This window comes from Camelus bactrianus, chromosome 15 (assembly GCF_048773025.1).
Source record: "Camelus bactrianus isolate YW-2024 breed Bactrian camel chromosome 15, ASM4877302v1, whole genome shotgun sequence".
In the NCBI taxonomy this organism is placed as follows: Eukaryota; Metazoa; Chordata; class Mammalia; order Artiodactyla; family Camelidae; genus Camelus; species Camelus bactrianus.
This window is the reverse complement of record NC_133553.1, coordinates 15,170,782-15,457,967: the sequence shown is the minus strand read 5'-3', so window position 1 is coordinate 15,457,967 and position 287,186 is coordinate 15,170,782. Positions and strand designations below refer to the sequence as shown.

General features: G+C 51.0%; 3 protein-coding genes and 3 long non-coding RNA genes across 8 annotated transcripts; 1 reads left to right on the top strand and 5 right to left on the bottom strand.

The window, feature by feature from the left end:
- Positions 1-13,020: 13,020 nt before the first annotated feature.
- On the bottom strand, positions 13,021-38,935 carry LOC141573452 (uncharacterized). The gene is made up of 3 exons (XR_012499168.1): positions 29,919-38,935; positions 29,323-29,726; positions 13,021-13,540 (listed from the first exon to the last, which is right to left on the bottom strand). It is a non-coding gene; the product is annotated as an uncharacterized LOC141573452 (long non-coding RNA).
- Positions 38,936-64,028: 25,093 nt separating this feature from the next.
- On the bottom strand, positions 64,029-137,004 carry LOC141573451 (uncharacterized). The gene is made up of 5 exons (XR_012499167.1): positions 136,595-137,004; positions 129,593-129,824; positions 82,307-82,439; positions 66,724-77,461; positions 64,029-64,789 (listed from the first exon to the last, which is right to left on the bottom strand). It is a non-coding gene; the product is annotated as an uncharacterized LOC141573451 (long non-coding RNA).
- Positions 137,005-143,029: 6,025 nt separating this feature from the next.
- Positions 143,030-224,708, bottom strand: DCDC2C (doublecortin domain containing 2C). The gene is made up of 11 exons (XM_074341496.1): positions 224,353-224,708; positions 213,246-213,297; positions 202,743-202,819; positions 199,400-199,528; positions 194,916-195,053; positions 192,149-192,191; positions 184,127-184,253; positions 181,812-181,912; positions 178,071-178,139; positions 148,990-149,037; positions 143,030-145,506 (listed from the first exon to the last, which is right to left on the bottom strand). The coding sequence occupies exons 1-11, from the start codon at positions 224,637-224,639 to the stop codon at positions 145,483-145,485; spliced, it is 1,095 nt and encodes a 364-aa protein (XP_074197597.1). The 5' UTR covers positions 224,640-224,708; the 3' UTR covers positions 143,030-145,482.
- Positions 224,709-225,435: 727 nt separating this feature from the next.
- On the bottom strand, positions 225,436-247,685 carry ALLC (allantoicase). The gene is made up of 11 exons (XM_010956934.3): positions 246,292-247,685; positions 245,022-245,072; positions 243,326-243,413; positions 242,692-242,817; positions 241,461-241,540; positions 240,440-240,572; positions 231,251-231,406; positions 230,770-230,843; positions 229,664-229,772; positions 226,450-226,574; positions 225,436-225,775 (listed from the first exon to the last, which is right to left on the bottom strand). Exons 1-11 carry the CDS (start codon positions 246,379-246,381, stop codon positions 225,569-225,571), a joined length of 1,239 nt encoding a protein of 412 aa, XP_010955236.2. The 5' UTR covers positions 246,382-247,685; the 3' UTR covers positions 225,436-225,568.
- On the top strand, positions 243,307-246,346 carry LOC123617399 (uncharacterized). Its single transcript, XR_006725523.2, has 3 exons — positions 243,307-245,221; positions 245,359-245,503; positions 246,212-246,346. It is a non-coding gene; the product is annotated as an uncharacterized LOC123617399 (long non-coding RNA).
- Positions 247,686-258,565: 10,880 nt separating the features above from the next.
- COLEC11 (collectin subfamily member 11) lies at positions 258,566-285,858 on the bottom strand. Of its 3 annotated transcripts, none has more exons than XM_045518027.2 (8): positions 285,703-285,858; positions 283,407-283,688; positions 281,545-281,687; positions 275,951-276,022; positions 263,978-264,049; positions 261,542-261,595; positions 259,591-259,686; positions 258,566-259,488 (listed from the first exon to the last, which is right to left on the bottom strand). In XM_045518027.2, the coding sequence occupies exons 3-8, from the start codon at positions 281,660-281,662 to the stop codon at positions 259,097-259,099; spliced, it is 804 nt and encodes a 267-aa protein (XP_045373983.2). In that variant the 5' UTR covers positions 281,663-281,687; positions 283,407-283,688; positions 285,703-285,858; the 3' UTR covers positions 258,566-259,096. The 3 variants fall into 3 exon arrangements, with proteins under 3 accessions (XP_045373983.2, XP_074197714.1, XP_010955237.2); XM_074341613.1 differs by having other exon boundaries at positions 283,407-283,714; positions 285,703-285,855; XM_010956935.3 differs by lacking the exon at positions 283,407-283,688.
- Positions 285,859-287,186: the final 1,328 nt, after the last annotated feature.

Below are 287,186 nucleotides of genomic sequence, written 5' to 3'. Positions count from 1 at the left end.
TGCAGAGGGAGCCTGTGCTCAGGACTGAGCGCAGGGAGATGGCAGGGTGGGCGCAGGGGCGGGAGGCAGCCTGGTAGGCCACCTGCTGTCGGCCGGCTGCGGGACTGTGTCTTCGCTGCATGACGGGGGTGGGGGGGTGGGGGTTCGCAGCTTCGCCCTGAAGCAACACGGCTGTTTTCTCACCGCTTCAAAAGGTCAGAGGTCTGGGGGACAGAGCTGAGCTCTCCGCGGGGCCTACCAGGCGGGGACCATTTTACAAGAAAAAGGAAGCACCGTCTATGTTTGCCTGCGAAGGCGGGAGGCAGAGAGGGCCACCCACCAGGGGGCCTGAGGAGTGGTCCTGAGACAGGCGTCGTCCCCCTCCCCGGCCTCGTCCTCACTCCAGCCCTGCGGCCTCCACCCCCACGCAGCCAGCGCCAGCGACACACCTTTGATCGTGCGGCTCCTCCGTGGTGCTGGGAAAGCGTCAGCATCCCTGCAGACGGCCGCCGCTCGGGCCCCCTTCCCGGCTCAGCCCCAGCCTCCCCTCAGAGGGCAGCCTCCTGTGCCCCACGTCCCGCTGCCCCCACCGCCTCCCACCTGCACCACGGCCCCCACCACCTGCTGCTGCCGTGACCTCTGCCACGTCTGGTCTCCAGGCGGCCCCGGGGACCAGCCTCCAAACCTGAGCTGCACCACACACTCCCAGGCTCGCCAGCTTCCCGCCTGCAGCCGCGCAGGCCTTTCTGCTCCCAGCCTGAGGACCCAGCGCTCGCTGATGCCCCCCGATCTCCACCAGGACCGCAGGCCCCCCTCCCTCGGGTCTGTGCTCACAAGGCAGCTTCTTGACGGGGTCTAACCAGACGCCCCCTTTGACAACTGCCACAATCCCCGCACCCGGCTCCACTTTCCACTCACGACCCTAGAAAGCACACTTACTCAGGGTATGTATATCCACTGTGTACGGTCCTCTCCTTCCCGTCCCCTTTCTCCGGAAAACACAGATTTGGGGAAGGCGGGAGGGAGCTGTCTCTGCTTCCCCGGTGAATCCCAGGTGCCCTGGACTGCATCAGGCCTGCAGCCGGCACACAGTAAATGTTTGCTGAGTAAGTCAGGAAAAGTGCTTTGCATGAATGAACCCGTTTGAGTCTCACAGGAGCCTAGTGAATTAGGTGCTGGCAGAGCGCACATTTCACAGTGCAAGTAACAGACACACCAACCTAGACACGTTTAGTGTGTCCCCACCAGGAGCACACGGCTACGGAGAGACGACGCAGGAATTCGGAACCGAGCCCTGGGCCCCAGCGCTCAGAAGGACTTCCGCACGGTCAGGCTCTCTGAGGCCTTGTCAACGGCGCAGAAGTTCACAGCAGGCCGGGATGCAGGCGCCCCCTGACTCCCTCCTTTCTAACTTCAGTGATGCACACATAGCAAAGCATCAGGCTCTTGGTACCAGTCAGCACTCACTGAACCACGCCAGTGAACTAGCACGTGGGACGGACACAGAAGCTGGCCGTGGAGCGGTGCCAGCCAGCCGCCGCCCTGCCCTGTGAGACAGCCAGCCATGCGCCTCCTTCACGCGTTAGCAGGTTCACAGCCAACCAGACAACCGGCCAGACGCAGAGGGACTGAGATCACAGCAGCACAGGATACCTGGTTATGGCTTTAAAAAAAAATAAGAGAACTATCGAGATGGACCTAATAAATGAGCCAAAACACATAGCACCATGCTGTTGAATGGAACATAAACAAGCAAAAAAGACAATTCTCCTCTTTCTGAATTACCCTGGCTGTGTCCTGTGTAAACCATTTTACAAGAAAAAGGAAGCACCGTCTATGTTTGAAGTGCTCACAGCAATTTAATTGGAAGACGGTGAGGCACCGGGGTCAACATCCTTCCGCGGATCCCACAGCACAGATAGGAAACATGAAACACGCTCAAGCTGGAGGCACTTTCCAGAGCTCCCTGGGAACATGCACGTTGTTTCTGTTAAAAAGAGGAAGTTTTATTATTATCTGAATAAAGTTAATTTATGGAAAACAGATGAAGTATCCGGTGTGGGTTTGTAAAGCTCGTATTTAATCAGGGCATTGTAAGTTCAGGTGTGTGCAACTCAAGCCATTGCAAAGACATCGTTCACTTTCCCGCAGATGATAGGACGGCCAATTGTTACGCACAAACATTAAGCCATCCTTTAACAAGGAATTGTGAAACATTAATATTTACTAATTTCAACATTTCATCTCTTTAAAGCGAGAAAAGGGGGGTTGCATAAACTCCCAAACGCAGTGGATCATGAACCTGCTTCCAGCAATAAAAGCATTCTGAGCTCACCAGCGAGAGCATGCGGCTAGAAATCGCTCTCTCAAGCTCTTTTGCCAATGAGACAAAACAGCTCCTGCCTGACGCACAGGGCTGGTGATCTTCAGAGACCCTGGGTGACCCTTCTTCTCATCCAGCAAAGCCAGCTGGAATCCAGCAGTGATCCTGGAGCCACACCCCAGGCTCCCTGCAAGTTCTCAGCGCTCTGACTTCTGGACCCCACGTTCCCAGCTTTCTCAAGCATCGGGGTACCTTCGAAGCATCAAAAATTGTCACACGCTCCACATAATAATGCCTACATTACCAGCATCTATTGATTGAGAAAATAAATGACGGCAAATAGTTGTTAAGAATCAAGTACTAAATTTGCATGGTTTTATGGTTTTTAATCACAATGATAACCATGTACATTAAAAAAAAATAGAAAGGCAGCATTGCAAGACTGTGTTCCTCCTATAGGCAGCATCTACTGCACAAGCAGATCCCTCAGATTCCCACAGGAGCTCACTGCTCGCCGGCACCCCACCCAGAGGAACCCCAAGTCTGTGGGGGGACTTGCATCGCAGGAAGGAAATTGGAGACTGGAGAACCTTGGGACGTCAGGAGACCTTTCTTCCCTCACATCTGTCGGCATTTTCTAGCAGCATCTCCACTGTATGAACAGGGCTAAATGTCTCCTGTATCTGGGAAGCAAACTGCAGACACATCTACACCAGCAGAATTTCCTTGTCCCCTTTGTGGACACGTCTGAGCCAAAAGGAAGGATTAACAGTGAGAGGTCTGGCCGTGTTGGAAGGCTCACAGGAGACCTTCAGTCACCGCGGGCACTAGCTTCTCCCACACAGAGAAGAGCGGTCTCCCATCGGTGTTCTTCCCCTCAAGCCCACTACTTGTAGGAAAGGGGACAAGTGAGGCACAGGGGCCACTGAGGCCTTATTTCCTCACGACCTCACGAAAGGGCAAGGGAGCTGTTGGCGATCAGTAGCAGGCCTTTCTTAGGTTAAAAAAAAAAAAAAAGACTCTTAGAAATAAAGTGTAGGGGGAAAAATATTTTAAACATTTAATTCTATAGTCAAATGTAAAAAAACAAGCTATTTTCCAGGGATTCCCTTAACTGCATTTCCTCATGAGAGGCAACTCTGAGTAGTGACCACCGTGACGGTCATTATGGATCTAAAACCACAGATGTGAACCCAGTGTCTTCATCAGTCACCACCCAGAGCTATTCCTGAGCTTAGGGCATACATGCCAGTATCAAAAAAGAGGAGGGAAAAACGGAAAACCTATTGCAGGCTTCCTAAGGCAGCTTCACTCGAAAGACCGTAACTACAATAATTCGATGTTGATTTGTGGGCAGAAAAACTGTAGATCTTGGCTATGTGATTTGTTGCCGTGAAACTAAAGACAGCGTAAGCGTATCAAATAGAAACAGGTAACATACGATTCCACAAAATTTGTCTAGTAAACTTTTACACTATCCATGCCTTTCCTTTTCTTTGCCTCTCCATTACTTTCCCTCAAGTCAGCTGTTTTTAGAACAAAAGACACTCAAAACCATTGTTTACAGTGTTCTGAAACACAGTGGGAAGAAAGGGTTTGCATGTGTAAGTGTGTGTGTGAGAGAGAGAGGGGGAAAGAGAGAGAGGAGGGGGAGAGAAGAAGGGAGGAAGGGAGGGAACGAGGGAGAGCTTCCGAGTGGAGAAAATCAAAATCAAGACAGCGTCCTTCCCGAAGCTCTTTCTAAACCTTCTTGGCTGCGCTCACAGCAGTTCTGAGCTGTCTCCAGACAAGGGGGCAATTAGGCTAACGCCATCATTCTGTTGTCCCTTTTGTTCCTGAAGCCTGTTCTTTAACACGTGTCTAAATAATTTAATTTATGGATGGGATGCTGAGCAGGTTCAGTGAAATGGGGGCAGGAATCCTATGAATCTTAATGCCTGTCACTTTCCTGTAAGTCCTTCCACGTTAATAAGAGGGATTTGCCGGTCCCTTTTTAAAAGATCCACAGAAGTCAGTAGCCTACAGCCACTGATGATGATAGCTGGATTCGTTTGCATTAAATGCGTCCACAAATGATGTGCAAAAGAGCTATTATTCCTGAGTATCTGCAAGACAATTCTGAATAGCGTTAACTCAGCTAAAATAAAAAGGAACAGACATTTTAATTTACATCGTAATTTCACAGTGAATAAAGTTGAACCAGCTAGAAGCAATGAAAAGACCCAAAAACTCCCATAATGGTTAAACGTGGTTTTCATCATTAGAATTTCTTCTTTAAGAGAACTGACGTTTTATAAGGCCAGCGTCCTCATCCATGCCGTAGGAAAAGCACTGGAAATAGAACATGATTTTTATTTCTAGTAAAATGTATTGAACACTTATGTGAGCAAGTCATTGTGCCAGCCAGGGTAGGGGTGGGGATGGGGGCTGTGGGAAGGTTTCAACAAGGAAGGAGCTGAGAGGAGTCCAGTAAAGAGGGGAAGTTGTAAATGATAGAAAAGTGAAGTTTAAATTCAGCCACACATTAAATGTGTGGAATATCTGCCTGCTGTCAGCAAATACATATACAGTAAAATCTCAGTCAGTGCATTTACAGAATGCTTTCTAATTATATAAAGATGGATCTTAAAATGCTCAGCTCACACTAATGAAGGAAAGATATGCATTGATCAGCTTTCCTGACCAAATCTAATTAACAAATTCATTTATATGTAATCATTGAAGACCACTGTCTTAAACAGCAAATGTTTTTATTTCCGAATATAGAAAGTGTTCGAGATTGGCTATGTCTAGGACGGAACCTATAAGGAGTGTGTTGGAAAAAAATCCATTTTGTCAATTGATTATGTGAGGATTTGTTGCTCTGATTTTTAAGTGTTGTGTTTTTTAAGGGAAAAAGAACTGAAATGGAAGAAAGAAAATGAAACAAGAAAAGAAGAAAAAGAAAAAATCAAAAGCTGAATTAAGGATTCTAGGAAGATGGCAGTGGGAGAATAGTTCTGAATCTCCCCCAAAGCACCACGTAAAAGCAGACAAGGGCCAGGACAATATACTGAAAATCCACAGAGAGCATTTACACTAAAATTAGGTGACAAGGCACACCTGGGAAACCCTAACTAGCAGCAGAGGCGGGTGGGGGGAGTCACCGTGGTTACCTGAGCTGAGTGGTCAGAGCTGCAGCAGAAAGCAGAGGAAGGCAAGCGGGCGGGGCACGCACGCTGCGCCAAGTGCCGGCGGGTGCGCACAGGAGATCAGCAGAACAGACGGGGTGGCGGGAGGGACCCGCGCTGGGCTTGCAGACTCAGTCCATGGGACAAGACCCTCCTCTGTGAAGACACTGGTGGGTGGGAGTAGAGCCCAAACTGAACAGGACAACACAAAGGGAAGAGGCAGCAGATTAAAAGGAGACTGAAATCAGAGGAGGCAGATCTCAGAATGTTTGCCATCGTATTTTTTTTTTATTTCTGAAAGTTGTAGTAAAATATACATAAAATTTACCATTTTCACCCCTTTTAAGCATGCAGTTCAGTGGTATTAGGTACATTCACCTTGTTGTACAACCATCACTATCATCCATCCACAGAACATTTTTCATCCTGCAAAACTAAACTCTGGACCCATTAAACAATAACTCCCTATTCCCGTCTCCTCTCAGCCCCTGGCAACCACCTTTCTACTTTCTGTCTCTATGAATTGGGCTACTTTAAACACCTCACAAGAATGGAATCATACAATGTTTGTCCCTTTGTGACTGCCTGTTTTACTGAGCATAACATCCTCCAGGTTTGTCTGTGTTGGGGCATGTGTCAGATTTCCTTCTTTTTTAAGGCTGAATAATATTCCTTTTATGTATATAACACATTTTCGTTTACTCATTCAACTGAACCATATGATCCAGCAATTCCATTTCTGGAGTTGTCACCAAAAGAATTGAAAACAAGGCCTCAGAAAACACCCTAAGAACACCCTTGTTCATAGCAGCATTGTTCACAGGATCCAAAGGTGGAAGAAACCCAACTGGTCACCATATTTTTTATCACTTTATTAAAACAGAAAAAGAGGGAACTCCAGCACTGTGAATCTAGACAAGGCATCTTCAATGACACCTCCTTCCTAAAAGGACTGGAAAACTCATTTCCAATGATTATATAAAAATATCCCAAAAAGTAGGAAAAAAATCACTACAATGAAAACACACCATAAAGACATGCCCACAAAACCAAGGAAAATACTAACCTAACATTTCTAAGTGAACTAAATGAGTTTTTTTTAATAGAAACTGTGAAAATGACATAACAAATATTTAGCAAAAAGCAAAAATGAGATGGTTAGAGAAACAGAAGATTTGAAAAGAAAGGTAAAAGTACTAAGGAAAGAATTAAAAATAAATGAGTCTTTTTTTCCAAAAATGAAGGGCAAAGTAGAAGTTGCACAAGAATAAATAAACACAATTGATACGCATTAAAATTTAGAAGATGAGAGAAAAAATTATGGTCTTAAGACGTTAAAGAAGGTACAACATGCTTATAGGAGTCAATGAAGAAGAAACTGAAGCAATGGGACAGAAGAAATACAGTGAAGTTTTTCTGAAGTCTTGTATTTTTTAAGAGAAAAACACATACGGAAAGGGAATTCCCATGTGCCCAGAAAAAAGGGGATGTCACTAAGAGCTATTCCAGTAAATCTACTGCACGTTAATGAAAAAGAAATCCTCAGGGCACCAAAGCAAAGGACCAAGTAATTTATAAAGAGGAAAACAAAAGTGGTAATCAGACTTTTCAGCAGAAACACTGAATGACAGAAGGCAGTGGAGTAAGACAGTTATCATACTCAAGGAAACAAAATAGGAGTCAAACAGTCTTTATATACAAAGGAGATAAACTATCATTACAACATACAGAAACTCAGAAAATAATACTGCCATGAACTCCTTGTGTGTAATGTACTGGAGAATGAGCTTCCAACAGCCGGGGAAAAGGACTTATGACGGCATGAGGACTGGGAGTCAGTGGTGACCGCGTAGTGACTTGCAGCACAAAGATTACGTGACGATCACGCGTGGCATGGTGCAGTATGGGAAAGACAGATGCAGGGCAACCATCAAAAACTGGAAGAGTGAGAATATATAAAAAGCAACTGCTCACAGGAGGTGTTACAGAAATTAATGGGGTGGCAGAGACAGGTGTTAAATTAGATATTTAGGAAGGAAAGAGATGTTAGCGGATGTTAGATGGCAGAAAAGAGGACAGAGAGAGAAGAAATTAATAGATAATTTTATTATTGTTCACAGTAGGAAATAGATAGAAAATAGACAAATAAAGGGACCTGGAGTTTTATTATAAAGATAACCATTTTCTAAAACCACAAGCCTATCTCAATGGCAAATGGGCAGGAGAAGAAAGGGAGAGAAAAAGCCACCAGATGAACATACAGTGATATGAATAAAAGCATACTCTGTACACATTCAACATAAAACCACGAGAGGACTAAAACAAACATAGCAAGCATATGCATATGTGTGAGTGGGTCTAATTCATTTCCTGAAAATGTAACGGAAAAGTTGTTGTGTCAGATCACAAAAGGCTAATTTTGGTGGCACTTTGGGGCCAAAAATCATCTCTAATATCCTTTTTAGTTAAACAAAATGATGATTTTTTTTTAAATCCAACAGATAATATTAAAAACCATATATCACACAATGGTGTTATAGTTGAATTATTGTTATAGAAAGAAGTTCATGGATACAGGCGTTTTTCTTTAAATATCAGATTAAGAGAGTGCATACAAAACATCCTGCTCCGCCGGCCCTGGGCTCCTCCATATCTGGGCCCAGGCGCTGATTTGCCTTTCCCTTTAGCCTCTTTTCCGACTTGAGCTGACTTTCTGCTGAGCTCTGGGACCTTCTAACTGTGAATATCTCTCAGCCACTAAGGCTTTTGCCATCATGTCACCCACCCCTTCTGTCTGATCCCTCCCAAGGTCCAGATGGATAAGCCCAGATTTCATTAAAAATCCACAACCCTCTGGACTATTGACTCTCTGAGGTGACATCTGGCTTGTAAGGAAAGTGTGTCTGTGTGTGAGTCTTATCTGTGAGTATTATGCACATATAGTGCACCCTTTAGGGATAAACCTTTCTCTAATACTATGACGATACTAGCCCTAGAATATGAGAGACATTTCTATATTCCTTATGGCTAAAGTCACCATAATGTTTGAATAAGAAGATATTTTTATTACAGTTAGAATTTATAAGATTATGGTAGAAAACTATATTAAGAAATTTCTATAACCTTTACTGGTTAGAAATTTAGTCAAAATTAAGAGAGTATAAGTCAAGAATATCTCCTTCTTACTTACGCCTTTGCCCCAAAATTTGATTCTTAATAAGACTCAATTACTTTCAAAAGATATACTTTTATGCCATTATGAATCACTTAGTAATACAGATGTTTAATTATATAATTAGATTTTTAACTCAAGTGCCACTGAAGATTAACTTAATTGCAAAATAAAATTATACAAAGAAAAAATCAATTTTCTAAGGGTTAACTTGGGCTTATAAAAGACATTTTTCACACAATGTGGAGAAAGATATTGAGCATTTCAAATAGAATTAAATACAAAATAGAAAAATTGCTTTAAAATACATACACAGATTAAATTTATAGATGATTTAGTTTGTTTAATATGAAACACTAATTAAGTGGAATTATATTACTGTCTAGAATAGGCCATTTAAAAAGAAGAACATAACGTTGTAAAATATTAAAGTAAGCTAAACCAAAAAGGGGCGAAACTCAAATGGGTGAAACAGTGGTAACTACATGCAGCATCCTGGCGTGACCCCTACAGTGAGACTTTGCGTGAAGATTGAACTCCTGTACCTTCATCTGGCAACCTCAATACAAACCCAAATCTAAGTTTACATCAAAGTTATATTCAAACCTAGACGGTGCAAAATTAATTACAGTCTCCAAGGTAAACATTCTTTCCAGAACTTCACACTTCCTTATCTTCATGTGGACATTCTTCTTAATGTGCTAAGAAATATACGAAATCAATATGAGAATTCAGGAACACATCTGTAACTTGGAAATTACAAGCTCTACATCCCAAAAACCAAAAGCAACGAAAACTAAAAACTAGAGAAGCACAAAATTTGGTAAAATGGTCATTTACTCAGCAAGTATATGTTTTTCTCTTTATTTCAGCTATAAACCAACGGGAATTATTATTAGAATTACTGCCATTTGTGCTGTTTATTAATACATGCATGTGTGTACACACATGCGTACATAAGAAGTACATTTGTATAAAGAGAGATACATAAACAGTTATGTATATTAGAATAAATTATATATAGATGTATATACTTATAAAGGAATGAATATATATACATATATGTACAAATTCATATATGTATACACACATGCACATATAAAAATAACCTTAAAGAAAAGTGTGTGAGCTTCTATAAAACTTCATAAGCTAATAAGTAGATTTAAAATTAGATATAAAGATTGAAAGCTATGACATATTTTTCAATAAAATTGGCTTATGTAAAATCATGTTCATTTTTCCAAATTAAATGATATATATTATTGATGAGGTTCCCACCAAAATTTTTTCACGTCTTCTGTTTCAGAGGGGATTAAAATAATAATTCTAAAATACAGAGAGAAATGAAAAGTGGAAGAGTTTTAAATGTTGTAAATGAATTGTAGCTATGACCTTTTTGCTTCACCCCATATGACACTAAATTCAACAACAAATAAATTGTTTATCTCACGTCTATCACATGTTAGACATCTTTGCTATATGGTTACTAATTCTAACGTGGCTACACGCACACGCATGCACGCATGAACACATAATGAATACGTGGGTCGCTCAGTTGTTCAGAACAAGGATCAGCATAACCAACAGCCTCTGGACAGCATCACTCATACGCCCAGCAAACCAGAGGAGAGAGACATTTCTTAGTTTCAAATCCACTGAAAATGGTAAAAGGTAAACACTGGTGTCTGCACAAAAAGACAAAGTAACAGCGAAACTCTGGCAGGAACCGAAGTCAAATAAAAGGAAGATTTATGTATGTGACGCGTTTCTGGAGAGCTCGTTCACGTTCACAAGGAAAGTATTTTTTTAAAAACCCAACAGATAAAATAGCCACAGGGAGAGGACAGTTGAGGCCATAAGAAAATTCAGCGGAGACACCAGCACAACTGCAAGTCCCACACCTAAAGTCTCCAGTTCACCCTGATGACCTAGCAACAGCAGAGGCGCGCGCCCGCCCCTCCCGCGCTGGCGGAGGCCGGGACCCGGCGGCCCTTCCGTCGGCCTTGCCGCCTGCACCGGCTTAGCGTCGGTCGGTAGGAAGTCAGCTGCTTACGCTCTCGGCCTCTGTGCGGCTGCGTTCTTTATCCTCGTTAGGTAATTGGTAAAAGGAGCACCCAAACCGGAGAGCTAGGCCCGCGCGGAGGCATCTATGAGAAGGACGTGCTGAGTGCTGTGCAAAGCCTCAACTTGAAAAGCAAGTGAAAGAACAAATCGCTGTGAAGTGGGAGGTGCAAAGGAAAACCTGAGATTTCTCCCCAGAGCCCTGTGATCTCATTCCACGGTGAAGCAAAGCCACTGGACTTTGCTGGCAATGGATACGAGTGTAGTAAAAGGGAGAAAATGAACAAAATGGTCAGTTGTCCGAGCCACACCCAGAAAGCCAGCTCTGGCTGTGCACCGGGACTGGCTAGTGGTCTGTTTTAATACGATTTAAAATGGAGTGAGATGTTCAGTAGATTTATTGGGTATCTTTCTCATGAATTCCCATGAGTCATGACTTTCTTAGATCATCCATTTTTTGGTTTTAATAGCAGTGGTGATATTTTCTGTTTTTTGTTTCCTATGCTGTGGTTTTTTAAAAGTTGAGTTTATGCCACGCGCTGGGCCCTGTTAGGCAGGCTCCGTAAGGGCACACTAATGTGCTAGGCCGCTGGAGCAAAGCCCCACCCCTGGGGCTTCAACAGCAGAAGTCTGTCCTCTCCCCGTTCTGGAGGCTGGACAGCCAAGATGCGGGTGTCTCGGGTTTGCTTCTTTCTGAGGGCTCTGGGGAGCATCTTTCGGGCCCCTCTCGTTGGCTCATAGTCGGTGGTCTTCCCCCTGTGTCCTCGCACCACTTCCCCTCTGTGCCTGTCTGCCTCTGCTTCCAAATTTCCTCTGTTTATAAGGGAACTAGTCATCGGATTCAGATCCCACCCCAGTGATCCCCGTTTCATCTTGATCACTTCTTTTAAGGCCCTATCTCCAAATAACGTCACATTTTGAGGTCCTGGGGGTCAGGACTTTGACCTTTCCTCGAGGACACAATTCAACCCATAATAAATGTCTTTTAATTCACAGATCCATCTTGAGGAACAAGCATTATTATCCACCAAATGAAGGAACTGATTGAAGTATCAGAGCGTTTCACGCACAGCAGGTGGAGAAGCAAATTCCAGGGGTAAATTGGGAACTCGAGATTTGCAGACACAGCCACTGGACATCAAGCAGATAAACAAGCTCCTCCTGTACAGCACAGGGAACTACAGTGTCTCGTAGTGACCTACCGTGACAAGGAGTATGAAAAGGAACGTGTGTGTGTCCATGTGTGACTGGAGCACTGTGCTGTACACCAGAAATTGACACAACACTGAAAACTGACTAGACTTCAATTAAAAGTAAATATATAAATAATTATGTTTAGATGCCAAATAAAGACCAAGTTTTTAATCCTGATAATGCACAGCACAACCTTCAACTGGAAAAGCCTTCTTTACTAGAGAAACACACCCCCCCTCTAGAACACACCCCCACCCCCTCTAGAACTGTAAACAGAGACCTTGCGTGGACTTTCTGTGTTAGAGGACGCTGGAGTGGGAGACACTTCCTGAAACACGGCGTTTCCGTTATTCTTTGATCCAGTGATCCTCACCTCTAGCTGCTCATGAGAATGATCCACGGAGCATTTGACATTCACCAATGCCCAGAACCCCTGGCCAACCACATGGTTTCTTAAACTCACGTGTTTCTAATATTCCACCAGGGTTGAGACCACCATATTATTAATGATTGTGAGATTCTTTTTCTTTCCAGATTGAATATAAAGAATTATTTGGGGAAAAAAAAGACCGAATTCATGTCAGTTATGAATAAAAAATCAAAATCTATTATCCACTGAGCAGGAAAAATGTAATTACTGAGCACATCTCACACGTCAGGTTCCGTGCCGAGGACACGACTCTTTCTTTTTTCATAAGGGAAAAATATCTGTTGGCAACAGAAGAGCATTTCTAACACTGTGACAAATCAGCCATGTGACCTGGGGTCTTTCCACAAACACTGATTTTTTTAATTTCTCATCAGTGGAAGGAAATTATAAAATCAACGATTTCTACCTCCCAGGAATATGTGAAAAATGATTAAGAAGAGGAAGAGGACAGCACTGTGCAGGCACAGAGCACTCTGCCAAAGCCGTTATTAACAGCAGAACCATCCGCGGCGTCGGCCCGTGCGCTGCCGTGTCATTCCGCGCCGCGCGAGCTTCTTCATGCTGCTCATCTCTGCAAACGAGCAGCACCGAAAAAGTGGAAAAGGAAGGTCATTATTCACACAAAGGGACCCGCAGCATTCACATTTCTTAAATGAAGCTGGTAAATACGCTGGCTTTTTTCCTGTGATATATAGAATTGGTCAAAACACGTTATATCCTTACACGCTTCAAAATCTACTGGCTAAAGGTGAAAGAATTTAGGTCCTGATGAAAAAAAAAAAATGCAGAATCCAGAGAAAAAGAGGTGAGGTATCATTTTAGACCTAAAGACAGTCATTTGCACAATTTAATAGCTTTTATTTTTAAAATTGCCATCGTGAGGATGCTGGTGGTGGCAATGATGTTTGGGGACCACAGGTCCTATAATTAGACTATGAGACAGAAAAACATGTGGCGGCAAGTTCGAGGTCTCGCCTGGCGGCTTGGATGGGTGTTTTAGAGACAGTCGTCCAGGGAGGCCTGCGCGGTTTCTGAGTGGGGTTGTGTGCTTCCAGACAGTCTGTCGGGGCGAAGCAGGATGGCCTGGAGTGAGCGGGGCCAGAGCCGGCCGGACCGGACGCAGGACAGCCCGGTCCACGGTGACGCCACAGAAGAGATCGGGGACAACGCCACGTGAAGTATCGCAGACGTGGGGTTAGAGGTCTTTGTCCCTGCACGTGGGACAGAAACAAGAGAGAGGGCTGAGGGTGGCTGTCTGTGGCCTCAGGCCGGGGTGACTGTGAGAGATAAGGTGGTTTTAGCAGAAACTCAAATTTGCAGGGAGTTAGAGTTAGGTTTGTGCCTGCATCACTACCTCTGCTTGCAACTGACCTTCACCCACCTAGAAATACGCTGAAAGCAGAGTGAGGAATAAATCCTCTGTTGGTCCCCGGGATACCCAGAAAGAATCAATGGTTTAGAACTCTCTCTTCAAACACAGTGATTGTTGATTTCTTATCTCCTGTCCACTGTCAACAACATCCCCATGTTTGGACAAAAGCATTTGCTTCAGAGGCATCTCCAAGAAGCAATGCAAACTGAGACATTTTTGTCAACCTTCCGAATGACCTCCTGTGCACCTGTCTGGAGGCCAGGTGGCTTCAGAGGTAATAAAGACCCTCCCTGGTCCCCATCTCTGCTCCATCTCTAAGCCTCTGTAAGGAAAAGGCTCCCCCAGTCACTAATTAGCAGCAAGTGCTGGGACCACCGTTCAGGGCTGAGACGCCCAGGAGTGGAGATGGAGCGGCGGGGCCTGAGGGAAAGAAAGCCGGCCTGGGACACACATTTTCTTTCAAACTTTCTAATTAACTTGCAGTGTGACCTTGGACAAATCTCTTAATCTCTCCCCACTTGCCGTCCTCCCACTGTCCGAAGGAGAGACACCGGTATTTATCGACTCCCTGCCTCTCTGGAGTTTCGCAAAGATTAACAAGATACAATTTATAAAGCGCCTTGAGCCCTACCGCGTTGCCACAGAAATCAAGGATTGCCTGTTTAAATCCACGGGCACCCAGAATGCGTTTCCTGTTGTGCGGTGTGTACAGCAGTGCCTGCGTCCCTGACTTTCTGTAAAATGCTCTTGCGCATGCATGAGTGGTTCATCCAGTAAGTCCTTTCTGTCCCCACCAACTGTGATTCCTCTGCCCTGATTAATTAGCTAAACCTGCAGGAAAGCCTCACCCTCCAGCTCCTTCCTTCTGTATTACCCATGCAAAAGTGAACAGTTTCCCTACAAGTTAAAAAAAAAAAAGCTGTTTAAATGTGGGGGGAAAAATAGAGACTGGAATAAAAGCTGTTTGAAATACAATGCTCGTGTCTCCCCATTGCTCAGTATTTTATGTGTCTGAAACGTGCACGTGACTCTGAGTAATTGCCCAGCACTTGCCCCGTCCTCGGGGCTTAGGCAAATCCCTAGCTTCCTGCTGGCCACGGCTCTTTTCTTTTCCTTCTCTTTTTTATCTTTAATGCACTGTGCTACGAAGATTTGTATAGCAGAAAGGAGCCTCTCTTCCCTCAACTTTTCTCAATGAGGGAATTAAACATGTCACCCAAAGGCAAGAATAAAACCTTACAGAAGACAGTCTGCAGCTGAGATCTTCAAAAGCTAAATTGTTCATAATGAAGTGTTCAAAACTAAATGCTCAAATTTGAAACAAAGAACGGAGAAAGGAAAGAAGGAAGAAGGGAACAAACCATAAAATTGGGTACCCAGGATGGATTCTGACAAGAAGTTGATAGATGGACCTGGCCAGTTTCAATGACCCCCCCTTTCATCTGGGAATTGGGCTACCATAGAAGATGAACATCGTGCAGATGACTGTTGAACGAGCCCACTTCGCTTGTGAGATGCCATTCATTTTGTGTGTGTGCGTCTGGTCCCACTGCATACCCTGTGGTCCAACAGCGTGAACACCTATCATTGGCTGAGTGAGGACAGAAGGAAGAGAGAGGGGAAAAAACTGTCTTAGGCATCTCAGCCTGATACGTCTCCTGAACACTTGGAGATGGTTTGCTCCCAAGCGCTCGCTGCAGCTGTGCAAACTAGGGTTAAAGCTGAAGGAAAAGACATTTGTAGCTTCAGCTTTGCAATCCGAATTCAAATGAGATTGGAGTGGAAAATGTAATAAGGATGATTTTGTCACAAATTCCTGGTGGCTTCTTTTTCACGCCTGACGGGGTTAGGATTGAGTCATGCCAATGGGATGCAGGGCTCCTATCTGCTCCTGGACTCAGGGCGCTCAGAAGAAAAGGCATCCGCACAGGAGCAGCCCCTCTGTAAAAGGAAAACTGCGGAGTGAAGGCAGAGAGAGTCGGAAGGCACCAGGGAAGCGCGCCGCAGCATTCTTGCAGCCCTCCTTCCTCCACAGGCACTTCCTCACTTTGCCTTTTCCCTAACTGTAATTTCTATGCTAATATATTTTGTAAAAATAGGTAAAATTAGGGACTTGAAGTTTTGTCAGAGTGAAGAGGTCAGCAGATCCTCTTCCCCTAAAACACAGATACTAAACTGGACAAAAATATCAAAACAACCATTTTAAGGGTTCTCAATACTAACCTAAAGCAGACAGCGAATGGAGGAGTGTTTACTCATGGAAAGCTACTGAACTTTGGGTCACGTTGGGGGGAGCCTGCAGTGGTCGTGCCCAGGGCCGCCTGCACCCTCCTGCCAGGCCAGTGATGGTAGTGGGGCTGCCAGGGCAGGGGCGGGAGGGCCTGGCACAAGGAGGAAGCCCTGGCATACTTTGAAATCGCCTCTCCCTACGTACAGATCCATCAGCAGAGGGAAGAAACTCTATTGTCACAAAGAGCTCAAGCACAAACTTCAGTCACCACTGAAAACTGAACTGTGCACACCTGGGAGTGCCTTCTGAGAATCCAGAGCACAACATAAAACTAAGAATTAAAAACAAAACGAGCAAAGATCCCACCAGCTCCAAATCACAGGGGAGATCAAATCTAGGCAAGTTATTATAAATACAACAAAACAAAAAATAGAAGCAACAATAACCCTCAGGGAAAAAATTCAGAGTTGCAAGAACTCGTTATCTGAAATGTCTCGTCTTCAACCAAAAATTATGAGGCTTGCAAAAACAGGGAAGTGTGACTTGTATACAGGAAAAAGTGGGGAAGCAGTCAATAGAAACTGACTGTGAGTGGGTCCAGACGCTGAATTTAGCAGATAAAAAACTTCAGAGCGTCTAAAAATACTCAAATTATGGAAACTATATTTAAAGAGTTAAATAAAATATGATGAAAATGACTGCACAAATAGGGAATCTCAATAAAAATCTGTAGCTACCAAAAAAAGCGATGGAAATTTTGAAGTCATAAAGGACAGCGACTGAAGTGGAAACTTCGCGGGGTGGGCTTGACAAGCAATGGATGTGAGACAGCAGAAGAGAGAAACTGCGAAAGTGAACAAGAATCAATGGAAATAATTCAACCTAACAACAGAGTAAAACACGGGAAAAAATTAAGAACAATTAGCTGCAGAAAGTACCTACAGGACATCAGGGAAGCGAGCACATGTAACAGGAGCTCCAGAAGGAGTGATAAAGGGGAAGAAAAGCAATGAAGTAATGGCTGGAATCATCCCCAATTCTGTGAAAAACACTAACCTACAGATCCAAGTGGTTCACTGAAATCCACGTAGAAAACCCAAAGACATCCACGTCTACCTACATCGCAGTCAAGCCGTGCAGAGCCAAAGAGAAGAGAAAATCTTGAGAGCACTAAACAGAAGCACGCCTCATCGCATACACACAGAAGTGTTGGCTGAACATGACCGACTGGTCAGCTGAAGCCGTGGAGGCCAGAAAGCAACGGAATGATGCTTCCGAAGTGCTTAGGGAAGGATGCTCAGCAGGAAGTCCGTGTATCAGTGAAGCTGCCCTTCGAAACTGAAAGTGAAATAAAGACGTTCGCCCACAAAGAAAGGCTGGGAGAATGTGAGTAGCAGACGTGCCTTATAAGAACTGTTAAAGGCAGCCTTGCAAGCCGAGAAGGATGTAAGATGGTAACTTGAATTCACAGGGCAAAAATGAAGAGAATTGGAAATTATAAATAGGGGAGACTTCATATAAAAGACTCTATAAATATGTTGCTTCTCTTACCTTCCTTAAAAGACATAAGAGGTGGGAGGAGGGACAGGCTTGGGGGAGGGAGGGCAGGATGCAGAGGGACAGGTGTGACCGCATCTTGAAGGAGGAGAAGGGAGGGGGGCACTGCCTGGGCCCTGTGTCAGCCCAGGATGTCCAGCCACCGCGGCACTGGGAGCCGCGAGGAGGGGAGGAAGGGGGGTGAGGACCTGAGGTGAGGAAGACCGGAGGGGAGGTGGGAGGCAGGGCCCACAGGCCTCCCCAGCCATTCACCTCTTAGAAACCGTTTGCTCTTCATTCTGGCTGCAACGGAAAACAAGACTTCCTGGTGTCAAACATGCCAACGACGCATGCACTCGCATGAAACAAGCGTAGGTCATCTCCATCACGCATGCAGACCGCTTAGAACCGCAGAGACAGAAAAGACACAATGGAACAGCGCAGACAAGTCACGGCCCCGCGCGGAGGCAGAGCGTCGGGCGTGTGGTGTCCACAGACGCCGGCCTCGGACCCGGAGCTCTTTGTGCAGAAACAGCTGACTCGGCGCTTTCCTCTTTTGATCTCAGATAACATTGCAGGGATTAAATTCTTGCAATGACCAACTTCATTTTTAATACAATTATTCATTTATTTAATAAATATTTATTGAGAGTGAATGTGCCGGTCTCTGTGCTTAATAAATTATTAAATTTTAATCACAGTGTGTGTGGACAAGCACCCTGATCTGAGGGTGGATAATGCTCTCATTTATGCTCCCATTTACTACTCGAATTGATATTAGACAGTCATCATAAAATTACTTATCATGGCCCAGTTTTTCCAATTACCACAATGCCATTGAAGGATCTACAAAAGAAAAATATCTTATAAAACCCAGGCTTAAAAAATATGTAAAGATCTTTTGTAAAAGGATTGACCCGCCCCCAGTTTCTGAAAGGAATATTTTCTCACCATAAAAAATCATTTAAAAATACAAAAATATAAAGCCTGAAAAACACACTCTCCATCCCGCCACACAAAGGCAGGCACTCATAAATCTATTAGCATGTTCTTCTAGATTTTTGTCCCCAGTGTGTAGGTTTTCTCAGGTGAGACCTTGAGATTTGTCTTTCTTAAATTTAATAGTCTTACCTTAGCTGTTCCCAGCGTTATTGCTTATCGAAGTAGAGTCAGTTTACAACGTTGTGTTAGTTTCCGGTGTTCAGCACAGCGACTCAGTCAGACATACACACACATATATTCCTTTCCATACTCTTTTCCATCATAGGCCATTGCAAGGAGCTGAGTGTAGCTCCCTGTGCTGCACAGCAGAGCCTGCTGTTTATCTGTTTGATGTGTAGTCGCTAGTTTCTCCCCAGTGTTAATAAACACTCATTGTAAACATCATTTCACGTTCCAAACAGCAACCAGATGAAATGGCCAGCTTTCTCCAGATTTTTTAATTTTTTGCCAGCAGAAATAGCACACGGTGAGGACTTTGTTCAGAAGTTTTTGCCCAAATGGAGTCGACAGCAGCATTTATCGTGTTTACTGTGCGCCTCACACCGTGCTTTCCAAGCATGATCTCATTTAAAGGCCACAATAATCTTATTGGGTAAAAATTATTATTGTTCATATTCCCTAGATAAGAAGCTGAAGCTGAGAGCGACGACCAAGAGGCACAGTGACGTCTGCTGAGCGCCCGTCATGTGCCGTCTCTGCGGTGCTCGCCGGCTGTCACCTGCCCCGTGGGGAGGATGTCACTGCTGTCCTCCCCACTTCACAGGTGAGGACACGGAGGCAGTGGCTCTGGGAGGAGCTTCCCCGGGCTGCACGCCCCAGCTGAGCGGGAGCGGAGACCTGAGCTGCTGGCTTCGGAGACGGGCTCGTCACCACCCCGGAGCGCGGGCAGCTGGCGGAGCGGAGGAACTGACACTGTGCCCTCAGGACACGTTCCCAGAGGCCATCACCGCCCAGGAGGCACTAGACCCTCCACAGTAGCCACCAGGTCACATTCCGATCCGGAAAGCGTGACTCTGCCCATTTGCGTGAGGGCCTGGTGTCTGTTTCCATCTTGCAGAAGCAGAAGAAGCACATGCTTACACGCTGAGTCTTCTGCTCCGTGGGCTTCCTAACCGATGCGCCTTCGTTTAGATATTGCCCACGTGGTACCAACCTCAACACCCTGCCACTGGGCATGGCCTCTCCCCTCCACCTCTGTGGCTCCTGGTGGCTTTCACATGTCCCACCAGCAGACCTAGGGGCATCCGTGCCTGAGTGACCTCCTGCAGGGACGGGAAACAGAGAAGGAGTTGAGGGAAAGGGAAGGGAGAAGAGACAGGAGGAGGCAAGGTCGCTCCCTTCAGCAGGAGGAAAACCTGGCGGCTGGAGATGCGGAGCAGAGGTTCTAAACCATGTCTAGGAGCGGGGTCTGGGGAGACCTGGGGTCTGGGGAGGATCACCTGTCCACGCGGCTGGGAGCAGCGGGCACCTGACCGCGGGTGAGCTCACCGGCCAGGACTGAATTTATCCCTAATCAGAACGCAGGACTCTGAAAATTCCTGTGAACACCCCCAGCTCTCAGGATGCATTTCATTTGCCTCCAGAAAACCGTGACACTGTTTATAGGAAGGAGAAAGAGGATTTTTATAGACAAACTCACGACAGGCTTTAAGGACATCAGGGGGAACTCACTACGAAACACTAATAATTTCAGTGTAAATGAATCTAAAATGCATAGATAAAATTGCTCCTAGATTGCATATGCATTTTTTTAAAAATCAAAACAAAAAAAATGCCTTGGGCATAACATATTCTACTTTCATTTTGAATTTTTTTAAGTGTCTATCACAGCAGCCTCTGAGGAGAGACACAAAACCATAAATGTAGTTAGTGACCAAATCAGCACCAGGACCTGTGAGCCCCAAACCTCAGGCCCCCCATTCTTGTCCCTTAATTTGTTGAAATATCAATTTCCAGTTCAGGATGGAACAGCCGGAACCCCCGCTCCCTCACTGGAAGGAGCACCGCCCTTCCTGGCAGGCGCTGAAAGCGGGCTGGTGTTTACAGAGCGCCTGGGGGACGTCCCGGGCAGCTCCGATGGCGGGTGTAACCGCAGACCTTCTCAGATGATGTCAGCCGGGGTGGCACCCTGCCGAGGCCCGAGAACGCAATACGTCACTTAGAGAAAACAAAGCAAGTTGAAGGTGGTGAGCGAGGAAGCCGGTTAGCTAATCACAACTGGGTCAGTTAGGCAGCGGCTTTGCTCTCGGCACCGCGCAAAGGTGGCTGCAATCCACACGGACACGGACCTGCATCTCAGGGGGTTTGGACAAAAGACAAGTGGGGTCAACATCGGTGGACACAGAGACCAGTTCCACTCCCGCTTTATAAGCCGTCTGGACGGCTGAGCCCCTCTAGAACGCAGCACTTAGAGAGCCCGCGGGGACACCGCCGGGATGCAGGACAGACAGGCGGCATTAGGCAGACAGGGGGCACGTGCCTGAGCCTGGTCCCCCTTCCCGGCTCCGCGGGCAGCGCTGTGTGTCTGGGAGGGTTACCTGTCTGACGCCCCTACTTACCGCTTTCTCACGCGGTTAGCCGTACGTCGCTTTGTCCTTATTGCTCCCCCAAAGCAGAGATTACCACTCGGTTTTGCAGACGTGATGTGTGAGTTCCAGGCCGCTTCACGTTTACGCAGTTCACCGAGCTGGGACTTGGGCCTGAAACCGAGTCAGCCTGACCTCGGGTTCTCCGCCCAGGAGCCCTGGCAGCGGCCCCGCCGCCGTTCAGGCTGGCGTGTTTGTCTGCTGCCCCTGATGCAGAGACGCTCGTGGGGAGGCTTCTCCCCCTGTGCCTCTAGCTCCTTGCTCCTAAGAGGAGCCCGTTCACTCAGGAAGGCCTTCTGACGGAACAGGATGCGGAGAGACTGGCCTGTCACTACCGGGGGAAAGACTGACACGTAAGGGACTCACAGGTCGTGTCCAAAGACAAAAGTGCTCCGAGCAGCTGTTGAGCAGGGGGAGAGGGGACTTGAGTGAATGAAGGAACGAGAGAATGAATGAGCGGTTTCTCATTCCTAGAGAGTATGTTCTCCGAGCAGGGCGCCCCCGCACGGCCGCGGACGCGGCGAGGGCACGCTCAGGGCGCGTCGCGCCCCCCCCTGCCCCCAGGGGGGCACGGCTCGAGGGTGCTCTCGTGCCGCCGTCGTCAGCTCCTTTCTCACTTTCTGTTCTGCTCTCTCTGTCTCACTTTGCCTCAGTTTTGTTATGTACCAGTTTTAAAGAACTTTTCCCCTCACACTAGCTCCCTCGTTTATGGGGCCAGCATTTCTCCAAACACGCCCTTTTCTCCTTGTCCCCTCAAAGCTCCTTTGGTCTGAAAGCACCTTGCTGTGCCTCCTAGGGTGCCTGAGATGCGGAGATCTCGGCGAAATCGGCCGCGTCAGCAACCGCCTCCAACTTCAGACTCGCCCCTTAGCCGGCTGCCCTCAGAAGGGCGATCTGAGTGTCGGCCGCCCGCCCGGGGAAAGTGCGCGCCGGAGCTCGGGGCCCGGGCGGCAGCCCTCCCCGCGCGACCTGTGCTCCCGCGACCCGCTGCTCCGCCAGTCTGGCGCGGAAGAGTCTAAAACTTCCCCGGGGAAGATCCTGTGCTCTGACAAATGCCCCGGGAGGTGAACACACATCAGAAAGAATATTTTTAAATGTGCAAAGTTGTTTACAAATAAGAAACTCAAACTCATGTTTTTAAAGCACCAAGAAACAAAGCAGCAGGAGACAGCTCGGCGCTCCCCGCGGCTGCTCCAGCAGGGGGTGCCGAGCGCCCACAGGGCCGCCGGCCGGCAAAGGCCTCTCGGTCACCAGGCACGAGACCCGAGACACGCCTTTGACTTGTCCCCCCCCACCCTCCCCCCGCTCATCCTCCTCCTCCAAACTCCGCGTGTTCTAACCCCAAAGCCTCTCTCTCATCGGCATCTTCCTCCGCGTTCTCGTCCTCCGAGGCCACGCTCCGCTCCCGTGCACGCTGCTCTCAGCCCTCCTCCCCCACCCCCCGGGGGTCCTGGGCAGACACTCCGGCTCCGAGCCGCGCGGCTCCGATGGTTCCCCAGGAAGTCAGTGTTCGGTGACCGCCTCTGTCCTTGCTGGGGCGGCAGACAGGCGCCGCGTCTCTGTCCAGACTCCTCGTGCTGCCCTTCCTTCATGCTCTTCTTCCTGCTGTTCAGGAAACTAGCTTAACTGTGCAGCCTGGAGGGACGGCGCTGACGTGGACTCTATACAGACCGAGGGTGTGAGTCTCAAATCGTTGTCCTCAAAATGGGCTGGCCTTGGCGTGGCCGCCCCGGTCATCGTGAAGCAGGGACTGTGTGTGTGTGTGTGTGTGTGTGTGTGCGCGAGAGTGTGTGTGTGAGTGTATTGCACCAGTGGGAATGTGGCATTTTATTGCTCTTAAACTCCATCCACCTGTAAAGTGCACAGTGTGGTAGGTGAGGGGGAAATGCTATGGAACAAACAGCAGTTTTCTAGAAAATAATAATGATCTTAAACAGGTTTGTTCTGAAGCAAATCATGTGGTTTTTACAAATCCCATCATTTACCAAGAGGTGGACCTGACTGTCCTCCTTAGAGTCAGCGTGGAGGGGACCCCCGGGGGACAGGCTCACGGCCCCACGGGGAGGAGGCTGTCGTGGGGGCCTGACTTGTGCTCGCGGTGGCCAGTCGGCGTGGAGCCACAGCATGAGGACGCTGCGTCCCAACCAGAGAGCACCTGGGGGCGTGGGAGCGGAGGGGACTCTGTGAGTAGCATCTTTGTCCTCCTTTTCCACAAAGTCATTTATTTCGCTAATGGGCTGAAATCCCTTGAATACGGCTCGGATAATAAGTGGGCTCCTGGACTGTGAAAATTGTTTTCCAGAGGGCTGTGAACTCCAAGGGCTCTGAATTAAGAATAAAATCCAACTGCAGAGAAGAGAGGTTTTCCCAATGAGGCGGGAGCTGGATGGCCAGCGACAGGTCAGCCGGAGACAAGACTGCAGGAAGGGCAGACGGGGGGGCGGCCGGCTTCCCGAGCCCCCAACACGATGATGCCTATTAAGGACGCACTTCTGCACAGGAGACTCTTTACAGAACAGAAATAAGACGTGATAACCACCCAGAGCCTGCTGTGGAACAGCGGGGAGGCGATCAAGGAGGCCTGGCGCCCAGGAAAGCGGCCGCTGGAGTGTTGCGTGTCCTCTGACAACGGCGGCCGAGGGGAACCAGACTGCGACAAGGGAGGAGGCAGCTCTGTGCGCAGCACGAGAGCACACACACCTGAGCGTCTAAGGGGGAACAGGGCCAGGTCTGCCCGCAGAAATCCACGGGGCCTCGTTCACGGGCCACGGGGCCCCTGGAGGACTGAGGACGGCCACACGCTTTGTCCATCAGAGGAAAGACGCAAGCTTGATCCACAGCCTTCATCACTATTTAACAAGTGGCCGCCAGCTGTCGCGGCTTCCAGGGACTGGGGAGTTACTCGGCGATTGCTGAACACTGGGCTAGTGCACGCGACAAAAGCCCTAGAGACCCCCTGTGCTGCTGTTTACTTCCCGTGTCCCTCCGTAAAAAGAGGACACTGAACCAGATCACTAGGGCAGCCCCTGGTGCTGAAGCTTCAAGGACGGAGTGCTGCAGTGACGACGGCGGACCGTGACGCCTGGCCCGGCTTCGGAGCGCAGTCCCACCAGCTCTGCTGTCAGCTCGGGTAAATCCGTTACCTTGTTCGAGCCTTGGGCTCCTGCCAAAGTACTTGCCTCGTAGGGACGCTACAGGGAAATGAAGAATGGGTGCTGAGTGCCCAGCCTGTGGGGCCCCCGTTCACCATCAAGCTACCGTTGGGATTCTCTGAAACCAGCTTTTCTGACCTAATCTGGTGATTGCGTCACCTGCAGGTGAATGTGTCGGCGGCTCTAAGTCCCAGGTGTCAGCAGCGTAACACGGTGACAGTTCCCTTTCGCTGTGGGAAGCGCAGTGCGGCCGTTCCTGGCAGCCTTTGCGGCCAGGAGGGAGGCAGGGACCCAGGTCCCCCCGCCTTCGACACCCGCTCCGAGCCTGTGGTTTGCGAGGTCACCACAAATGGGAGACACAGACACGGCCCCTCGGCCTGGAGCTGACCTCTTCCTTCCTCACGTTGCACTGGCCGAAACTCGTCACCCACTGTCACCCAGACACACGAAACTGAGGAGGGCAGACGGCCCTTCTGCCAATTAGACACTAAAAAAACGCTAACACTGGCTTTATGACAAATAGTTTACAAGGTGAACGGAAACTCAGGAGAAACAGCATAAAGAAATATTAAGTGGTTTATAAGCTTCCACTTGTGTTATCATGAAGGTCAAGTCACAGACCCCATCTGAAGAAATGAGAAATACACTGCCTGCCGCTACGGAGCGTGTGGGCACCCGAGGACCACGCAACACGGCGTCTGAAGGCACGTCCTTCGCCGTCAGCGAAGCTTCTCAAAACACTGATCTCATCCTTTATTACCTTTGACTTAAGCCTAAGCTCACAATGCGGTAGTTTTTAGTGAGAAAGTGATGTGAACACACAGGAAACAGCAGCGTTAGTGCCCGTCCCCGAGGGGCTTTCAGGCACTGGGACCACGAGCAGGTCTACACAGCGCGCTGCTCTCTCACGCGATGAGAGTTATGGATATCACGCATGAGGTCGTCTTGGTGGGTGTGCTACTTGGCTATGTGCCGTGAAAAACTGCCACCAGCCCAGTGGCTCAAAGCCCGCAGGTTTACTGTCTTGCATTCGTGGAGACCAGAGGCCGCCGTGGGTCTCCCCGGCTCCCGTGGACGTGTCGGCGGCGCGGCTGCCGTCTGCCCGGGAGGACTGCTCCCTCGTCTCCTCCTTCTTCCCCGGGCACCTGTCCTCCACGGCTCCCGGCCCTTCCTCCACCTTCAGAGTCAGGAAGAGCGCCTTCTGTTCTGCTCCCCTCTGCGGCCTGGTCACATGGCCTTTCCACTCGGACCTGCCTGCCTTCCTCTCAGAAGGACCCTCGTGACTGTGCTGGGACCACCTCACAGTCATCGTCATCTCCCACCTTAACTGCAGCTGGGCAGCGCCTTCACCACGCGGGGCACGGTCACAGCTTCTGGGGATCTGGACACGGGCCTCCTCGGGGGGCCTTGTGGAACTGACCGCAGCCGGTCAAGAAGGGACGCACGACTGCTGTGGCTCTAACACTTCACAGACTTGATAGACTTGTGTTAAGTGTGGCGACATAACACAGCCCTGCCGGAGCCTGAGGAGCAGCGAATGCTGCTGCTGCTGCGCGGGTTGTGACAGCTGTTCCCACAGGACAGGGCAACGCGAGTGGAGTGATGCAAAGCCAAGGAGTTAGTCTTCAGCCCAGGAGGAGGGACAGCTGGCAGGCAGCCGTGGAGGGCAGGCTGGCTGGACCACCCCCTGAAAGCAATGATAAACCTTAGGCAAAATATCTCAAAAGCAGGAGGAGATGCCACATTGAAAACACAGGAAGGCAACAGTGAGATTTGTGAGTTTGCACCTTTTTCCTGCAGGGCCTCCTCCCACCCACGTGTGGCCCAGAGCAGAGCATCTGGAAGATGAGGGTGAAATGCTGAGTGCGGGGGAGCCACTGAGAGCGAGCACCAAGACCTGCCATAAACTCCGCCCAAACCACTGGTGGACGCCTGAAATGTGCAGGGGGGGCCCCGGGGACCACACACACACACACACACACCCGCGCAGCAACTGCAGATGGAAAGAACTGAGTGTGAACTTCAGCTGCTGCCAACGGAGGGAAAGACCGAGGTGAGTGTCTGCGCGCAGACAAGTTCGCTGCCGCTGATTCAACGTGCTTCAGCGAAACAGAAATGAAGTCTCTACAATGTGTCCTTCGTAAAGTTCAGGTTCCAGTTTTAACAACCCCTAGTCATGAAAAGAAACAGGGAACCGCGACCTAAGTCAAGGCCAGAAAGAAATAAGAAAGTCAACAGAGACTAAACGCAAGATGCCCCAACGCTGACGTGAGCCGGCAAGCGCCTCGGAGCCGCTCCTGTAAACAAGGCCGAGGGCTCGGAGGACGCGCACTCACGGAACGCGACCGAGCGGGGAGGCCACGCGGACGCTCTCAGGGCAAGACACGCAGCATCGGAGACGAGACGCTGCCGGGGGGCCTAATGGCAAACTGGGGGCAACAGGGGGGAAACAGGAGTAGCGCAGTCTGAAGAAGAGAGAAATAAATAAAGTAAGAGTGAGCGCAGGTGTAGGAAACCGCGGAGAAGACCGTGCAGCCGGACACGGGCGCGTTCATTCCCAGGGTGAGGAGGGGGACGGAGCAGGACAGAAAACGTCTGAGGAAATGATGGCTGCAATTTTTGACATGTAGTGACAGACATCGCCTCACAGACCCAGGAAGCTCAACACAACATGAGCAAAGTAAATAAGAAGGAGACTACACTTAGGCCCCATCATAAATCCTGCTAAACCACGCATTTGCCAGACCCCAAGGTTAAAGGTAAAATCTTCCAGACTTTGCACCTAGAGAGCAGCAACGCATTTCACACGGGGAAGAAATGGCAGAAACGACGCTGACTTTCTCATGAGACATGATGGAGCCAGAAGACAATGAAACTGCGTTTTTTAAGTGCTAAAAAAAAAATTAATCCAGAAATCTATGCCCAATGGGAAACGTCCTTGAAAAATGAGGATTAAAAAAAGACATACCAGATGAAAAAGAAAACTAAATTTTTCTCTGAAAGACCTGAGCTATAAGAAACGCCGAGGGAGCTTCTCTGGGCCTAAGGTCGATGGTGACGTAGGTTCACACGAGCGAATAAAGAGCTGTAGGTCCGGCAGGTGTGTCAGTAAATATGAAAGCCTGTAAATAGGTTTTCTTTTTCTCGTGATTTATTTAGATTGCACATTACCGTTTAAAGCAAAAATTAAAAGACTATGCAGGGAACAACGTTTGTACACGTACTACGTGTTGTAACACAGAAGTTGTGCTGGGGACCCCGGCCAGTGAAGTAAGGCGAGAAAAACCAGCGGCACCTGGGCAGACAGAAAGCAGACAGCCTTTCCCACCACTGCCACGCCTGTCTGTGTAGGACAAGGACTTTCAGAACAACCCCAAGAACGAATAAGGCCACAGATACGAGGCCACTGTGCAAAGAGAAATGTTATTTCTCATTCCAACAACAAAAGAAGGAAAATAAGATTTTTAAAAATTCCTTTACAGCAGACTTAAAATAAGAAAATACTTAGATGTAAACGTGACAAAAAGGAGCAAGTTTTCTATATTTAAAAAAAGTAATATATTAATTCTAAGTCAACAGTGATAAAAAATATATATATATACTGTAATCCATAAAGCAAACTCCTAAAATGTTTTTTTTAAAAAAAGATAAATTTAAATGAATTTGAAGTGGTAGGTAAAACATACGTGATTAACTCAAAAATGGTAGGAAAAAAACTAAAACTGGAACAAAAACCAGAAGAGACCCCGCTCTGCAAAAAAAAAAAGTAATGATATGAGAGACTTAAATCAAATCATATCGAAGGTCACATTGGATGTAAATGGGCAACACCCCAAATGGAGTCAAAGGAAGCAGAAGTGGGCAGAACCGAGTTTATAATTAACCCAGGGCCCGAAATTAACCTGCTTTGTAAAAATGGAGTCGATACAGAATCGTGTGTGTTGAAACTGTTGCGTGGCATCAGCGCGGCCAAGTGAGTTTCATTCAATAACGCACCAAACAAATAACACAGGAACCTGCAAACCCCAGACAAACACTCGGACTCGCTGAGCCTTTATCGAGGGTTCAGTCTATGGTTTAACTGACAGCGGAGCGTCAGGGAAGAGTTTATCTTCCCCCATTTCTGTCCACACCGTTCAGCCCGTGGGGGACCTGACACGGTGTGGGGGCACCGGCAGGGCGCCGGCCCCCGGGAAGCCCTGGCCCCTCGGAGCCGCAGGGCGCGCGGGCCCAGCCCCACCACTGCCTCGGAGCCCTGGCCTCCCGTCAAAGCGAAAGCCAGCATCCACCTCTGGGAAAGAAAATGGCCCAGAAAGGGGCAGGAGCGCCCTCAGACGACAGGTCTGTCACAGGATTTTTAAAAATAACCAACGCACAGAAGACACATTTTGGGGCCCCGATAATAAGCAGCAGACGCTCACAGAAGAAGGAAAGCTAACCAGCGACTCTCTCTTTCTCTGACATTTTGAAAAGTTCAGTAGATTCATGAGGGACTGAAGAGAGGAAAACACAACTTCATTATTTTAAAAAGGGCAAAGCCTGCGTCCGAGGACCTGCAGGCACCGCGAGCCCCCGGGAGGCTGGGAGGCGGTGCGGGCAGAGCCCTTGGCAAAGCGGAGCGGGACGCAGGCGACTGGGCGGGAGGTGCCGGGAGCGAGAGCTTGGAGAAGCCTTTGCAAGCCACTGTTCCTGCAAAGAACAAAATGCTGCCTTTTCCGAGGAGCGTTTGACAGTGTCCTCCTTCACTGACGCAGAAGCCTGCAGTCCAAGACAACGACCGGGTTTAGAGGTCTAAGGAGGAAGCACAGGGAACCGTGCTTCAGCTGCCGTGGTCTGACTCAGGGAAACGTGGGTGATTCTGAGGCTTATTGTGAAGACAGAAGCACAGCTGGGGGCCAGAAGCATTTCCTGGTGACCTCATATTAATTGCTCAAGGTAAGTATCACTCAATGAAAGGGACACCAGCTCAGCCAAGCGCACCTGCATCAGAGTGAAAACCTAGTCATTCAGAGGCTGTGAACCCTGCAAAGCTACGGAGCCACCTCCGGGCTTGGGGGTAGAGAGTGCGGAACAGTCACATCCCACCTCCACCGCCACATGCACACGCCCAGCTCACCTGTCCTCCACTCTCTGCCGTACGCCACACTTCTGAAAAATCTTTCCCCTCGCCACCAGCACCGCAAGCCTTAATCCGATAGGAAGCGAGATTAGGTATCATGTGTGAGCTTTTCCGCAGCAGTCTAATTTTTCATTGTCTCTAAGAAGAAACATTTCACCCGGTGCTGAGCTCACTGGTCAGCGAACACGTGCTCTTGGCCGCCCGCCTAAAATGCCCTTCAGCTGCAGCATCGCTGTGTCAGGCACTGCAGCATCCGGAACCAGCTCCTCTCGCTTGGAGTGGAACAGGGTGTAATTGCGGTCCGGCTCTTCACTTGGCTCATGATGACCGTGTTAATGGAGTGTTTCCAAGGTGTGAGGACTTCACGAAGTTGTGCAATCCCGTGGCCATGGTGTTATCACCTTAGAAAATGAGAAAATTCAGCCACAGAGTGATACAAACTTTTGCACAAGGTATTCTGATATTTTTCTCTAGTTTATTCAACAATAATTACACCTGTAAGGGTCCCTGTGTTCACTTCTGGGTCTACCAAAACAAACAGCTTAAATACGGTCCCCAAGCTCCTGAAACTTACAACCTAGAGAGGCGCATACCAGGCAGGCTGACAGCAGCTGTAGGACCCGGGCCGGCGTTTGAACTCCTCTGAGCTTCCTCTCTTCATCTGTGGAAAGAGAAGCAAATGTTAATGACTGCATCTTAAATCTGAAAAGGAATTGAAAAGTCTACAATAATAGATGCTGGAGAGGGTGTGGAGAAAAGGGACCCCTCCTACACTGCTGGTGGGAATGCAGACTGGTGCAGCCACTGTGGAGGACAGTATGGAGTTTCCTTCAAAAACTGAAAATAGACTTACCACATGATCCAGCAATCCCACTCCTGGGCATACATCCAGAGAAAAATAAAATTCAAAAAGACTCACACACCCCAGCTTTCACAGCAGCACTATATACAGCAACCAAGGAAACAACCCAAATGTCCATCAACAGGTGACTGGATAAAGAAGATGTGGTATATCTATACAGTGGAACACTATTCAGCCATAAAAAAGAATCAAATAATGCCAATTGCAGCAATATGGATGGACCTGAAGACTGTCATTCAAAGTGAAGTGGGCCAGAAAGAGAAAGAAAAATGCCATATGATATCATTTATATGAGGAATCTAAAAAAATAATAAAATAAAAATAAGGACACAAATGAACTAATTATTATTTTGACTTCTTGAATATCTGTAAGCACATCTGACTGTCCTTTATGATTGGATTACCGCATTCTGTTGATTCTTATTTTGTAGTTGGCATTACTCCTTTGATAACTATGTAAGTTTACAAAGCTAAAGATCTGATCTGTTCTTAGGGGAAAAAAAGAAAAGAAAAGGAATTAAATAGGCCAACATGTAAAGTATAAAGTAGCACCTGTTGATTCGTGCTCAGTAAATACTAGGAGGTACTAGGACTAGCAGTGGTGACAGTAAGCGTAGGTGTGGCTGAAGCAGGCGCAGTGGCGGTAACAGAGCACCAGCGACAGTGGCAGGAGGAGCAGCCGTGACAGTTGTAAGAGTAGTAACAGTGGTGGGAGCAGTGACAGTGGCAGCCGTGGTGACAGTGGTGGACGTAGCACCAGCAGCACCAGCAGGAGGAGCAGCCGCAGCACGTGGGTTGGCGCTGCCCTCTGCTAGCTTCAGCGAGAGTTGCTGAGCACCAGAGCTGGACGGCGGGTCGGGGGGCGTCTGCAGGGCCTCCTCCGTCTCTATCTGCTCCTCCCCACTTTCTTCTTCCCCCCGACCCTCCCAGGGAACTCAGGGCTGCTTCTCTTTGGCAGGGATGATTCCACTCACACCTGCTGCAGTACACGTGGTGGTCGTGCTGGTGCTGGTGGCAGCAGGTGGTGGTGGTGGCAGGTGGGGGGATGCAGCCCAGCAGCGGGAAGAGGGGCACATGCAGCAGCAGCTGAAGCCCTTGGAGGGGACGCACAGAACCCAGGTCTTGGATGGCCAGGGGTGATGTCCTAGGTCAGGTGATGCTGAAGCTGATCTGACAGTTTGGGCTGGACTGGCCAGGCAGTTGTGGGTGTTGGTGGGAGGCGGGGGGACGTGCAGGACACAGGCTCGGACCTGAGGTGTGTCCAGGTCGGGGGCTGCTCAAGGGAGGGAGGGTTCGGGAGTCAAGGTGCAGGGAGAAGTGGGCAGAGGCCAAGGGCTCCAGCCAAGCCAAGGGTCGGGCCTTTCCAAGGGTGGCTGCCATGCTGAGGAAGGTTCCTGAGGTGAAGAAGGGCAAGGCCTCAGAACCCACGGAGCCCCTCCCTGACCCCAGGCTGTTCTCGGCCCCTCGTGTTGTCTCTCTAATCATCCCGCTACCACGTTGCCTCTACAGTGTCTCATCTCGAGGGGATGTCTTCACACCTACAAGGGTTGAGCCTTTAGAACATTCTCTGAAGGATGCAGCCCACCTGGATTCATCCACCTTCCCCCACGACCCCCTAACAGCAGAAGCGAGAACTGGTGTGGCTGATGGTGCTAAGATGGCCCTGGAGATGCCCGTCCGGGCACTCCCAGCCTCTTGTGATCCCCTCCCCACGGACACCTGCTGCTCCGGACCCAACACAGCAACCACAACGCCAGGGTGGCTCGGTGGTGAGGTTACGGAGGGTCGTGCCTCCCGTCCTGCCAGCACTCTCTCTCTCTCTCCCCCTCCCTCTCTGTCTCTCCCTCTCTCTCTCTCTGGCTTTAATGAGGCACCTGCCATGTTAGAAAGTCATATCACAAAGAACAGAGGGTGGCCTCTGTCCAACAGCCCTCAGTAAAGTAAGGCCTTAGAATGGAGCTTAATCAAAGACCTTTCCCTAATGGAGCGTTCAGACGAGACCACGGCTCTGGCCAGCAGCCGGCCTGCAGCCTCGGGGAGCAGTGCACGCAGAGGACCCAGACTTCTGAGCCACAGACATGGAGGCAAAATGTGTGCGGGTTCCAGCTGCTCAGTCCCAGGGTCACTTGTTACACAGCAAAGATAACTGACGCTACCGTGTTCCGCACCTTGAGATGGTACCTAAATCAGGGTCTCACGAAGACAGTAAAGGGACTGAAAACTCCTGGACCCGCAAGTCTGGCATAAACATACATTCTGCTCGTTTCAACGTAACTACAGCCGCAGATGGCACAGTGTGCAGTAGGGTTTGAATATTAACTTTTGATCCCACCCCCAATAGGCCATTGCTTTTTTAAAAATGAGCCAGGTGTGGTTATGGTCACAGGCTCAGTCCTGGTCCTCTCTGAACCCCGTCTGCCCGGGCTGCTTGGATTCCACGTGGCCATCGCCACCAGGCTTTTGTTGGTTTCATTTCCTGTGTCTGGACCTATTTCCACTTCCAGAAAAAGAATCTTATTTTAAGTGCTGAGTCTCTGCCAGTGGAATTCCTGAGGAAAGTTTGCTCCTCTCCTGTAAAACACCTGCCACCTCACATCCCTGCAGCGGGGTCCTCCCACTGTGCCCCACGCGCCCCCACAGACGCTCAGAGCTTCACGCCACCGGCCGTCGCGCCTCTGTGTCCTGAGCTGCCCGGACCCCGCGAGCAACAGGGGATGGGCAGGTGGACTTTTCACCTGCTCACTCCTCGGAGACAGACTTGAGGCTGAAATACAGAGGAGCCCCTCGCTCCGCTCTGCGTCTTGGTCATCCTCCAGCACCGCCTCACCTGTTCACTCCCCCTGCTCACACACGCGCACATGTACACGCGCGTGCGCGGACCTACCTGTGAGCCATCATGAACCACCTGTAGGGACGTAACAGCCCAAGAGTGGGGTTTCTTAGCCCAGGCTGGCTGGTATCGCAGTGTTCAGCTAGAAGCTCACAGACCGCTGAGACCAGACGTCTTACCCGAAACATTAGTGAGCAACACAGAAGCACACGCCTGGGAGTTAACTGGGTGATGCCGTCTCTGAGTAGTAAGACCATCATGTTATCTGGGGAAGAATCCTATCTTATTCCCCTTGGAGCTTGTCAACTTTCTCGACGTGCCTTTCTCGAAGCGCATAGTTGTTATTAAATAAAACACAGTCTGGTCTTAAACAGGAGCGACAAAGCAGATATCAAGGGCTCTATCCTGGTCTTGAAAAGTCAGTCCCCGGACCAGGTTATGGCCAAGAACGTCCAACCATTTTGACAGTCACTTTGTGCTCCTATCTAACATTCATCACTATTTTCAACTCTCGAGCAGGTGACAGGTTAGTATATTTCTAATTTGAAGCAAAGGAAAACAGCCAAGTGAATTCTCAGCAAATTTCAAAATTTATGATGGACACTTGCATGCTGTCTGTCCTTGGATGGATCTGGAAATGTTATCTGTTAAGCCCCATAATGTATTGAGCGCCAATCCCTGCGGTCCTCTGTAAAACTGCAGTGAACATGGCGAACGTGTCCCCAGCACCTACCACGTGTCAGGTGCTGCTCTAGGTTTAATTCTCTCAACCCCAGAACTGACGCTATGAGACGAAGGGCTGTTAGTAACATTCCCGGGTTACAGGGGAGGAAATGCGGGCAGAGATGCTGAGTCACTTGCCCAGGGTCGCACAGCTGATAATTTAGGGCTGCGCTTTGAGCCTAAGCAGGGTGGAAAGGACGTTGGTGTTTAACCACTGCACTACAGTGCCTGTTTGGTCCGACTGAGTCTTTTAACTGTATTGTTCATGTGAGAGAGAGAGAGAACAGGAATTATAAATAATGAAGAGATGGGCCTGATTCCATCTCTTGGCTCCACTGCTGGACCCCACGAGGACATCCTTGCGAAAGGGCCAGAGGAAGTATAGAAACCCAAGCACGGACTGACATCACTGTGCTGCCGGATGCAGAGGGCACTGCGTCCTTTGAGCGAATGCGGGACTGAAAGGGAAGGAGCACAAAGGGACAGAGAATGACAGAAGGACCCCCGGAGGCTTCAATTACAGTCTAGGCAGAAAACAATGCCCCACACCCGTCGCTCAGCAAATAACGTGGTTTTACAACACTCAGTGAAACATCTTACGAGAAATTAGATCCACTTGGCTTTGGCTCAGTTCAGAAGAAGGTGCTTAGAGAAACTTACCCTCATACCCAGAAGAGTCCACCAAGAAAAGTATTATTTCAACTGACTCGGCCAAAAGAACTTTCACTTTTATGAGAAACTGATGACTCTCTCATGGGCTGTGAAATGAATACTCTTCATACGGCTGTAAGGGATATTTTTCTTGGTATCTCTCAATGTGTTCCCACCTGTTTTATCTTATTTTATGGTTCAACACTTCACGAAGCAAGAAAGATGAGAATCAGCCTTACCGTCAATAAAACGTAAACAGCGTCCTCTCTCACGGAACAGTTGTAAAACAGAAACAGAGTGACGTTCGTGGAGGGGCTGGATTTGCGTACCTGGTGCCCGTTAACCGGTCATCTCCTCGTTCGTTCGTCCGCTCTCTCCCAGGTTACAGGTAAACAACCGCGGCCCAGGCAGACCAAATGACTTGCCAAGGTTTTCACGCCCATCTTTCGATTCACGTGTCACTTTTCTCCTAGTGCCCATTTGGACCTGAAATGCCTATCTCACATTTGAGTGAAACAGACTATATTCTCCCTCAGATGGGCTGCTGCTAATTATGTGGGGCAAACATTTCCAACACAAAAACTTTTCCACAATAAAAATGATTACACAAAGGGCAGTTTTATTCGATGCACTTTGGAAGCTTTGAAAGGCACCTCCAATCAGCAAGCAGCTGGATAATAATTTAAGCCAATCTCTGTGGTTGTTTAAAGAAAATTAAAACATGTGACATTGTTTAATTCTGTGGAGCAGTGCTCAGTCTCCAGCTCAGTGCAGGACAAAGGCTGTAAAAGCCACCGCACTTTGTAGCTAGGAGCCCCGTACGAGGTTTTATCTTGCACAGATGGCATGATATAAAGCTGTTAGGAGCATTATTTATTTCAAAATGTTTGCGTTGAAAACATGGAGAGACAACCCATCTCCAATTTAAGAACATCCGAGGGCAGAGAAAGCAGAGCAACGTCGAAGATCTGCGATTTCAAATAAAACTTCTGATGAAGGACATTTTAGAAATAATTATAAACCCATCAGTTACTAAGACAATGAAATTTCTAAGTCTTCACAGTAAATGGCCCGGGGCCCTATTGACATAAGAAACAGTGCTTCCATCCAGAATGTTCCGCACACAGCTTAGGACGCACTCGTGCATCGGATCCGAGCGCAGCAAACATCAGTTTGTATCCAGCTCTTGAATTTAAAAATACACGTGCTCTATCGACATACTTCTCCTGTAACGTCTGGAATCAGTGCTCCCACGGGGTGGAGGTTCTGTTTAAAATCAGGTGAGTTTACTCTTTCGTTTAAAACCCTCTTTGGCGGCACAGTCTTGGCGCCAGGGTTGGCCGACTGCAGCCTGACAGCCAAATCTGGCAGCTGCCCGGGTTTATACGGTCCTTGAGCTGAAAATGGTTTTACATTTTTATAGGATGGTAAAAAAAAAAAGTAAATAAAGAAAATGCAACAGAGACTGGATATGGCCCACAAAGCTTAAAATATTTACTATAGGTCCTGTATAGGAAAAGTGTGCCAACCCCCGGTCTACAAAACAAAATCCAAATTCCTGGTCTTGGCGTCCAAGAGCCTTCCTTAGTGAGCCCAGAACATTTCTCTAGCTTAATCCTTTGCCTCCTCCCCCATCTAAGCCATCGAGTTACTATTACTGCACAACAGGTTACCCCAAAATGTAGTAGCTTAAAACAACCACTTTGTTGTAACCCTGGATGCAGTCGGTGAAGAGCCGAGGACGTGGGAGAAGGGCTGCTTCTGCGCCATGATGCCCGCTCGGGCTGGGCGTTCTGCAGCCGGGGGCTGTGATCGCCCAGCGGCAGCTTCTCTCCCGTCTAACTCCACGGCAGTGACCGAGCTTCCTCACAGCAGGGTGACCCTGGGGTAGCCAAAATTTGGACATGGTGACATAGGGCACCAAACACCAGTGAGTGTTCCAGAGACAAGGCAGGAACCGCGTCACCTTCTCAGATGCCCACGGGGAAGCTATGCGGATAAACTCCGCCACATTCTAACGCTTCTGAGCAAGAACAAAGGGAGGGATTGTGGGCCCTGCCGGGTAATGGGAGGGACGGCGCGGCCCGAGGATGGGAGTGCAACCCCAGGGGGCTTCTCGGAGGAGTCTCCCTTCCCTAAGCTGGTCACACGCTCTGTAATTCAGAGTCGTGCACACGTCTGCCTTCTGCATGAGCGTCCCTGCCTCCCTCCCCAGCGCACTCCTAGACATGCGTCAGGGCCCCACAGGGTCGCCCACGAGGAGCTTCTCCCCTGGCATCTGCCCGCAGAGAGCTCACTGGCTGCGAGGGGGGAGAACGCACATGTGGAGGGGTGACTAACAATTGAAGGCAACAGATGATAAATAAAAAGATCGATCGATGTTTCTGAAAAAGTTTGTTCCGCAGAAAAGTTGCCCATTTGAAAACTGGCTCGTGGCAATGGAGAAATTGAACAGCTGGAACACGTGTGCTGGTGACCTGAAACAGTGGTCACCTCGCTGGCCAGAAGCAGGGCCCACTGCGGTTGGGATTGGCCCTAAAGACCCTGTTAGGTCCCAGAGCCCGTCCCCAAGTCCACACCAGAGAGCTGAGGACACGCTGGGGCTTGATTCTGTCTTGGCTGCTTCTGACGGGAGGCTCCTCTTCACCGTCCATCTGGCTTCCGTGTCTCAGTGAAGGGCGGCCCCGCCGCCCGCGCACCTGCAGGTCTGTGTCCTTCGTGATGAAACCCAAAGACGCGGCCGTGCTGGCCGAGCAGGTCCCTTCTCGCAGGGACAGACTGCGGGCTACTGAATGGAGCTGCTCCCACAGGGCCCACCCGGGAGCAGGTCACGTTGAACACAGCGTGCAGGAGGGGACTCCGTCCTGTAAACTGGGTTGAAACGCCCCTCCTGTCTCCACGGCAAGCATAGTGCTCACGGCACCAACGGCCAGCCAGCCCGGCGGTCCCCACCTGGAAAGACGGCAGACAACAGGCCTCACCGTCCAGCCAGCCTCCCGCTCGCCTGGGCGCGTCCCACAGCCCCAGCAGAGCACACGTGCACATTTCTCATTACGTAGGAATGACACAGAAAAAGAGTCACCCAAAGGTTCCACCTTTTCCTAAATCAAAGAACTTAGCAATAAATGGCTTGACATAAACAGATATTACTTTACCCACAATCCAGTCCCTAACCCCACAGCTAAGGAGGGCCGGGGGGTCTGTGATCAGAGGAAACAAAGTGAAAGCAGGGGCGCCCGCACAGTCCAGGGGGACGTGAGGACGAGGCGACTGCATTTGACGGGCTCCGTTTTTAAAAGACAAGCAAATTTTATTCTGCCCAGATTTCTGACCCCAATGTCTGGCAGGAACCGTGTGAACAGTAGGCCACCAGCATCTACCTGCCTGAACTGGGTGTGCGTTAACAATCTTGCCTAGAGAAACAGGGCGACACTGTCCATTGCAGACCAGAGGGAAAGCAGCCCCCGTGCAGGTGGAAGCAGGCCCTGCAGATGGCCTGGGGGAGTGGGCAGGAGGGCTTCACCCAAGCCTGCGTCCCTGCCTTTCCCCGCGACGCCAGGGCTCCAAGCTGAAGGGAACACGCGTGCATGCGGACTGCCCTGCCTGCTGAGAGGAAGCTGGCTTAGCCACGACCGGAAAGCCAGCGGACGGAAGCCAGCATTCCTAGTGCTGTTTCCACAGTGGCCCAGGTTCTCGGGGAGACTGAAGTGGGCCCACAAGTCCCTGGGCTGCGGAAGCCACATTCTTCCTAACTTGGCCTTAACTAAGTCAGCAGGTCAGCGAGGTTGTCCTCTCCCGCACGTACAAATCCTCGAGGTCACTTGGCATTGATTTCAGCAGCCCCCAGCTCTGATGCTCATGGTGGTGGGCCTGGGAGCGCGAGCCGCCCCATTGAGCAGCCAAATACCTGGTGTAACAGGTGCTGCTGAAGGGGGTTCTTTCTGGTTTAGTTTTCCCTCCTCCCCGTCTTGTCCGGTGTGTCTTGTCCTCTGCAGCCAGAATTCTAGACTCCAGCACGCACGCCTCTCGTCACGTTTCTGCGCCAGCTGGGGAGCACACGTGAACCTAGCAGGCACATGCATGTGTGTGTCCGCACACGCACACCCTGCCCTGCACCTCTCCGATGTTCACTAGTAGCAGCAGTGTTGTCATCATAACCTCTGAGAAGTCAGGAACAGCGGGGCCCGAAAGCAGGTCCTCGGAACTCCGGGTCCTGCGTGCCCCTCCATCACAGCCGAGCCCCGCGGTCTTCCGCTCAGGAACTCACCGTGGCCCCCTGACGCCTGGGCACAAACGCACCTGCCTGTTTGCAGCTCACACGCCAACGTGGATGCCCCCAAGTCCCAGCAGCACGATTTCCACTCCACCTGCATCCATGCGCTCCGCTCACCGTGAACATGCTCCCCGCACACGCTGGCGTGTTATTCTCAACTCTGCGTTCCTCGGCCAGGAAGCCCTTGGAGCACCCCCGCGGGGTAAGCCCTTTCCACGGCGAGGGGACCCGAGCGTGCCTGCCGAGAACTCTCAGGTGTGCAATGCCGTCTTCGAAGCCTTCCCGCCCGCCCGGCCCCTGCGAACTCCTCCGCCCCGCGCTCCCTTTAGACTTGGTGCCGGGGCAGAGCCACTCTGGATTGCTCTTCCATTGTGCCTTTTGTGGTTTGTATCTGTTCCCCAGGCTCAGATGGCAAACTCCTTACTGGATCGTATACTATTCAGTAAGGAATCTGCCTGGCGTTTGGGGGAAGGACGTATGTCCCCCAGCAGTGGGACGTCCAAATCATGCGCGCATGCCCCCTCAAGAACGAAGGCTTTAAGAAAAATTAACCGTGTGGGACAGAAATCTTTCAAAAATGTGATTGCCTTCCTTAAAAGCACGTTTGGAATATATCTACTGATGCGTTTTCTCCTGGCTCGCGGTCACGTTTACGGACCCAGTGCTTTCTCGGGCACAGTGGCCTCCTCGAGGGCCGGTGAGACGGCGCGGGCAGTGGGGGCAGCAGCCGTGGACTCGGGCTGTGGCATTTCTGAGCTCCCACGAGTTTTTGGATCCCTGGGGCTACGCTGTCTGCCCGGCCATTGGCAGGTCACAGCCAGGGTTCCTTTGTCCGCACCCTGTCACTTCCAGTTTGCGTTCAGCTGTTGTCACCTAGGAAATCAAATAACCAAGCTTGTCTGAGATTTAAAAGGCTTCAAATTAGAGCAAATAGGCCAAAGGCAGCGTCCCGGGGAGTCGAGCGCGTGAATGTCAGTGCGTGGGCTTGGCGGTGACGCCGCCTGCCTGATAGGCTTTGCGCTTTTTGTCCCAATTATTTATTTAACCAATATTGACAGACCAGGCCCCACTGCAGGAATGAAGCTGTGAAGAAAACAGACGAAGACCCCTGACTTGGGGAGAAACAAAAGTCCGTGGGTTAGCAAGAGACAAGGTACCCGAGGCAGTAAGTGCAACGGGGAAGCTGAAGCAGGGGCCAAAGCTCGGGACTGAGAGCCTAGGAGACGGGCCGGGCCGTCTGAGCAGGGACCTGACTGGAGGAGGGAGGAGCCGCACGGAGGCTGGCGGGGGACGTCCCAGGTGAAGGGGACAGCCAGGCGGCGCCTCGGAGCGTGGAGACACCCTCACGGGGTCCTGCGGGCTCCCCGGCGCCCGGGCCCTGACTTGGGAGATGGGGAGGTAACGAAGGGCTCTGAGCCGAGAGCGATGTGATGTCACGTTGTGAAAGCACCCCTCCAGCTGCAGGTTGCAAACAGGGACGGAAGGGAAAGCAGAAGTGGGGAGCCAGCGAGGGCCACTGCAGCCACCCGGCGGGGACAGACGGTGGCCCGGGCCTCTGTGGGCGCAGTAATGGGGGGTGGGGGGCGCAGATCCTGTACATGATGACAGGATAAGCCCAGGAGGGTTTGTTGGCATTTCAATGTGGGATGTGAGAAAAGGGGGCAAGGCTCCGAGGTTCCCGTCGTGAACACCGGGAAGAGGTGAGCTGGTACTGACCGAGAGGTGGGTGGATGTGTTCAGGATGCCCGTTCGGGGTCTAAGTGGAGAGACCAGTAAACCGTGGGATGTGTGATTTGGGAAACGTCTGGGCTGGAGAAGCAAACAGGGCAGTTATGAGCAGAAACGGGGCAGAAAGTGACGATTCTGAGGAGTCACAGAGGCTGACGTCACCTGGGGTTGGGTCCTGAGTCATCGGAACACTTAGGGCTCAGAAACGAGAACCAGCCGGGAGGGCTACGAAGGACGGGTGGGCGGAAGGAAGGCGGGGGCAGGGGCCCCCCACACCAAGTGAACAAATCACCCAGTATGAGGGGCCGGGGGGGGGGGTGCTGCCCCGAGCATCAGCTACGTGAGGGTTGTTCACCCAGCCACAGCGGTGCGGGGTCCGAGACAGCGTTCAAGGAGGGACCCTGGAGGCAGTGAGTGTGGCACCTCGGTCCTGTGCGCTTTATAGACGGAAGGTGGCGGGGGGATGGCAGGAAAGGAGAGGGGGTCAGGGATAGGCTCCAAAGACAGGGAGATAACACCACTTTGTAGGCTGCACGGGAAGATCCTATAAAAAGGGGAACATCAATGATGCAAAGGAAAGAAAAAGTGCTGACCAAGGTCGGAAAACCGACAAGGAGGGCTGGGCCCCGTGCCCCAGGGAGAAGGTGCGTCTCAGCTGTGAGCGGAGCTCACCCGAGGGACGGCCGGGACGCAGCTCTGATGCTGGCGGGGGCTGAGCTCCAGCTCAGAGGCCCGCTCGGCCCACTGGGGGAAGGACAGAGACCCCGTCCCCTCCCCGCACATGCTGTCCGTGCTCCCCACAGGGAGGACTGCGTTAAGCACCTGGTGTCTGGCCGGGCTCAGCTTTCCCTGCTTCAGCGTGATCTGTATTTATCACGTATTAATGCCACTCACCCATTTAGAGCCACTAATGAAAACAGTTTATGTAAGAAATGAAAACGATTTGTGTAACCAATGGCTAATCCTAACACTTGGAGAAGAATTAAACATTCAGAACATGAAATTCAATAAGGCGCACGTTGGTTGTTCAATTTACCGCAAGACGTGGGGACCCGGGACAGATTCTAATTCCAGCTGACCTGGTTGGATGCCGCCAGAAGGAGCGAGAGCTAGTCCTTGTCTGCCAGCCGGTCCTGGGTCCCCCGGGAGCAGCACGGGGGCTCCTGGACAGAACGCAGACTCTGGGGTGACTCAGAGCTGGGTTCCGATGGCCACTCCCCGCCTTCCTGCGTGTGCCCCCGGGGAAGGCGCTTAACTCTCCTGAGTCCCTGTTCCTGATCTTACATCGGCTTCTAAAGTTAACTGTCAGGATTCCATGGGGTCCCGTCCAGAAAGTACAGTGTCCGGTCCCCGGGAGGCACGTGGGAAATCCCAGTGCTTTCCTCCCCAGGACTGCGCTTCATTCTCCGTGAAGAACACACGCACAGAGATAGGAAGGGAAGCTGGGATTCGGGTCAAACCACAGAAGACGCTACATCAGAGGCGGGAGAGGAAAGGGCGGCACAAAGGGCAGCTTGCACGCAGGACCCCTTGTGGGGCGAGGGCCGGCAGACACTCAGGCCGCCTGAGTGTCACCTGGGTGCTGTGAATTCTTGCTTTTCTCCTGTGGGGCACAAAGCAGGCTTTGCAGCTTAGAGGCAGGTGGGGAGGGGGCTGACGTCCCCATGGGGAGGGGTGACAGGCGGTTGATCGACCCTGAGTTTGTCCCGCACGCTGTCCCAGAGGACCCAGGGCAGGTTACTCCTGTCCCCGCAGCAGTGGCCTGCTCATCCACCAGCCTTCTGTTGACTGTCCTCCCTGCCTCACGTCCCCACCCCTTCATCGTGCTTCCTGGAATCCCCATCCCCATCCCAAATAGACTTACGGGCGCCCTCATCCTCAGGGCAAGGGAGGCAGGTCAGAGCTGGATGGATGTGCGTTGAGCTGAGCAGGGTCCGGGCGGTGTCAGCCATCGCATCATCCAGACCGGAGGCCCTGAGGCAAACACACTGCGGCCTGTTCGGAAAGAAACACCTCTTGTGGGGAGAAGGGTAGTCCTGAGGCCAGCGAGAGACGCCTCACCAGGGGGTGCACCGGGAGCCTGCCTCCCAGAAGGCCAGCTGGCCGAGAGGGGACCTGAGCACAGAGAGACACACGCAGACATTCTGCCAAAAAGGAGGAAGAAAAGGAAGGTCAGAGCCATGCGGAGGGTCTTACAGAGAAAGTGCAGGGCTGAGCGAGCCGGCAGGTCCCCTCCCGGCGGTGATGGGCGGCCCCCAGCCACAGGGACCAGATGTGGCCTCCATCACTTCCCCCTATGCACACACGCCTCGCAGGCCTGGCCTCGCCACGGGCTTGACGCCCTCGCAGGCCTCGGTGGCCCTGTCATGACTGCCGAGTTCTGTGACGGAGAACACTCCGGGCACCACGCTGGGTCCTACCGCAGAGGGAACTGAGACTCCGCCAGCCTCAGGCACTGGACCAAAGCTCTCACTGGAGTAAATAAACCTGCCACTGATTCTGTGAACTTCAAACATCCCCAAGGGGGACAAACCCTGGCACGCCATTGCTTTGGTGCTGGAAGGAGACTCCGTGGCCCCTGGGGAGTGAGTTCCATCACTGGTGACAACTCTGTCCCCCCACCAGTGTTTCCTGCACCGTTGAAAACAAACACACTAAGTGCTGTGTTCTGAATGTGTCCCTCTAAACACGTGTGTTAAAACCCGCCCCGCAACATGACAGTATCAGGAGGTGGGGCCTCCTGGAGGTGATCAGGTCACGAGGGCAGACCCCCAATGGGATTCGTGCTTTTACAGAAGGGACCCCGGAGAGCCCCCTGCGTCCGCGACCCGGGGAGCTGGCCTTCCCCAACACTGAGCCGCCTGCTCTTGGACGCCCAGCCCCCAGAATGGCGGGAAAAGCCCAGCCCCCCCCTGTCTGTGGTGGTGTCACAGCCGCCTGAACTGGGACAGTCAGCAGGTAGATACTCCTTGCGGTTACTAAGGATTTAAAGCTAAATGTAAACTAGGTTTACGGCAAATCAGACCCCGAAACACCTACTGCTTACAGTGTCAGCTGGAGACGTTTCTCTGCCCCGGCTTCTCCCTCCCCCCATCTCACCAGACGAGAGTGCCTGCTGCACGCCCGCTGCCTCGGCGCGTGTCATCCCCGAGCCTGCGGATGACTTACAGCGCAGCCTGCAGTGAAGGTGGTACGCTCCGCTCCTTTCTGTTACTTTATTTTCTATTTAGCTATGGAATGGTTGGCTTTAATAAATGGTCATTTTGTCTTTCATTAACGTGTGGTAATAGTTCTCAGTTTTCCGAGGTAGAAAAGGAAACTGTCATTTGTGTGGCTTAGAGAATTCTAAAGGCAGATCCAGATTTGAAATTTGCTCAATGGAGCAAAAATCCACAAAGCGTGGGCTCTGGGTCAGATCTCAGTGGTGGTCAATCACGGGAGCCTTTGTGGTTGAATCACTGAAATCCAGGGGAAATCCCAGACTGGAAACATCATTACTCGTCTGTCTCTGCCCACACAGTTGTCACCACTCCATGTTGCATGGTGGCATCACGAAGCCATCCTACGAGCAAGGAGAAAGGGCCGAAGACCCAAGCTAGTGCTGTGAGAAATGCCTAAAATTCTTTTACTTAGAAACATGAATAAAACTTGATGTGCTCCTAGAAACACAATGCCATAATAAAGTTTAGCCTTTTTTTGCCTTACACTTTCCAGTCATTGGGTTAAACTTCACGGAAGAACACACACCCTTCTTTTCTTTTAAAGACTGCACTTTTAAAGCAGTTTTGGGTTCACAGCAAACCTGTGAGGAAGGTACAGAGATCTCCCATTAACCCTTCATTAAGCGTACGCACACCCCACCGGATGGTACACTGTTACGTCCTGAACCTACACTGACACATCGGTCACCCCTGGTTTACAGTAAAGCCCACCCTCAGTGTGGCACATCCTATGGGTTTGGATGATGACGTGTCATCCAGAACACTTCCACTGCCCTCAAAATCTGCATAGACCCCATTCCACACCACCCTACCACCCCCAAACCCTGGAATCGCTGATCTTTTTACAGAATCCACAGTTTTACCCTTTCCAGAATGTCATACAGTTGGAATCTTAGAGTCTGTAGCCTTCTCAGATTGGCTTCTGTCAGGTGGTCAGATGCATTTGTCTCCTCGACGTCTTTTCATGACTTGACAGCTCACTTCTTTTTAGTGCTGAGTAACATTTTACTGTCTGGATGCACCACAGTGTGTTTATCCGTTCACCTCCTGAAGGGCATCTTGGCTGCTTCCAAGTTTTGGCAATTATGAATAAAGCTGCTATGAACACCCACACGCAGGTTTTATGTGGACACCCATGTTGAACTCCTCTTGGTAACAACCAGAGTCTAGTTGCTGGATCATGTGGTTAGAATATGCTTAGTTTTGTAGGAAATCACCAAATGTCTTCCAAAGTGGCTGCACCATATTGCATTCCCTTGAACAATGAGTGAGGGCTCCTGCTCCACACCCTCACCAGAACCTGCTGCTGTCGGTGTCTGGGTTCTGGCCATTCTAACAGATGGGCAGGGGTATCTCTGCATTGTCCTGATGGCATATAATGAGCAGCATCTTTTGTACGCTTAAATTCCACCTCTTCTTTGGTGAGATATCTGTAAAGGTTTTTGGCCCGTTTTTCAAATGGGTTGATCTCCTACTGTTGAGTTTCGGGTGTTCGTCGTATATTTTGGACGACAGTCCTTCATCAGATGCGTCCTTTTCTAACAGTTTCTCCCAGCCTGTTGCTTGTCTGTTTATTCTCTTGACGTTGCTTTTGCAGGGCGGATGTTTTAGCTTTGATGAAGTCCAGCTTATTGATTATTTCTCACGATGGTGCCTCAGTGTTATATCTAAAAACTCATCACCATACCCAAGAGCTTGGATTTCTTGATGTTATCTTCAAAGCGTTTTATAGTTGTTTTTTTATTTTGCATTTAGGACAATAATCTATTTTGAGTTCATTTTTGTGAAAGATAGAAGGTCAGCATCTCAATATGTTTTTTGCCTGTGGATGTCCAGTTGTTCCAACACCGTTTCTTGAAAAGATTATTTTTGCTCCACTGTATTACCTTTGATCTGTTGCCAAAGATTAATCGCCTATATTTGTGTGGGTGCCTTTCTGGGCTCTCTGTTCTGTTCCATGGATCTGTTTGTCTGTTCTTCCACTAACACCATGATGTCTTGACCGTCGTAGCTTTTATAGTAAGTCTTGAGGTTGGGTAGTCCACTCCTCCAACTTGTGGTATCGCACAGATGCTGAGTAGACACGAGAAGCTAAAGATAAATATAAAATTTCTTACAGCATCACTAAAATACAACAGAAGCAGTTACAGCTTAAAGGCAATAGTGGGATGGTCATGGAATGCAAAAACTAAATAAATAATCCAAGAAAAGGGAGAGAAAATGAGCAGAGAAGCCAAGCAAAACACACACACACACACAAAAGACATTTGGGGAAAAAATATAGCAAGTAGCAAAATGGTAGATTTATTTAAAACAACTATATAAATAATTAGCTATAATATAAATATGTTAAATTCCAGTGAAAAGGCGTAAGTTGTCAGACAGCATGAAAAGGTAAGAAGAACAACACGCAGCAGTGGCATCTGCTAAATATGAAGACACAGACTGAAAGTAAAAGGTTAGAAGACAGCGAATTTCAATTGTGTGCACAAGGGAGCTCACGGAGGTGTATTAATATTAGACAGAATAGACCTCAAGGCGAGGAGACACAGAGAGAGAAGGAAAAGCCACAGTGAATAAAAGGAGACACATGTCCCCAAAGGTGACTGCTTCTAACAACAGAGCTTCAAAATACCTGAAGCAAACGTGCCTGAACTAAATAGGAAAACAGAAAATCAACGTCAGAGTTGACGTTTACCGACTTCTCTGTTACACGACGTTCGAGAACTGACATAACAGGTCTGTGATCGCAACGTCACGGCTGGGCGTCTGTGGGCTGGTGGCGGATTGGAACGGGCAGGAGGGAACCTCCCGCAGTAGTAGAAACAGCCTAAAACTATGTCTGATTATGTGGATACATGTACGTAAGTATATATTTGTCAAAACTCATCAAAGTGGACATTTGATTTTTACGAAAGGAAAAGAACAGACGTTATTATGTGCAAAGTGTGACAGAGTGTGTATTAGTCTGTGACAGCTACGGTAACAAATACCACAAGCCGGGGCCTTAAACAGTGGGAGTTTATTTTCTCAGTTCTGGAAGCCAGGGGGCCAAGCTCGGCACACAGGTAGGGCCGGTCCGTCCTGGCTGGACGCAGCCGCCGGCACACAGCCGTCTTCTCCCCGCGCCCATCCTTATCCCCTTGTCTTAACAGGACACTCGACACAGCGTAGGACCCACGTTAATGCCTTCCTTTCACCTTAACTGCCCGTTAAAGGACCTGTTTCCACACTCGGAGGCACTGGAGATTGTTTCACGTTTCACGGCCGTCATTCCAAGCCAGTAAACAGGTTTGCATGAAAGCACGTAATTCATTTAAATCAAGACACAGATCACCTTAAAAATGTTATCCCTTAAGAAATCCTTCCATTGAGAGTATTTCAGAAAACTCTGCCATCCCCAATTCTGTTCTCCCCAGCACGACCCTTAAAACAAGCACCTCGTCCTCACAGACAGCACGTCGGGAAGACCAGCCCGTATCGCACGGGTCTCACTTGCTAAAAGGGTTGGGGGTCGGGAAAGTCGCACAATGACATACGAGGTGTGCCTGCATTTAGAAAATCTAATGATCCTGGGGCGCAGCCATTAACCTTCAGAGAAGGAAAGCTGGGCTGGGCGCTTTCAGAATTACTGAGGCCAATATTTCACCATGACACGCATTAGTAATGAATAATTAAATGTTTAATATAATGTTGCTTTGGTGAAAAATGATAATTTTACAGGCGATGGACCTTAAACCTCTTCTATGTTGCTACGTGGCATTAAGATGAAGGGGTGGGTGCTGATGAAATAAATGCATTTCTGATGGCTGAGCTGCAGCAATTCTGACGGTGAAAATCTTTTCAGAACCCTCCAGTGACCCTGCCGGGAGAATTCCATGAAAAATTTAAGAGGGAAATTTCAACCTGGAACGAGCTTGCGTCCCACACCAGCTTGCCTGAGGTCAAACAGTGCTTTTTCGATAATGCTGAGTTAATGTCACAGACATAACTCATTCAGCAAATGCAGACGGTACCACAGCCTGAAATGGAACTTTCGCTTTCCTTCAAATCCTGCTTTTATTAGGTGCTGGAGTTATTTAAAACAATTTAACAAATGCCTCTCTGCATAACTTCCTATTAAAAAATGTTTATTGTAAGAATGTTCCTTTCCTCCCAGTAAACACAGCTACCGCTCGGAGGGGTCCCTCCATCACTCAGACTGTCACCGAGCAAGTCAGCCTGCGGACGTGTCTCGTTCGCAGCAATGCCCTTGCCAAGAATGACCACTACTTTCTGAAAAGAAAAATTACGTTTCAAAGATCATTTATTTCTTCCCAGTAACATTTCCTCCAGTAGGGGGAAGAGTAATTCCTTTAATATGCAGGAAGCGCTAATTAGAATCTGTACTTTTATTCATTTGTTCTAATTTTGCTGAAAAGTGCAAAAGTTCTGGAGAAAAGTTTAACTAGGGCAAGATGTAGAACAGAGACATGAAAAGTTAACCCCCAGGAGTCACACCAGAGCTTTCTACCTACGGTCAATAAAAGCGTGCTAACTGTTTTCTTGGCATTTGTGGAACCAGGATTCCCAAGCCAGTGGACCTGAGCGCTATGCCTTCCACCTGAGAAGTGGGCAACTTAACTTGTCAGAACCTGATCTTCAGGGAATCAACCCTCAGTGCCCAAATAGAGACAACGTCACTGTCTCAGGGCATGAGTCCACAGGATGTGTCCCCCGCAGCCTCCACTGTCACTTCCTCCCCGACCTCTTTCCCCAGATTTCACCCTGAGCAGATCAGCATGCAGATGCCTGGCTGTGCCTGTCCAGCCAGATACACTCAGGGAGCCTCGGGTCCCAGGTTCAGACTCAAAGACGCATTTGACTACACACTGAGCATTAACGTGCCCCGACCACAGGGCTGCGTGTGGCGCAGGACTTTTCTGTGCTGTAACCCTCACCACAACCCCATGAAATACGTATAAATACGTACCTCTTACAGATCATGAAACGAGGCTCAAAGAAATGAGGGCATTTCCCCCAGAAGAGCCACACAGAGCTAGGGTCTCAGCCGGACGCGTCCGCCTCCACGCCTCGTACTCCACACCCAGCACCGCAGACCCCTCTACACAAATGCCGCCCGCAGGCCCAGCCAGACTGCTGACGCCGATGGCAATCAGCCCCCAGACGGAGGGCCTCATCCTTACTAGGAGCAGCAGAATTCAGCAGCAAAGACGATGGTCTAGAAAGCAGCTCTGCTGGACTCGGTTCTAGATCCACGTGGACGAACCCGTGTTAACTTGGCCAAATCCAGGGAACCCTTCTGAGCTCCCAGCCCTTAGTCCCTAGAACAGTGATGGTTCTGCTTATCCTGCCATCTCCTGAAACAGTGAGATTCAAGCGAGATCAGGCCTGGGAACAGTCTTTGAAAAGCCAGTGCTGTCAGAGGACCAGAATGACGATGACTGCCCTGCCCGAGAGAGCACACACAGGTGCCTCCCTGGGGCGAGAGGACGCAGGTTCCCCGCAGGAATCTAGAGAGGGAGACAGTAACGTGAACTGAGAGGGGAAAACGAAACAAGCCCAACGGACCCTCTCAGGTAACGAGAGCATATTCTACACGCTCCATACCGGCACCCAGACCCTGCTCTCCCAGGGTCCCCCGCAGAGTCTGCAGCATCTTTCCCTGCACATCCTGTGCCTGTCAGTGCCCAGAACTGGCCCTGCCCCGCTCGTGCCTCGCCCAGCACGCAGGGGGCATTCCGAGCTGGGCTTCCAGCTCGTCTGCTTGCTATCTGGATTCTAAAAGAGCTAAAATATCAACTTTATTTTTAAATTGAAACCGAACATAAAATATTTACTCCCAGCAAGTAACTGTTGGAGCCACTGGAGAAAACACTCTGCTTTTAGAATCCAGACTGTGTTAGCCACCTGGTTTCCATGAGTGCTTTTTCTTGGTCCTCATGACTAAACACAAAAAGCCATTCTTTGCGTCTTAAGCATCAGCCAGCAGCTCTGGTCGTAACGGCCACGTTAATATTCCAGGCTCCACCAGAACCCTTTGAAAGGGAGCTCGCACCGAAGCGCTGCGCTCTCCCCTGCAGAACACGTGGCCTGAGCGGTGCCCGTCCCAGGACTCTCCGCAGCCGGTAGGATTCCAGTGGCCAGCACCTCTCGGTGAGCACAGGTGTCCCCAGCTCGGGGCAGTTCATCTGGGTTCGTGGTTCCGCTCTGTTCTCCTGGACCACAGAGAAATAAATGTGGCCTTCTGGCCACCTCCCCTGGTGGATCTACTTGGCTGATATGAAGGAGACAGTATTCGCTGCGCAGCTCATAGTGAGGATGATTCCAGGAGCTAAACGATGTTTGCGGTCATCGTGAAGTAATGCTGACTCAGCGGTATGGAAGGGGACCCGAGTTCGCACACTGGAGGCCTGTGAGCAGGCGAAGCAGCGGCCCTCCTGGACAGCCTTTCTAAGCCGTCGTGAAGCCCACCAGAGGGGCTAGGTTTTCTGTGCTTATTGCTCATAATTCTGGAGGACAGAAGCCTGAGATCAAGGTCCTAGCATATTTGGCCCCTGGGGAGGGCCCCCTCTTGGCTGGCAGACAGCAGCCTTCCCGCTGCGGCCTCACTTTCGGCGAGAACGGTCTCTCTCTCACCTTTTCCTATGAGGACACCAGTCCCCTCCTGGGGGCCCCACCCACGCGGCGTCTTCTAACCCAAACCACCTCCCAGAGGCCCCACTCCCAGTACCACCGCACTGGAGGTTGGAGTGTCAGCATGCGAATTTGGGGGAGACACATTCGGTCCACAGCACCCCGCCTGTGAAATGGAAACACGGTACCTTCCTCGTGTTGTGCTAAAAAATGAAGCGTAAGGTGCAGAGCAAAGCCCCAGATGTGCTGACTGTGTCATTATCGGTTTTCACTTGGGCCCCAAGTGGGATTTGACACTGATTTTGCATGAACATTTCTTACTGAAAACTGAGACTTCTCACCACCTGCAGCTGAACCCAGCAGCAGCCCTATGACAAGTTTATGCTAACTCACCTCAACTGGGGAAAGTCAGGTAATGTTAAAAAAAAAAAAAAAAAAAAAAAAAAAAACCTCAAAATAAGCCCTGGTCTTTATTTTAAGTGAAATGGGGGAAAAGTCTGTCTTCAGTCTTTGCTGCTGTTCCCTTACAGTTCTACTCACTTCTTTTAACATTTTGGTGGCATCGTTAGAACCGCAGAGCAGAAGCTGCGTCCTCGAAGGCAGGGAAAGTGCTGGGAGCTGGGGGCGTGCGGCTGGGACGTCGGGACCTGGGGGCAGAGTCCAGGCGAGAAACCGGCTCTCTGCCAGCTGCCCCACGAGCTCTCCTTTCGTTCTGTTTTTATCACCCAAGCTCAGTCTCTCCTGAACTTGAGTGCATTTTCCCCTTTGTCTTGTGTTTGCATGAAATGACCTCGATCCAAATCCATTCAAGAGACAGACTTCAAAATATTATTTAGAAACACAAGGCTGGGGGCTTCATTAATCCAGATGATCGTAGAGCCCTTCCTCTGATGACCTGGAGGTTAAATATTTTGTTCCCAGTTTAAAATTATTTCTGCAAGAAGCACCCCTTTTGAGGATACCCACATTGAACGTAAACTAGTGGCTACAGATCCCTGTAGGAAGTACTTTGTCTACACGTGGATTTAAAAAAGAAAAACCTCTAAAACCCCTTTTGCCGGCTAATCTGCTTTTGAGTTGATAATTTTGTGCCTTTGAGGGCGAGATGGGATGGTGGCCACACCTTAACGGCTCAAGGTGAAGGTCATTACGTTCATGCCTTTATCCCCTTACTGCTTCCCGAACCTTCCACCTGGTCCTGCTCTCACGTGGCCAGGCCTGTCGCAGGCTCCCACGGCCTGACCCGGGTGTCTGAGTGGCCCCCAGGCCTCCGAGGAAGAGCTCGGTAACACTGGGGCCACGTGTGCACAGAAGTTCTTCTGCTCTCGGGGTCGCAGATCATGGGTCGGCTTAGTTTCAACTCAACAAAATACTCTTACCTTCGCCCAGGCCCCTTCCGAGCCTGAAATCTGGGGGTGAATGGATACCTCAAGGTGTCGCCATGACAGCAGGAGAGCCCAGCAGCCGCAGCACAAACGGCACTGGTGCTTTGGTTCAGTCCCTGCAGCGCCGTGAGTGAGGGTCAGAATGAGCCCCTCCTCCCGACGCGGGCTGCTGCACCTCCCAAGTGAACGTCCCCTCTGTGAAGACCTATTTGCATGGATGTCGCTGGGAAAGTGTGGCCTCCCCTACGTAAAATGCATGATGCGGGCTGGTCGTACAGTCTCACAGGTTAACAACCCGTGACTACAGCAGGGGGTTCTCGGTGTGGCTTCCGGGCTCCCCGCGCCCCGTCACCCACCCGCCCCCCCCACTGACCCCCCTGCAGGGCCTGGCCTGGCCTCTGCTCGCTGGGCCCTGCGCAGGCGGCAGACCCCTCGAGGCCACACGCGGCTCGGGGAGGTTCTACGACGACAAGAAGCCTTGCTCACACGCAGCGCCAGCCTTGGAAGGACTGACGGGCGCAAAGAGCTCTCCCGGCCCACAGCCTCCAGCCCCGTAAGTGAGGCCATTCAGGGCCACGTGTTTCCTCCCGCTCTCCTGACGCTAGAAAGGGGGGGAGGGGGGTCCAGGTCGCCGTGGCCCAGCTGAGCTGGGCGCATACAATCAAATTAACAACAAGGCAGACCAGCTCTGCCCTTCCCTCCCCAGGAAAGCAAGTCGTCCAGACGCACAGCCACGGTGCCCAGCCACCTGTCCCCTCGTGAGCCGCTGCAGCCTGGGGTCCGCACACCCTCAGTCCCCGGCGATGACCAGTCCTGTAGCGATGACCAGCTCGTAGCGGTGACCCGTCCTGTGGAGGACAAGGGAAGCGCCTGTGTGAGTACAGGTCCTCCGACACCAACTGAGACCTGAGCACACAGAGAGAACTCAGTGAGCACTTGTTTTTATGAAGAAAACATGAATGAAAATCACCCTGGGACCCTCGATTATCATCTGAACTGTGTCTCCTTTAACTCTGGGACCTACTAGCATCTAAGCACTGGGGACCCTTTACATAACGGCTTTCGCTGAGGACCTCTCCCTGCACGTCACAACCCTGAGAAGGTGCTACTTGTCCCACTTTGCTGATGAGGAAACTCCAGGTGGAAGAGGTCAGGCAACCAGCCCAGAGTGATCCAAACACAAAGCACAGACCAGGAGGCAAACCAGAGGAAGGAAACCCAGGCGGTGATGCTAAGGTTTGGCTCTAAACAACTACGCTTCTATTTACAATAGCCAAGACGTGGGGACGACCTAACTGTCCGTCGACAGACAGTACCCAGGGTCAAATAAAAATGTGCGTGACATTGAACAGCTCAGAGACAAAGCACACTTCAGTGAGGGCCGTCTCGGGGGCTGTTTCCACCCGCCGGAAGGCGGCTTGCCACCCCCTCTGCCACAACCCTTCACCTTCTTGAAGACTTAGCAGAAGGGCTAGACAACCTGATCTCCAGGGACCTCGTCTATGCCTGTGTTTTCACGTTGGCAGAGACCGAAGCCATACAGTTCACTCATACTTTCAACAACAATCAGCCATTTGTCTTTGAAACTAACTCTTGACAACAGAATCGTGCCTTCTGGGAGGGCCCACGATTCCTGCCCCCACCTAACACGAGTGACCGTGTAGGAAGACAGCCCACTGCACAGTCTCGTCTCTGATCCCACAGAGTGACGTGGGAGTGCCATCCATCTAGGACCCCGATAACCTCAGCAGAGGCGTCGCATCTCGGGGGCCAAGCCCCTCCTCAAACCCGTGGTGAGACGCCACGATGAAGACCCCAGACAGAGCTTCTGACAGGTGTGGGGGCCGCCGCGTCCCAGTGGGCGGGATGCTGCCCTCAGCTCAGGGGTCACCCAGGGCCCTCAGCCACGGCAGACCTTCTGGTTACACTGACGTGCCTTGAAAATCGACAGCATCGTTTACCGTATTTGCCAGGACAGGAAGAGAGCACTTAAAAGCTGACGTGTTTAGAAGACAAAGGAAAACGGGCTTCCACACAGCTGTCAGCCTCAGCCACAGCAACGCCTCTTTCCCTGTCAACAAAAACGCGTCCCAAGAACGTGATGTGGCGACACACGTGGAGAAGGCCACTTGTCCCTGTGAGAGGCTCAGACAGAACCCGGAGTGCACAGAGGAGCCAGGAGGCTGGCGGGGAGGAACGCCCCGCTTCACGCTGCCTCTCCTGCCTGCTCCCCGCGGAGGGCGCGGAGGGCCGCACCAGGGCCGCCAGGAGCAGCGCAGGGCCTGCAGGCGGCGCGGCCCAGGCCAACGGGCAGTGGACCCGTGACAGCGTCACCGCCCTTGGGCAAATGTCTTCAATGTGTACTTGTGTCTGATGCGCTTTTTCGTCAGTGCAACATAAATTATGAAACGACAGGGGTGAGAACTCAGCAGTTACCGAGCGCTCACTGCGCTCCAGGGGCAGCGCTGCACGCGTCACAGACGCAGCGAGTGACTCTAACCCTGAGGTGTGACAGCCGTCGAAGTGCCTGACTTTTCACAAAATTAAATACCTTCTCCCTTTTGTAGGAAAGTGAATAAAAATGTTCCGAAGAGACGTACTCACCACCACACCGGTTAATGGCTTAACTATTTTTTTTCCTTCATGGCCTTCGGGGCCCTGAATGGGCTGGCCTTCACAGTGAATGATGTTGAAATGGCAGCTCCAAATAGAGACGTTTTGTGAAAAAATGCTGGGCTTCGGCAAGCCTGGGTTCAGCCCCAGATCCCTCTCTTACCCGCTGCTGACATCAGGGTGTGTCCTTCAGGACCCCCGCTCCCTCGGCTGCTAGGAGAGAAGGGCGACCCCCACGCCCTGGGCCTGCCTCTGCTGCCGACGGGCGGCGCCGGCCAGCTCCCAGGGCGGCTGCCCGCTGCCCCGGCGGCTGTCTGCCGTGCCGTCTGTGGCCTCGCTGTGCTCCCACAACCCCGGGCACACAGCAGACCCTGTCCCCGCCTCCCTGCGTGCCAGGCAGGCCGCGTGCCTGGCTTCCCGCCACAAGGTGCGCATGGAGGAGACGTGTGCCTCTCCCAGACCCGGCCCCGAGGACAGAGCGGCACAGCCCCACCTCGTGCCCTGCTCCTTCGCGCTCCGGGGAAGGAGGAAGGAAGACGACCCAGGGAAGACTGGAACGCACATGTTGAAGCCGGCAGGACACCCAGCAGCTGGGCTCCTGGAGGAGCCCCCCGAGGAGGCGAGTGAGCAAGAAATGAACGTCCATTGTGTCTGAGCCGTGGTATGTTGGCTTGTGGATGGCTTTCCCTCCCTGGGCTAAACGAGATCAACTTTGTAAGACTTGCAGCAAATAGCTTGTGCTTAATACAGACCAGACAGCATGGTACCCTGTCTTCCCCTGAGGACGCAGGCAGGCCCAGCCATTGAGATCAGAAAGGAGTGTGCATGGAAGAGGACAGAACACGGAGGGTCTAGGAGCCCATCCTTTCAGAGTGAAGCCCAGCTCCCATCCTGGGCTTGGAGCGCCACGGGGCCCAGGCAGGGGGCTCCAGGCAAGGAGTGCGCATACGTTGCCTGGAGCTGCGTGGAGGGCCTCCTACTGGAAAAGGGCTGCAGCTGGGAAGACATGCCTGCTTGAAAGCCTAACCAGGAAGACAGTGGGAGAAGGGAACAGGTCACTGGAGCCGACCCCGGGGAGAGAGAGCCTGGCCACCCGGAACGCTTGTCAGGACCAAAGCCTGGGGACGAAGAGGGGACTAGACCTCAGCCTGACTGCTCTGGTGCCACTGCCATGCACCCAGCGCTGTCACCTGGCATTAACACGTGAGCACAGTTTCCTCCTCTGTGACTACAGCCCGACGTAAGAACAAACAACCCTGACACCCGGGTTGGGAGCCCCGACCCGTCCACGCCACCCCTCCTCACTGGCTCATTCGCATGCCCTCCTGGTGCTCACATCCCCCTCTGGTTCACACTTTATAACTCCGCTATAAATATATTTCTTAAAGTGCCCTTAGGCCCTTTGTGGATAAGAATGGAAAACTAATAAAATAAAAACAAATTAAGTATTTCTGTGATTTGCTAAGAAGAGTGTATCTTGCTCAGCCCTCGGACTGCAGACCCACGTGTGCACGTCAGGCTGGGGCTCTGTGCAGAGTCACAGAAGCGCCCAGTAACTGCCTGTTTGGGTACCTTCCCAAGTCGCGTGTTTCCATCCCCGAGCACCTGGACTCTGTGCAGATACCACCTTGAACGTCAGAAAGTGCGTGGGGATGTGGGTTGAAGACGTGTGAGAACCAGCGGTTTTGAGAACGAGAGCTACAAAGTTCTGGGAATGGAAGAGCCGAAAGTAAATTCTCCACGTCCCAGATGGCAAGTCGCTTTCCTAGGACCAACATGGGAAAACTTAAACCGACCTACAGACTCCCCTCCTCACCCCTCTAGCCGCCACCTCAGCAATGGACCTGGGGAGACAGAATCCGGCACAGCCGCGATTGCCTCAGAAAATGGTCAAGTCCTGTGACTGTGCAAAGTCACTTGTCAGCGCACACAGGGGCTATCTAAGTCCTTCCTCTGATCCAAGTTGCCTTAAATCCATAAAAATACTCAGAAGCGAGATCTATTCTGAGCTTTTATTGACACTGACACTGGCTTTTTATCTCGAGGTCATGACCTCAGGTTTATCTTGGCAGCTCTCACGGTGGGCTGCTTTGCAAGTAAATCATAATTACTGCAGACAACAACGTAGCTAAAAAAAACACAAACCGCTAAGCATTGCAGGAAAACAGGTACTTTGTCTGGTCAATGAAGAGGTGATCCACACAGAAATATCTAATTTTCAGACAGCAGATTTCATTAGGAGTTGAAGCTGATCGGATGGCTGCGTTTTGGAGAAAGGGCGGCTTTCCTGGGGAAATGGTGGCCGATTCCAAGCTACAGCTTAGCTGACAAGCAAAGCTCTTGCTCTGTTCGATGAGTACAAGCAGGCGAGGCTGGCCGAGCACTCACGCTGTGTGGGACACAGGTGGCTCGGGCTCCTGAAAGGATAGGGTTGGCCCAGGGGGAGTTGCTCCCCAATGCTTTTGTGAAGCAGTAATAATTTCCTTTTCTTATTTAGGAGTGTTTTCAAAAGTTATTAAAAGTGTATTAGTCACAGAGAAAAGATGGAACGTCCCAGGCAGGTGTCCTGGAGAAGTCCTCATGGAACTCGGAAATAATCAGACCTGGCATTTACCGCAGCACCTCTCTGCCTCTCACCACGTCAGGACACTGCTGTCACCAACAAGGAGCTGAGTGTGCAGAGGACCCGGAGGCCTCCCTTCTCTCCCGGGCGGCTCGGCGCTCACATGGAGCCTCTCGAGATTTTTCAGCGCCAGAAGTGACATCCTCCCGCCTTCCCAAGGGATTGCAGACCCTGTCTCTCCTCCCAGAGGTTCTCAAATGAGACTGCCACGGGGACCGAGCTGAGTTCTCTCATCAAAGCCTAAGGAGTAAATAAATACAGGAATCGGGAAGTGTTAAGTAAGAGCAATACACACTCCCAAAAGCCGATACGACGATTATGAAGGTTTCTATCAATAAGAAATTTGCCATTGAAATTATGTGATTTGCCATTGAAATTATGAAATTAAAAAATCCAACCCAGTCTGCAGACCCAGCTGGCACGGCTGTGCTGACACACTGAGGCAGCCTTGCCTCGCTGGGTCCGGCAGCCCCCGGGAAGAGCCCCTGCTCTAGCTGAGAACACTTAGAAAACAGATTCTGAAGTCTTCAGTTCTCGCCTGAACTCTGAGATGCTTAATCAGTTTACCGTAGTTCCTTGATAATAAAGTAAGAGCCAGCAGGTTTTGAGAACTCGGGTTATAGAGTCCTAAGAGTCGGGAAGCTGACACTTAAATTTCTTGTACTATCTCTGGTAGTGCGTCTCCTTCTTTTCCTACAAGTGACGTGGGAGGGCATAGCTGTAGGTGGTAAAACAGGGTTGCTGTTCGAGGTAAACTGGAAAGCAAACATTGACTGTGCTTAACACGCACACTTCTCGTCCGCACAGCTACAGATATTTACTGTGGGCAGAATGGAGTCAAATAGTTACGTTTTAAGAGGAAAGATAGAATAGCATTTTCTGTGCTCTACAAAATTTTTTTCCGATATGATATCACTTATATGTGGAATCCAAAAAAAGAAAAAAGACACTAATGAACGCATCTACAAAACAGAAACAGACTCACAGACATGGTAAACAATCTCACAGTTACCCGGGGAAAGCAGTGGGAAGGGATAAATTTGGAAGTTGAAGGTCTGCCAATACTACCTACCATGTATAAAAATAGATAAAAAAATGAATGTTTTCTGTACAGCACTGGAAACTATATTCAATACCTTGTAATAACCTTTAATGAAAAGAATATGAAAACGAATGTATGTATGTACATGTATGACTGGGACGTTACACTGTACACCAGAAATGAACACATTGTCACTGACTATACTTACATTTTTTTTTATTTTAATAAATAATAGAATTTTTTTCTGAACGCAGTATTATGTGTGTGCTTTCATCAGCATCATAGAAAGAAATGGTCCCCTGACACTGGGCTCTTGACTGGATCTTAACAACCGACTTGTCTCCAACCCTCTTAGTCTGGTCCTCAGTGTCACTTAGACCATGAGATCGGGGAATCGGATAAACAGGAAGATGAAAGATAAGGCTTTGCAGGTTCGTGGGCTATTTCATTTTCTTACTGAAGTACAGTTGATGTACAATGTGTTGGTTTCTGGTACAGCACAGTGACTCAATATAAATATTTACTCTTTTTTCATATTCTTTTTATTATGGGTTGTTACAAGTTATTGAGTATAGTTCCCTGTGCTGTACAGCAAGTCCTTGTTTATCTTTCTAAGGATAGTAGTCTGTACCTGCTAATCCCATTTATCCCTCCCCCCCTTCCCTCTTCAGTAACCGTAAGTGTATTTTCTGTCTGTGAGTTTGTAAATAAGTTCATTTGTGTCATGTTTTTAGATTCCACATAGAAGTGACATCATATGATATTTGTCTTTCTCTGACTTCACTTAGTGATAATCTCTAGGTCTATCCACGTTGCTGCAAATGCATTTTTCTTTTTATGGCTGAATAGTATTCCACATCTTCTTTATCCAGTCATCTGTTGATGGACAGTTAGGTTGCTTCTACATCTTGGCTGTTGTAAACAGTGCTGCTATGGACACTGGGATGGATGTATCTTTTCCAATTGGAGTTTTCTCCAGATCTATGTCCAGGAGTGGGATTGCTGGATCATATGCTAAGTCTATTTTTAGTTTTATAAGGAACCTCCATACTGTCTTCCGTAGTCAAGGCACCAAATTACATTCCCACCAACAGTGGTGGGTTCCCTTTTCTGGCTATTTCATTTTTTAAATGAAGAATTCTGAGTAGAGTGTAGTTTCTCTTAAGGTGTCAGACAGGGGAGACTGGCTGATTGCATCTAAGAAGGTGAGAAATAGAGAGAGGGGAGAGCCAGGCGTTCGGCTGGACCTGAAGGAAACCCAGGTGGTGAGGGGTGCTCTCTGTGGCCCCCGATGTCTGTAAAGTCACAGCCTGTGCTTGGCTGCTCTCCATTCACTTAACCTGCCATTCAGTCACAAGTAACGGTCCTACTGAGCTTTGTAAAGTCAGTACTTCCTACACTCCTTAATTCAGGCAAAGCTCCAGGAGAAAGTGTTCTGTGTGTTAAATGTTTTCAAATTCTGTTCAGTTAAATCGGATTCACAAGGGCCTCTCACTCCCACGGCACTGCAGATCGCCCTCGCATCTCGGATTCCCTCATCACTGAGGGAGTCTGCCTGTCAACCTAACCAGCATTTCTTCAAGGAATAAAAACTGAATTTGGTCTACTGAGTGCCACTCAGACCTCCTAGGGGTTAGGATTACAGCATCGACATCACAGGGCCACGCAGTTACCAGGCCACAAGCTACATTGTATAATACGTGCAGAATCAAGAAATGTTAAGAAAACAGCATTTTAAGGTACCTCCCAGCCTAAAACAACAAACAGGACATAAACTCTGGTAGCCAGACTGTAAGTGGGCTAACATCCCCTTGTACTGGCGGCTTAAGACCCAGAAAAAAATGGTTAAAGGTGAGAGGAGATCACACATTTATAACTCCTTTTCTGATTACAAAAACAATACATTTTTGTTGTAAGAAAAATAGAGGCAAGTAAAAAGAAAGGTAAAAAACACACCACCAGACACAGTCACTGTTGCCGTCCAGTATTCATCCAGGTTGTTACGGCACGTATTCCTACAAGAACAGGAATGTAGCACACCTGATATTTTACAACCCAGATTGCCTCTTTTATTTAACGTCCAATTTCATGAGCAACTTTCTACGGCAATAAATGTTCATCTGTAAGATTTTAAATGGCTGGATAGTATTTCAGTGTAGAGGTGGACCATATTTATTTAATCAATTTCATATCATTAGTCACTTAGAAAACCTCTAATTTCAAATATAATAAACCGTTTATTTGGTAAAATTCTGTTCTTTAAGTCTCGGTTACTTCCTCAAGATGGTGCCGAGTCACAGACTCTGCACATACACGACCAGCACTTCTGACAGCCAGACTGTCCTCCAAGAACCTGCGCCCCCACCCTGGCTAACGGGGGTGTTCACGCTCCTGTGCTGGAGGTGACTACTTCGTACCTACCAATGTTATAAGTAGAAGCTGCTGGCAGCACTGGCTTCATTTTCATTTGTTTACTGAGCAGCGAAGTTGAACAGTCTCTCCCCGTCTCCACTGGCTGTGGGAGTGCATCGGGGCACAGCGTTTCTCAGAGAGCAGGTCCACGGCACAAAGCAGGAAGGCTGCCTCTGGTGCCCACACTATGTATGAGTCCAGAATCATTAAAAAGTAAGAACCACGAAACGTACCAGACCTTCTGGGAATTCAGTGGGTTCTCGTAAGCACAGACATGTTAGAGTTTGATGGGGTCTCACTTGTCTGTTCTCACTTATATTGCTTGTGCTGTTGGTGTCATATCCATCAAAGTAAAAGGCTTCTTTCGGGGTTTGGGATTAACAGATACACACTACTACGTATAAAAAATAGGTAAACAACAAGGACTGCTGTATAGCACCAGGAACCATATTCAAGTTCTGTAATGAACTGTAATGAAAAAGAATCTTAAAATACATATATGCAAAGGAGACATTCAACAGAGAGAAAAGGCAACCTGTGGAATGAGAGAAATACTTGCAAACCACATATATGTGTCTGATAATGAGTTAACTTCCAAAGTATATAAGGAACTCCTACAATTCATTAGCAAAAAAAACCTAATAACCTGATTTTTTTAATGGGCTAAAGACTTGAATAGACTTTTCTTCAAAGAAGACACACAGATGACCAACAGATACATGAAAAATGCTCAGTATCACTAATCATCAGGGAAATGTAGGTAGAAACTACAATGAGATCCCCTCACACCTGTTAGAATGGTGGTCATTGCGGGGGGCAGCAGGTGTGGGTGAGGATGTGGAGAAACTGGAACTCTTGTTCGCTGTTGGTAGGAATCCAAAATGGTGCAGCCACTATGGAAAACAGTACTGAGGGTCCTCGAAAAAACTGAAAATAGAGCTACCATGTGATCCAGCAGTCCCACTCTTGGGTATTTATCCAAAAGAATCGAAATTAGGATCTCGAAGAAATACAAGCACTCCTGTGTTCACTGCAGTGCGACTCACAACAGCCAGGATGTGGAAACAAACTAACAGACAGGCGGACACAGGATAAGAAAATGTAGTATATACACAGGGTGGAATGTTGAAAAAGAAGGGAATCTGACAATCCGTGACCAAATGGATGAGTCCTGGGGACATTATGCTGAGTGGAATAAGCCCTCACAGAAGGACAAACACTGCCTGAGAGTTACTAGACTTGTGCACTCACAGGAGCACAGAGCAAAACGGTGGTGCAGGGGGAGAAAGGTGTGGGACGTCGTTCACAGGTACAGAGCCTCACTCACACAAGGCGAATCAGTTCTGGAGACCTGCTGTACGACGTGGCGCCCATAGTTAACAACACTGTTTTCTGCAACTAAAAATCACGTGAAGTGTTCTTACCACAATAAAATACAATTTTAAACAATAACAAAAGAAAAGAGGTTACCTATTTTGTTAAATATATATGGATATTTGAAAGACTGAAAAGCCATCCTTAACCAGCTCTGAGGTGAGAACCGTTTAATAAGACTTCATCACGTGAGTGTTAGAGCAGGCAGGTAGCTAGGTATGAGCAGAGGAACGGGCCACAGGCCAAATGGAAGGGGGCCGTGCATCTTGGATCTCGTGAGCAACGGGGATCCCTGGGCAGACAGAGAAAAGCAGGAACCTCTGGACTGATAGGAAATCACACCTTTTGGGGTGACAAGTGTCCTGGAGGCCGACAAAGAAAGCTGGGAAAAGGCAGGAATCTCCAGGGTCTGAATGTAACCTTTTGCTCGTTACACCCTCATTACAATAAATTAGCCTTGCAGATTAGAAGTTCCCATCATGCACCGAGGTCATGACACTTCTGATCCAGACTAAATAAGGACAAAAATCCCTCCTCCACTCAGGAAGGAGGAGCTGGGATGGAAATCAGGGTTATGATCCCAAACTGCTCCCCCCCCCCCAATGAATATCCTGCCCATTCACTGTCACACCCTATGTAACCAGCCTGCCAAAGAACTCAGGGCAGCTGCTCACCTCAGGCTGCCCGCTCTCCCCCGAGAGTGTCCTATCACTTAACAAATCCTCACTTTGTTTTCTTGCCCTCCATGTTTCCTCTCTGAATTCTTTCTGCAATGAGACAAGAACTTAATCGCCAGCAACACTGAACAACACACCCTCCAGAAGTTGCTATATTAAAGCCTCAACCCCAGCATCCCTGGTTCCTGCATGGGGACGGCTGTAGGAGACAGAGACACACTACAGCGCAGGGCCTTCCTAAAACCAGCTTCCTGAAGGCATGAACGTGCTGTGAGAGAAGACACCGAGGGCTGGGAAGTACCTGCATCTTAGCTCTGGGCCTGAAGGGGCAGGATCTGGCCCATGAATCAGGTTTCCTAGCTCCTTGTTAGTCTCCCTCCTGACTCGGCCCGTCTGCGCGCTGGCTGACGCTTGCTTGGTCATTGCTTTCTTCCTGTGTGTCTGACGGCTTCAGATGGAAGATCGGAAAACCAGGTCCACCGACACCAACACAAGTGGAATCTCAGGATCGACGAAACAGGTGTCACATGCCCAACACTGGCATTTTCCCTATTTGATTGAATCACCTGTCACTTCACCCAGTAGATGTCATTATTTTAATAAACTGAGATTTATGGTATTCATAATCTTTTTCTTGAATTCATAGAAAATTATTGAAAAGTAACACAGCATAGCTCATCCTTTTCTTTAAAATATAAATATTCAATGTTTATATCCTTCAAACGAAGGGGAATGCTCTCAGAGCTTACAATGAATGTTGCTACTTCCCACATCGTATTATGTATACACGGGCTGAGGAACTGAGAGACTTCTCTACAATAAAGACCGTGGCCGACTGCAGAGACTGAGTCACGAGTTTCCATAACCATCGTTTCAAATATTTGCATATTTAACCTGTTCAGAAGTTACTGACGTGTTTGCCTTTTATTCTTATGGAAAACTGATCTGGAAGCGTGGCAGCAAGGCTGCACTTCTCCACTGAGATTATCTCAGGCTGAGGTGGAAGGACGGGGAGCTTAGAGGCAGGGAGGCCGGCAGTCGCCGCCGGGAATGTTCTGGGCTGACGCCGGGCCCCTGACGCCAGCCTCCCTGCAGCCCCCGGATGCCCGAGTCAGATGCCTGGAGACTCACGCTGGACTTCCACGAGAACCCCAGGCCCCGATCACCCACCCGGTTCACGCTGGCAGTGAAATCACCCTGGACCTGGTCCTCCCTCCAGCCTCACTGCCGGCCCGGCCAGTGGCATCTCCCCCCACCGTGTAGTGGCCTGCTGGGTCTTCTCGCTTTCACTCCTCCCGGGTTGGTCCAGCCGCCCACACAGACCCGGGTCTCTAGAGTCAAATTCACAGATAAATGTGGTCATGCTGCATCCCACCTGGAAGACACCCAGTGACGCTCTGCGGTCCCACCCAGCCAGACTCACGCTCTGCAGGCCCCCCGATCCTCCGTCGGCCAGCCCCAGCCCCGCCTGCTTAGCTCCAGCTTCCCACCCCGCTAGCACCACGAGAGGCCCCTTGCAGGCAGGCTACTCTTTCTTTAATGGGCTCATATTTGGTAACTTTTTAAGTAATTTGAATTTTCCACAAAGAGTTACACAACGGGAATGCCTTTCCCTATTCAAAGGATTACACTGACTGAACTCTGCAGGCACAGGGGACAGACGTAGGACACAGAGGTTTCACTTGACACACAGACGGTCATCTACACACATGGATTCAGGGGCCGGTGATTTATTAAAATCTCATGAAACTTCAACACGTTTTCAGATTATGTGATAACTGGGTCATTAACAGATGAACATACGTTTTAATGCTCACCTGCCACATGGTCTGCACAACTTGCTTTGGACAGAAACCCACTTTCTACCCAATAGGGCTCCTTTCGTTCTCCTCCAGGGTGGGGAACCGTCCCAGATACGCTGGATCTTTGGACACCTGGGAAGTAAGATTGCTGTGTTTTCCTTTAAAAATTCCGATGTGCGTTCTCTATTCAGTCAGCACCAGCGCTTCATTTGTTCCCTCTGCCTGTAGCAATCACGGAGTAATAATTAAAATACTTCGTACAGTGGAAAGGAGAGGCCCTCGGCGCGGTGAGACGTAATCCGTTGTTGATAAATGGTTCCGCCAGCCTCTCTCCATGCGGGTGGAGAGCCAGCACATAAAACTGAATGACAATTGTTTTATTAAAACCGAGAATCATTTTGATGGAAGACGGAAGCCACACTCGCAGATTTAGACCACGCATCTAAAGTTTTCACGTGAGGAGTGACCCAGTAACTGTCCAGAAGCCACCAGGGGGCAGCTGCACTCTGAGGTCTGGGCTGCCATCTGGGGGTCACACGGCCACCGCGGGGGCTGCTTGTTTCCCGGGTCTGAATGGATGTCTCAGTGGGTGTTCAGTGGTCAGCGCGGTGCCTGGAACCATTCACTAAACGTTAGCAACTGTATACCCAACTTCTCTTCCTATTTCATGTGGAAGGAAAACACACTTTCACAAATCACAGAGCCTCCGGCTGCTCAGTCTGCGAGTTGGCCAGGGGGATTGAGGGCCGTTCTCTTCTCTCGAATATGTGAGCTATGACCTCGCTTTTGCCACAGCTATTTCTATGTGAAGCGGCTTTTGGCCTGAAAGTACTTAAATAATCATTTCATCTGCCATATGTAGATAAAGATGTTGGATCCACCCAAAATTTTTAATCCTGTGATTGTTTCCAGACACACTTTGAGTGACATTTATTATTCCACATAATAAGCAAAGCAGACCCCATTTAGGGCCAGAGATGCCTCCTGAGAGGTTTCTGATGCTGTCAGAGCCGCAGCCTCTGAGCTGCCCCATGTGGATTTACAGTTATAAATGGACCCTGGGGACTGGGGCAGCCAGTTGGTGCTGAGGAAGCTACATAGACTTGACAGAGCAATTTTAAAATATGAATTAATTCCTATGAGAAGCAGCTTGGATGTGGGGAAAATAATAGGCATTATTTTTGTTAGGGAAAAAAAGAGAGCTGTCAGGGTTAAACAAAAAGGAGGCATTTTCTCCTGTGCTTCCTGAGTTCCTGAATACAGTGACCAGTGACAACCCTCGTGCGACGCCCACGTGTGCCCATTTCCCTGGTGTGCATGAAGCACCACCACAGGTAACGTCAGTGCACAGCCCTGGTGACACCTGGTCCCTAAAACCCTCCTGGAAGTGAGTACGGCTTGAAGGCATCGAAGGTCCCGCAGCAGGAAAGCATGAAGCCAGGACTGGAATCCTGAATGCTGGATCCTGGGTCCTTGCTCCTCTGTCACCCACCTCACCAAATAGAGACAGCCAACAAAAACATGTGCAGATCTTTCCACTAAATCGAATTATACTTTTATATTGATTTTTTATATCAAAGACAATTTATCTGAGTCAGTGGTTGATCTGCAATCAGCACTGAGGCCGCTGTTTCAGCCGTCACCCCTTCTGTCTCCCAGCCCCGTCTGTAAGCACTTGGGGTCTGTGAGTAAAGGGAACAATAAAAAGATAGAGTTTAAAGAACCATCTCAAGTCCAGCTTGTCTCTTTCATTCATCTTTATCAGGGTTTCTTAAATAAGGACATACCTATAATTAATATGATCGATAAGATAATTAATTATAATGTGCAGCAATTAATAATTAAATATAATTAATTACATGTTAATATGACATACATTAACACAGTCGAAATTAGGCTGTATAATATTGTATATTAAAGGCATGTATAGTACCAAGACATATAACATACTGTATATTCATACACAATTATTAATTATGTAATACATACGGGATATTAATGCCTTATGCAACGTGAATACAGAGCTTGCAGTAGGATACTATCAATATTATATTAAATAATGAATAGTTACTTACAATAATACATTAGGGCTTAAAATAAATATTAATATGTATTTAATATTTAATTTATTTAATAATAATACGGACAACCATCAGTGCGGCACTTTCTTTTATAAGTCAGGGGGAACGTCCCCATTTATTTCACACAGTCTCTCAGCATCCTTGCGCGTTACTGGCCGGGGATGGGAATAATTACGGGGGTGAAACTGAAGTGCAGACGTTTCTCGAACAACGAGGCAGAGAGTTCCGCGCGGGGAGCCCGGGGCGGGGCTGGCGGACAAAGCCGACCTCGCACCCGGGCCGCGCGCGGAGCAGGACGGCCCGTGCGCATGCGCGGAGCGGCCCGGCCCGCCTGCCGGGAGTGGGGCGACCCCGCCGTCCGCCCCCGAGCCCCGATTGCTAGGCCTCGCCAGCCCTGAACGCCTTGCTTTTTATAATCCACCGGAGCGTCTCAGTAGCGCCCTCTCCCCGCCCCGCCACAGGCACCTGAGACTGAGTAGCTTTTCGTTTGCTTTCCCAGTGCAAGTGCCCGCAGCGGCTGCCTCCACGGTTCCTGTGGACGAAGAGAGCTTGCACAGGAGCTATTTTTCCCTCTGGCTGGTTAAAATCTGCTGCAATAGTGCAAATCAGATGTCAACGATGTCTTTAAACAGCAGCATTCAACGAACACCAAAACAAATCAATAAAACCAGGGAAAACAGGACTTTACTGGCAGGCTCACCTCGAACCTGCTAGAAGGAAAGCCTCATTTCTCATCGTGAACAGCTGGAACACTTTAGAAGGGGAAGTACTCACTTTCGTGCGGCTCCTGGCGTCACTGAGATACTAGGTGCCGGGGCTTGGGGGGAAGCAGAATGAAGTACCTGCTTGTCGCGTCAAAGTCTGCGTGTGGGGGCAGGTCTGATCCCACGGTGACACGTATGCCCAACACACTTGTTTAGAATCGCTTTTTATAATTTCAGATTGATGGGTTTAGTTATTCAGAAGAAAAAAATCTATATGTAGAAACTAAGAAGAGCAGAAAACCCAAGTAGTTTAAACCTAGAAACAGATTTTCAGATGAATCGACACTCCAGGTGATAATGAGATGTGTATCCTTAGAAATATACATAGGAGTATGTTTTTTAAATATATATCAAATGAATTCACATGAATTCAGGTGTATATATTTATGTATGTACACAACGTACAGTTATAAAATCAGCTCCCAGAGCTTATGTTTGAGCCATTCCCTATTAAACACGTCCAAAAGCCCTTTTAGACATCTCTTACCTGAATATCTGTTTTATCTTCTTAAAAATCCTTAAAAGGTATTTATTAATAAAAATCAACAAATGTTTCCTTTATTTTCTCACCCTCTTGGGAGATTAGGGACGAGTATTAACGTGCTGCAGCTCTGATGAATGGCCAAGGACCACAGCCCACGTCTTGGAATCACAGGGACCTGGGGTCGATGGCAACCTGTCTTCGCCAGTTACTTCTTCTGTGGGTTTAGACACATAAGACCACTTTCCTGAACCCCAATTTTTCCACCAGGAACCCTGTGAGCATAACCTGTCTGTCTCCAAATTTCACCTTTTTATAAGGACACCAATCATATTGGATTAGGATCAACTTTAATGGTCTCAGTTTGACTTGATTTTTCTATAAAGACCTTATCTCTAAAGAGAGTCACATTCTGAGGTCCTGGCAGTTAGGTCTCCAACATGTGGATTTGGGGGGACACAGCACAACCCATAACATATGCATACATAATAAAATTATTTAAAAATCGTGACTGGATGATAAACACAGTGAAGAGGTGGCTCCTGGGTCAGCAGGAGAATGGGACAGGGTAGAGGACAGAGAACAAGGCAACCCCTGGACCTCAGACAAGGTGACGGGTTCACAGGCATTCATCACAGTGCAGTGTCTTGTAACTTACACGTGACAGGTTTATTCGTTTGTGTACACACATCAGGTATATATTTTAAAAGATGACAGAGAGAATACAGGAGAGAGTAAGAGAGTGATTTGCACTCTTTCAGCAAACAAGGGAATTAGAGTCCTGCCAGCATGAGCAGAACCGCCCTCCAGTCCAAACCCTGCAGGACAGGCACCAGCCCTTTATAAAAGCTGACAACTCAAGGTCAGCAGCCTTAGCGTCTCCTCTGTGCAACACCTCCCTTCCTCTAACTGTCTCTTCATAACTGCGGTGGTCTCTGCTCCCCTAAGGCGCATACCCTGTCCCTGACGTAAAGGTCCACAAGGGCACCGCCCACCACGCTTCTCCAGCAGTTCCCTCCTGAAAAGGAAGCAGATACCAGCGGTGGAACCTGCTTTCTTGACCAAAAGTCTCGTGGCTGCTTCTAACACTCAGCTTCCCTGTCCGTTACCATAGGAAACCCCGGGAGTCCGGAGGGCGCAGCTCCCCTCTGTGAAGCCTTGACTCCAGACTGGAGACCCTGAGGACCAGTGAAAGCTCCCCAACCTAAAACCCTCTCCAGATTACCATCTACTTCTCTGGGACAATACACAGAAAGGTAAAATAATTGCTTAAATTTTACTCAGCCTCTAAGGCAAATATTTTACCCATACTTTAAAATTTTTATAGTCAAGACCTAACCATATAACAAGTATTTTTCCCCAAAAATGGCAAAGATGTGACATAAGTGTCTTAAGAGCAGAAATCTCCTGTTTCATCTTACTCGTTGGACATCGCATTCTTTCAGTCAATAATAATCACTGAAGAAGAATATGCTTATATAGTCCCCAGGCTTTTGAGGAAATGAATCTGCCCCTCTGCCTAAGAGCGGTTTTATTGTATTGCTTAAAATAGGGAACCTCAGCGCAGAACGACAGGGTTAAAAGCAAGCCAAGCCACTTGCCTTGAGGACGCCAGCTATCAGAGGCCACACGCACAGCGTCAGGCAGAGTAACCAGCAAGGAACCACGCCCCTGGCCTTCACAGAAGAGGAGGAGGTGAGCAGGAGTCCGCCCGGGAAGCGCAGCCGGCCCCGAGAGGCCCCTCATTATCCCGTGCGTGGCCGTGGCTGCTGCCCACAGCGTGGCGACGGAGAGCGCGCGATGCTGTGTTACGTCCGTACTATTTCTGTGAATACTCCAAAACGTTTCAAGAAGTCTTGTCATTCCACAAATTTGGAACTGGGTCATTTAATCCTAATAAAAATGCTGGGAAATAAATTTTAGAATCTTCTTTACACATCAAGGAAACTCCAGGGTAAGCGAATTTTCCTTAGATCACAACAAATAAAGGACCAAACTCAGGTCCCCTGCACCTAAGGCATGGCTGTTTCCACCTGCAGCATGGCCTCCAGTCAGGTGGATAGGGAGGGAGATGGATGGATGGACGGACAGACGGACAGGACAGGCAGATGACAGGTAGCCCGTGCTATAGTTTGTCTGTGGGCGCTGGCTTCTACTTCTGTCCCATTCTGTGCTCCCTGCCCTCAGGTCATAGAGCCTAGAAGGCTAAAAGCAGCGTTTCCCAGACTTCTTGCAGCTGAATTTCAGATGTGGCTTAGTTTCTGCCAGGGAAATGCACGCAGACAAGACGTTTTAAGTGGAGGGGGACGGAGAGCGCCTTTCCCGCGGTGGTGATGTGAGTGCTGAGTCTGGGCAGCTCTGGGCCCTGTGTCTTGCTCTTTGGTCATCGGTTTCTCAGGCAGGTGCTGTGGTGGCCGCAGCTTCCTAACCGTGGCAGCTGCTGTGCAGGGGGACCAGGAAGGCCGGCTGACCGCACAGGCTCGGCTCACTGACCTTGAATGTGCCTCAGTAGTGTTTCAAAGGCGGGAAATCCCGGAAGGGAACGGACGGGGCAAGAGGGCTGGATTAGACACCGGTCGTGGCAGACAGAAGTTCGAGAGGATCAAGGGTTGCCAGAAGAGACAGCAGTGCCCCGAGCACATGAGTTAGTGACTGTGTTGAGTCAGCTTGCCCGCCACCTAATCTTGGGAAACGTGGCCCTGAAGGAGCTGGAGTGAAGTGATCTGAACTGGGAGGGTGTGCTTGCTTGTCATGGTTTTGTACAGTTTAGCTATTTGTCAAATCAGAGTTCATTTTTTCCAGTTGTTGTTTCTGCGTTATTTTTGTGACTTTGGGGTTGCAGCTCTGGTAAGTTTGATCCTGAAGCTAAACGCCCAGCGCCCCGACTTCCTCTCCTCTCGGGCAGCTGCCAGACACCCTCCACACGCGGAAGAGGCAGGAGAGTGTGCGCGACGGAACAGTTCCCGGAGAACAATCCTAGTCATCTGCCTGGTAGTTACAGGGTTTACGAATTGCTTCCACAAGTGTCATCTCATTAGATCCTGGGAGACACACCACAAAGGAAATGCATTCCTCTTTGGCAAATACAGCCACTAAATCTGAACTGTGAGTCAGTTTCGTCTCCAGCTCCATAAAAACAGAAGGGAGGAGTGAGACTAGAACATCCATCTTCTAACAGCCTTCCTGTTACACCTGCTTGTCGCTCAGTCCACTTAGCAACTTGCTTCGTTACAGGTTCCCGGGACATGGCAACCAGCTCAGGATAGAGACAGAGCATCAGGCAAATGGTGAGAGCTGGAAACCTGGAGCGCAGACGAGGCCACGAGAGAACCGGGAACTGAACAGCGGGGTGTTCGCTCAGCCCACATCCTGCCCGCTGCCTCCTCAAGGCCTAGAGCAGCTTTTACTGATGGGTGTGCAAATGTGCTTTTCAGAGTGAGAAACGCACACTTCAGTTTACTAGAGAATTAATACAGCCACATGGGTTGCTAATTTTCACTGTTTCCAGGGAACCTCAGTATCAAACTCTACAGAACATAATTTAATTTTCTTTGATGATGCAAAAGGCATTTCTTGGTCTTGGAGGCCCCTGGGTCATTGCTGTGAGCATCAGTTGTGACAGCAATGAGAGTCTATGGTTGTGCTGACCGATGTCAGGATCTCCGTTTCGGAGAGGTCGCCCAGCGCTGACGGAGCGGCGAGCTGCCCGGCTGAGATGCTCACGACTCAGTGGCACTCGGCCCAGTATTAGCGCACTGCCTTTGCCCCATCACGTACTAAATGGCACCAGCTTTTCTTCAACCCAGTTGGAGGGGCTCAGTGTCAGATCTAAGGCCATCATCTTTCTCTATCATCTGACACTCTCCCCCCAGGTTCTTCGGGGCACACACATGCCACTGTCCCTTGCTCTCTCCAGAATTCTGCCAGCCCACCCTAAGCACCGTCTTTCATGAAATGAAACCACTGGACTGTGGTGTGCCCTCCCCTGGAAGCTGTGACAGATGTGCTGCTTTGGTTAATCAGAGCTGAGCTGGAGACTCACAGCAGAGGGGCCAGGACTGCTGCGGATCCTGACGGCAGAGGGATGTGTGTTGTGAGAATCTGCCCCACCCAGGCTGCTGGAAATGTAGCAAGGATTTGGAATCCAGTTAATCAACACACATGCTTAAAACGCGGTGTGTTTACTGCTGGGTCCCCATGTGTTTGGGAGTTAAGATGACACTGAACTGCTAAGCATGGCAGTTTCATTTCAGGAGGCTGATCGAAGGGTGGCTGCACTGGCGGAGAGGGGTGTGTCCAGTTAAAACACAATAAGCAGAGACCACTGTCTTTCAGCTTCCGCGGCACCCTGGCTGCTCCAGTGTGGCCAGGAGGACAGCGGTGGCAGCACTGCATCCTAGAAAAGCCAGATCTACCCCCAGACCCACTGAAGCAGCCTGCATTTTAACAAGATCTGGGCGATGTGTGCGCACAGGAGCATTTAGGAAGCACCTGCTCCAAGCTCCACGGCCCTGACTGCTCTGTCCTCTTCTGAAAGCCACCGCACCATGGCCACATGTCTGGGACACTCAGAGCCACAGAACCAAGGTTGAGGCCACGTGTGTCCTGACTGGTCCTCATTCTGGTCCAGGGCGCTCACTTCCCAGGTGAGGAAACCAGGCCGAGTTGCTTGGTCGAGGTCCCAGAGTGGGGACCCGGGAGGGAGGTGCCTCACAGCCTGACTCTAGTTCACAGGGCTCGCTCCACAGTGGACGAGTGCAGGAGGGTGTGAGAAGTTACCATCAGGAGGCAAGAAGGCAGCAGGAGTCTCAGACATTCCAGTGCAGCCTCCGTGCTTCGTGACGAGGAGCAGAACCTCTGAGCTGCAAGGAATCCCAGGACCCGAGGCAGAGGCAGGGCCCAGGTGGGCACGCACAGCTCCCCACCTACTCCGTGACTTCCCAGGCAACAAGCCCTCCCGCCAAGTCTTCTGGCTGAGACGGGAGCCCAGGTCAGCGGATGACGTGCCAGGTCTCCATCCCCGCAGCCCGAGACGCAGGCCCCTGGGAGCAGACATCAGTCACTGCCGGCTCCTGGTCAGAGGCCCCGAAAACGCTCCCGCTCTGGGCCGCAAAATTCCTCCGACAGCACCCTCCAGGTTTTGCATTTTTCCTACCTTTTGAGACCTTAGAAAAACTATTTCTTCCTTCAATTACCACAATAATGACCCCTGTTCCCCACCCCTGCCTCTCAGTCCCGCTGCCGGATTAACTTGATAAAACACACACTCAGTAGAGAAGGAGAAAGACTTCAGAACCCAGGCCCTGCCTGTTCCCATGAAAATCTCCATGAATGCCTCCCTGTTACAGGCCGCACAAAAGCCTTAGTCTCTTCCTGGTCATCAAAGCTATTTATTCACAGTATTTAGGGGTGAGGGGTGAGGCTGGTGCCCTAAATGTTCTGGTTCATTTTAACCAAAAACCTTTTCAAAAAATAAGAACTCAGACTTGCTGTTGACAATGTCTCATTCCAACTTCTCTCCTAACTCACAGGGAAAAGCAGCATTCTAAGTGGGTAGGGGAGGCCACAAAGGCCCCAAAAGAAACCAAGCAGAAGGGCCAGAGAGGAGGAGAGGAAGGCAAGGACGAAGAGGCATCGTAAGGAGGAGAGAATTATTGATTTTGTCAAATGGTTCAAGAGGCCAAATGAACTTAAAACTGAAAGACGCTGCCTTTGTCTGCTAGGGCGGCCAGAATGAAGTGCACAGACGGGGGAGTTTAAACTGCAGAAATTTGTTCTTTTACCTCTGGAGGCTGGATGTCCAAAATCAAGGTGTGGGTGTTACTGAGTCCAAGCTCTTACCCCCTGCCACAGGACAGGACAATAAATCAAGAGACGAGGCGTTGGGGCAAGGAACAGAGACTGTATTTGGAAAGCCAGCAGACTGAGAAGATGGTGGACCAGTGTCCCAAAGAACCATCTTCCCTGAGTTAGAATTAAGTCTTCTTTTATACTAAAAGGAGGGGGGTGTGGCTGGTTGTTGCCACCTTGTTGGTGTCAGAACCCTTTGTTCTTGCAGCTGTGCTCTAGGTCAGGTCATGATGTTCCTGTAAACCTCCAACAAGACAAATGTTACTCTCTGTTCTGCAACTTTTTATCTCTACGTGAATGGAAGTGTTACACCTTTAAAGGTCCGAGCCTGGAGAATCAGCTGCATATCCTGTATATTTCAGGCTACAGGTAACACTCTTAGCTTGTAGCAAAAGCAGTGGATACAAAGGTTAAAACAAAAGAAATGGATCCAGTGTGGAGTCAGATTTGTTCTTCCCCATTACACAGCAAGGCTGCACACCCTGAGACTCTGGGCAGAATCCTTCCTGCCTCTTTCAGCCTCTGGGGTCACTGGCAATCCTTGGTGTTCCTTGGTTGCGGACGTATCACTCCAATCTCTGCCTCATCACCACGTGGCCTCTTCCCTCTGTGTCTGTGTCCAAATTTCCCTCTTCTTTTAAAGACACCAGTCACTGGGTTAGGGCCCACCTGAGTGATCCCATCTGTGAAGACCCTGCTTCTACATAAGGTCCCATGCACAGGTGCTGTGGGTTAAGCCCACAACATGTCCCTTTTGAGGGACACAAGTTAGCCCACAGCAGATGCCCAGCAGATGGTGAGATGAGGTCATGGGGGACCTTCCACAAGGCACTTTATGGCAGAAGCTAGAGAGCGGTGGCTTAAGGAGTGGTAGGCACTTAGGGAAGTCCGGAGGCAGAGGAAGGCTCCCCTTCCAAGAAGCCTGGTTGGAATGGGAAGAAAGAGAGCACCCATGTCAGAGGGAGAATGTGCCTGTTGGCTCGTTTGCTGCACAGAGAGATGGAGGCGTGGTGGTGAGTTGAGGGGAAGGGCCCAGCGGAAATGAGGAGCTGGAGATGCAGAAGAGAAATGTGTGCTGATGGAGATAAGTCTTGACGGAGGCCGGCAAAGAGGAGGGCAGGTTCCACCTGCGGCAGGAGGAGAGATGAATAGATGGGGGCGGGGGGTGACAGAGAGATGCCAGGAGCAAGTGCAACAGGTCTGCTTGTTCAGTCCACAAATGTCACCCAGCCAGAACGATGCCTCCCACCTCCTTCCAGCCACCAGGGCCGTGACAGTGAACAAAACAGAAACCCTTCCCTCCTGCAGCTTATGTTCTGCTGATGGGGGGGGGGGTGAGGCGGGGATAGGAAAGAGGTGGGTGAAGACAGGTAGGTTTCAAAATAAAATAGCCTATAGTAAGTTAGAAGGTGAAATATGACATGAAAAGTAAATAAGCAGGGTAAGATGATGTGGGTGAGTGGAAGATACAACTTTGGAAAATGTGGTCTGGATGGGACTTTCTAGGCAGGTGCCAAGTCTTGCAGGGAGTGAGGCTGTGCTCCGGACGGTTCTGCGAACCTGCAGCTGCTGGAGGAGGCGTCATTCTGGGCGAAGAGACACTGTACTGATCTATTTGTGTGTGTGGTGAAGGCACCCTCACTGCTTCGTTCCTGGTACCTCGGGCTCCTTGACCTGGAGTGTCATCCCTCCTTAAACCCCGTTCACCTAACCAGCTCCTCATCTTCCTTCAAGACTCAGAAGGACCATCAGGTCTCCCAGGAAGCCTTCCCATCCCGTCTCAGGTGGGTCAGCGGCAGGGGCCTCCGGTGCCCTACTCAGCACTCACTCCCAACTCCTCACATGTCACATCACACCCTCTTGGATTGGGTGACTCTCCAGGCCAAGGGGGGCATCTGACAGCATCCACATCATCTGCACCAGGATCAGTGTGACAAATAGTTGGGGCTGGGATTCCACAGCTAACTGCTGGATAAACGGGTAAGTGAGAAGGCACAGGAGAGGGAGGGAGGGGGAGAGGGAAGCAGGGAGGGAAACTTTGAGAGAAGGCGTCTGTCAGCTGTGGGTAAGCCATGAACCATGGGAAGGAAGCAGAACAGCGGACCAGGTGTCATGAACCAATCTTCCCGGCTCACGTCACCCCAACCCACACGCTGCAGATTGGCATGTCTTTCCAGATCATACCTCTGATACTTTTTGTCTCCTGCTCAAAGATCTTCAGCAGCTCCCACTTATCTCCAGGGCGAATTAAAAGCCCAAAAGCAAGACTTCTGTAATTGGCCGAAGCTCACCTCCGATTACTCCTCTGGCTCAGGTCACAGTGGGGCCTTGACGATCTCACCGCCCACGGCGGGGACTCTGCTCACTCCTCCTGGAATGCCCCCTACGCCCAGCACTGAAATCCCAGCCCTTCTCACGGCTAAGTGCATGTAACTGCCGCTTCGTAAGTCTCGGGGAGCCTGTCCTCCCTCCCAGCCTCAGCCCACGTTTCTCTGACCTTGTCTTGGCCCCTGTCTGACTCAAACGCAGGCTGCACACCACTGATCAATCACAAAATCCAGGGCAATGAGCTCACTTCCTCGTCTTTATTCTTCTTCACGGCTCAGCATACTAACAGATATTTAATACGCACTTTGTACATGAATGAATGAGCCAGTGTGGTTCGAGGGAGACAGGCTGGTGGATCATGGAGACAGCACAGAATCAGGCTTCGGAAGACATGGGTTATAGCTCTTCCTTCCTCGGACAATCACTCAGTCAGCTCTAGGACGCGGCCCCTCGTGTCTAACACGTAGCCTCTGTAACGCATGTTCTCTAAGGTTCTGCTCCTCTAAAGTTTTCTAATTCACACGCAGCAAAAACTCTAAATAATGAAAAGTGGGTCCTATAGTCCACTGACATTTCACAACATCCTATTTCAGCAATTCTTTTACAAGGAGGGTTGAATCACTCTGAGTTACAGGAAGAAAGAGAGTGAGTGCATGGACGTGTGACATCTATGCGGGCAGGGAATCTCCGAGGCGCATGCCAGCTCCAGGACTGGTACGTCCTGATCCTCGGAATCGTAAGGACGAGAGTTCCCAGGCACAGAATCGCCCGACGCACGGGGAGCAGCGGCGTCCACATTCTGGGGGAGAAAAACGTGCATCCCGACGCTCCGTTTATCACAAGGCGGCCTGCAACCCGGGGCTGTCCCTCACTCGGGGGAGGGATGTTGAGGGTGTGCGCTTCTGCTCCCTCTGTGGGGCACCGAAAACGCGGGCTCGGCCACCCCGGAAGCCACAGAGGCCGAGGCTGCCAGTCAGGAGCCGGAAGACACTGAGATCAGGCGGGGGCGCAGGGAGCTGCGGCGGCATGATGACCTGGCTGCAGAGGGGGCGCTGCCCCGCCCCAGCCCGCGCGCTCCAGGAGCTGCCACCCGCTCAGGACGAATGAGGGGCTGAGGTGGAAGGTGTGACGTGTTCTGGGAGCCTAATGAGCAGAGGATCAAACATCAGAGGAGTCTGGTCTCTTGTTCAGGAGGTAGCTGCTAGCGCAGGGTTACTGCTGCACAGGCAAAGGAGAGAAAATAAATCCACGCATGCTGTCAGCCTGGAGACAGGCTCCATGTTCCATGAAGGGCGGAAATAGGCTCCCTGGGGAAATTAAACCAGCCATTTGGGTGCATCTTCAGGAGAACATGCAATTAAAATTGCATTTTTTTAAAGTGATGTTTCCATCTCTGCGCTCTGTAGCTGGCAGCTGGCAGCTGGCAAGCCCCCTGGAGGCAGACACCTCCTGGCAGGCGGATCCCAGCCTGCGGGTGGAGGGCGCAGGGCCCGTGGAGTTTTCCCTCCGCCAAGACCCTCGGCTTGAAAAATAAGCAAAAGTGATCACGTCCCCACATTAAAGGACAACAATGTGCAAACTTTCATTTTCCCAGGATGGAGATCAGTTGGAACTATTGAAAATAAACATTCCGATGTCCTGAGATACTATCTAAAGATTTGCATCCTGAGGAAGTTGAAGAGAATAGTAATTGCAGTGAATGCCCCCATTCACCCAGTCTTAAAGTTGGCAGTTAAGTGACAAAAGCCCAGGAATTCAGATATGATTAAAATCTTGATGGCTGTCAGAACAGAAGACGAAATATGAATAAGGATAAAAATGGAACTACTTCTGCTTTGTCTGAAATCCTGCTGACTTCTACAGTTGCTCCTCATTCTCCATCTTTCTCTTTTTCAGTCTCCTTCCAGATTTTGCAATTTACATGAGTTTTTATCCAACTCCAACTAAATTTTAGAGGTTAACATAACCAACAAACAAGACGGGATTACCATTCATACCTGTTAAGTCATTTGAAGTGACCATTAGCTGCTTTAAAATTTTTGAGGGTTTTATATTACAAAGTTATAATCCCCGTGTACACTCTAGCTTTTGATTCATTCGTTTTGATTCTGATACTATGTACTTGCACAATTGCTATCATTAAGTCTAATTATATAATTAGCATAACATGTGTGATCATGTAATTAGAATGTGCAATTATAATGTGCAATTACATAATTACAATGTGTGATGGCATCAGGGTGTAAATATCCTTCCGAAATGTCAGGAAGAAATATCCCGTTTGCTCAAGAAGTGGTTTTTAAAGTTCAGTTTCACATTTTTTTTTCCAGGATGGATATTCAAATATGATTTCAATCAAGCACTTTAATTGTGCTTAAAGAAATAAAAATTTTATTTTTTCTTCTTTTAATATCTTTTCTAATTAAAGTACAAGGTAAGAAACTTTTCAATGCATCAAAATTATCTTTAACTGATTGTTCCACATTATTTCAGTTGAGAAAATAAAATTATTAGAAATCCTAGAAAAAGAAACCAATCCTTAATGCGTGAACACTCGGGTCTAGCAAATTTCTGTCTACAAATGTAGTATTTTCTTTACTCACCAGGCTTGCAGTAGCTGCATGCCAAGCATGGTCTGGAGGCTTCACAGCTTTCTCAAAGCCCAAAATATACAATCAAACACATTATTATTGTTTTCTCCCTTCCCTGCCTTTCCACCTGCATTACCCATCTCAGTGGCTCTTAGACTTTAGCTTGCCTCAGAATCACCCTGAGCACTTGTTCAAACAGATTGCTGAGTCCCCTCCCCAGAGTGTCTGGTGAGGTAGCGCTGGGGTGGACCAGAGAATCGATTCTTCTAGCAGGTGCCCAGTTGTTGCCAGAGATGAGGTTCTCATCATCATGGCAGGAAGAATTCAGAGACAAAACACAGAGGGCAAGGAGGTAAAGCAAGGACTCATTTAAGTGATAGGATGCTCTCGGGGGAGAGCGGGCAGCCTCAGGTGAGCAGCTGCCCTGAGTGTCTTTGGCAGGCTGGTTACACAGGGTGTGACAATGAATGGGCAGAATATTCATTGGGAGGGAGCAGTTTGGGGTCATATTCCCTGATTTCCACCCAGCTCCACCTTCCCAAGGGGAGGAGGGATTTTTGTCCTTATTTAGTCTGGATTGACAGTGTCATGGCCTCGGTGCATGATGGGAACTTCTAATCTGCAAGGCTAATTTTATTGAAATGAGGACATAATGAGCAAAAGGTTGCATTTGGACACTGGAGAGTCCTGCCTTTCCCCACTTTCTTTGTCATCCTCCAGGATCCTTGTTGCCCCATAGTGTGCGGTTTCTTATCACTCCAGAGGTTCCTGCCTTTTACTGTCTGCCCGGAGATCCCTGTTATTCACAGGCTGCACAGTCTTCTTCCATTTGGCCTGTGGCCCCCTTCTCTGCCCTTACCTAGCTACCTGCCTGGTTCACACAGTGACCCTGTTACCACTGGTACAAGGACCACACTGGACAACCCTCGTCTTAGCCATCACCAACTTTCCCAAGCAAGAAGCTTCAAGGTCATCCTCGATTCCTTTGTTGCTCACCCTCCTACCCCCACGTGCTGGCTTGGTCACCAAGCCTTGTGGATTCTGACCCAGGAAAGTACGTCCTGAGTCCACTCTCCACCCTCCTTTCCATCCCTGCTGACCCTGGCTTAATTCAGCCCTCATGCACTTTTTCCCAGAGGTCATCATGTTCTCACACCTTCTCCTCCTCAAACCCACACTGGCACTAATTTGATCATACTCTCCATCACTCCCTTTTGAAAAATGTCTGCTGGTCCGTCATGGACAGTTTCAAGGATAGTTTTAACTTCTTAGCCTGGCCTGAGAGGCCTTCCCATCTTGGACACCAGCTTCCCTTCCCCGACCCAGTTCCCACCACTCCACCGTGCTCCAGCCACACATCCGTGCTCTGCTCCTGTGCTAGTGCTAGTGTGAGGGCACAGAGAGAAGACGAAGCAATGGGGGGGCTGCTTAAGGGAGGGGCGGGACGGGAGGACTGTTCCTTCACCACTGCTGTGTGCCAGGGGCTTTGCCTGCTTCCCTACGGGGACCTCATGAGCCTCTGTTTTACAAGTTTCATTTGCTAGATGAGAAAATAGAAAGCTGAGGGAAATTGTGCAAATTGTTTAAGGCCAAATACTTAATCAGTTGCACCATCAAGCTTGAAATTCACATTCTTACAGCAAATACACTGTCTACCTCCACGATTCACATTTGTTTAGCGAATTTCATAGTGAAGTTCATAGTCCACTTTAAAGACACGCCTAGACAGACTGATCTGCAGACTGGTGTTGAGCTAGAAAGCAGCGTCTAGGGAACTGAAACAGGGCTCGGCCTCAGCCCTGCCCTGGTCCACGTCGTGAGCCAGCCCCATGAAGCCCAGAGTTTACGGTTCTCAGAGCTTGAGATGTCTGCTACAAAAATCACTGCATTTCCAAACGCAGTATCAAGCTGGAACAAGGACAAACGTAACAGCACATTTAGTTCCAAAGTAACCGGACAACTTGCAGGATTAGAAGAAATTGGGTGTTGACAGCATTTAATTTGTGAAAGATCTAGGGGTTTCTTCCAACTGTAAATTTGGCAAGAGCCAGCAGTGTGACATGACTCCTGAAAAAAATACCTAAAAATACACCTGTACTTGTTTTCAAGATGCCACTGAGTTCAATCTTTAAAATGATTCTTCTCCAGGGCAAATTTTTATTATAAAGACTTACCCATATGCAACACTAAGAGAAACATGCCCACAGTTTAGAAATGAAGGAAGAAGACACTGAGTGATGAAAAGAGTTAAATCATTAATCTGTGGGGCTCTAGGTCCAGGCACGTGAAAGGGCAGGTGCCAAACAGGTACCAACACTGCCTGACACAAGTGAAAGGCCAGAACGAGGTGGGTGCTTCAGCTCCTGAGGCGGGGCTGCTTCACTCTCAAAACAAAAAGAGAAAAGGCTGCAAATACTGCCCATGGCTGTAATGTATGCGATAATTCAAACCTGAGATGGGAAAGGAAATAGGTACTTAGCTGAGGCATGAGGTCCTAAGCCAAGCAACCCACTCACTCAGCGATTGCTTTGAACGGGAATCTGAAGCTAGCACTTCACGTGTTACTTCAGTTCTGCCGTCTGGCTGGAAAGGACCATGTAATATCTAGGGAGGGGGAAGCACAGACCGACATGGGGAAAGAGAGAGTAGAAAACTAAAACTCAAGACAAAAAAGCAAAAGAACACTAAGAAAGACAGACTCAAGTATCAACACGTGGGCTTTGAGTGTCGCAAACAAAATGCAAATAGAGCAGAAGAGAATGTAAAATAAGTGTGTTTGATCCTAAAGCAGTAAAGGAGGGCGTGGCAGTCATAAACGGAGAATAAGAAATAAAGAAACAACTGAGATAAAACCAAGGAGATATGAAAAAGAACCCACTGGAAATACTGAGAATGAAACATACATTCATTGAAATAAAAATGTCTGAAAGCAGCATAAACTCTAGGCTGGACACACCAGAGAAGTAACCAGTAAAATTAAAGCTACTTCTGAGCAATTCACCCAAATGCAGGTTTAAAAATATGAAAACACAACAAAGCATCATGGATGAAAGTTTAAGGGGTTCCAGAACTCACCTAATAAGAAGTTCCAAAAGAAGAAATAGAATAGAATTTGCAAGAAGCGCATTTGAAAAGACAAAAGCAAATGCTTTTTTTCAGAATGGAAGATGAGAATCTTCAGACTGAAAAACCATCAGATATTGAGCATTATAAAATGAAATAAATTTGTATCAAGATATACCCAAGTGAAACCTCAGAAAATTAAGGATGAGAAAACCAAGAAACCTGCCAGAGATAACAGGCTTCCTTCTAAACAATGACAATCAGATTATTAGCAGAAAATGTCATCAGCAAAAAAACAGATACCTAAAATCTTCCATGGACTAAGGGGAAATAATGTCAACATAAAATTCTGTACCTCATGAAGCTATTTTTAATGTAGGAAACGTGAAAAGACGTTTTCAATATGCAGAGGCCAAGATGAGTGGCTACTGCCGATCTGCATGTATTGTCCCCTTAATACTCTGCATGACACCATTTGACGGGCGATGGATGGTACCGAGTGTTCAGTAAACCATGGGGAGGGTGCAGATCAGCCGTGCCGCCCTCTGGCCGGCTGATTCCGAAGCAGGTGCTTTAACCAGCATCTCACTTATGTTCATAAAGCTCTGCTCACCTCATCTACTGAAATGGCCAAAGATACTAAGGCTGTCATGAAGATTAAATAGAGTCCTCAGAGCCTGTGGGTGCCTCGTCCCCTTTCTCTGCACCTGTGAGACTTTTTATAAAATTTTTTATCGTTTTGGGGAGGGTGGGAGGAGGTAATTAGTTTTGTTTTTTTTTAACAGAGGCACTGGGGATTGAACCCAGGACCTCGTGTATGCTAGGCACGCGCTCCACCGCTGAGCCGCCCCTCCCTCCTTGCACCCGGAGGCTTAAGCCTTCAGTACAGCGGCAGGAGGCGCTGCTTTCACCCCCTCATCTGAGACCAGCTGGTGCTGACCCCGCAGCAGCCGGGAGCCCCGTGAACTCACCTCAGCGACCTAAAATAAAAGCGGGCTGGGCAGGGAGGGGCCGGGACAGGTCTGCTTCCCGCTCCTGCTCAGTTCACCGGAGCTGGCGTCCTTCGAACAAGTGGGACAAACTGCACTTCTTCGGAAAGATGCTCTGGACCAGAAACATAAAAAATGGGATAAAAGCGTCAAAAAGCCCCCCCGGGCGGGGAAGACGCTGCGGGTGGACACGCCAGGGCTCATGGCAGCTGCTCTGAGGTCGGGGAGAGCCCCGCCCGAGGCTGCCACGGTGTGGGTGCGCTCAGCCGCCACACTTCCACAGGCCCGGCGGGCAGGCGCCTCTTCTCAGAGCTGCCCGCGCCAAGTCCACCGGCACTGCCCTGCTCCCCGGGCGCGCGGCCAGGCGGCGGGGGGGGGGGGGGGGGGGCGGGGGGAGGGTGCGCGGCCGGGGGGCGGGGGGGGCGGGGGGAGGGCCCTGGGGGGGTGCCGGGCTCTGCCCTCACTGCTGGGCCTCCCTCCTCTCGCTGGCTTGTTTCCCTACCGAAAAAAGGGATCGGACGCCTAACGCCTGAGCTCCGGTCCAGCCTACGTGCGCCCGACTCCGGGTGAACAGCTACGGGGACTGAGTAAATGAGCCACAGCGGAAACACCACCGTTTGCCGGAGAGCTGTCTGGGGCGGTTAGCGCCGTGTGGGATGCAGCTCCTGGTAGCGGGCACGGGGCCGCCTGCTGTCCGGGACGGCGGTAGTGGGGGAACGAACGCCCCCTGAGTCTGGGCGGGCCGGGCCAGGGGGGCGCCGTGCTGCACCGCCTGCTGCTTACCAAGCAAAGGGCTTTGGCAAATCGCGGTCTCCCCGGGGCGGGGAGAGGGGCCGTTCCAGCCGCAGGCGGATGGAGGCGTTTCAGAGCAGTTTCCTGAGGAACGCGCTCACTGGCCACGGGGCGTCTGCTGAGGCCGGCAGCCCCCGAGGACCCCGTGACATCCCGGGGGACTTGAGCTGCTAACGCATTCCAGCCCTCGGTGTGCTGTCGAGCCACAGCGCAGGACGGCAGATGGGCAGAACGGTGAGAAATACAGACTATTCAGCAGAGTGCGCTCTTCCATTGCAGAGTGGTCCCCAAGCCGGGCTAGTCACAGAGTAACTGGAGAGCGGCTTAAACACGAGATCCGCAGGCCCCCGCTCAGCAGAATTCCGGAGGTTAGGGCCGGAATCTCTGTCCTAAGGGCCTCCTGAGGACTTCGGTGACGGGCTGGGGTCCTTGGCTTCAGATTGTCCAGCCTTCAGGTGACAGGATCTCATCAGAGACGGCAGCTGGCACTCTTATCCACACTCAACAGACAAAGCCAACTGCCTACCCCGGGTTTCGTTTCTTTGTTTGTTTTGGAAGAAAGAGCAGCAGAGGTTTAAAAAAATGCAGGGCAAGGAGTTTCATAGCTTCCTAAATTCCTTTCCCAAGGACCTCCATTTAGGAGTGGAGGAGCCTCTGGGTCCAGCCCACAGCCTCACCTCTCCTGGTCACCCTGCTTTCCTTGAGGCCCCTCCTGAATCCCCGAGGAGCTACCTGCTCATCTCAAAACACAGAGTCCTGAGCATGAACAGGTCGGGAATGAATCAGCTACAAATGCGAGGGGTGCGTGTCTGCAAACGCCTGTGTGCTCGCCAAGACGTGTCTTCTCGCCTTGCGGTCCAAGGGGCTTACATTAGGAAGGCGTTTCGCGTACCCCTTGGGCAGGGCTGCGAATCCTTGGCCCCTTCTTTGGGTCCCGCGCCGTTCAGTTATAGGGACAGAAACCACCCCTTCGCTTCCCAAATACTTACGAGCTTCCACCTCCAAATTGACACTCTTTGTCCCTCTGAACCTTCTGCGCTCAGTCCGTCCACACTGGCTCTTTGTAAGCCTGTTCATGGTCCTAAGACTTCCTTCACCCACTCCCTCCCTCCCTCCCTCCCTCTTCCATTTCATCAAATGCCCGTTACGGGGTAGCACTTTAACAAAATGCCGGGGATACAAAAATAGAAGATATTATCTTTCTCTTAAGAACCCTACAACCAAGCTGAACAGAAAAAAATACGTAACTTGTAAAAAAAAATGAACATAGCTTAAGAGACCTCTGTGACAGCAGCAAGCTTACTAACAGTCACATTACGGGGGTCCCACGAGGAGGAGAGAGAGAAGGGGGCAGATACCTTATCTGAAGAAATAATGGGTGAGAACTTTCCTAACCTGGGAAAGGAAACATTCAACCAGGTCCAGGAAGCAGAGAGAGACTCAAACAAGATGAAGCCAAGGAGGTTCACAACAAGACACGTTATAATTAAAATGGTAAAAATTAAAGTTAAAGAGGGGATCTTAAAAGCAGCAAGAAAAAAGCAACTAGCTACTTACACGCGGACTCCCATAATTTCTCAGCTGACTTTGCAGAGGGAGCTCTGCAGGCCGGAAGCGGGCGGCGTGATACACGCAAAGTGTTGAAAGGGAGCCATCTACAACCGAGAACTCCGCCGGCAAGTCCGCCATTCAGATTAAAAGGAGAGGTAAGGAGTCTTGCGGACAAGCAGAAGCCCAGAGAGCTGAGCGCCACTAAGCCAGCTTGACGAGGCTTGTGAAAGGGACTTCTCCATGTGGGAAAGAAGGGGCCACGCTGAAAGTATGAAAATTACAAAGGGGAAATCTCACTGGTAAAGGCAAACGACAGAGAAGGTAGCAGACCAACCTCTCACAAAGCCAGTGGGAAGGTTAAAGCCGTCGATATCCACGATCCCTAGTTAAAGGATGCACAAAGCAAAAAGATGAAAAATACGTCAGAACATCAAACCCGGGAGGGGTGAAAATGCAGGGTCGTTGGTGGCATTCGAACTGAAGACACCAACAACTTAAAATAATCATATATGTGATTATTTTATATAATGATAGATCGATCGATAGTAGCTGTTTGTGAAACTCATGGTAACCAAAAATATATAACAGATACAAAAAAGGAGGCAGAAATGCAATCGTAACGCTAAAGACAGTCATCAAATCACAAGGGAACAGAGCAAAAGAAGAAGAAAGGGGAAGAAGAACCACAAAAACCAGGAGCATTTAACGCAGTGGCGATGAGTACCCACGTATCAATCATTCACCTTGAATGTAAATGGACTGAATGCTCCAATCAGAAGACGCGGAGCAGCTGGATGGACACGAAAAGAGGACGCATGTTATGCTGCCGACAGGAAACTCACTTCTGACTGAAACACACACAGACTGAAAAGGAAGGGATGGAGAAGTGATTCCATGCAAATGGGAGAAAAAAGAAAGCTGGAGCAAGGATACTCTGATCAAACAAAATAGACCTTAAACAAAGACTGTAACAGAGACAAAGGAGGACACCACATAATTCTGAAGGGGTCAATCCAAGAAGAAAATACAACACTTGTAAATACATATGCACCTAAACACATAAAGCGAGTATGAGCGCACAGAAACGGAGATACTGACAGCAGCACAGTAACGCGGGGGACCCAACATCCCGCTCCCGTCACAGGACACACTGCGCCGACAGACTTGCACTGCCAGGTGTTTAGCCCAAGACAGGGAACACACCGGTTCAGGAAGATACATGCACACCAATGTGCATGACTTACAACGGCCAAAATATGGAAGCAACCTGAGTGTCCACTGAGAAATGAATGGATAAAGAAGATGTGGGGCATAAATACAACGGAGTATTACTCAGCCATAGCAAATGAAATCTTGCCAGTGGCAACCATATGATGGACCCAGAGGGTATTATGCTGAGTGAAGTAAGTCGGAAAGACAAATACCTCATGATCTCACTTATGTGAGGAATCTAACACACAAACAAAACAAAATGAGAACAGACTCATAAATAAGGAAGGGAAAAAAGTGATTTCCAGAAGAGAGGGGGTTGGGGTGGGTGAAACAGGAGTAAGAGATTAAGAGGCACAAACCTGCAGTTACGCAATAAGTAAGCCAAGGGGTGTAACTTGCAGCAGGAGGAAGATGGCCAATAGCACCGCAGCAACTTTGCAGGAGGCAGAGGTTACTAGACCTACCATGGTGGTCCTTTCACAACGTGTGCAAACGTCACATTGCTACGTAGTACACCTGAAACTTACATAATGTTGTGCATCAACTATATTTCAGTAAAAAGAGCCTTACCACTTATCTTCTCCAACTCCACCAAGTTGAACAAATCTGTGGTGAACCGCTTCATTAAAATTAAACACACTCTCCCGTGTAATACATAAACAACACTCACTTCCTCTTTCTGGGCTTCAGGAAGTGTGTCTAAAGCAGTGGTTTTTAAAACATGTGCTCTGCGGACCTAGTCCAGGGCACGGCTGGGAAGGCGGGCCCACCTGAGCACCTGACCCCTGCCTCCCCCACTCCATCAGCGTTCCCACCTAGGGTAAAGCCTGGAGCTTGTTCTGTGGTGTGCTCTCACAGGGACTGGTGCAGGTGAGGCGTAAGGGTCCTCCCACAGCCTGCATTCTGTAGTTTTGAGATGAAATAAAAGGGCAGGATGTGCAGATCTGAGTGAGGAGGAGTTCACATTGATGACAGAGGTAAGAGGGAACCATGGTGAGGAACAATTTCAGGGCTATATACGCTGAAATTAAGGTGTGAGTTTTTAATTATTCCCCTGAAGCCAAGCACGGGGAGGCTGGGGGAAGGTGTCCAAAAGGTTTCACGCTACCAGAATAGATTTTAATGATCACCTGGCAGCTTCCAAAATTAGGGTTGTAAATGTGGTTATTTTTATCAGTTGACACTCATCAAAAGAAAATTCAGTTGCTCTGTATCAGTTAAATGCTTTTTGCACATGACGTGACTAAATTATTCATCATTTTATTATGAACCCAAGTGAACACTGCGTGCCCAAATGCTTAATAGTAAGCAACCAGCTATTCAAATATCTGACCTTCTGCATACCTGCCCAGAGGAAACCACGTTTTTAAGTTTTACAAAACAGAAAAAGTAGAACTCAAAGTACTATGTACATTAATAATTATTTGCATCATCTTCTCAATTGCCTCCATGTTGAGCATTTGTGGAATAACTTTGACTGTGTCAGTTTTGTGTAGGGATTCTCTGCCTCCCGATCTCGCACAGAACAGACATTCATCAGAGTGTAACAGACTTGCAAGAAACTGTCGTCAGTCTTGAGTTACTCAGGAAATTTTTTAAATTAATAAGACACACAGATCGGCAAAAGTGCTCCCAATGCCATAATTCTGAAGGCAGGCATCTCCACGCTTCCGAGGCTGGGGCTGAACTGTTCTGCCCTCAATCTGGTCTCTGGGTGGACGCTCTCGGGAAATGGCTCTCATGTTATAGACGATTCAATCATTCAGTCACTCAATCATCTTGACAAGGCGGTCTTTTTCCCCTTCATTTATGATAATGTGCATAAGAGGAAAATTAGAGTGAAAAATGGATTTTGACTCAAAGTGAAATTGGCAAATGTAATCAAGTCCCAAATGCAGTAAGGACTTGGACGTCCTCTGCCTCATCGGTCTAAAGGTCGCTGTCAGACCACTGCCCTGGCCCGACCCTGCATGCTGAGCCCTGCCACGAGGCTCCAGGCTCCAGGAAAGGGGGTGAGGACAGATGCCAGTGTCCTCAGCTCGGCGATGGCCCCAACCAGGCCTCCTCCCTGGGGTGCAGAGCATGTGGGTCAAAAGGCTGGCAACTGAACCTGCGGCTGAGCCCCCAGTCCCACAGTGAGGTGGCCCACGTGTCTGGGGGGATCTGCCAGCCCTGGGCACTCCCAGACTCAGCTCTTGGTCCAAGTTTCTATTTCTTGCCTGACCTTTATTCTCCTTCAAACAGAAGCCGAAACAATGACCCAGCCAGCTCCTCCGTCTGGTCACTACCTTCTGTGGCTCCCCATCACTGCAGGTGTCCACCTGGCTGTCCTGAGTTCAGCCAAGGCGGCGGGAGCTGCTGAGCGCACAACGGGGTCCCCGCTCCATCCTCGGGTCAGTGGGGCCGAATCCAGCATTTCAGACCGGCCCCAGGAATGCACTGAGCATTAAAAGCCACACTTTCTAACAGATCCCTGACCCGCCTGTCTTCTCCATGATTTCTGGATTGGGGCCGGAGCCGCCTCCCGCATAGAAACAGCACTGGCCGCAGTGAGTGGTCTGAGTGTGCTGACCTCAGTGGTGAGGACGGCAGTTATGAGAATGCGCAGTTCTCTGTGGAGCCTGAGGTGCAAGCACTGTGACAGGCTGGCCAGTACTTACCCTCCCTGGAAAGAGGACCCAGGGACAGGAGGGCACCAAAGCCCACTGGCACCATCAGCACTAGCCAGTGCCATCCATCCATCCACTCACACATCCATGGACCCATCCATCCATCCACTCACACATCCATGGACCCATCCAACCATCCACTCACACATCCATGGACCCATCCATCCATCCACTCACACATCCATGGACCCATCCAACCATCCACTCACACATCCATGGACCCATCCATCCATCCACTCACACATCCATGGACCCATCCAACCATCCACTCACACATCCATGGACCCATCCATCCATCCACTCACACATCCATGGACCCATCCATCCATCCACTCACACATCCATGGACCCATCCATCCATCCACTCACACATCCATGGACCCATCCATCCATCCACTCACACATCCATGGACCCATCCAACCATTCACTCAATCTTCCATCCATCCACCCATCCAGCCACCCACTCATCCATCCATCCACCCACAGTGAGCTTCCCGCAGGTGAGGCAGCCTAAACAGACTTTATCAGAAGAATAGTGTTAGAGGGGACCTTGGAAATTACTTATCCCAATCTCCTAGTGTTCAGACCAAGGACCTGAAGTTCAGAAACACACAGTGATTCTCCAAAGTGCAAGCTTCTTTTAAGTGATGTATGAATACGTAATCCCACGGACGTAAAAGTACCGTTTGTCTGTGGAGGAGTGTGTGGAGGCAGCCGCTGGGATGTGAACCGCAGTAAGCTCGCTTGCTGGGACAGTCACCTTCTTCTGGTAGTTTCAGTAGTGTTAACTGTCCTATGTTATCTATATAAAGTTTTTTAAAGAATAATAAATTCAGAGCAAAAAAATAAGCATTGTTGCATAGTTTAAATCTCGTACAGGTGAATTCCATGAGGCCTAGCTGCACATCACAAGAACGCCTCTAACGGCTGCGTGAAGGTGCACCGATAACCAGTGAAAACACGTGGACTCAAATCCGAAGACGACAACGAAGGCAGAAGCTCTCGACCGAGGGCTTCGATGGCCTCGGAAACAGACCAGCGGATTTGCCGCCCGGGCCTGTTGTCAGGGCCTGACTCAGGACCCAGATCAACGACTCCGAGACAAGACAGACTTAGGGCAGCTCAACAACCACCGGGGAGCAGGCTTCCACACACCTGAACTGACCGGGCGCGGCCAGGCCGGAGAGACACCGCGTCTGCACCGCCTGCAAACACGGCGCTCCTGTCCGTGACCAGTGCTGGACGCAGGCCCCTGTCTGACCTGATGAGCACTGGAACCAAGTCCATCCCTTCGGCTTTTACCATGTCCCTGCAGCTGGAGTGAGGCAGATACACTTACACTGGTTTTACAGGTGAGAAAAAGTGAGCCTCAAAGAGAAAAGTATAGTCAGAGAAACAGAATCAGAATCCACACATGAAGACAAACTGGAGAAGCTATTTGTGTCAGAAATTTGGTTCAAACCACGAGCTTCTGAGCTTAATTCCCACACTTTTTCAAACACTAACTTCCAAGGTTTTCCTCATTTTGCTGGCCCCAGAACGTAGTCTTTGATCCAGAAAGAAAGCAGTAATAGCCAACTGGTTCCTAAGTCGCATCTCAGGACCCACGTTCCATCCCCAACCCCCGACCGGGACCATATTCAACCTCCAGGAATAATGACCATGAGCCTCTCCAGACAGCTCCTGTTTTCCTGACAACCCTCCCGTCATCTGGAAGCTGGCCGGAGGCGTCAGCCACCGCCTGTCCTGTGTGCACATGGCATGGGGCAGAGGCGGTCACAGACTCAGCCCTGGTCCCTGCAGAGCCCCGCTCCGGGCTGGGCACACACGGCACCCACCTGAACAGCCTGGAGGAACGTGGTCACTGGCTGCACTGAGGGGCATCTGCCTTCTAACCAACAGGAAGCAGTGGGGAGAGAGGAGGTTGTGACAGCATTTCATTTAAATTCTCGGCTCCCTGCAGACACCCCCAATAGGCTTCTTGCTGATGAAAACCCAATGGTTCTTTGGGGTCTGTTTGGTTGCCTTATGGATTAAAGAACTCGGCGTGTGTGTATGTAAAATTGTTACTCATATATAGTAATATATTATACGTCATACACTATATGTATAATTGAATAATGAATATGTAATTATAATAATGAAGACATAGATAACATATAATATATACAGACAGATTCCTGGGTGCTATATATATATTTTTTGGTCCAGATTTTTGGGCAGCTGTATATTTTTTTTCTGTGCAGTGTATATTTTGGGATTTTTTTTTAAATAGACTTTATTTTTTTAGAGCAGTTTTAGGTTCACAGCCAACTTGAGCGGAAGGTACAGAGAGTCCTGGTAAACTCCCCAGCCTCACGCGTGCATGGCCGCCCCCGTTCTCAGCACCCCCGCCAGACGGTGCGTTTGTTACAACTGCTGAACCTCACCAACCCGCCACCATCACCCGAAGCCCACGGCTCACCCCAGGGCTCACTCCTGGCGTTGTGCGTCCTGTGCGTTTGCACAAATGGCTAATGACGTGTATCCACTACACGTGTCACACAGAGTTTCCACGCCCTGAGAATTCTCTGTGCTCGGCCTGTGCACCCTTTCCTCCTGCCAACAACCATACATATTAAGAGCTATTCACTTAATTATATGGCGTGGAAATCACTGGCTTAGTGAAGTCCTTGCAACATGTATGAAGACCCACACAGCACACTGCAGCTGTCCAATGTACCCCTAGAACTGCTAGTATGTGCCACGTTATACGTTAGGGGGAGCTAGCCAGGAAATCTGGGGGCATATGTTACATGTTACAAGGAGCTGGCCAGGAAGTTTATGAAGTTGGAATCCATCTAATACCGGGAGTTGAAGGTAGAAATAATTTTCTTTGAAGAAACTTTCAGGAAGCCCACAATATTTTGGCGCTCCTTCCCTATTTTTATGATTTATCTGAACTTCATGGGGAAATAGGTATCATCTCACGTGTTGGTGCTAGCTGGCTTCCAGCGCTGCCTGGAGAACCTCGGTGACAAGACTCGGAGGCTGTGAGCACGATCAGTGGGTGGCGGGTGCCGGGCAGGGGGTGCAGCGGCCAAGGCGGGGGTGGGAGGCAGGGGGTGCGCAGGGGATGCGGGCCACATGGGACACCAGCCAACAGCATGAGGAGAAAACTGAAGCAGATGATCCTCCTGAAATTGGGCAACTTACCTCAGTCTGCCCATGCTGACGACAACTGACCTTAAAATTAAGGCCGACCTGCGTACTCAAGCTCACTGCAATACTGCGTTGCTCACACAAGCCGAAGGGTGGGAACGACCCAAGAGTCCATCAGCAGATGGACGAGTCAGATCTGCTCTGTCCATGCCCTGGGACGTTACTCAGCCAGAAGGAGCGAGGTTCTGGTCCACGCTGCTACCCGGAGGGACCTGACAAACACGACGCTGAGTCAAACCAAGCCAGACACAAAGGACACATGTTGTGTGACTCCACAAATGTGAAGTACCCAGAGCAGACAGAGTCACAGACACAGAGGACAGCGTAGAGGTTACCAGGACCCGGGAGGGGTGAGGCAGGGAGGCGGTGTATGGTGGGTGTGGAGATTTTGTTTGGGCTGATGAAAAAGGTTTGGAAATACATATTGGTGACGGTTGCACAACACTGTGAATGTAATTAATGCTACCTAAAAAATAGTTACAATGGCAAATTTTATATTATATTTAAAACTTGACCATAATTTTCAAAAATCAATACTGTGAGGTCGCTACTGAGCACGTTACAAGGGTGCCCTGTGAGCTGTGTGGACAGCACCTCGTTACAGCGCTAAGCAGGCCGCTGCCACGCAGAGGAGGCGGGCCGGCTCGTGGGGGCCAGCATGACCCTTCACCCAGGGATCTGGGTCTGGGGCATGAAAATACCGCATTTGTTTGAAAGGTAATGAGGACACCCCCGCAAGGTGCAACTGCTCGTTTGCAAATATTATCATGCATCACATTTGCTTTTGCAGCTGGTGAGCATCTCACAGGGGGGCAAGTGCTCCATGCAGCCCCCGAGTGGACGTCACTCTCCCCTGCAAGAACATTCAACAGGCCCTAGAGGGCTTCACCAAGCGCACGCTGATCCCGAGAGAAACTGTTACTGGTGAGGAGTAAGCCCCACGTGTAACCATTACCGTGAGAGTAAATGTCACTGTATATAAAACAGATAAACAAGGACCCACTGCATGGCGCAGGCAGCTGTATTTAATTTCTTACAACAAGCTATAATGGAAAAGAATCTGAAAATATATGTGTATATATGTGTGTGTGTGTGTGTAACTGACTCACTATGCTGTACACAGAAACTAACACAACATTGCAAATCAACTGAGCGTCAGTTAAAAAAAATTGGATAATACAGTGCCTGCCTCACAGGTTTATTATGAGAATTAATTGCGTCGCTGTCTGTAAAACACTTAGTGCTTGGCACAAAGAACGTGCTCTGTGTTACTAGTACCTTCTTTCTGTGTTGGAAAGAATCTTTCTCTGAGGGCGAACTTTACGAGACTGAAGCATAAAGCAAGAAAACGCCCCGTGCGATGCTGTAACGGTGGCTGCACGTCACTAGCATCTGTCCTGACTCGCAGGACACACACCACCAAGAGGGAACCTGACGCAAACCATGGACCACGGGCGACACTGACGTGTCAACGGAGGTTCACCTGCTTTAACAAGTGTCCCATCTGGTGGGGATGCCGATGTTGGGGGAGGCTGTGTGTGTGTGGGGTTGGGGGTTCATGGGAAACCTCTGTAACTGCCCCTCAATTTTGCCATGAACCCAAAACTGCTCTAAAAAATAAAGTCTAAAACTTATGGTTACCAAAGAAGGGAAGTGGGGGAGGGATAAATTAGGAGCTTGGGATTAACGTACACACTACTATACATAAAATATATAAACAACAAGGACCTGTTGTATCACACAGGGAACCATATTCAATATCTTGCAGTAACCTATAATGGAAAAGAGTATGAAAAAGAAAGCACATACATATGTATGGATTTATAACTGAATCGCTAGGTGCACACCTGAAACTAGCACAACATTGTGAGTCAACTGTCCTTTAATTAAACAAACAAACAATAAATAAAAGATACATAAGCAACAAGGATTTACTATTCAGCATGGGGAATTATCCCCAATATTTTGTAATAACCTATAATGGGATATACTCTGCAAAGAAAAAAAACCATGAAATCACTATGATGTGCACCTGAAACTAGCACAATGTTGCAAATCAACTATACTTCAACTTAAAAAAAAAGTAACGTCTAAAAAAAAAACAAAAAAGAAACAAACAAATAAATGATAAAGTTTAAAGACAAAAGCCATTTCCACTGAGTAATTACATTGCCCAAATTAGAATTAAGAAAAAGTGATAAGGATTTATCACTTGTGTGTGTGTGTGTGTGCGTGTGTGTGTGTCCGTGTGTGTTTGCAAGAGGCAGAGAGTGAGAGAAACTCTTAAATGGGCTCAGAAATACCTCAGAGGAAGGGCTCCCGCATGATGAGTCCCGCACCGTCCCTGGTGTGGCTCCTGCGAAGCCGCGGCAGCGCTGGGAAGTCCACACAAGACGAAAGTCTTCTGCAGTCAGGGTGGAGCACGGCTGTGGGATGTGTGCTCAGGCTGCGTCAGCTCAGTAAACGTTGTTAATTTGCTTATACGCCCACCCAGGGTACCCGGATGCTGCTTTATTTGAAGTCTTTCGGGACAGGAAAGCTGATGGGAGGAACGAAGGATGGTTTTGGCTGCCGTTGGCTGCAGCCCATGGGGAGAATTGTTTAAACTCACTCATTCAATCAACCAACATTCGGGCGTTTATTATGGCTTGGCACTGCCCACTGCTGCGAACATGGAAATGAACAAGGCATGGCTGTGCCTGCAGACAGAACTAATGAGGGAGGCAGACATCAAGAACCCATGTCCCTGTGGGTCCGAAGGGCAGCAGCAGAAGCGCATCGTGCATCCAGACGCGGTGCAGAGGAGGACAGAGGACGGGACGGACTGCGTGGGCCGGAAGCAGGGACTGGGATGCTCTCAGCGCAGTCAACACGCATGAGGACGCCGCGGACATGGGAGAAGGCAGGGGTGCGCGTGTGTAGCAATCACAGCAGGTAGCTGCGTGAGATCCTCGCTGGGAAAGACAAACTGGCCCGAAGCCCTGGGAGGAGAGGGAGACTGGGGGACGGAAGAGCAGCTCAGAGACGCAGAGAGTAAAGAAGCCAGGGTGCCAGGGAAGCACCCAGGTTTGCTGTGCTTGTTTCAAAATCACTGGTTTTGTAACTTTAGAGTCACGTCTTTTTCACCGGTGACTCACTGAGAAGTCTGCTTTCCTGTGTTACTGTTGGGAGTGTCGCCAGCAAAAGTTCAGCTCCTTGTAAGACGCTGCGCCCCCCGGACACGCGGTTCCTGTGTTCTCATTAGAACGCCTTCCACGATCTCTCACGTTCCGTGACCATCTGGGCCACTTCCACAGCACGGGCCTCCACGTTAACACATGGCATTAAACATCCGGGGTCAGCTTTCGGTTCTGTGACCTTGACTGCAAAGTCCGTTGTGTTAATGACTAACAAGGATGAACCCACTTTGAACGCACACTTGCGAACCGGTTTACAGCAGTCACGGTTAATAAAACATTTAAGTTTATTAAAATGCTCAAATCCTTAGGTACGAAACATGGGGGAAGAGAGTAAAACTGCCACATAGTTTCAAGAAAACAATCTAATAGACCAACATCTCAATGACTTTACTCATTCCTCATATCATATACAGTTGCCCCTTGAACCATTCAGGGGTTGGGGCACCAATGCCCCACACAGTCGAAAATCCCAAAAAATAAAGGAAGTGACACACCAGTCACCCGAAGCAGGAAGCTGAAACCGTTTGGACAGAACCAAAGCTCACACCGTAGTTCATCTGATTCCTGCCACATTATCTATTCACAATATAGATACTGTGATCTCTAATTGAACACAATTTTTCCCCACACTTAGGTCATTTAAAGACCTGTAAAGTGAAAATACAGGTACTATATTTATTGAAAAAAATTCGAGTATAGGGCATAGGTGGACCCACACAGTTCAAACTCGTGTTGTTCAAGGCTAACTGTATCCGTGTCATTGGAGTTAAAAATAATAATCACTTTTTATAGGTCCTGAGATGGCTGAAAAAGCAAGCGTTAGCTGATGGAAGCAGATGGAACAGCCCCCAGTGACACGCGTGGACACCCCCACGTAACCGTGGAAAACTCATTCCCAGCAGATGGTTTAGCAGCCTTCACTCCAACCTTCTAATTGGCACTTATGGTAAAATTCTTGGAAACCTGACTGTACGGCCCCTGAGGGGTGAGAAGAGGAGAAACTCCTAGGAAAGAATCATGGAGAAAACAGAAACGACAGCAGAAAGCTTAGGAGAAAGTAGGCGCGGAGCATAGTACCAAAAAGGCAGGTTTGAATTGTCTAGCAAAGGCACTTTTTTGAGGCCCATGTTTGTAAGCCCTGCAGACTGACAGGGCACCACTCTATCTGCTTGTGTGCAAATCTGCCCACGTGAACAGCTGCGTGTCCACGGGGAGGAAGACCAATGGGGGCGGTTAGCAGAGTCCTGTTTATTGACCCTGGTGAGTGCTAATCATTGGCTCGTGTTCGTCACTCACTGACATTTATCTGCATTCACAAAGACGCCTGCATGTCAGCATTTCTCATCCTAAGGACCATTCACAGTCAATACGTCTACCGGCTTCTGCTTGTAAACAAGGCAACCGTGTTTAAACTAAGAAATACTTTCCTAATCCGGAAAGCCTAGGATGAGGTATTGGGATGGAAGGAAGTTGCCAAGGAGACCAAGAAGGTGACTGCAGGGAGCAGAATTGTGGAGGCAAATTTGCACAGAGGGAAGGAGCTTTGAAGAGAGTGCACGGAAGCGACCTGCGGTGCCGATGTGAGAGACTGCGTGTAGGTGTCAGCTGAGGGCTGAATGCTTGTGTCCCCCCAAAATTCATGTGTTGGAAGGCTAACCCCCCATATGAGGATCCTAGGAGGTGGGGTCTTTGGAAGTGATTAGACGGAGCCCCCATGCTGAGATTAGTGCCCTGATAACAGAGGAGGAGACAGAAGACCTCGCTCTCTCCACGATGTAAGGACATAACAAGAAGGCTGCCCTCTGCAAACCAGACACTAGATCTACTGACACCTTGGTTTGGGGCTTCCAGCCTGGAACGGTGAAGAATCGATTTCTGCTAAGTCACCTGGTCTATGGCATTTGTTACAGCAGCCCGCACAGACTGAGACAGTGCCCGTGGCCACCAGCTGGATGGAAAAGGAATGTAAGAGCAGGGAAGCAATCTGAACAGAAAGGATTACAAATAGATGTCTTTAGTTTTTCATTTATATGTTGGTTGGTTTTTGTCCAAATCCCTACCCTGCCCCATAGAAGCTGTTTGAAACAACTTTAGAAAAACAAATGATTAGCAAAGAATCCTGGCTCACTGCACGCACGCTGACCATGGTCATTTAGAGGGAAAGTCAGATGTACTAAAGTGTGTGCTGAGGATGCGTCACAGTTACCCACATGGGGCTGACCTGACTTCCCCAGTAACTGATGAAGCCGCACACGTTACTCCTTAGATGACATGCATCAAGCTGGAAGGTCACACTGAAGGTACAAGTCACAATCCATCAACGTAGTGACTATTTGCTACTTAATTTCTACTAGTGTAGCTTCAAAAATCCCCATGTGACATGAAGCTGCCGCCACACTGGCTCTTCAGTGACAGTAGCTCTTGGTGGAAACATTAGTTCCATCTCTGTCTTGTCACTGCACTGCCTGCACCACTAGAAGAGAGTGTCCAGAACTTCCAGAGAACATCCACCGCCACCACAGCCCTGTCCTCTGTGGGACACAGCCTGAGAGGAAACCTGGCAAAAACAGTCCCGGATCAAATGGGAGACTGCACCCAGAGGTCCTAGCTCGTGGAACCTAAACGATTAATAAATCATTGACATGTTAGAAGTCCTGAGAAGTCCCGCAACAAAGAAATTTTGATTAACTTTGGTCAAGCTTTTATTCAAATGCTAAGGCAGAGAAACTCTGACTTAAGTTTGCCTCACCCTCCGTTTACTAAGCACGCCGCGCAGGGCCGCCTGCCTGCCCGCAGTGCTGACTGCTCAGCAGAAGCATTTTGGGACGCAGCACGGGGCTGCCAGTAGGCCCAGTTCTTCCTAGTCTCCAGATACATCAGAACTGATGACTTACTTCTCCTCGCGATGCTCTCGTGCCCCCAGACAAGTCACCAAGCTCCACGGAATTATTATTTCCTGAATATTTTACCTGTAGCACCAAAAACTCAAGCGTGCTCTAATACAGGATCATCATGCCAACAGCATCGCTGAAGCCAACCACAGATGCAATGGACTATGAAAGCGTGGCCTCTGTATTCTCAAAGCTTTGCAATTCTGTCCAAGTTTCTGGAGCACCTCCTGGTTCTTCCAGCGAATTGACAGGATCTGTAGGGTGTTCTGCTAGCCCACAGCTACATTAGCAAGAACGTAATTCACTTTTGGATAGAAAATTGTTGACATGCTTAATAAGCCCTCAGTTAACTGGTAACCTTGGGGGAAAGCACATTAGATGGAAGAATGAGAGGTAAAGATCTTGTTTGAATTAAAGGATGGGATAAATCCAATGAAATGAAATTTAATATAAATGTATGTAAGGTGCTGCAATTCAGCTCAGTTTTAATTAAAAAAATTTTGATAAACATATATTAGGTACTTCCTTTATGCTGAGCACTGGGCTGGATGTCGGGGATTGCAAAATTTCTTTCTGTGCTCCAGAGGTTCACAATATAACGAAGGAGAAAGAGACTAAGAGGTAATATAAATTCCTGGTAGTTGTTACAAAACAGAGATAAGAATAAGGTCCACAGGAACTTAGAAGAGGGGTGCTGCACCCAGACTGGAAAGGGGTCATGAATGGCATTCTAAAAGAGATTAAAATCTAAAGTCAGGGGTGAGTGAAATTAAGCCTTATAAAAGAAGTCCAGGCTGCTCATTAGAATTTTGATGCAGCGGCTCAAATAAAGGACAATAATGCTTAGGATGGGGGCAAAGGCCTGGCCTCTAGCTTAAGTATTGTCCCTGAAATCTACTTAGAATACTTAGCTGGGTGACAATAATTATTTAGTCATGTCAAAATGATCACAAATCACGCCCCCCTCCCCCCAAAAAAAACTCATTTCACGTTTAGTTTTCCAAATACACAATGGGAAAATAGAGGGACAAGAGGAATAGAAAACAAAATACATTTTTAGGTAACTGCCAGATATTTTCCAATTTTCACCCAAACTATAAATCTACAGACAAAACAAGCTCAATGAAACTAAAGATACAGACAAACTAAAGATGCAGGAAGAGAGCTGTACAAAGTCACCCCAAAGCCAAATTGCTTCCAGCAAGGGCTAAAGATGTCGTCCTGACAGCAGGGGGGAGTGGAAACACATCACCCACTGAAGAGCAAAGGAAAGGAAGCCAGCAGGTTCTGCACTGGAAGCAACGTAAGTCAGAGCACAGTGGGGTAACACCTGTGAGTTACTGAAAGAAAAAAGCACCAACCTAGAATTTTATACTCAATAGGTCTGTTGTCTACAAGTGATAGTAAGACAAAGATTTTTCAGAAGACGAAACCTGAAGAATTAATACAAGGTAGGCAGGCACTGCAAGGAATAATAAAAGAGGCCTTTCCGGCAGATGAAAGGGTGTTAAATGAAAACCTAGATCTATGCAAAGAAATTTTAACAATTGGAAATTTTAGCTATTTGTATATTTTAACAACAATTTAAATCATTTTCCTAATAATTTAAATCCCTCTAAAAAATAATTGACTAACGAAGGCAAGAATTTTTAAATATATGTATTGTGCAGTTTATGACATATGAAGAAGCAAAACCTATCACAGCATCACAGGAGCCAGGAAGAGAGGCAGGGAAGAAAGAGCACGCTCACTCGGTTCTCAGACTACATGCGACGTGGTTTGGTGACACTTGAAGGCAGACTGTGGCAAATCAGAGGTGTACGTTATAAACCCAAAGCAACCATTAAAATAAAAACAGAAAGAGTTCTAGACAACTGGTCAGCAACAACAAAAACAAAAACTGGAGCAAGGAAGAAAATGCTCAACTGCTCAAAAGAACACAAAAAAGGTAAAAATGGTGCAAATGGAAAAGAAGTGGCAAGATGGGAGAATTAAACCAAACCATCGACAATAACCACGTTGACTGTAAGAGGTCTAAACACCCCAAAAAAACAACGGCGATCGTGAGGCTGGATTAAAAATCAGGACTCAGCTTCATGCTGCCTGCAAGGAACTTGCTGGACAAACACTCACGCTCACAAAAGTAAAATTACAGAACAAGCTACAGCACGGCGACAGGAGCACGCTGGGAGACACGGCTCGAACCCACTGTGTGACAGTCTTGGAAGTGGGCGGTCCCATGTCTGCAGTAAGGAAAAATGTGTTGGATGACTGTGATATATGGATAAACGGAACGAATGACAGAGATGTCACAAGAAATGGGAGGGAAACAGCTGGAATATCCTGTGAAAAGGAAACCACACGACACACAGCAGCGCAGAGTTATTTGAAGGTGGGTGCATGTTAACTAAGTGTGTTTTGGAATCTCTAGGGCAATCGTTTAGAAATTTTCAAAGATATATAATGAATACAAGGAGAGAAGAGATTAAATGCAACACTATAAATTGCTCAATTAATATCAGAAGAGGCAGAAAAAGAAGAGGGAACGTAAACAAAAACAAAGGCAGTGATTAGAACACAGTACGTATGATAAGCACGCGTCCAGCTCCACCGATACTCACTTCAGGCCTAAAGAGTCGGTCGGTTACAAGGAAAAGGACGGAGAAAGATGCAACACGCTAACACCAGTCGAAGGCAATGTTGAGCGGCTATGTTAATTTTACCAAAAGTAGACTTCAGAGGAAGGGAAAAAGTCTAAGGAATAAAGGGTGGCATTGAATAATGATTCAGGGAACAACTCTCCAATAAGACTTAACAATCCCAAAGCAATGGGCTCAAAACAAGAAAGCGTAAAAATATACAAGGCAAAAACTGATAGAACAAGGAAACTAGACAAGTCCACGTGTCTAGCGGGAGACCTCAGTACCCGCTTTCAGTAACCGATACACCAAAGCCCGCAGCAAATCAGTCAAGACAGAGCCGACCTGAACCACGCGATGAATCACCTGGATCTAACCGACATGTGTAGGATCCTTGTTCAGAACAGAACACACGTTCTTCTCAAGCTCAATGTGGAACAGTTATCAAGACAGACCATATTCTGAGCCACAAAATACACATTAACAAATATAAAAGAATAGAAATCCGACAAAGTATGTTCAGAGATCACCCTGGAATGAAGGTAGGAATCAACAGCAGACAGACAGCTGGAAAATCCTCACATGTTTGGACATTAAGCAACACACCGCCAAGTAACACACAGGTCAAAAAAGAAGTCTCATGAGAAATTTTAAAACATTTTGAAGAGGCAGGTAGTGGACACAGAGGGAGGAGTCACAGCCAGGAGCCTGGAGAGCGGTGACTGGCGCAGGTGTTTCATTTACAAATCACTGACGGCCTCAGCGACCCTCAGCCAGCGCGTCCTACCTGGACGGAAAGTGGAGTCAGAGGGAAGCGTCTCATGTTCCCCGCGAGGGGCCGACAGATGGCACCACACAGGCGAGCTGGTCACTGCGGAGGGCGGACCGGAGTCCTCTGTGCCCAGGTCGGAGTCTCTCAGCACCAGGGGACTCGTGACCGCTCCCAGAAAATGCCCACACACCTGCCACAGCAGAGAAGGTTGGACACTTGGAGGAGTCAGTCTGTCTGCATTCCGGCTTGTAAATTAGCAGAAATACCTTCATTTCTTATAAACCAGAAGAAACACCTTTATTTCTGGTAAACCAGCAGAAATACGTTTATTTCTGTGCGCGTCAATACAGCTTCCAACCATGGACAGACCACTTACAGTTACAAACACCATTCAACCTGCGTCTCTGCTTCTGTCCTAGACCTCGGTCCCTCGTCCTGTCCTCACCACCACCAGGACCGCACCTGCCACGTGGCTGACCCGAGCAAATGTTTGTGAAGGAAGAACAGCGTCTTATTTTGCACGCTCACATCCTATGGTCCTCTGGTCACCATATGACTTATCCAGACCAAGATGGGCTGACCCTTCTCTTCTCCATGTCTGACAAGGCCTAAACGTAACCCAGACATCGTACAGGCAACCTCCGCGCTAGCTCACGTCACTGTGCTGGAACGGAAAACCCTACCCCAAGCCCTATGCGCCATTCAGGACTCCCAGCGGTGGGGTTTTAAATCGGACAACGCGGAAACTTGAAAGGTGATATTTCTTTTAGACCAAGAAAATGCTACGAGATTGAAGCCAGATAGAAAGGAAATGCACAAACTGTTCCATAACATTTTGCAATTTTTTTCTCATTTTTTTCCTGTCTGTCTCTTTTCAATGGTTCTGAGACACATTAGGCTGCTCACTGGTCATGATGTGCTCACATAAGGAGCTCTCATGTCTGTGGAACTCAGCCTGGCTCCACCAGAAGCCTGTGTGCTGTGACTGTGCAAGTAAGGGTGGTGTTTTGCTAGGGAGTACCAGCCATATTGCGTTAGTGTTATCTGGGGGAAAAGGCATTTTCACTGGTGAATTGCGGTACATTTGTTTCCTTTGGTTAACTCAGAAAACAGATTAATTGGTGGACTTAAGAAATGTTCATGGAAGTTCAAGGGATTAAACAAGAAATATCTGTAAGTACCTGCTCAGAAAAAAATAAGTAAAATAAAGCCACGACATTGGTTACTTTTGATTTAACGTTTCTTTTTTGGGAAAGTTAGTTTTTCTTCAAAATGAAGATGGAATATATACAGTTTACACTGGACGTATCTTTCCAGGAAGCTTTTCTCCGACTACAGGCTTTCAGGGGTCACCGTCCAACCTCTTTCCAGCCTCTGCTATTCTGCTATCACACCACCACTCCCGTGCCTTTAAGTCTTCGGGACATTTTTGCAGGCGAGGTGGTTCTTAAATGATTAAAGTAATAAACAAACTGGAGAAGATGTGTACATTTCTCACTTGCTAGTTTACGTACAACGGGTGCCTTGCAGTCAGTTCTGAGGCCCAACCAAGGACTCTGCCAGCCAAGGCGGCAGGTGTACCGTGGGTCACTGTGTGCGCCACAGCGGGGACTTAGTCTGTAAATAAGGCACCTGCTGCGGTCGTCACTGTCCGCCAGCACGTCAGAGTTTACCTGACGGTGTAGATAATGCTTTGATTCCATAAATGTTGATCTTCCTGTCTGTCTCTCTGCGTAGCATCATCTGTCTTCTGTCTGTCCATCCATCCACCCAACTATCCATCTGTCATCAAACTATCTCCCGCCTACCTACCTATCTGTCCATCATCTGTCTATTTCATACGCACATACGCTCGTACACCCGCCGTTTGCACAGGGCAGTGTTGTAGGACATCAGACAAGGAGCACCCGGAAATGAAGCCTCCTCAGCAGTGGGCGCTCTCCCCACCTCCGCAATGTGAACACATCAAAGACAGCAGCATATGTATCTTTTCACACCTCACGTTCATCACAGCACCCAGGCTCTTAGTCACCCCAGCCTGGAAAGCAAGAGTTAAGGCGCTGGGTCCAGGGCTTCTCCCCGACAGCTCCTCGCCCCCTCTGTCCGACCCAGAGAGCTGCTTCCATACTCACCCCGCACAGCGTCCCCCAGTCCCCCCCCTCAACCCCACACCAATGCCTGCTCACCCCGAGGCTCGTCCGTCCTCTGCGGCCAGCAGGAGGGCATCTCAGTACGGGATGACATTGGCCAGAGTCGTGCTGACAAAATGTTGATAGGCAGACCCAGCTTGAAAGTATGGTGACAGTCTGAAACTGCCACCCCGGGGACAGAGGTAACCCTGCTCCTCAGGGGACTCAGGAGAGGGCACAGAGGTCCCGAGTCCTTCCCCGCATCTGCCTCCCTCCATCTCGTGACTTCTGCTCCTCAGGGCCCTGCTCCAGCGTCCTTCCGGGCTGTAGAGAACCACTGCATATGGTTTTCTTTTTAACTTGGAGAGACTCAGAGACTCAGAGCCTGTAAGACGGGCCATTTCCCTAAAGGCTGTCACAGGACAACGAGTAAGACACACTCCGTCACAGGCATTCCCAGCCAGTCTCATGAACTCTGACCCTTCCTCATGTTAGGGAACACAGATAAGCACGAGGCTGAACAGGTCAATGAATAGCCGGAGAGACAAGAAGCACCGTTTGCCCACCTGCACAGGTAAGGAAAGCCACGAAGCACTCAAATCTCATTTTAGGATTTTAAGTTACTTGTCTTGATTTTTCTTCTGTCACCCTCGCTCAGGCAAGCCTTCAGAGGGATAGGGAGAGGGGGAAAGAATAAAAATACTGTCATTTTTTTAAATGGTTAAAATACACCTTGGTTTCTCCCTTTCTTCTGGAGGCATAAATACGCAGGGAGACAGACCCCGGGGGACAAGCGTTCAGGCTTTGGAGTCACGGAGACCTGGCTCAGTCCCCGCCGAGCAACCGAATTAGCAGTGCCGCCCTGGAGAAGAACGTCATCGCCCCAAGCTTTAGCTGCTTTCCCTAGAAAGAGGAAATAACCTCCCCACCGTCCAGGGCCGTGGTGCGGGGCCCAGGCAGACACGCTCTGAATGGCAGGTCTGCGACCATCACCCCATCGGGGGTGCGCGCAGTGCCGCAGGCTGTGGTTTACAGCCCCACAGGGACGATGTGTAGGCACCACCCCGCACCCCCGGCTCCTGATCCCCAAAGCCAAGCCCTTTAAACGGCTGCAGTGAGAGCTTGGGTATCTTCCCTCCTCTTCCACACACACCCCAAAAGCCACTCTTCTGAGACTCCTCCTGAGCCCAGACTTAGGGAGCCCTGCGAGAGACATGAGGAACCAGGGAGCCTGTGTGCACCGCACCTGCCCCCCCAGGGGAGGGACTGCCTGCAGCTCCGGGGGACAGGTGAGGACACGGACAAGCTCAGAGGACCCCGAGTGAGCACGCTCAGTTCCCAGCAGCTGCACCTGTCCTGCACCCCTGGGCCTCCCTGAGTTCTCTTTTCTTTCTCTGCAAAAGGGGATTGGTGATTGCGTGTTGTTCACGCGCACTGAGAGGTTCTGAAAGCCCCGGCCTGGGCTTTGAAGCCTCACCGGTGTGGTCTGGAGTCGTGGTCTGTTCCACCACTTGCCAGACTCTCACTGCGGGCAACTTGGGTGACATTTCAGAGGCTACACTCCCCTTCTGAATATTCCCCACCTTACCTGATCACTGTGAAAACAAAAGACAAAATACAGGAGTAAGGAGTAAGGAGGAGCAAGGGCTCATTCAATGATGTCTTCGCTACTATCATGATGATGATGATGATTAAAAACTCAAACAATTCTGAAAAATATCTACATATGTATGTGTAACTGAATCGCTTTGCTGCACGCCTGAAACTAACATTGTAAATCAACTACACGTCATAAAAAACAAAATATTTTAAAATACTAAAAAAAAAAACCAACAAATTTGGAATTTTAAGAATTCACTTCTTTTTTGGCAAAAGGTATTTGAGACAAATCAGAGGCTTTAGCATTAGGGTACCACGTCTACTGTGAATTTACAAAAGACTGCCTGGGCAATCAACCCACCACGTCTATGAATTCTATTCCTAACTCTCCCTGAGGACAGAATGTAGAGCCTGCTGCCTCAAACTCGCTAATGGGGTAGGAAAATAATAAGAAAAAGGAGAAATAAAAATTTAGAGGTAGGGAAACACCAACTCATGGTTATTAAAAAACATTCTTTTTAAAATATACAGAGATTCCAAACAGTAGAAAAGAAAAGAAAAGAAAAGAAAAGAAAAGAAAAGAAAAGAAAAGAAAAGAAAAGAAAAGAAAAGAAAAGAAAAGAAAAGAAAAGATGTAGAGGGGGAAAAGCACGCGCAGCGGCCCCCGGCCCGGCAGGGGCGCACCGAGCGCAGGCGCCGCCGCCCCCGAGGCCAGGCCCCCGCCCCTCCCGTGGCGTCTGCCAGCTGGGATCTGCCTCGCAACGTGCTGTCCTTCCTCTTCCACCGGCGCCTTCCCTTCCGGAGCTCGGTCCAGGCTGAGACGGACGCTAACCGCCCGGCGGTGCTTCAGGCAGGGAGCCGGCGAGTTACAGGCGGCGGGAAGGGGCGTCCCCAGCACGCGTGGCGCGAGCATCCACGCGCGGCCGGCAGAGAACCCGCCTCCTCTCTGCGCCGCTCCTCGTGTCTACACCGCCGCCACGTGTCTACACCCACGCCACGCTGCACACGCCCGGAGGCGCCGCCCATGCCCTCTGCCAGGAGGACACGAATGGCCCAGAGCAGGCAGGAGGGGGCCCTGCCGACTCGGTTCCCCTCCGAGGGGACCGCCTGCGGTACCCAGAGCAGGCCGGTTCCGGACGCACCCTGGCTGGGAGCGGAACCGGCCGCCTGCAGGAGGAGTCTCACAACCCGTCCGGACATCTTCGGCGCCGATGCCGCACTGCACAGCTGGCTGGATGATCAAGCCTACAGTTCCGACTCTGGGCCCAGACCTGGGGACGCGCGGACGCCAAGGAGAACAGCACGGGGTCCCAGCGGAGGGCGGACGGACCACGGCCGCCAGGGACGCCCCCGCGCCTGCTGGGCAGCTACCCTGCTCGGGCGCGTTCCCACACAACGTGTATACGTTCCAAGTCTCCAGGAATCCCTCCCTCCCTCATCACACGCTCGGCACAACAGGCCGCTGGTAAGGCTGCAGTTAACGGCCAGCATTTCGCATTCTGCAAGGAAAATTTTTAAACGCACGGTCCTTTCTAATTCTACTGACTGCACTGTACACAACCCAGAATGAGGGTGAATTGATAAAATATGCAAATGAGGCAACAATTCATAGACTGCATTAAAATTTCCATTTAAGCTGTTAGTTAAGCTGTACACATTTGTAAATGTAAACATTAACCCTCAGGAAAAATATTTTTTAAACTGCAGCATAATTGGAAACTCCGCAATAATATATAACAGAAGCGGGACCGTTACGCAGAAGGGGACCCGATCGCTATGAATTTTAAACCATTTCCCCAGAGCTGGTGCTTCTCTGAGCCGCTCCGGCGGCTCTGCTCTGGGTCCCTGGAAAGCCCTGTTTCCACTCTCTCCACTGGCAGGCGGTTCCTTGGCCAGAAGCCCGCACCCCAGGACAGGAGCCAAGCCTCACTGGCCTGGGCACCCCTCCCCGGGCCCACCTGGGGTCCTCCCTCACGTAGCAGGAGCTTGCTGAGGTCGGCTGCACTGCCTGAAATTCAAGTGCGGAATTAAACTGAATTGAACTGAATCGAACAGAAATAGTTCCCGGGCAGCGCTCTGAGGTCTGCGGATTTCCATTGTAGAAGCCAAGTCAGTACAACCAGATTTCCTCTTCAGCCCACACACAGACCAGGTGCCTCAGGCCGACCAAGGTGCAAGCAGGACTGAACGGATTAGAGGGTGTTTGGGGCTGGAATCGCCCGCAAACTCAGCACACAAGTCTGCCTGTCTGCACCGTCCTCCCACTCAGGAAGTGTCTAAGCCCCATTCCTGGATGCAGGGCCGTGCACCTGGACCCGCGAGCCCAGCCCCCTCACCTAGCTCCTCTTAAACAAGGTGCTCTGTGCTAACAGGAGGCCAGGTGGCGGGGGACACAGACTCTTCCCCACAAGCCGGCAGTACCCATCATTTCCACCCATGTCTCCAAAGACTCGTGTTGAATTTATGTCAAGGAAAGGTGGGCTTTCGTGAAAAGCATAGTTCGGTGTTTTTTTAATCTGACAATGAAAAACACAAACCCATTGGCTGTCTTTACCCAGTTTTGCCGCCACTGCTGGGAAGCTTAGCGCTAGGCACATTCAAGCACAGGAGCCCTCTGCGCCCCGATGCGCGGTGTGTTACTGCTGCTTCATTTAGCTCCTTATTTCTCCCTCTTTTTCATTTTTTTACTATATTCTCTACTGGCCTTCATTGGAAATAGCCTCAAGTCCTTCTTGCTAATAGATAAATAATTAATAATCCAAACTGAACATATATTTGGATTATATTAGAACTACTGAGCGGGAAAAGCTGTGCTACACATCCAAGTGTTGTGATAAATTCCATGGTTTCTCCAGATCACGTCAAAACACGTAAACTGAACAGATCTAACAAATTATACTGGGAAAACAGGATTACAGTGTAAGACTGAGGAAAGACAAATGGTTTGGCACAGGGTCTCAGTGATTTTCCCAAAGGCCAGTGCGTTCACGATCTATAAATAGGAACCCCATTCCCACACGACATCAATTCTCTAATCAGCTCTTCATGAGACGGGTCAATTAATAAGAGGGACAGAGGAGGGAGAAGAGGGGAAGAAAGTTGTCACTATGCGAGTGCACACTGTGTACCAAGTACTTGTGTGCACAGTGTCCACGGACAGTCACGCGATGGAGTGGGTTCCATTACTCTTCTTCTAAAGAGAAGACTCGTTTTACTGAAGCTCGGAAGTAAGTGACTTGACTAATGTCACAAAGTTGTGAGAAGCGGCAAACGTTCTGTCCATCTGCAAGTTTTTGCCTCCGAAAGATTCTGTGGTGCACATCTAATCTATCGTACTTTCAAATGTTCTGGGTTCTCCACATCAGGATAATGTCTCACCCTTCCACTAACCCTGGGGAATAAAAAGAGGAATCTGCCCATTTGGGAAGTGAAGAAATTGGGACAAGAGGTTTAAGTGCGGAGGCTGGGTCCACCCCAGCAGTGCCCCGCAGAACCAGACTGTCGGCTCTCTGCCCTCGAGGGTGCAGCACCACCACTCAGCTCCCTGCACTGTCCTGCAGAGATGCAAGAACTTGTCCCCCAAAGGCCCACCCCCGGGAAGGACGGGGTCCGGTGTGTCCGCCTGCAGGTTACACCCCAAGAGTGTCAGATATTACATTTTAAAGGACTGGATAAGTCTTTAGGGATAAACCCAGACTTCAGTTCTGTCCCCAGATGCAATTCCAATGCCTCCAACCTGGGCACCAAGCTCCTAAGCCTTACGGAAACCCCCATCCTCCTGGTCATTTGAGAGACAGAGTCAAGAAAACATAAAAATTCCTGGGAAGAGGAGGCTAAGTGAATGTCTGATGGCCTCCAAGAAGCAATTAAAGGCTCAAACAGAAAGTTCACGTTGACGCTCGGCCTGCCTGTCCTGAGTCCCTGAAATCCCAGCGCTGCCTCCACCTCAGGACAGACTGACATATTTCCAATGATGGTGGCGATGAATATTCAGCAGCATAAAGCCATTGGCATTTCCTAAATCAATATTAATGAAAGCCCTCGGGCAATCAATACGCAGAGGGTAAACCTTCACTGATGCGGCTTCCGCTGCAAATAGCTGCAGCCCCTCCCACCCGCTAACGAGCCTGGATGTTCACAAACTCTCTTCCTTGACATGAGCTAAGCCTTTAAAGCATATGAGTAGGAGTTCCTTCTTTTTGTATACATGAATTTGCAGAGATAACCAAGCTCAGCCTCCCTCACTCAAATACACCTGGCCCACCACTCATCTGAGACTCTCGTTAAACGCCAGTACACCAAGCAGGCCATCACTGTTGTGTCTTTCAATCTTTGCAAGTTTAACTGAGCTCCACCAGGTGGTTCTGATAAAATCATAATCGTCACACTGTGAGTAGCTGAGTGCCTAAAAGCAAAGGCATCAGAGCCAGCAGGAGCTCAACCAGGTTTTGCTGTTTAGTTAGCCAAGTGACCCGTGTGAGCCCTTTGACCTCTCTTCGCACCCCAGTTTTCTCACCTGTAAGTTAGAGATGACTCAGAGTACCTCGTGGGGTGCAGTGAGGGTTAAATGAAATTGTGGAAATAAAAGACCCGACACAGTCCCTGCACAGAGAAAAGATTCAATTAATGGTAACTAGCCTTGTGAATCCATCTGGAATACATCGATTCAGGAAACTAAGTGGTGATCTTTTTCTCTTCAGTGTAAAGTAGAGGATGTGGTGTGGGCAATGTGGACGGTGTGGATGGTGGGGACCGTGCGGGTGGTGTGGATGCTGCAGATGGTGTGGATTGTGTAGACTGTGTGGACTGTGTGGATGGTGTCGATGGCGGGGACCGTGTGGGTGGTGTGCATGGTGTGGCTGGACACAAGTCTCCCAGAGGAGGAGTGGGGAGCAAAGGGGACAGGGGCTGTGGTCACCAAGAACTGTCAAAATGGGCTTCCTATTTTCCACGGGTCTTCCTCATTCACATCCGTGGTCTTACACTTTAGGGAAATTTTAAGGAAGAGCTCCCAGCTATAAGATTCTGCGGCTCTCCGTGCGATGCTGGAGTAAGTAAACAGCATTCAGGAAAGGATTCAGGTACGTGAACCCTGGACTCCTTCTTGTCTTCAGATTGCAGTTTTCTAGGTTCTCTGCTGACATCCACAAAGATGATTCAGATAAGCTAGTCAGTTATGTGCCTTGCACAGTGAGGTTCTGACTTGGGAGTTCCAGCTATTTGGACCAACCCATACTAGGTTGTGTTACAAAGACATAGTGGGTTATGTTAGACCATTTTAGGGAAGAGCAAAGGGAACGTGATCTTCCTTAGATAATCCACCCAGTCAACCCAGGCGTTACCAGAGGTCCCAGGAAAAGAAGGCACTTTTAAGGCATTTTGAGTTCAAACTTGGTTCTGCCCCACAAACCCAAGGAGGTGGGACTGGCAGGTCTGCCAAGGGCAAGGGACAGTGGGGATCAGAGACATCGAGTAACACCTCCAAGGTCACACAGATAACAAATGGTGGTGGCAGCCGTGGAATTCAAATCTATTTTTTTTTACTGCCCCAGAGAGTAAGAATGACCCCAAGATTCCAGGGACCCTGTCTGCAGCCATGATGGGGATTGGCAGAGCCTAACAAGGTGGGGATTTATTCCAAGCGCCTGCGGTAGGTTCATATGAAACATCACAGTCTGGTACGAACCAGTGTTCCTGTTTCCAAGATGAACTGCAAGATAAAAGCTCTTGTTTGTGTTAGCAAGAGGAAACTTCTCCAGGGGAGAAGAAAAAGAAGGAAAGACAACACACCAGTTCTTGATCTAAGCTGTGAGGAGAAAAGTCTCCTGAATTGAATAACTCAGGACTCACTCTATTCCCGAGAGAAAACAGCTCACTTAGGAGAAACGAGCTGGAAATCTCTGCACCTGGAGCAGCTTCCAGAGTCTTTCGTCCTGACCAGGTGGAGGGAGGGGAAAAAAAAAAAAAAAGCTGATCCTCTGTTGGTGGATAAACAGTGACATCCAGTGGCCGATGAAACCTACCAATTGCATTCTCTCAATTCAACCGTCTACTTAGAAAAAAAATTTTTTTTAATTGAAGTGTAGTCAATTTACAATGTTGTGTTAATTTCTTTTTTAACAGTATGTATCTTGTTACAGGACAGATCCTCACTGAACACCTAGAAGACCCTAGATGCTAGGCTAGACATCACAGACGTTACGTAACACCCTGCAGGCCCACAGGAATTTCCCCACCAAATATCTGGAATCTTGGGTCTTCTTCCTAATGCTCAAGGTGACCTCGCCAGAGAGGTCAGTGAGTTGAAAGTGAAATAAAAGGTTTTGCCTGGATCATCACCCGGCCAGGGCTCCCGGAGCCCAGCTGAGCACGTACCGCCCAGTCCTCCCCCGTGCACGCGGATCCCCATAACAGCCGTTTGCTCACGTCGAGTATTCATCTTCAGGCCACGGCCAAGGTGGTCCTCCTGCCTTCACCGGACTATCATGGTCGACCTGAGTTATCGTCTACTTTTGTGGTGAGTGAAGCATCACTCTCCTAGCTCCCTTACAGCTGACGTGGGGAGATAAAACAACCCAGAAGACGCTCAAGACTAGGTTTTCCACCGCGGACGGTACCCTTGGCATCCTCAAGCAATACGCTGACCTCGGTAAGGCTGAAGGTCTTTGTTACAAAACAAGGTCGCCCTTCCCCTCACACGCTGGGAGGAGTGCATGAACTTGTCTTGCTTTTTCTGGAGTCATGACCTGCGCCCCACGCCCGCCCAGCTTCGAGCTTCCTGCCCAGTCACCCCTCAGTAAACGCTGTCTGCTCTTCCGCTCCGCTCTGCGCACCTGTTCACTATCCGAGAGTCAGGGTCCCTGCGAGGCTTCCCCAGTCCCGCCAGTCCTGCTTCTGCAGAACCCGCACCTCCTACCGCACCCTCACACAGGAGCAAAGAGGCCACAAAGAGCAAGCCGCTTACAGAGTCTGCCGTTACACTAGAAAGCCTGTGCTTCAAATGTGTAGACATAAATCATACCCATGACAAAGACGCTGAACCGTGGGGTGCTGTGGTTCCTAGACCTTATTTATGAATTCAGTCGTGCACAAAACGTCACTATTTTCATTTGAGATCGGATTCTTCCAAACCTTGAGGCATGCCTGGTTCAAGACTGTGGTGCCAAAGAGCCTACAACTCTTCCAAAACTAATTCTTTAATGATTTCGCTCAAAACAGCAGCCAAGTCAACACAAAGTCAGTTTTGCTCTTTTCTCTGATTGAATTAACCAAGGGTTTGACTGGACTCATTTTGCTTCAGGATGGGTGTACGGCACTTGCGGCGCTGCGGGGTGTGTCCCTTCACCCCACTGAGGCGGCCCTCCGGAAATAAGGGGGCGTTTTGTTTATCCCAAGCGGGAAGTAAAGGGAAAGCGAAAGTAACGTGCGAGACACGTCACTGTGATGTGCCCTGACTCTAAATAGAAACATCATTAAAAACTACACCTTAAAAAAAGGTAAGTAACAAATGATCAGAGTTCAGACACCGTAATTGTTGGATTTCAACCAACGTCTTTTAATTAAATCTGGAGTATGGCCACACTGGAGGCAGTTGGTGTTTTCTAATTCTTCATCTGAGATGAGAAGCATTAAAGGTTCATGCTCTATATTATACTGACTCCAACACAGAAATCAAGCGAGTTCTTTACATGTTCAGTTATAAGGTCATTATATACCACTCTGTAGGCATTTTAGGGAATCAAGGGCTTTCTGCCTTATATCAATATTTTTGTGAGCCTTCAAAAAAATGTCGTTAATAGAGAATATTCTTGAAACTGTGACATTTATTTTCTGAAACAAAAATACCAAAGGAAATCTATTGCTAATTTTTTAATCTGATTCCATAGCGAACACTGTGAGCAGACCTGGGCTTGCTCTTCCGAAACAAAGCAACAGCAGCACCTCACGTTTGCACGGCACCTGCACTTCAGAAAGGTCCTTCTTCCCTGCTCGTCTCACGTTCTCCCTGAAACCTACGAGGCCGACAGGGAGGTATCAATAGCTCCACTTGTCGGATGAGGAAACCGAGGCTCAGGGGGCCAGAGGACAGCGCAGGGAGCGGCTGTGGTGTCCTCCGGGATGGGGCTGGCGTAGTCACGCAGCGCTGAAACCGTCTCGCACTTCAAAAAATGGACAAGCGCCGTAAGACACCCCGCGGCCAGGGCTGAAGGCGCCGCCCCGGCCAGCCCCGCCCTGAGGGGAGGCAGCTCTGCCGCCCTTTGGGTCCAGCACCCCTGGGGCGTGCAGGGCTGATGCCGAAGCAGGGAAAGCCCGAATCTGACGGATGGGCTTGTGATCCAGCGCCCGGGAGGACGAGACGGATGTGCAGGAACAGAGGCGGCGGTGAGAACGGCTCCCAGCGGGAGAGGGAACACACGCCGGCTCCCAGCTGCTGCTACTCCGGTGCCGACGGGATCGTGGCCGGACGCGGACCAGCCGTGCTCGGCGCAGGTCTCCGTCTGCAGGCACGCGAGGGGCAGAGCCCTCGGGCTGCGGGCCGGCAGCCGTCCCGGAACGACAGTGACGGCGGCCCCAGGCCCGGGTCAAGGGACGGGGCGCGTGTCCGCGGCAAGCAGCCTGGGACCGGGCCTTCACCGGGCCTGGCGCCGCGGCGCTCCCCTCGGGGTTCCGTGGAACCCTCGCGCGCTCTCGTCCCCGCATTTCGGGTTTGCGTTCATTTCAACCTGTTCAAGACGTTCAAGCGCCAGAGCGGAAACTGCGGGAGTCCTCCGGTCGCACGTCACGCCGGGGCTCCAGCTGGCTTGTCCTGTTCAGTCAGGGGCACCCGGGGGGCTGCCGGCGCCCGGCCCCCCGCCGAGAGCCGCCCCCGCACGCGGCCGGCCGACGGAGCGGGGTGCGGGGCGCGGGCTGCTGGTCCGGGCGCGGGCTCAAGGGCGCCTGCCGCTGAGCGCCGCCGCGCGGGGTTGCGGGGCTCCCTGTCCGGACGCGCGGGCAGCAGGGCGGAGGCCTTTGTTCCCGCTCCTCGCGGTTCTCCGGTCCGCCTGACAGCCCGCCCGCCCGCAGCGGTCCTGTCAAAACGCCTCTCTCGCCAAGAGGAGAGACGCGCCGGCGGCGGGGCCGCAGCCGGCGGAGGGCGCCCGGCCCCGCGCCCCGAGAGGGACGCTCGTCGGCGGCGCGACCCGGCCGTGCCGCGCCGAGCGGGCCTGATTCTCCGCTTTCACCGCCGCGTCCCGAGCGGCACGTGCTTCCGGACTGAAGGCAGCAGCGAGGCCCGCCGGGACCGCGGCCCAAAGCGCTCAGCGTCGGAGGTGGTGCAGTTCGCGCGAACGGCTGTCCCGAGAGCAAGCAGCGGAGAAGAGCGTCTGCCGTGTTCTCACGATAAACGCAGGCTGCTGGGAAGTGCAGGTTGCCCGACTCTAAAACAGAGCAGGGACATTAAAGAGGGAAGCCCTGTTTGACACAACGTGGTAAAATGACTATAGCTCAATAAAAAATGTTTAAAAAAATTAAAGAAAAAAGAGGAAGCCCTGTGGTGCCCCTTTTCTTTACTATTGAGGTATAGTCAGTTTACACTGTTGGGTCAATTTCTGGTGTGCAGCGCAACGTTTCAGTCACACACACACATACATTCGTTTTCATACTCTCTCACTCTAGGTTACAGCAAGATACTGACTATAGTTATGCGGGGGAAGGGATAAATCAGACCAAGATAGCGGATACTGACCACTGCACATAAGATAGACAAACGCGTTCGTTCTGTAAGGCCTTTTCTGATGACCCAGTAATAACAGGGCTCTGCAACTTCCTGGAGAAAACAAATGTTTTCTGTAAATTCAGTTGCCATCTGCTTAGAACATTAACCTGCTGGGTGAACCTACTCTCTAACATGTAGAGACTTCTGGAAGAGAGACAGAGAGCCGTCTCGTGGTCCTAGAATGGCCCCCACACCTGCATGCTGACAGGAAAGAAATGGCAGAACACCTGCAACCAAATCGGGTTTCTCGCTGCAGGAGCAGCCAATTTCCTTTGCAGTGCTTGTTCGTAACGGAGCATGCCACGTTATGAACTAACACCTTAAAAAGCATTTCACATTTTCAAAATGCAGCAGTACTGACATACAGTTATTTAAATAAATCTGTGCTTTCAACCCAATTCGCTCATTTGAGGAGATTAACAGATTCTCAGAAAAGGAAGTTTACACTGTGAACGAATAAGGAGAGAGAAGGACTCCAGGGGGAAAATAAGAGAAATATTTTACACATTTATAAACTAAAAGCCTCGTTTTACTATAGCAACATGAATAGCAATACTTCAGTGAGTATCACGTGGGTCCCAACCCCATGTTCGCAAGAGAGGCGGAAAGGAAGTGATCATTTTTTTAACAGTCTTATTTATATTTATTAGTACTTTAATAATATTTTATTTTTAGACCTCATGCACAAGTCAATGAGAGGAAATAATATAAAAAGTAACATAAAAGATGCCAACTGACAGATTTTTAAAGATATGCCTACCATCAGGGCCAATATTCCGTTGAAAAACTCAAAATGACTTGTGGTGGGGGAATGACTAGATTAGGGCTGGAAATTTTTTGGAGGTTGCAGTAGGCTTTGCTGCTAAGATGGCCCAGTTACTTCCTGGACGCAGACCTCAGTTTCCGGTTCTGAGAACTGGACAAGCTGATCTGAAAGTTCCCTGAGGCGCCACATGCGATGCTCTCTGGAGGATGAAGTGAACGCCCACCTCGCTGGGCTGACGCTGGTCCACGCGATGCACAGCCCACCTCCCCACACTCCCCATGCTCATCTCCACCTCACTGTCAAGCTGCAGACTGGACCAGCGTCATGACAACCTCTGTTGTGAAACCTCTCTTGAATCCAGCTCCCATGTGGAGAAGCAGGGGAGGCTCTGAGCATCTCCAGCCCCCTCTTAGTGAAACTGCAAAACCAACACAGGCTGTGGTCCAGGCGACCAGCAGGTGCCCCCAGAGCGAAACAGCGCACAGTGACTGCAGCCTGCGGTTGACAACATACAGCTCGCAGGGTTGGGGCCCACGCAGGGTCGGGGCCCACGCAGGGTCGGCCTCGTACAGAAAGGGGAAAACGATCTCTTATCCTAACCGAGGGCATCCACGAAGCCCAAGAAGCCGTTTCCAAAGTCCTTGAGGTTGTAACCAAAATGCCGAGGCTGGAGGGTGGGTCAGTCAGTGCCCCCTCACACCTGCCAGGAAGGCCACCTGAACCATCACAGGACAGGCACAGCCCCAACCCCCCAGGCAAGCATGAGCATGCCTGCTCTGGGGGACTCCTCCTGGGCAAGGACATTACCTTGCTGCTGACACCAGCAGGAAAACATGTTCGTGCATTTCTCACTGTGAAGTAAATGATCAAATGGCCTAATCAGAGCACACCAGCATGCAGCCATTATGGACAACAGCACGGAGGTTCCTCAAAAAACTAAAGATAGGTCTATCATATGATCTAGCAGTCCCACTTCTGGGCACATATCTGGAGGGAGCTCTAATTCAAAAAGACACATGCACTTCAATGTTCATAGCAGAAGTATTTACAGTAGCCAAGACATGGAAACAGCCTAAATGTCCATCAAAAGATGACTGGATAAAGAAGTTGTGGTATATTTATGCAATGGAATGCTACTCAGCCATAAGAAATTAAAGAATGCCATCTGCAGCAACATGAATAGACCTGGAGATCATCATGCTAAGTGAAATAAGCCATAAAGAGAAAGAAAAATACCGCATGATATCACTTATATGCAGGAAAAAAAAAACCACAAATGAACTTATTTACAAAACAGAAGCAGACTCACAGACATAGAAAACAAACTTATGGTTACCAGGGGGGATGAGGGTGGGAAGGGGTAAACTGGGAGTTCGAGATTTTCAGATACTAACTAATATATATAAAATAGATAAACAGGTTTCTTCTGTGTAGACCAGAGAACTGTATTCCATAACTTGCAGTAACCTAAAATGAGAAAAGAATATGAAAATGAAAAGAAAAGCACACCAACATTTCCCAGTCCATCAGGGAGGAGGATACACTCAGTGTCTCCAAGGGCCACCCCTGTCCTTGAGTCCCACCGGCCAGAGCTCAGACCGTCGGCACACCTGGTTCCACAGGAGGCTGGAAGGGTGGTCGTCAGCTGGTACCTGGTTTCCGGGTGAAACTCAGGACTATCCCAACAGCAGGAAGCAGGGAGCGAACATCAGAGCCGTCCGGCCGTGCCTGCCACGCGCCGTTTGTGGACATAACCCCTTCCCCATAACTGTGACTCAGCCCCCCGTCAGCCCCAGGGTCTTACTGCAACGTGCATTAACGCCACACTGTTGCTGAATTGAATTAGCATTATTTATCTCAATTGTTTAGCTTGAGATACAACAACTATGATCAATTAAAAGAGCCATCACCTACTGAGCAACTCCCTGTGTCCACGGGGGTCCACTCGAGCGCCCTAGTCCCCGCACCCCGCCCCGTGGCTGCCTCTCGCTGCTCCCATGTGGTGGGTGGGTGGCTCCGACACAGCCGGGCCTCTGTGATGCTGAGCACAGCTTTGTGCGCACCCGATCCTCTGGGCCAGGGGTGTCATCCCGGAGCTGCCCTGTCTCGCCTCTGCCCAGGGAACGTGGCACCCCCTAGAGACAACGCTGGCTGAAACGCCGCCGCCTCCACCAGAAGCTCGCTTAGGCAGCGCCCGTTCACCCCACGGTCACCCTGTTTCCAGACACTGCGGTGCGACCCGCCACGCGGCTTGCCTGCAAGAGCCCCGTGTTTCTGGACCTGTAGGTTTAGGCTTTTGGGGCTGGACCACGAGAGAGAAAGAGCAAAGAGCTGGAAGCAACAAACGATGTAAATCTGACTCCAGTAAGCGCCTGCGCTCGGGCCCCATCGTCTGTTTAAACGTCAGCCTGCATCTCGGGGCTCAGTGTGTGACCATCACTCGTGAATTGCTTACCAGCCACCCCCAAGCGGGCGCTGCCCCCTCCAGCTCCTACGGTCACAGGCGTATCAGGGAATCTGTGCTCGAAATTCAGCGATTCAGAGCACACCCCAGAAAAGCATTTTTCACCCTAAATGGAAGTCTTGGCTGGAGACTTACAACAAGAAAAGCAAACAAGCAATTTGGAGACTGTCACCCGTTTCTGGGCAGCACGTCCCCAAAGCCGATAGTTCTACAAGTGGGCAAAGCCAACCTCACCGGCCTTGCTCTGCTTCTTACATCAGCGCAGGCCACGGGGGCGGGGAGACTGGCCGGGGTGAGAATGCCCCTCCTCCGTCCAGGCGGGGCACCGGCCACAAGGAGCGTCTCGACTCCCTGAGCAGTCAAGAGGAGCAGCAGTGCTACAGCGCTCCACACACGCCTTCGGCTGCGGGGAGGCGAGGGAGTGCCAGCCCGTGCGGTGAGGGTTCTGTTTATGTCGTTCCAAGTGCCTAGAACAGTGTCTGATGTGCCATAATCACTGAAAAATCTTGTTACGTGAATGTTGCGTCTTAAGCAGCCTCAGTATCACTAGCCATCTCCGTTTGTCTTCAGGATCCTTGTGTTTCCTTCAGGTGGCTTCTCCTCTCTGCGTGTCCCCATCAGCCTGGGCCACCTGCCACCACCTCTGTCTTCCACCCTAGAACTCACAGTAGGGTTGACCACCCTGCCAATAACCCTCTGATCACCCAAGCTAAACAGAAAAAAGAAAAAGGAATTTTTTAACGCGGACAGTTTAAGAGACCTCTAGGACACCACCACATGCACTAACATCCCCTTGTAGGGGTCCCAGAAGGGGGGAGAGAGAAAGGAGAAGAACATACTTGAAGACATAATAACTGAAAACTCCCCTGACCTGGGAAAGGAAACAGACATCCAGGTCCAGAAGTAACGGAGTCCCAAACACGATCAACCCAAAGAGGACCACACCAAGATGCACCGTAATTACAATGGCAAAAAAAAGGATACAGAGAAGCTATTCAAAGCAGCAAGGGAAGCATGACTGGGGACGTGCAGGAGAAGTCCCATAAGGCCGTCAGCTGACGGACGACGGGCACGTGTGTGCTCTTGGTGCAGAGAAGGCTCCAGTCAGGATCGGAGGGCAGAGGAAGACAGTGCTTGTTCAGAGGGGCTGAGTCTTAAACCAGCGCGTAACACACTACAGGCCCCTGCCCTCAGCCTGACAAGGCGTGAGCGGCGCAATTTTTCCAACACAAAGGAATCGCGATGAGCCCACGGCTGGCTCCAGGAAGCTACAGAACAAACATCGGATTGATGCAGTGCATTTAAGGGCTTTCATAACGGAGATTATTCACCTGTCAGGTAGCATCTGTCATCGGAGCACCTATTTGGAAAACTTTTACAATGCATATTAGCTGCCTGATAGCCTGGCTGTAACAGCATTCTTAAAATTACTGTCGTCTGTCTGTGTAGTGGAGGCTCAGATCTTTTTTTTAATGTGTATTATGTGTCCAGCGGAGCAAAACAGTTCCTCTGAGCCCTCCTGGTCCGTTCCATTGGTCCCTGTAAATCAGCCTGTAGCCTTGGCACCTTACGAGACACGGTGGCCACAGCAGCATGAAAATGTGATCAGACAAGACGGATCAGCCTGGGGCGTGATAGCTGGCGGTGGCTCAGGTCTGCTTCCTGTTCCAATGCAGTTACTATGACATTTGCTTAACTGGCCAACTTAACTTTCCTCTTCAGAAGCCCCTCTTAAGAAGCCCCCACCTCACTTCCAGGAGGAGGGTGAGCGCTGTGGACGTTTCCCCTTTTAGCCTGTGAGCGCCCGAGGGCTTCGGAAGGATGTGGAGGAAAAGGCAAGGACAGAGAGGTGGCCCTCTCTTTGGACGGTGATCTCTGAAGAGTCCCCGGCTGAGGGATCTTGCGTGTGAGTGGGTGTGCGTACGTGGCTTGGGGGTGGGTTAATTACCTATCCCTCACCCCCACCACAAGCAAAAGTGAGAAACTCTTAAAAAGAAAACTGCTTGAAGGCCGCCTCCAAGCCCTGCCTCTTCCCTGGAGTGACTGTTTGTTATGGGCTGAACTGTGACCCCCACCCCAAATTGATACTTGAAGGTCGATCTCATCAGAACGTGAGTGCATTTGGAGATGGGACCTTTAAAGAGGTGATTAAGTGCAGAAGGGGCTGTGAGGGCGGACCCTGAGCCAGTACAGCTGTGTCCTTACAAGACGCGGAGGTTAGTACTCAGACGGCAGGAAGGCCACGTGAAGACGGGGGGAGGCTGCAATCCACAGGCCGAGGCAGAGGCTTCAGAGGAAAGGTGGGAATGTAGTTTGGTGTAGCTGTTATGGAAAGCAGTACAGAGATTCCTCAAAAAAACTAAAAATGGACTCCCCATCTGATCCTGCAGTCCCACTCCTGGGCATAAATCCAGAGGGAACCCTACTTCAAAAAGACAGCTGCACCCCAGTGTTCACAGCAGTACTGTTTACAACAGCCAAGACATGGAAGCAACCTAAATGTCCATCAACAGATGACTGAATAAAGAAGATGTGGTGTGTATACACACACACACACACACACACACACACACACACACACACACACACACAAAATGGAATACTGCTCAGCCATAAAAAAGGAATAAAATAATGCCATTTACAGCAACATAGATGGACCTGAAGATTGTCATTCTAAGAGAAGTAAGCCAGAAAGAGAAAGAAAAATGCCATAGGGTATCACTTACATGTGGTATCTTAAAAAAAAGGACACAAACGAACATCTACAAAACAGAAATATACCCACAGACACAGAGAACAAACTTATGGTTACCAGTGGGTAAAGGGGGTGGGAAGGGATAAACTGGGAATTCAAAAATCGCACCTCTTGGGGAGGGATGGAAATGTTAGCTGTCTTGATGTGGTGGTGGCTTCATGGTTCTGTACATCTATCAAAGTGCACATCTGGAATGTGTGTAGTTTACTGCAGAGGAATCCTACCACAATAAAGGTGTTTAAAAAATGACGTTGTATTAGCAAGAGCCATAAGTGAACATCGTCATTTAATCACTAGAGTAATTTTGCCAAGAAGCAATATTCAAAAATCCCACCAAGAAACTGTGGGAATTGTGGGGAGGTAAAACCCACACCCAATTGTCACTTCTCTCTCCGTTATTTACACCCAGCTTCGTGTTTCCAAAGCCTTCTATGGTGCATGAGCTGGAATATAGATTGCTGAAGAATTTTTCCAACTCTAAGAACCTGAAAATGAAGATTTTTATTGTCTATATTCAATTATTGAATGACAGTTGAAAAACTGTCTTAAAATTGTGTGTTTGATCATAGAAAATCTAATGCAATTTATAACCAAGTATTTCAATCAATAAAATATTGAATAGCATTATCTTAAAAACAAAAAGACTCCTTCAAAGTCTGAGTGTCTCCCCCACGAAAGGAACACAAGACATCTCAGACTTGCGGCCCTCCTGCCAGCTGGCTCCCTCCTCGTCCCCACGGGCAGGCCGCCCTCCCGCGTCTAACTGTCAGCATTTCCTCGCGTCCCCCTGACTCCTCCCCTGCTCAGTTCATCTCCAGTGGCTTCTGGTCGCTGACTTCAAGGTCAAGTTTCACTCCTCCTCGTGTGTGAGGAGGTGGCACCACCCCCTCCGTAAAGCCCCTCTCCTTTGGCTCCACGGCCCAGTCTCCTCCTGTCTCCCCAGGGCTCAGCCTCCCCCAGGGGACGTCTTGGCCCCGGGTCCACATCTCTTCTCCCCCGGAGCTTTCTCCCTGGCCTTCCCCACCAGATCAACCCCTTCACTCACCACCCACACAGCTGACACACACACAATTCAAACACCCACTCCGCCCAAGAGCTCACTCTGCTCTGAAACTGAGCCCCGCTCTCTCGAGTGAGGACTGTTTGACGTGGACCCCAGAGACCAGCACCCCCTGCACCAGGCTCCTCCCCTCCTCCTCACAACCTGGCCCCTCCCTGTCTCCCCAGCCTCACCCAATGGCAGCACCATCCACCCACGCAGATGGAAACCAAGACATCAACCCTCCCCGTACCTCGGGCCATAAATGCATTCACCACCAAGGCCTGCAGGTCCACTTCCTAAAATAACTCATCAACTTCTCTGCCTTTCCTTCCACCACGCTGGTCCAACCTGCCATCATCCATCACCCGGACACTGCAGTACATACACTGAATACAGATACATATCTAGATATAGACAGACATAGATAGATAGATAGATAGATAGATAGATAGATAGATAGACAGACACACACACACACACACACATACACACAGAAAGAGAGAGAGAGAGAATAAACCAGAGGAAACTTCAGAATGTACGTGTCATTCATTTCTCTACTAGACCCTTACTTCTAATTGCTTTTAGGGTAAAGACCAAAATCCCTTGAGTTTTCAGTCCCTCCGGTGCACTGATCCCCAGTCCTGCTGTCAGGAATTCTCTCTGCTCACTCCTCCACTTTGTCAGATCTCAACTTGAAGGTCACTTCCTCCGTGACCTTCCTACTTGACCATGTTGACCCTATGCCATCTTCATCTCACTCCATCATATTAATCACAGATGCAGCCGGGCACCTATGAAGGTCCTCATTCGATTGCTGTCTTCTGACCCTGCTCAACCAGGTGTGCATCCGAGGAGAGCCCACGGTACCCTCAGCGCTGAGCACAGCGCCTGGGACCCAAGAAAAGCTCAACACAGTCTTTAAATAAATATGTTTTAAAGAAATGTCTGTTAAATAAAACTTTTTGAAAAATAAATAAATGTTTGTGGATGGATGATGGGGTGAGTCACACTCTGATTACAGGGTCACCACAAAAACTACTTGGGCTTGGCGGGGAGCGTATAGCTCAGGGGTAGACTGTGTGTTTAGCAGGCACGAGGTCCTCAGTTCAATCCCCAGGACCTCCATAAAAAATAAATAAGTAAATAAATGAATAAAAATAAACCTAATTACCTCCCCACCCCAAAAACATTAATTAAAAAAAATTTTTAAATACTTGGCTTCACCCATTAAATGTATGGCTCACTGTCCTGCCTTCATGTACAGCATACAATGAACTTGACTGAATCTGTTTAAGAACCCAGTATCATCAAGTGAAGTTATCATTAATCTTTTCAAGGTCCCACCGTCCATTTTACCAACCTCGGAAAGCTCTGTATCTGCTCCTGAGCAAACCCACGGATGACCTACATGCATGTAAAATGTGGTTCACGACTGTAGCCAGTGCGTTCCCGGAGCCCAGCGAGGAACCCCCGTCCCCGTGTCCTAGGAGCGTCTTCCTAGACTCGAGTGTGACTGTGCAGGGAGCCCGGTGCCTTGGACTTGCTGACCCGAGGTCCTCCGCACCTCGGGAAGGGGCTGGTTGTTATGAGTCCCGGAAGCAAACACACTGACCAGAAGGCCAGCCCGACCCGCCGCTGAAGGTGGCATCTGTGGGAAGTGCCAGGGCCTCCTGGAGCCTGGGGACTGGAGATAACATGAGAGTCCCGCCCGCTGCTCGGCTCCGAACGGGGACGCAACGAGACTGGCTGTGATTTAAACCTGTTGGTTAGTTTTCACTCTAAATAACCCATTCCAGCCATCGCTTCACCATTAATCATCTGTTAAGCTAAACAGCCTTCAAAAGAAGACATGAGAAAATTCCACTTTGCCAAAAAAAATGCAAACTAAAAGCAACTGTAAGAGGAAACACCATTTTCCCACACCCAGAAAAACTGTACAGACAGATATGTGTGTGTGTGTGTGTGTGTGTGTACATCTCTCTCCAGTTAAAGGAACCAGATGAAGAAATTCTAACCATACGCAGAAATAAAAATGTAAAAGGAGGCAAGCTCCTCTCCAACAGTCTCCAAAACAGGACAAGCCGTGACAAAACGAGAAGGGGAAACGGGGAGATAAAGAAAACATGGTATTATCATGGAAGCGGTCAACTCCTGGGCTCTGCAGCTTTTTCACGCGAGTGTGGAGAAAGGACCGGCGTGTCGGCGAGGACGCAGGGCAGCAGGGCGCGGGGCTGAGGGCGCTGTGTGCGTGCTGTCTGACGGCGCGGCGGTCCCGGGGCAGAGGGGCGTTTCGGCCACGTGGGAAGAGGCGCCAGGGCTGTGTCGCAGCCGCTCCCCTGCACCGGCTGCCATGGGGACCTGTATTCCCACGTCCCTCCACTGGGGGTGGAGGGGCAGTGGGGAGCTGCTGGTGCTGCTCCTCTGAGACAAGGCACTTCTTCTCCTGACACTTAAAGAAACACCAGCAGCGGCTTGACTTAAGTCATGGATCGTGGGATCCGTTACAAAATAAAAAACAAAAATTTCTCAAAATAGCAAGTTGGGAATTCTGCAGAGCAGCCAGCCTCCACTCCGCAGAACGTCCACCGTGAAAGGCAAGCTGTCTGGATCAGAGGGGACTGAAGGGACGTGATGCCAAGGGCAGTGCCTGATCTCAACTGGACTCTTCTAAGTCAGCCTTAAAGGACATTATTGGATTAAGTGGGAAATATGTTATTAGATAGTTGTATCATAATAATGCTTCATTCTCCAGGTGTGATAGAGTCACACTCTCCACCCTCATCTTCCCAAAGATGTTCAAATCTGGCCCTCGGAAGCTGTGAATACGCTGGGTCACATGCACGGGGAGTTAGGGCTGCAGGTGCTCAATCAGCTGACCTTAAGAGAGGCCACTTCCCGTGTTACCAGGTGGGTGATCTAATCACCAGGGTCCTTAGAAGGTGGGGGAGGGAGACGGGGAGGCAGCGTCAGGGCGACGTGACAGTGTCGTGGGGTGCACTCCATGGGCCATCTCTGGCTTTGAAGACGAAAGGAGCCACAAGCCAAGGGATGCCGGCAGCTTCCAGGAGGAGCGCAGCCCAGACGGCACCGTGATTGAGCCCAGCGAGACCCACTTCAGACTTCTGCCATCCTGGGCTGTGAGGTAATAAATCTGTGTTGTTTTAAGCCACCGAGAATGAGGCTACTTGTCACAACGGCAACAGAAACTAACACAACGAGTGTGACAACTTCGCTGAGGCCACGCAGAAGGACGCGCTCGTTCTTGGGACATCTGCGTGGAAGCGCTTAGGGTTCGAGTGCCGCGCTCTCCGCAGCTGCCCCACAAATGGCTCAACAACAACAAACACAGGGTCAGACACAAACAGGACGTGACAGGAGCAGGTCCGCCTCGGTGAAGGAGAGTGAGTGCTCCTTACGCCAGCAGCTTGCTTGGGGAGGGAGCGGGTGGTTCTAAGATTTTTCAGAAACAGTTGTGGGCACAAAAAGAACAAAAAGGAGAAAAGATCATAAGGTCACGTCAGAGTTCTGCCAGAAAGAGGATTTTAATCAATTAGCAAAGTCGACCACTGACAGAGAGGTGGTGTCTGCTGTGCACTTAAAGGTCCCAGACAATCTACTCGGGGGCGGTGACCAGGCAGCCACGACCCCTCCCCCTCCCCCTCCCCCAGCAGAAATCAAAAGTTTTGTTCTCTGAAGAGAACGGAAGGTCTTGTGCCGGGAGCGCCAGGCAGACCCGAGGGTGAAAATGCCGTGCAGACCGAGGCGCCGTGCTGTCCGCCAGAAGTTGTCGCAACATCGTGAGCTGACTACACTTTGATAAATACGCATATTTAGCACCATATTTAGCACCACGCAGAAGCCGGGCAGCAGGTGCAGGCAGCTCGTCTGCTGGGGCCCAGCCCCGCCTTCTCCCCGGCCTGGCCCCTGGGACCCCAGCGGCAGGCTGCAGGCACCCGCGCTGAACAGTCTGCGCGGCCGAGAGGGAGACCTCACAAGGCTGTGACGTGGGTGGGGTCCCTCCCAGCTGACCGTCAGACCACCCTTCAGTGAAGGCCACCCTGGAGCACAGAGCTTTCAGTCATCATCTTCATGCTACACTCTGACATTTGAGAACTATTTTTATATGAAAGACAGAGTCCAAAATAATGCAAACACTGGGAGCGTCCCTATGGCTTTATCAACAGCATCAGAGACCATGAAAAGATAGTGCATCCATAAACCAGACATTAAAGACATTTTTAAAGGACTATGTGGAGAACAAAAGATCTGGAAAATAAAACTATTTGGAGAACAAAAAGTAGCTCTTAGAAATTAACAGTATGAAAGCAGAAAAAAATTTAATCCAATGAAAGAGTTGGAGGACAGTGCAGAAACCCTGCAGCTGGGAGCGCCCGTGGCTCTCCACCTTCCTGTTTCCACGGTGACCAGCCACCTGTCTATCAGCCTGTTTCAACATGACCCCAGTCAAAACACTCTGGCCAGGGGGCTCAGAGTTACTGGGAACTAGGGGTCTAGAACCGTGGCCCCAGCTTCAGCCAGCAGAAGAAGCATAAGTCCACGTAAGGACCAAGCTCAAGGTGACAGATGAAGTGTGAAAACCAGACCCAAAGTTCAGCAGGAGAACAGAGGAGATGCTGGGGGAGGGCACTGGGGACCAGCCCACAAAGCTAGGGACGCACAGACACGGGAGTCCGAGAGTCAGCGGCGTCCTGCCACCAGCCCCACAAGGAGGGCGGGGGAGGCTGAGGCTGCCAGCTTCCTCCGCGTCTGGGCCCATCTCTGGTCTGACCCATTCTGTGCTGGTTTTAAGGTTTAACTAACTATACCACTTATACATGGGAAGTTTAAAAAGTGGTACAAATGAATTTACTTACAAAACAGAAACAGACCCACAGACATAGAAAACAAACTTATGGTTACCAGAGGGGAAAAGGGGTGGGGGAGAGGGATAAATTAGGAGTTTGGGACTAGCAGGTACAAACTACTGTATACAAAATAGACAAACAACGAGGTCCTACTGTAGAGCACAGGGAGCTCTATTCAACAGCTCGTAATAACTTATAATGAAAAAGAACATATATGCATAACTGTGCTGCACACCACGAGTTAGCACAGCGCTGTAAGCCCCTCTACGCCAGGATAAACTAATTATTAAAAAGTCAGCTTGATTCCAGCACTTTCATGCCAAGGTTACAGGACTTTTAAAAACACCACCACCGAACTTTTCCCAAAAAGCAAGGGATACCAAACATGTCTCCACTCTAACTTTATTACAGTCCGAGTTCACTGTCCGGGACCCTTCGCCCAGGGACGCGGTTTTCCTTTTCACTGACATCCACTCAGACACACGCGCTGCCCTAGCGTCTGTGCCGAGTCCCTCCCAGGCCCGTGCAAGGCCCGTCGGCGCGGACAGAGGCGAGGTGCTAGGTGTCAGCTTCACTCCCACCCCCGCCCCCCGCCGGCGGTGGGTCTGGGGCGCCGCAGACTCCACCTTCCCCGCGCCAGCCCCCACGGCAGCCCCACGGGGCGATCCAACTCAGCTCCCCCAGAACCACAGGAATGAAGGGAAAGCTACCGAATGACACGGCTGGGACGTGTGACAGAACTGGTTCCATGAAGTGAGGTCTGTCATCCAGGTATCACCTGCAGTCACCAGCTCAGGGCCACTTCTGTTAAAGGTGCTGGCCCCCAAGCGCCTGGGATGGTGAGACTTACATAAAGGGGGAAAGTCGCATTTTCTTCTCAGAACTGTGCCATCTGGGTACATTGGAGAGGGAACCGGGTCGGCAGCAGACACGGCGGACGCACACACACCTGCGAGAGCCGACCGCAGGACAGGTTTGCGACAGTCGGAGATTCCCGTTCCTTTAAGATTTCACTAATGGCCTTGACAACTGTGCTTATAAGACTCTAAGGCACTAATGCAGAGTAACATTTTTAATTCCATAAACAAGATATAAGGGAGGTTGAAGAAACTGAAGGGAGAGGGTGGAGTCCCCGGTGCCGAGTTCACATGGGTGCGCCCTGCCTCCGGCCATGATTTGCTGTTCACATCGTTACAGACAGGACATTAAAGTATGTAACGAGGTTTTTAGCTGATTTTTCAAACTGGTGTTCTAACGCTTAGATGTTAAGAAGTGGCTCATTTCCTGGGTGCATCTCCCCACTGCCGAGACCCAGAATGACTGGATTAGGAAATAATTTCCAGTGCTAAATTCCACCCCCCCTTTCCTCTTCCTCACGCCTTACAGGAAGCTCCCGCCCTCTGGGTCTCAGCCGAGACCCTGAGGACAGTGCACAATTTGGTCCCAAAAGCGTCTAAGACGTCGGCACTGAAGGTGCCACGTTTTAATATGATGGAAACGGTGAGATTAAAAAAATCAACCTAAAACCTGCTTGAGACACGTGACTTCCGGAGCTCCAGGGTCAGGCGGAGCAGAGAGCGGACCTCGGCTCTGCCCACCGTCCATGATTAACTTCCAGAGTCCCAGTCTAGCTTTCTCAGAGGTAATAACCCAAGCCCGGAGTTTCCGGCGTGCCTTGGTGTGCAGATTTGCTGTCCCGTCTTTTTCCAGAGTCCTCACACTTGAGTGCACGTAAATTCAGTCTTGGTGGAGGTCAGACTCTCATTAAGTCACCTGACCAGGCTAGAAAATTGCTCTCTAAGAAAGGGTGGAGGAAAATATGTTCCCCCTGTTCATAAACAGAGAATTACCAGCATAACCTGCATCAGGGGAATCAGACCAAAGAAAACAGTAATTCAACACCGACCCTACAATTAATAACCAAGTTCTTCCAAAATTCCAAGGAGATGGGTACAAAGTAAGTTAAAATACGTCCTAAAACTAAACTTGTCTTTCAGCTACAATTTAGACTTGCTCATAAAACCACGAGCTGGCAGCCACTGTCCTGATGAACCCTGAAGCTCGGGACAGACTTCATGTCACGTGGGGAAAGGATGAGCCTGAATCTCAAAGTGCTCATGGCCTGTGATGTACCCTCTACAAAGACCCCTAAGAGGTAAATATTCCACGCCTTCTCGCCAAGGTCGCCCTATTGATCGAGCAGGAAAGGGCATTCTGGAAGGCAACGCATTTTCAAAAATTAGCACGACGCAGACGCACCTTTAATGCTTTTAAGAAACGTCTTTGGCAGATGGAGCATCAGTCTGAAGAGATTTGTAAAAACCAGCTCAGGTTGGGAAGAGAGACTGCTGCTCAGACAAAGCACGGCTTCCCTCCGGCACTGTGATCCTGCCTCAGAGGAAAGGAGGAAGGAAAGGAAAAGGAAGGGGCCAAGCTTTCTCTGCAGGTTAGAAAGTCACTGTGCCTTGAGGGGGCACTGGGCGCCCGCGGGGATCTTAGCATCAGGATGATGGCGGAGCCAGAGGTCGCACGGCTACTGGGGAGGCCATGGCTTTGGACGCACCACCTCCATTTGTAAACAGCCGTGGGATTGCGTGAGAAGAATGGAAGCTCATTTATGTTTTAGGAAATGTGACTGCGCCGTGTACTAGGAGGAGAGGGGCTCTGAAAGGCAAGGGGAGGCGGGTCACTGACGCCGACGTGCGGGGTCCCCGCGCAGCGAGGATGTTCCTGGCGGGGCCGCTGGGGGAGCATGTGGGGAGGGCTCCAGGCCCCTCATTCCAGAGAACTGCCTGGGGCACGTTAAGCCCCCTTCCAGGGGTGGCTTTCCCAAGGCGGGCGCGCCCAGAGGTGGAACGTGTTGCTAGGGCTCGCTGCTTGCTTTATGACTTAGGTTTTTACATCAAGCAGCAAATTTCTAGTGTGAGAGAAGGTTCTGGTTTTCCACATTCACCTCAAGGCTCGCTTCCCCAATCAGTCCTGCTTACCGATGTCTCCTGGGGATTTCAGCCGCGGTCTGTAAGGCGATGCGGTAAGACTGGTCCCGTTGCTGGGGGCACTGTGTTCAGGCAAAACTGCTCAGAAAAGTCCCAGATGCCATCCCATCAAACACCACGTGGAAATCTGCCAGCAAACGTCCTGCGTGGCCACTTTGATGGTGTCCCATCACCGTATGACATTGCCCCCGACTCTCTCAGAGAAGTTTGGACTGAAAAAGACCTATGTGTGCGTTACTATAATGAACTTCTCAAATCTTTACAACTTCTTTCAGCCAACGTTTAGCACCTAACATACACCGGGAACATTGCTAAGAGCTGCAGGCATCACGGGGAGAATGTATTCCCTTTGCCTATCAGGCGTTTACCGTCTTCTGGACCAGTAAGTCCTGGAGCCACAGCCTTGCTCGAACAGGTCTTCAGAGTCCAGAGTATCTCCAAGCCCCGACTGGAAATCAGGATAAACTCCAGGAAGTTCAAGCCACAGAACAGTGCAAGTCAACCCACCAATGAAGGGGCACCCCCGCTCCCGGCCGATCACAATTCTTCCTGCTAGTGTTTTGTTTTCTTTGACCCGGAATTCTAAGGCAAGGTGTTAACACTTGGTCCAAGAAACTCAAGCACTCTTATTTTTACCTTGAAATTTCTAAAACGTATGTAATGGGTATGAGGCAAGGAATTCTGACGTGGGGCCCGGTAACACCCGGGAGATGGACCGTCTGCGAAGGGGGGGGAGCAGGTGGGGAGCGAGGCTCTCCCACTGGTCAGCCCTCCCAGCCCCCGCCCTCCGGCCAGGCAAAGCCCCGGGCTGAGCGGCCTCCCCCAACCAGAAGCAGCCCTGCTGCGGAGCGTTGAGCTCTGTACACGACGACACTGGTTAAACTCCGCCCACGTAGCCTGCCTCTTCTGCCGCTGCTGGTTCTTCCCTGGGACTCTCCAGCCTGGCGACGTGACCCGTCCTCACATCGCGGAGTTACTGGCGCTCTTTCCCAGTCTGCTCTCTGACCCTCTCGACGCAGTCCGCACCTGCCACCCGTGTACACACCTGCATCTCCATGCGACGCCCACCACCACACACCCGCATGCTGGAGCTCCCTTCTGTTACAGATCAGCTCCCGTGTCTATGTGTGTGTAAATGTGCCTCAACTTTTCTTCCTAATTTTCCTGCCTCCTCATGTTAACTGAGAAAAGCAGAATCCCCTAGCAGAGCATGTGCTTATGGTGGCTTTGTAGAGCACCACGCAGCTGTCCCTGACAAACTGCTTCCTAAAACGCAAGTGATGGAAAGTAAAAGTCATGAAGGACCAGTCCGGGTCTTCATGCCCCAGAAGGGCCCTCCCTCCCTCCCAGGAGTTGTCCTCACTCGGCTGCTTGCGTGGGAACTGTCTGGGACCCTCCACACAGAGTGACTGGCCTCACGGCCTTCCTAGTGTTCCTCCAGCCCTGCTTGGGAGAAGACGGGGCCGCCTGCCCTCGGCTCCAGCGAGGAGGACAGGCCAGTTCCAGGGGTGTCCAGACGCAGCAGAACCTGCACGTCAGCTGAGGGCAGGGCCTGTGGGAGGACCCAGAGCACACGCTCCCAGGATGGAAATGTTCTCCATCCACGAGAATGTTCTTTGTGGGTGATGAGAAATTCAGGGTGTCCTCACTTGGCATCATCCTGACATATTATGCATAGCTTGTTTGGCCTTGAAGGCTCCAGAACATAGAATATTCTCCAGGGCATTCCTGGGTAGGGGCTTTCATTAAAAGGAGTATGAATACCAGGGACCCCCAGGAATAGTGTGCAGGCATTCATGCTGGTGTTTGGGGCCCCAGGTTATCTCAACTTGCTCTCACGTACATCCGCGCTTTCCTGACATTCAGTGTCGAGCTCGCAGGTGTTCCACAGGGGAGGGCAGCGGCAGAAGTGCAGCTGGGTCGGGACTCGGAAGCAGGCGACACGTGCTGGCTCCCCCAGGAGAGGAGGGGACGCCAGAAATCACATCCAGGAAGGGGTCAGGCAGACTGCAGGTGGGGGCAGTGACGGCAGCTGGCCCCCGAGTGGGCCCAGGTAAAACCTGGGCTGGAGGCCCCACTAACACAGCAGCTGCTGGCCGCCTGCAGGCCCAGTGTGGGGTGGAGGCTGCCCCGCCAGGGTGGCTCTGACTCCCCCAGTGGAGGTTTATCTGAACCGGACGAGTGGCCGTCACCCCTGTGGCCGGGCGACAGCAGGCACTGACGGCGAGCTCATCAGGAGGAGGCGCACAGCCCGGACCACAGGCCGGCCAGGTCCTCCCTCTGCGGGTCAAACAGGACATGACAGGATCAAAGGGATTCGGGCTCAGGAAGACTGACTGGGATCTGTCCCCGACCTTCCCTGAGGGCGTCTCGGACGATGACAGCAAGTCACCAGCTGAGCTCTGCCTGCCCCTCTCCTGCTCTTCACCACAAAGTCAGCCTTTTCTGGGAGCCTCTAACTGCCAGGACAGACCCTGTCACTGCCAGCCCAAACTGGGCCAGGAGGGCAGCGGGCCAGCGCGATGTCCCCGCCCAGGTGAAGGCCCGGAGGACGTGCACCCACAGCACTGGAGGTGGCTTTCCTGGGGCCACGCGGCTCCGTCTGAGCATCTCCTGCAGCTGCAGAGCGAGGGGAGCAGCGTCCTCTCCGGCCCCCACGGTCCCCAGAACAGCAGTGAGCGGTCCCCACGTCCCCCAGCCCCAGGGGCCACACTGCGGGCTGGCGGCCAGCGCTCACAGCGGGGTGTCTCTGCACCCACACAGCCTGTTCGCTGAAGCAGGCTTTCTCCCCCCAGTTTGGAACGCCGTTCCCTAAGTGGTCCCACCAGGGACAGAAGTTCGCTGCTTCCTGCGCGACAAAGCCCTGTCCTCTCTGACGTCACCTCACTTGGCATCCGCGTCTCCGGGACTTTACCTGAAGGTCCGCTTCCGATCACGCCTGGCTCTCTGTATCCCCACCTTCCGCCAACGCTCACTTTTCTCGGGGCTCGAGAACACACCCCAAACCCGCTTTCTTACTTTAAACAGGAAAAGGAGAAATACGTACCATGAAATATCACTACCTCCCGTGTGTGTCATTTCACCTCCACAAGTCTACGGAAGGTCTCAGAAACTGCAGGTCGCCACCTCTAATTCACTCCTCCAGCTGCGTCATCTGTTTGTGCCTGAGAATCTTAATGTTTATGTGTTTGCTGTTGTGCGCCCTGCATTCCAGGAGAACGGGCTCTGAGGCTCCGAAATAAGATAAAAATCAAGGTTCCTAGAATGTTTATTAAGGTCATCTTATAGCTCTCACGTTCCTGCACCTTTATTTTTCATCTCTCTCTCCAAAATACCCTTGGAACCTTTTCTAGGTAACAGCCTTCCCTCCATGTGATCACTGCTCATTTAGGGTCATTTAATGAAGAAATACTTCCTCTTTCCAGGATGTTATCTACAATTGTGTTTAAAAAAAGTAATGCTCAACATGCTTCAAAAATAACAAGCTCCCACGGGCCAAGTCCTGCGGTGAGACGCGTGACCCCTGCTCAGTGAACAGGAGGGACACGTCGGGCTCTAAGCAGAACATTCTCCCAGCGAACTGTACCCTGGGTGAGCGCCATGGCGTTTATCACACTCCACCAAATGGGAACAATCAACCTAAGGCTCTCTGGTTGGTGTGACTGTAAGAGAAGGAATTTCCCCTGATTTCTTGCCATTTCTTTCTTTATTCCATAATCGTCCTTCATTTAAGAAAATAAAAGAAATCTAAAGGGCTTTCAAAACAGAATCAGCCACCAATGGTCAGGTGGTGGGGTTTCCGTGGACAGATGACCCTCCCGGCCCCAACGACTCTGGTCAGGAGGACGGAGGGAAGGGGGCATGAGCTGCGTGTGAACACACGTTAAGGGCCCTTCCTTTGTGCAAGGAGGTGTGGAGTCACTCAAGAAGCAAGAAGCTCCGTCTGCAGGCGGCTCACACCGGCTCTCACCCTGCCTCCCACAGGCAGGGCAGAAATACGAGGTGAAGAGCTCAGGGTGGATTTTTTTTTTTTTTAATAGTAAATGTGCACAGTTCTACACGATCGGGTCCGCAGTTGGTTGAATCCACAAATTTGGTACCTCACATACAGAGGGCTGGTGACTATAAATCATACACGCATTTCCACTGAGCGGAGGGTCGGTCCCCTAAGCCCCTCATTGTTCTAAGGTCAATCGTGTTTGTTGATGTGTGGTCCAGCCTACAGAATAATTCGTGTTTAAAGACGAAAACGCTTTCTGATTCGGGGCTGATTCCCCAAAGCTGGCCCCTGCCTGGCACCTGGGGCATTTAGTGGACCAGCTGTGCGAATGAACAGCTAAATGAAGGAGCGTGGCACTCAGTAACCAACAGGACACTGGGACCTTTTTACAACAAACAACTCCTGTGTCAGGACAGTGATTTGAACCAAAGTAAATGCTGAAATAAAGCTCATCAAACTGTGTTCCCTGACTTAAGCTGGGTCACGCCCAGGTTTACTTTGCAAAGATTTCCATTTTTAGGATCAGGGTGATTAAGGTCCAACGGTGTTGTGAGCTTTTGCAGTGATTGGAAAATCAAATTAGATGCATCTATAAGAATGTTTTCTATGCCGGATGCTGGGATAAACTGACAGGCATACAGCTCATCGTGTTGAAGCAGCTGAGGAAAACCCACAGGAGAGAAGTGAAACAATATAAAACAGAGCTGGGACTCGCAATGGTGGGCAGTTTATTTTCCCCACGCCACGCGGGATCACGGGGAAGGTGATGCCATTGCTATATTATTTATAACCGCTGGGACTGAGCCAGATGCGATTTGGCCGAGGTAACTGGATTTCAGACCATCTGTCTTCCACTTTCATCATTAATCATTCCTCCAGCCAAACACGGAGGCTATGGAAATGCAGATCCCACCCGCAGCTGCTGTGTGCGTGGAGACTTCCTGCCACACAGCACGTGTGCATGCGCACCACTTGGGCCAGGATGGGGTGCACACATAGGCTGCAGACTGCTAGCACCAGAAGGAACATGGGGTCACCCGGCCGCCCCCTCACTTCCCGTGAGAAGAGGGCGGCTTGACGTCAGGACCAAGGAGGCGTGAGCCTCAGGCCAGGCTCCTCATCTCCCTAAGGCAGGCCTCTGGCGAGTAATGTAGATGCTCCCCACTCATGTCCTCATCTGCAGAATCCTCTCCCTCACCCTCCTCCTCATCACCGTGGCACCTCCCTTCTGACAGGTGCACTGCCGAGATGGAGACACCCCCCCCCCATGGACGCTGGCTCGGCCAGTCAGCCTCCACGACACTGGGGCTTCCTGCCACGATGTCCAAAACAGCCACTCACCTCCAAAGAGCATGACTTCTGAGGGCCATCGTAACACTGCACGGCCCAGGACGGCAGCCACTGGCCACACGTCGCTGTCAAGCCCTTGAAACAGGCTCCTCCAGACGACACGTGCTATAAACGTGACACGCACAGAGCCTGCCATCAGGTGTCTCGCTCATATTTTATGTCGACTGCTCGTGAAAGTGATCACATTTTGGTATATGAGGGTTGCTGGGAGTCAGTGTGCGAAGAGAGGGGGCCAGCACCCCTCACCTGCCTCACTCTCCCTCGCGCCCCTGCCCCTCCTCACGACTAGAGGTCATTTAAGAAGAGGACTGTCTGTCACAACCAATCAGCCTGTGTCTCGTCTTGCAGAGAAGCAGGACGCATCAATGTGATTGCGAGCGAACGGTTTTCTTAAACTAAAACCGAGGGTAGTTGCAAGGACTCCGTGCCGTCCCGTGATGTTGGTTATTAATTATGTACACTCGGATACTTTCACATATAAATCACCCCCTTTTGTGGATTATCCACAAAAAAAGACTGATTCCAAACTTCCTGCCGACCACCGTCTCTGGCAGCAATACAGCTAGAGTCTGGTGTGTCTTCTTTACCTGAGTTGACGTGCGCTCAGGAGACGCAAGCGGGTGACAAGGCAGGCTACAGCGACGGCTTGTCACAGAACCGAGATGCCGCCAGGAGGGGATTCAACAAGTGCGTCCGAGTGCTCGCCCGCCCGGCAGCGGCTCGGGGCCCCAGACAGCAGCGGGCGGCACACATGCGGCGCCCAGGGTTCTCCTTGTCTCACTCACACAAGGCATACTTACAAATACAGGATTTGGGGCTCCTGAGGGTTGAGAGCCCTTACTTCCATCTTTCACGTGTGATCACGTTTACCTAGAATTCAAACGAGTCTTAGAAAGCCGGTGTAGGAGTCCCCAGCGATGTCCTCAGGTGTCAGAGGTGCTGGAACCACGTTGCTGGCCCGAGACAGCCACGCGCACAGCCTGCCGGGGCACCACGGCGAAAACAAGGGCGATGCCGGGCTGTCGGCATTTCCGGCTTATCGGCTCCCAGGACCTCAACAGGGTCCCGTGCAAACTCTGTCCCAGGATGCATCTGTGTGGACGGAGCACTCCCAGTGCCCAGAGGCCAGGCTCACGGGGAAAAGCAAGTGCCTGTGTGTGATGCCCTGCCCTTGCCCCGCACATAAATCAAGGGTTGTTTGGCAACGGCCTTTGTTAACAAAATTTACTAAGCTGCAGGAGAATCTTAGAGAAAAATAATCCCCTCATTTTTCAAATGAGTTGACTCCCAGATTTCAGTTGGGTGAAGAAGGTTGCCGGGGTTCAGAACAGGCCTCCCCAAGGTGTGTCTCTCTGGCAGGAGAATTATTTGGAACAGAAGGTAATTGAGACTCTGCAGGTTCAAGAGAAACTACGGCCCCTCCCTAACTGTCTAGAAGAATTTAAATTGGGGATTTTTCCCAAAAAAAGAGTTACCACTGGAGATAAATTTTTGCCAAGTGGCCCCATCAACGTGGCGAGGCAAACATCTAATTACGCGACCTCTCTTCCTCTTCTCGCTGTCGTGTGAACAGCTGCCGTGACCTTGGAAGCCCCAGGCCCAACCCATTCCCCAGCTCAGGCTGGTGTACACCCCCACCTTACCTTTCTGTCCCTGAGTCTCTCAGGTAGGTGAGGTTCCCGTGAATGTGACATTAACCCGTCCCGAGGTTGGCTTGTCCACAGCCTTCCTTCCGCACAGCCCAGCTCATCTTCCTCTGCAGGTACAGCCGTGAGGAAGGACACTCAAGGGCTTCAGAAGGACAATCCCAAAGAATCTGTCTCCTCCTTGAATCAGGTGACAAGGGGTTGGGGGATCTCTAGCGGCAAGAACAGATATTCTTGGATTCCCAGCCACAAATAGTTGAAAGCAGCCTTTGCCCACAGGACTCTGACCTCATAAAAATCAGAAACACAAGTCAGTCAGCACTCTGGACCTATCTCAACACGCTAGATTTTGTTTCTGGCCGAGCTAAGGTGGCCCCTTTTGGCACACGTGGGCGGCTCAACACGGCCCTCCCTGAACACAAGAAATGCAGTGAATATTCAAAGGAAGGACGAGGGGGGCAAACAGGCTCAAACAGCAAACTTCACTCCCCTCCTGGCAGCCTGGCCGAGTGCCATCTCTGTCCGAAGCCCTTCCGTTAGCAAAACCGGGCATGCGGACAGGGCGGCTCAAAGGCCGGACTTAGACTTGTTTTTGTCTTTCCGATCTGACATTTCTAAAGGTCCAGAATAATTAACTATGTGTATTTTGTTGTGCTATTTCAGAAGGTGAGCAACCACAAGAAGCCAGCTGCCACCCCCAGGGATCCTTGTCGGCCTCTTTGCCCCGCAGCGGACTCAGCGTCCGCAGGAAGACCGCGCGAAGCTCGCTCCCGCAACGCGGCCTCAGCGCTCCCGACACGTTACTAAGCCAGGGAGGGTCATGGTTCCAGACTCCATCTAAGAAATCACTGGGAGCTGCTCTGCTGACTTATTTCGCCTAGAAATAGTCTTACCCGGCCTCTCTAGGGCCACCTGCAATTACCGCCTGAAACAGGAAGGCTGGACGGAGCGGGGGTTACCGACCCCTGCCGCCCGGCCTCGGTGCGGAGCTCCCCAGCAAGCGGGTCCGAGGAACCCCTGAGACGAGAGCCAGCAGCCAGGCCCCGCTCCTCGGGCCGCCAGCGCACTGTCCGGGCCAACAGTTCACAGGGGAGGGTGGCGCTCAGGGGTAGCGCACGTGCTTAGCACTCATGCGGCCCTGGGTTCCACCCTCAGCCCCTCTGTTAAAGCAAATAATAAATAAATCTAATTACCTCCCTCCCCAAAAAATAAAAATAAAGAAAAAACACTTAAAAAATAATTCACACCACTGGTCTCAAACGGCAGACTGAAAATCAGAATTAGTAATCTTGGGCGCTAAACCAAGAGGAAAAAATGATCTGAAATTAGAATTAAGTCACACTAGGGAGTGGGGGGCCTACCCACTGAGAACAAACACGTGGACAATCGGCCAATCAGAGCAGCAGGCGGAGGGCAGCCCGGCGGAGTCCCGCTCAGCCCCGCAGCCGCCCCTGCCCGACCCCCTCCCGGCCAGGGAAGCCCACTCGCAGTCCGCCCTGCCCCCTCCAGCTCCTCCAACACGGAGGCGACTCTGAGGCCGTGATGGCGCGTGCTCTGCGCCTGTGACGCGGGGTGCGCCCCGGCGGGGGCCGGGCTGCGCGAGCATCCGGCGGGTAATCTGTCACTCCTTGCTCTCGGAGAGCACGGGGAGGGCGCCAGGGGCACGTTTTCTCGCTGTGCTCTGACCCACTGAGAGCGACGGCATCTTTTTTTCTTCAAGAAAATTGAAAAAAACAACGCCGGCACACGTTTCATTGTTTTCATTGCTCAGATTTTCCTGAACAATGAAAACAGTGAATTTTCTGCACAATGAAAACACTGACCAACAACAAATCATTGGTCGGATTTCTTTAAATAAACACAAGAGGAGGATTTGCATCCAGGAGCCACAGTTTGCCAGCAAGTCCACAGCCATGTGTGCCTCGTGGGGGAGAGGTTTTCCCTGATGCTTCTTCCATCACAATCTGGAATTTGCCCATTATGCAGAATGCCAGAAATAGGTCAAAATGTGTCACTTGAGGAACAAGAAAAAAATTTAAACTCACCAATTCTCAAATTCTTAACATTTTGAATATCCTCTGTGTACTTTTTTCAGGAAAGAATTCAGCTTAATTGGCATGTAAACTTGTTTCCCTACGGAAAAAATGTGAGATGGAAGCTTTGCTGAAATTAAGGTGTTGGTGTCACCAGTGAACGATGCCAACAATACATTACATCTAAAGTTTTTTTAATTCTCTGGGTAGATCATTCTAAACCTCAAAGTTCACATTCTAGTCTCGTATTCTTTTAACAGTGTTTTATTTCAGCATCGAAAGTGGGAAATTTGAGGGGCAAACAGGATCCAATGAGGCCATGGTCTGCAGTTAAAGCTGAGATTTTTCTGGATTTTCTTTTCAATAGTTTAGTTGAACGACTCCCAGTGAATTAGTCTGGATACACCTTGTAAGTACTAAGCAGAGGGACCACTTAAAGAAACCCAGACCCTGGGGATGGGCAGCACTCTACAGCCAAGGTGCCGTTTCCGGACACAACTTGCACCCACCTGTGTCTGAATTGGTTCTCACATCACCAATACTTCATGAAAAGACAAGGTGCATCTTTGGGCAGCCCCAGAAAGGCTGCAGGAGGTGACCTGGGAGCCAGCTACAGGGAGCTGCCTCTTTCAGAATGAATGAAGATGGGCAACTTCTCTACCCCACCTGGACTCATTCAAGATCCACGAAGCAAGCAGAAGAGGCTTGAAGCTGGGACCAGCCTGTACAATGTCTGCGCATCAAACTCATGCATTTTCCACAGGTGAGTGCCCCTGCATCCAGCCATGGTCTCCGGTACCCTTGATTTGCACCGCCCACGTAACACATTTTGTTATCTTGTTTCTAACCCATGTGGATTGAAAGCAGCAAATGACAGCTGGGAAGAAGTATTTAGACAAGCTCAGTATAGGTGGAAGAGCTGGCTGCCAGGGCAGAGCTGGAAAAAGAAAACAGAAGTGAAAAAATAGCCAGAGACCAAAGGCCTGCAATGGGCCCTCACTCCACACACATCACACAGTAACTTCTTTTCAGGATGCTCGTCCTCAGTCACCCCGACAGCTGTGTCTGGTGGGTCTGCAGGATGCCCTTTGATAAAGGCTCCAGGTGTGTGTGTGCTCGCTCTGCGTGACCGGACTTCAGTGAGCAGCCGAACCTCTCCCCAGGTCCCCGCTGGCGGGACGATGAAGTCCTGTCTGGGCTGGTTGGGTGTCTCCTAACTCAGTCGGGCTCCTGGGGTCACGTGGAGGGATATCCCAGCCCCTTCCATCCCCTCCTGTGCCTTCAGGAAAGAAACTACTCAGGTTGCCCCAGGAAGAAAAGCAATCCCACAGCCAACAATTACGCAGCATTGCTTGGCCAGGTCTCTCGCCCCACCTCCCAGTTATCTCTCTACCCAACTTGTTTATTCTCCCCCAAGTGCCCTTACCAGAAGGGCAAAAGGACAAGAGAAGGCTTCAGCTTTCCCTTCCCACCTGGAGAAAGAAAAATGCTTCCTCCTACATCCACCCAAAGTCAAGTGAAGGAGGCTGTCGCATGTACCAACCACAGAGACTGAGGACCTTCGAGAGAGAGGAACCGACGTGCCCCTCCCCAGCCCCATGGCTGGGTGGCTCGCCGATCTGCTTCTCTGTATTTGTATACACCAAGGGAGAACAGAATTAGAAGCATGTGGCAGGTGCGGGAATGAGGGATCTAAATTCCCACCAGCTGCCGTGTCAAGAACGCCACAAGAAAAGCATTTCTGAGATGACAGAGTAAGGACCACCAAAATTCCGCTCCTTCATGAAAGTAATGAAAAGTGTCGAAATCAACTTTTTCAGGACTCTAGAAATTAATCGAAGGGTTACATAACTGAATCTCAGTAGGAGCAGCAGACTTGATGATGTTTTAACATGCCCTATTCCCGCCTTCCTCTCCTCAGCTCAATTGTTTCATGGTAGCTGTGAAAACCACAGCTTAGGACCCGCTGGGAGGAGGAAGAACGGGTTTGGAGCTCCCCAAAAGCTGAGGCCCAGAAATCTGTCACGAGCTGACCTGTCTGGCGGCTGCAGGAAAAGCCCCGGTCTCAAGGTTTCTCTTTATTTGACCTGACTCAGAGCTCTCTCTGTTTGAACAGTCCTGTCTCTGGGGCACTCATCAAAAGCAACCAGTGACAACTGTTTAACACCACGGCTGCCTGATGCAGTAACACCAATTGGGCCAGACAAAAATTTTTTACGTTTTAAGTTCTAGTTTTAAGAAAAAACTAGGGGATGAGATATCTATAGTGGGCTTTGTAAAACTCTGACATATTCCTGAGAATCTAGAAGGCCACGTGCGTGTGCAGAGCCGTGCGTGCGCCCAGGAAAGGCCTGAGAAGGCCTTAAACCCTCAGCTCTGTCTGACCTTGAGGCTCTGGTCAGGAAGTGAAGTGGAAGCAGAGTTGTAACTCCCCCACGGGACTGCTGAAGGCACGTTCAACACACAGACAGAGCTCCTCAGAAAAGGCTGGGGATTTGCTGAATCGAGATGTTTAAGGCGATCTCTGTCCAATCAGTAGCTGAGCACTAAAATCAACAAACTCCAAGCTGGATAAAACTCAGAGAGAGGCGCACCTAGATACATCACACCTGCCCCAGCGAAAGCCAAAGAAAGAGAAAACCTTAAAACAGCAAGAAAGAAACAACTCGTGTACAGTGACTTGTGCTATTTCAGTGGAAGCAAAAATAGTTTCTTTTGCCGTAACTTTTTCTGTAAAAGAGAAAGATGTTTCCACTTTCCATTTTCTTTCTGGCTTCTACTACTCAGTTCAGAAGGCTCAGCAGACATTTTTTAAACTCTCCCCTTTTGCTTACTTTCTCAGTTTTTCCTGTGTACCCCAACATATTCTGACACATTTGAATGCAGGCCAACTTCTAAAGCATTTTTAAGCATCAAATGTAAGAAGTTGACACTGATGAGCCTGTTGCCAATGGTTATAACTATTTTATCAATAATTATAACAGAAAATACTTTCAAGTCCTTAACACGGCCACGCCCAGGATCTTGGAGATGATGACGGCTAAGTCTCTAATCATGCAAATTCTACCTTGTTGACAGCAAATGATTTTTTTCAACCAAAATGCAAAGCTAAACAGCTTATACCTCCGTTAAATGACTATAATGCAAACAAAATACAGGTAACTGTTATATGTGTACTCAGCAAAAAAAAAAAATTCCCCAAACCCTGAATAGAGTTATTTGAAAGCATATATTATTTGCTGAAATTAAAATCTTTGCTAAAGAAGACTGTTAAGTCTTCGCACTTAGACACGTGGGCATTATTTTTGTCCTCATAAAAATGAGTAAAATCCATTTCCCAGCAGATCTGGGATTTTTTGTTTGTTTGTTTGTTTGTTTGGAATTAATCACTTGGAAGGGAAAATGTTTTCCTCCTTTGAACTTGAGGTTCCAGGTATGTCTTCGTGAGAACTTTCAAGCTGCATAAAGCTGAAACCATACCTTCCAATAAACATTCCAAGAAAAGAAGTAATTACACGGAATGTGCACAGGCTATTCCACACCCTTTTGGTTTTCTGAATGACCCTTGTGAGCCTTCATTATAAAGAACCACATTTCATTCTTTTAAATGTTTACTAAAAAGAAGTATCACCAAGAAAAGGAATCAGATCAATGTGGCGTCCACTGGAAAAGCCTCATCTTTAGCTTTTGAGAAGACACTACTGCCCGGGGCTTCAGCCCCACCCCAGACAGGACCTTCTTGCTGCTAAAATGTCCATTTGCAAGAAAGAAGCGCCATAACTGAAGACAACCTGACTTCAAGTGGATATAAAGGTGTTTTTTCTAATTTACTGGTTTCCACTCCCAGGCCGTCTGAAAGACATAAAAAAGCCAGTTAAAGGAAGAACCCCTCAAAGCTGTGATCTGGCCACAGTCTACTCCCAGCTTTCACAAGAGGTGGAATTTCTGTAAAGTCCGGACTCTGGGCGATTTTCTGGGCTGCAGTCTGTCCTGTTGAGAGTCCAGGTTCTACCGGATGAGATGAGAGCTAATGCAGAAAGCAGCATTGAAATTTGATTTTGACGTGATTTTGCAAAGCAGTTGGCATTGGTGGTCATCGCATCTCAGCCGCTCTGTCCCCTCTCCCCTTCCAACCTCCAGCCCCATCTTTAAACGTGCTAAGGTGCTATGGCCCATTTGAATCTGAATTGTCTGGTCTGACTGTAACACTGAATAACTCCCAGGGAGTTACGTCATCCATTCCCCCAGCACCCAGCCCGCTCTGAGGTTAAGCCCGAAACCTGGATGTCACCTGGATGCAATATTTTAAATGAAGCAGTACTGACATATCCATTAAAATAAAAAGACTCCATCTTACACCAGAATCATACTATGATTTTAGAGTTTAATTTCACTTGATTCATACAATAATTCTATGCGAAGGCAAGTTGAGTATTACAGTGGATTTAGAACTGAAAAAAAAAGTTTTTGAAGGAAGAAAGGAAAGAAAAACATAATTTCAAGTCCTGCCCTGCCAGCTACTAGCTGCGGGCCACACGGGCCTTTGGGCCAACTGAGCGGCCCCACGGTGGCCTCGCGCACACCGGCTGCGAGCACCTCGGTCACCGGGCGGCTCCCAGACCCAGCAGCCCAACGTCGCCATTCCCCTTCAACAGGAGAGAGTCATGTCTGGAGAGCTCAAGCGAACGCTCAAGGCCGTCAGATCAATAATAGACCCGAGGTTCTGGCCCCGAATCCACCCTCTTCCCACAACAACATGCGCCAGACGCTGGAACAGAAGGCTCAGGCAAAAGGAGTGGGAGATGCAGTTCTAATTCCCTTTCATGCACCAGAACACGCAGTAAGAGTGTAGCCAGGTCAAAATCAATGGGTTCCCCACCAGAAGTGGACGGACTAACCAAAAAAAGCTAAAGATGAGGTGGAGACGGTTTCCATTTGATTGCCATTTCCTCCTTCAAGTGTAACAAATGCGACGGTCAAATCTAACAATCAATCAAGAAACCATAAATATGGTGAAGTGACAGCTCTCCTTTCTCCTCCCACGTGCCAGCCCTGTGTGACTAGGCAACAGCTGGCAGATGCTGGTGTGGCTGGGACTAGACCTTGGCCCCCCTAACATCCTCACTGCTGCGTCTGTTCTGGCAGCGAAGCAGCCCAGCTCAGCAGAGGCTCAGGCAGCATAATCTGCTGTGTCTCCTCTCACTTCATGGGAGAAAAGACTGCAGTCGAAACAGAACAGTGCTGCAGCTGACTGTTTCTCAGTGCCTCCCGTGTGCCCGGCACCGCCCCGAGTGCTCGGTGATACGCACTGTTGTTCTCGGTTGTCCCAGCAACCTGTGACTTGGTCATTACTCTCAGCCCCAGTTTGCAGACGAGGTGCAGGCAGCTCACACACTGCACGAGTGGAGAAGCCGAGCTCCTGCAGTCGGACCTGAGAGTCCATTCTCTTTAATCACCAAAAATGCACCGTTCCAGGGGGTTCTACTGTCTACTTCTGACATGGATGTGCACGTATGTGTATCTATAACAGATAGTGTTTGTGTTGCTTGTAAATAATATGTATAATAATTATAAGATGCCTTAATTCACTTCAAAGTAAGAAATAATTATAGACAATGATGTAAACGTATCATTTTCAGGGTGGCTGAGTCACTGTGGAACGCCGGATACAGGTGATGGGCCAAGAAGAAGGGTTTTTCTGGGCCGAGTGGTGACATTAAATCTCACTGACCCACCCCTCCCCCTCCAGGTGTAGTACGCTCGGGGGACGGAAGAAGGAATTCCAGAGCAACTTAGTCTTAATCATTGTTTTAAAACTTTATGTCTGGGCACCAAAATATGAAATTCACAATTTAAATATTCCACTAGCATGTGTCTTTAGCAATAATGGGGTAAAAAACGCCTGATTTTATTTTCATCTGCCTTATGATCCTTTCTGGCGTCGGACCGTTGCTCTTCACAATATGGTGACATTCTGTTCTCATGGTGTTTGTTGTTCCTTGTGTTCTCCCCGAGGCATCTGTTCTCGGGATGGTTGTCCCAAGGACGGCCGCCCAGGGGGCCCTTGCTTGTCCGGCATCTGTTCTCGGGATGGTTGTCCCAAGGACGGCCGCCCAGGGGGTCCTTGCTTGTCCGGCATCTGTTCTCGGGATGGTTGTCCCAAGGACGGCCGCCCAGGGGGCCCTTGCTTGTCCGGCATCTGTTCTCGGGATGGTTGTCCCAAGGACGGCCGCCCAGGGGGCCCTTGCTTGTCCGGCACCTGTTCTCGGGATGGTTGTCCCAAGGACGGCCGCCCAGGGGGCCCTTGCTTGTCCGGCATCTGTTCTCGGGATGGTTGTCCCAAGGACGGCCGCCCAGGGGGTCCTTGCTTGTCCGGCATCTGTTCTCGGGATGGTTGTCCCAAGGACGGCCGCCCAGGGGGCCCTTGCTTGTCCGGCACCTGTTCTCGGGATGGTTGTCCCAAGGACGGCCGCCCAGGGGGCCCTTGCTTGTCCGGCACCTGTTCTCGGGATGGTTGTCCCAAGGACGGCCGCCCAGGGGGCCCTTGCTTGTCCGGCATCTGTTCTCGGGATGGTTGTCCCAAGGACGGCCGCCCAGGGGGCCCTTGCTTGTCCGGCATCTGTTCTCGGGATGGTTGTCCCAAGGACGGCCGCCCAGGGGGCCCTTGCTTGTCCGGCACCTGTTCTCGGGATGGTTGTCCCAAGGACGGCTGCTGAAGCGATCCTTGTTTCTCAGGGTTCACTGCTGGGTGCTGTGGTGATGACTCTTCTTGTGACTGCTGTCGTGTTGGTGGCCCTCCTTGGTCTTCTATTTCTACTGGGGTTTCTAGCAGTAGGGGTGTGTTTTTTTCCTCTAGAATGCCATTTGGTTCTTTTTCTTGTTTTAAGTGAACAAAATAAAACAAAATCATCAATGAGCACAGTAGCCATCTAAACCAAGGGAAACAAATCATACAATGACAAATATTGCTTCTGTACCAGTGATTCCAAAATGACAGGAATAACGTTAATGAGTCTTCCCCCAGGATAGCACACTTCCAGTGTGCTTTCACACTTTTACTCTCATTTAGAACTACAGTTGCTTAGTTGTTTAAAAATTAAAGAACCACAGGAAAGACTCTTGCTTTTTCTTTGGGTCACTGAGGTAGGGGAAGGCACTTTTTTATTAACATGAGAAAAAAGAATCAATGCAGAAGAACCCAGGGCCACTGTTCTCCAGAAGAGGCACCAACAAAGGAAGAACAACCCATCACGTGCAGGAAGATTATCGGGTACTTATCAGCCCCTCATTGGCCAAACCACACTCACCAATGTCAACGCGACTCCTACCGTGAAAAACGCCACCTGGCGCAGGAAATCAGAGGCTGCACTTGACAACCGAAAACACCACCATTTGAAACAACACATGGAAAGACAGCCTCAGTTAGAGCTTCACAGAGCCTGACAGAAGCCAGGCACCTCAGAACCCAGCTCACTGACATCTTCCCTTCCCCTCAAGCCCGCCTTGTCTGCAGGAGTAACCCCAGACCCTGATTCAGAAACCCCAGCTCCAAATTCATCCCCACCTCTCATAGCAATTCTGGGGCCCAGCCTGGTCCATCCAGTCTGCTCCCAGCAATCTGTCCCTCCCTCTGCAGCCGCACGGCCGTGGTCCTGGCCTCCACCATCTTTCAGACAGAACGTGTGCCCGCACATGACGCTCTGCCTTCCCCTGCCCCCCGCCGTCAGAGTGACATTTTACAATATCAGATTGGTCACATCATTTCCCTGCTTTAACATGACCTACGGGGTAAAGACCAAAACCCTCAGGAAGACACACAGGGCATGGCAGTGATGGCCGCAGACCCAGACTACACCCCTTTCCCTAGCACAGAGCTGCCACGGACGGTTCCCGGCCAGCTGCATTCCGGGGGGCCAAATGCCTCCTTCTGACCAAGAGATCGTGAGACGTGGAGTCCTCCTCGGGGCTGAGGTGGTGACTGTGACCTCCCGTCTCTCCTTTCCTCCTGCAGTGACTGTGAAGGCCGTGTGTGGGAGATGGCAGCGTCACGAAGCATCACCACTAGGAAGGGAGACACCCAGGAGAGCCTCCCCCCTCAGCAGGCTTGGCATTTATTGTGCAAAGTCACTGAGACTTGGGGTTGACACCTTCACTGCATCTTGGCCCAGCCGACTCTCACTGACACAACGTACCTTCAGACCTGAGCCTTGGCTGTACCTTCATCTTCCTCTCACACTGCTCCCTGACACCGTCTTTTTGTCCCAACTGCACCAAACCAGATGCACACCCTCGATGCAGCACCACATCTCTGTGCATTTGTGGATGCTGACCCCCTACCCCACATCCCCTTCTGGACGCTGCCTGCCTGGCAAACTCCCACTGCTCCCTCACAATTCACTCCAACAACCCTCTCCTGGGCGACACCTTCTGTAATTCCCTCAGCCTCTCTCCTGACCCTGCCAGACTGCCTGCCATTCTCTCTCGGGGAAGTTTCCAGGGCATCCAATACCAGCCTCTATCTGCTCATGCATCTGTGCGGCAGCCCAGGGCAGACAGGCTTCCTGAGAGCAGCTCAGCTGATGCCGACTCACACGTGTTCTCTCAACATCCAGGCGGACTCAGCTCACAGCCAGCAGCTCCACAATGTTTTGTTTTGTTGTTAAAGAAAAGGTCCAGTGGCATGTGACTTCTGGCCCCTCACCTGCTCTCCAAATGACCTTGGGCAAATCACCTTCCCTTTCTGGGTTTCAGTTATTTCTGCCTTGAAAGTCAGGCAAGGATGGTCTTTAGAAATGTAAGATTGTGGTGATAAGGGCTTGAACGCACACAGTGAACCGTGAAAACTGACAGACAGTCGTCCTTGGTGTCTGCAGGGATCTGGCTCCAGGACCCCCACGGGTACCAAACCCGCAGTGCTCAAGTCGCTTATGCCGAACGGCATGGGGTCTGCATGTAGCCTGCGCACATCCTCCGGAACGCTCTGGATCACCTCTAGATCACTGAGAACACCTAATACGATGCAAATGCTATAAACACAGTGGTACACACAGCTAAATACTATGTTAATAGTCACCTGTACGTGCCATAGGAAAGTTTTGCTTTTTGGAACTTTCTGGAATTTTTTTCCAAATATTTCTGACCCACAGTTGGTTGAATCCACGGATGCAGAGGGCAAACTGTACACATGTTGTGACACTTAGCACATCACATAAAACTAAAGACCAAAAGACGGGGAGGGGGATTACGGAAGAAAAACTAGAAACTGCCACAAGGTAAGATGTGATTATGTGAAAACGAAGGGCCGAGGCAGCGGGAGCCACGGGGAGCCGACGCTGCCCTGCAAGCCCCCAGGAAGACCCGGGGCTGCTCGCGGCTCACACTCGAGCCCAGCCTCCTACAGGCCCGTCCTGCGTGCGGGCCGACTTCTGCGTACGGCCGGTCTCCCCGCCAGGCCGGGAGCAACCTGCGGGCAGGGTCCGTGTCGTACTCATCTTGGCATGCGGAAGGCACTCAGAAATGTCTCATAAATGAAAGAAAGGGAATTCAAAATAAACGGACCAGCAGTCCCCAGCCCCACACATAAAGCACTCCTGCAGACACGCAGAACTAGAACGTGCAGAACTAAAGGTGGCATTGAGGTATGAAGTGTGTTTACACGAATAATGTGTTACTCTACTGTTTAACATGAAACTACACTGCTATAAAATGACACATGCGCTATATTGATGTGTGATAAAATGCATTTCGAAAATCCCTGCATTTTAAATGAAATTGCCGATGAGATATTTCCGGCATTGCATAGGCATTCCATATTGTTTTCTTTCAGAATGGAGCCCATAATCGAACAGGTCCCTAAATGTGCCTGAAAATTTGTCACTCCAGCGCACCTCAGAATTTCCATGTTTGTCTGAAACCTGCACTTCTCAGTACAAGTTTCAGGAGTTCTTTTCGCTTCCCTCCTTTTTTTTTTTTTTTTTTTTTTTTTACAAAATGTTATAAAGATACATGCAGTAAAATCTTAAAATAATTGCACAATTGAACAAAGTCTGCCGGGACAGAACCGCTGGCTGACAATGTCACCGTGCGCTGAGTAAAAACCTTCATTTGTCAACCCACCTAAAAACAGTGCCCTACGAAAGAAGGTTCGGAGAGGTCAGCGCCCAGCTAGGAAAGAGTAAGCTGTGGTTCAAAGCCAGACAAGCCACGAGGACAGCTGCCTCCAGACGGAAGTTCCAGGGGTCGCCTGGTGGGGGCGCTACGGGCATCTCCCAGGTAACTCACTGTGACCCCGTGAGCACAGACAGGCCCGTCCCCGTCTCACACGTGCCCGTAAATGATCACCAACAGCCGCTCTCTTACCAGGAAACGGAACCACTTTCTTATTCTTGCCGAGGTTCTTGTGAGATGCTGAAAAAAGAAAGAAAGAAAAATCCAGGTGTTAATAAACCAACCCAGGCGTTCGCATACCGTGAGATTTTGGTGCAAGGTCTCTGGCTAAAGGAATCGCCGGCGTGCGGCACGCTGCCTGGTTCAGAGAGCACCTGGGCCCCGTCCAGCCAGAGCGCGACCGCGCGTCACTACGCAGGAAGCTGTGCTAACGCCGCGCCCGGCTGTAGTTTCTGAGATTACAGGGCAGCTGGCAGAATTGTCATCTTCTGGTTTTTCTCCCCCTGAGGAAAAAAGCATGTTTCAGTTAAGGTTCTTTTGTTCAACTCCTTCCTCGTGCAGGTTCACAGGGGGACGGCAGGGACACGGGGCGGCAGCCCCTTTCCTCCTGCAGGGCTGAGCAGGTAACAGGGTCTCTCTGGTTAGACCAGCAAACTGTAAAGCGTAGGCAGGTGCTGGACGAATGCCACGCACACCGAGAACACGCGGTTCCCTTTACACAGCTGCTGCTCGTCGGAAACCTCAATAGCAAAGAGCCGTGAAAACAGAATATTCAGTCTCCGATGAAAAATACTCAAACTAGAAATGTGTCGCTTACGTCAACACTTGCAAAGTAAAACACACCAGTGCCCGCAAGGGCAACGTGGATCAATGCAATAAAACTTCCACAGGTCCACCCCGAACGTCTTCGCTGACAATCCTGCTTTGATTGCAGGAATTTTAAAGTTCACAGGCGTCTCTGCCAACTCACCAACATAGCACAAACACATCTGTTCTGTCAGAGATACAACCTCCGAAACGCACATGCGTGTCAAGTTCCCGCTGACATAATTAACACAGAAATGTTCTTGTTAATAAGCACTTCAGTTCAGCTGAACCCAGGAGCCACAGAGCTAGACTGGAGCTGCTCTGAAGACCTGCCAGTTTGGCGGGTGAGATGGGGAAGGCAGGCAAGAGGAGCTGGGGCTGCTGACTGTCCCGGGAGGAAAGAAACCAACCCCAGAAGCTGCCGGGAGAGGTGATCGGAGAAATGACACTGCCAACAGCAGCGGCCAGGGCACCTGGAGGGTGGAGCAGAGGAGAAAACAGAGAAGAATGAAGGGTTTCGGGAGAAGGCTGGTTCTGATGGCAATGGTGGGAGGTCAGAGGCCACCGAGAATCACAGCAGCCGGAGGAGGCCAGGAAAACCACTGCCTGTGTCCACAAAGAACGCCCCCTGCGCGCCTGTGATGGTGTAATGTGACTGCCGCAGGCAGCACGTGCTTTAAAGCCTCGTCTTCCTTTGCACTGATTTTTGTGACTTCCAGAACCTACGGCGGCTGCTCGTTATGAATTAAGACGTCAGGCTAAGATTTGTGAAAATGAAGCCAATGTTTTGGTTTAAGGTGTAATTACTTTGTGAAAAGCTAGAAACCCCAAGTTAGACAGTGTTTAGTTTTTTTATTTGGTAACTATCACACAGGCATCTGATTGCACTGTGGGCTGGCATGTTTTTAAATAAATCAGCAAAGATATTTACCAAGTCCTTTTAGGGGATTACAAATTAGATCAAAAAGTGGTTTGAATTGAGATCTCTTATAGTGGCTTGAAAGTCCCAACCGGGGTCCTGGAATAACAGACTGAGCTAATGAGCGCTTCTGCAACCAGGATAGTTTTTTTGTTGTTGTTCTTCAGAAAATCCTAATTTCCTGTATTCAGATGTGTGCTCATAACAGAAAATGCCTGGAAAGTGTCTGATGTCTCCACTCCCCCTCCTCCCACGTCTTGGATTATAACTCCCATCCAGCTTCATGGTCATCTTTCTTCAGGGACACTCTATTGTTAACGCTGCAAATGACTTCAATGCTGTCAGATCCAAGAGTCAATGAATCAGAAACACTGAACTTGATTGAGTCCTATTATTGTCCAAATACTACTTTTTTGGAAGACTTAGAGCCTTTTTTTTAAGTGGAAAGGTCCTTAAAAGATTGGTCAATAAACTGTATTCCCAGTGTGTTCCCTGGCAACCAGGTGGTCCTCAGAGATGTCTCTAGAGGCCAGGGGGAGAATGCCAGGAAGAAGCAAGGGGAAGGCTGAATTTCTGGATTTCAACCCACCCGTGTCCTCTTCGATTAAACAATCCCTTTTCTCTCTACTCTGTAGATTGGAGTCCATCATAAGATTCCACTTGGGGGAAAAATGTCCCAGTGCTTCTTTTAACTTCTTATTTTAAAATAATTTTAGGTTTACAGGAGCATCGCGAAGACTGTCCAGAGAGTTCCAGTACACTCTTCACCCAGATTCCCCAGAGGGTAACACCTTGCAGAACAGTGGCACCCTGACAAAAACCAGCACTCACGTCCGGACAACGCTGTTCAATTACGGGCTTTATTTGGGTTTTGCCAGTTTTTCCACCAATGTCCTTTTTCTGGTTCTGAATCCAGTTCAAGACAGCAGCTCGCATCTAGTTATAGGATCTCCTCGTCTCCCCCAAACGTGACAGTTTCTCAGTCCTTCCTTATTTCTCAGGACCTGACACAGGAGCTCCTTGGGCATTCTGCAGGGGGTCCCGCGCTGTGTGGGCGGCGGAGGTTTCCTCACGCTCGGACCCAAGTTATGGATTCGCGGACACCACCAGGGAGTGGGGTGCCCTCCTCCCTGCACCACCCAGCAGGTGCAGTGCATCAACAGTCCTTTATCACTGGTGATGTCAGCCTCCATCACTCGGGTAGGCGGCGCCTGTCACATTTCTCTACAACAACGTTTTCTGATGTTTTCTTTCAAAGACTAAAAACCAGCGACCCTAGGCTTACCTTTTATTTTGCACAGGAGAAAAGTAAGACCCAGAAAAGGCTTCAAGTAAGTCATGTTCACGGGCACACTGAGCAGTAGCGTCAGCGGGACGAGAACTCCACCAGGAGGAGGCTGTCGAGGAGACAGGGAGACCAGCGACCGCGTCTTCAAGGCCTTCTCCTGCTTTAAAGGTCAGTCATGTTATAAGCTACTTGTTCTTCTTTTATTCATGTTGGTGAAAACATACGTCTCATTTGAAGGAAATGGAAACTGATTAGGTTGTAGGTATGATTCCTGTAAAATCTGCCAAGAAATGCAACAGAAGTACATGGTGAGAGCAGGTAAGAGGGCCTTCTTGGACCCTTCAGTGTTGGCAAATGTTTCAACCCAAATGCCTGTTTGGCACAAAGTAACAGTACAATGTCACCTAGAGGTCCAGTCAAAGTCAGGTGAGCAGAGATGGCGGGAAAGGAAAGCAGGACCCTGATGACACTGCAGCTCACGCAGAGAACCTGCCCCTGCCCCCGAGCCAAGGACGCAGATGCCTCTGCACGACAGGCCAAGACAGACGCGGAGGACTCGGGAGTCCCAGAGAGCACAGTGAAGAACGAAGGGTCACCGCCCGTGAGTCCGTGGCGTGAGAGCTCTCGGCACACTTCAGATCACGTTTCCCGCTCAGCATCACCGGGCACGTGCTGCTGATTCCACAGACGGTGGAGGCACGTTCAGAGGGGTTAAGTGACTTGCTCCCGACTCCACAGACAAGGGGTGGGGCTGGTAGGTGAGCCCAGAACCCACCTCTGCCACACTTCACACCGCACGGATGGCTGAGTTAGATGATTAAGGTTCATTTTAACCCTCAGTTCCTCCTTTTTGCTTCTCCTTTTCAATTCTAAAATATTTTTTGAAAACAACTGCAAAATAATGGCATATTAGCATCTTCCTTGCAATTTTACTTAATCCGATGACGGCTTCTCCAGGACGGTGTTGGAGGAGGGCCATCTACAAGCAGGAGGAACCAGACACACCCTGTGTGTGGCCACCAGGGAGGCAGAGGGGATGGTGCCTTCAATCCCCAAAGAGAGGAGCGGCCACAGAGATCCAGCTTGCTTCATCGTCGCTAAGAAATAACTGTTATAAACCTCAAACGGCCATCAGTCAGGCCAAGATTATTCACCCCAGGAGAGTGCAGAGGAGCTTCCAACAGATCAGATCCTACACAGGGAGTGGGTTCGCTCTGCCGGCACGAGAAGGCGGGAGAGAGTTGAGGGTCCCACACACAGCTTGTGTTTCCGTGGTCGGGGAAGTGTCCGAGGAGAAGGAGCACGTGGAGCCTTTTCTCTAGAATTATTTGGATCTTGTTCTGTCTGAAGGCAAAGACTCTGGATTCAAACCTCAAACAGCCCCCTGCAGACTGAAGTCACTGCTCCCACAGCCCGCGTGGCCACGGGCTCGCGTCCGCCCACCGCTGCCATGTCGCACTCCCGGGCCCTCTGCCCAGACTCGGCACCGGTGGCAGCTAGGCGGGGCGGACCCGCCGCACACACTCGTCGGTCTAGAAGAGACCCTGGGAAGGGGTGGACCACACGCGGATTTCACAAACCCAGCCCGACTCAGTGCCCGCAGGGACTGACGCAGCCCTGGTGTGGCCGGCGCCACGTGTCCCCTGGGCACGCGCTCAGCGCCTAACCCGCTGTCCCCGTGGCAAAGCCAAGCGTCACTTCACACCTAAGTACAGGAGCGCGGAGCGTCACCAAGGGGACTCGTCAAAACATGAGCCTCTCAAATAACAACACCTGTAACTCACAACATGGGAAGAAACGCCACCCGGCTGGGTCACCGCCTCCCCCGTGTCTGGGAAGCTTCCAGATGCGCTGCCGGGTGTGCGGGCACCCACAGCACCAGGCCGGGGCGCGCGCCACCAGGCCAGCCGCAGCCATCGGTTTTCTTTCACTGTTCCTCGTCCTCGGGTAAAACAAGACGCTCACTCGGTGGAGTAACTTTCTGCAGGGTTAACATCCTTAACTGCAGACCAGCCTTGCTCTCCCAAGCCCCCTGGCGTTACCGTTAGAGCATCTGATTTTAGACTTCAGTTACTAATTTCCCCACGCCTGCTTACGAACGGTCGGCTTCTGCAAAGAAAACGTGACTTCCGTTTACAAGGGAAGCTGAGACATGCTTAATTTCCCAGGGCGCTGTGAACAACTGGCAAGCCTCTCTCCTGGAGCAGAGGCTAATCTACTGTCCACCTGATGGGAAGAGAAAAGGGGGGGGCCCTCCCTCGGGGTGGGGGCGTTCCGAGGGCCGAGACCCTGAATCCCAGAGAGTCACCATTCCGCTCAGGGCCCGGCTGGAAACCGCACGGACAGCAGGGAGGTGAGCAGGACAGCGGCCTGGCTCAGGCGCGTGAGTCTGCCTACTCTACCCCGTGACAGAAAACGAGAATTAAAGAGCAAACCCCAACGATTTTGTTAGACAGGCTGTTACCACAAGTCAGAGAGGCTCTCAAAATAGGCGGCGCCCGGGAAAAGCATGCGAAGCCCTGGCGTGCTTTTTTTTTTTTTTTTTTTTAACTTATTCTTTGTTTTTCAACAGGCAGGTGGGGATGGGGGGATGCAAATGGAATTAAGAAAACAGTTTTGGGGTTTTTTTTATTTGGGGTTTTTTTTTAGCCACAATGTGCTTTGAACCAAAAACATGTTGATGTAAAAGGCAAGGCAGACCCTGGTCTGCACCCTCCACCCCGGACAGGGCCCCTCTGCCTCCTGGGCCCTGACCAGCATCACCCGCCAGCAGCTCTCTGAACGGCAATCCATGACAGATCACCCCTGAGCCAGGCTGGTGTATGATTGTTGGGAAAAAATGTTTAAAAAAATCATTTTTACTGATTCCTAAATTGCCAGATTGTCTAAAACCACAGCAAAAAGGAAAAAAAAAGAAGACGTCAAATGAGGGCTTCAAGCAGAGGGAGAACCTGGCCAGGCCACACCGCGCGGTCCTCATGCTCACAGAGCACAGAGAAACCAAACGCCCAAGAGACCCGCTTGCGCCTACACTGCAAAAACAATTTTTAAACCAGGCCACCTGGGCACTGGGCAGTGAGGGACTGTTTCTGTGACTTTGCCCCTGGAACTGTGAACACTCAGAAGCAAAGAAAAGCAGGTGGAAAAATCACAGTGGAAAAAAAAATGATTTTCTTTCCTGATTCTTTTGTCCCTTCTCTTTGAATAGCCCTCCACGTCCCAAATCCCCAAAACAAACAAAAATAACTGCAACAGAACACAGCCAAAAACTATTCCCAGGGAGGGAGAAAGAGAGTATTACCGCCTGGAATTAAACTTCAGGGACGTAAAACTGCCTCATTCTCCTAGAAAAATGAAACTAGCAAACTCAACACAAAACATAAGATACTGCAATGCTTCAGAAACAGTGGCTGCAACTGGTAGGAACTCCGGGATTTCTAAGCACCTGATCCTATAAAGGTGGGGAGGGTGGGTGGCCATGAACAGCCATGAGTATTTGGGAGGAAAGGTAACATTTTTTAAGCAAGATGTGAAATGGGCTCATTCGCTTCTCCCAAATAAATCTGTGTTGGGTCATAATTGCTGGCGGCCTCGGGCTGCCGGACCCCAACAGGTCTGTGTGATGGGCTTGCGTGGAACACTGCTCAGAGAGCTTGGAGGCTGTGACTGAACCCCAGCGCTACCTGGTGGAGCCCAGAGGTGTCCTGGCCGCTCGGAAACAACCCAGAGGGGCCCTAACGTCACTCACCGCTCCTCACCGGGCGCTCGGTGCTGGTGTTACAGACAGACCCCCCAGCAAGCCCACACTTACAGGGCCTGGGCCACGGCTGAGCTGACCCCCACTCAGCACCCGGCACCCGGCACCCGGCACCCGGCACCCGGCACAGCGGCCCCGCTGGCAAGAGGGGAGAGAGGGAGGGAAGTGGGCTGGCTTGAGTTTCGGCTGTTTCCTCCATCACCTCTGCCACCAAGGACAATGCGGGTCATCATTCTGTCTCCTCTCTAAAATGAGGACATCACCTGGCAAGGTGGTTAAAAAGAAGATAAAAATCAGAAGGAAGTGTCCATCTGTGGAATGCACACATATTTTTAAATGGTTGTTACGGCAGATGGTTCAATAGACGTTCTGTACACTTAAGGCTCAGTAAAAGCCAGCAGCATTGAATGGGGTTTTTTTAAGTCCTTGGGACCTTGACTGCAGGGAAAGGGCCCAGGAGAGGCTGAAGGGAAGGTGGGTCAGACTCTGCCCACAGAGATTTCTCTCCGGGTGACCTGTCACCAGAAGAGCATCCTTCTATTAAAAACCAAAGGACAGAAAAGGAAAGAGAAGCAGGGGGTCAGACCATGTCCTGAATTGAAAGGACACGTGCGGCCGACTTACTCGTGATGCCTGACAGGTCCCTCTCTGGCCCCTGGGTGGTGATCTGGGGCCCAAGTGGACGTCTGCCTCCCTGTGGTGCAGACACCACCTTCACGTTTTAACACCTGGGGGATCCAGTTTCTAAATATCTTTTCTTGAAAACAAAACAAAAAAAAAGTCTCTGACCATCTGGCTGGCATTTGTGAATGATGATTTTTTCTCTTAAGTTACCGAAAAGAGTAGAAAATCAAAAGGTAGACATTCCCCAAAATTCAACAGAAATTCTATTTCCCCGACATTCAATGGAAACTGTCATGGAACGATTTTGATTGTGGGGACACTGACAATCCTAATGAAATGTTAAAGCTGAAACCTGAAATGTCGTAACATGGGGTCGGCCTGGGTGAGCCTGTCTTCCTCAATTAGCCTTCCCTCCCTGTCCACAGATGAGAAACGGTCTGAAAGGTCACTTCCCACAAAGGACTCTCTACCGTCCTGCAGCCTGAAACCCCTGAGAGCCACCCCTCCTCTGGCCCTGCCTTGCTGGTCCCCAGACGCCGCCCCAACCCGGCTCCACAGTGGCCCTGCGTCCCGGCGCCACGTCAGACGCCCGTGCTCCCCGGCTCCACAGAAGGCCTTCAAGCTGTTCCTTCAGATCTCTCTTCTCTTCAAGGCTCCCCTCAGGGCTAGTTTAATCTAATTTTACCCACGTACAAATGTTAAGAGAGTCAGCTACGGAGACGTGAGAGCTGACCACCTGCCCTTGGGACTTGGGAGTCGGGCCTCGTCCACCTCCTTCGGTGCTGGTGGGGACCCCATCCACCTCCCCAGGGACGAACACCCCTCCTCTCCTTGCTTCAGGGGGAACAACTTCAGGGCCTCACACAGAGTCCCCAGAAGGAGGGAGGGACGAAGCCACACAGAGTTAGAGAACCCTCACTACTGGTTAATCTCACAGGACACTCCTCTCTCATAGGACTGTAACCACCACACTTCGAAGAAAAAATCAGGGCTGCAGGTGTTTTGTCTGGGGACGGAATTACATCCAAAGGGCACACACGTCATTGCCTGAGATCTAAGCCTGGGTTCGAGGCTGTGGAATGAACTGGAGGGCGTCCATCCCTGCCCACGGATACAACACCTTCGGGCCTCAGAAGACACACCCTGGGAGGAGTTTCTGCTCCAACACTGCAAGCTCAGTAGTGCAGGAAATCACTCTGCGACCTTGGGAAGGAGGCCCACCCTCCCTGTGCCTCAGCCTCCTCACCTGCGAAACACCCAGCTTACGTAACACACACACAAATGGCTAACACGTCCGTTGTTCACAGTTCATTTATGATTATAAATAAATAGTTATGAAAAATTTAGAGAAGGAATTCACAGTTTGTGGTATTATTACCAGGCGTTTTGTTGGGAGGCAGGAAGTCAGACCTTTTCTCTATCACGTGTCCTATGCATATTTTAACTGTATTTCAGAAGAGAAATTTGACCAGCTGTTTATAACAGGGTCTTACAAGCATCCTCACCCATGGCTCAGTTATTACAGAATATATATACATTTCTATTTCCTCCACATCTACACCACATACCTTTTTTCTTTGTGTTGTGTCTTAAGGGTAACTTTTTCTTAAAAGACATTCGGGAATTGTCTTCCTGAAACAGAAACCATCAGTGTTAGCAGCTGACACTTTTTTCTCAGAATACATGAACAAGAGTCCTCAGGACTGGAACGGTCCGCTACAGCTGAACCCTGGGGACTGCGTTTGCAACAAAGATGAGGCCACTGGAGATTTCAATGCACTCGACAACGAGGTGCCACAGCCGCCCGCGCTGCAGGGCCACCCAGCTCTCCACGATCCAGTGAGGGCCAGCCTTGCCCTGGCCTGGCCTGCGAGTCCAGACCAAGATGAGGGAAGCCCATGGGTCACCGTGGACCAGGCAAGGTCCCCTTGTCTGGCTTCAGGGCCCAGCCCCCGTCTCTTGGTCTCTTAACCCAGGGCAGTTCAGAGGCCACGCTGGAGACCAGGACTTACGGACCCAGGTCATACTGATGCCCCCCTCCGTGGGTCACTCCAAGTTTTCCCGCAGCATCTTGTCCTCTCAAACGTTTCCCACGTCAAAAATGACCCAGCTTCCCCTTGGAATGTAACAAACAGTAAAGAGAATGATTCCCATGCTAACAAGAAAGAGCCAGATAATCTACCCAATTAGAACCTTGAACGCATCCGAGAGCTGGGATCACAGGGCAACCAGCTAGGCTGGAAGCTAAGGACAGACAGACTCCGCCGAGGAGACGCAGGGCTGAGCGCTCGCTTCCCCGGGGCGGGGCGCGGGAGGAGGAGACCGCCAACCAAACGTAAGGGGATTTCAGCCGAAAGCTGCGGTGAGTGTAGGTGTGCGTGAGAGCACGCAGCCAAGGCTCCTCGGATGGACGGCCGATTCCACAGCAGAGACAGTACAGGATGAGCCTGGAGAAGCTTGTAGTAATGGAAACAAAGGCAGTTCTTAAAATAACAAAACATGTCAGAGGCATACAGGAGCCAAGCTGAAGGAAACCAACGGCCAAAGCAGCAGCATTGGAGCAACAGAAGAAATAACTTAACACTGGGTTACAGCCCCGCGTAGAAAATAAATCTACATGAGTCCACGATGATATGGGTAAATGCAATACTAGATTATAACCCGAAGTAGGAAATACGCATGCAGGAGTCCATAATAAATAAATAAGTGGTTGAAGAAATAAGTAAACTGGAGGTAAGAATCAAATATGCCTTACAGGAGAATTCTAAAGAACAGATTACAGCGATCAAGCCCCCTTCTATGGCGGTGATGGCTCATTCGCACCCCGCCTCCCTCTGGAGACTTACCTTGGTGACTTGCTCTCCACCAGCAGAGTAAGGAAAGCGATAAAGAGAAAGGCTACAGTGGAGAATCCTCATAAACAATACATTAAACAGTAACGAAGGTCAACACTTATTAGGGATGTCCTGCGGATCTCCCCTGGTATCACGGGACAAGAAGAACCCTCCACCTCTGTGCTGTTCTTTCCAAAGCCCCATAGCTCCAGTCTGATCATGAGAAAAGCACCACTGGGGGACATTCTGTGAGGTCTGCATCACCCTGAAACCAAAACCAAAGACACTACAAGTGAAGAAGAACTGCAGATAATCCTCTTGGAAACAGGCACAAGGCTCCTCCTCAAAATGTTAACACACTGACTCCACCTGTAGATAAAGACACTGCACGATGCACAGGGGGGTCATCCCGGGAAGTCAAATCTAGTCCAACATTTGAAAATCAATCAACTCAACATCACATCTCAACTGACTAAAAAAGAAAACCACATGTTTTTCTCAATAGATGCAGAAAAATCATTTGACAAAATTCAGCTTCCATTTATGGTAAACCTCTCAGCAAACTAGGAATACAAAGCAGCTTTCTGAATCTGATAAATGTCATCGATACAAAATACATACAAATAGAAACATACATTGAGGTATATTACATACACATGAACATAAACATATACAAACACACACAGCTAACCTCACACTTAGTAGCAAAAGCCTGAATATCTCCCCTTAAGATCAGGAGGACGTCAAGCAGGTCTGCTCTCTCCACTCCATCATACTGGAGGCTGCAGCCAGTGCAATATGGCAAGAATAAGAAATAAAGGCATACGGATAGGAAAAAGAGAAATAATCCAGTCTAGGGTCACCAACAACGTGATTGTCTCAGTAGAAAATCCCAAAGGATCTGCAAAAATCTACTAGACCTAATGAGTTTACCAAGCTCTCAGGATTTAAGTCAACATATAAAAGTCAATTGTTTTTCTACATATTTAATAACAAACAGTTGGAATTTAAAATTTTAAGTTCCATGTACAATAGCTCCAAAAACAAAATACTTAACACATAAATCTAACATAATATGTGCAAGATTGTGTGCTGAATGCTAAAAACCATTGATTAAAAAGTCACAGACCTAAATAAACGGAGAGCTAGATTATGTTCATGGTAGACGATATAGAATATTGTCAACATGTAGATTCTCCCTCATCTACTGATCAATACGATCCCAATCAACTGCACCAGGACTGCTGCAGAAATTGACAAGCAGAGTCCAATATTTACTTGAAAAGGGAAAAAGATCTAGAATGGCCCCAAACAAGGTTGCAAATGAAGACTGAAAGTGGAGGTCTCACATGATCTGAGTTCAAAACCACAGTAATCAAGGAAGCTCAGGATTGGTGGAAGGAAAGCACATCGATCAACAGAAGAGAAGACTGAGTCCGGAAACAGCCCCCTTACTTGTGTAACCTAAAAAAAAAAAAAGAAAAAAAGACAAATGAACTTATTTACAAACCAGAAACAGACTCACAGACATAGAAAACAAACTTATGGTTACCGAGAGCGAAGAGGGTGGGAAGGGATAAACTGGGAGTTCGAGATTTACAGATACTAACTACTACATATAAAATAAATAAACAACAAGTTCATATTGTATAGCACAGGGAACTACATTCAACATCTTATAGTAATTTATGGTGAAAAAGAATATGAAAATGAATATACGTATGTTCATGTAAGACTGAAGCATTATGCAGTACACCAGAAATGGACATGACATTGTAAACTGACTACACTTCAATAAAAATATATTTTTTTAAAAAAAACAGAAACAGCCCAGCACAAATCTGGTCAGTTGGTTATGGAAAATGTGCAAAGAAATGGAATGCAGAAAGGACAGTCTTTTCAACAAATGGTGCAGGAAGAGTTAGACCTCCATATGAAAAAGCAAAAAATGAGCCTCATTCCACACACTGAGCTACATACAAAAATCCACTCAAAATGCATCCTGGACATAAATGTCAGCCATAAAACCACCAAGTTTCTAGAATGAAACATCAGGGAAAATCTTTGAGACTTTGGGTCATGCACAGAGTTCCCAGCTATGACATGAAAAGCACAATTTGTAAAAGAAAAATTGGTAAATTGGCCTTCATCAAAATTAAAACTTCTGCGTGTCCAAATACAATGTTAAGAGAATGAAAAGAAGTGCCACGTACTGGGGGAAAAAAATTTGCGAAACACATACCTGAAAACTCATTTGTATCTAGAAGACGTAAAGAACTCACTCTTGATACTCAATGAAAAGACAGCAAACAAGCCAACAACAAAAACACAGGCAGGAAGTGTGACTAGACCCGTCCCCAGAGAAGACACGTGGGTGGCAAACAAGCACGTGGAAAGATGTCATCGCCGCTGGCCGCTAGGGGACTGCAGAAGAAAGCCACAGATGAGGTACAGCTTCAAAACAGGCAGAACTGGGTTTTAGCTGACCAGACAGACTGCAGGCGAAGCTGCAGACCCTGAAACGCTCGTGCATCACGTGGGACCGCGCAGCTGTCCTGCTGCTTAGGGAACGTCTGCCAGCTTCTACAAAGTTAAACAAGCATTTACCACGTTTCCAAACAACTCCACTCCGAGATATTTACCTAATCTGTACATGAATGCTCACAGCAGTTTTACTCAGATTTTTCCAAAACCTGGACATAACCCAAATGCCCTTCAACAGTTGAGCGGATAAACAGGCGGTGGACAGCCGTGCAATGGAATACTACGCAGCATTAAAAAGGATGGCGGGTCGGTACACACAAGAGGGAGGGAATCCCACACGGATCACAGCAAGTAAGAGAAGGCAGACTCAGAAAAGCACACACTGCACAGTCCCGTTGTACGACACTCTGGGGAAGGCAAAGCCTTCAGACAGAAAACAGGCCTATGGTTGCCAAGGCCGGGGGGTCGGTGAGGGGGGACAACCGCAGAGGGATGCAAGGGACCAGGGGAATGCACGCTCCACACCTGACTGCGCTGGTGGTTCCCTGACTGTCCGTGTTCCCCGAACTCCGGGAGCTCGCCAGTGAAAAGGTGAGTTTTCCCGTATGTGAATTACACCCCAATTTTTAGAAAAGAGGTGAAACACTGACTGAAGAAGGGAAGAGTGCTGTGAAGTGGAGGGTCGGGTCGTTCTTCCTGCCGAAAGAGTTATAATGCCAAAGAAACATTACAATGACTAGAAACAGCTCTGCAGGCACTGGAAAGCACCAAAGGCAGCCAGGCCGTGACACGGACCTGCTGTTTGCAGGCTGCTGTGGTCTCGGACTCTGTCCCTCTCAGGCCTGAGGGAACCCCTCACCCACCACAGCCTTTCGGCTCAAATCGGCCGATGACGGCTCAGAGCAGGTGAGCATCTGAAAGTTTAAGGGGACGTCTTGGAAGTGAGGAAGGCGCAGAAGCGCTGAGACCCAAAGCCCGGCCTGCCCTCGCTCCCCGCGACCTGTGCGCCCGCACACATTTGCCAAAACCCGCCCAGCCCCAGGGCAGGGAGTCACTCCTCGGCAGCGCTGCTGAAGACAAGCCAGCTGTGGAAGGAAACCGCGCAGGACAAGACACTCGGGAGCCAGCCCACCCACAGCCTCAGGCTCTGGGAAGCCGAGCGTGTGAGAAGCCAGCCCCCCGCTTTCTTTACAGGGTAAGGAGCAGCAGACCCCGGGTTCACAGGGGCACTGGAGCAACACCCCTCCTCCGAGCCGCACCAGGCCTGAAACGTCACTTACCCAGGGAAGAGCTGGAAGCACAAAAACAAAAACATTAAAAAAGTGCCCGGAGTCCACGTGGTGAAATTTACACACTGTCGCCGGGAAAGCCTTCGGGGTCTCGCCCGGAGCCCCGAGCACAGTTCCGGAAAGCCGCGCTCCGCGGGCCTCCCTGCCCCGAGCAGAAGCTGCGGGTCGGGGAGGAACGAGGGAAGCCGCTAGGAGCAGGCAGAAAGCAACGGGGGGCAGGGAGAACACACAAACCAGACGGGAGACCCCAAACAGCGCAGCAGGCAGGCGCCGCCCTGCACAGGGCCCGAGGCCCACGGACCTCAGTCATCTCTGAAGACACTGAGCAACTCAGCAGAGATTCGCCCGCCACGCGCAAGACGCCGGTGGGCGCGCCAGGAGCCGGGTTTTGAAAAATGAAGAAAGCGTGGCTTATCCGGAGAGGCACCTATATATGGAAAATCACTTTACAAAGCTCATCATTGCTTAAAAATGAGAGCTAAATGGGTATTGCTGTGTTTGCATTTTATCAAACTGCTCTCAAGGCCGTTCGGTTTGGCGCGCGGCCTCACTGACAGAGTGTGGTAAGCAACCTGTAGGTCCTTATCACCACCTCAACGATTAAACACGAAAAATCTACCTGCCAAAGCCCATCCTTTAGAGTGCCATAAAATACTTCCTAAGACATTTCACAGGAGCGCTGGGCTGAAAACACAGGCATGAGGTACCGTATTCTGTCTTTGCCGTTTTCCAGGGGTCACTGGCCACTGATACGAGGCAGCGCTAAGAAAGCGTCTCCTTGGCTCCATTACCTCTAAAGAAACAGATTCTCAAAAATGCCCAACTCCATCCCAAAGAATGGGGAAAATAAAGAGGAGGCATCGTGCCTTCCTTCATATGCATTCTCACTGATGCTCTGGTACCTTCTCCACGAGGGATCTGACTCATCTGAGCCGATACCCAGAAAAACGGGGCTCGACCCTGCTCCCAGCACACACACTGCCCCTCCAGGGCTCATCCTGGATTCCTCTGATCCTGTTTATGCCATTCCTGGGCTAACCCACCCGTAACTTTCACCCTCTCATCCCAAATGCCTTTGGAGAATAAGCAGAAAGAATAAAAGGTGTGATCAGCCTGCACAAGAGGCCTTGAGGTTGGGGTCGGGACGGAACACTCCGGGGAAGGTATTTGGGGCTGTCTTTGATTTTCAGTTACCCACGTTATTGAGAAGGGAAAAAAAAAAAATATGTGAACTCTGTACATATCAGTGCATGAATTTATCTCTAGTTTATATTCCCAACTTTTAAAAAATGATCTAGCCTTGCCAAAACAGACCTAGAAAGGAAGAGTCACTGATATTTCAGGAGAAGGTAGACTCGCCCTCAATCTACATTGCAAGGCTCTGAGACCAAAATGAGGGCAAAAGGGAGAATCCTCACTATGGAGACTTCCTCGGTTATAAGCACACTGTAAGCACAGCCCGGGCAGACGGAATTTGAAATCACCTTAAGACCATTTTTTTAAATGTCCGTTATAACAATGAATCTCTTTCTTATATTGAATGCATTCAAAATAGCATTCTCTTCCTTTCTAAAGGATAAAGGAAGTAAGATATTTTGACCAAAATGCCTACTTTTGCTATCAAAATTATTTACTGGGAAAATGATAGGATTTCAGCTAATATTGATACTGCAATCATTATGACTTCTTGGAAAAATCAAGTGCAAGCCTGTAAGACAATGTTTCCAAAAATAGATCTGCTCCGCTGAGTCCTTCCCTCATGGATTCACGGTCATTCTTAGAGTCTTTAAAACTCAGAAACGAGAACAACAAAAGCAGGAGATAAAACAAGGGGCCACACGCGGAGCAGAACAGGGAGCAGTCCTTGGGCAAAGGGAGGCAGCCGTCGGTGGAGTCAAAAGAAAGAATTCAGGGAGATGGAGCTCTTTTCTGAAAACGGAGGGAACTTCGGTTGCAGAGACTGAAAACAAAAGGGATTTCATACTGTTTTTGTTTTTAAACAATTCAGGACTCTGAGGTTTTTCCTCTCCCTTCCATTAAAACATCCGAAAAAGAGAGATTTCGACCCTTGTTTCAATGGCTACTCCCTAAAACGTCAAACATTAGCCAATCCCCAGTTACCCCGTGAGCACCTCTGGGAGCCCAGGCTCCGCCGTCCTGGCTCCAGGCTGCCAGGGGGGTGTGAGGTCTTTATCCTCAACGAATCTGCTGTGACCCTAGTGGCCGACTCACACACATGAAACGCACACGAAATGAGACGGCGCGGAACTACACGTACAACTGTTAACACAGAGTGTGTTTTGCAGGATTTCAGGAACTACCGAAGTTCGGAGTGGACAAGGTTGGTTTCACAAGACTTGGTAGGGACGGTAAGTTTTGAACAGAGCAGTGACAGTTAATGGGGCGTAAACAGAGTCAGGAGGACAGTGTGAGGCCAGGAGTTGACTAAGGGCGAGGCAGCAAGAGGGAGACACGAGGAAGGGCGCTGGGAGGAACTCAGGACTGAGCAGCTGGAAGCAGCGGGGAGCAGAGGGAGGAGGAGCAGGCACCACTCTGCCACCTCAGGGCGACAGGAAGCGCCGTCCACGGAGAGCAGGATGCACTCGGGGCTCGGGGTGCGTCTTCCCGGAGAGGGAGCAGGGCATCCACACCGAGACGCGGGCGCTCAGACGTCTCGGGGCTCTCCACGCTACGGGAGGTCCGGAAGAACCGAAGCCAGGAGAGACTCCAGCCCGGGCCAGGGTCGCGGGGCAGCGACGGGCCCAGAGTGGGAGGAGGAGGTATTTTGGAAAACACGGTTATTTTTTTTTTATGAAAAATATGCTATTTATATGAGTTATTGTGGCTATTTTTAAATAAATAAATAAATGGTTTTAAATTTCCCAGTTTCCATTCCTAGCACAGTAACTACCCATAGCTATAACCCACGCAAACAAAAGCCCTTTGTGGCCTCAGTTACATTTAAGTGTATAAAGGGGTCCTGAGAATAACAAGCTTGAGAGCCATCGCTCTAAAGTGTTCATCAGAATCTGACAGAACACCCCTGAACTCGCCCGGCACGTCACAAACACAGGCGCCCGCGCGTTAGTTCTAACGCTGGCACCCTCAGCCTCTCACCACTTCGTGCATCAAGCCTCCAAGACCCGAAATGAACTCAGCCACAGCTTCCAAGCTCACCATTTGCAAGGATGCTTTCTGAACTAGAATTAGGAGAAAGAATCCACTCTATAGATAGCTTTTATTATTTTAATTTGTTTAATATGATTTTTTTTTTACTTTTATTTGCTTATTTTTATATCTAGCAAGCAAGAACAGAAACTGCGTTAAAAATACTGTCCTAACCCCCTTCCCACACGGAGCCTCCCCTTCCGCCTGCCTGCAGCCTTCCCGCCGGGCGCAGGAGCGTGGCCATTGCTTAATCGGATGACAAGTCTGCATCTCATTGCATCTTTCTGTGTCTCAACTTTGCAGTCTTTTTTTTTGTAACTGAAAAATAATTTTTATTTTTTTCTCAAAATGGTAATTATTTCCATGACGTCAGGATTTTCCTTACAAATTTTTTAATACAGAATAACCCATCTCACTTAAAAATAAAAACACAAAATTAATAAAGACTACTACCCCAAAAGTACAAAATATTCTGTCAAACAATTTAGACAGCAAGTTACAAAATATCAAATTGACATGCATCCAGTAGGTAAACAAACTTTGCACTTAATAATTGACTTTGCACCTAATAATCACTGCACTCTTAAAATTACCTCTATTCTACCTGCCTCTTTTTTTTGTGGACATGTTTTAATTTTTCTTGGGTAAATACCTACATATAAAATAGACGGGCAGTATGGTAACTTGATGTTTAACTTTTTAAGAGACTGCCAAACTTTTCCATTTTTTTAAGTTTTTTTTAACTGAAATACAGCTGATGCACTGTAAATGAGTTACAGGTCTACGGTACAGTGATTTATCATTTTTAAAGTATACACTCCATTTACAGGTGTTATAAAATATTGGCTCTATTCCCCATCGAACTTTGCAGTCTTTTACCTGAATAGATAACAAACGTGGAGTATACCCCCACTGGATATTTGGAATTGGTTAGAAATATTTCTAATGTGACACGGAAATTACTAAACATTACAATATTGAAAGAAGCCAAGGGATGTTTCCATTTCCTCCTCAGTCATATGGCAGTACTGGAAGAGACTCCTTCCGAGGGGTGCTTCTGGCTCAGGATTTTACGATCCCACAGACCCGGGGGGGTACTCCACGGACAGCCGGCCAGGGCAGGGGCCGGCCAGGGCAGGGGCCTAACGCTGCGGGTCTAACGCAGGCTTATTATCAGTCGTAGACGCGTGGACTTTGTGATGCAGGCTTGGACTGCGGTGACAGAGGATGTTGCACCGGCTTCTGATACAGAGGACGGAATCGGAGGACGTCTGGGAGCACTTCGCTGCACCCAAACACACGTGCAGTTTGCTAAAATTCGCACAAGCCTGTGCCTACGATATTTACCAACTTGTGAGACGCACTGCTGAATGCGTTTCACTGCAGTGTGAATGTGGTTTCTGATACATAACAACTTCGGCAAGGCCTGTCTCCTCCTGCTCATTCTATTTCCAAGCAGAAACGCGAGTTTTACTTATAGAACTATTTTTTGCGCTGCCATGGATTCCCCTTCTTCAAATATCAAAGCAGACCGACCCTAAAGATGGGGAAATAAAGAAACACGCCGTGACCTGAGTCGGTATCACGCAGCCCGCGGACGGCCTCTCCGCACAGCCTCAACAGCAGGCCCGGCTCTGAGCCGCAGGGACCCTGCCACTTCTCGTCTTGGCGCTCCCTTGGGCAAAAGCTGCCGGGCTCACAGGAGACACGCGGAATCAGGTAAAAAGGTCCTGCACAATCTCATTTGTCAACTCAAAGTGCCCGTGGACTTTCCAGCCCCTTTCATTTTCATGTTTCTGATTTCCTTTCCTCTGAACTACTCAGGGGAAAATACATATTTTTGCTCCAAAATGTGGCTATCAGTTTCAGGTAGCTAAGTAATAAATAAACCTAAAAGGACCTTTCCAGAATGCGGTGCAGGCAGCCAATAAAGGTTTCTCATGCAGCTTTCCCAGACAGGAGAATTTCAAATGTTACTTTTTGTTTCCAAAAATTATATTTACGGTCCTGGCTACATTACACAGACCTAAACCCTGGGTTCTTTGTACCCGACAAGAACACTACGGACCGACCATAGAGATTCTCATGATTTAAAATAATTCATATGTTTTATAAGTTATAGACAGCATCTCTTTAACATAATGTGGAAAACCAAGCAAATATGAATAAAACGCTTTCCTTTTGTTACTGCAATGGTCCTTATATTAGTTGCTCATATTCTAATAAAACCCTCCACCCGAGGCCAACAGAAGTGCGATCAGACGACCACACACGGAGAACAGAAGCGGATGGTGCCCCCCCGTCCAGGCCAGACTCACAGCCGGGGGGACACACGCTGGTCTGAGCAGCATAATTACTCCTTTCTTGGCGCCTGTTCCTGCTACTTTGGCATAACCCCCCCCCCCCGCCCCCGTGGAGGCACTCCTGCTGACGCTTCTAACTAAGAGTTTGGTCAAAGCAAAATCCCAGGGCTGTTCTTGCCTGTGTCCTGGGGACGCCCCAGTGAGAGCCTCGTTCATCTGCTTAAAATTGATTTTCTATAACAGATAATCCTGTGGACAACTGGTGAATGAGAAAAACAGACTGATGGATGGATGGCCGGACACAGGCTGGTGTGGAGCATGCACCTGCCTGAGCAACCGGCTCCACGTCCCCTCCCCTCCCTTCCACAAAGTCAAGGTCAAGGAATAAACTGAGCCCATCAGAGAGACAGAGAGGGCCCAATCCCAGAGCGCTGCCAGGATTCCACCCTCTGCCCCCAGGCAGCGGCTGAGAGAGCAGGACGGTCTGCTGGAAGAGCGCGGGGCCGGCAGCCTGGATTCAGGGGCCGCGGCACACACAGGCCTGGGAGGGGCGGGGGTGCCCAGCCCCATGGATGCTGGAAGGACTGAATCCACTGGAGAAGGGGAGCTCAGAGGCCGTCGTGGGTCCTCAGCCTAGAAACCAGGAGCAAAGGTACAGACGCGTCCAGGACTGGCCCCAGGACTGACCTTGTCTTCTACATTTACTGAGGTATGTGACGGTCAAGACCATGCACATCCAGGTGGCACAACACCGTGTTTTCTAAGGATGATTCAGTAGATGTGCGAGTCCCGAACCAACTCCAGCAATCAAGTTAGTGAACCCGTCCCTCACCTCGCACCGTCGCCTCGTTCTGGGGGGCGGAGAACACTTGAGATCTATTGTCTCAGCGAATTCCAAGTGGACAGCACGGTGTGTTAACTGCAGTCACCACGCGGTGCAGAAGACCCCCAAGCGTGCGCCTCCCGTAACTCGCTGGTCTTTCACGGGCTGTTTCTCTAGACCAGACTGGACCCATTTAATCTCCTCTTCAGGTCCCTAAATGTGATTTCTAAAATTGGCAAGGATTCAACAGAAGTGCTTCAGTGGAGCCCACCGGATGAAAAGATAAGATTGGTTCGTCCATGTCTGCTCTATTATAAAACATCAGCTCAACACCTCCCGCTTTATTAATGAAGAGCATTACGCAGAATACGTATCCGCAGTTAACGCTAAAGCAGCTCTTCTAGTCTAAAGCGAACATCCCCCTTTTTGCTTGAATCCAAATGAATCTCCTACGTGCAGAGGAATCCGAGCTTTGTTTTTCTAAAGCAGCGTAATTCTCTAAAAAATTTGTTTCTTAATATTTAATTCACCAAATCCTACTCAGCAGTACTGATGACCTCCACTTAGCTTTTGAGACTCCAGTGTTGATCAATAGTAACCTTGTCTCTTAGGGAAGCAATAAAATACTAGCTGCAGTGACAGAGTAGCATTAAGATAATAAAACGAAAAAAACAGTCAAGACACTGGGCAGGCAATGAATTCCAAAAATCAATGAAAGAATCAATGCCCTTTTCATTTTGTCACAAAAATCCTGAGTCAGAGACACTGCTGGATCAAAACCCCCCTGGCTTCGCTGGCATTTCTGGTAATGCTAATTAAATGAACCCCTCTCCTGCTGGCCTGACGGAGCAGGCAACCAGAGTAAATCACTGTTACGGATCTGCGAGCACGCTTGATTTCGGCAAGATGCTTAAGTGGTGTTTTCGTCAGCAGCTGCAGGCGATGGAAAATGCCTTGTGTTCTGAGCCCGGCATTTGTCAAGGGTGTTAAACCACTTACATATGATTTATGTCAATTGATATAAACCATTACTTTGATTATTTTTTAAAAAAACGTTTCCCTGCGTTATCATTCATTTTACAGCTGGAACCACAGCAACGCGTCACTTACGTGACCTTGAGTGAGGTGCGCCGCCCCCCAGCCTCGGCCGCCCTCTGGAAGCAGGGCTCCGACAACGACCAGCCCGGGTCTCCCTAAACTCCCCGTCCGATGAGGTTTTGGGCCACAGCGTGATTTGGGGTGGAGTCATAATGACCGAAAAAACCACAAAACAGAACGTGAGTCTTTTTTTAAGAAAACAAGCACAGAACACCGATCGGGGCCGGGCCCCTGCTCCCACCTGTCCTGCCGGAAATACCCACAGGGTTCTATTCTGTCTCCCAAGTGTCTTGCTTTGCTGACTCCGCCCAAAAATCGTATTGTGTTTTGAAATTGCCAGTCTTTCAGCACATGAAACGCTGAAGACTAACGGCTGTGAGAGGCCAGTCTCTCCCTTACGCCCAGCTCCAGCCCTAGAAGGCCCAGGCTTGTTCGGTTAAGAATTCTGTCAAGTCAGCGCTCCTCGAGCAGAAGACTGGGCCCTCACGCCGGGAGCTGCCACCCAGCAGGAAAAACAAACAGCAGGCATGTGAGAGGTTTGCTGAAAAACGTGAGAACACACACAAAGTAACTCGGGGGGATGAGGGGGAAAGGCACGAGTGAAATAGCACAATTGCCAAAGAAAGAGAGCATGAAGAAATGACCAGGAAGGGCAATTTAAGAGGCTCTTGGAAGGGGGGGACTCGTGAACCAGTTAGAGGCAGGGCATTAGGACAGAGTGGAAGACGAGGCGCCATAAGTGCAGCTGAGAAGCTGCATTTCTTCCGGAGAGGGAGGGGGGCGGCCCTCCAGTCCGAACAGGGTGTGGGGTCGGGGAGGAACGGGACCACCGGCACCCCACGTGAGGCTGCGTGCTCATGCACGGCGAGGCCAGCCATCATCTGAGGGCGCACCTGCCCCCTATCTCACCCGGGCACTGCTCCTTCTGGTCCAACGGCCCAGCACTATTAGCAGCATTCCTGGACCGGAAGATTGAACTACGAGTCCACCTCAGACAGAAAACGCATGCTGCGCCACACAAAGGGTGCCTGACACTAATTCTAGCCTCGGGCGGTCACCTGCAGACAAAATGACCTCCAGTGGTCCACTGTCACATCAGACGCTAGACAGCAGGTTCTCAATTTATACTTATGTTCTAAATGTTCCCATTTATAAACATCAAGATTTTAACAGAACAAGCGACACTCGAGTATACATTTTCTTTTAAGTTTACATTTGTCCCAAGGAATAAATTTAAACAGACATGAGCTCTCGTCCTGTGTTGCTGGGTAATTCTTCTCTCTGGCTTTTCCAGTGGGCTAAATTGTAGATGCTCCAAAGGCAGACAAAACCTGCTATTCTTCCATCACAGGGACAGGACTAACACATGATGCCCAACAGGCTTTGAGGTTTGGTCCAGTGCCGCCTTCAACATGCGTCTGAAGGGACTTCAACTGGATCTAATCACACAAAACACTGTCATAAAACAAATGTTCCTCTACAAGGTGATGGAGTATTTCATACGTCAATGAATATATATGCTAAAAATCTTATCTAAGAAATGTTTTACTGATAGCACACTTACTAGTCAAATTATACTTAATTTTTGGAGCATTTGGAAAAAGCATGCACAATTATCATTTCATCTTTGTGCCCAGAACCTGTCACTATGGCAACCTGCCCAGGTGCCTGTCAATCAGGAGTGGTACGTGTGTTCTGATTACATCCTGTGATGCAGAAACAAAGCAAAGCCACCAACCTGCACACCAGGGGGTCCGAGTGCCCTTTGTGGATGTCAGACTGCAGGTATTATCAGCCGACACGGAAGGAAGCAGAGTAATTCCACATCTGGTTTCATGGTCTAAACTTCACATTTTTAAATGCATTACTGGGTAAATCAATCCACTGTTTACAGTCGACCCTTGGACAACACAGGGGTCGGGGAGCCCATCCTCCACGAAGTCAAAAATCCGAGTACGACTATAGTTGTCCATGCAGGTGCCTCCCGAGCCGAGGTCCCACACCCACGGATTCAGCCGGCCGTGGGCTGCACCGCAGGACAACAAATCGAAAAGACCTGCGCGTAAGTGCACCCTGCAGGCCAACCTAACCCTAACCCTAACCCTAACCCTAACCTTTCTTGAGACTCTCAACTTTTCGTTATAATCACAAACAGATACCCAATGAGAAATCAGACTGAATACTTACTCCAGTAAAAGAAGGATGAAACCATCTTTTCAAATCCTGGCATGAGATCAATGGTCAAAGCAGACGACACCCAAGAAGCAGAGAGACTAGCGCTGCTCCGGGCAGGCCCCACATAAGCACGTGATTCATGTGTCGTTTCGTGGGTGGTTTGGGGAGTTTTCTTTAAATATAAATGGAAGCTCTTCTCAAAATGCTTATATTTCAAATAAATAAAATCAGCATTCTGAAGTATATTGAAAAAAAAACTTAAATGCCAAAAATATCCTCAATATTGATTCATAGTGCTTGTCAACATAAATTTTTCTATTAGCAGCCAAGTCATGATCCCTTTAATATGCTGTATTTAAAAATTAATGGAACGGAGGCTTGAGAAATACACACAGACACAAAAATAGATTCTAAATAAGAATTCAATGTTTTGACGTTTTCTTATTTGTATTTGCTAACAATCCACTATAAATATGAATTGCTTATCATTTGATAAAGTATTCTGAATTTTAAAACATGAGATACAATAGGGCAAAACTCAGTTTAAAAATACAGCTGTTGCCAGCTATGAGTAAGGCATTGTGTGTGCCTGACACTAAGAAAAATGCGGATGTAAAGGCGAACTCCTGCCGTCAAGGACTTGAAACCTCGGCTAGTCTGGAGAACAGCAACAAAGACGGAGCTGCCGTTAGTTCTCAGCCCACCGGACAGGGCACGTGGTGAACATTCCTAACGCCCACACTGACTTCACAAGGGAGAAATTAGCCTGGTTTTACAAGTAAAGAGACTGAGGCTCAGGGAAGTGAAACCGTGCCCACGACACAGTGCACTTGTGCCCAGAGTCTGCACTCTCCGTCCACTGTGTCTGGCAAAAACGTTCTGATAAAAACAGCAAGTAGTGCATATGCAAACAAACGATGCATCGTCCAAAGAACTACTGGACACCAGAAGCCAAGCGGACGTCACTTCAACTTACAGGGACAGAAGGCGAACACCCGCTACGGTCTCCGCAGCACAGGCTGGCGGCTGAGAGGCCCTTCCACAGGGCGGAACGCCCGACAACACGGTTACGCTGATTTTAACAGGAGTTAAGAGTGGGAAGAATCCAGTGTCTGCGGCTGGAAAACATGTACTTCCATTGTTTAGCTTAAGTATACATAACACAAACGTCATTTTAAACATAAACACGTTCTGCTTTTCAAGAACTTTCAAATCCATTGTCTCAACTGATTCTTCAGAGGTAAGTGAGCCTACAAATGTGTAAAATAATGGGCGATTGAATTAATGAGGCGCAGAGAAGTAGGTCACTTAACAAAGGACACGTGCACATTAGTAGAAGTGCTAAAACTGGGATTCAGCAGGTTTCACAGGGCCGCGTGCGCACCCGCGGGTCAGATACGCTCACCCCGGAAGTGCAGCTCAGGGGCGCCCTCCCCCCGGCTGCTGTCAGGACGCCCCAGCAAGTCCGCACTCCGACTCACATAAGGCACAGCTTCGAGCACAGTCCAGACGTGTTACCTCGAATCCTGGAGGTTCATTTTGTTATAAATAAATGGTCAAACAGCAAACTTGGAGCAGAGGGAACTGGGGCTCTGAAGTTTGTGGGTTTTCCCAAGGTCACGCAGGGACGAGGGATGGAGGGGCCGACACTCCAGGCCGAGCTGACGTCACACCCACGTGGCTTCCGTGTGCTGGTTTTGATTTGGGAACATTCCCGACGATCAGTATTTATGGCCCAAGTTTTTTAAGGGGGTGACGGGGAGTCAAAGTGAGCTTAGAAGTGGACAAATAAAGCCTCAGGCACTCAGACGAAAGTCACTATGGCCGCTTAGTTGTTTCCCAAATAACAGAGAGGCCTTGACTCTACTCAGGGCAGAGCCACTGCTGAGTGGGTGGGAGGGCAGCACCGCGGAGCCGGACGCACCCTCGCCGGCCACATGGGGCCAGACGCCCGGCCGGAGCCATGGCCTTCCCGGGTGTGAGCCTCGCCGTGCCGGGGGCCCGTCCGCCTCCGGCGCCCTCACCGTGTGGACAAGTTCCTCCCAAGCAGCAGGAGTCGGGGGTGTGGGTCATCTGCCTGGACGTCTCAGTGAGTGTCCCCAGGTGCCCGCTTGCAGACAACTTACGGGGGAGTCACCCAGTACACGACCCTGAAGGAGGCTCCCCGCCCCTGCTGTTTATCCGCCTTTACCGTGGACCCACCCACCCACGTGCAATGCTGTAACATCTGCTCTGAGTCTGCTTCCCACCTCCGGGGAACAGAGCGATAGTACATGGTGAGCGGAGTCTTACACCCCTCAGAAGCACCTGACGAGCTTCTGGAAGCCTTTGACAATCCTGTTAGGTCTGTCTTCAGAATAGGAGACACAAAGCTAAAGAATCTCTTGATACAAACCTTTCTTTCATTTTCTCCATAAAGCCTTTCATCTTCTTTTTCCTATTATTAAAAAAATAAACACAGCGGTCACTGCCTGCAGGAAGGAGATTGTCTAATAAATCCTTGCTGCTCCCGACCTCCTCTCACCTTCCTGGTCAGTCAAATGCTTTCTTGTCCTGAGGTCACTCAGAAGTTCAGGCCCCAGCCTTGACCCCACCTCTGGAGTCCTGGCCTCCTCTGTCCATTTTGTGAAGCACTCCCCCTTTCCCAGCCTAAACTCTTTGTTTTTGTGTATGTTTTATTACATATTTTTTTACAAAACACAGCATATCATATTCTCTGTTACATCTTGATTTTTTTCACTTCATGTAGTATTTTGGAGCCCCCCCCATACACATGGGCCCACTACCACCCCCTCAGTACACATGGGCCCCCCCCAAGTACACATGGGCCCCCCCCCCATACACATGGGCCCACCACATTGTTTTTACAGCTGCCGTGTTTCCATCGTCTGGGTGAAGCATAAATTAATCAGCCAGCCCCTAAGGAAGAATATCTCACTTGTTCCTATTTTTTGTTACGAGTGAGTAGATTTGTGGGCTAGCCCTACCTACAGAAATGATGGCTAAAATGTGCGGATTTAATTTTAACAGAAACAGAGACTCTTCCTTCCCGAGAGGCTGCGCCGGCTCACGCTCCACCCCTGCCAAGCGCTGCTGCCTTCCTGCGTCTTCCCAGCACTGGGCATTCTCAGTCTCACTTTTTTAAAAAACTCACTTATTATTTGCATTTCTTTAATTAGAAGTAACACGGATATATTTCATTGCATCTTCTGGAGACCTGCATTCTTCCCGGTGGGTTTCCTATTGGTCTCATTCGCCTTTCTTTTATTGGCTGGAATGAATCACTAACGAGCTCTTTATAAATTAAGAAAACTTATTTGTGTTGCAAACAGCTTCTTCCACACATCGGTTGACTTTTGACTTCATGGTATCTTCCAAAGAGAAGATTTCCTAATTTTCACACAGAGAAGTGTCAGAGCTTTGGGAATGGTTCCCTCTTAAGACGTAGTCTTTTGAGGCTCACGGAATTTTCGGCTTCATCTTTCAGTCCCCTCTCCTGGGAACGGCTCCTCGGCCCAGCTTCGCCCCACCCTGCCCTCTGGCCAGAGCGCCTCCCCCTGCCCCGAAGCTGCAGCCACAGCCGCACAGCAGCCCACTGCCCTCGCGGCTCCTGAGCGGCTCCTGTGCGCCCGGTGACGTGCAGGGTGCCAAGAATGACAGTAAACTGAACTCTTCTTTCACAAAACTCAGTCTATCAGAGGAGACAGTGGAAGCACACAAGTAACTCTAAGAGCCCAAGTGTAATTCAGACGGTGCAAGAGATACAAACACGGGGCACAGGCGGGAGGGGTGAGGTGGGCGTCTGGGGTCTGCAGGCACAAACTGCTCCATGTGAAATGCGCAGCAAGGTCCTGCTGTGCAGCACGGGAGCCACATTCGAGGTCGCGCAGTGACCGACAGCGGAAAGGAATATATATAAAATGGCTAACGGCATCAGCCCTTCAGTGCCTGGTTTGCCATTATTCCACTGGGACGGCGTGCATCAAGAAAGACACTTTGATTCACGCTAAGAAATTAAGCCTACTGACTGACGTTGAGCCACAGACACCCAAGAGGCTCCCAGAGGCCCGAGTAGACGCATTTATCCACCAAGTCAGGAAGGCGCAGGTGCCGAAGTTCAACAGCCGCTGTGCAGACATTCAAGCGAAAGCACAGACTCGGGGCAGGCAAACACCGGCGTCACACTTCCGTCCAAACACGGCATCGGTCACTCCGAAACTGAGTCACACAGCACCCTCTCCTCTACGGTCCCCAGCGCGAGTGACCTTCCAGCCCCCGGTCACCCGGTGCTCTGGGATCAACGTCTTCTCACCGCCAGACACAGTCCGTCACCAGCAGTGAGCGTCCTCCCCTCCGCATCAGGAGCCCTCCCTCACCATCCAGATGCAGACAGAACACTTTTCACTGAACCCGCCTCCAACCAGAAACATCGAAGACTGTAAGGACGGAAAAAAGGGGTTGAAAGATCATCCCCTCTAACTGTCTGTGTTAGATCATAAACTCCTTTGAGGCTGAAAACCCGAACAGACTCCCAGAGGACCAGCGTCCTTCCCGCAGGGCCCCTCTGCAAGGTGGGCAAGAACCAGGAGCTGCCGCCGGCTCCTGTACACCTACACCCACCGCCTCTGCAGTCGTTTCTCCCTCTTCTTAAAAAGAGGCTGCGGGCAAGTTTAAGCGCAGGAAAGGGTCACCTGCAAGGCTGCTGTGTTCGCAGATTTACTGGCAGCCCTGGAGGGCTCAGCCTCAGGACAGACTGGACTGGATGTCCCAGATTTGCTCCACAGCCTCCTGCCTGGAGCCAAACGTTTAGAAATAGGAAACCACCTTAAAAAAAAAAAAATCTAAAGATAGAATTCTAAAAACAAACTCCTAAAAAATCTGCTTCTTAGTGGCATGAATTGTACATTTAAAGTAAATCTTGTCTTGAATGTTCTCATCACACAGACACACACACACACACACACACAACGGTGACTGCTGTAACTCCTGGGGTGGTGGCTATGTTACTTAGCCTGGTGGTGGCGGTTATCTCACCTTGTATGCATGCATCAAAGGGTACACCTGAAAAATACGTGACTTTGAGTTGAAAAATACCCCTGGATTAAAGAAATAAAAATCAAAGTAAATTTCATTTTTCCAACACACGTTTTTACGGATTAGCCACAGAAACTCGCAGCGCAACACGGGAAGAAGCCTGCGTCCTGCGTGGACGGCGCACCTAAAGCATCTGGACGAGGAGAGAAAACGCAAACCACACGGCGCGTCCCCGCTGTCGTCTGCAGAGCGCGTGCTGCCCACGGGCACGGCCTGGACGTGCCACTTACACAACACGGACAACCCCCGGAAGGATGCCCAAGGTATCCGTGACAACGCAGCCTCCCACACACCTGCTGTCACGGTTCCCCTCTCCTCCTTCCCCTGCCCCTAAAAATATATCTTGAAAGTTGTCAGAAAACAAGTGTTTCAGCCTGTGACTGGAAGTACAGCGACAGGTAATAGGTAATTAGGCCTCGTGCAGAAGCCACGGAAATGACTCCTGCACTTTCCGGCACACGAGAGGCACGCGCTGCAGCCCAGCTGCTGCTGATCCGTAGCCTGGACCACTCGCCCGTCTGGGCATTCTCCATCACACACGAGCTCCACCCAGAACGTCCAAACCGAGACCCAAGCCGTCAAGCACGAGGCAGGCGTGGGAACAACTCACCCCGTTGCCTTCAAGACCAAGGAGGTCGCTCTCTGCCGCCTGAACCTCTTTCGCCGTCTCAGCTGGTTTCTGGGGAGAAAACACACACGTCTCAGATTTAGCCGCAGTCACCCCGTGTGGCCGTCCTTGAGAGGAGCCAGGAGCACGAGAACCGGGTGACGCTCCGGGCCGCTTCCGTGGGCGGAGCTGAGAAGTCACCACGGCTTCCCACAGGGGTCACTTCAAATCCAGGATGCGTCTGCTCTGTGTTTTCACCTCTGGCTCCTGCAACGCGGTGCCAGCCTGTTACTAAAACTGCTGGAGAAATCTCTAGAAGATACTATAAGTCCCTTCTGTGTAAAAAGGGACTCTCTGGTCGCGGCAGATGCCCCTGGCCCGCAGGTGACTCTAAGTGCCTTGGCAGTCCTCCTCGCGCCCTTGTGGACCCCAGCCTGCATCCTCTTTCTCCGCATCCAAGAGACGCCGCCACGGCAGGGCTGGGCTCACTCCCTGCGCGGCCGCGGGTGCTGCTCTCCCTGGGGATTACTCCTCAGTTGTCACGATTCGTCAGCAAAAGGCAATAAGCCACCATTGCTGGTGCCCTGGGACGTCTCCATGCCTGGGGAAACTCGTGTTTCCGTGCCCATGAAAAGGCCCCCACGGGGGCTCCTCCAGCTACGTTCCTGCGTAAAGGGGAACGGGGGGCTGGTGAGACTTCCACCCGCATCACCCAGGACCCCAGACCCGCGGAGACTCCGACTCCAAGCTTCCACACCCTCGGAGGCAGACAAGGCACGGTGGCCAATGCCACGCTGGCTCTTAAGGCCTCTGCCTGGACGTGTCACTTACCTCCACTGACCCGTCGTCGGCAACAGCAGGTCACCGAGCCACACCTGAGCTAGTGGGTGGGGCGCACGCCCTCACCGAGTGAGCAGAACACACGTCAGTGACCCCCGAGAGTGCGGCACCTGAATTCCGGGACTGTGTAGGCAAGCAGGTGACCGTTCAGTACGGTCAACCCCATGCGCCTAGACCTCAGGTGTCACCTGGGTCCTGTGGCTGTGTAGACACCTGTGGAGTCAGTCCCATGAGCCCAGACCCGAACACTCAGACCGTGACTGTGAGCCTTCTCTCCCTGTGGTTTACGCTGAGAAGCAATCACGGAGAATTCAACCCCGTGGGGGCTGCCCAAAGCACACTCAGAGAAGCGTTGAAAGTATGTTCTTCTGTGTGACTGAGACACGATGCTGTGCTCCAGAAACCGACACAACTTTGTGAACTGACTCTACTTCAACTGAAAACAATGCAAAAAAAAACCCCCCAAAAAAAAACAAAAAAAAAATCACCTTCTTTCACCGAAATATCGATGCGAGGCGACACTGACTCGCTCACCCAGCAGGAGCCACAGAGCACCGGCAGTGTGTGCATGCAGCCTTGGCCCTCGAGAAGCTGCCTGTCTCATGGGGAAGACAGGCATTCATCAAATAATCACACGAGTAAGTCTAAAAGCACAACTGTGGCAGGTGCCGCAGGAGAGACACACGGGCCTAAAAGAGAACAGGACAGGACTGCACATACCCGGGGGAGCAGTCAGCGTTTCCTCCAATGCGGCCATTAATCTCAAACACGAGGGATGAAAAGCCATCACTGCGTTAAGAGGGAAAGAAAGAATTTCCAGCTGAAGGGAGCAGCACGAGGCAGCTCTGCTGCGGGAGGAAGCCCTGCACTTTTAGGGACACGAGCGGCGATCGGAGAACAGAGCGACCGCGGCCATCCTGCCTGGAGACAGCAGGACTTAGGACTCTGGTGACGGTGAGACAGGCAGAGATTCCAGGCACGTTTGGGAGGTAAAACCAACAGAACATGGGACGACCTGGATGTGAAACAGCTGAAAAAGGTGAGTCTCAAGAACCTCCCGCAGGTGTCGTCTGTGATTTCCCGGGTGGATGGGGTGTCACCCGTGCACTGAGACGGGACGCGGACCAGGCTCAGGGATGGTGTGGGAGGAGACAGGGCTTGTCCTTGCCTGGCTGAGCTGGTATCTCACACCATCCAGCGGGCAGCGCAGACCCGCAGACGTGCGTACGCGTCTAGAGCTCGGGAGAGAGAGCTCATGCAGACTGAACCAAGGTGACAAAGGACCCTCACGGGGGAAAGGCTGGGAGCGAGAAGGAGCCCCAGCCACCACCGTCAGAGGATGAAGGCCCATAAAGCAGACAGTGCGCACGGTCGCCCTCGCAGGTCTCCACGCGAGCCGCGCTCACAGGAACGGCGGAGGGCGAGCAGGTGGCTGTCCAGGGGATACATTATCTGCTCCAACACCAAAGAGAAACAGAACATTGGAAACAAATTGTAACTTCTTAGACATGAAAACGCAGAAGGAGGCAGTGCAGCGCAGGCAGAGGAGAGGTGACTACAGAGGGACCACACCCCATGTCGTGTAGGGACCAGCAGTAACGCCGCTCCCAGCACCAGCCCCCCCCCACCCCGAGTCCTGTCCCTGGTGTCCTCTCCCTTTCCCCTCCATCGTACTTCCCACAGCTTCGCCTTCTGTCCCGTTCAGGGACCACTCGGTTCAGGACAGACAGGGTTCAGGACTCAGGCGACCAAGAGCACGCGGTTCACCGACAGCGCGGCTTCTCTAACCCGGCGCCCGATCTGGATGCTCTCATGAGCCAAAGGTGGGCATCAGCGGAGTTCTACAAGGGTTCCCAAGAATGAGCTTTTCTGGCCAGGAGCCCTGGAATGCAAGAAGGCAACTTCCAATCTACGCAAAAAAATGAGAGACTGCGGACATCACCCGCTAAGGCATCAGGTGGTAGAAAACCCAGTGACCCAAGTTGGAGGAGAGAAAGGGGGACACGCGTGAAGGGAGTACACATCACTCTGGGGGTAAATTAAAGAGAAAAGAGTCAGGAGACAGAGCTGCTGAAACGGGAGCATGTTAGGAGTCAGAGCACAGGTCAAGATGCCCCGTCACCAGCCGTCCTAGACCGTCAGGGAGACTAACGCCCAGAGCAGCCGGTGACCCCTCTTAGCCGCTAAGCGCTGGACCCTCCCTGCCCCATTTCCTCACTGTCCTCCCCTCTCCGCACAGCCCCAGGGAGCTCTTGAACTGGCCTGGACGTCCTGGGGGGAAGTTCTAGGCACCAGAATAAAGGAAAAGTTAAGGAGGCCAGAGTGTCAGCCTCGCTCATCGTCACAAAAAAGATCGGATGTTACTCGATGTCACCCGGCAGGAGCAAAGGACAGCCCGCCTTCCTCACTGATGAAAACCTCGACTTCAGCCTCCACTCAGCAGTGGGAGGGGAGTGGCGCAGGCGACGCTGCGTGGGAAGATCTGAGCATCGCCATTCTGTCATTCAAGCCATTATTAAGGGCCTCCTGCCTGCCAGGAACTCTGTTAGCAACAAGGGCCACCCAAGCGAGCAAAGCAGACCACCTGCTCCTCACGGAGCCTCAGCCTAGTGGGACAAAGGGACAGTAATCACGTAACGACAAGGCTAAATGCACAGTAGCAAACTGTGACGAGTGTTAAGAAGGGCCTGGCAGCAGAAGCGCCTCGGGGGAGAGGTGGGCGAGCAAGAAAAATCAGGGTCTGGGATCTGGAGGATGAGGAGCAGCTAGCTGGAGGGGGCACAGAACACTCTAGAAGCCAGGGAGAGCCTGGGGGAGGCGTCGCGGGTGAGACGCAGGCAGGCAGGGCTGATGGGGTGGGAGTCAGGAGGAGGCGGGCATGGTCATGCACTGCCCGCTACCCACCTGGTCCTCAGGCACCTCCACGGTCATGTCCAGGTCCTCCTTAACTTCCGGTGCCCCTTGGGTTTCCCCGCTGGGAGTCTGGGCTTTATACACATCACCGTCTGCGGAAAAATAACACCGACAGGGTTTTCAGACTGATGTCCACTGCACCTTTCCTCACCCAAACCAAAGCTGCAGCTCGACACCCTGAGAGCTTCTGGTGTCACATTAAGCATCCTGGCCCCGGGACCGTGGACCCCACAGCCCCCTCACCTCCGTTTCCCCATCACCCTTGATTCTGCTCCAGCCGAGGTGCTGGGCTCAGTGGCCCTCGACGTCTGCACTGTCTGCTTACATTCCTGTCTCCACAAAGGTCCCAGACCCCAGAGTCACGGTCACCCTTGTGTCCCCCCCACCATGGGACTCAGGCCAGTGACAAAATGCAGTGAATGTTCGACAAGTGTGCATGGAGTTCATTCAGTCAGAAATAAGCACAAAGCAGCTCACGAGACATCAACATCACGTTTTAAGGACACACAGATCTATTATCTCAAGACACATTCAAGCCCTGGGCTTCAACAAAACAGGGGCTGACGGCGTCCACCGAGGCACTCGGCCTGGCTGGCAGGTAAAATCTCCGATCAGCATCACCACTGGAGGTGCTCAACGCTGTAAAATCCCAGGGTTCTTGAAAAGTGCATCCTCACCCTGAGCAGAAGCAACAAGTGACAGCAGAAGAAAAAGCAGCAGGCTGGGCCGGTCCTTCAGCGACCAAACGGGGGTCGACATGGCCACTGATGAGCTCAGTGACCCCAACGGGAAACTGTGACCACGGACCCACCCATTTCTCAGTCAGGTGTCCTGGGCCTCCCCATCCCTCACAGGCCCATTCTCGCCCTTCCTGGCTCCCAGCCTCAGAAGAACCACCCCCCAAGTCTTGGGCTGGAGAACAGGGAATGGAAGAGGTGGGGGGCAGGAAGGCGGCATCAAGAACCCACGCGTCCCAGGTGCCCCTCTGTGCCTTCGATGTTAACAATCACGGCAGCCCTCCCACAAGCCTGCAATGACCTGTCTGCAGGTAAGGAAGGTGCCCGGGTCACAGGCTCACGAGGGCCATGGCTGGAATTTGAGTCCCACTATGCTGTGCTTTTCCCAGAGAGGGGGGCCCACTGTGCCTTCCCAAAATTTCCCAAGAAATTTTACTAGTGATTAAATGCTCTATCACTGTAACAATCTTACAGAACTTCAGGCGGTGTTGGTCCAGCGGGCTCAGTGATGACCGCTGCAAGGCTGCATTAGAACAGCATGACCCCTGTGCTCACACGCCTGCCTCTCCCACCAGGCCACACGCTCTGGGTTGGGGGGCGGACCACATCTAAATACCCCAGGCCTGGCCTCAGGCCGGGTGCACAGCAGGACAATGCCAGTGTCACAGGACGGGGAGCACCGGAGGGGAGAGGTGCGGGAAAAGCTTTAGGGGAACGTCCAGCTCTGAACCTGGAGCAAATAGAAGAGCAGAGGAAGCCAAGAGACGGGGCAAAGGGGCGAGGAACGGAGTCGTATGCACGGTAAGGGGAGGTGGGAGGGGATGACGGTAGAGAAATGACTTCCCAAACCGTCGCAGCTGCAGAGACGTCAGGGGAGCCCTCCTCCCCGCCACCTTCCCCTCCTCCCCACGGCCAGCTGTGGGGCTTCACTCTCTTGAGTATCTGTCACACCTCCAGGCGAGACGGGTCACAGAGAGCACCTCCTGCAGAGCCTGGCACCCAGGCAGAGCTGCACCGCAGGCGGCGGTGGCGGCGGTGGTGGTGGCAGCGGCGGTGGCCAAGGAGTGTTAACAGCAGCACCAGGAGTAGTGGTGACAGCAGTAATGATGGCGGTGACAGCACCAGCAGTGACAGCAGTAAGAATAGGAGTGGGAGGAGGGGGAGGAGCAGTGTATCTTAAATCGTTTCGTTTTAAAATCACCTCTGAAGTTCACCCTTTCAAATGCCTCTCATGCTCAGGGAGCAAACCCAGACAATGCAGGTGCTTTTACGTCATCACCTCAAAGGGGGCCGTGTTTGCTGGTTGGTTCCTGTGTCACTGGTCCTTAAAGAAAAGCAAGCCCGCCCTGGGGTCCGCAGAGTGGACAGGATTCCCTTTACCTCCTGCCTTTCCCTGGGGGGCTTCCTGGCAGGAGAACCTCTCGCCCTCAGCCCCGGAATGTCGCTTTTCCACACCCTCCCCAGACCTGCGCACCGAACAACTTATGAGTAAATCAAACAGTCACGAGCCGGTTTTCAAGTCAGAGAGCTGCACGCCCTCCCTGCGCGGCGTCAGGAATCCCGCATTACCTGCCCCGCTCCGCATTAAAGGTTCTGCCTTCGGTTTCTTCCTCTCCTCTTTGGCATAAAACACAGAATCCTGAGCTTTGGGTGGACTGCTGTCGTGTTTCTGAGGGTCTTTCGCTTTGGGATCCTCCTGCAGTGCAAACGAAGAAGAACAGGCACTTCACTATGCCCTGTACACAGGCACAGAGCATCGTTAACGGACAGAGGCGCACGGCGGGTCTTATGGGCTATTTTGAGAAGGACCAGGGATGGCACACACTCCCCGGGCGGAACAGGGGGTGGGACTCAGGGGCCTCCCAGGCCTCCCCGTCCTTGCACCATCTGGACCACGCTGTCACCTACATTCCTCTCTCTAAAGTGGCAGACACCTCTCCTTCCTCCCAGGGACACCGCAGGCAGCGCCTCCCCCAGAGGGAAGCCAATTCTCGTCCTAACTGCAGGCGGCACGTAGGGCCTGGCACACGGGGGGCCACGTTAGAAGAGGGGCAGGCAGGTCTACAGAGGTCCCTGGGGCTTTAGACACCCTCCTTAGAGCTACAAAAATCGCTCCACAGGGACTACCCAGCTGTCACCGCGAGAATGTCGGGGTAAGAAGGAGCATCTCTAATAAAAAATTAAATGTGTGGCAGGTGTGCCCAGGGTCACACTAGAGGGGAACTCAGATTTCTAAAACAAAAATCTGTAAACAATAATAGCAAAGCAGAACCAGATCGCAGGGTGCGGTGCGCTAACTCTTAGCGCCACCCCGACACCACCCCACAGAACGGGCTTCTGTCCAACTCTACTCCGTCTTTGCATACAAACCAGCTGTTTCTAGTTTTCCTTTTTTCTGTCTTTACTAAAGTATTTGGAAATGGATACAGGCAAAAAAAAATGATATAAATAGGTATTTCTCGTGAGCTATGTCACCTACCAAAATGTCAAACTAAAAACACCTACCTTGTGCCATTTTTATACGGCGCTATGTGTGCATTATGCAAACTGCCAGGACTTTTTTCCTTATGGAAATTAAAGTGTGAAAAAAGTCCTTCAACCGCAAATAGGAAGCAAGCAAAATCCTTCCACCTATTTTGGGAGGCTTTCCTGCAAGTTGAAATTGTGTCCGTAAGTAGAGGAAGCAAGGCCTTTGCAGAACTGGAGTCAAACAGAAAATGGCATACGGTGCTTGTGTCTCGGAGGCAGCGAGGGGTTGGGGTTTGGAAACCCTATTCTATTCTTTTTTTTCCCTATTTTTATTTAATTTTTTTATCGAAGTGCACTCGATCCTTTTTAGTGTTACTCACGTCACCTTGTGTAAGAAGTTTGCCCATCTTTGGCCTCTGAGACAAAGATGCTGTACGTTTATTATCCCTGAAATAGTCCTCAAAGGACAGTGACAAGGAAACACTGCCCACCCTCCTTACGAGGGCACGAAAGCAGCCAGGGGGCTGAGCAAGGAGTCTGAGCAAACCATGCCCATCGCGGTCTGACCACCAGCTCCCCGTCACCCCAGGAGCTGCGACAGGTGAAAACGCACCCGGAAAATCACCCAGAGCAGAAAGGACTTCCTTCCAGGATGGCAGGAGGCAGGTGAGGGCAGGCATCGTGTCATTAAACCCATTTTATCATTCAGTTTCACACTTCACCCCATAGGCACCTGATGGGAATGCAAGATTCCGGAACCCCGCATTCCTCTGAAGTCCAGTGACACCAGAACCACGTGGGCTTGGCCTCTCGTCAAGCATTGACTCGAGCACCCCCTTCTCGGGGAGCACACCCTGGCTCGCCCCCCAACTCTCCAGCGCCCTTCCTCAGCCTTCCCCGCTCTTCCCGAGGGCGCTAAGTGCAGCCCACAGGCCATGTATGACGGTCACGGCCCACCTCTCACCACGAGATGACGTGGGCCTGACGCCACTGTCTCCCAGGGCTGTGGGGAGGTCTGCCAGGCCTCCTACCAGGAAGGATGTCAGAGCTTTGCCTGGCAGACAGAACTGCTCCAGGAAGCATTCGCGGGAAACGTCTGTGATTCAACAGGTGGGTGGGTGTGAATCCTGAGCTAAGGAAGAAGAGCAGCGGGGAAGCGGTGGTGGCCCGGAGAAGGGGGGGAGGGGGCGGCAGGTGACCACGCGCCGTGTCTCCTCGGGGTCACTCCAGGTCCGCGTCCATCAGGATGAGGCCAAACTCCCGGCAGCACCTCCGCCCAGCACACCCGGCTCCACGCGCACGCGCCTGGCTGCGCCCCGACAGGCCAGCGCTTCCAAACTCCTGTGTGTCTCCGGAACAGCCCCTCCTCAGGCGTCGGCAAGCTCGCCCACGGCCCTAACTGCACGTCGTCTTGCCCCCCCCCCCCCCAGAGACATCCCGCCCACTCCCAGACCGCCTCCACACAGCCCCACAGCCACAGGCTGCCGCTGGCTGCCCGCACAACTCTCCCCCTCGGGCCTGAAAGCCCCCCGGGGACGGAGGTGGGCCGCCTGCACCCTTACGTGCCCGGCGCCTGGCGTCCCTGGACACCACGGTGTCTTTTCTTAATTTACATATTTGCTTTTTTTTTTAACTGAAGCATTGTCAGTTTACAATTGTGTTAGTTTCTGGTGTACAGCATAGTGATTCAGTGATACACACATGTATGCATTCCTTCTCATGCTCTTTTTCATTATAGGTTATTACAAGGTATTGAGTATAGTTCCCTGTGCTCTAAGTAGGACCTTGCTGTTTATCTATTTCATATACAGTAGTTAGCATCTGAAAATCCCAAACTCCTAATTTATATCTCTACCCACCTCTTACCCACCTCCGGTAACCGTAAGTTTGTTTTCTGTGTCTGTGAGTCTGTTTCTGTTTTGTAAATACGTTCTTTTGTATCATTTTTTTTCTTTTAGATTCCACCTACGAGCGATCTCATATGGTATTTGTCTTTCTCTGTCTGACTTACTTCACTTAGTATGACGATCTCCAGGTCCATCTATGTTCCTCCAAATGGCATTATTTCATTCTTTTTTGTGGCTGAGTAGTATTCCATTGTATAAATATACCACAGCTCCTTTATCCAGTCTTCTGTCGATGGACATTTAGGCTGTCTCCATGTCTTGGCTATTGTAAATAGTGCTGCTGTGAACACTGGGGTGCAGGTGTCTTTTCAAATTACAGTTTCCTCTGGATAAATGCCCGGGAGTGGGATTGCTGGACCATATAGATGTCTTTTCACTGTCGGAGCAACACGGATTTACAGCAGTTCTCAGCAGACAATGCATTAAGCAGGGTACAGACACCCCACTTTCCCACAGGAGGGGGCAAGCACCACATCCCCAATCCCCCCGCCCCCATCCCTGCGTCTCCAGCCCCTCTGAGATCAACACGAGCGCTACTTCCAAAGGCCACAGTACTTCTCTCAATTTCCTTCATCTTTCTTCCTATTAAAATTATTTTCAGAGAACATCCCTGAGGCACGTTGGGTTTATGTCTCTGTGTGCTTTGACAACTGTCACCGTTCTCCAGAGCCCAAGTCAGTCGACCTGGCTGTTTTAATGCCACTGCACAGGTTGTCTCGCTCCAGCACAGGGAAGGCTGGCCACCTCCCGAGGTAACCTGGGATGAGTCCGACGGTGCATCTAGCTGATGAGCAAACAACCCAACTCAGAGTCAGTCTATTGTCAGGGAGGAAGCGACAGGTGCGCAGGCAGGAGGCACTTCCTGGCTCCCCGAGTGAACGTCCTGGTTCCACAGCGGGCCAAGGTCTCCGGTCAGCGAGCCAGCCCCCACTTCGTGCATGATCCACGCAGAGGACTTGCCGGCACCTGAACCTGACTGCTGCATCTCCAGGCTGCTGGAAGGCGACCACAAGCACTGCCTGAGCGTCGTGTGATGTTGTGTGAACTTGGCACCATCAGCCCGCAAACGTCAGCTCCAAGACACTCACTTCATACTGGACTTCACAGTTTAGGGCCGGTTATTAAAGCCTGGGTGGCAGCCCCCCACACACAGTCACACCTGGTGCACCCAAGCTTCATCTCAGTTCGTTCGTGCTTCACGGCCAAAAGAGAAGCAGGCAACGCTAACATTCTGATTGTGGATATGGTACAGACACGAGGCTCACTCACTACTTACTGAGACTTTACAGAGGCTTGCACCCCAGAATACTCATGTTAGTATGCAGATTCAATCTACAGCATTTATTAAATTAAACACACTTCTTTGGAAGGTAATAGATGCCTTCCTTGGAAAGCAGCTACACATAAGTGTGTTTGCCATAAACTGAATCTGATGTAACAAAGTAAGAGTCGCTTCACTCGATGACTTCCACTTGGACTAAAAGTCACGGCTCCAGCTAAGTGGACCATTTAAGGCCCCGACAGGCTCTTAACAGTGTATTTTCCAATGTTCAAATATTTGAATCCAGCGGTAAGTGAACTGAGCCAATCAAATAAGGCGAACTGTGTCCCAGGCATAGCTGAAGCGCGCTAATCAGTTAAAACGCTCCCATGCGGTTTCTTTGCCATTTTCTTGCAAACGGGCATTTTTAACAGTACAATTTAAAGTTCTGCTAAATTAAACTCTCATTCCGTTCAAAATGGAAATCTAGATGTAAGATGCAAACAGCTTTGCTCTTCAATTTTTTTAAACCCTCTGCTAGGGTATCTGTGTTAGATTAAATTAGAACTTCATCCCCTTGGCAGTAAGTCTGATGACAGAAATCCTGGGGGAAAAAATGGGAAGTCAAAGAGGGGAACCGTCTTTCATTAACGAAGACCCTGAGCAGTCGGCGGCATCGAGCCACACGGCTGTTAGCAGAGCCAGGATTCCGACCGAGGAAATCGGAGTCCAGGGTGCTGGCTCTCCAAGCCCTGGGCTCTCCCTGGGCGGGCGGCGTGGGTTTACTAAGAAAGAAACCTGTCATCTAGCATGCAGACAAGATTTCACCCGCCTCCTAGGGGTCCGCTTAGGTCCAGAGACGGTTCATCCCTCACTCCTCAGAGAGCCCATGACGACAGCCGCAGACGACGTGGGAGCAGACCTGCCCTCTGCTGCATGCTCCATGGAGTCCTCCTGGCCACCACAATGCGCTTCTGCATGAATACCGCCTCCCACATGTCCTCTTCCCTCTCGTCTGACGGCTGGGCTCGCCTAGAGCACAGCAGCTCCTCAAACCAACACCACCGCCAACACCGAAGTCCTCCTGCTCCTCCCTCCCCCGCCGGGGCCTCCGCTCCTGCGCCCCGGCCGGCAGCTGCCACCCCTAACCCGCCCCCGGGAAACCCGCAGTCTCCCAGCTTCTCCCGCCTCCTCGCGCTCCACAGCCATCGAGATCTGCCCTGGCTCCTTCCCGTTACTTTCCTTCCCATTTCCTTGAATCAAGATGCCAGAAACCCTAAGACGCGTGGTTACTTCACCTGCCGCTAAGAAGGAAGTCAGGCCGCCACTTGAACCACGTCCTGATGCTGCTTCTTACCTAGAGGTGCTTTTTCCTCCTTCCTGAAAAAGCCCTCCGGGGGCTATTTAGACACAGACATTATCAATATCACACCAGAACATAAGGAAGAGGATAGCTAACAGAAATAAATTACTTGAATGCTCCCAAAACTTGACATCCTGAGCCTCGCTCCCCTGACCCACTTCCAACTCAAAGACACACGGGCTTGTCCATGCCACGAGGAAAGCCGGAGAAAGCGACCGCGCTCGGCCAGCAGCCCCGGGGTTCTCTCCCAGGCTGCTCCGCACGTCCCCAGGCGGGCGCTTTCCTGCCTGGAGCCCGGAAGGGAATCCTTGCGCACCTGTCCTGGTAATGAAATGCAAATGAGTGTGGCCACAAAGCCCCTCCGGGGGGCATGGAAAGTGAATATAAGCTTGCTGCGCTCCTCCGCCAGGCAGAGTCTCCTCCTCCACCTCCAGGGACCCTGAGACCACATGGAGGGAGACAGTGACCACCAGCCCCAGCTTCCCATTTGGAGTCCGTACATTTCACTCCATCACCCGCAGTGATTCTGGGGTGCACGTCTGTTCATGTCACTCCCTTGCTGAAGGCAGATCCCCATGAATAGTGTTTCCCTGCCCCACCAGCCGTGACCATCCCCACCTGCCTCCCAGCCCACCACCTGCAACCCACGTTCCCACCACGGGCACCAGGGTCTCCCCGACTCCGGGCACTGTGGAGGGGGAGACTGGGGTGCGTCTGAAAGCCTAACGGCAGAGGGACTGCAGAACTGGACGGGCGGGGAGCGGTGATGCTGGTGGAATCAGGGGTGACGTCCAGGCATGGGCTCAGTTGGAGAGTGTATTTCGCTGACCGCTGACCAGGTGAGACGTGTCTGCCTTCTCCACCAGCAGAGACGCACACGCAGCTCATCTCTGTCTCACACACGAAGTGGCCGGGGCCACTGGATAATCAGCAGATGTGCTCAGTCAACTCTGAGAGTCTGTGGGTCAAAAGCTCTGTGTGTGCTTGGGACGTGCTCACTGAAGGGTCAGAAAAGAGTCTCTGCTTTGTACTGTAGGTACATTTAAAAAAATATGGAGGGGTGAGGGTATAGCTCAGTGTTAGAGGGTGTGCTTGGCATGCACAAGGTCCTGGGTTCAATCCCCAGGGCCTCTCTGAAGGGGGATACAAGTAAAATATAATTTCTTTTTTAAAAAGACAAAAAATATGGCACAGGGAACCATATTCAACACCTTGTAATAGCCTATAATGAAAAAGCATGAAAAGGAATATAAACATAACTGAACCAATGTGCTGTACACCAGAAATTCACAAACACTGTGAATCAACTATACTCCAATTAAAAACAAAAAACCACGTGCAGATTAAAACAGGACTCGGCACTGGGTCTCACAGAGACCTGCCCCTCTCCCCACCCGACACCCTCGAGCACGAGGGTCACCGAGGGTGCACACAGCCCCCCACGTGCTGCGGGTGACGTCCCCGGGTAGGGGCCACCTGGGTTTCCAGCCCTGATTTTTAAATTTCCTCCCCACTTTGCAAAAGGATGTTGAGGTGGTTCACACAGAAGACAGATGAGAGAAGTTAACCGGTTAGAAGGGGAAAATCGGGAACAAGTAAAGAAAGAAACAAACATACTGACTGCAACGCAGTTGCCGTGAACAATCCCGAGGTCCAGCCTCCCGCCGCCCAAGACGCCAGCGAGGGGAGCACTTCCCGCGCTCAGCCCCACGCGCATTGGCAGCTGGGGTGACGGCTTTCTCAGCACTCGGTTCTTTTTTTTTTTAATGGTGGCACTGGGGGTTGAACGCAGGGCCTCGTGCGTGCCAAGCACGCGCTCTGCCCGAGCCACTCCGCCCTCAGCACTTGGCTCTGAGACAAACGCGTCAGGCTGACCTTCACCCGAGGGACAGCAAGCGCCGTAAAACCCTCAGCAGGCTTCGTTGAGCCAACGCCTTCATCATCTTCCAGGACTTTGTTTTCTGGAGCACCTGCTCCTGTGTGCTCTGGTCACACTTACTTCATATGAGAATGTCAATGATAGGCTTAATTTTTCTAAAATAGCACATTTTTTGCATTGTGGTTTATGCCGTTTGTGATCATTCTGTCTAAAGATTTCAAAGTATTCAGTGTCCTCATCAAAGCTGGTTAACTTCCCAGTGACGAGCTCCCAGAAAACAGAAGGAAATGCAGACAGTATCAGAACAGACGTGCTCCGATTTTAGACCCAAGAGAATGAACATAAAGGAAAAGAAAATTCCATCCCTACCAATAGAGCCAAAGGCACAGGACGACATGGTGAAGGAGGAGCAGCAGAAGCACGCGGCGGTGTTCGGCAGACGGGGGCCGTCACCTGTGTGCGCGGAAGCTTCCAGAACCACTAACGCACGGGGTTTCAAGGCTGCACCATTCACGCCGAAGAACCTCCCAGCCCCGGACTCTGAGCAAAGTCGTCCCTTGCTCCCTCGCCCACAGTAGGAAGCCTGGCGCCCCACGCGGGGCTGAGAAGCCCCTTCTACGACGAGGAGCCGTCCCATGACGGGTCCCTGTCGGTGCCAAAGGACACCAGGGGCCACCACGCTCCTCACCGTCCCCTTGGCAGATGTACTTACTTTTTTCTTTCTTCGTGAATATTTCTCAATGTCTGTGTACTTTCTGAAAAACAAAAGACAGTCCAGCTTGAGATGTTTAGAACTAGGCCAAAATCTCTGCAAGAAAAATGCAGGCTGTTGCGGTGACCTCAGGAGGTACCGGTCAAGAGCAGGGCGCTCAGGGTCTCCAAAGGACACAAGCCCACACCGGGGTGGCCCCCAGGCTCCCGAGAGAAGGGGCCCCAAGGCAGTCTGCTCACGTTCCTTCCCTGAGAGCCTCTCACTTGAGGGGGGGGGGGGAGTCTGCCCCCGAGGCTGCGTGTCTGCAGGCACCTTCTGCCCTAAAGCTTTTATATGATCCTGGGGGCAGTGGGGTGGGGGGTTCCGACATTTAAAGTTTCTGACAGCTGGTCAGCCACGCTCACAGACAACGGCTTCTGCACACAGCCCTTGCCATGATGTGTGGAGCCCTCACGTCACTGCTCTCAGAGAACCCAGAACCCACGGGTTCACTCAGGCCCCACAGCTCATCAGCAGAAGAACTGAGACTAAAATCCAATCCAAACCCGGTCCGTCCTCGTCCTGGCCCGTCAGAGCTCTGGGCCGCCTACCCTGCCCTCTTCTCCTTCTCTGCTGACAACCGCGGGCCTGCAGGCCTGCTTCCAACTCTTCGTCCAGCTTTACTCCAGCTGTTCCTCTGCCTGTGTGGAAGGGCCCCCCACCACGCGGTTCTCCAGCAGAAAAGCACCCCTGGGTCTACTTCCCCAAGGGTGAGTGGACTTCAGTCTCTCAGCAACTCTGCGGAAACTCCTCATCCACACCCAACCTCCTGGGCAAGGGAGAAAGATATTTAAGCAACCAACAGACCCCGGCCAGGGTGCAACATGTGAACGATGACAGGAGAAAACAAAACACGTTAAAAGACAAAGGAACTCGTGCAGGGCGCAGGGGACACAGCAGAGAGAGCTATTCAGCGCAGTTCAACAGCTCCCCCCGTCTTGCCACCCCCAGGCTGCCAGGACCAGCTGTGATGGATTAAGGAATCAACAAAATCAGGAAATACCCAGGCTTGGCAGGCGCGCAAGCAGGACCCTAACCTAACCACCTGCCTGGAGGGTCACGATCCGAAAGGGACAAAGGAAGCCGTTCTCTGCCTGGAAGCAGAAACCCTAACAGTAAACGAGCCGGGAGAGGCATGACGTCCGCCAGACACTGCTCCCGCGAGGGCACCTCAAGTTTCCCAAAAGGGGCTCCGTGCAGGGGACCTCGGGGGTGGGGTGGAGGCCCCTCACCTGCAAGGCTGAAGCCACCTGCCTGCCCCACAGTGAGATGAAAACGGGCACCTCTGTTCTTTGCTCAACACAGAGACCGTTAAAATGTGACGGAGAAGCAGCTATGGGGAGGTTCCTGGCGAGCAGCCCCCGAAAAGCTCCCGACACCGAGCATGGTTCAAACCCAGCCAGGGGCTAAGCAACCAAGGGTGGGAGACCTCCCAGGTCAGCTCCAGAAACCGCTCATCTCAGCAACCCTGGAAACCGGAACCTTAAAACCGCACCCGACGGTCTCATGAAGGAGGGCCGGGCTACGTGCGTCCGGCGTCCACGCTCCCGACACCCCAGCGTCTGAGGGCCTGCCGTCCTCCCAGGCCCCACGCCGGCCTTCTTAGCTGACCCCAGGGCAGCAAACCCAGCCTCAGCCCTGATCCCGGGGCCCTTGTTTGGGACCAAAACTGAGCACGTGGATCAGGACGTGCCTCTGCACTCCAGTCCCGCAGGTCAGCCGCCCTCCCGAGCCACCGCTGAGCCCGGCCCAGCCCTGACACCCAGCAGCAGACACACAGGAGCCCGCCGGGAGCGTGGCGCCGGGGCCCCAGGCCCGTAGAGCGCTCTCCGCCCGGCCGACACAGCAGGAAAGTGGGGAGGGGTTGGACGCACAGACCCACAGGCCTTCGCGGTGGGGGGCCCTCTGCTTTCACACACAAACACAACCTGAGGAGCAAAAGGAGGCGTCGAGGGCGGCTGCCCCGGGAGTGCAGCCAGACCACCTTGCCTCGCGAGCTCGAGGCAGGCGAACCTGAGCGGGGCTTTCTGCAGACGCGGAGCCCCTCCTTCTGCGTGACGTCAGCGCAGGGCACGGACACACGTCGGAGCCCCAGCGCTGGGCTCCTCTGCCTCAGGATAAAACCGCCAGGCGTCCCCAGGCACGAGTCCACAAGGGAGCGCGACAGCTCAGCTACGGGCGCCTGTCCGCCCGACTCCAGACGCAAGCCGCGGGGCGAAGGGACCGGAGCCCCCACCCACGGCTCAGCTTCCTCCCAGCCACCCCTTCATGGCCACAACCGCACACGCCGTGCGGCGCCCCATCAGCCAGGTCCAAGATCCACCCCAGAAGTCACTGCTTTGTTCACCAGCAGAGACTGCCGCCCTGCACAAACCCTGTGTTTTAGAAAAGGAAAAGCGCGCGGAATTGAGAAAACAAAACTGTGCCAGGTGGAGCGTGGGCTCCCAAGACGGCGCCTGGGGCGGGCTCCATCTTGCACATTTAGACTCTTGACCTCGACGACCCCCGTAACCCCAGAGGAAGACGAGGGACTTAATACAGGACCTCGTGGTCCTTGTGAACGTATCAAACAGCAGCGGTTCCTCCACACCTAGATTGCGAGAACCCAAAATTGCACCACTTACGAAATAAGAGTGAACGGCAGACAGAAGTGGCCACACCGGGGAGAGACGCTGGGCAGCGAAAGAGGGGGATTTACGGGCGAGAGGGGGAGGGGCCGTGTGCTCACTGCTGGACGTCGCCAGGGACCCTTGGGCACTTCCAGTAAGGGAAGTGTTTGAACGTCTCCAGTCCTGCCGCCACGTAGAAGTGGTTGTCCTGCAAGTCCTTCGAGTCGTCCAGAAGATGCCCGTTCATCGTAAACAACCTGCGGACGAAGAAAGAAGCAGCGAGCTGGGGCTCCGACAGCAGTGACGCCGGGCTGGGCGTGTTGTGAGCGTAGCACGGCCAGCGCGTGGGCCGCGGGAGAGCTGACGCTCCGTGAGCAGACGCCGTACAGACGGGCCGGCCGGGCCCGCGGGGCGGCTCTCCCGGGCCAGGCTCGCTCTCCATTTTCAGGTTTCTTAATTAAAGTAAGTCTTTAATTATGTACAAGTGCTCAGGGACCCTTGAGAACATTTTAAGCTGTTGGTTGGTGTTCAATTAATTTTAACTGATAATAGCTAAAATTGATACAAATTGGCTTATCATGTTATAACAATACTTAGAAAACAAACTGGCATTTATTAGCAAATATTATGCCTTTTTATAAGCACCAAAAGACTAATATTTGTCTATGTTTTATTCTGCGCTCTTTTTGGCAAGTTTTAATTCACCAGTTCATTTATTTAAGAAACTACTCAATTCATTCAATGCTGAGCATCTGTTATGAACTAGACACTCAGGTAGGCATCGCCTTGGATGAAAACACAAAGAGGAAAGTCACAGCTTCCCCAAAGTCAGGAAATGCACAAAAACCTTCATAAAGACAAACATGACCAGAGAAGGGCAAAGTGCTGGCGTTCAAGGAAGAGAAGGATTAAAGGCAAGCTTCACTAAGGTGGGAGAATGTGCAGTGGGCTTTGAAGGGTGGGTAGGAGTTCCTCATGTGAAGATGGCATGAATCCTTGGGATAGCAGAAGGGGCCTCTGCAAAAAGCCAGAACGCAGGGGTTGACTGTCATGGAAGGGTGAAACGCAAACTTAGAGCTTATAACGTTGAATCCTAGAGCCTGGAAACCTGGGGGGAGGAGTTTACCATCGATTTGGTCAGAGTGAGTGGAGGCTGCATGGCAGTGTGGGATAGGCACTGGGTTTCAGCCACGGTAAGCTGCCCCTTATGGATGGGATGTCACCTGTGGGAGGAGACAAGCTGTCGCAGGAGTACCTCGTGGTCAATTACAGCAGTGGGTGTGGACGTGGAGGGAAGAGAAGGAACAGGTGGGCCCCACAGGACTCACCCCCTCTGCTGAGCACCCCCAAACCTCAGCCTGAGTCAGTCACCCGGACGGCTGGCTGGACCATGGCCCCGGAGTTTCTGATGCAGTGAGTCTAGGGCTAGTCCACCTCTAACAAGTGCAGCTCCGAGAACTGCCGCCTTGGATCAACCCTGGAGGCCTGCGGAGGAGAGCTTCCAGACCGGAGACTCGTGGGACACCACGGAGAGCCACGCTGTGCGGGGGCCGGTGGCTGCGACGTGGAACACGGGCTTCCCAGAGAAAAGCGGTGCTGGGAGTTCTGTTCTTCTGCCATCACCTGGGGGCAATCAGGGCCCATCCCCGGAGGGCTGACAGATGACACCAGTGTCCCCAGGAGTAAGTCAGGGCACTGCAGATGCCCTCGGCAGCGAGAGGCCCCGGGAGACAGCGGGACTGACCACGTGCTCCCAGAGCCCGGGCACCAGGGCTAGACGGCAGGGCACCGGTGGGGGAAGGCGTGCAAGACCCCCGCAGCAGCAGCAGCACTGGGCTGTGCAGGTTACTGTCTGGAAGGTGGACAGAGGAATTCTCCCAGGAAGCAGGAGGGAGTGGTAACAGGATACATAAAAGTTAAGAAATAAAAATGAGGAGCAGTGCCAACTCCCGGATAATAAGAACCCCCAGACCAAGCTATAGTAGAAGTAGCAAGAAATACACGTAGAAATAATGAAGCTGATGTCACAGATTCACAGAAAGAGGGAAGGCCTCCAACGGGAAGAGCCCACAGGTGGTGCAAAAGCTCAGGACGGACAGTTAGGTCCAGGGCACGCGCCCCACACACGCCTGACAGTGCGGACTGAACTGGACGCGGAGAAGGAAAGTAGTTGTGCTTGAGTCTCAGGACAGCCCAGGGGCCACGCACCACCCTTCTCTTCCAGCAGGTAACATGGAAGGAGCCCAAGGCCACAGGACCTCGGCCAGTTCACCCTCTTTCATCCTCATTTCCCTCCCCAGGCTGACGCCTTTCCCTTCCTGGACAGCACCTGGCCAGTCTCACGCCCAGGTAGTTCCCGTAACACTGCCTTTCCCAACCAGGGCCGGACCAGGGTGAGGCCAGAGAGGCACCTGGGATGCACATCTGGGGCGGTGCCCACCTCCGGGGCAGCCGGCCTCTCCTCCCAGGCCCCCAGCCCGCCCGACCTCGACTCCTGCCCTTTCTCATGCCGACCCTCTCCTCTGCCATGTTCCTTGACTCCAAGCCGGGGGGTTCTCCTCTCCTAGACAGTCTGCCCTCCGCTGCAACGACTGACTGATCCCTCCCTGTCTGCCGCAAGCTCCCGGGGTGAGCGGCACAGGCCGGCCCCCCGTGGTCAGCATCGTGCCCACCACGTAATCCGCAAAATGTCTGTGAGAAGCACATTTTCTAACACCGAGATCAGCAATAATCCTGCACACAGAGACCCACACACAACTTCACTTAAAGATTTCTCTGGAATATATAAATATGATGTATAAATACATATTCCTGAAAGCTCAAAACTATCCAATAAATTAACTAATTTTAACACCACTGACAATTTGACTAAATTTCCAATCGACACGAGAAAAAGGTGTAACAGAACCCTCCCCTGAAGCACGTTAACATTATCTAAGGAAGGATAAACACAGATGGATACAAACGACTTTTCAAACGTATATTAAACATTAGATCTAGGCTCCATTCAAACCAACATGTATATTGACGTTAAAAAGCCCCAGTGTGCGCGTCACATGACTGCCCGGCTCACCGCGTGCGCTCTCTCAGCTTTCTCCCTGTCTGCAGCTTCTGCACTCTCCCTGAACTCAGCCGCAGAGAACTAACTTAAGTCCAGGGGAAAAAGAAATAAAGTTACTGATCCAGTGTCCTATTTTCCCTCTAAGTACCTTACTTGCCTGCTCGCCTCTCCCTCACGAGGATTTTTCTCTTACTTTCGCCACCACGTGACACTTACGATTTTATATGTGACACTTATGATTAATTCCACTGTTTCTGGCTTCTTTCAAAAATATGCACACTTGTATCTGCTGCACACGATTGTCCCTGTTTCTTCAGGAGTGAAACACTAATATTTACAACCGCATTCTGGACTCGGGCACTTACGGTACTGATCGTACAGACGCCCACCTTCCTGGAACGTCTGTGGTCACCATTCCTCACCACGCTCGCCAGGCCAGCAGCCAGCCCGGGCCCTGAGGCTCCCAGCACTTACGTCTTATCACCAGTAAGTGCGTCCGCTGGGGTTGCCAGTAACACAACTCTTGGGAGATCCATCTTTTATGTTTTAATTTAGCCCCGAGGGAGTTAGTTGACAACAAAGTGAAAAGGAGTAACATCTTCGCTCTTCCCCCGCAGCGCCTGCCATCGGGGACCACCGCTGTGCATAAAGATGACCCTTCAGCCTCAAGCCACGTTTCCTGAGTCCTCACCTTTAAAGACCAAGACTGTCTTCTCTGCATTTTCTCAACACCCTCCCACGGCAGGGCTCGGCCTGCTCGTCACCCCAGCGCTGTCCCCGACGCCAGGTCTTAACCTCCCGCTACAGCCTCACATCCATGCCGCTCCCCACTGCTGCCTCCGAGACCCCCACAGCCAGGCCCGTGGTCTGACCCCCTGCTGTCCCCCACAGCCAGCTCCCCCTTAAACCCCTGTGCACACGGAACCTCTCCCCTGCTGGTCCCTGCCCACACGCAGCCATGGACGACTCCATCCACCTGCCCGTCTCGCCCGAGGACCCCGCAGCCCTGCAGCTGCCACTGCAGATCCCGGCGTCCGGTCCAACTGGGCTCAGCGCTGCTCGGCAAACCCCGGTCCTCCTGTTCACTGCCCTGCTCTCCTCTCCCCTCCCCAGCGTCCATCTTCCAGGTCACAGCGCCGTCCATCTGCTCAGGACCTTGTCCCCCCACCACCCCGCCTCTCACGTCCCACCCTCCAGCCCAGGACCCCACGGCCTGGCTCTAGGACCTTCCTGGTCTACTGCATCCTCGCAGTAACACTCAGTTGTATGCAGGGAACGATGGACAATTTCCCCCAAAACGCCATACTCGCTCATGGTCATGGCCGCCAGCCCCACCCCACGCCCGCTGCACACCAAGCCCCCTTGTCAGCTGTAGTCACCACGCCGAGCGCAGGGCAGATGCTCAGTAACTTTGTTGAACAAATAAAATCAGAGTGAACCATGAATCATTTCAGACCTTGCTGGTTCAGGCAGGAAATCCTCCTTGAAAAGCACAAAACAAGCCCCCAGACCCGGGTCCCCACAGCCGAGCGAGAACCTTACTTTCGAACGCCTCCCAGAGGAAAGACTTTCTCTCCGATCGTGGCCAGCACGCAATTCCACTCCATCAGGCTGAATTTGGGGATAATAATTTTCACAGGTGGGATAAATAATCTTCCATTTGTGAAAACACTGCAAGAATAAAAGGAAAAGCCATCATTAGTGCCTCACGCTTTGGGGAAAACTCTGGGAATTCAAGAGAGGCATGTAATTAGAGAGCCGTGACAGCCCCTCGGGGCCCACATCCCACCCCAGAGAGGACGGCCACCAGCCGCCCGGGCACTCAGAGCCAGCAACGGAACAGGAGCGCTGGGGACATGGCTTCATAGGATATGAAACACCCAGAGGAACAGGACTAAACAATATCCTTTTTAAAATACGCCTCCGTGACAGCAGGTAACACAGATGAAAACTGTGACCAGCTGGAAAACAAACGGGGATGTTCTGCCTATAAAAATGCAGCTGTTAACCAGGATATGGAAGCACCTAAATGCCCATCGACAGATGACTGGGTGAGGAAGATGCGGTGCATGTACATACATATACACACAGTGGAGTACTACTCAGCCATAAAGAGGGTGAAATAATGCCACTTGCAGCAACGTGAGTGGACCTCGAGATGATCATACTAAGTGGAGTAAGTCAGACAGAGAAAGACACATACGTGGTACCACTTTTACGTAGAACCTAAAAAACGATGCAAAGGAGCTTATTTACAAAAGAGAAACAGACTCACAGACAGAAAACAAACTATGGTTTCTAAAGGGGAAAGTGGGGGGAGGGATAAATTGGGAGTCTGGGATTAACAGCTACACCACTGCTGTATGCACAACACACGAACTGCAGGGTCCTACTGTGCAGCACAGGGATCGGTGCTCAGTATCTTGCAAAAGCCTATGATGAAAAATACGTGTATAACATACACGCATCATGTGTGACTGAGTCCCCTTGCCGTGCACCGGGAACTAGCACGCTATACGTCAACTACATCTCCATAAAAAAATTAAGTAAGTCAATAAATAATAGTTTAAATGCAGCTACCGTCCCTTCCCACTGTCCCAAGACAGGGTCCCAAAGGCGGTTACGTGCATCCTGGGAAAGATGACAGGCGCTGCTGGCTTCACTCTCGCAGGGGGACAGGGGTGCGGCCGGCACAGAACCCAGCGCAGTTACTAGTTCTCTGGCATTGCGAGGCCGCACCACTTGGGCACAGCCACTTGGCAACAGCCCCAGACTCCTGTGACTCACATTACGACACCGTGAGACACACATGTAAGGCTGCAGGAGCTCAGCTGGACCCCACTGGGCTGCAATGTGTTGCTCTACCGTTTGTGACGACTTGCTTTATTGTCACTGTTTTTCTTTAAATGCAAATAATATTGGAGAAATACATCTTTTATCAGAGTGAATATAAATTTTAATTTAACATGTTTGTACACAATAAAGAGAATCCGTTTTCTCAGCCGAGGCTTTGTGGCAAAAGGCCTGCAATCAACCCAGAGGCGACCTTTCTCCATATTTAAATACCGCCCCAAAACAAACCCCGAAAGGAAAGCTCCGTGCGGGCCGAGCACAGGCACCCCCGGGGCTGTCACCGCCGCACGGGAGGCTGGCCACGCCCCACCTAATGGTGCTGCTGCGTGGTCTGCGCCAAAGTCTTTCCAAACACAGATGACTAGCAATAACACAGAGAGAAGTGCTGAAACAAGGCCACTTGTGTTTTTATCCAAGTTTTTTTAAGATACTTACTATGCATTCTCATCCTGAGGGCGGGGAAACGGGCACACTGCTGTGAGCTCGGAGAGCCCTCCTAACCACTTCATCTTTAAGTTACAAGGTCTCCAAGCAAACATGATCAGGCCTCTTCTTGGTAGAAAAGACCCTGCATTTGGATGGATGTTTGGGTCCACCTAGTGGAATTTCTAGCACACCAACGTAAAGAATGGGGCACATGTCTTAAGACTGACCAGTTTATAACAGAAAAAAAATCTATCAAAATAAGTGAGAACCATTGACATCTTGGGTCATACCAAAAATAAAAAATACGTATCTCCTGGGTATGCGTCTCCGCCAGGAAGGACCCACAAGCCAATAATGTTCCCTGAGATTTCCATCCATTCTTCACAAAAGGGTGCCCTTCACACATTTAGGGACACTGTGTTTCTCATTATTTCAAAACAGCTCTCAGTTATATAAAAGGCACAGCGGAAAGATCTCGGATGTGTACGGTGGCCCCCCTGCAGAAGTTCAAGGAGAGGTGTGTTAAAGAATGATGGTGGGGTTTGGAAGGAAAGTGGAAGGAGCAGCTTAGCTAATAAACAGGTCGTGTTTCCTCCATCCTGGGCTTCCCATCTGGGGCTCCGCTGGGTCTGGCAGGGTCCTCGGTCCTCTGCTGGGCAGTGGGGCATGAGGGACCACTCATCCCAATGTGGCAGACGTGACCCCAGCCAAGCGAGGCTGGGACTGCCGGCTGCTGGTGCCCCTCGGACACGGAGCCCACAACCCCGAAAAGTCACTGAAATTCCTCCCACTGGGAGCAGAGCCGGGTAACGTCACATCAGGCACCCCCGCTTCTCTGCCATAAAGTAACAGAACACCACCACGTAAGAAGGATTTGGGGGAATGGCCGCCCTTGACGAGCACTGGGCAGGGCTTCCTGGGAGCAGCCCCAGTGAACCTTCACATCCTTGCTGGTGGATGTCACCGTCCTGTTACAAACGAGGATGCCAGTTCGCAGAGAGGGTGCATGTGCCGGTCACAGAGCCAACAAGGTGAAAGGCGGGATTTGAACCAGTGCTTCGTCTGGGTCAAGTATGTTCTCCTGCAACCCCAAATGCACAGCAGGTGGGCCCACAAAGGGGTCCCGATTAACCTGGACAGACAGGCTGCACTGCCCCTCCACGCCAGCCCCGTCAGCAGCTCCCTGGGGCAGCCAGGAATCCGGGCATCCCGGTCCTGGGGAGCCCTACCGAGGGTGTGTGTCCCCACAGGGCTTTGGCAGTGAGAGCTCGCGGTGGGAACCTAACTTCTACGTTTCCTTTCCACCCGCAGCAGCCGCAGTGACCAGATTACCAAAAATCAATTAAAAGCCAAGGCTACACTGTGTGCTTCCACCGCCCCCACATGAACGGTGAACTGCGGGGGGGGGGGGAAATCAGATTGCTTTTCCAAAACCAAGGTTCAAGAGAGGAAGAATCTGCAACCCCTGAAAGGCCGGATCACAGGGAAGAAGGGAAGGAACAGCACTCAGAGGGAGGGGGGAGGAGGAGGGAGGGGGGAGGAGGGGAGAGAGAGGAGGGGGGGTGACGTCTGTAAGGCGCTCAGGGAAGTAGCGGCTGGTACTCACTTTATTTGTCGGGACAGACGGTGAACCGTCTGCCACCTGGAAGGCACGTTGATGTTGCAATGCACCACCGGTTTGATCTGAAAAGAGAACAGTAAGCTTGAGGATTCAACTCCAGCCTGCACACACCTGTTAAACGCCACCACTATACACAGCACTGCCCCAAACCTAAGCAAAGGTGGAGTGAGGCACCCCCGCTTCTCTGCCCTCCCCTCTCTTCCCTCCCTCCCTCCCTCCCCCACCCCCCCATACCTGCCTCTTCCGGGTGTTTAAACACCAAGCTTGTTCCCACAGGAGCTTGGCCCTGGCATGTGCCCCCAGGTCTCCGCACAGCTCAGACGCCAGCTCCTCCGGGAGGCCGGCCCTGACGACCACACACCTTGAGCTATTTCCACCCCGGCACTAGCACTGTCTGACATTTCTGTGCTGATTTATTTGCTTGTTACTGACTCCTCCTTGTAGACTGGCAGCCTCCTGAGAGCAGGGACCGTGCTTGTCCTGTTCAGCAAGGTGTCCCCGGGGCGTGAACCACGAGAGGCCCAGAGCAGGATTGGTAAGTATTTCATGAATATGAATGAATGAATGGTGAGTGCCTGAGTGACGACAAGTGAAAAACGGCTCTGACACTCTGGAAAGGGCCCCAGAAAAAATGATGTCACTGAAGCCTGGCAATCCACACCCACACACCCCGTTACCCCGTAGTCACGCTATATACAAAATCATACACGCCTCGGACGGACAGGGACAAAATCAGTGCCATGAATAACAACGGCCACCACGAACTTACAGACCTAGTTTGGAAACAAAACAACAGAAATTATCCTCTGCAAAATTCTGCTAAGGTGCAGCTGCCCTAAGAAACGCTTTCTGCTTGATTGCATAAAATTGCAGAAACAATGAACTGACTGCTTTTCCATGTGTTAATGACTCATTAACCCTGATAACACCTGCCTAATTAAGTAACGCCAGCAATTACAGACACGACTCTCGACGCTCCCTCGTCCTCCACACGATAATCGCCTCAGAAGTTTCAGGCAAACGCGGTTTTCTGTCACTGTGTGGTGGTGATGACAGTTTCAAAGACCCATGTCACTCACCTGCCCCGAGAGGCAGGACGCAGTGGGCCCTGGAGGTCTTTCGTAAGGGTCCAGGGTAACTGAACCAAGTCCGCATCCGTGATGGAAGACACTCGAGGCTACTGAAGCTGTGTTTCCCCAAGTAGCACCTACGGCTTGTTGAATGTCTGCTGTGTTTCAGGCCCTGCACTCACACCTTTCCAGACATTCATACCTAATCCTCAAAGCAGCCAGGCAACAAAGAATCAGAGAGGTTATGGAATCTTCCCAAGAACACACAGCTCTGAAGTGTCTTGGTCACGATAAGTCATCACAAAACATTTCACTGCAGTTTTTAGCAAAATGGGGAGTTGAACCTACGCCAGCACAGCATTTAGGAGCCTGTTTTCAGTCACCTCGATTCCAGTACAGACTCCGCCACCTTCTCACCACGTGACCTGGATGCGGTCGTCTCACCTCCCCGAGCCTCCGCTCGCTCAGGCATGCAGTGCGGATGAAGGGGGTGCGTGTCCCGCGGGTCTGCTTCCGACGTGAGGAACACAGGCGAGGGACGCGCGGCCGGGGCTCGGCGGTGAGCTCGGAGCCCACTCGATAGCAGTCCTGGTGATTCTTGTTGTCTCTCCGAAGTCCCTGCTCTTTGCGCCTCATCATCCTGCTCCAACTGCCCTCAGGGGCCCTCCTCACGGCCTTTTTCACACAAAACATCACACATCACACAAGAAGAATCCCACGTCAAGAGAAGACCTGGTCAGGCATCGACACCAAGGAGAGAACCTCGTCGTAAACAGTGTCCATCAGGGTCCGGTGCTCGCAGCGCCAGGAAGGTGAGCGCACACAGGTGGTCCCGCTGACCGGCTCAGCACAGGTGCTCGACCCGAGGCTACACAGATCACTGTCCAGAGACGCCCAGCTGCCGCGGACCGCAGGAGCCCACGCAAGGTGCAGTGTCCCTGCACTTCTCATTTCAGTCACTGAGAAAAGGTCGCCCTGGCTCACCTCCAAAGTCACTTCAAATTCCCATTCCGTGATGCTGTGAGTTAAAATAAAAGTCAGCTTCGCTCTTTCCCAAAGATGTCCAGCCTTATTCTGGAGCAGCGACGTGATAACGGGAAGGAGGCAGGCAGATGAGAGCTCACCCCTCACCCACCCGGCACCACGACCTGCAGAAATGCAGCGAATCCGGGCAAACCCTCAGTGTTGCAGCCCCCTCCCCGCTTTCACGCGGCATTATGGGCCCTCGAGGGGGAGGGCAGGCAAGTGTGCCCAAAACACGGTTGGGGAAATGGGCTCCTCAGCCCCCGTGGTCATAGTAATGATGAGTTTTTATTTTCTATCTTTAGGAAATTTTTGCCTTTTTTGACATTAAAAAAAAAAAAACAGCACGACTAGGGTCTTACAACTGACTGAGCAGATGTCACGCATTTTGCAAAGTACTGTTTTAATCCTAATAGTTAGGATTTCGCCCCATCTGGAAAGAAGGACGGAAGCAGAGGCACGTGCCTGCCCAGCCCTCCGAGGGCTCCTGGACTGAGACACGCAGGAGGGGTCCGTGTGCAGGTCAGCTGTCCCCTCTGAGACACAGCGGAGCCGGTTACGAGGGGCCTGGAGTGGGGACTCGCCAGAGGGAGAGGCGCAGAGGGCTCAGGGTCGCCAGCCGGCAGCCCCTCGTTTCCGACGCCAGGACTGGGCCCTGGGGACCAGCGACCGTCCCGGAGCCGGCAGTGTTGTGTCACAGCAGCTGAGCCAAGCGCTCGCGCCACCCAGACTCCCACCAGAGCAGCCCAAAGAGCGACGCCATTCCCGCTTTTATATTTCAAACCCTGTTAGTTGGATGATTTCTTTCTTTAGCGGGAATGATGCTTTATCTTCTCCAAAGATTCTGAATCACCGACGGCTCCCAGACGCGTTTCTTTCTCCCTCTCCTCATCGCTGCCGTCACCGCCTCTTCCTCAGAAAGTGGGAACACAAAACGCAAAGCAACTAACCCACCCGCAAGTATCCTTGGAGCGAGCCCGGCACGCTCGGGCCTGAACTACATACAGGAAGGAGTCAGCCCGCGGAGGACGGGAAGAGCCGTTCGGTGAGGCAGGAGGAACAGCACACACAGCGCTGGTCAGAGGACCCCGGCCCATCCTCGTGGACACCAGGGGGGGAACGGAACACGCATCCGGACTGGATCTCGCACACAGAGGGAGCGGTGCCGGGTGAGGCTGAGGAAGAAAGCAAGTGGAGATGAAGACGGGATCGCACTCAGCAGCGCAGGCTCCACCCCTCGGGGCAGGGCGCGCCTTGGCGGGTCTGAACCAGGGGACGGATGTGATCAGACCGGAAGGGCCGGGCTGCAGGCAGGAGGACCAGCCGGAAGGCAGGAGCCTGCCTCCAGGAACAGCTCTTGGCGTCCTCAACAGAGTAAGAGGAACAGAGATGGCAGCGAGTGGACTTGAGAGGAGGTAGACAAGGGGCCGGGAGGGGCTGCGGGGCTTCTGGGAGAAGTAAGAACTAAGAACAGCGTCTAGGTTTCTGGTCTGAGGAGCCGAGAGCACAGTTCCAACCTCTGAAACAGGGAACACAGACTATTAACTGGGCTTGGGGAAGATGTCCTTGGGACGTCCAGGTGACAGTGCCCCGTAGACAGAGAAGTGGGTCCTGAGTCACAGAGACATGCGAGTCTTGGGCACGTGGGTGACGGTGGAAGCCACGGAAGAGATGGGGAAGGAGAGGAACCAGGGAAGCCCTCGGAGGGACATGGACACACAAAGGACAACGACAATAGTTCCACAAGGAGAATTTAGAGGAAACAACCACAGGGAGTGAGAAGAGAGAAGGGTTTCAGATGACAAGGGAAGAAATCGTTTCAAGAATGAGAAAGGGGACCAGTTCACAGCCACCAGCATGGCTATAATTGAAAAAGGTTTAAATGCCCATCAACTTCAAAATAAATTAAACATGGTGCATTCATACGGTGGGATGATATTCAGCCCCGGAAAGGCATAAAAAGACAACACATGCTACAACACAGGTAAACCTTAGAAACGTTACGCTAAGTTTAAGTAGGCACATGCAGAGGGCCCCAAATGGTGTGATTCTACTTGGACAAAATGTCCAGACTATGCAAATCCCCAGAGTCACCTGCTACCACTCATCTTCGCTCACCCACTCATGGGCGGCTCCCAAGCAATTCTTCCTATTCTCTCCCATCATCAGTCTACCCACAAAAGATCCTGAATAGCCAAAGCTCTCTTGACAAAGAAGCAAAGCTGGAGGCATTTACAATCTATAAATATAAGCTATTAGGTAATCAAACCTGATGGTGCTGTGTACAGACCAGCAGGTCACTGGGACAGAGCCAAAAGCCCAGAAACAAGCCCATGCGTATACGGCCAATTACTTTTCAACAAAGGATCCAAAAATATACCATGAGGAAAGAAGGGTCTCTTGAATAAATGACGCTGGGAAAACTGGGCAGCCACATGCAGAAGAACGAACCTGCACACAGAAGTCAACTCAAAATGGATTGAAGACTGGAAGGTAAAACCCGAAGCCATGAAACTAGAAGAAAACATAGGGCGTCTTGGCATCGGTCTTGGCGGTGATTGTTGGTATTTGACGCTGAAAGTAAATGTAACAAGAGCAAAACTGAGCCAGTGGGACGGCATCAAACGTCATACATAAGAAGCTTCCACTTAGCAAAGGAAACCAGCAAAAAAATGGAAAGGAAACCTACCGAGTGAAAGAAAACTCTTGCAAACCGTGTATCTGCCAAGAGGTTACTAACAAACTATATACAGAACTCACACAGCTCAGCAGCAAAAACAGACACACACACAAATAAATACCCTAGTTTAAAAATGGGCAAAATACTGAATAGACATTTTCCCAAAGAAGACGTACCACCAGCCAAGAGGTACAGGAAAACGTGCTCAGTACCAGTAATTTTCTTCTTTTTGCATCAGGGAAATGCGAACCAAATCACAGTGAGGTGTCACCTCACACCTCGCTCGGAGAAGCTGCATGAATTACACAGCAGTTTCTAACAGAAACAGAAGCTTCCACACACACGTGTTCAGGACAGTCCGACAACAGGCAGAGCCCGGGGCAGGACCACGGACAGGAACACGGTGGACCCGGGCGCGGGCTCCGTCAGCCCAGGGGCCTCCGCCAACCCCGTGACTCCGAACAGAGGTAAATCTCATTCCCCTCGCTTTTCGGTCAGAGAGGGAATCACATAAAACACCTGTAAACATTCACATTAAAAGTTATTTTTAAATCCTTTTGCTTAGAATCATCGGTAACTGCAGCTCCCTGGAAAATTCACCTCAGTGAGTCACTTCCTTCTCCTCCGTGACAACTTGAGATATGTGAGGTCTAAAGTAGCCTGTGGCCGTTTGACCACTAGTGCGCCGTTTACTGGGGTGAGCCCACTAAAGGGGCCGACTCAGACAGCGACCCTCAGGGGTAAAAACAATATTGAACTGGGCTCATCTGTTCCCAGAAGCGCAGAGAAAAGCACTGGGGAGGGCCTCTAACTCCTGCCTAAACCTGCACAACGTGAGATTATAAATCAAACTCTAAGAGGCAGCAACGGAAGTCCTTGAATTAAACTGAGACCAAGGACATTTTTCTCACTAAAACCAACATGACACGGTCATTGAAACTCAAGATCCCAAGAGCACTTACTTCGAGTCTAATTTTCCTCGCCCCTCCATTTAAGGAAGCAGAACTCCAAATTCATTCTGTTGAAGTACTCTACAAATCACTTCTGTGGCTGTATTAAGTGTATATTATGTTATTCTGATTAATTTTAAGTAAATTTCTACACCAAGTCAAGTTCTCTTGAGAAGCTTCTTCAATTTTCCCACTAATATATTTCGACCAAAACAGAAATTCTGTGAAAGAACATTCTATGAAAAGCTAGGTACATCTACTCTGTTACTGTATCACAAAATAAGGCAAAATAACTTCGTAAAATGTTGAAACACTGAGTATCTGGGCATGGCCAAAGCTTACAGCATAGTATGTTTAACGTTTCTAACAGTGTGCCTGGTACTCAAAGTGGATGGGGTGCGCCACCCCAGCGTGAAGGCATCAGGGGTACTACCACCAGCTATTTCCTGAGCTCTCGCAGTGCTCCCGGCACCGTCTCACTTACTCCCAGCAACATTTTGAGAGGGATTATTTCAGATCAAAACCTCCAAGTCTAATCACAGTATGACAAGTCATCAATCACCCACCTCCTCTGTGGAAGGACATTCCCGTTGTTTGCAGGTTTCGTAATCGCAAAAAAGAAAAAAAACGCTGGAAGGAGGTGGAGCAGCACTGGGCCAGGACCCCTTCTGCAGTGAGTCCTCCGGAGCTTCGACTCGCTCAGCGCTTTGCACGAATCCCGGAGGACCACGTGCCCCACGTGCTTCGGGGCCCCCTCGCGGAGCCTGCTCTGTGCCCACGCTAGCTGGCGCTGTGGGGCCTGCCCGCCCAGCACACAGTGCTGCTCTTTGTGCAGGGCCTGCTCACAAGCCCTCAGAAATAATCCACAGAATGAACAAGGACCTGCTGTTTAGCACCGGGAACCAGATGCAGTGTATTGTAATGGGCTACAACGGAAAAGGGTCTGAAAATACACGTGTGTGTGTGTGTGTATGCGTAACTGAATTGCTTTGCTGTACACCTGAAACTAACGTTGTAAGTCAACTACAATTAAAAATAAAATTTTAATCAACACATTGCAAACTGACTATATGTCAGTGAAAAAGAAATGCAAAAATATCTTTAATTAAATAAATAAATATTTTTAAAAGAAAAGAAATAATTCATTGAACTGTTTAATCCTATGAATTACACGGAAGCAACTCACTTTAATACAGATAGGTTGTACACGCTGTAACGGGGCTTTCCCCCCGGGGGGGGGTCCTGGATTCAGCTCTAGAATACTTGGTTTTAGTCCAGGTTCCGTCACTAACGAGCCACCTAACTCTGTCCATGTCACTTAAACTTCCCTGAATTCTTTACTCATCTTTCAAGTGGCAGAAAGTAAGACCCGCTCTCCCTCACACGGTTCCCATGTTTCCATTTTCCCAGAGGAGACCAGAGGCAGGCAAGTGCGCTGAGAACAGCCGTGCCCACTCTGCGCTCAGACAGAGGAAAGACGGGGAAGGCCATGAGGACGCACACCAAGGACGGAAATGACCCCGGGATGCACGGTGTGGCATGGGGACACCACAGGCCCGGCCAAGTGACTGGGGCCGCATGTAAATTCGCCACCACAGAGGGCTCACCCGCAGAACGCAGACGCATTTAGCACCTGCCGTCTCGTCAGAGCACTTATTCTAGAACAGCGTAAACCGTGACAACAATCAACAAAAGACAAGTCTTTTCGCTCAGTATTATATTAGCTCGGAATCCTGGGTGCCACCCCTGAAGCACAAAGCAGGTAAACCGTGGCGCAGTAAGCAGCCGCGAGCAGTGAGGGGCGATGGAGAGGCACGTGGGCAGGTGAGCAGTCCTGGTAACAGGAGCGAGGCAGCCCGGAGCGACTGACAGGCCCCCGTCCTGGGACTGGCAGCTCTCCGTCCTCACGGGACGGCAGGGCTCGGCTCTGAGCTCGGTGCTCAGATGGGCCCCTCATGGGAACAGCAGGCTTCCTGGACCACATCTCGTGTTTTGGTCAAAGCTCCTGGTGGTGGTCTAACGCATTCGACACTGGCTACACCGCAGATGCGTGTCCGTGAAAATACTACATATGAAACGACGACAGTCACCAGCCACTCTTAGGGAGGGCGTCTTCCCCCAAGGAGGGGGGCGCGGTGGTGACCATCAAGCACCCCGAGCCTCCACACTGTGCGCCACACGGCTCGGCCCCCCAACACCAAGGTGGCACTCCTGTCGCCGCTGGAAGCAATACACATACTTGGAAGCTTCCCGGAGGTAAATATTAAAGAGGTGAAGGCTGTGTGTGTAACTCCACTTCATAAACAGTCATGACAGCTCTATGCGGTTCCACCCCAATGCCCGGCTGCAGTGATGAAAAAGCCAGAGGACGTAAGGTCTGCGGATAGGAGTGGGTTGAACACCGATGACAGAGACATGATGGAATGTGCTGCAGCCACACAGTCACTGTGGGACAGGCAGCGACCCTGGGGGGGTCCTTCACTACGTGAAACTATCGCGATACAGTTAATAGAACGCAGATAAGAAAACAGTGCGTATAGATGGACTGCACTTCTGCAGATGTGCATGTGTGTGTGTACACGTGTGTCTGTGCATACAGACCTCTGCTCCCTGCGCAGAGAAAAACAGCTAGAAATGGCGATGACAAGATGCAGAATGTGACGTTTCAGAGGCAGGACTGTGGTTCTCACTCTCGTCACTGAGCTTTGCCGCCTGGCACGTTTGAATTGAAGTGTAGTTGATTTGCAAGGTTGTGTTAGTTTCTGGTGCACAGCACGGTGATTCAGTCACACATGTATACACATACTCTTTTTCACGTTAGTTTTCATTATAGGTTATTACAAAATGTTCAATATAGTTCCCTGTGCTCTACAGTAGGTCCTTGTTGTTTGTCTGTTTTATATACAGTAGTTTGTATCTGCTAATCTCAGACTCCTAATTTATCCCTCCCTCCCCCATTTTCCCCCTGGTAACTGTAAGTTTCTCTCTGAGGCTGTTTCTGTTTCGTAAATAAGTTCATTTGTCTCCTTTTTTTTTAATTCCACATATAAGTGATATCGTGTGATATTTGTCTCTCTCTGACTTATTTCACTTAGTATGAGGATTTCTAGGTCCATCCACGTTGCTGCAAATGGCACTATTTCATTCTTTTTCGTGGCTGAGTAGTATTCCAGAGTGAGTGTGAGTGTGTGTGTGTGTGTGTGACCACATCTTTATCCAACCATCCTGCACAGCATTTTTGACATTTTTCTCAGCAAGAACTACTTTTACAATCAGATTTTTTCAATGAAAAGAGAGTAAATTCCAAAAGAAAACTACAAAACTCTTTGGGCAACTCTAGTCCCATTGGTATGGCAATCTAGTGCCGCCTTTGGGAGGAGGGGGCTCTGGTCGGCTCCTCCAGCTCTGACTCAGCATCACCTAACCTGTCTGATCACAGCGTCCTCAACTAGAAAATGGGGAGTTTTGAGAAGATAAGCCAGAAGCTTCCTTCCTGTCCTAAAATGCTAATTGTTACCTCATAATCGCATCTTATTTTTTAAATCACTGAAAGGTACAGAGGAAACAGAGACTCCAGCTTGAACAGATACCTCGAGGGGTACTTCTCAGAAGTGTTGCGTGGCCCCCCTCCTTGCCCCACCTGGAGGGGGGCCTGCAGGCACCCAGGTGTTAAGGATAATCATACACAATTTCCTCTCTGTTAAGGCAGCCCTGAAATTCAGTGACTGCCAGAATTGCTTTCTTCTTGGAAACCTGCCCTCCCGCTCCTGGCAAGTTACCACCTAAGGTGGGTAAGCAATAAATCTGAGTTGATTGATCACACAATCGTAAAGGGCAGACACGAAGGAAGCAGCTAAACGCTCCCGTGGGCTGGTGCCTGTGGTCAATGCCAGAGCCCCTCAGCATCCTTTCCTGGAGCACGGGCTGGAGTTCAAGGACACAGAGAGGCCCCACTTCTTTAAGATGTGGGGGAGGAGAACCGGCACTTACCCAGCGCGGGCACGTGACCGCCACATCATCCCGCAATCCTCACAGCAATCCTCTAAGACAAAGAGTCTCATCTCCTTTTCACAGAGGGGAGAACTGAACAGCAAAACCACCACTAAGACAGGCAGATGCTCTAAAAGCAGCTCACCTTTGAAACACTCCACAAAGAGTCCATTCATAAAATAAAAAAGTAAAAAGCGTCTTGCATTCTAAGTATCACCAGGCCATCTCGCTCAAACCTGGTGATTTCTGTTACTTATTAAAAGGTGGATCTCTTTTAACTTACATGTGAAATGGCTTTTTTGGTTAAGAACCAAGTGATCTGAATGGAGTGATGGGTGGTTCCATCCTGCAGACCCTTCAAATGTCTACTAAGAACAAAAATGTTGCGAGCACGGAGCAGATCTTTAGAACTACAGTTAGCTTCAACACTGTGTAGCCTAAACTAACTTTACCTGACACCCATCTTTCCAAATCCCCAAAACAAAGGGGATGTGAGAAGTCTTAGTGAATGGCCGCACGCTGTGTCTCGGGAGACTCTCTCCCTGATGTGGGCTCGGGCCGTTCTCACCGGCTCCCATCATCCTGGTGACGCGTGTGCCTTGACAGGCAGGATAACCCTGCACAGAGGTTTCCGGCTTCAAGAGCAACATGCCTTCACAGGCATTCCCTACAAAATGCTGTTTTTATAAAACTTCCATTATTCAATACTGACATTTTAATTTTTACCAAATCATCCAGTTTGTCCCACCTTTAGCAGTTAGGAGTGAACACTTACTTCCTTCAACTTTCTCATCTTTGCAGGTTTTCTGGGAACTATATGGATATAACTGCAAAAGAAGAAAGAAAAACCTAATTAGCAGGTAAATACTGGAGGGAGGGCATAGCTCAAGTGGTAGAGCGCAGGCCTAGCCTGCCTGAGGTCCTGGGTTCAATCCCCAGCACCTCCACTGAAAAACCAAATAAATAAATAAACCAAATTATCTCCCCCCTGCAAAAAAAAAAAAAAAAAAAAAAAAAAGGAAGGTAAATACTTAGAAAATTTGAGCCTCTTTCTTTCCAGCATTCCAACATACAACTCCACAGCGACCTAAAATTAAAATCAAGAGCACCATAAATGCTCAGGGAAACGTTCACGCTGGCCACCACTGGCGTCACCCAGGAAAACAGACCTTAAGTGTCACTGCCTTCCCTCAGACAACGTTCCTTATCAGAGAAGGACCTTGGAGATTGACCAAAGAGGGGGCCTTTCCCAGGTCACTAACGGCTCGTCCAGGATCCCACCGCTGGCCAAGGTCAGAGCAGAGTCCCAGACGCCTCACCCAGCTCCCTCTCCCCTCTACTGTCCCCTCTCGTCCCAAAGAACGTCATCACTGTCCCCATTCTGCCAAACTGAATGCTGGAAAAGACCCACCAGAATTAAATGCATCTGAGTCCCACTAGTACAACTTTTGACCCTTGGGGACGTTGGGAGAGCCTTCCATACGCTTCAAAAATCAAACAAATATTTTTAATGATAACAAATAATCCCTCAAGATTTATGTCTGTTAAGGTTTCTTCCTGATTTAAAACAATTGTTATGTCTTTGAGACTGCTGTTGCGGGTGATGGCTTTAGCACTAGTCAGAGAAGGACTGACTAAGATTTGGTAGATGGAAGGAAAAAGAAATTTGTAAGTGTTCAATACATAGTCAAGGGTCACAAGTGCCGATGCCTACAGAGGCCGGGGAGGCAAACGACGGTGCTTGGGAAGGGTATATTAGGGAACGGTGGGGACTGTGGCTAGCAGGAGTGAGGTCCCACGGGAGGTGAGTGGTGCTCATACTCCAGGGCCCCGTTTTCCTGTGGAAATGCAGGCAACTAAAAACTAAGTCCTCTGAACAATCAAATCTTCTATCTTTTAAATGGAAACCAAAATTTCCTATCACAGGAATAACCCCCTTATAAAATGTTGCAGCCTGGAGCTGAAGACCTTAAGTGCTTGCTTTCTGCCTGTTGACCAGATAACTAGAACTATCTGCATTATCTATGCTGCAATGGGTTTTTATTATTTTTACCTAAAGACATCTCTTTTTGGTAATGACAAAGGTGTTAAAAAAAAAAAAAAGGCTGAGTAGGGAGACACAGCGCAGTGGTAGGGTGCACGCCTGGCAAGCGTGCGGTCCTCGGGTCAATCCCCAGCACCACCATTAAAAAGAAATAAATGAACAAAGAGACCTAATTACCTCCCCCTCAACAATAAATAAATAAAAAATTTTTTAATAAAAAAAATGCCTGATTTTTCTCAATATACCTTTAAATTAAAGGTTTTTAAATTGTTTCATATCTAGTCAAGTTGAGATTTTTAAGGATTTCATTTTTAATTTGTAATAGAAGTTTACAGCTTGACTTTTTTTAAGTGTATGATTTTTATTTTTTTTTAACATTTTTGATTGAGTTATAGTCATTTTACAATGTTGTGTCGAGTTCCAGTGTAGAGCATAATTTTTCAGTTCTACATGAACATACATATATTCATTGTCACCTTTTTTTTTTTGCTGTGAGCTACCACAAGATCTTGTATATATTTCCCTGTGCTATACAGTATAATCTTGTTTATTCTGCATACACCTGTCAGATCTATAAATTTTGAACTCCCGGTCTTTCCCTTCCCACCCCCCGCCCCCTTGGCAACCATAAGTTTGTATTCTATGTCTATGAATCTGTTTCTGTTTTGTATTTAAATTCATTTTTTTTTTTAGATTCCACATATGAGCAATCTCATACAGTATTTTTCTTTCTCTTTCTGGCTTACTTCACTTAGAATGACATTCTCCAGGGACATCCATGTTGCTGCAAATGGCATTATGTTGTTGGTTTTTATGGCTGAGTAGTATTCCACTGCATATAAATACACCACATCTTCTTTATCCAGTCATCTGTTAACGGACATTTAGGCTGTTTCCATGTCTTGGCTATTGTAAACAGTGCTGCTATGAACACTGGGGTGCAGGTGTCATCTTGAAGTAGGGTTCTTTCTGGATACATGCCCAGGAGCGGGATTCTGCAGCTTGATTTTTTTTCAAAAAAGTCAACAAACTGCAAGCACCTGTTAATGAAGTTCTTAAGTTAAAAAAAAAAATTTGCAGCCAATGCAAACCTGAAAACTGTGGGACCCGAACAGCCTGCAAATCTCCCACTCACCGCCTTGGCTTCCCAGCCCTCCCAGGCATGCTTCTGCTGGCCTTCAAACAGGTATTCCAGTTCTATATCCCCAAATTCCATAGCAGATCATGAACACGAGTCCCCCCAAATAAGACAGCTTATTATCATTAAGTAAAAACAAAAGGTAGAAGATTAATTTTAAAATTAAGGCATAAAAAGATCGAAAAATCACAAAATGCTCTTTATTGTTTCGATGCTGCCTTCCAAAGAACCCAGGAATGGCGCGGAAAGAGGGAACAGGACCTCCCTCAGAGACCCAGCGGACCCAAGCCTTTACACCAGGTGCTCAGAAGAGGTAGTTCCGGTTGGACTTAGGTTTCCTTGGGGGTGGGGTGGGGGGTGAGCAGCACAAATGAGAAGCAGAGATGAGACGCTGATGTGTGATGTCCCTCCTTGCTGCTTCTGGAGAATAAAGGGAAGGAAGAAGCCAACTGCTAGAATCAAGCCGGGCATTTTAAAGCACTGCATTCATTTCATTCTCAGAACATCTCGCTGGAGTAGATATTAACTGGTCCCATTTTATTGATGAGGAAACTGAGTCTCAGCAAGGTTATTTAATTTGCTAAATGCTCCCAGATGGGAAAAGCCATATTCAATTCACCCCAGGTCTTCGGCTCCAGGACCACATTCCTCTTCTCTGGCGTGGCTGCCTCGCCAGAGACTCCCCCCTTTGCCTGTTACCCACTAGTCCTCAGGTACAAATGGGTGGTAAGGACACTAGAAGTAAAGTTGGGGTGTCAACGAGCTTCTACAGTTTGATTTAAATACCGCTTCCACTTTGTATCTCAACAACAAATTCCATGCTAAATAGGAAAAATTCCTACTAGAATTCAAATTCTTTGCGGGTCTCCCCAAACACACACACACACACACACACACACACACACACACACAAAATGCCCTGATCTACATTTTGTTTTGAATACAACTTTCCTCACACAAAAAAATCATAAATTCTAGGCTTTATGGGACATTTATTTTTAAGTAATTATTAGCCTATAATACTTTGTTTCATAGAGAAAAAATTATGTTCCTCATCTCAAATTAATTTATTTCAGCAAATGTAGGAAATGTTTGAATAATGATTGGCTCGGGGGTAGATTTTAACGGTATTTGTCTTCTCGATGTACTGTTTCACAGCCATTATCCTGAGAAGACTCTGGGACGGTTAATACATCACCAGGTTTCACTTCAACGTTCATCTGCTGGCGGCACAATCAGGAGCTTATTTGCTGGTGAAAATTAATTTTAATCGCTCAACGGCTCAGTAATTACAGAACATACATCCTGACAGGTGCCAGCTTACCGATACCAGCACAAACCCAGCCAGAATCATTTTCAGAGTTTTATTCACCGAAGTCTGGATTCTGATTTCATACTTCACTGACCTAAAAAGAAGTGAAGAAAATGAAACCCAAATGCCTCTCCATGTCGATCTCCACATGCAAACATCACCCATCTGTTCTGTGGCCATGAAGGTGCCTGGAAAATGCAAAGTAACAGGGACTCTCCGCCAAGTGGGAGCCCCACCTTCCCTGCCTGCTCAGCGAACTAAGTCGCGTTTCCTTCCCTGCAGAACATAATCATCGACGTTCAGAAACCTGAGAAGATAAACACCTCAGTCTTTCTCCGTATTTCTGCCACACGTCCAGAACATTTTAAATAAACCCTGAAAATCTCTCTGCCAAATCAGAGGTCTCACGGTCTCCTAGAAAACGCCTCAACCCACAGGAAAGAGGAAAGACTGGCACTTGCTGATCACGGTCCAGGCGTGATGGGCGATGCTCCGAGAGCCTCCTCCCTCATCTGCTCCCAGATAAAATATACGTCACTCTTACAATGAAACGTTTTAGGGCGAAGATTAAATACTTTTCATCGCACATATGTTGAAAAGGATTTTAAAATCAATTTTTGTAGAAACATATTCTTTCGTGATTGTGAGACCACAAGACCAGATGCTGCTGGGAAATCAGTATCCAGCCTGTTCGGGCTACGATAACAAAAACATCCCAGCCTGGGGCCAGGGCTTAAACAGCAGACATTCACCTCTCACAGCTCTGGAGGCTGGAAGTCGGAGATCAAGGTGCTGATGGATTCAGTGTCTGCTGCGGACCTGCTTCCTGGATCACAGACAGCATCTCCTTGCCGCGTCCTCACTCATGGGGGGGGGGGGGTGCTCCTTTATAAGGGCGCTAATCCCACGAGAGGCTCCACCCTCATGACCTCATCACCTCCAGAGGCCGCATCTCCTGACACCATTAAAAAGGAACGTCGCTCGCTTGCCATCTGTTTCTACAAGGATCAAGCCGTTAGCCACTGCAGTGGCTGACCTCCAGCGCACTCGGGAAGGAACTCAGGGTGAGGACCAGGCCAAGTCTCTCTGTGCTTTAGGAAAACAGGCAACACAGGCCTTGAGACAGTTGGAAATATTTCAGGAGAAATTTCTTATGAACCTGGATTCTTGCACCTTTCCATACTTAGTAAAGCACTAGCACTGTTGACTGAGATGTCGTCTCGTGACTAGCAGCCCCTCTACCAAGATGGGTGCTCAAGTGCACGAACGCCTTCACCAGAATCACACGGGGAACGTCTTCCTCCCCGACCCCTCAGAGGAGTTCCGCGGGGCTGTCTGAGCAGCCGTCTCCTGGGCCACATCCTCAGTAAGACACTGAATAAACTCAACTCACAACCCCTACGTTGTGCATTTTTTTCCAAGTTGACACAATCAAACGGGGGAAGGGGGTTCAGTTTCAACATACGAATTTCAGAAGGACACAGACATTCAGTGTGTAGCATGTGGTAATGAACCCTGAAAAAATAATCACAAAATGAAGTATCTACAAAGGTGCACGTTCTTGCCAGGGAGTGCCCATATGTAACAGGATTATCACAGTAATAAATTTAAATCTAAAACGTCACGGCGTTAATCCAGACTCTGCCTCTCAGCAACCATGATGTCTGTGACTTACCAGGTTTCTTTAAAAATAATAGGATGGCAAGTTTGCACCTTTGCAGACGCCATTAAGAATCTGGATCACAAGCCAGCCAGCTCACAAAATGACACTATCTGGGTAGTCCAAAAACACTCGAGTTACTAATTTAATTAGGCGCATCTCTGGAGGGAGAGCGTGCCTGGCATTTGGGAGAAGAAAATGGAAATCCTCTCTGGAGAATCTCACCTTTATCTCAGCCCTCAAAGAGCTTCCTCAAATCAAATCCCATAGAAAAGGAGTCATTTGCAGATTCCTTTTCAAAAACTAAGTAAACTAACAAGGAGACAAAGGACCGTGAGACAAAACCAGCTGAAATAAGGGGAAGCAGGTGAATTTCAAACACCGGGATTGCAAGCACAGACCACAGAAGGGCAGTATTTCAACAAAAGGCAAACTTGAAAACACACGGAGGACATGGTACCAGAACAGACATATGGACCAATGGAACAGAACAGAGCCCAGAAACGAACCCACAAACTTCTGGTCAGCTCATCTTCGACAAAGGAGGCAAGAATATACATTGGAATAAAGACAGTCTCTTCAGCAAATGGTGTTGGGGAAACTGGACAGCAGCATGTAATGCAATGAAGCTAGAACACTCCCTTACACCATATACAAAAATCAACTCAGAATGGATCAAAGACTTAAACATAAGACAAGATACAACAAACCTCCTAGAGGAAAACATAGGCAAAACATTATCCGACATACATTTAAAAAATTTTCTCCTAGAAGAAATAAAAGCAAGAATAAACAAATGGGACCTAATGAAACTTACAAGCTTCTGCACAGCAAAGGAAACCAGAAATAAAACAAGAAGAAAACCTACGGAATGGGAGAAAATTTTTGCAAGTGAAACCGACAAAGGCTTGATCTCCAGAATATATAAGCAGCTCATACGACTCAATAAGAAAAAAATAAACAACCCAATCCAAAAATGGGCAGAAGACCTAAACAAGCAATTCTCCAAGGAAGACATACAAATGATCAAAAAGCACATGAAAAAATGCTCAGTATCACTAATTATCAGAGAAATGCAAATCAAAACTACAATGAGGTATCACCTTACACCAGTCAGAATGGCCGTCATTCAAAAATCCACAAATGACAAATGCTGGAGAGGCTGTGGGGAAAGGGGAACCCTCCTACACTGCTGGTGGGAATGCAGTTTGGTGCAGCCACTATGGAAAACAGTGTGGAGATTCCTCAAAAGACTAGGAATAGACTTACCATATGACCCAGGAATCCCACTCCTGGGCTTGTATCCAGAAGGAAATCTACTTCAGGATGACACCTGCACCCCAGTGTTCATAGAAGCACTATTTACAATAGCCAAAACATGGAAACAGCCTAAATGTCCATCAACAGGTGACTGGATAAAGAAGGTGTGGTATATTTATACAATGGAATACTACTCAGCCATAAAAACCGACAACATAATGCCATTTGCAGCAACATGGATGCTCCTGGAGAATATCATTCGAAGTGAAGTAAGTCAGAAGGAGAAAGAAAAATACCATATGAGATCGCTCATATGTGGAATCTAAAAAACAAAAACAAAAACAAACAAACAAACAAAAACAAAGTGTAAATACAGGACAGAAATAGACTCACAGACAGAGAATACAGACTTGTGGTTACCAGGGGGGTGGAGGGTGGGAAGGGATAGACTAGGATTTCAAAATTGTAGAATAGATAAACAAGATTACACTGTATAGCACAGGGAAATATACACAAAATGTTATGATAACTCAGAGAGAAAAATGTGACAATGAGTGTGTATATGTCCATGAATGACTGAAAAATTGTGCTGAACACTGGAATTTGACACAACATTGCAAAATGATTATAAATCAATAAAAAATGTTAAAAAAATAAATAAAAAGAAAAAAGAAAAAAAAAGAAAACACACGGAGGACAAAGAAACACAAAAGAAAATATGGAAAAACCAGATAGAATTTTTAGAAATGAAAAACTAAATGATTTAAATTTAAAACTCAATAAATTGGTTTGATAGCACTGTATACACAGCAGAAAACTTAATGAGAAGCTCCAAGTGAAGGAAGTCCCAGGGCAGAGCACAAGGATAAAAGAGAGAAAAATGCACGGAAAAGAGGAGGACTCTCGGAGGTCGGAGTCAGCGAAACAGGCCAACCCACGTCGACTCAGACACAGAAAAGCAAGGGGAGGAAACGGAGGCAGAGGCATCTTCTAAACAGACGATGGCTGACAGGCCCCAAGACCACAGGCAGTTACCACCGGAGACTCAAGAGAATTCAGTAAATCTGCACTTAGACATCTCACTTAAAGCACAGCACACGGAATCAAAGAGAATAGATTTTAAAAAGCTGAAAAAGATAAACCACTACTTTCAAAGAAGTGAATGGCGACAGCTGATTTCTCGCCAGCAACCACTAAGTTAGAAGACAGTGGAAAAACACTGTCACGGGTGGAAGGGAACCGTCATCCACAGAATCACACTAGAAACGTACGTGGAGAACAAAGGTAAAAAGGCTTCTGCAGGGAGGGCAGAGCTCAGTCAGCGGTAGAGGACGTGCTTAGCATGCGTGGGTTCGATCCCCAGTACCTCTGTTAAATAAATTAGTAATAAATAAACTTTAATTACCTCCCCCCAAAAAACAAAAAAAAATTTAATAAATTAAATAAATAAATATATATAAATAAATAAACCTAATTACCTTCCCCCCAAAAAAACAAACAAAAAAAATTTAAAAATTAAATACGTAATTTTAAAATTTTTTAAAAAGAAGATTGACACTTCTGGGAACCACGGACTAAGTAACGCCAATTAACCCTTCCACTAAAAACTGATAAAACTGGACGAACTAAGAAACCTGTCGTTGAAACACAAGACATCTAGCAAGATAGGAACTACCACACTGCAGGTAAGAAGGGAAATCCGAAGACATGAGCCTGACGCCCGGGGCCCCTGTGGCCCAGAGGTAGTTGTTGCTGGGCACAGAAAACTCAGAGAGTGAACCGCGGTTCTGACAGCCTTTGCGGCCGGCAGGCAAAGCCCACCGCCACGGCTCCAGCGAGCCGCCCTCTGTGAACCGGGACCCCCTGCGCTGCACCTGAGGAGGAGGGAGCGTCCCGGCTCCCAGCCGTTTGGCCTGAACCATCTCACACTCTGCAGCTGTACCAAGTTGATCATGAACTGGGATGACGGGTACGTGGCTGAAGGTCACAAAAATCCACTTTGGCAAAAGATATTATCATCCTAGACCTCCAAATATTTCTGAAAATAAGTTTTAAAAGTAATGGCCAGCCCATAAAGATAACCAAGCAGAAGGAGGGAGAAGACAGCCTGAGAGCACCAGCCGCCGTGGCCTCAGCCTGGATCACTCAGGCTGGGGAGCCCACTGAGAGTCACCGCAGAGAGGCTCGGGTCCCAGATGGAGCTTCCCGCCACGCGTCTGGGAGGGAGGCTGCAAGCACCGCCCAGTCAGGCCTTCACGCCGGCGGCCAGCATCCTGCTTGCAAACTCATGAGCGTCTCTGAGCCAGAAACACTCAGCTCAGCTGCTCCTGAATTCCTGATCACAGAAACTGGGAGATAATACAGGTCATTTTATGCCAGTAAGCTTGCACTAGCAGGGCACGCTCCCCTAGAGACGGTCTTGCCCTGGGCACCAGGAGACACGCAGGAGCGTGTTTACAGCAGCGCTGCTGATCTTAGCACATTTACAACGACCCAAGTTACCCATCAACAGACTGGATAAGTAAACTGGTACATCAGTCAGTGAAATAATACATAACAGTGAAAAGTGAATGACCTATTAGCTACATGCTATTATCGTGGGTAAGTCTCAGAAGCATATTATTGTGTGAAAAAGCAAGTCACAGAAAAATGTATGCAATATAATAGCATTTACATAAAGTATGTGAAACATTGAAAAAACCCTACCCTTCAGGGATAGATGACTATGAAAAGATGATTATTACAAAAGCCAAAATAGGGGGGAGGGCATAGCTCAGTGGTAGAGTGCATGCTCAGTATGCACGAGGTCCTGGGTTCAATCCCCAGTCCCTCCATTTAAATATTAATAACCCTAATTACTCTCCCCCACAAAAAATAAAATAAAATAAAATAAAATATTCTTTTAAAAAGCTAAAATGGTGCTTACCTATAGGGAAAGGATGGGGGTGGAGGTAGGAGGGTTTTAAAATGCAGGTAATACACAGAGGCTTGCTTTATTACTATTACTTACGCATGGAATTGCATACACTCTTCCGTATATATTCTGTATATATATTCTTTTCACGATAAAAGAAATGAAGTTAACAACAGTGTAAGAAATGGTAATGATATCTTTCAAAGGCAGATGCAAGAAATGAGTGAAGCCCAGGCAGCTCAGGAATTCACGGAGGATTAAGAAACAGTCTTCTCCCTTCTCTTTCGTAAAGGAAGCCTTTTCTGAGGCCCTGCACCCAGGCAGAATTAAACCTGTGCTTCCCTCACAATAGCTGCCACTTTGTCTTTTGTGGCTACTTCTGTGTGGCTCTTATCTCTCCAAAACATACACTCTGAAGCCCCCTCAGCCTCTGCAGCACCCCCCGGGGGGCTCCCTATAGGAAGAAGAGCACAATAGCTTTTGCTAAGAACTGCAAGATAGGTTTGGGTTGCAAATACACTTGTCTAATGACAGTTACCAAGAGAGTTTAGAAGAAATTGTAAGGATTATAAGCGCACAAAAGACTGTGGTCTCTCTGGGAAAAAGAAACACCACAATCAGAACAGTGCCAAAGAACCCTATATGCAGTAAGATCTCAAAAGGATTGCCATACCAGTCCCAGGATAAACGGGAAAGAATTAAACTGACAATTTGAGTGGGGGCCCTCTGGTACAACTGAACATGGCCAATTTCCACTACAGCTTTCAGAGTGGCCCTGGCGTTGATACACAGGCCTGCTTCCCCAGGACAAGCGACCCCCTCCCCGGCTGCTGTCCTGATCTTAGCAGACACCCGGCCGGGGTGTCCTTGCTCACAGGCCAGCACCGCGTCAGGGACCAGGATGTCAGAAATCACAGGCAGGACTCCTGTCCTCTGCAGACTCCTAGTCTAGCACGACAGAGAGCAGTAAACTGGGCCGACCATACACCTCAGTACCTGCGCTCATGGAAGGATATGAGCCCAGGTCCCCGGAACACCAGTCTGAACCAGCCGGGACCCAGCTGAGTCCTGCCTGCCAACGTCGCGTGGCCAACTCTCTTTCGTGCTGCGGACCTCCGCGCAGAGATCACCTTTACAAAGAGGCCTACCCTGGGTGCACTATTCTAATTGCCAAATCTCCGCCCCCCTCCCCATCCCCTTTCAAACCCTCTCCCCACACTGATAAGTCCGGTGATCGGAGCTGGCCTGCCCTCCCCACAAGGCGGCCGGGGACCCTGGCTGGTAGGGCGCGTGCGCCCGAGGAGGCACCGTGGAGAAAATCCGCACAAGACGGTGGCGCTCCGCGGGGGCAGAGCCAGGGTCGGTCCCCCGGGCCATGGGGACAGGAGGGGCCGCCAGGCGGAGGCAGAGCCGGATGGAGTCTGTGCCCCCGCCCCGCTCAGGCAGAACGGGCCGTGTGGGCTGGGGGAAGGGGACCCCAGGGCGCAGTTCCGGCCCCGTGGGGACAGGGCAGGCCGCCTGGCGGGGGCAAAGCACGCGCGGGGCCGCACTTACTCGAGCTTCTTGAAGGCCTCGCACCCGGCCGCCACGTACTTGCCGCCAGCCTGCAGCGCGTCCAGCTCGCGCACCGGGCGCCCGCGCGTCGGCGTGAACAGGCGCCGCACGCCGAACGGCACGGCCACCTGCTCGTTCAGCTGGTCCAGCAGTCCCTCGAAGGTGGCCACGCGGCGGCGCGACAGCACGAACTTGCGGCCCACGTAGAACTGGTCCCCGTTGCGGTACACCACGATGGTCTTGGCGGGCGTGGTGTCCACCAGCACGTGCGGCGCGCGCGAGCCCATGGCGCTGCTCCCGGCCCGGCCGCCGCGCGTGCGCTCCAGCCGCGGGGCCGCCGCCGCCCCCGCCCCGCCCCGCCCCGCCCGCGCTGACGCCGCCCGGCCATTGTGACCGCCGCCCGGAGAGGCGAGGCAGCATCAGAGAGCGGGAAAGAGCTCCGGGAGGGGAGGAGAGCCCCGGCTTCTGCCAAGGAGGGAGGAGTGGGAGGGGCCCGGGATCCACCAGGCACCCACCCCCACCCCTCCCACCACACCCCCACCCTCCTGCGCAGAGCGGTTGCGGATGGGTTGGGGCGAAGGGGCATCCAGACCATCCTGACAATCAGAACTGCGTCAGGGAGGAATCGTCAGGAACCATCCAGAGCATGTGAGAAGCTAGGGTACCGGGCACCGCTAGCGCGGGGTATCACAAAGGTTTAGCATTCAGCATGCACCTTCGTGTGGGGGAAGCGCAGTGTAAGAGGTGTACGTCCTTGGGAAAGGCATCCCCTATGCTAGGTAAACATGACCAGTCCTCTTGAGCTGGGACAATGAATGACTCTAGAAATACGTTTTTCCAGTGGCTCTGATGGGCTTCAACAAACTTTTAAAGATAATGGGCTATGTATTTCCTGCTGAAGTACCTCTGAAGCTTCAGAATATCTATACCTATAAATTTTACATACTCTAAATACCAATATATTGTACTGTTAAAAAAAGAGTAATCCATAAGAGGCCATCTGCCGTTGACAGCCACAGCCAATTTTTGAACCGCTACGCCCTTCACAGCGACACTACACACAGGTACTAGGGTGTGAAAGTGATTACTTTATTAAATCACCAGGAATTCTGTTGATCGTCACAAGGTTAGTTGCTAGGAACTTCTAGGGGTTGGGTGTTGAAAACACTTGGAGAGCAGGACTGAGCGTCGTGGAGCCACCACGGTTCGGTGTGGGCTACAGGTTGGACCTGAAGCCCGCCTTAACCGAGAACCTCATCGCGGGTTTCTCCCGCGGCCGGAGGAGGCAGATGGAGCTGGGGAAGCCCCTGAGCCGCAGGCGGCTCACGCCCCCATCCGGGGTGATGGTGAACCTCACGTGGGTGATGACATCCTGCAGCTCCGGCGTGAGGCTGTCCAACAGGTGGGTCTCGTCCGGGTTCAGCTGGAAGAGAGGCAGCCGGAGAGGCCCCTGTAATAGCCAGAAGGGCTGACTTGCCCAGCACAACCCATCGACTTGGACTTAGGGGGCTTAAACGGTGAAAATGACTATTGAGTGATGATAATTTGGCTTACCGCAGAGATCTGTTAATAGGGAACGGATTCCCGAATGAGACTGACACGACGCTGGCTGGTTTTAATAGTTAATTAAGTGGACAAACTGATGAGAAAGCAAAAGGAGGGCATGTGGGTGTCTCCCGGAGGCCATCACCCGCTGTTAGAAGGGAGCAGCCCTCACCCCATCTCTGACCGGAAAATGACCTCTTCCCTCCTATTTGATCAAAGAAGGCATTTCTGGGATGTCTCAGTGTCCCTCCCACAGATGGGCACACCCTTGGAGCTTTGCATATCTAGCTGCCCTTCCTAAAAAGGTAATATACTGGAGAAGCACTTTTCCTGTATGTATCCTTTGCACTTGATAGTTTAAAACAATATTTGATTGTTAGATGTGCCAAGGTGTGAGAACACAGCCTGTCCTTTCATTATATAAATGCTCAGATACGGTTTTTTAAAGCTCATTTGTTCTACTGTTAAACTGAGCAGAAGTTTTGGAGTTGAAATGTGCTCTGAGTGACGTGGCCTGCCTGGCTCCCCAGGTGGGTAGGATGCCACGCTAACCTTTGTGACCAGAAGCAGGGGTTTCCACTTGTGGCCGGGGAGATCCCAGTTCTGCCTGACCATGTCTTCTTCCTCCTGGGTCGTCAGGATGCAGCCGTCCAGCTTACAGCTGTCGGGAGAATTGCCTAGTGGAACAGAATCAACAGTGACTTTCTCCACTCCGTCTGCACTTAGAGCAGTTTGGTTTATAGACCATCATCCTGGATCAAAAACCCAGCACAGAACAAATCAAGGTTCTTTCAAAACAAAAGCAAAAGAATGAAGTACATGAGAGGAGGAAAGTACCGGGTGTGTGGCGGAGTGGGACCGCCTTGCGAAACCAACGAGTGTGTGCTCTTCAGAGGAACCAGGAAGGCCTGACAAACGTCCATGGGCTGGTGCATTTGAGTTTGAGTGTGTGGCATTTTACTTTGAAAGGTGAGCGTATCTGCTAAGCTTCCTAGATTGCACATTTCACGACTCGCCTCCTTCTCTGTAGCTCATCTGAAATCATTATGAAGCTGGAAAATATCTTCCTTACGGCATCACAGAATAGAATAGGATCGTGGAATCACAGAGTACACCACACGCCCTGTATTTGAGGGTTTCTAAGTGCTCTTTTGGTGAAAATATATGGTCCTGAGTTGTCTCTTGTCTTTGGAATTTCACCGGCATTATGGGCCCAGTGGGCTGAGACGAGTTTGGTGGATGCTCCCCCACTCTTTGTGGGGAGAACTTCTATAGGGGTCCCCAAGACTTGAAGATCAACAGAGGAGGAGCTCCTGGTCAAGAAGTCTGGCAGAGGGGGGTGCTCATTGAACACTGGTCTCCAAGGTGGGGGAGCACACTCCTGGAGTGCCATGGAAACCCAAAGGACGCAGAAAGAGAGCATCAGGATGACTGTGTCTGTTTCTGTCACACATGCACACACGTGAGTGTGTGTGTATAGCAAGCCAGGCATATTTGACATCGTAACAGGATACTGGCACATTCCCTCATCCCCATGACTGTCATCACGTGGTGATGGAGAGACCTAAGGGCCACCAGCAGTATAGCTATGGCATATTCCATATTGCAATTCAGGGTCCCTGGTTACAGGGATTTACCTGGTTTTGACTGAACCAGCCCTCACAAAAATAAACAAGTGGTTTTAAACTATCTGTAGGGAACCATGGTTTAAAGATACTGCTAGAAAACAAAACAAAACGACAACCTGCAGAACGGGAGAAAATTTTTGCAAAAGATGGAACCGACAAAGGCTTGATCTCCAGAATATATAAGCAGCTCATACGACTTAAGAAAAAAGCAAACAACCCCATCCAAAAATGGGCAGAACACCTAAACAAGCAATTCTTCAAGGAAGACATACAAATGATCAATAGGCACATGAAAAAATGCTCAATATCACTAATTATCAGAGAAATGCAGATCAAAACTACAATGAGGTATCACCTCACACCAGTCAGTATGTCCATCATTCAAAAGTCCACAAATGACAAATGTTGGAGAGGCTGTGGAGAAAAGGGAACCCTCTTACACTGCTGGTGGGAATGCAGTTTGGTGCTGCCACTGTGGAAAACAGTATGGAGATTCCCCAAAAGACTAGGAATAGACTTACCATATGACCCAGGAATCCCGCTCCTGGGCATATATCCAGAAGGAACCCTACTTTAAAATGACACCTGCACCCCAATGTTCATAGCAGCACTATTTACAATAGCCAAGACATGGAAACAGCCTAAATGTCCATCAACAGATGACTGGATAAAGAAGATGTGGTATATTTATACAATGGAATACTATTCAGCCATAAAAACCAACAACATAATGCCATTTGCAGCAACATGGATGTCCCTGGAGAATGTCATTCTAAGTGAAGTAAGCCAGAAAGAGAAAGAAAAATACCACATGAGATCACTCATAAGTGGAATCTAAAAAAAAAGAAAGAAAGAAAAAGACAAATGAACATAAATACAAAACAGAAAAAGACTCATAGACATAGAATACAAACTTGTGGTTGCCAAGGGGGCGGGGGTGGGAAGGGACAGACTGGGAATTCAAAATTTGTAGATACTGACAGGCATATGCAGAATAGATAAACAAGATTATACTGCATAGCACAGGGAAATATATACAAGATCCTGTGGTAGCTCACGGCGAAAAAAAACATGACAATGAATATATGTTCAGTTCATGTAGAACTGAAAAATTGTGCTCTATGTTGGAAATTGACACAACATTGTAAACTGACTATAACTCAATTTAAAAAAAAAAAAAGATACTGCTAGAGATGCAAGCATCCAAGAACAACAAGAAAATAGCAGAGCTGACGTTTTTCTTGACCTTCAAGATGCAAGGTCATCAGCTGTGCTGAGCCATGAAAACAGTGACCCGCTGATCAGATCCAAAACACTGTCTTCCAGGTGGAAGTCTCCATCATCAAGACTTCTTGAAGTGATTTACATCCACTGCCACTGATGACGACCTGCCCCTTAAACATACACTGCGCCTTGATGAAACAGTTCATAACTGAGGTCATAATGACTCGTAAGACACTTAAAAATCAGGCGTCCGATATACGGCTATAAACTGCCGTATTTATTCAAAGACGGCCCAGCAATCACGAGACACGCAATCCAGTGCTTATCAAAATTTCACCTAACAATTGTGAAAGTTTAGAAACCTCTTCTGAACTTTCTCAATATAATGACACACGTATCTATTTCATAAGAAAGTAAATATGGAATATCGAGGGTACTTGTCCAAATATATGTGTGTGTGTATATATATACATATATATATATATATATATTTTTTTTTTTTACCAATGGAAGTGCACAATTTTAAAAATGTGTAGATCACCGCCCTCAAAGTCCAGCCTGGAGAAGAAATGGTCACCAGTCTGCTTGGGACCCCCTTCCCCATGAGAAGATACCCCCGTCCAGTTCTTTCTAATCAGGGAACATTTCATAGGCTTTTCCCAAACGGAACTCAGGGCCCCCGTGGTAAGAGCCTTACAGCATCATAGACGCTCACAGGACTTGTGTGGTCGTTAGCTCAACTCTGATGTCTTCACAAAGAGGGAGACAGAACAGAAAGAGGTAAAGTAACGTGCTCGAAACCGCACAGCTGGCGAGTGGAAAGCCAGGTCCACAGCCCGCGGTCCCAACCCCACCCCTGCTGCAGCTCGGTTTCTTTGTAACCAGCACACCGATTACAATGGTGTCACATTTACCTTTGAAATGTTTCGTATCGATTTCAATTTGAGTTATTATTCCAGGATGGGCCAGTCGGAAAACTGCCCACTCACAACCCGGCACCAGAAGGACACCATTCTCATCACTCTGGATTCAGAAAGGAAAAGAAACATATAAGCCAGCTTGGTTTCAAGACATCAGTCCTAAAACCAGCAGGTGAAAATGTTGGCATGTGCTTGTCACTTCTTACATAAAAGAGTGTTTCTTATGACCTGATTGGTAAATTGCTTCTCCTGTAAAGTGCCCCTTTCCATCCCTCTGTAAATGCCTCTTGCCAACTCACGTGTTTTTATCTGACACTTTGTAAAGGTTTCTAAATTTCTGATCGCATTTTTCTACGTCAGTTGTAAGTTTAGGTAGGATGCTGTACCCAAAAGGATCTTTCTCTAACCCAGCCCATAGCTCCTCTGGTCAGTCTGTTTTGACCTTTCAAAGTAGGTATGTTTTGGTCAAATCTATACCAACATATGATCTGCCTTCAAACACTAGTTTACAGCAAGCAGAGTTTGCTCATTTATATCCGGAAGCTTTGGGTGACATGCAGACTAAGCCAAGAAAGGGATATTTCTGACTATGTTTGCAGTGGGGTGAGATATACAAATTGAAAGGTCTTTTCTTTCCTTTTTTACTTCCTCGTCTCAAGTTAGTTCTTGGCCAAAGTAAACAGCTGAGCCCCCGCTTAGAGTTCCCTGTCCCAAGTTCACGTAAGTCTCATCCAGGGACACCCAGATATTAAAAATGATGAAATGGCAGTTTTTTCCTCCAGATCAACCAATACATTTATTCATGGGTTTTATATCATTAAATTGTAGATATTCTTGTTTCTTTATTTGAAGAAACAGAGGGGTAATTCCAGCAATGTGATAGCATAGCCGCCAACAACCAGCCTGGCCTCCGGGCCTTTACATCTAGCCTGGCCCTGCTATTACGATGACACAGTAGGAAGCCTGGAAAATGTGGAAAATAAGCAGTAAGAAAACTGCTGAAGGGGTTTTTAAAGTAAGAATTTCCTTGACATCAAAGTAAAAAACAAACACTCGTCACTTTTCAGGATGCGTTAAGCCGCAGTGTTTTCCCGCCTCACCTCCAGGACGGGCGGCCTGTCCAGCCTCCGGGCGGTCTCCCAGCCGTCGGCCATGGACTTGGCCTGGCCCACTCCTGCCAGAAACAACACAGTTTAACAGGCTACCACACAGTCATCCCATTTTATTGAAATGCGAGAATGAGTGCACTGGTGTGGTTCAGCGCCAGCCCCCCGGCACCCGAGCACTGCTACGTAAATTACCTCCACAGAAGCTAATGCTTCAGTAAATTCACCTACAACCAGAGGGTTAGTGAATTTTACTTCTCCTTCTATCACAACTGCTTAAGCCAAAATTAGGAAGGAAGATTGCTGTTGACTTACTTCAGGCTGTAAAGGCATTAAATCCTGTGTGTGGATGGTTGGCCTCATCCACCCTCATGCTTTGAGCTGGCTCCTCCCTCAGAAGTAATTCATGCCATATCGGGGCATTTAAAGCAGTGCCGAGATGTCCCAAATAAAAGCCAGCTCCTAGAGCACTCACCTATTATGTTGTTTGGGTGCCCAAAATGTGCATTGCTGAATCCTACACAGGCACCCCCGTAAGCAATGGTCACGAGGTCTGACAGCTCTGTGGGATCACTCGCGGTCCAGTCTTTCTGTCCAGTACCGTATACCCTAAGGCGTGCAATTCCACCATCTGAAAAGAAAAAGTGCCTCAGTTATTCCTACTTGGAAAAGAGGCTGTTTGCAGATCATAAACTGCAGAGCTCTCCACACCTGCCTGCTCACCAAGCCTGCTGCCCCAGGGCCTTTGCACTTGCCATCCCCTTGTCCTGGGACAGCTTTTCCAGCTCTCCAAAAAGACTACTGGTTGTTCTTAGGTCTCAGCTTAAGTGTTGTGGCCTCAGGAAGGCCTTCCCTCTCTCTTTGAAGCCCTCTCCTTCCAACCCCACCTGGCCCCTGTCTGATTGCCCAGGTTAAATTTATCATCTACTTCTGCTTACTTACTCCACTGCACAAGTCACAGTCTGAAATTGTCTTGTTCTTTCTTTAAGTCCCAGAAAACGTCAGTCTCCCAAAACCAGAATATAAAATCTCTGAAGGCCGGAAGAGCTGCCTATCTTGTTTGCTTCTGTGTGGCACGTAGTTGGTGCTCACAGTTTTAGTTGAATTAATAACTCCAGGAAAGCCAAAATACAGTTGGGAAATTCACCACAGATATACTCTTTGGTGCCAGAGCTCAGCATTGCTAAATCCCACACCAACTCATACAAGAGCCTTACGTTTTTATTTTTACAACAACACATTGCCTTGCAATGCAGTTGAGATTACTGAAGATATATTCACAAAATCAAATCACTGCTGAGACCCACAGCAGCCTGAGATCAGGTCTACAGAGCAGAGAACAGCTACCAAGATCAGTTCACATTATCTAATCCTAATAAAGTGAAAGTTTTATTTGTTTAAGTATCACTTCCTAGAAGGTAGAAGCCAAGCTTTTTTATGTAGATGCTCAAAAGCGTTCATCAGAGTATTCTACTGAAACCAAGCCTTATCTATTTGTATATGAAAAATACGGTGATACTGAGTGGATCTGAAAAAATTTCAGTAGAACAGTGGAAGTCTTGATACATACAGTAAATAAAACCAGACTGTGCTGGCATAAAACCCAAGATACTATGCTAGCGGGAGTAGGTCAGCAGGAGGCAGACCACGAGAACACGACTCCGGCTCACTGACTTTGTGATCTGCCTTCATGGTACAGGACATGTGTGTCTGTTAACGTAGTGCTGATTTTACATTAAAAATAAATAAAATTCTTCTCTTCTTTACAGAATTAATATCCAGCCTCACTTTTAATCAAAACTATCACGGAGTATTAGAAACGCCTCTGGATACTTTGAGAGAGCCTCAATAAAGCGACCCCGGGAGGAGGGCGTAGCTCACGTGGTAGAGTGCATGCTTAGCACGCAGGAGGTCCTGGGTTCAATCCCCAGCACCTCCTCTAAAAATAGTGATAATAATAATCTATAAATAAACCTAATTACTTACCCCTAGGGGAAAAAAATTTTTTTTTTTTACTTTTTAAAACATAAAAAATAAAATAAATAAATAAATAAATAAAGCAACCCCGCCCCCACCCCCGGGTGTCCTGTCGGGTTCTCCTACTGCGTCCTTTGCCCTTCAATCTTGCATCCAGGTGGAGCCTTCGCAGAGCAGCTGAAGACGCAGCCGGAGGCAGGGAGAAGTCAGCATGCACACCCTGCCCGCCCCTCCCCTTCCCTCGAGGCTGGCCGGTCACAGACCAGCTTTCATGTGTGCAGGAAACCGCACGATCCCATCCACAAAGCAGGGCCCCCACCTGCCACTTTTTCAGACCCGCTCTCACCTCCTAAGTTCTGAATAAACTGGGTTAAACATGTGAAGTTGCTGTGTCAATAGCCCAGAAATTGCCAAATAGACAAGTCCTAGAGCACTGCCTGAGTACTTTTGTTATAACACCTGTCACTGTTTTGCAGTGTTTTGCTTACTTGTGCACCGCCCCTCCCCACCTGGGTCATTCACTTCACAAGGGCAAGGACTCCATCAAGTCAGTCCAACAAAGGATGCTTTCTGAGCATCTGCTCCGTTCCCCAGGCCAGGCTGGGTGCTGGGCGTGAATAGGTGACAACCCAGACGTGACCCCTGTCTTCAGGCAGCTTACGTTCTGTTAGCTCTGCCCTGCTCATCACCTGGGAAGTGACTATACAGCCAGTGCTCAGGCCCTCGATCGAGGCAGCTACTAAGTGTTGAATTAACAAATGGGGAAAGTCCTGAATCTCTCTTGTTGGCTTTGCCCATTCAGTTGCTTTCACTGGTTTTAGAGCAGATGGTTTCAATGAGCAATCACTGTCACTGACCGTGTTCAGATCTCTACATGTCGGTGTTTTACTTTAAAGCATGATAACCAAAAACCTGCTGCATCTAAAGTGAGGGTCAGTGACAAGGGACTAATTTCCAAAATATACAAACAGCTCATACAGCTTAATATCAATAAAACAAGCAACTCAACCAAAAAGTGGGCAGACCTAAATAGACAGCTCTCCAAAGAAGGCATCCAGCTGGCCAACAAGCGCATGAAAAGATGCTCAACATTGCTAAATGCTAGAGAAATGCAAATCAAAACTACAAGGAGGTATCACCTCACACCAGCCAGAACGGCCATCATTAAAAAGCCCACAAACGATAAATGCTGGGGAGGGTGTGGAGAGAAAGGAACCCTCCTACACTGCTGGTGGGAATGCAAATCGGTTCAGCCACCATGGAAGACAGTATGGAGGTTCCTTAAAAAACTAAAAATAAACTTAGCATATGATCCAGCAATCCCACTCCTGGGCATATATCTGGAGAAAAATATAATTCAGAAAGATACATGCACCCCAGTGTTCATAGCAGCACTATTTACAGTAGCCAAGACATGGAAACAACCTAAATGTCAATCGACAGATGACTGGATTAAAAAATTATGGTATATTTATACAATTGAATATTACTCAGCAATAAAAAAGAGAATAAAATAATGCCATTGCAGCAACACGTATGGACCTGGAGATCATCATTCTAAATAAAGTAAGCCAGGAAGAGAAAGAAAAATACCATATGATACCGTTTATACGTGGAATCTTAAAAAAAAAAAAAAAAGACACAAGTGGACTTATTTACAAAACAGAACAGACTCACAGACATAAAGAACAAACTTAGAGTTACCGGGGAGAAAAGGGGTGGCAAGGGATAAACTGGGAGTTCAAAATTTGCACCTGTTGGAGAGTGATGGCAATGTGAGCTATCTTGATGGTGGTGATGGTTTCTTGGGTGTCTACATCTATCAAAATTCATCAAATTGTACATCTGAAATATGTGCAATTTACTACTGAGATTATACTGCAATGAAGTTGTTTTTTAAAAAATTTGTAAGTAAAGTGGGGGGTCAGGAGATCCACTTCCAGCATGAAGGCATGTGAAGCTGTGCTGACCCACTCCCCAGTCAGGCTGGTGATGATTAGGAAGGGAAAAAACAACCACTGGAATAGCCTGTGGAAACAGTCCTAAGGCACACAGCAAATGAAGCCACATTGATTCAAAAAAATCTACCAAAGCTCAGCAAGGCCAGGGAGAGTCTGTGGTATCTGAAGCAGGCACCTGCGCCCCCTCGTCCCCACTCAGTGAGGGCGCAGCCAGGAACGCAGGGCCGGCCCCCCGCTCTCAGTCCTGGGCCTTCTTCCCAGGGGGGCTGGGACATCAGTGTTTCTCATGCTGCCCCACCTGTCTGCTGGGAGGCTAAGTCCCAGGTGAGTGCGGCTGAGAAGAGGGGGTGCCTTCCTGTCACCCAGCCCCCACTCAGGAGATGGGGTCTCTACCCTGCACACAGCCCCCCTGAGATGCTGGGGCCATGTCACAAGGCAGACAAGCCAAGACGAGCTGAGGCTGCTGCCCCCTCCACTGAGCACCCAGCTCCTAAAGCAGGGCCATCACTCAGAAAGGCACCACTGTCCCCACCCCCAGCTCCAGAGCCAGGGCTCAGAGGTCCAGGAGAAGTGGGTCATGGAACAGAGCGCTCCAGGTGTCTTCCCAGTAAATGGGCTTCACGTGCAACAGAGAATGGAGCCATTCAAGCCTAAGGGCGCTCCCAGAAACAATGGGAGTTGTGGGGAAAAGCTATTAAGAGGACACTGAGACTAGTCGACTCATTTGGGACGTCTGTAAACTTAACACTGCAGCACAAACTGTAAGCCAGACAGTCGGCTAGAAAGAACAGGGAAGGAGCTCAAAGAAGCCCTTGTGGGATCAGAACGAACCTCAAACACTGACCTCAAAAACGATCACCTCAAAGAAACCCAGATTTAGTTGGATTGGTATGTGGAGCAATTTACGCCCAGGGCATTGTTGGAAAAATAGAGCAATCGGATGGCAATTAGTGGAGCTAATTGTGGACGTGGTCAGGGAAGGGGACAGTCAAAGAGCGCTCTGCCACAGCTGCCGTCTCAGGGCAGACCCAGGGCTGTGCCCCGCAAGGGGCAGCACCAGAAGCTTCACACCGTGAGGCTGAAACAGACTTCACTGAAGTGATGCAGCCAGTGGCCGAACACGAGAAAACAAAGAGCACCTGTGAAGGTGACTGTGTATTATCGTAAGGGACAGTGGAAACGCATATTTCCTGCCCCTTCTTCTGTTAAGTGAAAAAAAAAGAAAAGCAATAGTATAAAATAATATGTATACACCGTGTGCTGGGCTTTTGATATACAGAAGTATCATCTGTGTTTAATATATTCACCAGTAACATTACAAAGGAGGTCGCTGGGAGCACAGCTGATTGGGCCAAAGAAAATGACTACATATGGCAGCTTAAACCCACAGGAAAAAATGAATAAAGCCAGAAATGACAAATAGGAAGGTTAATATAACAAACCTTAAATGGAAATGGAAAAATCAGATCATGCAAACAGCAACCACAATAAGCTAGAGTGGCTTTACTGATGACAGACAAAATTAACTTTAAAACAAATATATCACTAGAGATGAGGAGGGACATTTTATGATGAGAAAAGTGTCAATCCATCAGGAAAACATAATTATAAATATATTTGCACCTAATAACATAGCACCGAAATCATAAAGGAAAAAACTGACAGAAGTGAAAGGAAAAATAGACAAATCAACAATGATCTTTGGAGAGTTCAATACTCCACTTTCAATAATGGACAGAAAAACTAGAAAAAAGATCAGCAAGGAAATAGAAGGCTTGAGCAACACTATAAACCAGCTGTACCTCGCTGACCTATAAAACACTTCACCCAACAAATGCATAATACAAATTCTTCTCAAGTGCACATGGAACATTTTCCAAAATAAGCCATATGTGAGGTTATAAAGCAAATGGGTTGAAATAATACAAAGTGTACTCTCCAATCACATGAAAAGAAATTAGAAATCAATGAGAAGGAAATTTGGGAAGCTCACAAATACATGAAAAGTAAAGAACACACTCTAAACTACTGGGTCAAAGAAGAAATCAAAATGTGAAATAGAAAATGCTTGTAAATGAATGACAATGAAAGCACAACATTCCAAAACTTAAGGTATGCAGTGACTCGTGCTTAAAGGGAAATTTATAGCTATAAATACCCATGTTGAAAAATAAGAACCTCCCGCTAATGACACTGGAGAAGAAAGCAAACTAAACCTGAAACAAGCAGAAGGAAGGAAATAATAAAGATTAGAGTAGAAATTAAAGACAGAGAGAGTATCAGTGAAGCTGAAATCTGGTTTTTTGAAGAGAGTAACAAAATTAACAAACTTTTAGGTAGATTTGCCAAGAAAAAGAGAGAAAAAAGTCAAATTACTAAAATCAGAAATGTAAGAGAAGACATTACTACTGACCTTACAGGAAAAGAAAAGGATTATAAAAGTGCAGTTATATGCCAATAAAATTAGATAACTTAAGATGAGATGGACAAATTCCTGGAAGACACAGGCTAACGAAAATGATTCAAGAAGAAATAGACCATCTGAATAGACCAATGTCAACTAAATAAATTGAACTAGTAAGCAAATATGTGTGTATATATACACATATACATTTATATATATCAATTTTTCACAAAATCTTCCAAAAAATATAACAGGTGGGAACACCTCCCAACTCATTGCATGAGGCCAATATTACTCTGATACCAAAACCAAAGACATCACAAGAAAAGAAGACTACAGGCAAACAGCTTTTATGAATACGGACATGGAAACCCTCCACAAAGCACGTGCAAACCAAATCCAGCAACACGTCACAAAATATGACACACCGTGACCAAGTCCAACACCTGAAAATCAGTCAATGTCATACCCTTTGCTCACAGAATAGAAGATTCTGTATTAAGCCACATGACACTCTCACAAAGAAAAAAAATTAACAAAATCCAGCACCTTTTCATGATAAACACATTCAACAAACAAGGAATAGAAGGGAATTTTCACAATCTGATAAAAGGCCTCTACGAAATCCACAGCTAACATCGTATTTAATTGTGAAAGACTGCTTTTCCTCCAAGATTAGGAACAAGACCAGGATTCTGCTCTTGCCTCTTCTATTCAACATCGCACTGGAGATTTTAAGACAGAGAGAAAGAGAGAGATGGAGGGATAGAGATATGGAAACATGGAGAGATGGAGACAGCTGGCTGGCATCCAGATTGGGAAGGAAGGAATAAAACTATCTCCATGAACAGATAATGTGATCTTGTACATAGAAACCCCAAGGACTCACTAAAAATCCATTAGTACTAATAAACAAGTTCAGCAAAGTTGTAGGACACAAGATTAATATTCAAAAATCAGTTGTACTTCTATACTCTTAAAATGGACAATCCAAAACAAAATTAAGAAAATAATTCCATTTACAATAGTATCAAAAACAATAAAAGATGGAGGAATTAATTTAACAAAGAGGTACAATATGTATACTCGGACAACTATAAAATATTGTTGAAAGAAATTAAAGGAAATGTAAATAAGTGGGAAAACATGCCTTTGGAAGACTCAACATTTTTAAACCAGCAATGCTCCCCAAATTGGTCTACAGAGTCAATGCAATCTCTATCAGAATCCCAGCTGGCTTCTTTGTAGAAACTTAAGCTGATTCTGAAATGTGGAATTGCATATGAAATTGTACAGGACTCCAAATAACCCCCCCCCCAAAAAAAAACCTTTCAAAGGAACACATTTGGAAGACACACTTTCTGATTTCCAAACTTACTACAAAACAACACTAATCAAAACAGTGTAGGACTAGCATAAAGATAAATACAAAAAAATTGAGAGTCCAGAGATAAACCCATATATCTATATAGGTCAGCTAATTTTTCACAAGTACACCAAAATCATTCAACTAGGATAGAAAATCCTTTCCCAAAAAGAAAAAAAGGTTCTTGGACAACTGATCTCCACATGCAAAATAATGAAGTTGAAACCTTACCTTACACCATATACAAGAATTAGCTCAAAATTAATCAAAGGCCTAAATCTAAGAGCTAAAAATGATAAAACTCTTAGGAAAAATATAGGGGTAATTCTTCATGACCTCAGATTTGACAATGATTTTCTAGATATGGCTTCAAAAGCATGAGCAACAAAAGGAAAAAACACATAGTTGAACTTCATCAAAATTAAGAACTATTGTGCTTCAAGAAATCCCCCAGAGAAAGTGAAAAGACATCGCACAGGATGGAAGAAATTACTTGCAAATCCTAGCTCTGATAAAGGATTTGTATCTAGGCTGTATAAAGAACCCTTCAACTCAGTAATAACAGGCTAATAATAAAATAGTAAAGTTGGATTTCACCCAGTTTAATAATGGGCAAAAAACCTGAATAAACATTTTTCCAAAGAAAATATGTGTATGGCCAGGTAAGCCACTGGAAAGATGTTCATCCCAGTCGTCAGGGAAATGCCAATCAGGGCCGCAGTGAGACCCCACTGCACACGCTCCGGGGTGGCTGTGATCAGACAGCCCGACCGCACGTGCTGGGCGGATGCGGAGGAGCCGGGACCTTCCCTCAGACAGTGCCGGGGGACTGTGAAACGGTGCGGCCATTTTGGAAAACGGTCTGATGATTCCTTAAATAATTTAAAACATGGAGTTATCGTGTGACCCAAGAATTCCAATCCTAGGGAAATACCCTGATGAAAACCGTGTGTCCACACAGAAACTTGTACAGGAATGTTTATGCCAGCATTACTCATAAGTAGCCAACAGGTGCAAACAGTTCAAATGCCTATCAGCTGATGAACAGACCCACATGCAGTCCATCCACGCAACGGAATGTTATCCAGCCATAAAAAGAAATGAAGTGCTGGCAGGCTACCGCGTGGATGAGCCTTGAACACATGATGCTCAGCGAAAGAAGCCGGTCCCCAGAGACCCTTTAGACACAATCTCCAGGGCAGTCCGATCCGCCAGGACAGGAAGCAGAGCTCGCTCGCTCCAGCAGCATGCACACTAGGACTGGCAGGGTGCAGAGAAAGGCGGCGTGGCCCCGGCAAGGGTGACGCACAAATGCGTGAAGTGGTCCTTATTTTGTGCCCTTCCCCATGTTTTGACACCCTTTGCTGATCAGCCCCCACCCCCGCCAAAAAGAAAAAAAAAAAGACAGAAAGCGGATTCGCGGTTGCTCAGGGCTGAGGGCTGACAGCTAAAGGGGATCCGCTTTCCTTCCGAGGTGATAAAAACGGCGCAAAGCTGACTGTGGTGACAGCCACATGTACACTACACATTTGCATGGACTTTAAACCATATGCTTACATATACTATAAACCATAGAATTGAACACTTCAAATGAGTGAATTACATACTGTACAAATTACAATAAAGCTGTTAAATAAAGCAAAATGCGGGTCATTTGTACACAGCACTTCAACTGCCAATAAGGCTGCGAAACAGAAATTGTTAAGAGCTATCCGACCTGATTCAACTTAGTTCCATCAAGTCCTAATTTACTGAATAGTTTTTCACTAACTATCTATGGGATGGAGGCATTAAAACAAGAATTCCTTGGAGCACAGAGAGGGCAAATTATAATCCTGAAACACTGAAGAGACCAGTGACCGGGAAGGAAAGGCTGGCTTCACTTTCGTTTTCTAAAACTTGCCAGATGTAAGTCAGGAAGCCATAGCCCTGGAGACGGCCCCACGTCATAGTTACCCGGGAAGATGTTGAGTCGGACGTGAGTCCACCTCTGCTGGGAACTGACCGGAAAGTAGTTGTGGCTGGAAGCCGGAGTTCCTGGTTTAAGCTCTGTCATGGGAACCAAGTGATTCCAGTCGCTGGACTTCAGCTGGCAAAAAAGATAAAACCGTGAGTGACGGCTCTAGAGAACAAAGAGTTCTCTCATCCTAGTGCCTGTGTGGGGCTTCCGGGGCAGAAGCACTTTGGGATAAAAATTAACGATGGATGCCTAGTGGAACTTTTCACTGAAAACACTGCTAAGGATCAGGTCCCAGGGGTAATAAACAGAATAAAGGCCTGGGCTGGTTTGTTTGTTTTTTCCATCCTGATCAAAATAGCCTCTGGGTGGTGTTGGCAGGGGATGGGCAGGGATGGGCAGGGATGAACCTCGAGATTCCTCCACCTTGAGGATTCCTAGAAAGAGGAAGCCACACTGATGGTGTGAGCCTTCCAGTAAAAACCAGGCTGCTCCCACAGACCGTGGCGTACCTTGGTCAGCCTGAACCTTGCAACAGTTTTCTCTGGAAGGGCCCGCTGGCTTTTGCTGTTTTTTATTCCCTGTCTGCCGTGGATCAACTTTTGTAAAACACACCACCAATTAATTCCCAGACCAACTTTGACAACCAAGACTGTACCAAAAACACAAGCCAAACTGTTTATTGAATTCAGCAGACATAAAGTTACTTTGTCAAATTGCTATAGAAAGTACTTAAACCATCAATTTCTGTCTTTATCTCACTGGCTAACATTTTACAGACGGGTCGGGCGAGCAGCCGCCTCCCAGGAGAAGCACTGCCAGGACCTGGCTGGGGTGGTGGCGGTCCCTTGGACACGGGTTGCACCACCCACTGGGGAAACACCTGCACCGTCACACAGGCACATACACACGAGTGAGCTGTGCTGGGCCTCGGGTCCCAGAGAACCACCGTGCACAGCCGGGCGAGCAGGGCTGTGCTAACCCCCAAGACAAGACCTCGTTCTTTGCGGGACATCGTACCTCAGCAATGGCTTCAAACTCCTCAGGGGTGGCCGCAGCTCCCGTCCTGACTTCTCGTTGAGGGATTTCTGGTTGTTTATCTGCAGTTAGAGTGACTATTAGGGTTACGGTTTGCGTTCAAGATCAAAGAAATATCCCCTCTCAGTGGGTTGTACAGTGATTTTCGTTTTGCCAACTAGCACCAAAGATACCGTTTCTCAAGTCAGAGCATCAGGTGATTAAAGTAACAGACACGTGTGTTCAAGTTCCTCAGTATTTAAACTAACTTCAAAAGTGGTGCCGAACCTCCGCTTGTCAGATTAAATGCGGTTTCCAAGTTCAGTCAGACCTCAGCAGATTTATCACATGACCAGAATCTTCAAAAACATGGATGAATAAAGTTCTGGAATATTGTAAGTCAGTTCCAGAAACACTCCTTCCACCAATGGCATCCTTAGAATTGGAACTTGGGTGACTCAGAAGTTGAAGCCCTTGTGGACAGGTTACTGAGAGAATCTCACTCATTATCACCGGTCCTTTCCCACCTTTAAGAGAGCATCTCTCCCACCGTCAGGTGACCTTTCAGGGTCCCCAGATCTTTCTGGAGGAGGAACCACTCACTCCCACAGAGCCTCGGCCAGTGCTGTGCACAGAGTGCTGTCAGGATAAGTTCCCCAGCTGACCCGACTTTTCTTCCCTAAATACGTGCATAGACATGCACATAATGGTATGGTGTTTCTAAAAATATCAACTCTGAGACCAGCATCAGGTGATGCCGAGTTAAGAACTTTAGGATTCGTACAGCGCAGCCGTCCAGGATGCAGGAAGGACGCTTTCTGGGACCCTGGTAGTTGCCGCATTGCTAGGCAGACTCGGCAGTTGAAGGGGGAGCTGGCCACTGGCCCCACAGCTGACTCAGACCTGCTCCACCTCATCCAGCACCTCTGGGCAGCCCCTCCCCACCACCCTCCCCAGCAACCTGCTCACCCAACCTCATGATCACGTGAGGGTGCACCCCGGGGTGAGGCCTGCAGAGAGTGGGGATAATGACGGCTAAATCGGGTCAAAAAATGTTGTCAAGCTAACAGTCAAGAATCACAGAGCGCCCTGCTGGGAATCTGCCTCGTGAAGCTCCATGGCAGGAAGGGGACAGGTCACTGAGCCTGGCGGGGTGGGAAGGGCACACTCAGGCCAGGCAGGTGTGCCCCCAGGCCCCACAACGCGCATTCGGGGTTCAGGGTTTCCCAGGCACCTTCTTCGTAGTTTGCTGCCTGAATCGACACTCGAGGGGCGTGATCTCCCACGAAGTAAGAAGTGTCCACATTGAAGCCCCGGATGAGCCCCTGAACTCCCAGCCTGATGACGCACCAGTCGTGACCTGGAGATGTAAACCGCAGGGCAGCCCTTCAGACAGCGCGGCAGATCCAGCCCGAGACCGGACAAAACCGAGACGAAACGGACCCCACAGGAAAAGGCTCGCAGCCAAGTCCTCAGCCGCGCCTTCAAGGCCTCCCACAGGGTGGCCCCACGCGGCTGCTCCCCCCACGTATCCTCAGTTCTAATCAGACCAGAAACGTGCACAGGCCTTGGCTTCAATGACACCCGTTCTGATCCTAGACTGACTGCTTCCCGGGGGCGTCTTGGGTGAATTGCCTGCCCTCTCTGAGCCTCACGTCTTCAACTGCAAATCAGGGCCTCCTGCTAAAAACTAACCCCAAGGAGTGGGGAGGGTCTGGCTCGGGTAGAGCACGTGCTTAGCCTGCGCGAGGTCCTGGGTTCAACCCCCAGAAGCTCCACCAAAAGAACAGACCCCAAACGTACTCTGCTTTCCCGCAGCCCTGTTTCTAAACTTCGCCGTGTGAGTAAACGAGCCGTCGGCTCCTCACCTGGGCTCCTCTTCCTTCTGGTCTGCCATCCGTCCCCCCACCTCCCGAACTCGGTGTCCGCGTGCTCTTTAAAGCGTGGGCTGTCCCTCTGAAGCAAAGAGGTGCGACACGTGCAAGGTTAACATTCACGCGAGAGCCTGGGCTTCCAGCCAATGAACTTCGGCCCCAAAGGGACAGATGGACCGACGGCGCAGACAGGGACCCTGGGGGAGTCCTAAGCTGGCCTGCAGTGTCTCCCCACCTTCACGCACAGGTAACCCACACCAGTCAGGCGGTGCCTCCTTATCTTTGCAGCTCACACAGTTAGCCCCCGACCGCAGTAAGTAAAACCACGCCACAATTCACTCCACGGGGCCCACAAACAGGGCGACTCCCACCCGCCACCCAGGCACCTCCGGCAAGGCCATCGGAACCAAGTGAGAAAGAAGAGTTGGGTTTCCAAAGCCGCCCGAGAAGACGGCTTAACAAGGAATCCAGCCCGCGTCACAGGAAGAGCAGGCTGGACGCTGGGACCAGCTGAGCGCTCGGCCCCGCCCGGAGCCGCCCCGCCCGCCCTGCGCTCTGACGTGGCACAGGCCGGCATGCGCTCGGCCCAGCGCCTCACGGGACCTGAGACAAACGCTGAGTCCCCGCGGCTTCACCTGAGGACGGGGGTGGTGAGCACATCCCTCAAGCTGGTTACAAAGCTGAAATAATCCTTGTGAATAGTGCAGACTCTGAGAAGTCGTTCTGGGCTGGGGGCGGGGGCCGGGAATGGGGCGTGTCTCCTTTTCCCATCGGGTCAGGTGCAAGCAGGAGCTGGTGCTTCCGCTCAGGGAAACCTGCCCAGCGGGTGGACGCGGGGGTCGGCTTTTTCCCCTCCAAACGACATTGGAATGAGAATTTTCTGCCTATCTCTGCGTAACAGGGGCAAACACTTTGAATCTGGGGAACAGCGAAGTCAAGGTGTGCAGGCGTTTAAATTCTTCAGAGAGAGACACACCGTGACTCGTAAGAGCTCTGACACTGGCTGTGTGATCCAGAACAAGCTCAGCAACATCTCTGTTCCTTGTTTTATTATCATTTTCCCCGAGGAGTGAGTTCGCCTGTGCGAGGGGTCCTCAGAGGGTCACACTTCAGCGTGCCCCGGGGCTGGCCAGGTCCTGACCAGGAGGAGCAAGGGCTCCACCAGGGAGGCCAGCGGGCCAGGGCGCAGCGGGGGCCGGAGCCCGGGCGGTGTCCCCCACACGCCGGGCGCCGACCGCGGGCCCCGGGGCTCACCGCAGCTCACGGGACAGCGCACGCTTGTCTCACCGGTGGGGCGGGCGGCTGGACTCCGGCGGGGCTCCGGGTCTTCCCTAGGTGTGTCAGTATTTTGTGTTTTTCATAAGCATGTTCTACAGTTTTTATAACTAGACAGGCAAAATGTTTTTTTAAAATTCAAGATGTGCACCACTTTTCTCCCCAACACGGATGACGATTGCCACGTGGGACAGAGAGCAACCCTGTGATTCCCCCAGACTCCGTGTCAGGTCCCTCTCTGTCCCTGCCGTGAGTGGAGGCTGATTTCTACACGTTTCTACAGTTCTAATACGCTAACTCACTCGTTCACATCTCGTGGCTCCCACCCCAAGTACAGGGGCAGGTGCTCATTAAGACGGCTGCATAGATCGCCCCCCACCCCACACTGTGCATCACAGAAGCCGATTTACAGTACCTTTATCAGGTTTTCTGCAGGAGCAAAAAAGTCATCTGTTGCAAATAAAATCTGGACAGGTGAAGAAGTAAAGATAAAATAACCGTAAATTAAAACCATTTTATTTCATTCCCTAGTGAAGCATTCAGAGATGCAGTAAAAAGAAGATGTGGAGCTGCCCAGGGGGAGAGGAACCAGAGGCAGTGAAGCCACGATGCTGTGTAAGTGTTCGGCTGCCCTGCCCGCCTCCCCCTTAATCTTTCCTTCACATCCTTTTCTCTTAATCCCCTTTGCCATGTGGATGCAAAAGTTCTAACTTCTGACACTTGGAAAGAAAATAAACCAACTTCTTTTCTAGAACCGAGGGCACTGGACTTTGTGAATCTTTCATAAACAAAGCAGTGGCCAAAAAAGTCCCACCTGCGGCTCAGCCACCAGGGACGCCCTGCAGGTGGGGTGGCCCAGAGATGCGTTAACCAAAGCAGGACATTTCTGAGAGGGAGGTGGGTAATACTAATTACACCAACAGGTCACCCCATCCACCTGGGCCCAGGGACAGCTGCCCTCTGCAGGGACAGCGTGCTCCGGGCTCTGACCCCGGCCCAGAACTTAAATTTACGGGAGAACCTGGCCGTCCTGGAGCCTCCGCTGTCTGGGTGGCCGAATCCCTCCCCTGCCCCTTCAGCCTCTCCTTGGCAGCGTCCCCGAGCGCACAGGGGGCTTCTCCTAGCCTCTCCAGGCTCGGGCTCGCCATGCCCCCAGAAGACTCCCTTCCCCACGAACCTCCCCTCGCCCCTCGGCCTCGCCAGCTCCCCCCACCCCCGCCTGAGGTGTCCTCTGAGCATCACTTCCCTGCGTGACCCCCCCCCCCCGCCCCAGCAGGTGTGCCCCGCGGTGCCCTGTCCTGCCCTGACGCCAGCCTGGCCCAGCCGTCTCCTGGCAGAGCGCAGGGCCTTCCCTCTGCGCCTGGCCTCTCACCTCTGCACATCGCACTCTGTCCAGTTCCCCAGGGGATCCCCTTCCCAAGCGTGACCGATACGCTGAGAACACGCGCAGAGGGACGGGGAATTCCTTCCACAGGCGCAAAATGTCCTTTTGTTTTAAACTTAAGGCAGTGCCGCCCTTGCTCCTAACTGTCACCAATTCAGGAGGTTCTTTGGAAGCCTTTTGTGAGTGGCTTTCCTTGGGGGGCCCGATTCTTGCTGTTCCAGCCGGGGTCCCTGCCGTGGTGAGCTGGCGCCGTGGTGTGGGCGCGTGGAGTCCCTGTTGCTGCCGTGAGAGACCCACTTACCGTTCCTCCTACTAACTCAGACGCCATGTCAGTCAGCTGGGTGAAGTGCGGAGGCCCGGCCTGCTTCCCTTCCCGGGGAGAATCAGCCATGCTCCCTGCAACGAGACGGCGGGTGCGGTCAGCCTCCGGGGGCAGAGCCCTGCCGGCCACAGCCGCCCCGCCCCGGAGCCCGCGGTGCCCCCGTTCCCACCCTTTCTCCCTACCCTTCACGGCGGATAGAGACAACAACAGAAAAAGTGGTGTCTCAGACTATGCTATGTTCCCACCAGCAACGTGCGAGGGCTCCCATCTCCCACATCCTCGCCAGCAGCTGGTGGTGTCCGTCTGGTTTAACGGCCTTCCCGTGGGTGTGCGCCGGGGTCTCACTGCGACTTTAAGCTGCATTCCCCTCATGGCTAATGACGTGGAGTACATTTTTGTGTGCTTATTAGCCATTTGTGTATCTTCTTCAATGCAATGCCTATTCAAATATTTTGCCCTATTTTTAATTAAATTTTCTGGTATTTAAAAAATAATCAAAATGGTCTTATACTTTGACAACAGGAAACTATTACGTAGCCTGGATAAAATTCAAATCTGTATAATTTGAGACTTTTTCAGCTAAGATAATTAATGCTTTCCATTCATGTGGTATGGTTTGCTTAAAACAGATGAAGATTGGGTTTGACAATAAAAGTGTATAAAGGGGAAAAAAAACGTTACCTCAGGGAGGTGGGTGTAACTGAGTGGTAGAGCAGTTGCTTACCAAGCACGAGGTCCTGGGTTCAGTCCACAGCACCTCCACTCACAAAGCAAATACAGTAAAATAAAAAATGGTATCTCCTGACCCAAGAATCCCACTCCTGGGCATCTATCCAGAAGGAACCCTACTTCAGGATGACACCTGCACCCCAATGTTCATAGCAGCACTGTTTACAACAGCCAAGACATGGAAACAGCCTAAATGTCCATCAACGGATGACTGGATAAAGAAGATGTGGTACATTTATACAATGGAATATTACTCAGCCATAAAAACCGACAACATAATGTCATTTGCAGAAACATGGATGTTCCTGGAGAATGTCGTTCTAAGTGAAGTAAGCCAGAAAGAGAAAGAAAAATACCACATGAGATTGCTCATATGTGGAATATAAAAACAAACAAACAAAACAAAAAAAAAAAACAAAGTATAAACACAAAACAGAAATAGACTCATAGACATAGAATACAAACTTGTGGTTGCTAAGGGGGCGGAGGGTAGGAAGGGATAGACGGGATTTCAAAATTATAGAATAGATAAATAAGATTATACTGTACAGCACAGGGAAATATACACAAAATCTTATGGTAGCTCACATAGAAAAAATGTGACAATGAATATATATATGTTCATGTATAACTGAAAAGTTGTGCTCTACACTGGAATTTGACAGAACATTGTAAAATGATTATAAATTAATAAAAAATGTTTTAAAAAATGGTATATCCTTCAGAGTTATTCTTACTCAAAAGAAGAAACACAAATGGTCATTGGACAATGGAAGAACTTCCCTCTCCCTTGAAATCACAAGAATATGATTAATGATAAAACGACTTTCTCCCTGTGAAATGGACACTGTTTTTAAACAGCAGGCGCCACATGGTTTGCTCTAGGGAATGTGCGTGGGAACAATCTCCGGGGAAAGAAGTGGGAACAGCTGTGAACCGGGCAGGGAGCCCGGCAGCTCTCCCACAGTCCCCCGCCCCCGGACGTCCCCAGGCGGGAGGGTCCCTGCCCTCCACGCCTCTACCCTTGGCCCCCATGATCTCAGCCAGTCTCCTGGCTCCTAACATCGTCCGCACGCCACTTCTCCCGAATGCACATCACCTCCTGGACTTCCACCTGCCAGCTCCAAATACCTCCCTCTGGGTGTGCAGCCTTCTTGGTGCCGGCCAGTCCTGCCCTCGGCTCCCCACCCCCTACCATCCCCACACCCACCACGCCCGCCTGCGTCCACCCCATCCCCGCCAGGGGCGCTCCTGTCCTCCCAGCCCCTCCAGCAGAAACCGTGGCGTCGTCTTCCATTTGTCCTCCTTCCCCTACACCTCCCATCCAATCTGCAGGAAAATCACATCCACCTTCAAATTAGATCAAGAGCCTTGAAATGATATCTGGAATTTTCTTTGAAAAAATCTGGAGAATTTTCTTCAAAGTTGTTTAAGAGGGAGGTGGATAAGGGCACACGTGAAACAAGGCGGAGAAAGAACATGGTGGTGGTGGGGGGACGCCTTCACCATCTTTCTCCAGGATCATTGGGACATCCCGACCCGCCTCCCTATGCCCACCCTTCCCTCCCCACAGACTGTTCTCAGCGCAGCGCCCAGAGCAATCTTTCAAAAACAGAAGTCAGATATTTAAAACCCCTGTGATGGTTCCCCGTTGGCTCAGAGTAGCAGCTGGTCTCCTTACAATGGCCGCAAGACCTCCCTCCTCAGGGGCCCCTTGCTCTCTGACCCAGCCTCGCTTACTGCCCTGACCCCCGCTCCAGCTGCACTATCCTGCCGGCCCCTCGTTCACGGTACAGGCGTGTCCTGCCTCCGGGACTTGGCAATGGCTGTTCCCTCTGCCGGGACGCTCTTCCCTGGGCACCTGTGCGGCTCACCCCTCAACCCTCACCTCTGGCCAAAACTCTGCTTGAAGTCACCTTCTCAGTAAAGCCCACCCTCCACTTGCGGTGGTGTCTCCACTCCCCCCAGCGCTGCCAACACTCTGAGCCTGTTTGGTTTCCATGGCAGACGGACACCTGTGTGATCTGCCTGCTTGTTTGTTTAGTTGGATGGTTGGTTTAGTTAGTTGAAGTATAGCTGCTGTACAATATTATAAACTTACAGCTGTACAATATAGTCCATTTACAGTTATTGTAAAATATTGCCTACTTTCCCCGTGTTGTGCAGTGCATCCTTGTAGCTTGTTTGATACCTAATAGTTTGCCTCTTAATCCCCTCCCCGTCCTGCTCCGCCCCTTGCCCTGCCCCCACTGGTGCCACCAGTTTGTTCTCTAGATCTGTGAGTCTGCTTCTTTTTTGTTATATTCATGAGTCTTTATTCTCTGTCTTTCCCAGTTAGAGGTGCTCCGTGAGGATAGCGACTTTGTTTAGTCTGCCGGTGCGTCTCCAGGGCTTGGCTGTTGCCTGGCACGTACAGGATGCTCAGTAAATATTTGTTGAATAAATGAATGAGTGCATAACGCTTTCTAACTTGTTTCGTGTTACAAAACACTGTTCCCGAAATGGACTAAAACCTTCCTGAGGATGAAGAAGAGCAGAAGAAGAAATCCACTGACATTTATTGAGTTTACGATCCTGTCGTGCACAGTTCATGTATTTTATCTCATTTTCGTCCTCAGAACCACCCTGCGAGTTTGGTATTATCCACATCTTACAAATGAAGAAAATGCCTCCTTGAGCGGCCCAGCAAATTGTCCCAACCACGCAGCTGGGAAGCAACCCATGTTCCCACATACGTCCTAGTACGACTGATATTTGAAAGTCTTAGCAGAGCAACGGCACACGTGTCACACGAGGGACGGTTACACAAGCAAACGTTCCATCGTGACCTGTTCACTGGCAGCCAAGTGTGGCGCTCGCACAACCTCCAGGCACCGGGCTGCACGCTGGGTCACACCTGCTCCCAGGGGGCTCACGGTGGAGGGTGAGGACACAGCGTCAGAGGCGCCCTCACGCAGGAAAGGGGCACTGAGGACACACACCCCGCGAGCCCCTCGAGGCGGGCGCTGAGCTGGGAGCAGATGAAGGGAGGCAGCACATGGCGGGGTGGGTCCCGGGGCCGCGGCAGCTGGGCGACCACAGCCTGGAAGCCACCGGCCACGTGCTGCTATTTCATACATTTTAAATTCATTACAGTTAAATAAAAGATGCAGAAGCTTTCCATCCTCGCAGGACGTTTACTGGCTGGAGGAGCTCTGAGGAGATCCTGGCTTAGAGTCCCCATCCCCCCAACAAAGCCACCCCCACTTCTAAGGCCAAGCTGCAGCCACCACGCACCCGCCGGGCAGACAGCCTCGAGTCAGCTGGCCAAGCCGCTTCCTTCCTGAGGCCTTCGGGGCAGCCGTGAGAGCCCAGACACCCCGCTTTGCTCAGCTCTGTCGGCCTCCCCGCGGCAATGGGGTTCCAAGGCACGAGGCAGAGGCTAGGCCCAGAGGCGGGGCCTGTCCCAGGCTCAGCAGGGCCAAGCCAGTCACTTGGGCTCCCCTGGACCCCAACGGCTTAGTGCCGGCCCTGTATCCCATCTACCCCGCAGGGCCAGGCGAGTCGTGCACCCTCTCTCGACGCTGTTTCTCGGCCAGCTGCAACGAGCTCAGGAGGCCCCAGGACGGAGCATCCGAACCTTTGCCTGAGTCAGGGGTGCAGCCTTGCCCACTCACTCAGCACCCCACCTGACGGGAGCAGCCAGGCGCCACGGTGACGCGGGCACGGCCCGCACGCGCAGCCCTCTCCCCACTGCTGGCCGCAGGGCAGCGGGAGGTGGAGGGCGCTCTTCTTCATCTTTGCTGCCTTTTATCTTTTTCTGTGATGTGCCTCGGATGACACCAAATGGTCTGGATGATGCGCGTGGACCAGAGGCTGCAGATTCAGGGAGAACGAGATCAAGGGGAAGGGGCGCTTACACCTGTGTCCTGGGTGTCTGTCGGTCTCAGCGCTTCACGTTCTTCACTCCTACACCCCAAAATTTGGCACTGCATTTAGACAATACAACACTTCAGCACATTTTTTAAAAAGCACATTTTCTTTCTGGAAATGAGTGTTTCCATTTGGAAAATAAATAGCTAAACGTGCTTCTTGGGCCCACGTTAGTCGGAGTTGCGGCGCCCTGGTGTGGCTGGCGGCGTCTGGGGTCAACACGCAGGTCCCGGAGCCTGTTTCTCAAAGTCGGTGAACGCGCTTTCCTCGAGCTCGTTAAAACACGTACATATATATATATATATAGTTATCAAAGAGCGCCTCAGAACCAGGTGGAAGTTTCCAAGACTAATGTTTGTTCCCAAATGAAATCTGGCATTTGGAAACATCTGTTTCAATCGGCAGGATGAATTTGGTTTGGTGCAGAAACTCTCCGCAGCATCTTCCTGGGCCTTCCCGCAGGCCGACGTCTGCTCCCCACCCCGAGCCTGCAAGCTTGTCTAGAAAGGCTGCGCTGCAAAGAGACCTTGCCGCGACTCCAGGGCCCGGCTACTCAGAGGCTTTATCATCCTCCTGGCAAAGCTTCACTTGCCGCTACTCAGGTGTGTTTCAAATGTGTTACAGGGAGATGAAAGGAAAACAAACAGGCCTTTGTGAAATACTGCCGAGGAGCCGCGGTAGGGAGAACTCTCAGAGTGTTACGCTCTGAAAGCGATGTAATAAAAATTCGAGGGCAGGAGCGGGAGGTGAAGTCCAGCCACCGTTCCCTCTGGCCACTCACACCCGCCTCTGCTACCTTGTGTTCAGACAGAGCGTTTCAGTGGCGGAGACGCTCAGCCCTGGTCCTGAACACGCAGGTCAAATGCTGGCAGGGAGCCTGTGTGTTCCCTGGTTGCAGTAAGGTGTGACAATTTGCCATTTAAACCATTTAAGTTTAAGTCTACGGAGACCTTGAAAGCAGGGAACTTTCCCATGCTGAAGCTCAGGACACACACAGCAGAAGGGAAGCCAGAATCAATGCATAATGTGGAATCGCGCTTCCAAAGACAGGACGCCCCCTCTACCCACTGTCGCTGGCCCAGAGGCCCAGGCCACGTGCGACGACAAGAGAGAGGCTTCTGGGTGCGAAGGGTGGCCCTGCTGACAGCCCGCAGGGAGTGGGGAAGGTGCCGCCGCCTCTCCCCTCCCTCTCTCAGTCTGGCTCTCCATCTCCCTGTCTCGGTCCCTGTCTCTGTGTCTCTCTGTGTGTCTCAGTCTCTTTCTCTGTCTCTCTGTCTCTCTGTCTCTCTCCACTTCACTGTGGGGGTGATAGCGCTTCTCAGTTGCTGAGAAGAAGGTCGAATGAAAGCGCACAGGTGTGTGTCCGTCTTCTGTTGCCGTGGTCACATCCTCAGTACCTTAAACACACACCTACGGTCGCTCAGTCACGGGCTCAGGGACCGCTCTGCTCCGGGCCTGGCAAGGCCGACACAGACATAGCGGTGCAAGTCCTGCCCCAGTCCTTTCTCACATCTTGCCAGCGTCCACGGCGGACGTGGCCCTGTGAGTCGTGTCTGCTCAGCTTCTCTCACCCCAAAATCCCACCAACAGCCTGTTACTGCGGGGCCCACAGGAGGCTCTTCTCCACCACCCAGAGGTCGCGCTCGAGGAAGCCAGGTCTCCACCCTCGTGGGGGAGCTCACAGCCTGACTTGGGGGCCACAGGCTCGCCAGACCCCCTGCTCGTGGTCTGTACAGTTGCTAACGACGGAGCTGCTGAGGTCTGCCAGACCTGACCCTCCCTCCCTCCCTCCCACCGCTCAGACCACCTGCAGCGTCTCCTGCTAAATCTGTCTAATCTGGACTCCCTTACTTTAAGTTAGCTTTTGAATAATTCTACGGGAAGGACCAAGATCTCTAAAAGGGGCTGTGACTGAGGCCAGGCTTGGTGTTTAATGCATGCGCTAAAGCTTTTAATTCAAATTGCATGTTACTCATCAGAAATGAGCAGCATTGTAATGGGTGGCTGTGATGCAGTTGAGGCCATTAGTCTCTCCTGATGGAAAAGGCATAACCTTGAAGTTCCATACAGTCAAGAGCTGTTTTCCTTTGGGATTTGCCTTAAAACAGGAAGACACAGCAGGGGGCCTCTAGGAACCACGGGAGAGGGGGCCCCCTCTGAGGAGCGAGCAAGGCTGTGCTGACGGGAACTATGCCCCTTCAGGCAGATCTCCAGTGACTTCTGTCATCACTGTCGACAAATCCTAAAAAAAAAAACCTTAGGCCAGAAGTGTGACACTCATGGTGCAACAAAAGAAGTTTATCCAGGGGTGCGACTAGGCAGCAGTGTGGGGGAACCCAAAGTCCGCGCTGAGATCCCCAGTGAACGCACGCCCTGGGATTCGTTCAGGTGTCACTCTGATGTGTGGCTCTTCCTTGGAACAAAGTTATATTTCACCTGTGGGCTTAGTTCTTTAGGGTTTTTGTAAAGACCAAAGTCACATGACTTAAACCCAAGCAGGGCGGGACTGGAGCCCAGAGCCTCGGAGCGCACACTGGGGCTGTTCCTGGCTCTGGTAACGCTGTTCCCAGTGTTCGGCCACACCCAATACCATATGTCTGCTGGGACCTGCCCCACCCTTACGTCTCGAAGTGGGCAAATGCTCACTGTGCTGTTAAATTGGTCTCTGTCGCCCTGTTCTTTTGACAATAACAACTTAAAAATGGCAAGTTATTTATAAACGGCACTCAACCTCACCCAGGAGTGTTGCGTTCAGCATTTAGGATTAGATTTCTTGCTTCCCACAAGCCAGCCAAGGTCCCATGGTGCTCAGGTGCCAGCCAGGAGAGAATGTATAGGGGCCGGAGCTGGCGAGTCAGAGTCCTCCGGAGACTGGCCGTGCCTGTGTGATGTCACAGGGCTGTGGGAACGTGGAGTTCCGAGGTGAGCGGCCCCTCCCGGGAGAAGGCAAGGGAGCCATTACAAAGCCTTCATCCCTGCCGCCGACGGGGCCCACCGTCCCTAACTGCACAGCCTGGCCAGAAACCCCCTCACCCCCCGTCCCCAGGTTACCCTGAGTTTTGTCTCTAGAGGCTCCTATTAAAGCATAATTCGGCACACCCAGCGGTGTTCCCAGCAGAGAAGATGGCTTCGCGGGAGTCATCGTGGGAAGGACCCCAGCCCAGGAATGCACAGCTGCACAGAACTTCTTGGGGTCTCAAGGAGCTCCTGGACCTTGAGCAAGCACAGCTGTGCCTCGTGCTGCAGCAAAGACCAGCATTCCACCCTCGGGGCCCGAGGTCTGAGGAAGGGCTCTCAGTGTGTCGGAGCAGCCGCGCACATGAGATTGTGCCTGACCTGCAAGGGTCACAGGCGGTTACACTGGGCAACACTGCCCTGCAGGCGGAGTCACCCCGCTCACAGGTGGAGACACTGAGGCTCAGGGTCGCCCAGGTTGTCCCAGGTGGCCTGAGTCCCGAGCAGCCGGCCTGGAGCCGGAGCTGAGAGCACGAAGCAGGCACAGAGCGCAGGCGACCCGGAGGCCTGGAGAGGCTCCCTGACGCGGGAGCCCTTCCTGGGCTCTCTCCACCCGGGACTGCCCTGCTGCCCGCTACACCGCCTTCTGTCCCTGATGGAACCGAACCGTCGGGAAGGGCTGCCCCCACCCCCTCCAGGAACCTGCCCGGCCCCTTCCCCCACACGGCTCCAACCAGGCCCTGGGGTCCCAGGTGACCCATGTCTCCCCTTCCAGGTGAAAGTCTGAATGAAGGACGAAGCCGCACGCGGTGCTGCTTTGTGTAGCAGCTTGTGCTTTAATAAGACAGCGGATGGCACTGCATCCTGGCACTTCCTGTCACCACAACCTCTCCCCGAGGTGGCAGCTCCAGCGCTCCGTCTGCTGCCTCCAGTGCGTCCAGAGAGCAGGTGCTCCCTGTCACCCTCAGCCTCACGGAGCCCAGGCCCGCGTGGAGCGCAGCCTCAGGGGGCTGCTTGGAGCTCCACCCCAGGGGGGCTGCTTGACCCTCACACTCACGCCCCGAGTCCGTGCCGAAGGCCTGATGTGCATCAAATCGCTGCAGGCTTGTTAAACGCGGATTCTGACTGGACCTGGGAGTCTAGATTTCTCCCAGTGCCAAGGGAGGCTGGTGCGCTGGCCTGTGGACCACACTGAGAATAACGTTCTACCAGCTGTACTGTCCAATACAGCAGTCATCTTTATTTTAAATTAAATTTAACTTTAAATGAAGTTAAGTTAAATGAAATTTAAAATGCAGACCCTCTGTCTCACTAGCTAAATTTGAAGGTTCTCCAACAGAATCAGAGCCCTTCGGTCACAGCAGAACGTTCTGCTGGACAGCTTGGTGGAGTGAGGACACAGGGTAAGCAGTGGGGGGAGGGCTGCCCCAGGGCCGCAGCCCGGAGCCCGAGACAAGGCCGCTCCTGGAGCTCCAGACGGGGCTTCCATGCTCCTGTCTGAGCCCTGACCAGATGCAGAGGGTTTCTGGTGGGAAGGGCGGGGCCAGACAGAGGCATCTGCAGGGTAAGTTTGGTGCCACCATCCACGTCCCCAGGTTTCCTAGGAGATGAGAGAGGAGACGTCACCAGCATTAGTGAGAGGTGCTGGCTTCCCTGGGTGGGCGCCTCCACCCCACAGCGACCAGGAGAATCACCCAGTTGCCGACCCCTGGAACCACAGTCATGGGGTTATTGTTTAAAGCCCCTAAGTTTGGGGGTGGTTTGTTAAGCTACCTGAAACACTCCATTTGGGATACCCCCATCTTGCAAAGCAGACTTTCCCTCCCACCATCGGCGATGCAAACCGTGTGCTTCCGCAGCCTCCTTTACACGTAGGGCACAGACACGTCCAAAGCCACCATGGGCGGAATGTTCTCTGAGGGGTGCCTCTGGATTCATGCAGTGTGCAACCTGTGCAGACACACAGGGTGGCCCTGGAAACCTAGGTGCCCAGACAGACTCGCCCCTGATGCTGAGTGCGGAGGTCATGCACGGCAGGGACAGCTACCCCTGCCTGCAGCCAGCAGAGGGACCCCACGGGCCCGCGTTCAGCATGATGTATGGGGTTCTTTCCTTCCGTGTAGCGCCCCAGACATTCTCTAGTCTTTCCAAAATTCCTGTGAACTCCCCAAAAGCTTTCAACAAATTCCCTGTCTGCTTAAATTAGCCAGACAGATGTTCTTGCTTACAGCTAAGAGTCACCCTCTGTCCTCGGTCCTGATCTGCTGAATTAAACCAGGTTATGCCTGGTGACACCCCGAGCCCTCAGCTGCCTCCCACCCCCAAGGAGGCAGGAGGGCGCACTGTCCAAACAGTCACCAGAGGTGGCCGTCCCACATGGGCTGATGTGAGGGCCATCTTTCAGGTCCAGGTGAGGCGGGAACTCCAGACAGAGGCTGCCCTGGGGATGCAGAGACGAATGACGCCCGTCACTAGCCTGGCTACCTCCTGCGGTTCTCGCCGCAGCCCCACTGACACCCCGCAGTGTGCCCAGGGCGGCAGGGCCGCCGGGACCGAGGTCAAGCAGCAGCCCCTCGCTGGAGCGTCTCTCCCGACCGTCAGGGCACACGTTGCTCCTCCTGGCTAGTCTGTGTTTGTCGGGTCTCCATGGCTGCGGCCCCCTGGGGACACACGCAGACCTGGATGAGAAACCACTCAGAGCAGGGCTGGGCGTTTCCCGAAGCCCCGGGTCTGGGCAGGCCGTCCTCCCTCCCTGCTGCCCTGTGTCTTTGTGCGTCTCTCTCCCTCCTCGGGGTCTAACTGATCCCCGCTCCTCAGTCCCTCTCTCTCTCTGTTACACATACACACACACACACACACTCAGGAATCCACGGCCTCTGTGCAGCCGGCGCACTAGCGGCCTCGGGCCCCTCCCCGCGCCCACGGCAACTTGTCGCAGACGCGCGTCCTCCTGCGGCCGCTGGGTGGCAGTGTGGACACGCAGGTGCGCGCTTGCCCGCCGGGCAGCCCCGGGCTGTCTCTCGGTGCCCGTCCATCTCAGCCCACGCTCCACGGAGGGCTCTGAAAAGAACACGTACACCAGCTTTTCGGTCACGCGTCGCTGCGGCACCTAATAAATCCTGGCTCTCCCCTCCACAGACCGTCTTCCCCCTGCTCTGCCAATCAGATGCCGCAGCCTCCACCCCAGGCCCCGTCTGGAGGAGCTGGGGCTAAATTAGCCGCAGAGCTTCTGGCTTCATGCCAGTCGCTCACACCCTGTCAGATTCTCTTGGAAACCTCTGGGCCCTGCAGAGGTGTGTGGCCCAGCACAGACAAAGGCAGGCGTGTCTTTCCTGCGCTCAGTGTGAGCACCGAGCCTCTGAGGGGAGCTGAGTGGAGGTGGGGGCAGGAGGGGGTGGGGGCAGGAAGGGTGGGGACAGGAGGAGTGGGGACAGAAGGGGATGTGGATCAGCGCCCTCTGGTCTCGCCTGAGAGTCGAGAGAACAGAGATGCTTCCATCCCGCCTCCTCACCTGCCAGTGAGGAGCAGAGACCCAGCGAGGCACGGGCTGGCCCTGGGCTGCGCTGAGCCCGGGAGGAGCCCACCCCAAACCCAGGCTGCCCCGTCCAGCTGACTGAGGGCAGTCGCAGGGGCACCAGGGAAGCTCAGGCTTCAGGACCTCCTCCCAGGCCCCTCCCGACTGCAGGCACCATGAGATCAGCTCAACTGTACAGGCCCTCTTGGGACCAAATCTGCCCCAGGCAAGAGGGGGCGTGTCCTGTGCAGGGCGGGCAGCTGGGCCCCTCAGGACCGTTTGCATGGGCGGGGATGCCCGACTGCCCCGCTGGCCTGCGGGGGCCGTGGGGCTCCCACGGGAACCAGACCAGCGCCTGCTGCTTTGGCCCCTGTGGTTCCTACAGCAACAGCAGCCTGTCCTGAGCTCGGTCCTCAGGGCACATGAAGAGGACCAGTCCCCTCAGGATAAAGCCGCCAGCTCTCCAGCCCTTCCCTCCAGGGCAGTCACTATACAAACATCCCACAGACAGAGTCCACAACAGCGGGCAGCCAGGGCCTGGCTCCCAAGACGCACAGACACACGGGAGGCCCTGGACAGCTGTCTCCCCACTGCCCCTTCTCGCCCCAACCCCAGCTGTCTGCCTTTGTGTATGCAAGTCTGCATGTTTCCTTTGGAAAATGAGCACGTGCATTCTTTTTTACTAGGAATTCTGATGCACAAAAAGAACCATGGTGACTGTGGCAGGCAGCTCTGGAATGGCCCCCGGTGGTCCCGCCTCCAGGAAACCCGTCCCCAAGCGCAGGCTGGACCTGGTGACTGGCTCCTAAGACCAGAATGCAGACGGTGGTGGTGTCACTTCCAGGGGTGGGCTCACGCTCTGGCTCCGGCCCTCCCATGCTGCTCGGAGGCAGCCAGTGGTCGTGTGGGGAGCTGCCCAGGGCAGAGGCGCCCAGCAATGAACCCACGAGGAGCTGAATCCCACCCGCCACCTCCCAGTCGGTTGTGGGTGGTGAGGCGGTGCCCCACCGCGCCCTGGGGGGAGCCCTGACGGTGAGGGCGCTGACGTTTTTGTCCCCAGCTGCTGTTTTCGGGTGACTGTGATACAGAAATAGGTAACAATACAGCTAGTAAAGAAACTGAGGGCGAAAAATAACACACACATTCAGTTGTCAAATGCAGAGGATTTTTTTTTCCTGAACTCCGGGTTTGCGGCAAAGCAAAATTGTTTCTAGTTGGTTAACAGTGAAAAGGAACGTGTGACTTAATGTAATTTAAAGAAACACCGACCGAAGTTAAAAGGACTCTTTTCCATACGGAAATGAAAAGGAGGAAAGTAGCGTAAGAGCCCGCCGCGCTTCTGCGCTTCGGTGGGGCGAAGGTCGGAGGCTCCGCTTCCCGCCTGGGACGCGGCCGCGGGCAGGGCTGAGGAACGCTTACATAACGGACATCCGGGCGTCAGTACGAGTAATAAAGCTTCAGGTCTTCAGAAATAACACCCAGAAACACTGTTTTTTTCACCTAAGCCTGCACCGTTCTCTAAGGTTCAGAAACGGAGCCTGTACTGGGAAACCCGCACCCCTGCCGGGGGACAGTGCCGGCGGGAAGCCCCTCCCCCGACCGCGAGGACGGCTGGTGGCCGCCGCCTGGGGATGGGGGCTGCCACCTGCCAGCGCTGCCGAGGCAGGGCCTCGGCTACACGTGCTCCTTGTCGAACTCGCACAGGAAGTGCATGGTGAGGTGGCAGGCCACGTCGTTCCAGCCCCCGGACGCCACCATCTCCACGCAGTCCTCCTCGTCGTAGGCGTTGTTGGGCTCCCCGCTGCGCCACTTGTTGAAGGTCTGCATGGGCGAGCGGTCCGCGTACACGAAGGTGCCCTCCCTCTCCAGGTCGTTGATGCCGATGAAGACGCGCGCCAGGCCGGCCTGCGCGATGTAGGCGGCCAGCAGGCCGTTGGCGGCCTCGTCCTTGGGCATGCCCAGGGTGCCGCCGCGGCCCTGGCAGGCCAGCTGCGCGTCCACGTAGCGCTTCTCCTCCTTCACCAGCAGGTAGATCTTCTGATCCGTCTCGCGCACGCCGGCAACAGCTGCGGGGCAGGCGGGGCGGGGCGTGAGCACCGCGTCTCTGTAGCAAACCCGCGCCCCTGTGCCTTCGGGGGCATGGGGACAGGGAGGCACGGAGAACGTACCGTTCTTGATGAACTTTAACTCTGCCGTCAGCTGGGTGACCTGGTTGTCCATCTCCCCGATGGCCTTCCTCAGCTGGCTGCACTCACACGGGATGCCTGCGGGGACCAGGGCTGCCGTGTTAGGGAGATTAGCCAAGGGGGCGGGCCCAGAAGAGAAGGAGGCGGCCCTCCCCAAAGTGCGGGCCATGCGGGCCGCGCGGGCCTCCGAGGCTGTGGGGGAGACCTGGGGCTTTTCCTAACGGCAGGGAGAAGGCATGGACGGGGTTAACAGGGGAACCCCAAGGTCAGAGTTAAGTTTGAAAATATCTCTCTGGCTGCCATGGGAAGAAAGTAGTGAGGTTGGAAAGGCAAGAGAGGGGTCGGGGGTGACCATCACCAAGGGAGGAGTGTCCATGCAGTGACACTGGGGAGCAGAGAATTCGCGCCATTTGAGAAAATGGTGGGGGTGGAACTGTTGGGTGACGTCAAGTCATGAGGCCTCTGGTTAGCTGTTTGCTCCCGGCCCCCTGGAGAGGACCCTGATCTTCCTCCTATAAAGATCTCCGCATGGTCAGGAGACTTCTCAGAACGTCACTCAGCCACCACAGCGTTTGGGGGACCCATCGCCCGTGGGGACACTGCCGGCTCGTTTCTCCAGCAGAGCTGGAGTGGAGCCACCGCTCCCGCCCACCTCTGCTCTGACTGCCCCTTTCCCTGAGAGATTCCATCGCACGGGGTTCTCAGCCCACGTTTCCAGTCTGAACCTACCCTTCAGTGTTTGACCTCATCTTCCAAACTCCCACCCCTCCTCCCTCACCCAGAGCCCAGACATCCCCACCCCCACTCGCGGTCCTTTCCGCACGTGGGCATCTGCAACGATGCTGGTGGATTTGTTTGTCTTTAGGGGAACTCTCTCTAAGGTGAACTTTCTAAGGCACGTGCTATCTTTGAGTTCACTGAGGTCTGAGGTGTTGACGCTTCCTGGAGAGATGGATCCGGTGTGACCCTGACAGGCCCCCTCAGCTCCCGCAGCCAGGGCCCACCCAGAGACTCAGACTCTGTGTCCTGCACTTCAGTCTGGCGCCTGCGAAGTGGCTCCTGTGGTCAACACGTGGTGGGAAAGAGGGCTGGGGGGCGCAGACCAGTCAGGATGGTGTTTCAGTAACTGGGTGGGTCTGTGAGAGCCTGAGTGACAAGGTGGCAGGAACAGGAAACCGGACAGACGTGCAGGACAGTCTGGGGGACAGCCTGGCGGGCGGTGGGAGAGGCCGCACGTGGACAACACGAACCTGGTGAGGAGAGGGGTTGAGTGGCTGGTGGGTCTGAACTGTGGGGCCGAACCCCAGAGATGCAGGGAGCAGTCCGGCCACGTGGAGACAGAAGAGGGCAGCAGACAGAGCTCCACAGAGGAGGAGAGAAAGTGGGGGGCGGGGCGGCAGGCAGGGAGGATGGGTGGGTCTGCCCACGGGTGGGTCTGCCCACAGCTGGGCCACACGGGCATAGGGTGGGGATGGCGAGCAGGGAAGTCGGTGAAGTCTGCTGAGCCGGGCGGGGGTCCCCGCTGACCTCTGGGGGAGCTCAGCAGAGGGTCATGGGGAGTCCTTGCAAGGACATCCAGAATGAGGGAAAAAGGGAAGTGTGGAGGTGCTTCTCAGAGACGCTGGGGCTCAGAGGACAGGGGAGACGCTGAGGCTCCCAGGGACGGGTTAGGGGAGGAGGAGAGCGCTTTAGGACGGTGATCTGAGCAGATCTACGATAAGATACGACAGCACGGAGTCGGCAAGCAGACCACAGCCTCAAACAGAACGCAGAAATACCAGGGATGGTCCACGAGAGCGTGTGCGGGACAGGAGGGCACGTCAGTCTCCTGAGCTGTTTTCCAGCCTGTCACAGTTTTAGTTCATGATTTATACTTTTAAATGTGCAGTTTTAATAAATTTTTTTAAAAATCACCAGACTCTTTATGCCATACCTGGTTCTCCATTGGGGCCAGGGGGTCCTATGTCACCAGAATCTCCCTTTTCACCTGAAAAAGAGAAGCAAGGCCAAGGTCACCAAGCAGGGTGGGATGTGCTTCACAAGTTCAGAACGTCCAGGGTAGCGTGTTGTTTCTCCTCCGTGCCATGCCCTGGGACTCCTCCCAGACCCTCCTTCTGTTCTGCGGGGGATTAACTCCTCAGGCCCTGTTCACATGGCCTGGAACGTGTACGTGTCACCGGACTTCACAGGACAGCCTGCAGCCTCAGCGCCCAGTGCCGGTTCTCTCCGGGTCTCTGGTGAGAGCAGGAGCGTTCGGTCAGAGCACGTGAAGTGCGCGCTGGGTGGGCCCTGGCGACGCTCTCATCCAGGCTCAGGAGCACACCTGGCCACGCGGAGATCACAGCCTCCTGGCCCCTCTCTGAGAGGCAGCGTGGCGTCACGGGGGCACAGCCACCGGGAGACCCACTGGACAGGACATGCCACGTAGCCGCCCGCCACCCCTCTTCTCCCCAGTTATACAATAAGAGGTAGAGGAAACTCTTGGTGATAATGCTCTCCAGCTGCTCTGCAATCAGACAACGAGTATTTACTTCGAAATCACAGGAGTGTCCCTAACGTGCTGTCTTTCTTCTCCCACAGAGAGCCTAAGCATCTCAGCTGGCCCGGGACAGCGGAGGGGCAGCGGCTTCTCCGTCCTCGGAGATGCGTGTTCATCTGACCGGGTGGGAGTGAGTTCAGTGGTCTCCATCCAAATGACCCCTTTGCTTTCTTTTATCCACATCAGGAGCTTGAAGACGACTTGAGGTTCAGTGTCGGAGACGGAGCGGGTCACATACACAACCCATGGAGGGTCTCCTCAGCAAGGGGTCCCCTGGAGAGACCCTGACATTTATCCTGAGCCCGTGCTGGATATTAAAAGCACACACGTCCCTGCTTGTACACGGATATCGACTGCATCCTTCACCGTAGCTGAACCGGGGAAAGACTCCAGATGGCCATCAGCAGGTGGACGGATGAATAAAACATGGTCCACTCAGGCAACAGACTATCACTCGGCCTTGTGAAGGAAGGAAACTTGGACACGTGCAACCACATCGCATAATGCAAACAGCATACTAAATGAAATGACACAAACGGACAAATGTTGCACAATTCCATTTATATGAAATACCTAAGTAGGCAAATTCATAGAGACAGAAAGCAGATTCGAGGTTGCCAGGGGCTGCAGTGGGCAGGGAGTCACTGCTTCACAAGCACAGTCTCTCTTTGGGGCCATTACATAGCGGTGATGGCTGCACGACACTGCAAACCAGCTTAATGTCACTAAATTGTGCACTTAGCAGGTGAAATGGGGGGCGGGGCACAGCTTGGTGGTAGAGCACATGCTTAGCTGCACGAGGTCCTGAGTTCACTCATTAAAAAATTTTTAATTTTTTTTAATTTTTTTAAATTTAAATTAAAAACAAAAATAGTTAAAAATTAATTTTTTAAAAATTAAAAATAAAAAAGTTAAAATGACATATTTTATGTCACAAATGTTTTAACACAGTTTTTTAAGTTTTTTCAAAGCGAACACACCCCTCTCTGCACCATGCGTATCTGTGTGCTTTTTAATGAATCCGTGAGAAGTGCTTCCCACGGATTTGGCAGGACGAGAGACCCGTGAGGTCCTCGCCCCGCGATCAGAGCAGACCATGTGGCCCACTCACAGCTCAATGCCCGGGGAACGTGGGCACCACCGCCAGACTCCCTCCTGTCCCCAGCTCGAAGCAGCTCTGGTGCCCCAGGCCCTCCCCAGCCTGGATCTCCGGGCTCTGCACCCACGACAGGACCCTCGGGGAGCCGTCCACAGGGCTGGGGGCCCCTGGCCTCCCCGACCCCACACCCCCTGCTGCCCAGCATGGACGCCAGGTAAGCCAAGGGCTCTAAAAACGTCTGCCCACTGAGTGAGGGTGGGGGCGGGAGAGCGGGGCAGGCGGAGCGACCCCCTACCTGCCCTGGGCCTGGCTCCTGAGCCGCCTGCCCCCAGGGCTGCACGGGGCGGGGGGGCACCGAGGTCGGGGGGCGCCTGTGCCGCTTCCTGCTGCTGCGGTCCTCCCACGCCTCGTGCTCACGGGCAGCCAGCCCCCAGCCGCGAAAGCCTGAGCCGCCCAAGCGGGAGGTGGATGGTGTTTCGGGAACACGGTCCTGCCATGGCTCAGATGGGGGTCTCGATTCCCCCCCCAGGCGGCATGTGGACCCTGGGGACCAGAGCACTACCCCAGCCCAGTGACACACAGTCAACTCTGATCGCGCCCCACACACACACTGGGACAGACCTGACCACGTACAAAGCACACAAATAAACATGGCCACCAGCCCGTCACTCTCCGAGGGCCCAGGTGTGAGCACTGGGAGGGGACGGGGGCCAGAGGCATGTCAGAAATACCTTTAGAACCAATGGGACCAATTTTTCCATGGCGGCCCACAACGCCTTTCTGTCCTTTGTCACCCACGTCTCCTGTAGAAAACAATGAGATCAGAGTTGGTCGAGGCACAGGTAACCCAGGACACCTGCTTGCCATCTCATGTGAACATGCACACACACACACGTACACACACACACGCACGCGTGAGGAGGCTGAACCCAGGACGGCTCTCCATCTCTTCAAGGTCATGTATGCAGCTGGCAGGAGGCTCTTCACATGTCACCTGCTGATGTTTTTTCCAAAGGAAGACGCGCGTCCCCTACAGCCACACTCCACAGACAGAGGAGGCCACACAGTCCACCCGTGTCCTCATCTCAGCCAGGGCTCTTGGGAACGGAGCACCTCCAGCCAGCGAGTCCACCTCTGTGACGCTCCCTAACCCCGACCAGGGGGAGAGCGGAGGGCAGAGCGCAGGCTGCGGCGAGCTGCGGCTGGCGTGGAGACAGGCCGCACACAGCCGGCTTGTGCACATTCGCTGGTCACAAAGCACGTGCACGTCGGCCTCTTACTTGGTCACAGAAGTGACTCACTGCACAGACGAGGCTCACGGGGGTTAAGGGCTTGCCCGGGTCAGGTACCTAGTCCAGCCGCGACGGAGGGAACCCCGGCCATGGATACCGAGTGCTGTGCGTGACGCCGGAGACACGAGAGTGATGGCGGGAAATCGGGGAAATAAAGAGACAGCTGTCGCTCACGTAACAAGTGCTGTGATAGGAGAGCACAGGGCTCGAGGAGGCCCCGGCAAGGGGCCCCGACCCAGCGAGGGGCTGGACGGAGGCATCGGGAGGGGTGACGCGTCAGCCGAGCCGTGGGGAGTAGGGAGAAGAGAGCCACCTGCTGGGGTCGATGTCACTGTACCTCTGGTCACACGGGCAGAGGGCCTGGAAGGGGCAGAGACAGGCCATCGGGGAGATGAGGGCAGAGGGACAGTGGGACCCAAGCTCCTGGCCCATCATTGGGGGTGGGGGTGCCATTCCCTGGGACCCGAGGGCAGGAAAGGGAGGGACACTCCAAGGTCAAAATGCCCTAGGACGGGCCAGGGGACATGTCCAGCCAGCCTGCGGGGACGGGGTCTGGGGGGGGCCCGGGGCCACACGTGCACCGCGTAACTGACAACACAGCCCTGGACCCTTCCCACCAGTGGGTGGCTGGGACCTAGCCTTTCTGTGTCGAGTTCTGACACCGTTGCAACCTGATTCGTTCTCCAACGGGGAGACAGCAGAGCAGCGAGAGGGACAAGGTAACAAGAAAAAACAGTTTTCAATCAACCAGCCAGTCAACGGCACTCGCCCTGTCGGCGATCCAGAAAAAGAAACGGTGCTGAAATCACCGACGAGCATTGGCTTGTGGTAACGGACGCCCAGTAGCCACTCGTAGGGCGTGGGGAGGGCTCTCCATGGCTGGAGGAGGGACAGGGGCCGGGCGGGCCCACAGAGGCCTGTGACACCCCCACCCCCCCGCCGTCTCTAAGCCGCAGCCCACAGCTCCCCAGGGAACTCTCCTGGCCCCGCCCGGACGGCTCCCGTCACTAGAGCCGTTGCTCCGTTGACTTGCAGGGACTTGACTTGCTGGCCTGCTCCCTCCAGCCGCGGTTCTGGTTTTACAGCCAGAGGGACACAAGGCTAGTTTGATCCGCCTTCCACGGGGCAGTCCTTCCAATAATTAAAACCTGTTTTCTCTCTGAACTCCCCCTCCAGCTCCCGCATCCTGTCTTCGCTCCTCTGCAGGAGTGTCACGCCCCCAGGTAGGCCTGACCACCATCACCCCCTGCTGTGGGCTGAATTGGCCCCCCAGTCTCAGAGGCTGAAGCCCCAGCCTCCATGTGATGCATCGGGAGGTGGTCGGGGTTAGAGGCGATCACGGGGGTGGGGCCCCAGGGTGGCATCTATGCCCTGGTCTGAGCCGGCCATCCTGTCTCCACCAGGTGAGGACACGGGAAACAGGTGGCCACCTGCAGCCCAGGAAGACAGTCCTCCCCAGGCCCTGACCGTGTAGACGCCCTGCCCTGGGAATCCCACCTCCAGAGCCATGAGCAATCAGCATCGGGGGTCCCAGCCGCCCGTCCGTGGTGTTTGGTTACGTCCCATGAGCTACTGAGACATCCCCCTTGTCTGGACCCTCTGTCCACGAACGCACTCTGAGCTCACAGACGGTACAGAGTTTCTGCTCAGCCCCCGGCAGAGTGTGTCCCAGAGAACGGCTGGTGTCCTGGAGGCACACCCTGCCCTCAGCGGTGTTCCAAGGCCTCGGGCCACCATCAGGGCAACCTGCCTTGCACCCTTTCTTCAGAGGCCACCGTGGCCCTTCCCTAACTCTTGGGGGTGGCCGTGCTGAGGTCCCGGTGGGGACGTGAGGGCTGGCACAGCCGGGCTGAGCAGGACGAATGTCGGGCTTACCTCAGTGTCTATGCTTCTCTTCCTGCCACATCTGCCCGAATCTAGAGGCGGTTTTGCTTGTTTTCACGCGGTTTCCTCAGTGACCGGCAGGGTCTGCTGGGCACTAGCCATGATGTCCTCACGGGAAGTGCAGACCCGCTGAGTTAAACTCCAGCTCCGTCAGGCAGTCCCGTGAGGACAGTGCCCAGAGCAGGAGGTGGCCTTGGGGACCGCCCAGCCCAACCGCGTCTTCAGACAAGAAGGCAGAGACCCAGACAGAGGGCTTTGCACAGACAGCCATGAGCTGGGTGGACGGCTCCCAGCACGTGAACCCCACCGGATTCCCACTGGACAGAGGATGGTGGCCTACAGAGCGACCTTCCTGCCCGGGGAACACGCCTTCTTGTTCAAAAGACCAAACACTGCAGAGGAGTCTGGGCCAGGCTGTAATGGGCAGATCGGGGCAGACCGGGGTGAGTGAAGGCCGTCACTTGAAGGGTCTGCTGTCAACTAAGAAGACTCCACCCAGAAAAGCTGGGAACAGGTGTGGGCCTCCTGCCGACCTGGGGGGTAGCTTCTCCCTGAGCCCCTGCAGAGGGAACGCGGAACAACGCGTCCTCTGCTCTGCTCCCACCGAGACAGCTCCCGCGGCCCCAGGCGGACAGGCAGAGGGCGACGAGCCCCGGGGGTGCGTGCCGGGGGGAGACTCCTGGTAAAGCGCTCCCCCCACAAGACCTCCCGGCTTCACAGACCGGTAATCAACGATGCGCTCCATCTGCTGAAGGGCAGCAAGCACAGCACACAGCCCGCTCTTGCGGATGCGTCGCAGCTGCAGGTGCCCGGAGCGCCTTTGGCATTCAGCCCGTCTCTGGATTTCACAGCCGGCCTTTACCGCTGATTCAAGGTCGCTGCTGACACATAGCTCCTGTCCCCAGCGCTCTCCTGCCTTTGGAGAAGTGTGGGACTCGGTCCCTGCTGGGTTCTGAGAAACCAGGCACAAGCACAGAAAATCGGATGCCAGGTGAGACCCCCAGCTGCTCACGGAGGGGGTAGAGGCGGGCACGGAGCCCAAGCCCAAGGGCGAGTGAGGACAGACTCCCGCAGGTCCGCAGGCCTCAGGGCAGGGGCTCCCCGGGGGCCTGTCACCACAGGTGGCTGGGCCAGCCACAGAGGGGACCTCATGGGGCTGGGTGGGGCAGTCCCTGCAAGTCCTCAGGAGAGGCTGCTGTCGCTGGTCCAAGAACCAGGCGTGGAGACCCCTGATGTTTGGGATTCGAGAAGGCTGGAGACGCAGGAGGCCAAGGCGGGGGCCAGGCAGCCCCCGGTCTGCACCCCAGCTCTGCCCTCGAAGGATGAGCCTCTCTGTGCCTCTGTTTTCTCTCTGCAGAATGTTGTCCTGTGATAACTGCTCCTCTCTCGCTTGTCTGAGGCCCCAGGCCCACAGCGCTGCCCTCCCGCCCACCCGCCCGCAAGGAGCAGTGTTCACGGGGCTGGTCCTCTGTCTGTCATTCAGCTGCACCATCTCTGTGCATTCTGATTCACAAAACGAGGGTCGTAACAGTAATAACAGCGCCGCCTCCCTGGGTGTTGCAGGAGACTCCTGCTCCGTCCGGAAGCTCGTCGGGCACGCGGCAGGTGGGTGTGAGCGTCAGGTGCTGTCGCTGTCAGCGGAACCTCGGGGCGGGGAAGCTGCCGTCTCAAGGGTGGTCCACACCCAGCAACACGGACCCCACCTGGACCTGCACAAACGTGCAGCCTCGGGTCAGCTCAAGCCCCGGATTCCGCGTGTTAACACAGCCCTGGGTGAGTCCAGGGGCCCAGACCCTGCAGGCAGCCCTCACCGGCGCTGGCTGAGATTCCACTGTAGCCACTCCTTGCCAGCACCAGGTGCAAACCGGAGGAGCAGCAGAGATGCTTGCCGTCAGGCAGCTCTGCTCGCTCCTCCCTCCTTGGCGGTAAATTAGAACGCCTCTGGGGATGTTACATGCCAGGAAAGCGCGTTCACGCGTGTGGCTGGACTTCCACCTCTCACTGCCATTGCCGCCTTCTATGGGCTGAACTGTGTGTCCCTCCAAGATTCATGTGTTGACGCTCCAACCCCCAATGTGACTGAATTTGGAGATGGGGCCTTTTAGGAAGTACTCAAGGTCAAATGGGGTCATAGAGTGAGGGACTAATCCTGTAGGACTGGTGTCCCCGTCAGACGGGGAAGAGACAGCAGGGAGACACACGCAGAGGGAAGGCCACGTGAGGGCTCAGGGAGAAGGCGGCCATCTGCTCCCCAAGGAGAGGCGTCTAGGGAGAACCATCCCCACCGACACCGCGGTCTCTGACTTCCAGCCTCCAGGGCTGAGAGAGAATGCATGTCTGTCGTTTACGCCACCGTGTCTGCAGTGTTAGGGCAGCCCCAGCCGACCGGTCCACTGGTCTCTGGATCCGCTGACGCTGTCAGCAGGCCCTCTCCTTGGTAGCAACCCAAGGTCGCCTGCAACGCTGACTCGCTTTCACCCGCAGACCCTCCCTGGAAAGCCGCCCTCGGGCAGAAGGGCAGTGAGGCTGCAAACCCGTGGAGACTGGGCGGGAACCAGAGCTCTGCTGCCTTCTCCCTGCTTCCTCTTGCTCCTGCAAATGACAAGAAGCTTTTTGCAAAAAGCAAACACATCTCGGCGCCCTGGTTGTGCGGGGTCACACTTGGATCCTGTTGGCAGCCCAGGGAGCTGTGAGCCGCTGGGGCGGCCCTTCTCCATCCCATCCCACTAATGAGACGTGCGCCTCGCACATTTGTCCTCTGGACACGCACCAGGAATGGGGGCAGCTCGCAGCAGGCTGGTAATTCTTATTAATTTTAATGAAGACCTCGCACAGTCCTTTGAAGTGGAGACAGGGCGAAAAAGAGCACTTGGAATCCAGCTTCCTCAGTGATTTTTAACGAAGATAATGTGCACATTACGGAGCCCAGAAAGCCCACTGCTGACGTGGGGTCGCCCTCCACCTTCACACGCCGGGGGGGTCTGCAGCTTCGGAGCCGAGGGGCCCCGGTGGCCCCCCAGTCTCGTCTTAGCCGTGTGTCTGGGGAACAGCAGCCTTGAAAGCTGAGATGACACGCTTTCAGCAGGTTGTGTCAGCAAAGCCAGCCCCGCACGGTGTGCACACAGCCGCGTGGGCTGGAAAGGCGGAGATCACTCTCACTTCAGTGAAGGACAGCAGGCCCTCTTTGTTATTCCAGAAAAGGCAGCCTTCTGTCAGCCTGCCTGCACTTGGCCTGCAGCTGTTTTGAGTTCCCAGCAGGGGCTGCTCAGTGTGTGATCAGAGACCCCCCAACACACACGGCAAATCCACCCAAGACGGAGACGCACCTGCAGCCAGCCCCGCCTTGCACAGCGTGGAAGCTGCGGTGAGAAGGACGCCAGCTGGAGGGTGTCCAGACCCTCGTGACCAACCTGCAGTCCAGGCTCCCGGGCAGCACCGTGAGATCTCCCACCCCCACCCCAGGAACTTGGCCGTGCACTTGCTGCATCTCAGCTCCCCTACCCCACAAACCGAAACTGCACTGTAACTCGATCCCCAGCTGGTCCTGGTGCCTGCACTGCACTGTGGTTTGGGAAGCATCCTTGGAGCAGAGCTGTCCGGTTAGTCGGCAGCAGGGACGCCTCTGCCCACAGACCCCTCTAGAACCTGGGGAGGGGCAGGTGCACACGCTCCTGAGGCCCTTGGCCGCAGACCAGGTCACCCACAGATTTTAAAGACATTCCAAGACATTGACTGTCAAGATATTTTTCAAACAGTTGGTAGGGAGGGTATAGCTCAGAGGCAAAGTGCATGCTTAGCAAATGCACAAGGACCTGGGTTCAATCCCCAACACCTCCATTTAAAAAAGAAAACAAAAATAAATAAATAGACCTAATTACCTCCCCCTGCCCCCCCGCAAAGATGTTTTTCAAACAGTTGACTAAGGGCCAGGTCCTTGATGGGAGAAGACTCCAGTCAGGAGCGAGGCGGCAGGTGATGGGCCCCCGCAGAGGAAACGGAAGTGTGCAAAACCCAGGGAGGCTGGACACGGGAGGAATTCTGAACTATCTGAAGGGAATTCCTCATACTTTTTCATAAACTAGCAAAAACATGAATGTGAGCTTTTAGTCTTCTGACCATTTCATAAAGATCGTTACTGGTAGAAATAGCCATCACAAAACAAAACCGACGTCGGCTAAAACTGCGCAGGGAAAAATTGTCATTAACTAAAAATCGATGGGAGAACCTCTCTACACAACTGAGAGCTGAAAATTCCCACCAGGTGCAAATAATGGCACAGAGAGCGTTCAGAGTGGCAGAGGCATCAGGAGGCTGTGAGGTGGGGAAAAATGATATACAATTTTTAAACTGTTCAAGGAGTCTGGAAAAAGTTTCATGGGAAAGAATGATTCCAGTGAAAATAATTTCTAAAAAGTGACAAGCCAGCATGAACGGTCTAACTGCACGGCACAAACAGGACTAAGGACTTAAGCTGGCTTAACGCAGGCCCTGGGGGAACAGCAACACAGCCGCAAGTCGGGATCAGCACTTTAGAACGGTCCCAGGCGACTGAGGAGGCCCCCGAAGGGTGGCTGTCTGGGACGAGAGGCCCTGCCCCACCCCCAGAGTTCAATGCCGGAACAGCTCGGAAGCAGGAATAAGGCAGCTGACCAAGCCCCACTCCCAAGTCCCCAGCTCTCATCCTTTAATAAACAACAGGGAATACTTCCAAGTACGTTATTCTTTTGCCTTCACAGGTGGGAACTGGGAGCCGGAGCCGTCAGAGCTGGTGAGTGGCAAGGCTGGCGCTGACCGGGCCTGCCCCTCCCACAGCCCACCCTTCCCGTGGACTGTTTTCAATATCTTATAAGAAGAATCTGAAAAAGAATTCATATGTGTGTGTATATGTGTGACTGGATCACGTTGCCATCCACCTGCTAGCACAGCATTGTAAATCGTCTATAAAAGGCCCTGGACACCTACCAAGACTGATGCTCCCCACTGCCATCCTTAGCAGAACTGAGCCGATGCTAAAACCCGGCAGGTCCCCCCAACCCACCCAACCCCTGGCCCTGCAGTGGTCACTGCTCTCCGTGTGCCGCGCAGCCGGAGTGGAGCACCTTCCGGGAGATCCTGAAATCTGTGCAGCCGCGCAGTCAGCGAGCAGCAGGGAAAGTCCCTGGAAGGGGGGATGCGGGAGGGCGGGAAGGTGGCTGCCAGAATCCCGCCACCCAGCAGGTTGCGTCGAGGAAGGAGACTTGGGACGTCCTGTAGCTGAGGCCAGCTCCCCAGCACACCTGAGGCCTGAGCACAGCTCACCGTGCGCTTGGCCGCACTGAACCCGGTCTAGCTCTTTGGAGCTTGGCCGCACCTCTCGGTGTCTGGGCTCGGACAAGCCCAAATGCAGCCGTGCTGACCGTCAGCGTGTGGGATGTCTGAGGGAGCTGGCCAGAGCTTACAGACCAACACCTGGCCTCCAGGTAAACCCGCACTGCCAACAGGCCCGGCCACAGCCACAGCCACCTTCAAAATAACATGCTAAACGTCACAAACACAGTCCCCACACGCCATCGGGGACACCGAACATACAGCCTGCAGGGGGCGCGAGAGGAATTTAAAGAAGAAAACGTGAATGTCCATATCGTACAGGCCAGAAATATCTACTCCTAACATTTCGATGTCTTTCCCATCTTTTTTATACCTTTTTGTAAATATTTCTATCAACTGCATGTCTGTTCTTGTATCCTAGTTTACTCCCTTACGTTCGATCATGCCGTGGCCAGTCCTCTTCCTAAAGACCACCCAAAAGGGGTACATACTAGCTTTCTGCTGTTTGATAACCCAGATGCACCCTACCTGGGCTGACTTGTTCTCCATATTCTACAAAGTAGCAAAGACCCCAAAACAAAGCTGCCGACCCCTAGCAAACCCCGTGCTCCGCCATCGCCTCCTAGACTGACTGCTTAGCTGTTAAGCAGGTGGACGGGGCTGTGAACAGCCAGTCTAGGTTCCTCTGTCCTGCCCGAGCCCCACCCCGGACTCCACTCCAGAACACACCTCCCCCGGTGGAATTTTCAGTTACCCATGGATACTGGACGTTCATTAAGATGATTTTATCGCTTGAAAAATGCTCACCCTAAAATATAACATTAAATTTAAGAAATAGCGAGGGGGAGGTTGTAACTCAGTGGCCTAGCACGCATGAGGTCCTGGGTTGAAACCGCACTCCCTCCATTAAAAAAAAAACTCTAAGTAAATAAACCTAATTACCTCCCCCTGCAAAAAAAAAAAATTAAGAAATTGGTACAAGCATATAAACAGTATAATTACATCAAAGCAGAAGAAGTCACCCCCAAAAGGAAATATAGCAATAGCAGTGGTTATCTCTGGATGATTTTGTTACAGGTGATTTTGCTCACTGCCTTTAGATATACATAAATTTTCTATCATGAGCACACAATACTATTATATGCTGGGAAAACTTGAAACAAGGCAGTTTCTGGATCCAGCCCAAATTCCCCTCTGCGTTGTCCTGTGGCTTTCTGCCTCGATTTACCCTGCTGGGTCCGCACACCTGTCTACGCCACTGGCGCGGGGGCTCCAGGTTGCGTCCCCCAAGCACTCAGCACCTAATGGCTCTCAACTCTGTGTTAATGATAGGAAAGTAGAGCGAGCTGGGCTGTTTCCCTGCCCGGCAACGTTCGTTCTCGTCAGGCGATGCAGACGCGAGAACAGCGCATCCACGGTGGCTGCGGGCGCGCGCTGCCTTTCCGAGTGGGACAGGGAGAGCGATGAGAGAGCTAAACGCTGCGGTAACAGCTGATGCAGAGGAGAGAGCCACCAAGAGGCCACGTCTGCGTGAAATGGTGCGGCTGCCACTCAAACACCGCGACTTTGAAAAAACAGCGATGACATGGCATCATGAAAGGGAACTTGCGACCATCCAGAAGCAGGGGTTGAGCACTTCCCAACTGTGAAGCAGGACATCGTCCTCACAAAACAGAGGAGCACATTTTATCACCCCGTAAATTTCATAATTAGTTCCGCACTAAAACAAGTGACACGATGTATGTGCTGTGCTCTCAACTCCATGAGAAATACAGCAATAAAGTAAAAACGCCGAGCGCTTTCGCTCTGAGAGCCTGTTAACGTACTGTCACCCAAGAACTTTGTGAAGCAGTGACGTCGCCGCCCGCGCCTTTTACAGATGAGAAGACAAACAGACCTGACAGTGGAGCCCACCCCTGGGCCAGCTCGGCGCCCGCGCTCAGCGGCCCCAGCCCCTGTCCCGACACCCACGCCCTGTTCCTGGTGGGACCTCCGGAACCCTCACTCCCTCCCGAGCTTTCTCCGCAGACGCGGCTGGAGCACGAAACATGGGAGGGCGGCTCAGCGAGACAGGGCTGCCCAGGGCCCCACAGGAGGCCGGGGTGCTGACAGCCTGTTTTAAAGTTCATTGTTCCACTTCCAGCAACTTATCTGAAGGAAATACCCAGAGACAAGTACAGAACACACAAGCAGAAGAGTGAAAATACAAAGGCATCAAGAAGGAAAGGACCCAGGAAGGGTTTTTAAAAAGACAAGCCCCCAAAAAGAAGAAAAGACCACAGAAGACTTTTAAACACACGAAAAATGAGCTGACTTCATGCATAGTGAGAGAGGCTGAGTTAAAGCCACATGGACGTGGCCTCTTCCTGCCACCAGACTGACCGCTTCCTTGTGCCTCCGAGAGCAGAGGGTGTACAGACCCCACCGTCCCGGAGGGCAGATCTACCGCAGTTCAAATGCACACAAGTTTCCGGCTACAATCACGCTGCTAGGAGCTCACCGTCAAGCTGAACCCAGGCACGCTAGAATGGCATATACGAGATTATTCTCTGCAGCAAACCCCTAGGAAACGTAACTCTCCAGTAACAGGAGGCCAGTTAGATGAAGCATGGGTACCACGTTGCTGCATGAGAACCGTGATCCAAGCCTGTGTGTCCTCCTGTGGGATGACCTCCAGCAACACCGCTAAGTGAAAAGAGCAAACGCAGAACAGGCCGTGCATTTTGCAGCTGTCCGTCCAGAAGCGGGAAGATACCGTTCACGGGGCAGTTCACAGAGCACCGCGGTGGGGATAAATAAACACAACAGTGGTTGTCGCTGGGAGGCCCCTGGAGGGGACAGGAAGCCGACCATTCCCTGTGAATGATTTCTGTGTCTTTGAACTTTGAACCATGAGAATCATTCATTTTTTTTTAATTTGTTATGAGTGAAGGAGAAGTAAGAAATAAAAGTCAGTGCCGGGGCTTGATGGAGGGAGGGTGGTGACGGATGTGCTCTGGGCCCTGACTGTGACCAGGGCTTCTCAGGTGTCTGCCGCTGTCAGAGTCGCTGATGGAGCGTGTACATAAATCACACGTCAAAAATGAAAAAAAAAAGTGCATGGGCTTAAAAACAGAATGACCCCCATCTGTGTTGTCGCAGTAACTGTTTTTTTTTTTTTTTTTTGGCAGGGAAGGTAATTAAGTTTACTTACTTATTTTTGGAGGAGATGCCAGGGATTGAACCCAGAACCTCATGCTTGCGGAGCATGTGCTCTGCCGCTTGAGCTACACCCCCCCCCATAATAACTTTTTTAAAACTGGAAGCCACCTAACTCTGATGTTCCGAGACGGGCTGGGCTGATAGATAAGCCCAGTGCGTGTTCTCAGAGAACAGCGTGTGAGCACCGATGAAGCACTTCCGTGGACGGTTCTTAACGACGTCCGGAACTTTAAGGCAGCAAGTGCACCCTGATGATGACACCGGTCGACACCACAGAGCGCAGAGCGCTGCGCAGCTATGTTGTAGGCAGGACTATTTCCTGCAAGTCTCAGCAGTGCCCGGGGCGGGCAGAACTACACTATTTACTAGTGAGGAAGCAGATTCAAGGTGATTAGGGTCCATCAGCCATAAATGGGGGGCCACAGTGTAACACCCCCATCCCCACCCAAATCTGTGCTGTCTCTCCTTGCACACCTACATCCCTGTCTACACCTCCACCCTTGCCTACACCTCCATCACTGCACCACTACCCCTGCCTATACTTCCACCCCTTTCTACACCTCCACCCCTGTCTGCACATCTCCATCCCTGTCTGCACATCTCCATCCCTGTCTACACCATCCCTGCCTGCACCTCCATCCCTGTCTGCACCACCACCTCTGTCTACACCTCCATCACTGTCTGCACATTTCCATCACTGTCTGCACACCCTCACAATTGCACTCACATGGGTAATGATCACAACTGATCCCTACTTCGCACGTGAGGCTGGTGAGGGGCCAAGCCAGTGCTGAATTTCCATGCACGTAGCCACCCCGCCAGGCGCACCTCCCAGGAGGCGCTTTGTGTCTTGGTGCCGGGCGGGCTGGAACCGAGCAGCACTGTTTAAAGAGCCCCTTTGCGCCCTCCCTGCTTCACCACCAGGCCTTCTGCCCTCCGGAGACCTACACGGGAGTCGGAGTCCTCTCGAACGCCCCCAGCCCTCTCCCCCTGCAGCCCCGCAGCCCCGGGCAGCAGTACCTTTCTCTCCCGTGGGGCCGACTCTTCCAGGCCGTCCCGGTGCGCCCTTGTCCCCCTTCTCGCCAGCATCCCCTGTGGAAGAATCACACGCCTTTAGGACCTCGTTCTGAGCGCAGGGCCGCAGTGCCTGTGCAGAGGGCACCCAGGGAGAGCCCCCCTCCCCCCGTCTGTGCCCTTGGCCTCCGCCCCACCCCGGCCCAGGCTTTCTTCTTCCCACCCCCTCCGGCCCGGCCAACAGGAGTGCTCTCGGTGTGCTTGCGCCAGGTCTGTTCTCAGGGCTCTGCTTCCTGCCTGACTTGGTCCCTCCGGGCATACACTTGTCCCTGCCCTCAGTGCTCCCCCTGGGCCGCCCCGGGCTGCCCTCGGTGCACAGGGCTTCCCAGACCCACCATAACTGCCCTCAGTGTGAAGACAGGAAATGTCCCCGCTGGCCTCGCTCCTCCCTTGTCCGGCGAAGCACTTGGGAAGAGTAAACCTGGTGCCCGTGTCAGCACACCCTTGTCCCTTTGGTGTGAGCACCCCCCTCCCCGGGGCGCACGCTCCTGCGCAGGGGCAGGGTCCTCCTCCCGGATCCCTTCTCCGGCGACTGGGACCCTGTTCCAGACTACAGTCATCGCCACGTGGCCCCCTCGAGGTCACAGCGGGGCCTTCCTCCTGTGAGCGCATGCAGCTGCTGACCTGTGGCCACTGGACCGTCCCAGGTGTGCACGGAGCAGCCGACACTCAGGTGCACGAACCACCCCTCGGTGAGAGGCTCAGCTTGGATTACAGATCCCCCCGTAAATTCCCCCAGACTCATCACCTGGCCTGAAGGCAGGGATGCTTCATTTAAACACAGGTGAACAAAGAGAAAAGCGAAGTGCATGCCAACAAGATGCAGGAGGCAGGGCCGTCATGTCCCTGCCACGTGCCTGCCACGGCTGCAGCGGCACCGCAGAGCCACTGCCAAAGGGTGTCCACATGCCTGGCACACGCATGGGGCCCTTGACTCTCTGGGTAGTTCTCAATTTTTTTCCTTATCTTTTCAAAAGAAAGGAAACCGCTGCCAGGGTCACACTTGGAGAAGCACTGATAGTCTAGCAAGCAACTCCCACTAACAGACTGATCTCACCACCAAGAATCAGCAGGGCACTGGAGGGACACCGACGGCGGGGACGAGCAGTAATAACAGGAAGGTGGACTCATGGGGCCCCAGCACCCAACTCTGAAATCAGACCCTGGGTATCCCCACTAAAACCAGAGAACAGGCGTCCACGAGCAAGAGCAAACAGTGATGGGAGAGGACCAGCCGGAGACCTCACGCATGAAATTAATTTCCGAAATAAATTACAGGTAGGCTGAGTAACAGGGGCCCGTGACAAAGGCGAATTCCTGAAGCAAGAGATGAGCACGCAGGGCTCCTCACGAGGCAACGCTGGCACAGAAGGAGAGGAAAGTCTTATTTCCGTTTTGAAGGCGTCACGTTGAGAGCGGAAGAAAAAGCCACCCCAGCTCCAGCATCCATCTTGCAGGAGCTCCCGAGAGGAGGGCAGGCCTTTGAAGACGTGATCGCTGGGAGGGTTTAATGGCAGTGATTTCCCGGCTCTAAGGAAGGGCCCAGAAGAGCGCCAGGCCAGTGCCCGCAGAGCAGCAGCAGGAGGAACCAGGGGGAATAACCCGGACGAGTCAGAGTGACAGCGCGGAGTGACAAGAATAAAGAGGACGTTCTCTCAGCGGCCAGAGGAGAAGGAATTTTTAAACACCGCATGCATGTGAATGAGCATGAGATTGACAGAGAATTCTCGTTAGCAGCACGGGGTCCAAGAACAAAAGGAGGCAAGAACTTCAGCAAAAGGGCCGCAATTTAGTCTGAGATCAGAAAAGGCCTCCCTGATGAAGTGGCTTTTAAGGGAAGCCTGCTGAGCCAGGAAGATGCAGCCACAGGCAGAGAGAGGAGAAAAAGGGACACCTGCCTGGTGGGGTGGGAAGAGACAGGCGGGCTGTGAGCAGACAGCACTCAGACCTCACGCTTAGGGACCCCCAGACACCCCCGCCCGGCTTTAAGGCGGGAAGGACAGTGGTCCCATGCCTGCATCAGAGGGGGGCCGACCAAGAGGGCAGGGTTGGCAGTAACCTTCAAGATTCCGAGTCAGGAGCCAGCGGGGTCCCCACCCATGTCCCACCTCCCCCACTGGACGGAGCATTCCTTGAAGATGGAGTCCACACCCCACCCAGTCGTGTCTCCCTGCGCACCCGGGGCGGAGCCGCTCCCTGGGTTTCTGTACTGCCACCGTCTGTCTCTGCCCTGGGGTCACTATGCACTGCGAGCATCACAGACTGTCTGCAAGGTCAGAGGGAAGCCAAGCGGCTTCATTCATTCACCCAGCGAGGGCGCGCTCAGTGGGACCAGGTGCTGGGCAGAGGGCGGCCGTCCAGCTGCCGCGTCACTGCCCCACGACGCTCGGGGTGCAGCCCCCCGAAGGGCTCTGCTGTGACGCCAAGCTTTAGTTTGCAGGGGACAAGAGTCTGCAGCGTCCTGAGCTCTTGCTGCTGCAAGCCCCAAACTCGCTGCTCTACCCCAGACTTCCTCCCCCACCCTCCCCCTGCTGCCCAGCGTAAACATCGGAACAAGGACATTCCTGGGCAGCAGGAAACGGCTCTGTTTCTGGCCGCACACGCTCGTCGCCAAGAAGGAACTCATGCTGCCCTTGGCCTCCACGTCAGAACGAGACACACACAGATGGTAACCAGGTGCACTGCGACGCCTCAGTCCGCGTGGCCCTGCGACCGCCCCGTGTGCCTGTGTGCCCCAGCGTCCCGCTGTGCACCTTGAATACACACAACTTCTGTTCATCAGTTACACCTCAACAAAGCTGGACATTTAAAAAAGAGCAAGATATCCAGGTTCTAAGGGCTTTAATAAATGTACTAAGAGGCCTCCCCACCAGAGTCGCTGTCTGGCATTGACAGGCGAGCGCAAACTGGACGTGTGAAACAGCGCTGCCTGAAGCCCCGGGATTCAGAACACAAGCACTGGGTCGCCCACGGCCCCAGACACCCCAGCTCAGCCTCAGCACCACGTGGGAGCCTGTCTGTCCACCTGCTGGAGGGCGAGCCCTGGAGAGCAGGGTCCACGTCGGTCACTGACGGACCCCTCCACTGAAGAACCGCATGGCGGGTGCGCCCTGCCGACGCTCCGTCTGTGCGCGTGGGAGGGACAGGAGTGACACCAGGACGGCTCTCTGTGGACCGTGCTCTCGCCTGGCCATCCAGCGGCTCGTCACTGACCGCAGCAGTGTTAAGTGGTGGGAAGTCACTGCTGAGACGAGGTGAGGTGACCCCGGGGTGGGCCACCCGTGGAGAAGGAAGCACTGCACAGGGGCCCGCCGAGCACATGGCCCGAACAAGCTTATCTCGGATTCTGCAGAAGCCGTCACCGACGCAGATTTCAAAAAGCGTCTTCTCAGAAGTGCCCTTGAGATGAGCTTGCAAACCCAGAGTTACCTGCCACTGACACTGCCCTGATTTCATCGTTGAATTGTAGAGAATCTGGCCTGCCCCTCCGTGAGTGTCCCACACGCTCCCAGCACTGCACTCAGCAGTGAGCACGGCTGCCAACAGTTCAGGGTTTTCCTTCTAGTTTCTGTCCCCGTTTCTGTGGACTGGTACGTTTTTAATGAGATTAGGAAGGGACTGTGTAAAATGTCTGGCTCTTTCTATGATAATGAGTAGACTTTTCAACCACTCCTTCGCCCTCATCCTAGGGTGTGTCCCCAGGTTACCCGAGATTTGCTCTGGAGTCAGGAGCTGTGTGCCTGGGAGGCCCCAAGTGATTCAGAAGCAGAGAAGCCATGGCCGCCCAGTTTAGTCACTGACCTCCTGCACCTGCACGCGTGTGCCCTGGAGACATCGCCACCATTTAATCCTGACAAAACCCTGAGGCTGTGCCACTTCCCGATGTGGTGGACAGAGGCCTCACATGGCTCGTCCGGTAAGCTCAGGCCACGCGTCTCAAAGCCTGCTTCCTTCCATCGCCCGCGTGGCCGTAGAAAGACGGGCCACACATCTGAAGTCAGACGGCACCCCGGGACCCAGGAGAGGTGGGATGGCCGCACAGCTCCCCCACGGCACCTGGGGGAGCAGCTAGCGATCTGCACCAGCAGAACCAGCGGCTGCACAGAGGCCTGGAGCCCCCACCCCCACCCCCACCCCCACCCCCACCATGCGGGGGCCTGAGCTACTTGCGGGCCTCCCGCCCCCGGACGCCAGCGTGAAGGGGGGTCAGGACCAGGAGTCCCCCCGCGCCCGGACGGGCCAGTGGCTCCCACAGCGAAGGCCCTGCCCTCTCTCCCACCGCATCACACATCTAAACCTGCGGGTTCACTCACAGACCCCACACCCCAGAGTCCAGGCTGAAATCACTCCCACCCAAACGTCTGAGTGAGCAGCGCAGCGTCTAAGCTTGAGGCTTTTCTGACATAATTAAACGTTTTCAAAGCAGGTCAGCGGGTTGGTCATCAGTGACCACACAGGGCCGGCCGGCTCGTGTGGGCGGCAGGCCTGTCGTCCTGGAAGGTCTCCTGACGTCCCGGTCCTGACGCCAGCCACCCTGCCACCCCCGAGCTCCCACTCTCGGGCCCACCGGCCTCGTCTGCCCTCAGCTGGGGCCCTGCCTGTCGCGCGGTCTGGCCTCCAGAGGTGCCCGCCCTGCCGTTGGCTGGGTTGCCCTCCTCAGAGGTCCACAGCCTCTAATGTGAGTCCACCTGCTCCAACGTCACCACAGGGGGAGGCTGCTGGCATCTCGCAAAGGCCCGTTTGGCAGAGTCTAGGCTCGGGGTCCATGTAGCCTGAGAGGGGACGTGGGACCCCACCTTCTGCTCTGAGGAGCCCGAGGCCCCAGGGTCAGACGCCCCCACGTGCTGCAGCACTGTCCCTGTCTTGAAATGCTTTCTAACTTCTGAACAAGGGGCCCTGGGCCCACGAATCGTGGGCTGGTCCTGCGTGGGAACCACAAGACTTGGGGTGTCTTGCCCACACTTTGGAGAAACCAGTGACTTCTGAGATGAGACGCGCTCTGAGGGCTCAGCCACCCCCGTGCTGGCGCCCCCCCCCCCCCGCCACCTGGTCTGCAGAGCCAGCTCGCCCTGCAGGTAAACTGCAGACCAAGCAGCAGGGCGGGTGCTGTGGGTTTTAGGAGAAGGAATGAAGAGCTCTCGGCGCCCAGCGCAGGGGTGTGGGTTCCAGAGCGGGGCACCCAGTCGGACACCTCGCTGGGTCCTGATCCGGCAGTGGACCAGGGGAGAGCGGCTCGTCCTGAGGGTCCCCGCGGGTGGCGTGCGCCCGGCGGGGACAGATCTCAGTTGCCTTCACAGGGACCCTGCAGGGAGGGCTGAGCACAAATAAACGGCTGCAGAATTACAGAACCCCAGCTGAAGAGAGTGGAGGCGCCGTGCAGTCCCACCCTTGACTTCACCGGAGGGGAAACCGAGGCCACCAACGTGGCCCGCGGTCTGACCCTGCAGCGGCACCGGGGCTCAGGACACGGATGGCCCCCATGCCAGCCGCACATAGCTCCCCGCCTGCTGGCCAGCCTCTCCCCACGCCAGGGACGTTACCTTTGAGGCCGGGGACAAGAATTTGTACGGAGCAGGCGTCGTCCGCCGTCTGCTGAGGACGCCCAGCTCGGAGCACGGACAGGAAGGTCAGGCTGATCAGAGCCAGACGCCTCTTCATAATGAGCCTCACAGGACACTGACCCCTGAGGGAAGGAAGGAAGGCATAAACAGTGACAGGAATTCCGAAAGCCCGACAGCAAGTGACAGTGTGCAGGCCACACCGGCCACCCCACCCCTCCGAGGGGCCAGGGCCGCAGCTGCCCGGAGCCCCTCCCATCGTTTTGCTCTCCCTCCCTCCCTCTCCCTCTCTCCCTCACTCCCCACTTTCACCAAGATGCTCCCTTTGCCCAGGGGTGACCACCCTGGGAGGCGTAACTGGTTCTTTGTAACTAATATTTAACACATATAAAGGCGTGTCTATGCTTCATGAACCCCACGGTGCTCAGCTAGAGAACAAACCTTGGGGGCCGCCCCCTCCTCACGCCAGGTCTCGCTGAGTCGGAGTCGGGGTCCCCATCCCGGCTCCCCGCCTCCCCTCAGAGGAGCCGCTCCCCTGGACTGTGGACCCGCCAGGCTCCGGCCACGGCTGGAGTCCACACACGGGGATGGGCTCAGGCAGCACAGGCTCCCGGCTGCCGGGGTCAGGGCTTCCTAGACACCGGGTCACACTGCACGGTCTTCTGTGACACTGCTCTACTCAACAGTCTGACCAGGATCCACCCATGCTCCTACGCGCACTGTAGCTTATCAGATACCTACTTCTGTGAGTGAGAAAGCACCTGTCACCAGGGATGCAGGACAGGGATAGAGGTTGGAAGTGTCTGGGGAACAGAGCTGGTCCCACATCCCTGTGGGGACCATACGTGCCGGTCCCGGCTGCAGCAGGTGGGGAAGTCTTGGTGGCAGCAGGCAGAGACCTGCCCACGGGACTTCAGTGTCCGGGCAGCACAGTGTCTGGGGACAGCTGTGCACCTGGCTGCATCCGGACCAGTGCCCCGGCCAGACGGCCTCTCCTCTGTCAGCATGTTTCCTCCCCGCCCCCGGGTCATCCTAAGGGAGGCGGTGGGGTGCGGGCAGTTCACTGGACGGGCGCCACCCTGCAAGGCAGCCCCACGGTTTCCAGACAAACCGGAGCTGGAAGCAGCACTTCTGAGCTGCAGGTGCTCTGTGTCCCCAGAAAGGGCCCACCCTCTAGCACGTCTTGTGCGAAGGGGGCACAGGCAAAAAACGTTCCCGCAGGGAGGCCCGCTCCCCCGTGTGGTCACAGAGCCGACCCTGCCGGTGCCGATGCCACTCCCCGCTTGCCCAGCCGTCAGCCTCCGCTGGGTTAGGGGCGGGGCCCGTCCCCTCCCTAAGTCACAGCAGCAGCGGGGGCACTGCATTGAGGTTTGTGCCCTTTATGTTCCGGGGAGGGAAAAGGAGGAGATGAGTATTGTGTATCAACCGTGGACACGCATATCTTATTTAATTCCCTCAACCATCTCAGGGAGCATAGGGGTCCTCGTTTTAAAGACCACGAAAATGAAGCTGGGAGAGGCTGACCTGTCAGCCTAGGTCATGGCCTCGCCGCACGCTGTCCCCCTGGCCTGCTCCCTGCGCTCACGCTGGTATTAGGACCACAGGGGAGAGAGGGAGGGACGGGCCCACAGCCGGGCGGGGTGAGCCGGGCTCCTCCATAGCCCTGCTGAGCCCTGGGTCCCCGTGCGAGCGGCTCGTACGGGACCCGGGTGCCCTGGGCAACTTCAGCTGCAAGTGGGAGGGCTCGGGGCACGCGGGGCCCGGGGTTTGCAGGCACTGACGTGAGTGAGCGAGAGAAAGAGCGGACGAGCACGAAGACGCTCACACCCGTAGCTCAGACAGACCTGGAGCTCTTCTCCTGACGACGGTTTTCCACGTTCCCACTGGGTTGACCCAGCCTCGCCCGCGCGGCAGCCCCAGGGCCGGCTCCTTGGACGTGCAACCCGCGCAGACCCGCGCAGAGGGCCGAGCGGTGGGACTGTGGTGTCGCTGTCCTGGGGTTCCTGACGGTTTTCCAACCAAGGGGCCCAGAGGGGTTGCCGGCAGGCTGGGTTACGCACTGCGGTCTTAGCGTAGCACGCACGGCTGCTGCTTCGGCCCAGGTAGCTTCTGTCCAGGATGCAGCTCTTGACAGCAAGGTTTTGTGTGTCAACTAGATGGCAATTTTTTTTTTAATTTTTTTAATGGAGGTACTGGAGACTGGACCCAGGACCTCGTGCATGCTAAGCACACCCTCTACCGTTGAGCTGTAGCCTCTCCCCACATGGCAATTTTCTAAAAACCCACAATAAGCATTTGCTCCACTGACTGCAGTGCTCAGGTCAATGGATACCTGCTTCTTGGTATCTGTCAGATGCAAATGGAGTTCCGGTCTTTCTAAATGTCTCAGGCTTCGAAGGCTGACATGGGAATTTCCTCTTTAGAGAAACAACCCTGCTGTTTGGCAAGACTTACTGCCTCTCCCTGCAGGTCCCCAGGGCAGCTTGGGGATCAGATCCCACCTCCCACAGAAGGTGAGCACTGGACGGAAGCCGCCGTCCCTCACTCACCCCACCCCGGTCCACTGACCCCCAGCCCCCGTGTGTCTGGTCCACATGGCGGGTCCTGCTGGCAGAGGTCAGGGTGGACGGGCCCTGAGTGGGAGCCTCTTTCCGGGACTTTGGGCTTTTTCCTGCCCTCTCAGAAGTGGAATTTTGTTCTGTTTTAAGCAGAGGCACTGGGGAGTGAAGCCAGGACCTCACGCATGCTAAGCACCCGCTCCACCCCTGAGCTGTACCCTCCCCAAGGAATTTTGTTTTATAAACGGGGAAGCCACAGCTCCCCACCCCCACCCCCTCCTCTCGGGCCAGGCTGGGTGGGGGGCTCCAAACCCCCTCAGTGAAGGAGGCTGGTTCTTCAGAGGGGAAAGGAAAGTCAGTTTGGAATTCTTAGCAGACATCCATTGTAAGAATGAAACAGACAGTGAAAAAAACGCGGCTTAATTGGCCAAACATGCAGTTGTGCATTTTCATTAATTGTCTGTGGCAGGCCCAGCATTTTATGGGAACACGAATTCCTGGGAGAAGCTCTTCCCTGAAGCGCTGGGGAGCTCGGGGTGCACAGGCCGAGGGACACCCAGCCGCCCGCCGTTTAGCCTCCCACAGCGACACCGGCCTCCCCCGCGGCTGTGGCCCTGATGGAGTCTCACCGCAGAGGCACACGCTTCCCTGCTGTTCACCAAGACCACGAAGTAAGGCGAGGCCTTTTCCCTACAATTTTCCCCGAGTTTTATGCAGATCATCTGTTCTCTATTTTTTTTTAACCATTTTGAGGGTTTTGGGGGGGGGCTTAATTAGGTTTATTTATTTATTTTAATGAAAGTACTGGGGATTGAACCCAGGACCTTGTGCACGCTAAGCACGTGCTCTACCACTGAGCGCCACCCGCTTCCCCCCAACCTGTCCTCTTACTTGGCATATAGATGTTTCAAAATTGTAAATAAAATTGAACACTGGTGCAAACAAAGATTCAGCCACTCACACTTGATTCCTGAACTTTGCCTTTTCAGCTCAGAACTGCTGCCTAACTTCAGCCCAGCAGGCCGGCCAGGCCTGACAGCACCTGTGGCGTTCCCATCCAGTCCAGTTTTGGAGACAGGGTGACCCCACCCTGTATAAGACGCCCCTGTTTGCTCTTGGAAGTTGCCTTCTCTGGCCCCGCCTTTCCCCCCATGTCTGGGATGCCCATTTCTGAGCCCAAAACAGCGGCTGGCCTCTAGGTGCAGACGAGCTGTCCTCGCTGCGGCCCCAGCCTGCACAGGAGTGCAGGAGCGAGGGCTGGGTCTGTGGCCACTTTGTTCACAGGCTGGGGCTCAGGAAAAACCTCTGTAAATCTGAGTAACTTGGCAGGGCTTGACTCAGCCTCCCAGTAATGGATAGATCCAAGTCCTTCTCATCCGTCAGCTCCAGAAATCTCCACCCTGAACTACAGAATTAACCAAATCTTGAATTCCGGTGCCTGGTCCCGGTGACAGACCCGCCTGAGGGCAGCTCCCCACCCCGGACCCAGGTCCTCCCTCTACCTCTGCCCTGCCGGTCCCCGCCTCCCATCCTGGCGTCTCCCCACCCTGTCCTGCTCCCCAAGGCTGCAGAGCGTCCCTACCTGAGGAGCGCACCAGGTGGAAGGGCGTCCTCACCACTGGCCGGCCGTGGGGACACTGCGCCCGGGGCCTCAGGGCTGCTATTCTCGGGCCGCGGTCCACACGCAGGGCAATTGGCCCGGCTGTCAGACCTCCTGGCAACTCAGGCTGGGGGCTGCGGGGTTATCTGCAAACAGCTTCCTGTTTGAAATCCATCAGCTGTCCTGCTGAGGGTGGGGAGGGAGTGTGGGAACGGGACGTGTGAGACGCCAGGGCTCCGGGGTCCCTCCTGGAGACGCCCCCCAACTTCAGCCCAGACTCCCCAGTCAGCCCCTCTTTTATCCATCTTTTTGTTCCTCTTGTTTCTTTTTTTGAAAAGATAAGCATGAGTATTGTGGAAATTCAGGAAAGCAGAAAGAAGAGTGACAATGATCGCCGGGGTCACAGCAGACCGGGGTGGACACAGCGGACACATTTCAGTTTTCCACATGGGTTTCACTTCAAAAGCATAAAGTACTCGTCTATCGCTCGTCGGGCCTCAGCCGTGGGGAGACCCCAAACCCCTCCACTCTCTGGAGTTTCGCTAAAGACCATACACGCCAAATCCACGTGTTCGGAGGGGCTGAGCGGACCTGGCTTCTGAGTGACCTGACTCACTCAAGAGGGGGGTTTCTCTAGGAAAAAGACACATGTAGATACTAACTGCTCTAACAAAACAGACAAACGAGGTCCTCCTGCGCAGCACAGGGAACGGTGCTCAGTACCTTGTAATGGCCCGTAATGAAAAAGAAAACAAAAAGGAGCAGATACACGTGTAACTGAATCACAGTGCTGTGCACCAGAAGCTGACACAACACCATATCGACTACACTTCAATAAAGAAAAGACAGTATGAAATTTTGATCATAAACAGTTAGGTTCAAAGGTGAACATTCATTAAGGCTGACAAGAGAAGTCCTAACAAATTACAAACGTAAGAACTGACAGATTCCACACACATCACAAAACCCATGGACCTGACCACATAAGTAAATCTGACAACGCAGGTGAAAACGGACCACTTTCTGGAAAGCACCCACTACCACCGTGTACCCAACATGAAACAGAGAATTCAGTAGCCCTGTGGCGATTCAGGGAGTTGAATTTGTTATTTTAAAACTCCAAAAAAGGAAGCATCTAGGCCAGATGGTTTCACAGGAGAATTCTACCAAAAGTTTAAAGAAAAATTAACACCAATTCCACACACGTCTTCCAGAAAATAAGAGGACGGAGCACTTACCAATGCGCTTCACGAAGCTGGTGTTACCCTGATACCCAGACCAGACGAGAACAGCCCCAAAAAAGGAAAACCCACAAGGATGTAGATGGAAAACCCTTTAACAGAACACTAGCCAGGGGACCTGGGCGCTATATGAGAAGATGTGCAAGCTATGGCCAAGCTGGGAGTTTGGGGGCTGCAAAGCTGGGTCAGCACTCAACAGTCAACCGAGGGGACCCACCACACCAA

What these genes read in the sequence shown, in the direction of transcription:
- DCDC2C (XM_074341496.1), bottom strand. Translation starts at nt 224,639, where the DNA reads ATGGGCTCGCGCGCGCCGCACGTGCTGGTGGACACCACGCCCGCCAAG. An exon ending in TTTAATGCGGAGCGGGGCAG is followed by an intron (nt 181,913 to 184,126) that starts GTAATGCGGGAT and finishes ATTTTTCCGCAG; the next exon opens with ACGGTGATGTGTATAAAGCC. An exon ending in GAAAGTGGTTCCGTTTCCTG is followed by an intron (nt 145,507 to 148,989) that starts GTAAGAGAGCGG and finishes ACTTAAAACAAG; the next exon opens with AAAAAGAACCAAATGGCATT.
- ALLC (XM_010956934.3), bottom strand. Translation starts at nt 246,381, where the DNA reads ATGGCTGATTCTCCCCGGGAAGGGAAGCAGGCCGGGCCTCCGCACTTC. An exon ending in CAGAAGGAAGAGGAGCCCAG is followed by an intron (nt 242,818 to 243,325) that starts GTGAGGAGCCGA and finishes TTACATCTCCAG; the next exon opens with GTCACGACTGGTGCGTCATC. An exon ending in GGCAGCAAACTACGAAGAAG is followed by an intron (nt 241,541 to 242,691) that starts GTGCCTGGGAAA and finishes CTCTAACTGCAG; the next exon opens with ATAAACAACCAGAAATCCCT.
- COLEC11 (XM_045518027.2), bottom strand. Translation starts at nt 281,662, where the DNA reads ATGAAGAGGCGTCTGGCTCTGATCAGCCTGACCTTCCTGTCCGTGCTC. An exon ending in TCTTGTCCCCGGCCTCAAAG is followed by an intron (nt 276,023 to 281,544) that starts GTAACGTCCCTG and finishes ATTCTTCCACAG; the next exon opens with GGGATGCTGGCGAGAAGGGG. An exon ending in CGGCCCCACGGGAGAGAAAG is followed by an intron (nt 264,050 to 275,950) that starts GTACTGCTGCCC and finishes TGTTTTCTACAG; the next exon opens with GAGACGTGGGTGACAAAGGA.